This window comes from Dendrobates tinctorius, unplaced genomic scaffold (assembly GCF_039654945.1).
Source record: "Dendrobates tinctorius isolate UK_male_01 unplaced genomic scaffold, ASM3965494v1 ptg000011l, whole genome shotgun sequence".
NCBI classification, from domain to species: Eukaryota; Metazoa; Chordata; class Amphibia; order Anura; family Dendrobatidae; genus Dendrobates; species Dendrobates tinctorius.
Window position 1 is genome coordinate 8,841,575 of NW_027361679.1, and position 288,358 is coordinate 9,129,932.

Below are 288,358 nucleotides of genomic sequence, written 5' to 3' on the forward strand. Positions count from 1 at the left end.
AGAGCATCCCCGAGAATCTTCCCAGGGGCAAAAGAAAAGGTCATCTTGGGTGATTTACGGCGCATCAGGCTTTGTGCTGGGAGAGACAGCAAAAGTTCCTATGATGGCACTAATAGATGTACCATCCAGGAGGAAGGAGACTACCTGTGCAACCTGAATGTGCTGCATGCAGGTACTTCCTCATGGTACCAGTAGTGACATATGCAAATTGTCTTTTCAGAGAGGAAGAGGAACTTAAACTCTAATGTCACCTATTGGAAGTAGCAATCCTAAAAAAGTCAATATCAACCCTTTAAAGAGTCTAGCCATATGACTGAGGATAAAAGCCATACCAGAATCTCTATTTGCAGACACGTGTTTTAGGGTGTTGCCCCTCCTCAGTGCAAAGCATGAGATCTGATTTGGCTGTGTGAGAGGCTTCTGAGTGTGATGTATGGGGTAACGTTTGGATAAGTACACTAGCAAAATCAAAAATTATTGTCTCTCCAGTGCATCTAGTGTCACTCTCATTTGCACCAAAGCAGGTGAAATTAATTAACCGTCACTTATGCTTCCTAACTTGACAGACTTAAAGCCCTAAAGTTTAATAGGCTTGGGATTATTCTGTGAAATGTAAGTATTCCCCTAATTTTTGAGTCGTGTATGTTCGTTCTCTTGACTTGCTGCATCTTGCACATTTGCCACCAGAGGGCAGTAGTGTACAGCTGCTATCCTTAACCCAAAGTCAGAATTCAAAAGCACACGCCACATCTGACCTCAATTCTTTGTGGAATATAGGATTAAAATGGCTATTGCATGCAAAAACAAATATATTTTTTTCCTTTCAAAAGTAGAAAAATGATTTGTTACAATTTATGAACATAGTCAAATTAGAAAGGAAAATATTTAGATGATTAGCGCCATCTCATGCCAAGAAAATGTTACAACACGAAACACTGAAATAAACTGATCACAGTATGTTAATGTCAGGAACCAATGAAACCCACAATAGGAATATTGCTTGTGTATCTAATTATGACAACCATTAACCTCTGCAAACATCCACACATTGACGCAAGCAAGTCTACACTTATGACATTATTTCAGCGATGTAGTTCCTGCAGAAAACAGGAAAATTATGTGTTATCCCATGAATTCCACCGTCAGATTGACTAAAAGGATCCTCCATATTTTTGGGTTGTCCTACCTACAGTGGGGAAAAAAAGTATTTGGTCAGTCAGCAATAGTGCAAGTTCCACCACTTAAAAAGATGAGAGGCGTCTGTAATTTACATCATAGGTAGACCTCAACTATGGGAGACAAACTGAGAAAAAAAAATCCAGAAAATCACATTGTCTGTTTTTTTTTCATTTTATTTGCATATTATGGTGGAAAATAAGTATTTGGTCAGAAACAAAATTTCATCTCAATACTTTGTGATATATCCTTTGTTGGCAATGACAGAGGTCAAACGTTTTCTGTAAGTCTTCACAAGGTTGCCACACACTGTTGTTGGTATGTTGGCCCATTCCTCCATGCAGATCTCCTCTAGAGCAGTGATGTTTTTGGCTTTTTGCACTATTGCTGACTGACTAAATACTTTTTTTCCCCACTGTATAACACCGCTTCGGTTAGATGGATCATGTAGCGCAAGTCTAATATTTGAAGGGTAGTGGTCTATATAGATATAGCAGTGACAATGACCAATTTTTCCTGTTATTAAAAAGAAAAAACAGGGATTTTTGTGATAAACTCACCGTAAAATCCTTTTCTCCGAGACGCTCATTGGGGACACACGAATGTGGGTGTATGCTACTGCCGCCTGGAGGCTGACACTAAGTGAAAAAAAGTAGTTAGCTCCTCCTCCGCCGTATACACCCTCTCCCCTATTGCGGGCGGAAACCAGTTTGGTGCAAAAGCACTAGGAGAACAAACAAAAGTCAGACAACAACCTTAATGCAGGTAACAACCTGTCTATAAAAAACACCACCCTAGTATCATTCGAAAAAGCATATTAATTAAACAGAAGTCAATCTGGCTATCAGGGTGGGTGCTGTGTCCCCCAATGAGCGTCTCGGAGTGAAGAATTTTACGGTGAGTTTATCACAAAAATCCCTGCTTCTCCTTCGCCTCATTGAGGGACACAGGTACTGTGGGAAGTCCTAAAGCAGTACCTGGGTGGGAAGTTGACTCACCGATCCGAGCTACATGCACCTCTTGTCTAAATGTGCGCCACTGCTGCTTGGAGAATCCTACCCAGGCTTGCATCCGCTGAAGCCTGAGTATGGATATTGTAATGTTTGGCACATGTGTGCAGGCTGGACTAGGTTGCTGCCTTGCAGACCTGTTCTGCCGATGCCTGGTGCCGAAGCGCCCAAGAGGCACCTACTGCCCGAGTAGAGTGTGCTCTGATCCCTGCTGGAACTGGTGGACCTCTGTTGTGGTAAGATTCTTGAATAGTCAACCGAATCCACCTGGCTATGGTCGATTTTGAGGCAGCGAGTCCCTTCCTGCGACCTTCAGGGAGCCCAAACAGCACGTCTGACTTACGAAAGGGTGCCGTCCGTGACACGTACCTCCTGAGTGCTCTTACCAGGTCAAACGTATGAAGGGCCTTTCCACACGGTGTACCGGTGCTGGACAAAAAGAGGGCAAGACAATATCCTCATTAATGTGAAACGAGGAAACTACTTTTGGCAAAAAAGGAGGAGCTGGTCTGAGAACCACCTTATCTTTGTGCAAAGTCAGAACCGGGGCTCGACAAGATAGAGTTGCCAGCTCAGAGACTCGCCTAATTGATGTTATAGCTACAAGGAACACTACCTTCCAGAAGAGGTATGGCAAAGAGATATCATGTAGTGGTTCAAATGGAGCTTCCTGCAGAATGCTTAGGATCAGGTTAAGGTCCTAGGCGTCTATAGGCGCCTTATAGGGAGGTACCAAGCGGGAGACTCCCTGGATGAAAGTCTTTACCTGCAAATTGGTAGCAATCCTGCGCTGAAACAGTACGGATAAAGCCGATATCTGTCTCCTGAGGGAACTTGGGGCCAAGCCTGAGTCTAAGCCAGACTGGAGAAAGGCTAAGATGTTAGGGATTGAGAATCCCAGCGGAGAACAACCATGGCTTCGACAGCATGAAAAGAAAACCTTCCAGGTGTGGTGGTAAACTCGTGCCGATGTAGGCTTCCGGGCAATCATTGTAGCAACCACCTTGCGCCCAAACCCCGCCTGAGTCAGAATCCATCCAACACAGGGCCCCGAGTTCAGGTGGCAGATCGGCCCCTGCGAAAGTAGATCCGGGCGCTCTGGCAGCCGCCATGGCACGTCTACGAGCAGCTGCACTGGATCTGCGTACCACGCCAGACGAGGCCAGTCTGGGGCCAGCAGAATCACTGGCACCCCTTCTGCCTTGATCTTCTTGATGACCCTCGGAAGTAGTGGCAGCGGGGGAAACAGGTATGGGAGGTGAAACTGGTTCCATGGCAGAACCAGCGCATCCACAGCGATCACCTGTGGATCCCGGGGCCAAGTGACAAATACGGACACCTTGGGGTTCACCCCGGAGGCCATCAGATCCACATCTGGTGTTCCCCACCATTGGCAAATCTGCTGAAAGACCTCTGTGTGTAGTGACCATTCCCAGGACACAAGCCCCTGCTGGCAGAGGAAGTCTGCCACCCAGTTTTCTATACCCGGGATGTGGACCGCCGATATCATCGTGCGGTTCCCCTCAGCCCAGTGAAGCACGTGCCCTACCTCGCGCATGGTTGCCCTGCTGCAGGTGCCCCTTTGGTGATTTATGTAAGCCACCCGTGGCGTTGTCCGACTGAATACGGACGGGGCAGCCTGCTAGGAGGTGATGAAAATGTTGCAGTCAGCCGGATCGCCCGTATCGCCAACAAGTTGATCGGGAGGCGTGCCTTCTGCGGCGACCACCGTCCCGGGGTCATGTGGTGGCGAAAAACAGCTCCCCAGCCAAGGAGGCTGGCGTCGGTTGTGACCACCAGCCAATGGTCTGGGGGAAAAAGGTTTCCCCTGAAGCAGGGAGGACCTGACTGTCCACCACTCGAACGACTGACCTGAGAGGACAACTGGCATCGGTAATCGAGTGTGAATGGGTTCTTGTCCCAGGATGACAAGAGAGCATGTTGCAGGGGATGAAGAATGAAGATGGAACTGGGCGAATGGTATCGCCTCCATTGCCGCCACCATTTTTCCTAGAATCCTCATGCCGAAACGGATGGTGTGAGGGAGTGGTTGCGAAGTATCCCAACTCCCTGCGGGAGAGCTAAGGCCTTGTCTTGAGGAAGAACTACCAACCCTCGGGAAGTGTCGAAGATCATCCCTAAAAAGGAAATCCTCTGGGCTGGGAAAAGTTATGACTTTTTTCGTTGACCAACCACCCTAAGCGGGCAAGAGTATCTAGCGTGATGCTGACACCTTCCTCGCATGCCCGCCTTGACAGGACCTTGATCAAAAGGTCGTCTAAGTATGGCAATAGAACTGTGCCCCGGGAGTGCAGGATGGCCATGGGGACTGCCATGACCTTTGTGAACACTCTGGGGGCAGTGGCTAGCCCGAAGGGCAGCGCTGCAAACTGAAAATGGAGACCGTTGAACGCGAAGCGTAGAAACCTTTGATGAAGAGAGAAAATGAGGATATGTAGATAGGCGTCCTGAATCTCTCCCTGCCCCATTGCCGATATGACTGAACAGAGAGACTCCATCTGGAAATGTCTGATCCTGATAAATTTGTTCAGGAGCTTTAGATCCAAAAAGGGCCTGACAGTCCCGTCCTTTTTGGGGACTGCAAACGGATTGGAATAGAAGCCCTGAGTCTTCTCGCTTTCCGGTACTGGAAAGATCACTCCGTTGTGGCTGAGGGAATCGATGGCTCCTAGTAGAGCCTTTGCCCGGGTATCCATTTTGGGAAGACTGAAAAGAAAAAATCGTCTTGGGGGATACCTGACAAATTCTATCTTGTACCCTGTGGACACCAGCTCTCTCATCCATGTCGTGTGCGACATTGAGCCAGGCGTGGTGAAACCGGAGTAGGTGGCCGTCTACCTTGCTGGTGCCGCCTGACACATGCACCGAGTCATTGGCTGAAGATCTTTGGGACCTGGATCCCTTCAACCTGGACTGGTTAGTACGCTTCCTCCATCCTGGGTTGGCTCTATATGAGACCCGTCGGTCCCTTTTCTGGTTGGGATGCCTGACACGGCGGAAATAGCCGCCGTAGTCCACCCGTGGTTCTAAAAGGTACGAAAACATGCCTGAAACTGGTCACGAAACGGCAGTTTGAACTTTTGTTGAGGAAGAAAAGCGCTCTTCCTGTGGTGTCGGAGAGGAGCTGATCTAACTTCTCTCTGAACAGGCGGCCACACTGGTACGGTGGCGCTGTCAAGGACTTTTTTTAGGCTGAATCGGCCCGCCATGTCCTTACCCATAGCGCTCTCCTAATGGAGATTGCATTTGCCGCCGCAAGTGCCGCGCAGTTGGCCGCGTCTAAAGATGCATTGATCAAGTAATCCCCCGCCATGGCTATCTGATTTGTGATTTCTGATACTTCAGCTGGTAGGTCAATGTCTTGCAAGGCTCTATTCAATGATTCTGACCAAGAGACCACGTTGGCTATCCACGTTGCTGCGAACGAGGGAGAGCGTGCTGATCCTGATGCCTCAAACATTGAGTGAGCCAAGTTCTCTATGAGACGATCAGTGGGATCCTTAATAGAAGGACCACTAGGTACAGATAGAAGAGTTTTTTGTAGCCAAGCGCAACACAGATGGATCCACCGTTGGGCAAAAGGATACTTCGCCTCGGTGACTTCTGGTCCAAGAAATGCCTGTCCGACCGTTCTCTGTGTCGTTGCACTATGTCCTCAAATTCAGGGTGAGTGCAAAATACTCTATGGGGACGCTTGACTCGCTTAAATGACACCATATGGCCCAAAGCCAGAGTGGAATCATCCTCCATCCCCAGTGTCTGGTTGAAGGCTTCTATGAGACTGTCAACTGTTTCCTGACCACCCGACGTATGTAGGTCAAGGGGCACGTCCAAGTTGTAGTCCGAGTCTTGATCGCTATCACTGCTGGTGACGGGGAGCGAGAAGCAGAGCTCACGGATGCCAAGGCACCGGATGGACCGGGAGACGCCGTTGTGGGTTCGTTTCCCCGGGTCTGCCTGGAGAGTGGCCCCTGCAGGCCGGAGGCTCATGTGAGGTAGAGAACCCCTCTAAGACAGGTGATCCACTGTCCCTATCTGGGGGCCTAAAGGGACTCAATTGCTCTCGTAACGCCATAGATTGCGACAGTAATAACGCCCATTCAGGGGGACTTGGTACCCTGGGCTCGGTCGCAGGGGAGCACTCCTGAGCGTGTTTGGACTCGCAGGCTTTGCATACTCGCTTGGTCTGCGCCCGCGGAAAAACAGACCGACAGGAGATGCATGCAGCGTATAAGAACGTATGCGTCTTAGGTTTTCCTGACATGCTGTACCTGTCAGGCATCTGCGCTGAAAAAAAAACACCGGGGGAGGGTGCTCTTTGCTTCTGTTAGCGTGGCCTCCCTGTGTGGCTAGGGGGCACTTACCCCAGTCCTGTGTCCCCTGTCCTTAGCGTGCAAGGCGTCACTTCAATTTGAGCACCAGCACTGCGGGTAGGCCCCCGGACCTGTACTTCCTTTTGCGGCCTGGCTTCGGCCTGAAGCCGGGGCCTAAATTTCTTCAGCATCCACCCAGGCCACGGGGGGGGGGGGGGGGGGGGGGGGGCGGGGCCGCCGTAACGTGATCCCGGGGACTTCCGGCCGCGGCCAGCCTCCAGAATCAAGCTCGGGACCGGATCCGCAGCTGTCGGGACACCCGTCTCTGCCCGGGAGAAACTAAGGGCTCCAGCCCTGATACAGGAGCCCTCCCTGGCCATCCACCTCCGTCCAGCTCAAGTAGAGGGGAGGGGGGCCATGTGAAACAAGGATGGTGCAGGCACCCTAGCTCCATCTAACCCCTTCAAGGGGTGGAGAGGGACCGTCCGCCACCTTGCCCCACCTCAGTCTTAAGATTGGTGGGGCAGTGGGGGCTGCACGGACTACGCTTGTGCCTCTGTGCAGCCTCGAGTTTCAATACCCTAGGGTGGACAGGGCCAAGTCCGGCATCATGTCCCACGGTGCGGGAGAGGATACGTGGACGGACACTCGCACGTGCTCGCCGGTTGTTGATTTGGGGAGATCGGACCCCTTCAATAGGGTCCGTCGCACGTATCACCTCCGTGGTCTGACAATATCCCACGTTGCGGAGGAGGATCCGTGGAGGGACACTCGCATGTGCTCGCCTGTTATTGGTTTGGGGAGATCGGACCCTTTCAATAGGATCTGTCGCCCCTATCTCTTCTTCATGCGAAAAAAGGAACATCCGGAAAAAAATCCCCATTGCGGGAGAGGATACGTGGAGGGACACTCGCATGTGCTCACCCGTTGTTGGTTTGGGGAGATCGGACCATTTCAATAGGGTCCGTCGCCCCCGTCTTATCTTCATGGGGAAAAAGAAAAAAAAAAAAAAGATTGAGATAGACAGACGTGTGCCTCCAGCAGACACTAAGCAAAAAACTGGTTTCCGCCCGCAATAGGGGCGAGGGTGTATACGGCGGAGGAGGAGCTAACCTCTTTTTTTCACTTAGTGTCAGCCTCCAGGCAGCAGTAGCATACACCCACAGTACCTATGTCCCCCAATGAGGCGAAGGAGACAACAGGTGACAGATTTTTATTTTTTCAATATATCTATAGCCATAAACACATCAACTTGAAAGTGTAACTTCTAGTGATGAGCGAGTATACTCGTTGCTTGGGTTTTCCCGAGCTTGCTTGGGTGTCCTCCGAGTATTTTGGCGTGCTTTGAGATTTTGTTTCTGTCGTCTCATCTGCATGATTTGCGACTGCTAGACAGCTTGTATACATGTGTGGAATACCTGCTTGTTAGGGAATTCCCACATGTATTCAGGCAAATAATGCAGCTGAGGCAATGAAAACTAGAGCACACCAAAATACTCAGAGGACACCCGAGCATGCTCGAGGAAAACCCGAGCAAAGAGTATACTCGCTCATCACTAGTAACTTCTCCCATTCTTTGAATGCTGGTTGGATAATAAGGTTTAAAATGGTTCTCTGCTTTGCACAATCCCTTCTGGTTAAAAGGATTCCATGACAATAAGCTTATACAGTGTTCTCCCTCTGGCGCTTTGGCAATAATATGAGGGATGACATGGCAGTAAGGCCCCAGTTCACTAGACAGGCGTTGAATATGCGTTGAATATGCCGGTCTTGAGATTGTGTATTGGAGTCAAAGTGCCCGATTCATTAATTGATGCATGCCTTTTAATGAATCAGGAGTGTTTGAAAAGTGATGTGCGCCTCGCCACAAATCTAGTCTAACTCCATTCAGACAGGAGTAAGATTTCTGTCATAATGCACGCTGCAGGTCATGGTGAATTTTACGTGCAGGCATGGCGGTGGCCTGTAGTGCCCAGATTCCAATCCATCTCCACCCATTTCTGGAGGAAACTGGCATGAAAACGTGAAAAGTCAAAACATTTCTGCACAACTGCATACATTTTTTTGGATTTTTGAAAGAGTTTTACATGATAGGCCCCGATTCATCAAAAGCTAAGTATTCAATTTCCCTGCAGCGCCAACCAGAAGAATCAATGATTGTCTACATAATGCAGGAAAGGGCAGGTTCTCCAGAACAAGAGATGCTCTTTGTAGCTTCTACAGACTAACTTTGAGAGTACTAAACAATGGGGTTTTCTGTACTGGAGAGTCCACTTTTTCTCTTCTAATATCTGCCTCACCCGGTCTATTCAGGGCCATCATTATACACTCACTGGCCACTTTATTAGGTACACCTGTCCAACTGTGTGTTAAGACTTAATTTCTAATCAGCCAATCACATGGCGGCAACTCAGTGCATTTAGGCATGTAGACATGGTCAAGACAATCTCCTGCAGTTCAAACCGAGCATCAGTATGGGGAAGAAAGGTGATTTGAGTGCCTTTGAACGTGGCATGATTGTTGGTGCCAGAAGGGCTGGTCTGAGTATTTCAGAAACTGCTGATCTACTGGGATTTTCACGCACAACCATCTCTAGGGTTTACAGAGAATGGTCCGAAAAAGAAAAAAAAACCAGTGAGCGGCAGTTCTGTGGCCGGAAATGCCTTGTTGATGCCAGAGGTCAGAGGAGAATGGGCATACTGGTTCGAGCTGATAGAAAGGCAACAGTGACTCAAATTGCCACCCGTTACAACCAAGGTAGGCAGAAGAGCATCTCTGAACGCACAGTGCGTCGAACTTTGAGGCAGATGGGCTACAGCAGCAGAAGACCACACTGGGTACCACTCCTCTCAGCTAAGAACAGGAAACTGAGGCTAAAATTTGCACAAGCTCATCGAAATTGGACAGTAGAAGATTGGAAAAACGTTGCCTGGTCTGATGAGTCTCGATTTCTGCTGCGACATTCGGATGGTAGGGTCAGAATTTGGCGTAAACAACATGAAAGCATGGATCCATCCTGCCTTGTATCAACGGTTCAGGCTGGTGGTGGTGGTGTCATGGTGTGGGGAATTTTTTCTTGGCACTCTTTGGGCCCCTTGGTACCAATTGAGCATCGTTGCAACGCCACAGCCTACCTGAGTATTGTTGCTGACCATGTCCATCCCTTTATGACCACAATGTACCCAACATCTGATGGCTACTTTCAGCAGGATAATGCGCCATGTCATAAAGCTCGAATCATCTCAGATTGGTTTCTTGAACATGACAATGAGTTCACTGTACTCAAATGGCCTCCTCAGTCACCAGATCTCAATCCAATAGAGCATCTTTGGGATGTGGTGGAACGGGAGATTCGCATCAGGGATGTGCAGCCGACAAATCTGCGCCAACTGTGTGATGCCATCATGTCAATATGGTCCAAAATCTCTGAGGAATGCTTCCAGCACCTTGTTGAATCTCTGCCACGAAGAATTGAGGCAGTTCTGAAGGCAAAAGGGGGTCCAACCCCTTACTAGCATGGTGTACCTAATAAAGTGGCCAGTGAGTGTAGATTCAATCATATTACAAGGGAAAAATACATTGTGGTTTCTGTAATAAGTACCAACCAGGACTGATAAGAACAGGGGGCCCAATTCATCATATGCGATTTCTTGAAGTTACTTTTCTTTTTTGTCTTCTGGTATTTGCTGCAGTTTTTTATTGCAAATTCTTCAAAAAATGAAAATTTGTTAAGGTTAGTTTCACACTAGCGTTTCCTGGAGCTGCGCACGGCCGCCGTGAAGCTCTGCCCATGGCCGCGCCTCCTCCGGTCAGGTCCGCCTATGGGCGCATGACGCTGAATGCGACCTGCGTACCCTATCTTTAGCATTGGGTGCGCAGGCCATGCACAGGTATGCGTTTGCCGGCGCATGCGTCCTTTTGACAGTGCGCCGACCTACGCCAAACGCACTGTGTTGCATTTTGGTGCGATCGGCGCACCGTCAAAAGGACGCATGCGCCGGCAAACACATACCTGCGCACGGCCTGCGTACCCAATGTTAAAAATAGGGTACGCAGGTTGCATTCAGTGTCATGCGCCCATAGGCGGAGTTGACCGGAGGAAACGCTAGTGTGAAACTAGCCTAAAAGGTCACATTTCATGAATCTGCCTAAAACATCTGGCTAAGCAAACTAGTCTAAGAAAAAACAGAAAAAGTGGCACAAAATGTATATAGAATACTAAAGCCACCAAAAAGGAGCAAATTATCTTTCATGAAACCTGACTTTCATAAGTCGTGTCTAACCAACATGTTGGGTTTCAATGAGAAAGAGCAAATCTGGATGTTGGTAATGCGGCTGATGGGATTCATCTGGACTTTGCAAAGGCATTTGATACTGTACCACATAACAGCCTTATACTGAAGCTAAAGAAGCCAGAACTGGGGGAAACTCTATGCAGATGGGTAAGGAATTGACTAAATGACAGGAAACAAAGTCGTCATAAATGGTACATTCTCTAAATGGGATATAGCCAGCAGTGGATCTGTGCTAGGTCAGATACTTTTTAAACTCTTTATTAATGAGTTTCCTGACGACACCAAACTATGCAGGATATTAAAATCTGACCTTTACATTACAATATTACAAAATGATCTGGATAAGATGACTAAATGGACAAACATTTGGCACATCGGATTTAATGTAGATAAATGTAGAGTAATGCACCTAGGACAGAGTAATCCTATTGCTGCATATACATTAAATGGAAGTTTACTCCTGTGTGCAGAACAGGAGGACTTAAGTATTCTGGTTACAAGTAAGCTGAGCAGCAGTACTCAAGGTCAAGCAGCAGCCGCAAAAGCAAACAACATTTTAGGATGTATAAAAAGAGAGATAAATCCCGAGATCCCAACATATTGTTACCCCTTTATAAATCACTGATGAGGTCACATCTAGAATATGGGATCCAATTTTGGGCTCCACATTTTAATACTTTTGTGGTCATTACAAAGGACTGGCACATGAGTTATTCCTTTCGAAGACCTTAAAAAGGACTAGGGGGCACTCACTACAGAGGGGAGAAAGGTAATACTGGCAGCAAAATAAGAAAGGGTTCTTTACAGTTAGAGCAGTCAGGTCGTTGAATGACCTACCACAAGAGGTAGTAATGGCAGACACTATAACAGCTTTTACAAAAGGACTGGATGCTTTCCTTAAAACAAATGGCATTGTGGGATACAGATAACTTTGTGACAGAGAATGTACAATTGGTGCAGAAAGGTTGAACTTTATGGACCTGAGTCTTTTTTCAACCTATGTAACGCCAGAAAATTGTAGAAAACAGCAATTATGACTTTGGGCTAGATTATTACAATACAGAGAAGTGTTTCTAAAAGAAAATTGATACCTCTTATCCGTCGTGTAGAGCATTGTTTCCCAATCTCCGTCCTCACGGGTCACACAGGTCATGTTTTCAGGAGTGCCTTAGTATTGCACAGCTAAGAGAACCTGTAGCAATTTCTGATGCCTTGATAATAATTCCACCACTTGTGCAATACTAAGGAAAGACTAGTACAAGAAAATCCAAAAAACCATCTGTTGGGTGGCCGTGAGGACAGGTATTTGGGAAACACTGATGTAGATGGTGCTGTGCGCCAAAATGTCCACGTACAATAGGTACAACTGTGCAGCAATGATCTATACCTATAGTAGATTTTGTATATTCTCATCAAGGAAATTTTACAGACTAAGGATATACAGTAGAGCAAAACGGAATTCCTATAAAACAGATCATGGCGTACAATTCTAATTCTGTAAAACACCTTTGTGGTAGCAACTAAATGTTGTGATTTACAGAGCATTGTGAAAAATGTGGGCACTATAGAAATAGAAACATAAATCGCTGATGTACGGTATACGGCATTAACATCTGCTGTAGTGCTGTACCGAGATTGTCACCATTCACGTCGGTCCTCGTCCTTGGTGGGACCCTCATTCTATTACTTCCCTATATACAACTGTAAGCCAATTAACCATACAGTAGGTTCGGTAAGAATTCTAGGAGGAAATCCACTTAAACACTGGGGGGGTGGAGGTGTGGACATACAGTGGGGAAAAAAAGTATTTAGTCAGTCAGCAATAGTGCAAGTTCCACCACTTAAAAAGATGAGAGGCGTCTGTAATTTACATCATAGGTAGACCTCAACTATGGGAGACAAACTGAGAAAAAAAAATCCAGAAAATCACATTGTCTGGTTTTTTTTCATTTTATTTGCATATTATGGTGGAAAATAAGTATTTGGTCAGAAACAAGCAATCAAGATTTCTGGCTCTCACAGACCTGTAACTTCTTCTTTAAGAGTCTCCTCTTTCCTCCACTCATTATCTGTAGTAATGGCACCTGTTTAAACTTGTTATCAGTATAAAAAGACACATGTGCACACCCTCAAACAGTCTGACTCCAAACTCCACTATGGTGAAGACCAAAGAGCTGTCAAAGGACACCAGAAACAAAATTGTAGCCCTGCACCAGGCTGGGAAGACTGAATCTGCAATAGCCAACCAGCTTGGAGTGAAGAAATCAACTGTGGGAGCAATAATTAGAAAATGGAAGACATACAAGACCACTGATAATCTCCCTCGATCTGGTGCTCCACGCAAAATCCCACCCCGTGGGGTCAGAATGATCACAAGAACGGTGAGCAAAAATCCCAGAACCACGCGGGGGACCTAGTGAATGAACTGCAGAGAGCTGGGACCAATGTAACAAGGCCTACCATAAGTAACACACTATGCCACCATGGACTCAGATCCTGCAGTGCCAGACGTGTCCCACTGCTTAAGCCTGTACATGTCCGGGCCCGTCTGAAGTTTGCTAGAGAGCATTTGGATGATCCAGAGGAGTTTTGGGAGAATGTCCTATGGTCTGATGAAACCAAACTGGAACTGTTTGGTAGAAACACAACTTGTCGTGTTTGGAGGAAAAAGAATACTGAGTTGCATCCATCAAACACCATACCTACTGTAAAGCATGGTGGTGGAAACATCATGCTTTGGGGCTGTTTCTCTGCAAAGGGGCCAGGACGACTGATCCGGGTACATGAAAGAATGAATGGGGCCATGTATCGTGAGATTTTGAGTGCAAACTTCCTTCCATCAGCAAGGGCATTGAAGATGAAACGTGGCTGGGTCTTTCAACATGACAATGATCCAAAGCACACCGCCAGGGCAACGAAGGAGTGGCTTCGTAAGAAGCATTTCAAGGTCCTGGAGTGGCCTAGCCAGTCTCCAGATCTCAACCCTATAGAAAACCTTTGGAGGGAGTTGAAAGTCCGTGTTGCCAAGCGAAAAGCCAAAAACATCACTGCTCTAGAGGAGATCTGCATGGAGGAATGGGCCAACATACCAACAACAGTGTGTGGCAACCTTGTGAAGACTTACAGAAAACGTTTGACCTCTGTCATTGCCAACAAAGGATATATCACAAAGTATTGAGATGAAATTTTGTTTCTGACCAAATACTTATTTTCCACCATAATATGCAAATAAAATGAAAAAAAAAACAGACAATGTGATTTTCTGGATTTTTTTTTCTCAGTTTGTCTCCCATAGTTGAGGTCTACCTATGATGTAAATTACAGATGCCTCTAATCTTTTTAAGTGGTGGAACTTGCACTATTGCTGACTGACTAAATACTTTTTTTCCCCACTGTACAAACTCCATTCAGATGCTGGTCATGGTCGAAATTGATCCCAAGACCCTCAGGGAAGAATCTTCATATAATAAAAATGCCTGAAAAGCAAGCGATAAAGCACAAACACGAAATAAGAGGGCACTGGTATTTTTATTAGTGGACTCTGGGAATTGTACCACAAGTTTGACAGCAACAGGCAAAACTAGTGAATGAGTGGCAATATAATCCCTTCCTCGCCTGCAACCAAAGCACCAAAAATGGAGCTGTTGTGACTACGTATGATACTCCAATTCCAAAAAGAACTGGCAGTTTCCTGTATTGTCCAGACTAGCAATACTCTAGTATGCAGTTCAGGGTTGTTACGGGGGCAGGGAGTATCACTTTACATTAGAGGACTACAACATGCACATATTCCCCTTAGAGGTAAGCAACAAGTATACAAGGGAGACAGTATGAAGAGACTGGCCTTTCTGTGCCTACGACTGTACCTACAACAGTTCATCTGCTTCTGTGGCGACATAACACATGCACGAGTGATACAGTTGGAGGGGACATGGCTGGGGCAGAGCACACGAGACGATGGAGTCAGCAGGATGGACGATGTGCCGAGCACCCTCAGCTCTGTACGGTCAGCTTCTGCTCTGTTAGCGAGGCCTGCTGGGCTACCGTTTTGTTCTCATGGCTGCGTAATTTGGACACAACGTCCAGGAATGCCAGGCTTTGCACTTCCTTATGTAGGGGCGCTGTGAAACAGAAGAAAGAAATTTTTTCTATGTGAAATATAAAGACGTGTGTTACACCTGCGGGGCGTTGTACGTTCGACATGAAGCAGTTGGATTCAGAAATGGGCGGCATGGCACAACCCCGAAACACTAATCCTACTATTTAAAGTTGTAATAAATATCAGTATCGTATAATGACATACCGGAGCCCATAACCGCACAGATCAGAACCATAGAATTGTACTTTATCTCTGGAGCGCTCCTGTCATCTGATAACAGTCGGTGCAGGACCTGGACTAGCTTGGCACTTTCCAGCTCACATTCTGCGCCTTCTAGAATAGACAGATACAAGAGGGTCAGAAACAAGACAAGGACTTCTCTTTATCATCACAATGGAGAGACCACTGACAAATGTAATGTGAGGGCAGCACGGTGGCTCAGTGGTTAGCATTGTAGTGTTACAGCACTGGGGTCCTGGGTTCAAATCCCACCAAGGACATCTGCAAGGAGTATGTTTGTCTTCCCATGTTTGGTGGGTTACCTCCGGGTACTCTGGTTTCTTCCCACACTCCAAAGACATACTGATTGGGGCCTGTATAACGTTGCGGAATATGATGCCACTATATAAGCAATGCATAATAACAACAACATGTACCAGCTCATAGTATGCTGGCCCTATATGCTGTAATTTTTAGGCTGGGTTTTCGCTGAGCATTTTAATCGTGTGGGGAAAAACCCTGACTCCAGAAGTATGTCACTTATTGGGCTGCTTGCTGCAATTTTGACAGACTCTCTGAAGTATTTGCGGCAGGTCTACCATTTATCAGAATGCTGAGCTCTGTAAAACCCGACCCACACTCAGCTTTTTGTGTACACAATCAGTGGTGGGGACAGGATCACAAAGAGCAGGATGACTACATTGCATGAGTCAATTAGACCTTCAGTGATAACTTCCTGCTGATGAAAAACTGAGTTTATTGAAACTACAATAAGCAGCCTAGTAAGCGACACATTGCGGGAATCAAATTCGTTGCCCCTACATCATGCTGCTCTCGGAATAAATAGTACAAAACCTGGTAACAGTCGCTTTGAGGTTAGAAATCCCTCGTGATTAATATGAAACGATGTTCCATACAAAGCTATCCTAATATAAAAAAGCAATGTAATGCACATGGTCGATGGGTAAGAGAGCCTGATAATGCACATGATCGATGGGTAAGAGAGCCTGATAATGCACATGATCGATGGGTAAGAGAGCCTGATAATGCACATGATCGATGGGTAAGAGAGCCTGATAATGCACATGATCGATGGGTAAGAGAGCCTGATAATGCACATGATCGATGGGTAAGAGAGCCTGATAATGCACATGATCGATGGGTAAGAGAGCCTGATAATGCACATGATCGATGGGTAAGAGAGCCTGATAATGTACACGATCGATGGGTAAGAGAACCCGATAATGTACAGCAAACGGTGCGAGGATCCACACTACATCAGTAAGTTTATAACAGGAAGGAACATATCCTTTCAAATACTCACGTAATTCTAACGCTGCTATTAATCCCAGTGCAACAAGTGCTTCATTCTGCATTATTACATGTTCGCTGGTTGCCATGGTGACTAAGTGCTTGATGCCACCACTTTCGACAATGGTTCTAATTACATCCTATGGCACAGAGAAATCAGGCAATAAAAGAAAACACATTTGCATGAAATTGTTATCATTCTAAGTCTCTAATGGTCAAATACAAACTAGTAAGAAAGTTGTAGTCGGGTATAGACGTCTGCCAGAAAAGTCACACATCAGCACCATCAGAGCATTACCTTATTACAGATGGAGAAGAACACAAATGACTACTATGGGCTCCCGAACTTTGCCTGATATCAATAGTGCACCCTAGAAGAACAGCAATGCGGGGGACACTTTCTCATTACGTCCCTGATGTTTGGGGAGAACAATGAAAGAACAATTATAGGTAACGGGACATCGGATTCTTGCTGCCCAAACCACGGGCCACATGAACTAGAGCCTGGTATATTTTTCTGTGAAACACTGAGACTTTTCAGGCAAAACATATTTAAAAGATCTGGCTGGAGACCACAGCTGGAAACCAGGCTAGACCATCTTCACCCCTGGCCGGCTCTTCCCAGTAGGGCTGCAGGTGACAGATTTATCACTATATACACACAACGGAGAGACCTGTCAATCACCGGCAGCGGCACCGGGAAGAGCCGGGCCGTAAGCGGTGCTGGAGTAGTCTCTTCTTTGGCAATAGTCCTTAGCCAGATCGTTAGAGGAAATTTTCACTGAAACGCCATTGCGTTTCATAGAAAAATATGCCGTGCTGCAATGGTGTAGGCAGGCTGATTAATGCTGCCTGGCTCATACGACAAGTTCCCATCAAGGAACCCTTTTGCGGGAGGCCTGATTCGGGACTGCTGGTACAGCTATATATCCATTACGTTAGTAATATTGCAAATACATGTTAACCAAAAGTCTGGGCCATTTTTGGATGGTAAAATGCTAGTTTCTCAAATTGCTAACTAAAAATTTTTTCTACGAATGTCAGAAAATTCATGATTTCCCGTTTCTTCACAATTGGCATTCCTCTTTCTTTTCTGTGCAATGAGGATCCGACAGCATTCACAAGTTATTTCTTTAGTGTTTATAGCTTTTCCCGTAGTTGAAGTGTTCACCAACCTTTGATTTGCTGTGCCGTATGAGAGCGGAGAGCAGCCGGTTCGATTCCCCCATAACCCCGGCATGGTCTTTGGCTTCACACCACTCTACAAGACGCTGAACAAGTTTGGTGTTCTTCCCCAGTTGGTCAGCAGCTTCAGCTAAAGGAAAAATATAGGGCCAAAGTCATCATTTGCAATTTATTCAAGTCACTTTTCTTTCTATATCTCGTGGTATTAGACAATGACGTTGATGGTTTTTTTCTATTAATGTGGCGCAAAATCAAAATGCTACCTATTTTTATCCTCAACCATTTTTTCTTCCAACTTTCCAGTACCAAAAGTCGTAGATCCTTTAAAAAGTCATAAAAATGTGTCAAACTGAAAACTCCACCAAAAAACTTAGTCCATGCAGGGAAAAAAGTGAGATGTGCAAAAAAAATGCAATATTTAGTAAAAATCACATTTTGTGACGGTCCACAACATCTTGATAAGCAAAGTGATTGAGGAAGTAAAAAAAAAAAAAAAAATCTTAAAAAAAAGAAAACCAACAAAGAGTGTCACAAAACATATAGAGAATGAAGCGCAAATATTAAAAAGGAGCAAATTACTAAAGTGGAGAAACAGCAATGATGAAATGGGGCTGATGCTATGTCCCTGACTATGCGTAACCACATCGAATGGCAATGCCAAATAAATTGTGATAGATCATATGACTATAAGGCTATGTTCACACGTTGCAATTTTGCTACTTTTTTATGCAAACTTTAAGCTACATTTCACAGTACCAGCAAAATCTATGAGATGACAAGTCTCATGCACACACTCGTTCTTTTTCCTGAGTTTTCTCCCTGGTACAAAGCAATGAATAAGTACAGAAACGCAGCAAAAAAAAAAAAACGCAAATATCAGGTTTTGCTACGCTTTTGATGCAAAAACCTAAGGAAGTTGCATAATGTTTTTTGGGGGGCACTAAACTTTATCAGCATGCACAAGAGACAATAAAAACGCAGCAAAAAAACACAGCAAAACTAAGATTCTTTACTGCCAATTGAGCAGGTTTTACCTGCAGAAAAAAACACAGCAAAAACGCGAAGCGTGAACATAGCCTAAGGGTATGTGCACACGCTGTGGATTCTGCTGCGGATCCGCAGCGGTTTTGGTCCTGCGGATCCACAGCAGTTTCTGCTGCGGTGTACAGTACCATTATAATCAATGGAAAACAAAAACCACAGTGCACATGGTGCGGAATTTTCCGCGTGGATTTGCTGCGGTTTCAAAACCGCAGCATGTCACTTCTTTGTGCGGAATCTGCAGCGGTTTCACACCTGCTCCATTGTAGAGGTGTCAAACCGCAGGCTGATCCACAGATAAACCGCAGGTCTTTTGACCTGCGGATTTTGCAAAGTCCGCGCGGAAAATTCTGCAGCAGAATCCGCATCGTGTGCACACACCCTAAGGCGTCTGGACCATTTTGTATGTGCTTTGCCAGCCTCAGAACTTTCTAGATACTTACATACACAAAGTTAAGAGATTATAAAATCTACCCCACACAGTTTCCCATGGCACACATACAGTTAACATTTTGTTGAAATGGTGTCAAAACTTTATTTTGGCATTTTTAAGAAACTGTAAGCAAAAGTATTAATCATGATAAGTATTGAACATGTCACCAATTTTCTAAGTAAATATGTATATGTTTTACATATGCTATTGACAGGAAATTGTCACCAGATGTCAGTAACAACCATCCAATCCACACAGGCAAAGAAATCAAACTATGTATTTCCATAAATTAAGCTATGTGTAATAACAAGAGATGACACAGGGAAAAATTATTGAACACGCTTACTAAAATTTAATTAATGCTTCATACAAAAGACTTTGCTGGTGATGACAGCTGCAAGATGCCTCCTGTGAGGAGAAACTAGTCGCATGCATTGCTCAGGTGTTATTTTGGCCTATTCTTTCACACAAATCCTCAACAAATTCTGAAGGTTCCGTGGGCTCCTTCTATGAACTCTGAGCTTTAGTTCCTTCTATAAATCTTTTACTGGATTCAGGTCAGATGATTGGCTGGGCCATTCTACCAGCTTTATTTTTTCTCTGAATCCAATTGAGAGTTTCCTTGGCTGTGTGTTTGGGATAATTGTCTTACTGAAATGTCCTTGTTTCATCTTCATCATCCTTGTAGACGGGGGCAGATTTTCATCAAGAAAGTCTTGGCACATTTTTCCATTCATCCCTCTGTAAGGCCGATAAACCGCCCCACACCATGATGGTTCCCACCTCCAAACTTCACTGTTGGTATAGTGTTTTGGAGGTGATATGTAGAAGGCTTTTGGCCTCCAAACATGCTGTGTATTATGACATCCAAAAGAGTTCAATTTTGGTCTCATCTTACCAGACTATATTCTCCCAGTATGTCACAAGCTTGACTAAATGTTGTTGAGCTAACTTTGAACGAACTTGAAAATACCTTTTGTTCAGCATTGTAATTTTGCTAGGTGAGCGTACATACAGGCCATGGAGTTTAAGTGCATTACTTATAGTTTTCTTTGACATAATTGTACCTGCTAATTCCAGATCTTTCTGTTACTCTCCACAGGTGGTCTTAGGCTCTTGGACAACTCTTCTGATAATTCTTTTCACTCTATCTAAAGGTACTGTCACACTTCGCGATGAACCAGCGATCCCGACCAGCGATATGACGCGGTCAGGATCGCTGGTGCATCGCTAAGTGGTCGCTAGTGAGTTGCCACACAGGCAGATCTCACTAGCGACATCGCTGGGGACGGGGGTCGCTACTTACCTGTCACACCAGGCGATCCTGCGTCCTCCCGCCCGGCTCCAAGCGTCGCTCGTCGTCACAGCAGGAAGCGCCGCAGGAAGCTGACGACGAGAAACAGTCCAGCCTGTTCTCGCGCGATCAGCAATAAGCAGCGGGACGGAGGTAAGTATCACACATAGCGATATCGCTAGCAATATCGCTATAACATCGCAAGTTATAGCGATATTGCTAGTGATATCTCTTAGTGTGACAGGCCCTTAAAACCTTGCTGGGAGAACCTGGTTGTGGCCAGTTATGGTGAAATTATGTTATTTCCACTTCCAGACTATGGCCTCAACAGTGCTCACTGGAACCTTCAATAGTTCAGAAATTCTTCTGTAACCAATGCCATCAGCATGTTTTGTAACAATAAGGTTGGGAAGGTCTTGAGACGGCTCACTGGTTTTACCATTGATGAGATGTTTTTTGTGTGGCACCTTGGTAAAGAGACACCTTTTTATAGGCCATCAATTGAACTAGCCGATATTAATTTTCACTAAGTGTCAGGATTGCTTTTTAATTACTGATAGATTTCCATGGCTTTTTGCACCTCTTCCCAAGAAACAGTATAGCCATCACCTTTAAGGCTTCATTTACAGTATTTTAGTAAGTTGTATGTACTGTATGTTCCCAATCCCCGAGGCATAGCACAAAAAAAGACCTTTTATTATACCCACACACAGTGCGGTCTGATCCGAAGGGCATCACTGGTCTTGATCCAGCGCCTCCTCCCAGATGCAGTCCTCATGCTTGCTTCATGTGGATGACGCATCCTACGTGATCCACAGTGTACCACAATCGTGTTACTGTGTATTTATGTCAGCCATGATGAGGGCAGAACAAAGTATTGTAATGCACATACGCTGGGAAAGCCAAAGAGCTCACATGACCCAGAAGTAAAACTGGTGCATGTGCAGTACAGTGCTTTGCACAGGAGCGCGAAGTGGGGAAGCAGGACGATGACGAGAGAAGAGGCACCGGGCAAAGATCAGCAATGCCCATTGGGCCAAACTACACCATATGGGAGGTATAAGAACATGTATTTTATGTGCTGTGAGAGGGGAGTTACAAAAGGCCTCAAAAGGTGGTGGCTGTTCTTTATATTGGGAAAACCTGGCGACAGGTTCCCGTTAACAGATATTAGAATCATATTACACAAATTTGTGATCATGACCATACGGAACAAAGCATTATTAAATTAAATAAATCTCAGCACCCTCTAGAGCTCGTTCTTACCTTGAGCATCTATTAACATCCGTAGTGTTCCCAGTAATTTAAACTGTACTGGAGGCATTTCTGACTTCAGAAACTTCAGCACTTCTTCCGCTACTCCAGCGGACAACATTTTTGCTTTATTCACAACTATGAAAAGATGAAAAGAAAATGCCGTAACACAAGCTATTCCTATGTGAGCACGGTCATGTGGTCTACATATAGATATGTAAAAGGGCACAAGCTGGTTCATGTTGGCTAGTAATTATGTGTCAGAATAATAAGTCTAATTTACCTTTAGTTGTACATGTCATTTTCTGCTTTAGCTTTTCACTTTGTGCTACATCTTTTAATAAAATCTCTAACTCAACAAAGGCTCGAGCACAGAAGAAAATTGCTGTTCGTAACCCGCACAAAAGCAATTTTATTTTAATGTTCGTACAGCTAGGTCAGTAAGTGCTTCCTGGGGTCCTAATGACAGGGGCCCATTAGAAATCTTTGACATGCGGCCCTGACACAGATTTTGTGGCTTTGTGAATCAATGGAAAAAACCTGAACTTGACTGATGGGAAATCTCAGTAGAGCAACAAAATGTACAATCGAATACCATTTACAGCTATGGATGAGAAAATTGGGTCACAACCAAGATTTTTTAAATTATTTAGCCTTGCAAAGTTATGAATTTTTGTAATATACTTCACTAACCTATCTTGCTTCTGCCTCTCCCAAACCCAATGCTGTTTATGCTCCTTTAAGCACCTTTTATCTGCTGCTCGGCAAGATCCTCACACTATACTCAAACAGCCTGTATGTAGGACTTTCCAGAATTTAGCCTCTTTGCTCCCTGCCCCAGCACTCAGACATGGGAAATGACAGAAAACGCATTTTCGGAATACAGTGTTTGGTTTTTTGCTCAGCAGCAGCTGAATTGAGCTTCTAAAGGAACATGGACTGAGCATTGAAACAGCACTATAGCATGGTATTTTGGGCAGAAAAAAAGTTAAAGCATACTGTATTACGGTACAAGTTTTTTTTTACAATGCTTGGAGGATAATTTAAAAAAAAACAAAAACACAGTTTCTATTTAATAACTTATCTTACGCAGATAATAATAATAATCTTTATTTTTATATAGCGCTAACATATTCCGCAGCGCTTTACAGTTTTTTCACACACATCATCACTGTCCCCGATGGGGCTCACAATCTAAATTCCCTATTAGTATGTCTTTAGAATGTGGGAGGAAACCGGAGTACCCGGAGGAAACCCACGCAAACACGGGGAGAACATACAAACTCCTTGCAGATGTTGTCCTTGGTGGGATACGAACCCAGGACCCCAGCGCTGCAAGGCTGCAGCGCTAACCACTGAGCCACCGTGCCGCCCATACGCAGATAATCAGAATACACCTACTTGAGGACTAGTTTTCAACAATGGACAATTTGAACATCTTGTTTGTAAGAACATAAATCGTTAAAAAAATAGCATTTTTTTACTGAGAGAGACTTGCATTAGAAATGTTGCTCAATGCAAATACCAATTCAATACTGATTTAAGTCAGCCCTTGTATTACTTACCCGGAATGGCCAAGTTTCTTAGAGCACTAAGAGCAGCATGCTGTACAGTAACATTGCCTTCTTCCACATGTCTGTCCAAAAGATCTATGAGCTTCTGAACAATGCCGTTGTCCACCATATGAATGCAGTTCCCATCTAAATTAAACAGATTACTGTCAACCCTGGCAGGCAACATATACAGGATTGGTTTACATTAGTACTAGTAAGTATGCAAATTGCCTCTTCAGAGAGGAAGAGGATTTGAATTCTGTAGCGCCACCTGTTGGAAGCAGCAATCCTACAAGTCACTATCGACCCTTTAACGAGCCTTAAAATATGACTTTGGATAAAAGCCAAATCAGAATCTCAATTTGCAAACGCGGTGTTTCGGAGTGTTGCCCTACTTCAGTGCAAAGCATGAGAACTGATTTGGCTAGGTGAGAGACTAAGACTGGGATCTAAAAGGTAAGGTTTCTCCTTGTGGAGAGTGACATACTGGCTCTGGCATGACTTACAGCAGAGAACACATCCTAGCCTGATGTTTGCTTAGATAAGGACTCCAATTTCTCAAAAACAAATGCAGTACAATATTATGACACGCAAGCAAACCCAAAAACAGTCTGCAATTCACACTACAACTACTAGGTGAATAACCCCACCCTACACAACTGATTAGCAGCTTTCTGCCTACGCACAGTATACACAGAAAGCGGTTAATCGGTGATGTGATCGGACTTATACTGAGCTCAACATTCAGAGAACTGTTAGCTCTGCAGCAAATAAAACCCTGATTTTATCAAAACTTCAGCAAGCAGCCAAGTGAATGATACATCAGGATCTCTGTCCCTACGTCATGATGCTCTTAGATGGGGTAGCAAAAACCTGGATAAAGATTCCCTTAAAGGAACCTGTCAGCACAGAATGACTGTTCAAACCAAGTCCCACCACTTAGTGCTTCACGGTGGGGCCAATACAGCTTACCACCTGCTTATTTCCCCTCAAACTCCACCCACCTCTTCTTTGATTGACAGCTCTGGCTTCATGGAGACAGAGGAGGGTGGAGATAAAATGAAACTAAGCAGGTGGGAATATGTGCTTAAATGACTGGCCCCGCCATGATGCACCGAGTGCCTGTACTTGGTTTGAACAGTCATTCTGAAAGAGTCCCTTTAAAAGGTCAGACGGGGTGTAAAGGCCCAATTGGTGTCTGCCATTTGAAGGCTCATTACAAGTTGAAATTTATTTTTTTTGCTTCTGTAATGAAACAGAACAAGGGAATACATACTGCAGATGTGAACACAGCCTTACAAAATTAAAAGGTATTTACCATTTCTAGCAAAATTGGCTATTGCTAGGGCACCAGCTAACTGGAGCTGATGATTGTGTGATGGAAGCCAGGACAGAACCCTCTGAAAGACGCTGCCTTTTCCACCTTCAAAAAGCTTCTGCATGGACTCATCTGTACAAAAAACAAACAAACAAATCAAACTTTCAACACAAACAGCAATTCAGAGACACGAGCGTGGCCCGTGGAAAATGTTTGCACATTGGTCGTCGGGGACGCAGGCAATTTCAGAAAAAGCAAGCTGGTCAAATGTAAATGTATTTCATGAGCTGATGAACACAGACAGGTATTTTTATATGTAGATTGGTAATAGAATAAATTGTTTTGATAAGTAGAGGTCAAAATTTTTTTTTCCCGGTTGAGGAGCCACCTGCAGGTCATTGTGTCTTTCTGCAGGTTTATGAAAATGAATGTTTAAACTGCATTCAGTGCTAAAATTGTGAAAGTGTGTTCTTTGGCTGTTTTCTTGCTGAAGGGAGCAAGTTTACCTTTCAAATGGTGTATCATTTGTGTGTGTGGGGCGAAGTAAAAAGCGAAACATAGATTTTTGTGAGAACTCACCGTAAAATCCTTTTCTCCGAGACGCTCATTGGGGGACACAGGTACTGTGGGTGTATGCTACCACCATCTGGAGGCTGACACTAAGTAAACAACACAAGGTTAGCTCCTCCTCCGCCGCATACACCCTCGCCCCGATTGCGGGCGGAAACCAGTTTAGTGCAAAAGCAGTAGGAGAATAACGAAAAACAGCCTTAAATGCAGATAATATGTCTGGAAAAGATCCACCCTGACATCAACAAAAAATGCACATTAATTAAGTAAACCAGAGCCAACTTGGCTAACAGGGTGGGTGCTGTGTCCCCCAATGAGCGTCTCAGAGAAAAGGATTTTACGGTGAGTTCTCACAAAAATCCATGTTTCTCCTTCGTCTCATTGGGGGACACAGGTACTGTCGGACGTCCTAAAGCAGTACCTGGGTGGGAAGTTGACTCACCAATCCAAGCCACATGCACCTCCTGTCTAAAGGTGCGCCACCGCTGCTTGGAGAATCCTTCTACCTAGGCTCGCATCTGACGAAGCCTGAGTATGGACACTGTAATGTTTAGTAAACGTGTGCAGGCTGGACCAGGTCGCTGCCTTGCACACCTGTTCCATCGAAGCCTGGTGCCGAAGCGCCCAAGAGGCGCCCACTGCCCGAGTAGAGTGTGCTCTGATCCCTGCTGGAACCGGCGCACCACCGATGCGGTAGGCCTCCTGAATAGTTAGACGGATCCATCTGGCTATGGTCGATTTTGAGGCTGCGAGTCCCTTCCTGCGCCCTTCGGGAAGCACGAACAGCGTGTCCGTCTGACGAAAAGGTGCCGTCCGCACCACATACCTCCTGAGAGCTCTCACCAGGTCTAACGTGTGAAGAGCTTTTTCCACGCAATGTACTGGCGCTGGACAAAACGAGGGCAAGACAATATCCTCATTAATGTGGAATGAGGACACAACCTTTGGCAGAAAGGGGGGAGCTGATCTGAGCACCACCTTATCCTTGTAAAAGGTGAGAAACGTTGCTCGGCAAGACAAGGCCGCCAACTCAGAGACTCGCCTAATGGAAGTTATAGCTACCAAGAACACTACTTTCCGGGAAAGGTACGACAAAGGAATTACTTGTAGCGGTTCAAAGGGGACTTCCTGCAGAACATTCAGGACCAGGTTAAGGTCCCAGGTGACCAGGGGGATCTTATAGGGCAGTACCAAGTGGGAGACTCCCTGGATGAAAGTCCTTACTTGCATATTGGCAGCAATTCTCCGCTGGAAAAGGATGGACAACGCCGATATCTGCCTCCTAAGGGAGCTCGGGGCCAAACCTGAGTCTAGGCCTGACTGGAGAAAGGCCAAGATGATGGGAATCGAAAATGTCAGTGGAGAAAAACCACGATCTCGACACCAAGCAAAGAAGACTTTCCAGGTGTGATGGTAAATTTTCGCCGAGGTAGCCTTCCGGGCGCTAATCATTGTAGCTACCACATTGCGGCTGAACCCAGCCTGGGTCAGAATCCAAGATTCAGCGGCCATGCCATCAAGAACAGGGCCCCCGAGTTCGGGTGGAAGATCAGGCCCTGGGCCAGTAGATCTGGGCACTCTGGTAGTCACCATGGGACGTCGGCGAGCAGCTGCACTAGATCTGCGTACCAAGCCCGACGGGGCCAGCAGAATTGCTGGAACCCCTTCTGTATGACCCTCGGGAGCAGCGGCAGTGGGGGAAACAAGTATGGAAGGTGAAACTGGTTCCATGGCAGATCGCTCGCGGGTCCCGAGACCGGGCGACGAACACGGGCACCTTGGCGCTCACCTTGGAGGCCATCAGATCCACATCCGGTGTTCCCCACCGTTGGCAAATCTGCTGGAAGACCTCAGGGTGCAGAGACCATTCCCCTGACATGACATTCTGCCGGCTTAGGAAGTCCACCATCCAATTTTCCACGCCCGGAATGTGGACTGCTGATATTACCGAATGGTTGCTCTCGGCCCTCCTCACCTACCTCGCGCATGGTTGCCCTGCTGCGCATGCCCCCTTGCTGATTTACATAAGCTACCGCCGTAGCGTCGTCCGATTGAATCCGGACGGGACGTCCTGCTAGAAGATGCTGAAAATATTGCAGTGCCCGCCGGACCGCTCGTATTTCCAACAAGTTGATCGGGAGGCGTGCTTCCTGTTGCGACCATTGCCCATTGGCCGTGTGGTGGCGGAGCACTGCTCCCCAGCCGAGGAGGCTGGCGTCGGTGGTGACCACTAGCCACTGATCCGGGGGAAAGAGAGGACCTGTTCGTCCACCACCTTAGCGACTGCCTGACCTGCGAGGATAGCCGGCACTACTGATCGAGCGTGAATGGGTTCTTGTCCCAGGCTGACAAGAGGGCGTGCTGTAAGGGGCAAAGATGAAATTGGGCAAACGGAATTGCTTCTGTTGCTGCCACCATCTTCCCTAATACCCTCATCCCAAACCGAATAGTGTGCGGGACTGGCTGTAGAAGCTTCTGGACTCCTTGCCGGAGCGCTAGGGCTTTGTCTTGAGGGAGAATTACCAAACCTCGGGAGGTGTCGAAGGTCATCCCTAAAAAGGAAATCCTCTGGGCTGGGACAAGGGATGATTTTTTTCCTGTTGACCAACCACCCTAAGCGGGAGAGGGTATCCAGCGTGATGCTGACATTCTCCTCGCATGCCAGAAATGAGGGGCCCGTCGCCAAAAGGTTGTCTAAGTATGGTAAGACGACTATGCCCCGAGAGTGTAAGACGACCATCACGACTGCCATTACCTTTGTGAACATTCTAGGGGCAGTGGCTAGCCCGAAGGGCAGTGCTGCAAACTGAAAATGTCGGCCATTGATGGCGAACCGCATAAACCTCTGATGCGGAGGAAAAATGGGGATGTGCAGGTAGGCATCCTGGATATCGATAGAGGCCAAGTATTCTCTTTGGCCCATGGCCAATATAACTGAATGGAGAGATTCCATTAGGAAATGTTTGACCCTGATGAACTTGTTCAGGAGCTTCAGGTCCAAAACCGGCCTGACTGTCCCATCCTTTTTGGGGACCGCGAACAGATTGGAATAAAACCCCTGAGCCTTCTCGTGCTCTGGTACAGGAACAATGACTCCGTTGCGCTGGAGTCAATTGATAGCCCCTAGCAACACCCTTGCCCGGGGCTTCACTTTGGGAAGTCGGGACAGAAAATATCGTTTTGGGGGATACTTGGTAAACTCTATCTTGTACCCTGAGGACACCAATTACGCCACCCATGAGTTGCGTGCTACCGCGACCCAGACATGGCGAAAGTGGAGCAGGCGGCCGCCTACTCTGCTGATGTCGCCTAAAAAGTACTCCGAGTCATTTAGCTGAAGCTCTCTGAGCCCTGGCTCCCCTCGCCCTGGGCTGACGAGCCCGCATTCTGGCTAATGGGTTGGCTCTATATGAGACCTGTCGCTCCCTATCCTGGTTGGAGCGACCTGGAGCGGCAGCGCTGGCCGCCACCCGGGGTTGCAAAAGGACCGAAACCGAGCCCGAGCTTGGCGAAACGGCTGCTTGACCCTTTGTTGTAGGAGGAAGCTGCTTTTTCCCCCTGTAGCATCGGAGATTAGTTGGTCTAATTTTTCTCCGAACAGGTGGCCACCCTGATAAGGCAGGGAAGTCAACGACTTCTTGGAAATTGAATCGGCCCGCCATGTCCTTAACCATAGGGTCCTCCTAATGGCTACTGCATTTGCGGCCGCAAGCGCAGCGCAATTGGCCGCATCCAAGGAAGCGTTGATTAAGTAGTCACCAGCCATAGCGATTTGTCTATGATACCTCTGTAGGCAGGTCTCCATCCTGCAAGACCTTGTTCAATGATTCTGACCAAGACATCATGGCCTTGGCTACACACGTTGCCACGAACGAGGGAGAGAGTGCTGATCCTGATGCTTCCAAAAAACTGAGCGCGCTAAACTTTCTATGAGCCGATCAGTGGGGTCGCTGATAGAAGAACCGCTAGGTACAGATAACAAGGATTTCGAGGCCAAGCGTGACACTGGTGGATCCACCACTGGGGATTCTGCCCATTTCTTACAGAGCTCTGGAGCAAACGGATATCTTGCCTCTTTCGTCTTCTGTCCCGAGAAATGCCTATGCACTATGTCCTCAAACTCTGGGTGAGAGCCAAACACTCTATGCGGTCGCTTAGCCCGCTTAAAGGATACCTTATGGCCTGAGGCCAAGGTGATGTTATCCTCAACCCCCAGAGTCTGATTAACAGCATCAATGAGGCTGTCATTTGTTTCCTGAGACCCCGGGGTATCTAGGTCCAGCGGCTCGTTTGAGTCATAATCTGAAGTCTGCCCGCTCCCGACAACTGGTGAAGGCGAGCGTGATGCCGAACTCACGGATGCCGAGGCACCGGGTGGGCCGGGAGATGCCATGTGGGTTAGTTTCCTTTGCGCCTGCCTGGAATGAGGCTCTTGTGAGGTGGAGGACCCCTCCCAGATCGGCGAGCCACTATCCTTGCCCCTATCTGGGGCGTGAAGAGACTCGCATCGCCTTTGTAAGCGACGCCATAGACTGCAATAGCGATAGGAGGATTTGAATCCCTGAGCTCGGTTACAGGGGAGGGCTCCTGAGCGCGTTCGGAGTCGCAGGCTTCGCACAATTTATTGCTCTGCGCCCGCGGAAATGAGGCCCCACAGGCGATGCATGCAGCGTATAGGAATGTGTGCATCTTCCCTTTCCCAGCCATATTGTATCCGCCCGGCCTCAATGCTGTTCTGCTAGGGGCTGTGGGGGGAGCACCCTTGGCTGCAGTAGCGTGCCTCTCGCAGTCGGGACGCACTTACCAGATCCAGTGTCCCCCACACGTGCTCTCCTGCCGTGCGCAGTCCTGCTGAGGGCGGGCCGACCGCTCTTTCCCGGTCGCGGCCTACCCTGAAGTGAAGCTGGGGCCTCAATTTATCTGGCGTCCGCCCAGACTCCGGAGGGTGGGCCGCCGGAAGTGACGTCGCACTGAGAGGGCGGAACTTCCGGCTGCGGCCTACCATCGGCCAAAGCCGCGGGCTGGATTGTTGATGCCCGCCCATGACGAGGCAGTAATGCGTGAGGGACTGCTGGGGGGCCGGGGAAGGGAATAGGAGGGGGCCTATGCCGGGACTCCTATCAGCCCCTGCTGACCGCTTGAAGATAAGGGCTCCGGCCCTCTGAAAGCTGCAGGGCCCTCCCTGGCCATCTCATCCATATCAACTGGCAGCTGCAACTTCTCCAATCAGGTAGAAGGGACCAGGGGTGGGATCCAGGACGGTGCAGGCACCCTAACTCCATCCTCCTTAGAGCTGAGGAGAAGGACCGTCCGCCGCCTTGCAGCACCGCCGTCTAGCGCTGGTGGAGCAGTGGGGGCCACACGGACTAGTCTTGTGCCTCTGTACAGCCCATGGTTTCCATACCTAGGGGTGGTCAGGGCTAAGTCCGGCATAGTGTCCCACGTCGCAGAATAGGGTACGTGGAGGGATACTCGCACGTGCTCACCCGCTGATGGTTTGCGGAAATCGGACCCTTTCAATAGGATCCGTTGCCCCTGTCTAATCTTCATAGCAAAAAAAAAAAAAAAAAAATTCTGAGGAAAATGGCCCAGACATGTCCCACGTTGCGGGAAAGGATACGTGGAGACGATACTCAACACGTGCTCGCCCGTTGATGGTTTGGGGAGATTGGACCCTTTCAATAGGGTCCGTCGCCCCTGTCTTATCTTCATGGAAGAGAAAAAGGGAAAAAAAAAAAAGAAGTCTGGAGAAAACCAGACACGTGTGCCTCCAAAGGACACTAAGCATAAAATTGGCCCGCAATCGGGGCGAGGGTGTATGCGGCAGAGGAGGAGGAGCTAACCTTGTGTTGTTTACTTAGTGTCAGCCTCCAGATGGCGGTAGCATACACCCACAGTACCTGTGTCCCCCAATGAGACGAAGGAGAAAAGGCAGTGCATGTTTACAAATGTGTTGGTAGTGTGCTTTGAGGTACTGTGGTGCTACCTGCAGGTCATTTTTCCTTACTGCAGGTTTATGAAACTTAATGTTTAAACTGTATTTTGTGATCAAACCGTGGATGTGTGGTTTGTTTGGCTATTTTCTTGCTGAAGGGAGCAAATTTACCTTTCAAGTGGTGTATCATTTGTGTGTGCGGGTGCAGTATGAACGGGATACAAAGGAATCACCGAAAAACAGTGTTTAGAAATAATAGAATAGATTTAGGAAAAACCTAAAAAAAAAAAATAATAAAATAAATTGAATTACTATTTATTCAGAATAACTTCCCATAGGCCTACCTTATCTAGAGGGAATCAAAACACACGTTCCTAAAGCGATTGTAGCCAGTTTTGTATCTATGAATATCTGTAGTGTTCTCAGTAATTTAAACTGTATTCTAGGCTTTTAAGACTTGCAGGACGTGACACAAACTAACCGTACAGTTAAGTACCTTTTCTTTAGAGACAAATTATTTTACACGCTATCAACCACCTCTTAAAAGGGAATGTGTCATCAGAAAATAACTTTTAATCAGGTTTTCATGTTAAAGGGGTTGCCTACTACATGGATTACCCATTTTTAAATTAAGATCACCTTTTAAAATATATATAACATATACTGACCTCCTGTGCTAGCACTGTTTTAGCAATACAGGCACTAGATCTCTCGGGGCACATGTGACATTGTTATGCCACATGAGCCCTCTAGCTAATCAGCGTCCACTAAATGGAAGAAGTGAGAACGCATCAGCCAAAAAGCAGTCTCTGGTTGTAGGGCTCACATGGCACAACAATGTTACACACGCTCGAGAGACCAAGCACCAACAACACTGGAACGGCATTCAGTGTGGGAATAAGTATATATTATTTTTACTTTACAAAGGGGACTAACATTTAAAAATGGATTGTCAAGGTTATGGATAACCTGTCTGTGCATTTTTTTATATCACGATCTGTATAGGAAACATGACACTAAACTAGCCCCAGCAGCAAGGGTGAAAATTACAAGATTACTATTTTTTTGTAATACAGATTGTTCTGAAAAAATAAAATGGCCTAAAATTTAAAAAAAACAAACAAACAAAACATTTAAAGTGAAAACTAGCGATGAACGGACACCTGGATATTCAGGTCCAGTGGCTTGGCCCGAACAGTTACAAACAGTTCGGGTACCAGAACAGTACCCAGACCTGCACCCCATTCACTTGAATGGGGGGCCCGGACATCCAGTGTTGGCCACGCTGTCATGTGCATGATAGCGCAGCAAACAACGCTTCTAATCGGCGGTGAAATCATCCCCGTTAGTCAGAGAGCCACGGTTCCAACGCTATCAAAAGACAGTGTGAGCCCTCAGCTGTGGTCAGAGGTATAAAGTTGACCTACGGTCACTGGTTTCAGCTGATGGGACTATAGCTCCCATCATCCAACGCCTGCTGCCACTAATAACAGCAAGAGCGGCTGATGGGAGTATTCATTAGCCGGCTCCTGCACTGTAAACAAATTATTTTTTTAATTAACGGCGTGGGTTCCCATGTATTTTTGATAGTCAGCCAGGCAGAAGTCACAGCTGGGGCATGCAACCCTCAGCTGTCAGCTTCAGCAAGGCTGGTTATCAAAAATAATTAAAAAAACAACGTGGGTCCCCCCCATTTTTGACAACCAGCCTTGCTAAAGCAGACAACTGGGGGCTGGTATTCTCAGGCTGGTAAGGGGCCATGGATATTGCCCCCCCCAGCCTAAAAATAGCTGCCCAGAAAAGGCACATCCATGAGATGTGCCAATTCTAGCGCTTTCCGGGCTCTTCCCACTTGCCCTGTAGCGGTGGCAAGTGGGGCTCATATTTGTTGGGTTGACGTCACCTTTGTATTGTCAGGTGACATCAAGCCCACGGCTTAGTAATGTAGAGGTGTCTATAAGACACTTATCCATTATTAATCCTATAGTTATATGGTAAATAAAGACATAGCCAGGATAAAGTCCTTTATTAGAAATAAAAAAGTAAAAGTGTGTTTTGTTTTATTTAAAAATAACAAACACAGTTATACTCACCTAACACCTAATTCCACGGAAGCTCTCGTTCTCCTGTAATAAAACTAAAATAAAAAAACAATATACCATACCTGTCTGTCGTTCTGTCCCACGCTGTAATCCATGTCTGGGGGATAAACAGTTTTCAACCTGGACAGTGCCAAGATGCGACCATCCAGGCTGAGAATCATTGGTGACTGAACTGCTGCGAGCACAGTCAGTGTCCAGTGGTGATGTCATTGAGGTTACCTCAGGTCACTGAGACTGCGTTCCCAGTGGGGCTGAACTACGGTGACCTCGGTGAGACCCCCACTAGCAGCATGAGAGTTTTTCTCTTCTGTTTACATGTATACACAAGCTGCACATGTGAAGACACGAAAGCTCCTCACAATGCCTGGAGGTCTCCACCCTAAAGGTACTGTCACACTAAGCGATATCGCTAGCAATATCGCTATAACTTGTAACGTTATAGCGATATTGCTAGCGACATCGCTGTGTCTGATACTTACCTACGACCCGCTCCCCCGCTGGTTAGCGCTGATCGCGAGAGAACGTTCAGGACCGCTTCTCGTCGTCCGCTTCCTGCGGCGCTTCCTGTGGAGAGACGAGCAACGAGCGTGGAGCCGGGCGGGAGGACGCAGGATCGCCTAGTGTGACAGGTAAGTAGCGACCCCCGTCCCCAGCGATGTCGCAGGTGAGATCTGCCTGTGTGGCAGCTCACTAGCGACCACGTAGCGATGTACCAGCAATCCTGACCGCGTCATATCGTTGGTCGGGATCGCTGGTACATCGCTAAGTGTGACAGTACCTTAAGTCTAACACACAAAGATTGCATACCAACAGAAAGGAGGGTGGTCAAGGCTTGATAAGCATCCAAGGCACCATTACAGATGAAACAAGGAGTATCCAGGAATACATCAGAAAAATGACACCAAAAGATGAGATGCTGAGAGAATGCCTAAGGCAGCAACAACAACAGATCTGGAAGAAAGAACAGATACATGAAGCGCCATAGCAAGACAAGCAGATGCATGGCATGTACCATCGACAGGTAAAGGAGGTGGCTGACATGGAGAAATCCTACCAATGGCTGGAGAAAGCTGGACTCCGAGACAGCACAGTGGCACTAGAGCAAGTTCTAGTACCAGATCCATAGAAGCAGGAAACTACCAAACAAGACAAGACCCAAGGTGCAGACTATGCAAAGAGACCTCTGAAACAATCCAACACATAGTGGCAGGATGCTAAATGCAAGCAGAAACAGCGTGTACCGTACGCCACAACCAAGTAGCGGGAATTGTATACATGAACATCTGCACAGCATATGGGCTAAGTCCTCCTAAGTCCAGTTGGGAGACCCCAGAAAAAGTGGTGCAGAATGAAAGGGCTAAAATCCTGTGGAACTTCAAGATCCAGACAGATAAACAGGTGTTTGCTAACCAACCATTGTCATAGTAGACAAAGATCAGAAGACAGCAATGATAATAGATGTGGCAATGCCAAGTAGACAAAGATCAGAAGACAGCAATGATAATAGATGTGGCAATGCCAAGTGACAGCAAGAAAGAAGGAATATGAGAAGCTGTAGAAATACCAAGGCCTCAAAGGAGAACTGGAGAAGATGTGGAAGGTGAAGGCAACAGTGATTCCAGTGGTGATAGGAGCATTTGGAGCAGTGACACGCTAATCTGGAAAAATGGCTACAACAGATCCCAGGAGCAACATCTGAACTCTCTGTCCAGAAAAGCGCAATGCTTGGAACAACCAAGATCCTGCGCAGAACCCTCAAACTTCCAGGCCTCTGGTAGAGGACCTGATGAGGAAGGACAAAAAAAAAAAAAAGACCACCCTCATTGGTGGGTGAAAAGGAAATATATTATAACATATATCATACATATACACTCCCCAACGCTATATACCATCATTCAATCACATTATTTTGGTAGTACAAAGATTTGCCCTCACAACTAATTTCTAAGAGCCTTTACTATAGTTGTTTTCTCCCTACCAGAGGATAACTCCCCGATTTCTTGATCAGTCCAGGTTGCAGGACTGGGGCACCCATCAATCAGTGAAGTATCACCTATATAGTGGATAGTTGTTAACTTGTTTTCACTTGACAACCCCTTTAACACAATCTGTCATTATAAAGGGGAATTGACTGCATGCTATTATGTTTATATTTTGCTACTGTATTTTTTAATGTATTTGCCAGGTTTCCACTAGAGCATACAGAGCCATGGAAAATGAATAAATGGACAGAAGGATCTGTTCTCATCATGTACACAGTTAGGTCCAGAAATATTTGAACAGTGGCACAAGTTTTGGCATTTTAGATGTTTATCGAAACATATTCAAGATACAATTATATAGTCAATGTGGGATTCAAGTGCAGACTCTCAGCTTTGAGGGTATTTACATCCTAATGGAGTAAGGGTTTAGGATTTACAGCTCATTGATTTGTAGCTGCCTCTCAAATTATCTCAAAAGCTCTTTATTGGGCTGCGAAAGTTATTCCCTTGTTAATCTATCATCGATTAAGCAGGTAAAAAGGTCTATAGCTTATTTCAGGTGTGGCATTTGCATTTGGAACTGTTGCTGTGAATCCACAACATGCGGTCAATGGAGATCTAAAAAGAAGAGAAAGCAACCTTCATTAAGCTGAAAAAAATAACAAATCCATCAGAGTGATAGCAGAAATGTTAGGATTGGCCAAATCAACAGTTTTGTACACTCAGCAAAAAAAAAAAAAAGGGCGCACTGAGGAGCTTGGGAGCGCAAAAATGCCTGAATGTCCATGAAAGACTACACTGGTGGATGACCACGGAATCCTTTCCATGGTTAAGTAAAAACCCTTCACATTATCCATTTAAGTAAGAACACTCTTCAGGAAGGTGTTTCAGTATCTAAGTCTACCATAGAGAGAAGGCTTCACGAGAGCAAATGCAGAGGCTTCACCACAAGGTGCAAACCATTAATCAGCCTTAAAACTAGAAGGGTCAGATCAGACTTTGCCAAAAAACATCTAAAGATGCCAGCCCAGTTTTGGAAAAGCATTCTTTAGACAGATGAAACTAACATCAATCTATCAGAATGATAGAAAGAAATGTAGAAGGCTAGGAACGGCTCAATATCCAAAAGCACACCACATCCTCTGTAAAACATGGTGGAGGCAGTGTCATGCCATGGGCATGCTTGGCTTACAATCGCACTGGGTCACTAGTGTTTATTGATGATGTGACTGAATACAGAAGCAGCCGGATGAATTCTGAAGTATACAGTGCTATACTTTCTGGTTAAATTAAAAGGCAAAACAGAAAGGTTGATTGTCTATCTATACAGCAAAAGTAACCCAGGAGTTTGTTTTTTTTAAGGCAAAGAATTGGAATGTTTTGCCTTGGCCGAGTCAATCACCAGGTGTCAACCCCATCGAGAATGCATTTCACATGCTTAAGACAAAACTTGAACGACCCACAAACAAGCAACAACTGAAGTCAGTTGCAGTGAAGGCTTGGCAAAGCATCTCAAAGGCGGAAACCCAGCATTTGGTGACGTCCATGGCTTCCAGACCTCAAGCAGTCACTGCCTGCAAAGGATTCTCTACAAAGTATTACAAATGAACATTTTATTTATGGTAAAGTTAATTTGTCCAATTACTTTTGAGCCCCTAAAATAATAAGGCTTTGTAGAAAAGCGGTTGCAATTCCTAAATGTTTCACAGGATATTTTTGCTAGACCCCTTTAATTAAACCTGAAAGTCTAATCTCAGTTATTTCATTATAGATCACACATAGTAGCATGCAGAATCCAAATCCTAAAGATTCTGTCATTGTCCAAACATTTCTGGACCTAACTGTGGGTCAACTCACATTCAGCACCTATCTTCCCAGACTCGACAGGTCACAAATTCTACGTGTACTTACCGCCTAATAGCAGAAGGACCATTAGATCAGAGGCAGTTTTCAGCTCCGCCATATCGTCATCCTTTTCACTATTCACAGTTTGATGGACTATATCAAGTAAACACTCTACCAGACCAGCCTCCACCAGCTGAAGCTTTATAGCATCTACAAAAAAACAATAGCACATACTATTAATGTCAAGATAAAACTAGCTTAGCGATAACACTAGATGTCTTCAAGATTTTTAATTAAAGTGAAATTCCATTTTTAGGTATGCTCTAGGATTCAGAGGCTGTCACTATTTTTGTTTGTGATAGCCCATAGTCAATTTGATGAATTCTAGCTGAGTACTTTCTTGGAAGAAGGTTTTAAAGGCTGCTTTTTATTTTTAAGTTATCACAGTGTAAGGCTGCTTTGAAAAAAAGAAAAAAAAAATATTTACTTCCAGAATCTGCTGGACCACAAATGAGGACATCAAGACCCCCAGATTGGAACCTTTCATTAGCGCTATTCCCACAGCGGGTAGTCCGCCTTATACTCAGCACTTTCATGCCAGATTATTCACCAAGCTCCTTTGCAATCCATGTATTTTATGACTCAGAGTTTTGACCAAAACATAATACTTAGACATGGACTTTGTTTACCAATAAAGAATTCTATTTGCATCTTCAAATGTCAAGTTCTTGCAATAATTTTAAGGAATAGGACCCAACTTTCTGACCACCACCCCTGGTTTTATTTACAGAACAGTGACGTGACTCCTAAGGCCATTGAATGCCTGCATACTCTGGTAACTGATGGTTAGGACATCATCAATTCAGGCCCATCAGAGCAACAACGTATTTCGGTGGGGAGTATGGCTTGTTTGATTCTTTTACAAGCATCCCTAGAATCTAATGAAAAAAAAAAATCTGGAAGCACCATGATGTAGGAGCAGGGACCTTGATTATAGTGATGTGTCACGTACTGAGCTGTGTTTTGTTAGCTGCATGAGATCATTACAGGACAACTGTCCTTGTGTATCCTAGTCCAGCCAAGCCCCCAGCACTGATTAGCTGCGCTCAGTCATTACACTATGTACATACTATATATGTGGTGTAGGGGTGTTTGTACACAGATCAACAACTGAGCTCTGCTACATCTGAAGTCTATAGAGAAAACCATGACTTTTGATGCCAGAAAAAAAACCCTATACTAAAATCATAAATCTTTATTAGGCTATGTGCCCACGTTGCGTGTTAAAACGCACAATGAAAACCGGACTCCTTCCCAGAAATCGCGTGGTTTTTTCCGCACGATTTCACTGCGATTCTGTTCGCGATTTTGCCGCGATTTTCTCAAGCACTTTCCAAGCGATTTGAAGCATCGCTTGGAAAGTGATTGACAGGTTGGTCACACTCGTCAAACATAGTGTTTGACTAGTGTGACCAACTTTTTACTATTGAGGCCGCCTATGCGGCCTCAATAGTAAAAGATAAAATGTTAAAAATGATAAAAAAAAAAATAAAACATCGGGGTATATTTTCCTTCCGACGTCCCGCGCTGCCATCCCGGGCCACAGCGTTCCCAGTAATGCCTTGCGAGACCTGTGATGACGTTGGTCTCGCGTTACTATAGCGATCTCGCGAGACCGCTAGAGTCACGCGAGACTACGTCATTACAGGGCCTTGCCGCAAGGCATTACTGGGAACGCTTAGGCCGGGAATGCAGCGCTGGACGCCAGAAGGAAAATATACCCCGAATTTTTATTCTTTTTTTTTACAGGGGTATGGTACCCAGGGCCTGGAGGACAGTCTCCTCTCCTCCACACCGTGGGTACCAACCGCACATGAGACGCTTAACTTCCCGCATGGTGGGCATAGCCACATATGGGAAGTAAGCGATTCTCATGCATTCCTATGGGTGCGGAATCGCGGCAATTCTTTGCGATTCCGCACAAAAGAATGACCATGCTGCGAATTTTTAAAGCGCAGCATTAGCACAGCATGTGCGAAATGCCATAGGAATGCATGGGGGGCGTACACGATTTTTAAACGTTTTCGCGCCGAAAATCGTGGCAAAAACGCTTAAAAATCGCATCGTGGGCACACAGCCTTAAGCTGATAATTATATATTAACAATTTATTGACTTCAAATAATGAAATGGTACTACTAATAAAAGCACATGCTCAGTAAGTATATCTCCAATACTTGCCACACTGTAGAAAATTCACTCAATGACAAGAATTCCAATGTTCCCCAGATAAAAATAGGGACAGATATGGAATTATAAATTATTACTTTTAGATGCTGAACAGGCCCTTTAGAAATTTGATTTGTGCCTGATCATGGAGGTTTGCAACTAGAATGCGATATGGTGCCCCACTCAACACTGGCTGTCCCTAGAGGTGTCCCCAAGTATAACCCTAATAATATACACAATCCATGGTAATATATTAAAAACACACACGCTTCTCATTAAATTAGAATATCATCAAAAAGTTAATTTATTTCAGTTCTTCAATACAAAAACAGAAACTCATTATATAGATTCATTACAAACAGGGTGATCTATTTTAAGTGTTTATTTCTGCTAATGTTGGTGATTATGGCTTACAGCCAATGAAAACCCAAAGTCATCATATCAGTAAATTAGAATAATTAACAAAAAACACCTGCAAAGGCTTCTTAAGTGTTTAAAAAGGTCCCTTAGTCTGTATTAGTAGTTTCCACAATCATGGGGAAGACTGCTGACTTGACAGATGTCCAGAAGGCAGTCACTGACACACTCCACAAGGAGGGTAAGCCACAAAAGGTCATTGCTAAAGAATCTGGCTGTTCACAGAGTGCTGTGTCCAAGCATATTAATGGAAAGTTGAGTGGAAGAAAAAAGGGTAGTAGAAAAAGGTGCACATGCAGCCAGGATAACCGCAGCCTTGAAAGGATTGTTAAGAAAGGGCCATTCAAAAGTTTGTGGGAGATTCACAAATAGTGGACTGCTGTTGGAGTCATTGCTTCAAGTGCCACCACACACAGACGTATCCAGGACATGGGCTACAACTGGCGCATTCCTTGTGTCAAGTCACTTGTGACCAATAGGCAATGCCAGAAGCGTCTTACCTGGGCCAAGGAGAAAAAGAGATAGACTGTTGTTCAATGATCCTAGGTGTTCTCAGATGAAAGTAAATTTTGCATTTTGTTTGGAAATCAAGGTCTCAGAGTCTGGAGGAAGAGTGGAGAGGTGCACGATCCAAGCTGCTTGAGATCTAGTGTGAAGTTTCCAGAGTCAGTGATGGTTTGGGGAGCCATGTCATCTGCTGGTGTAGGTCCACTGTGTTTTATGAAGACCAGAGTTAGTTTAGCCGTCTACCAGGAAATTTTAGAGCACTTCATGCTTCCCTCTGCCGACAAGCTTTTTGGAGATGGAAATTTCATTCTCCAGCAGGACTTGACAACTGTAAACACTGCCAAAAGTACCAATACCTGGTTTAAAAACAACAGTATCATTGTGCTTGATTAACCAGCAAACTCACCTGACATTAACCCCATAGAGAATCCATGGGGCATTGTCAAGAGGAAGATGAGAGACACCAGACCCAACAATGCAGATGAGCTGAAGGCAGCCTGGGCTTCCATAACACCTCAGCAGTGCCTCAGGCTGATCGCCTCCACGTCATGCCGCACTGATGCAGTAATTGATGAAAAGGAGCCCCGACCATGTATTGAGAGCATTTACTGATCATACATTTCAGTAGGCCAACATTTCAGATTTTAAAACCAGTTTTCAAGCTGGAGTTATAAAGTATTCTAATTTACTGAGATAATGACTTTTGGGTTTTCATTGGCTGTAAGCCACAATCATCAACATTAACAAATAAACACTACAGATCACTTTGCAATTACTATATAATAATTTATTTCAATTCTTCAATACGAAAACTGAAACTCATAACTTTTTGATGACACATTGCTAGAATCAGGGTCTTAGTCCATACCTCATGGTGCTGTTAGATTACATAGCAAAATCTGCTGACAGATTCCCTTTAATGATTTTAGCCTATAGATTGAAAAAAATTGATGCATGAAGTGAAAGACAAATCCATTTAGATGGGAATCTATTACGCCTTCCACATATACGTGGCTGGCTGGCTTCTCCCTATCACACCCAACTTCACCTAAAGGGCCAAGTTCACACTCTGCAGAAAATTTAAGCTGCCAACATTTATGTGCATTCATGGTAAAACCTACATGCGCTATAAACATATGCAGGAGGTTTCACCCTTTGCATTTAGGTAAATTTCATGCGTACCCCACCTTGGCAGTACTCTCCGATACCAGAACTTTGCATAGAAGAGAGCATCAAATGCTAATATTATGTAGATTACCAATATGCATTTCAACACAACACCCACTCAGCGCCTTAAATAAACATCAACCTTCCAGAGGCAGTCACTTGTCAGGATGATTATTTTGTGCAGCAGATGTTGCCTTAAGTGCATATTAAATGGCAAAGCTTTTCCAACACAGAACAGCTGACATGCACACAATCCGCCTGTCTGATGCCAAGCGTGGCTTAGAACTCTCAGACTTATCCCCCACAGAAAAGCCGTTTTTATTCCCACAGATAATATTCAGATGCAGTTCAAGACAAACGGTATATACTGTACAGAGTTCGACGCAAACCAAATTGATTTTAATGAGAATAATTTGACCGTGCTACATGCATAAACCTAGGACAGCTGACAATACATTCTAAAAGCCTTCTGTCCCTGAAAATGATTGATAATTTCAGGGAAGATACTGACTGGCTGATCGCTATTTTTACAGTTAAAGTATATTTTCAGTAAAGTTAAAGAGGATCTGTCATAAATATGTGGTCTTAAGACAGACATAAATGCCGCTGTTCTCCTGAATCTGGTATTGTTCATTTTTTTTGTGCGTGCGCCTCTCCGTTCTTGAGTTATGGCCCCACCTTCCTGTTAAATAAAAATGGTCTTCTCAGCCAAGAGGGCTTGGCCCTCATGAAGACTGAATAGGCAACTACCATGATCCCTTGGCTAGAAAGACATGCAAAGAACAAACATTGGTGATGTGCAGAAACATAAAAACAACAACCCAAGATTCAAGAGTTCAGAATTTACACAAGGTAAATACACATTGTAAAGGAGCGGAGGTAAAATCCTGATTGGCAGGTATGCGTTCACCAAAGTGGCTGGCCTTGGCTGCGCAAGTCCCGGAATTGAAGGTTCCATTAAAGGTAGATTACCGAGAGGTTTGCGTTTTAATGGAACAGATTTTGGGTCCTGGATTTAGACCCAAGTGGGAATGGTCTCTCCCATACACTCCAGTCAGGGCCTTGCAGGTCTTATAAAAGACAGCTGAGTTGGCACAGGTGGGTCTGAGGAAGTGGCGCTGAAGTGAAAGTTCTAATGGTGGACAGACGGTGCCTGAAGCCGTAGCAGTGCCTGACTTGCCGTGAAAGTAAGACTGTGTAATTGTACAGTGCCTAACATGAGAAAGGACTGTTTTGATACTGAATCTTTTGGCTGAAGAAAATCCGCTTCGATAAAATTTTTGGAGTTCTTCAGAGACAACAGGCCCAAGACTGTCTGCACCAAAACCAAGGCCCTGTGTTGTGTGTACCCCATACTGCTGCTAGAAAGCTTGAAACCCTACAATATTTATGACAAATGACAGGTTCTCTTCAATAATGTCCAACTGGTCACATGGAGGGTTAGATTATTTTAGAAAATAGTACTTTCATTGATCACTAGTGACAAATATCTAACAGGTGAAGTGAGTAACAATGATTATCTCTTAACATTGGCAACCAATGTAGAGTGGGATATATTATGCAACAAGTAATTTGTGTTGAAATGGAAAAAAAAAAAAGGGCAAATGTACGGATCTGAGTGTCTTTGATAAGTGTTAAATTGTGTTGACGGAAAGGAAAAAGTGTTAGATCATCTCTAAAATGACATGTCTTGTGGGATGTAGCAGGTATGCAGTGGTCCAAAAAGAAAGACAGAGTAAACCAGCAACTATGATATGTCAGTAACCCCAGTCTGATACAGTTTATGCGTTCGTACTTAGAGGAGACACCTAACAATTTTTAGGACTTCAAGGAACTGCTGTTAATGTTTTGGTGCCTGAGATAAAAAAGATACATCTACAGGTCTTGTGAAGGCCATGCCTTAACAGGCTAAAGCTTTTTTGGAGGTCCAGGAGGCAACCTTCAAAGCATTAGTTTGGGATTGTGACATAATGGCTTGCTGGTGTACATTACTGTCAATTGTGAACACTAGGCGTATGATAAACTGTTTGCTGTAGATAAGGCCCTGATGTCGGTGCCGGCAGCTGATAGGCGAAAAATGGGGTGACAGATTCCCTTTAATGTGCCCATTTCCATAGGAAACTATTATTATTATGCTTTGCTTACATAGCACCATATATTCCACAGCGCTTTACATACATTATCATGGCTCTCCCCAATGGGGCTCAGAATCTAGATTCCCTATCACTATATCTTTGGAGTGTGGGAGGAAACCGGAAAACCAGGAGGAAACCCATGGAAACACGAGAACATACAAACTGTATAATTTCATCCTAGAGGTGGCATCCTATAGATGGTATATATATTCTTTGAAACGCTGTTTTGACCTTTGCAGTTTACTAATATTTGGAACCAACTGGCGCAATAACGGGCTTAGAGTTTTGATAACTACGAAAGAGAAGAGAGGTTAGCTACGTTGAAGATCATTAAGGAAGGGGAAGAGTTCTTAGACAGAGCAGAATTATCTGTTCATGTTACAGAAAGAGAAGAAATTCGAAGTGCACGTGAAGAAACAGAGGAATGGAAACATGTGATCCAGAGAAGCAGGAGGATCAGGAGGCAGTCAGCACCCATACTTCTCAGGAACCAGTACCAGGCTCTCACGCAGGAAAACGATGAAGAAATACATCAGGATAAGACTTTGCCCACAAACAGCAACCTTGTACGCCTTCAGAGTCCTCCTGGATGGATGAAGAAAAATGTTGTGAAGAAGAAACGGAGAGAGGTGGTCATGGGGGATTCCCTGTTGAGAGGAACAGAGGCCGCTATCTGCAGACCGCATATAACTTCAAGAGAAATGTGCTGTCTTCCAGGAGCAAAAATTAAAGATGTGTCTGACAGGATATCAGGACTCTTCAGACCTACAGATGACTACCCATTCCTGCTACTACATGTGGGGACAAATGACACCGCAAGAAACGACCTGGAAACCATCTGCAGTGACTTTGAAAACTTAGGCAAGAAAGTGAAAGAACTGGGAGCGCAGGTGGTCTTCTCTTCCATCCTCCCAGTGGATGGCCATGGAACAAGGAGGTGGAATAAGATTCTGCAGGTGAACAACTCGCTACGTTAATGGTGCCATCAGCAACGATTTGGATTTCTGGATCACGGAGTGAATTACCTATACGATGGACTACGTGCTAGAGATGGGGTGCACCTTACGAAGACTGGAAAACATGTATTTGGAAGTCGTCTTGCTACACTTGTAAGGAGAGCTTTAAACTAGAACAACATGGGAAGGGAAGCAAAAGACCAGAAAAAGCCAAACACCTGACAAATGATATTGAGAACTCTGCTATTAGAAGTGGAAAGGAAGAACAAAGACAAAAGAATCTAATTAATAAAAATATTGGAGAAAGAGAAACCAATCACAAACTAAAATGTTTCTATACTAATGCACAAAGCATGGGAAACAAACAAGGAGAATTGGAACTGCTAACACAGGAAAAGAAATATGATGTCATTGGAATCACTGAAACTTGGTGGGACAATACCCATGATTGGAATACAAGACTAGAAGGATACAACTTATTTGCAAGAAACAGACTTGATAAACGAGGAGGGGGTGTCGCATTGTATGTTAGAAACGCGTATATCTCCACAGAGATTGAAGCTTCAGAGATTGGGAGTTCTGTGGAAACTGTTTGGGTAAGAATACAAGGACAGAACAATGGAATGGACACCATTGTAGGCATTTACTACAGGCCGCCTGTGCAAGCTGAAGATATGGATGAACTCTTTATGCATCAAATGGCCAAGTTCTCCAAAAATATGACATAGTTGTCATGGGAGATTTCAACTATCCAGACATTGGTTGGGAATCTCTCTCAGGCAAAACAAACAGGTCAAGGAAATTCTTATCCTCTCTTGTTGACAACTTTATCTTCCAAAAGGTAGGGGAGAAAACAAGGGGAACTGCTACCTTGGATCTAATCCTTATAAACAGGGAGGAAATGGTTGAGGAGGTAAAAGTGGCTGGGACCCTAGGAGGTAGCGACCATGCTATTTTAGAATTTTGGATAACTAGAGCAGGAAGACCTGTGAAGACTCAGACGTCAAGGTTAGATTTCAGAAAGGCAGATTTTAAGGGATTCAGAAAGAGAATTGGAGGGATCCAATGGCTGGATATCCTTAAAGACAAAAATGTCCAGGAAGGATGGGAAATCTTGAAAAATGAAATTCTCAAAGCACAATTGTTAACAATTCCGAAAAGAGGGAAGAATAGGAAGCATTTAAGGAAACCAGGATGGATGAACACAGAACTTAAGCACAAGCTAAAAAGGAAGAAAAAAATGTTTATAAAATGGAAAGAGGGAGGCATATCTAAAGAAGAATATAATGCTGTCTGCAGAACCTGCAGGGCACAAATCAGATTTTCTAAAGCTGACAATGAATTGAGGCTTGCAAGAGATGTCAAAAGCAATAATAAAGGATTTTGGGGATATGTCAAAAGTAAAAGAAAAGTCAAAGATGCTATAGGATTTTTACAGGATGAAAATTATGAAATGGCAAGACAGGATGTTGAGAAGGCCAAACTTTTAAATTCCTATTTTGCATCTGTTTTCTCTCAGAAAGGAAATGTAACATCAACTGTTCTTCACTGTCCTATTAAGGGAATAGAAGAATCCAGGATATCTATAAACAGAAAGATAGTGAGGAAACACTTAGCTAACCTAAATGAATTCAAGTCTCCAGGTCCAGATGAATTACACCCCAGAGTACTGAAGGAGATAGCAGAAGAAATGTTTGAACCCCTCTCCATAATCTATGAAAATTCTTGGAGAACAGGAGAAGTCCCAGAAGACTGGAGAAGAGCAAATGTTGTTCCTATCTTCAAAAAGGGGAAGAAGGAGGACCCAGGCAACTATAGGCCGGTGAGTCTGACTTCTATACCAGGAAAGATCTTTGAACAAATTACTAAACAACATGTATGTCAGTACCTGGATAAGAATGAAGTGATTAAACAGAGTCAGCATGGGTTTGTAACTAATAAGTCATGTCAGACTAACTTAATATCCTTCTATGACGGAATCACTGATTGGGTGGATCAAGGAAATGGTGTAGATATAGTATATCTTGACTTTAGCAAAGCATTTGACAAAGTATCTCATACAATCCTTATTGAAAAAAATGACTAAGTATGGAATGGACAAGGCAACTGTAAGGTGGATTCCTAACAGGCTTAGTGATCGGACCCAAAGAGTGGTCTTAAATGGCTGCACATCCAGTTGGAAGAATGTCTCAAGTGGGGTACCACAGGGCTCTGTCCTGGGTCCTGTATTGTTCAACATCTTTATCAACGATTTAGATGAAGGAATTGAGGGTAAACTGATTAAATTTGCTGATGACACAAAGCTAGGAGGGATAGCTAATACTAGAGAAGAGAGAGAGGATTCAAAAAGATATAAATAAACTGGAGCAGTGGGCAGCAACTAACAGAATGGTTTTTAACAGGGAAAAAAGCAAAGTTCTACATCTGGGCAATAAAAATGAAAAAAGCATATACAGAATGGGAGGAAAGGGCTAAGCAACAGCACATGTGAAAAAGACTTGGGTATACTAATAGATCACAAACTGAATATGAGTCAACAGTGTGATGCAGCAGCAAAAAAGGCAAATGTAATTCTAGGATGTATTAACAGAAGCATACAGTCTAGATCACGTGAAGTCATTATTTCCCTCTACTCCTCTTTGGTCAGACCTCATCTGGAATATTGTGTCCAGTTTTGGGCACCACATTTTAAAAAAGACATCAACAAACTGGAGCAAGTTCAGAAAAGAGCGACCAGAATGGTGACCGGTCTGCAACCCCTGTTTTATGAGGAAAGGTTGCAGGATTTGGGAATGTTTAGTTTGCAAAAGAGAAGACTGAGAAGAGACTTAATAGCTGTCTGCAAATATCTAAAGTGCTGTCACATTGTATAAGGATCATCTTTATTCTCATTTGCACAAGGAAAGACTAGAAGCAATGGGATGAAACTGAATGGGAGGAGACACAGATTAGATATTAGAAAAAACTTTTTGACAGAGAGTGATCAATGAGTGGAACAGGCTGCCACGAGAAGTGGTGAGTTCTCCTTCAATGGAAGTCTTCAAACAGAGGCTGGACAGACATCTGACTGGGATGATTTAGCGAATCCTGCTTTGAGCAGGGGGTTGGACCAGATGGCCCAGGAGGTCCCTTCCAACTCTACGATTCTATGAACTATTTTAAAGAGGCCGAAAGAAATTTCAGAGCCAAGTTCAGGTAAAATTTAGCTTATAAATTATTCCAACCTTTTTACTCGTTGCATAATTAATGTAGATGTTCTTTGTGTCTCTGTTCCAGGATATTTCTGTATGAGTCACTCAAATGAAACAGTACAACAAGCTATAAGAGAAGTGTTCATGCATTTTGCAGAAATCAGGAGTAGAAAAAGTATTCCACTTTTATAACCATGGCAACAGGAAAATTGACCATGAACGGATTTGAAAGAGACAGAATTTTAAGTCTATAAAATGTTGTAAGTCATTTTTCTTCAACATAGATCAATTTGGAAAATAATGCCTTTAAATCACTGCAGGTATTTTGGAAAGTGGACAGTAAAGTTTGCCAGAATTCTGTAATCTGCCATGTTGAGGTTCAGCTTCTTCATACAGTAGCAGCCAAAAGTTTTGGATTTTTTTTAAAAGTGTGATTACTTCTGTCTGGTTGTGGTGATGCCATTTTCCTGGTAATTTTAGTAAAATGGAAGCAAATGGTTGTCAGCTATAAGGATGAAAACTGCGTTTGAGATTGTTTTATCTCTTTATGTAATAGTTTTCAATAGTAGTCGAATTTTGCCTAAAATTTTTTTTTTTTGTTAGTGTGTTTGGAGGTTAAAACATGGCAAAGACAAAGCCAAATTTATCACCAGATGTCAGGAAGCTTATTATTCTGAGAGTGAAGTCAGACAAAAGCCAAAAAGAGGTAGCTGTGGAATTCAACTGTTCTCAGTCAAGTGTCACCTATACGTGTAATAAAGAAAGAAGATTATGGAACAGCTGACAAACCTAGAAGTGGGTGACCACGGAAAACGTCCTCCAAAGTTGATTACATTATTAAGAAAAAGTCAGTATCTGATGTCCATGAAAGTGCTGTACAGATTTTGCACAACATGAACTAAGAGTATGGGGGTAAAGCGAGTCACCAAACTGTGATGAGACGGCTAAGATCAGTAGTGTTGAATGCACATGTTCCAGTCAAGAAACCTTTAACTTCTGCAAAAAAAACGGAAGGTCCAACTTGAGTTTGCCATAGAATACAGCCAATGGAAAGAGTCAGATTGGTCTAAGGCAGTTTTTCTGAACGCCAGTCCTCAAGACCCACCAACAGGTCAAGTTTTCAGGATATCCTTAGTATTGCATAGGTGATGGAATTAATGCTTGAACAGGTGATGAAATTATCACCTGTGCAATACTAAGGATATCCTGGAAACTTGACCTGTTGGTGGGTCTTGAGGACTGGAGTTGTGAAACACTGCTCTAAGGTGTTGTGGTCGGATGAATCCAAGTTTAAATCTGTTTGGTAGTGGTGGCAAGCACTATATATACTGCCGAACTGGAAAACGTAATGATGTACGGTACCAAACACCTATTGTGAAACACGGTGGTTGCAATGTTATGGTTTGGAGCTACTTTTCTGCATCTACAATTTGCCCTCTGCATAGAATTAAGGGAAATATGAATTCTACCATGAACAAGGATATAATGGAGAATGTAATGCTGCCACATGGTAAAACCAAAGTAGGCAGGGGCTGGAAATTCCAGCAAGACAATGATCCAAAGCACAAATCCTATTTAGTCAATAAATGGTTAGCAAAGAAAAATTTTGCCTGTTGCAATGGCCAAGCTAATCACCTGATTTAAACCCTATAGAGCATCTTTGGGATAATTTAGGGCGACGAGATGGGGCCCGTACCCATAGCAATAACGATTGTTTGCAGATTTGCAAATAAAATGGAGCAAGATCCCTCATAATGTCTTGAATACCTGAGTGGCTTCAATGCCCAGTTGGTGTGGTGAAGTAATTAAAGCAAGAGGTTATGTAAGTTTTATACGACGTACATGCAAGAATGGAGTAAGACAATCTACCAAAAGAATAAAAGAAAAAAGTGTTTTTATTTAAATACATGAAAGGCACTTAAACAACAATTGAAAGAACCATATCAATAACAGAGCTTTCGAAGACAGATAATCAGGTGGAACATGAAATTGTCAAGCGCAACACCACAGGTACAGCATAGTGAGTAAGAGCCGAATAATAAGACCTATAAAATAAAGAGCCAGTGCATCAAGTCTATCCAGGAAAAATCATCAGTGAGGCTCATGTGCCTGTGTCAACGCAAATATAGTAAACTAGGTGGAGGCCCGATGCGAGGGAGGTAATGTCACGATGGGGGCAGGCTTTGCAGCGTTGAGAATCTCTCCCCCCCATGTGCTCACCCAGCTATCCACTCTCTCTTTGCCCATGTGCTGACTTCTCCTGTCTGTGCTCTCTTCTTTGACCTGTCTACCCCATGTGCTATCCCCCTTGTCTGCTGTCTCTCTCCTTTCTGTGCTGTGTTCTCCCCTAATGTGCTGTCCCGTTTGAGCGGTCTCCCCCTGTGTCTGACCATGCACAGAACATACCACAGCTCCTGGGCAGGGGAGGAAGCAAAAGACAATACTGACATTACAGCAGGAGATTGAAGAGGATACATTTTGTGAGGTAAAATATTGATTAAAAAAGCTGGATCACTTACCGGTAATGCTCTTTTCATGAGTCCACGACAGCACCCACTGGAGGTATCGGATCCGCCCATTTGGAACAGGAAACCCTACAGGAAAGATAAAAGGGGCGGTCCGCCTTTCCTCCTCAGTTTTACGTTTCAGAGTACCAGAAGGACCGCCAAGGATTAGGCAATGTTCTCTTATTTTAACATCTTTCTTATCCATTATTTGGTTAATATACTTTAACTATTGATATCTTTAGGGGGGAAGTGAGCGGGTGCTGTCGTGGACTCATTAAAAGAGCATTACCGGTAAGTAATCCGGCTTTTTACTCTTCGCCACGACAGCACCCACTGGAGAGATTCCAGAGACCATCACCTGGGTGGGACCACCGTGCCAAGGATAGTCCTGCCAAAGCTTAAGTCAGAGGTTGATGAAAGATCAAGTCTGTAGTGCTTATAGAAGGTAGAAGGGGATGACCAAACTGCCGCCTTACATATAGTTTCAATCGGAACATCTCCCTTTTCCGCCCAAGAGGTTGCCATTGCCCTGGTGGAATGCGCCCTGATGTTCCCTGGAGGATCTTCGTTTTTTGCGGAGTAGGCTAAACGAATGGCCTCTCTGATCCACCGGGAAATGGTGCTCTTCGTGACTCCATACCCCTTCTTACAGCCCTGAAATGAAACAAATAGGGCCCTGCTCTGCCTCCAACTGTTGGACCTCTCAATACATTTTAGGACAGTTCTTTTGACGTCCAGAGTATGGAACTTCTGCTCTTCCGGAGTAGAGGGATTTTTATAGAAGGTTGGGAGGAGTATCTCCTGAGATCTATGGTATTTTGTTGCCACTTTTGGCAGGTAGGCAGGGTCTGGTTTTAATACTAATCTGTCTTGGTATTCTTGGAAAAAAGGTGGATCTATTGACAAGGCCTGAATATCACCCACTCTTCTGGCTGAGGTCAGTGATACTAAGAGGGCCATTTTAAGTGCTAAGTATTTGAAGGGTATTGTGTCGATCGGCTCAAAGGGGTCTACCGTTAGGGCGTCTAAGACCAGATTTAGATCCCATGTAGGGACGGAGGGTATGTGGATTGGAGCTATTCGTTCACATGCTGTAATAAAACGAGTTATCCACTTGTTGCCTGCTATATTATGGCCATATAGTGCTCCTAATGCCGATATTTGTACTCTCAGTGTATTTACTGCTAAGCCTAAGTCTTTCCCCTTCTGCAGAAATTCCAAGATTGGGATTATCGGAACTTCTGTTGTATGAGGTACTGTATGGAATTGAAGAAATTTTTTCCATATTCTAGTGTAAATTTGGGTTGTGGACTGTTTTCTACTTTGTAGTAGTGTAGTAATTAAGGACTCCGAGAATCCTCTTGTCCTCAATAACTGCCTCTCAAATTCCACGCCGTCAAGTGCAAGCTGAGCACTTGAGGGTGGAAAAAGGGGCCTTGGGAGAGTAGATTGGCAGTCGGAAGGACCCAAGGATCTGTTATCGACATAATCTGCAGCCACGAAAACCACGGTCTTTTTGGCCAGAACGGTGCTATTAAGATTATTCTTGCTTTGTCGTCTCTGATCTTCCGAATTACTTGAGGTAGGAGGATCAATGGAGGGAACGCATACGCTAGGTTGAAATTCCATGGAACTAGAAAGGCGTCCAGTATGTTTGGGTGATCTGACGGAGATAGGGAGGCAAAAGTTTTTATCTGCCTGTTCTCTCTTGTGGCGAAAAGATCCACCTCGGGTTGTCCCCATGCGGCTACTATGTCCCTGAAGACCTTCCGATTGAGGCACCACTCTCCTTGTCGTAGAGTGTGACGGCTTAGGAAGTCTGCCTTTTGATTGCTCTCGCCTCTTATATGAAGGGCCGAGAGGGACAAAAAATAGTTTTCTGCTAAGTTTAAAATTCTTGCCGCTGAAGACATCAGAGTCTCTGATCGAGTTCCTCCTTGTCTGTTTATATATGCCACTGTGGTGGTATTGTCCGACAGGATCCTTACATGCTTTTGTTGGAGCTGCGGAAGGAAGTTGTATAGAGCATAGAACACTGCAGTCAGTTCTTTTAAATTAGATGAGTAATCACATTCCTCTTTACTCCACCTTCCCTGATAAAACCCATTCTCCATGTGGGCTCCCCAGCCCTGGGGACTGGCATCGGTGGTTACGATACAGGATGGAACTATAACCCATGGAACTCCTGAACATAAATGATCATCGTCTAACTACCACTCTAGGGAAGTCAAGACTTCTTGTGACAGGGTTATTTTGCTCTGTAAATGACCACTATGTCGCTTATCCTCCTGGAGGATCTGGTGTTGTAGCGTACGGACATGGTACTGGGCCCACCGGACTGCCGGGGTGCAAGAATTTAGTGATCCTAATAGTGACATTGCTCCTCTTAAGGATACACGTGGTTTATCTATAGCTGCTTGTATTTTTTGTTTAGTGAGGTTGATTTTTACCTGGGGTAGTAGACATCTCTTGGTCAAGGAATCTAGTTGAAATCCTAGAAATGTCTGGAGAGATTGCGGATCGAGTCTGGACTTTTGGATATTGATGATCCAGCCAAGGCTCTGAAAAGAGGAGATTGCGTCAGTCACGCGTTCAGTACATTGTTTGACTGAATTCCCAATTACTAGGAAGTCGTCTAGATATGGCACAATTAGTGTGTCCTTTTGGCGAAAGTAGGCCATCACTTCTGCCATCACCTTGGTAAATATTCTCGGTGCCGTGGAAAGCCCGAAGGGCATGGCCGCGTATTGGAAATGACGAATCCTTCCCTCGACTTCCACTGCGACTCTTAGGTATTTCTGGAATCTGTTGTGTATAGGGAGATGATAATAAGCATCTTTTAAATCAATCCCTGCCATTACGCAATTTGGGAAAAGAAGCTTTATAGTGGATCTGATTGATTCCATTTTGAACTTATAATTTTTTATAAATGAATTTAGCTTCTTTAAATTAATAATGGTTCTAAATGTACCGTCTGGTTTAGACACCAAAAACAGGGGAGAGTAAAAGCCTCTACCTTGTTGTTCCTCAGGGACGTCAGCTAAAACTTTTTTAGCTAGCAGGACTCGAATCTCGTCTTCGAGAGCCTTTTGCTGAAGTGAGGAATTAAGGCGAGTTATAACAAAGAACTCATAGGGGATCCGAAGGAATTCAATCTTTATTCCTTCCTTGATTATATTCAAAATCCATGGGTTTAACGTAATCTGTTCCCACTTGGTAAAAAAAAAAATTTTAATCTACCCCCAACTGGTGGGTCTAAACTTTTAATTTTTTTCTCTCCTATATGTTGGCCCTCTGAAGATGGTACCCTTCTGCTTTTCGTCTTTCGTGGCCCATCTGTTCGTTCTGTCCGATTGCCTTCTTCTCCCGAATGGCCGTCTTTTAAAGGTTTTCCTATAAAACGGAATGGGAGAATCACTGAAGGCCTTTTTCCTTTCTTTTGCCTTGGCGAGAATTTCGTCTAAGGCTTTTCCGAAGAGGAACTCACCCTCGCATGGGGTTGCACTAATTTTGGATTTTGACTGTGCATCCCCTTTCCAGCTCTTTATCCACAGCGCGCGTCTGGCGTTATTCACCAGGGCTGCCGACCTTGCTGCCAGTCTTATGGTGTCCGCTGAAGCGTCTGCCATAAAGGCAGCTGCCCCTCTTATCAACGGGATGGCTGCACGCAGTTTCTCCCTTGACACTCTTTGCTCAATCTGCTGGTCTAATTGATCTAGCCATACCAGCATTGACCTAGCAGTACATGTGCTGGCTATTGCGGGTTTGAATACCCCGGTGGTGGATTCCCAGGACCTTTTGAGCGAAGATTCAGCCTTTCGGTCCAATGGGTCTGCTAACAATCCTGCGTCCTCGACCGGGATCGAGGTTTGTTTGGAAGTGGAGGATATGACAGCGTCCACCTTTGGTATTTTAGTCCATTTTAATAGATCTTCATCAGTGAACGGATACTTCCGTTTTGAAGCGGATGGGAGAAAACCCCTCTGGTCGTGTTTTTCCCACTCTCTTTTGATGAGATCTTTAATTGCCGGTATCACTGGAAATGATCTCCTCTTTTTCTCTGCCAATCCCGTAAACATAATGTCCTGCGCGGTCTGGGCTCCCCTTTCCTCTTCACACCCCATAGTATTTCTAACCGCTTTTACCAGGTTATCTACGCTGTCCAGTGGAAAACATGCGCGTCCTTCCACCTCCGAGGATGATGATGAGGACGTGGATGCGGAGCCTGAGATTAACTCCTGATTCTTCCTCTGACTCTGAACTAACAATGACCTGTTTTCTATGACTGGACTCTGCGGGAGTGCTGGCGCGGTTGATGGCTTGTATTTCCTCCCTAATTATGGCTCGGATATCCTTAGAAGATATCGTCGACCCCTGCCTGGTCTCTTTAATGCATTGTTTGCAGAGTTTTTTGGGGTAGGAGTCAGGGAGAGGCTCTGAACATAATGCGCATTCTTTATGTTTTGTTTTTCCTTTTTTCTTTGACTGAAGTGGGAGGTCAAAGGTAAAGAGAGGGGGGAGGGGGGGGGAGGAGAGGAGGTTAGCTTAATAGGTAGAGCATATGCTTTGCACACTCACCCAGTGAAGCTTAATACCGGTTCGGATGGCTGAGACGGTTTGGATCGGGTTTCTGCTGCCTCGCTCCTGCGGGCAGTCTCTGTCCTGGCGCTGCGGTCCCTGGTGGAGTTGCCCCCAGCTGAATCCCCTGCTGGGGTCTGCGACTCTGCGGGGGACGACATGTTCCAACGTTGCAGCGCTGCAGCGCTGTTTTATCTGTACACTTATCGTACCCCCGGAAGTCGCCCTGTCACAGGGCGCATGCGCCGCGTCATCGCCATCTTACCCCGGAAGTTCAACCATTACTTCCGGGGTATAGGAGCGTCGGGCGCCGGCCTGCTCCCGCGCCACCGCTATTGACACGTGCGGCTCGCGCGCTCATGGCCTCACCATCCACATTATACCCCCACCGATGGGGATGGGGGGGGATCTCCCGGATGCCAGACCGGCCCGCTCCGTGGTAAGACCGGGCGGCCCTCCCCGGACCCGGCCATTACCACTATGCCACCAGACGAGGGGGGAGCCGTCAAACGGAGTCTCCCCCGACGCTGCTTCCGGACCGCAGCCCCTGCCGTTCCCGAAGAGACCGCACAGGCGGATGCATGGCCCAGGTAAGATCCTGCAGGATCCTGCTCCATTTGGAACAGGAAACCAAAACTGAGGAGGAAAGGCGGACCGCCCCTTTTATCTTTCCTGTAGGGTTTCCTGTTCCAAATGGGCGGATCCGATACCTCCAGTGGGTGCTGTCGTGGCGAAGAGTAAAACAGTGAAATATTTTACCTCACAAAATGAATCCTCTGCGATCCCCTGCTGTAATGTCAGTATTGTCTTTTGCTTCCTCCCTTGCCCAGGAGTTGTGGTATGCTCCATACACGGTCAGACACAGACAATGTTTAAAATGAACTTTCGTTCTTGGCCCTTTAATGTGACCGGCTTCCTCTGCCTGTAGACACGTCACGCTGAGAGACCAGCTGAATGATTCACTGCGCCTGCGTGGAATTCGTGCAGGCACAGTAAATCAGACTGCCGCCATCTTTGTGCAGACAGATAGCGGCGGTCACATTAAAACTGCACATGCGCTCATTCTGTGTGTGTGTGCGCGTGTGTGAGTGTGGTGCGATGGTGTTCCGCTGGTGGTACCGTGCAAGAGGCTGGTACCACCAGCAGTTTCCATTTTGAGACACCCATCACTTGGGTGTCCAAATATGGCGGTCGTTGAACTTCCGCCGCTTGGAATTCTGGGATCCGGACACATCTGGACAGAACAGGATGTGAAGACATTACAAGGATATATATATATATATATATATATATATATATATATATATACACACCGACCCGAGTATAAGCCGACCCCCCCTAATTTTGCCACAAAAAACTGGGAAAACTTATTGACTCGTGTATAAGCCTAGGGTGGAATATGCAGCAGCTACTGGTGAATTTAAAAAATAAAAATAGATACCAATAAAAGTAAAATTGATTGAGACAACAGTAGGTTAAATGTTTTTGAATATCCATATTGAATCAGGAGCCCCACATAATGCTCCATACAGTTCATGATAGCCCCATAAGATGCTCCATACAAATACACCCCATATAATACTGCACAAAAGTTAATAATGGCCCCATAAGATGCTCCATAGAATAATATGCCCCATATGCTGCTCCATAAAGGTTATGGCCCCATAAGATGTTCCATAGATTATGTCCCCATAAGATGTTCCATAGATTATGCCCCCATATGATGCTCCATAGATTATACCCCCATATGCTGCTCCATAGATTATTCCCCCATATGCTGCCCCCATAAGATGCGCCATAGATTATTCCCCCATATGCTGCCCCTATAAGATGCTCCATAGATTATTCCCTCATATGCTGCCCCCATAAGATGCTCCATAGATTATTCCCTCATATGCTGCCCCCAAAAGATGCTCCATAGATTATTCCCCCATATGCTGCCCTATAAGATGCTCCATAGATTATTCCCCCATATGCTGCACCCATAAGATACTCCATAGATTATGCCCCCATGTGCTGCCGCTGCTGCATTTGAAAACAAAAAAAAAAAAGACATACTCACCTCTCCGTCGCTGGGGGCCAGGTGCCGGTGTCACCCGAGATATTCACCTGCCCACCGATCCATCGCTGCTTGCTGCTGTCTGGCACGTCATCTGTCAGTGACGTTCAGACTGCAGGGGGCGCAGCACGCACCAACCACGTCACCGCGCCCTCTGCTGTCTGAACGTCACTGACAGATGACGTACCAGACAGCAGCAAGCAGCTATGGACCCCGGACAGGTGAATATCGCAATACTTACCTGTCCTGGCGCTCTCTGCAGCCCCCAGCTTCTCCGCGATCTCCCTTCCTGCCTTCAGCGGTCATGTGGTACCGCTCATTAAACTCATGAATATGCGCATATTCATGAGTTTAATGAGCGGTACCATGTGACCGCTGAAGGGAGATCGCGGAGAAGCTGGGGGCTGCAGAGACAGCGCCAGGACGGGTAAGTATGACCTGACACCCCTGCACCCCTCCCCCTCCGACCCCCTGGTGTATATGACTCGAATATAAGCCGAGAGGGGGACTTTCAGCCCAAAAAGTGGGCTGAAAATCTCGGCTCATATTCGAGTATATATGGTAAATGACCATAACTATATTCTAAAGCATGTTAGTTAAAATTAAGGTCTTGCATGATGACATCTTCATGTACTTTCAATTAATCACCAGGAAAATGGCATCACAACAACTAAACAGAAGTAATCACACTTTTTTTTAAAAAAGCAAAAAAAAGCAAAACTTTTGGTTGCTACTGTACAGTAATTATGAATTGGTTACCATTTATTAAGACAGAAAACACTTACAGTATAGGTAAACACTTGTTGGCTAAACAGTTTAAATTTCATTACTAAAAATAAAGACGATAACCTAAGTACTTTCCTTAAATGTTAAAAAAAATTTTAAAAAAAGTCCAAGAAAAATATCTCACGTCAAAAGAGATCAAAACAAGTAGAGCAGAAATAATTTACCGTAGTCTCTTTGAGAGTTTATCAAAAATAAGACATTCCAAATTTTCAAATAAAAATTATTCAAATATTTTTAAATCTTTGAATTCCTATAAAAAAAACAGGTGTTATTACGCTAATTACTCAACTACATTTCAATTTATTTCAGAAAAACACGACGAGGAAGGAAGATACAACTTGCTAATATGTAAAATAAATCTTCAGATATGTACAATAGTTATCATATATGCGCCTAACTATGGATAAATTCATTTTTTCAACAAACTGATTAAAGTCATTCAAGAGAATAAAAGGGGAAATTTCAATTTTAGGGGGGGACTAACACCTTACCGACCTTAGACGTACTCAGTATGTATCGGTCGGCAGGTACTTACTGACCTTAGACATACTGCATACATCATAGCTAAAATGCAGTATCGTGACTGCTGTGGCGGTAATAGCATCCATGTGCTGGCGCCATCTTGCAGAAGAACACATGGCGTCATGGGGGGGGGTCACATGTCCCCTCCTACAACTACGATAGCTGTGATTGGCTGTTCAATACCGAACAGTCAATCACAGTGTTTTCAGTGTTTCAGGTAATCAGATTGCATGAAACACTGATGCCCAGCATAGAATCGGTGCTGTAAGAGTACCGATCATAGGCTGGAGCCTAGCAACCAGGGAATCACTAGGGCCAGCTCTGATTGGTGCGATCAACTATGACTGATCGATCGCAACAATCACGTACAGACGTGATCTGACCCTACAGTAACTGCTCTGCTCTCATTCCGGCTTATGGACATTCCAAAGCAGTTAGTGCGTTGATATGTCGCGCTGTGCTGGGACCTTGTGGTGCTAGTCTTTTTGAAGACCTTTTTCCTTTGAAAAAAGAAAGAGCAGTTCCTGATCCCTCCCTGATCTTTCCTAATCCATCCCAATCCCCCCTCTCACCCCATTCCCACCCTTTTTCCCCGCTTTCGCACAATCTCCCCCCCCCCCTCCTTCTGCCTTCGTTCGGTTTTTGGCAGTTTTTTTTTTTATGCGTCCTGCAGCGGCCGAGCATAATCAGTGATGCAAATCACTGATCAGTGTTCGTGCTCGTGGTTTTCCAGGACTTTTTTTTTATCCCTGTCCATTCTCCCCCGTTGCACCACTTCCGTGCGTGCATCCTACATTCGTCGAGTGTTGATCAGCGACTAATATCACTGATCCGCACTCGTACTTGCTATTTTGCACAAGTTTATTTCAGTAACTATTCTCTGACACAGACTGTGCGTCCACAAACAGCTAAAGATATGCACACCAGTGATTAGCACCAGTGCTTGTTTTTTGCATGGACTTTCGCTCTATTTTTGTATCCCCTTTTTGCCCCACACTCATGCGTGTGGCCCTACAGCCGTTGACATACCTCACTGACCGTTCTCCGGTTGTTCTTTTTTTGTGACAAAAAGAACTGAGTAAAAAATCCTTTAGATTAGTTGATAGGATTAGATTAAAAACAGTAAAAGAAAAAAAAAAAAAAAATACAATAGTAATCGTCTACTACATTATTTTTTACTGAATGGAGCTAGGATTAGTGTCAGCGTGGGAAAAAAAAAAAAAAAATCAGATCCGTACATCCTACAGCCGTCGAGCGCTAATCCCTGCTGCACATAAAATGTTTTTCTTTTTTTTTTTTTTTTTAAAGAATAAAAAATAATTTAGATTAGGGACAGTAAAAATATACCGTAATAATCGTCTGCTACTACAGTATTTTTTACTTAATTGAGTTAGGGTTAGTGTCTGTGCGGAAAAAAGAATCGCTTCCGCGAATCTGTCTTATCACTGATCTACCTCCATCTGTTTTTTTTTTGTGTGTGTGTGTGAAAAGAGAGTAAAAAAATATTTTTCATTAGTTGATAGGATTAGTTTTATTTATCTTCTAAATAAATTTGGCACACACAAACACCACTTACGTAAAAAAAAAGTCGGCCCGCTAGTCCCAAAACCGGTATTCAGCGGAGAAGGCATATGCTTTCTTTGCCTCCGACACTGACAGGGAGATGATCCCACCATTTCTGACTTACACAACTCACATATAACAACCTGAAGTACACTACGCAACTCACGTATGCCAACCTGGTGCACTCTACACAATTTACATATATGCCACCACATTATAAAATTCACAAACCAGGAAAACCCTAGATGAATTTGAATATAGGGTCACTTGTGGGGGGAGTTCTACAGCTTAGGAATATAAGGGGGTCTGCAAATGCAACATGATATGTGCACAAACAGTGACTTTCTTCCACATATGGGGTACGCTGTACTCAGGAGAAATTGCACAACAATTTTTCTCCTGCTACTCTTGTGAAAATAAAAAATTGGGGCTAAAAGACCATTTTTGTGGAAAAAAAATTGATTTTTAGTTTTTTATTTTCACGGCTCTACACCATAAACTTCTGTGAAGCACCTGGGGTTCAAAGTTCTCACCACACAAATCTATAAAAGTTCCCTGAGGGGACTAGTTTCCAAAATGGTGCCACTTGTGGGGGGTTTCCACGGTTTAAGCACATCAGGGGCTCTCCAAACTCGACACAGCGTCCGCTAATTATTCCAGCAAATTTTACATTCAAAGTCAAATGCCGCTCCTTCCATTCCAAGCCCTGCCAAGAACCCAAACAGTGTTTTTCCCCCACATATGGGGTATTGGCATATCCAGGTGAAATTGCACTACAGATTTTGAGGTCCATTTTTCCTGTTCCCATTGTGCAAATAAAAAAGGGTCTAAAGTAAAATTTTAGTGAAAAAAAGTTGAATGTTCATTTTTTCCTTTCACATTGCTTCAGTTCCTGTGATGAACCTGAAGGGATAATAAACTTCTTGAATGTGGTGTTGATCAGCTTGAGGGGTGTAGTTTTTAGAACGGTGTCACTTTTGGTTATTTTTTGTCATACAGATCCCTCAAAGTCACTTCAAATGAGATGTGATCGCTAAAAAAATGGTTTTGTAAATTTTGTTGGACATATGAGTAAAATCGCTAGTCAACTTTTAACCCTTATAACTTACTAACAAAAAAAATTTGGTTCAAAAATTTTGCTTATGTAAAATAGACATGTGGGAAATATAATTTATTAACTATTTTGTGTGACATATCTCTATGATATAAGGGCAGCAAAATTCAAAGTTTACAAAATTTCAAAATTTTCGTCAAATCTCCGTTTTTATCACAAATAAACGCAAGTCATTTTGAAGAATTTTTACCACTATCATGAAGTACAATATGTCACACAAAAAACAGAATCAGTGGGATCCGTTGAAGTGTTTCAGCGTTAGTGCATCATAAAGTGACAGTGGTGAGAATTTTAAAATTTGCCTGGTCATGAAGGTGCAAACAGCCTTGGAAGGAATTTATATAATTCCAGGTAAAAAAAATAAAATAATACAGTCTCCAAAAATTAAAAAAAGATTGAAAATTCAATTAGAAGGGATTTTTCTAGAAAATGCGTCAACATAACAGAAACCATCAATCCAGTTTCCCTGTGGAACGCAAATAAAGCTGGTCAGAGAGGTAAATGAATACAAATTTCATCTAGAGTTAAAAAATAATTCAGAAATCAATAAAACAACTTCAAACTGAAATTAAAAATAAAAGTAAACCAACAAGATTGCACATTTTGAGCTGGGAATGAACTATCTAAAATTCTTAAATTAGGCATATAATGGAGAAACACTTTCTAAAGATTATGAAAAATATATTAAAACAGTTAGATCTAATTTTTATACCACTATTAATAAACCATCTATGCTTAATGGCTTTAAGAGCAAAACAATCAAGATTAAAAAGCAGAATCAATAATATTAAAAAACATGATAGTACTTATAATACCCATTCTAAAGAAATTGCGGACGAATGTGCCAAATACTAAATTACGGTATATAACCTAGTAGAAAATTCTTTGATTCCCCAACCAAATTTAAATACTATAGATATAGAACATTTTCTTCAAATAAATTAACTTCCCAAAAGCAACTGAAAACTTTAAATCTTCACATTTCTTAAGAAATTTTTAAATACAAATCAATATTCTTAAACCTGGCAAATCACCTGGGCCTGTCGGCATCGGTGACGTCAGACACTGAGAGGGGGATAATGGGAGAAGGAGCACAACGCTCCTTCTCTCATGAATACGTCAGCTGTATCTGCATCCAGCCGATATAGTTGACCCTGCGATGATGAGCGGGGGGCCCACTGCTAGCACAGGGCCCCCCACTGCCTCCTCAGGGGGCCCCATAGCGGCCGGGTGGCAGAGCAGGGAGATAGATTCTCCCTGCTCTGCTGGATTGTGTGCGATTTGCTCACCACTACAGATACATAACGCAGCTCCAGGTGGGCCCCCTCAGAGCGCGGGGCCTGGGGCCACCGCCCCCTCTGCCCCCCTGGTAGCTACGCTACTGCCTGGTCCAAATGGATTTTCAAATGAGTTTTATAAAAATTTTGCAACATTAACCCCTTTTCTAACTAAAGCTTTCAACTACGCTACAGAGATAGGTGAATTTCCTGAAGAAATGCTACAAACTGCAATTATTGTAATGCCAAAACCAAAAAACAACCCAGAATTAGTCACAAGCTTCAGGCCCATATACAAAATACTAGCAAATAGATTAACCCCTTAACCCCCGGAGGCATATTCGGCTTTGCGTTTTCATTTTTTGATTTAGTTCTTCTCAGAGCCATAACTTTTTTATTTTTCCGTCAACATGGCCGTGTCAGGGCTTGTTTTTTGCGGGACGAGTTGTAATTTTGAACGACACCATTGGTTTGACCATGTCGTGTACTAGAAAACGGGGAAAATTCCAAGTGCGGTGAAATTGCAAAAAAAAAAAAAAAAAGTGTAATCCTACACTTGTTTTTTGTTTGGCTTTTTTGCTAGGTTCACTAAATGTTAAAACTGACCTGCCATTATAATTCTCCAGGTCATTACGAGTTCATAGACAACAAACATGTCTAGGTTATTTTTTTTATCCAAGTGGTGAAAAATATTCCAAACTTTCGTTTAAAAAAAAAAAAAAAAAAAAAGTGTCTCTATTTTTCATGACCTTGGGTTGGGTGAGGGCTTATTTTTTTGAGTGCAGAGCTGACGTTTTTAGTGATACCATTTTGGTGCAGGTACGATCTTCTGATCGCCCGTTATTGCGTTTTAATGCAATGTCGCGGCGACCAAAAAAAGCAATTCTGGTGTTTTGACTTTTTTCTCACTACGCCATTTAGCGATCAGGTTAATCCTTTTTTTACTGATAGATTGGGCGATTCTGAAAGCGGCGATACCAAATATGTGTATGTTTGATTTTATCTTTGTTTTATTTTGAATGGGGTGAAGGGGCGGGGATTTGAACTTTTATATTTTTAAAAACATTTTGTTTTTACTTTTGGCATGCTTCAATAGTCCATGGGAGACTAGAAGCTGCCATAACTCTGCTCTGCTACATAAAGGCGATGATCAGATTGCCTCTATGTAGTGGAATTACTCACTTGCTATGAGCGAGGACCACAGGGTGGCGCTCACAGCAAAACGGCAGTGACAACCATAGAGGTTTCCAGGAGACCTCTGGTTGTCATGCCAATGAACCAGTAACCCGCGATCACGTGACGGGGGTCACCGGTGGGTGGGTTTCCGGCCTAATGTCAGTGCTTGACAGCGGCATTTATCGGGTTAATAGCCGGATCGCAATTCCACCCGCGACTATTCCGGGCACATGTCAGCTGTTCAAAACAGCTGTTCTTTTCCATATTACATTGGTCACTTCCCCAATGCAATATTACGCAGCTAGTTGTTAGTGGACCAGTGTACATTCTGCTTTTCAACAGGCAATGATATAGCCAGGATAGGATAGGATAGAGTTTCCATGCTGAACGGTACTGCATAATGTAGCTGTATCTTTTCAACATACGCTACATCCATACAATGACATATAAGGGAAGTACAGGGCTTTGCGTGTAACACATCACAGTTTCTTTCTGGTTGCAAATTGCATTTCTGCTATTGTGTTAACAACCTCTGGTCAAGAGTCTCAGTTGGAGCGATGTCAGCGGGAATCCAGCACTCGGCTCCTTACAGAAAGGTCACTTTGGCTTTTCAGACAAGTCACAACACAGTAGTTGGTAGCGGAGTTGTTTATCATCTGTTACAAGCAATTAAACTGTTAGGAATAGGTAGTGTCTGGTAACAATTTAGGCTCTGGGTCAATGGAAACATACTTTCTGAATTAAACAAGTTACAAGAGACAAAATGTAAGTATTATTTAACTGGTAGTCCAACCACTGTTTGATCAATTCAGAACCCCAATTAAGATAAAAAACAGTGGATACTTGCCTATGACAATAGCGCCTTTCCTGCGATGGTGGCTGCTATATCCAGCGGCTGACATGGTGCATCAAGCAGCCGCTGTAGCCAGTCGCTGTTTGGCTGCTGCTCATCAATATTCTGCCAGGGCAGATTGGCAGCACCAGAGACTTGACTTTGCAAGACTAGTGCAGCTGAATTGCTGATTACAAACATGGACACAATTCCATAGTAAGGAAAACCCACAGTGGTCATTGAAACTGACTAAATAAATTTTCACTTTAAATTTACTGCACGTCAACTAATGAAAATCAGACATTGCTTCTGAGATTTCTACACCTGTCCGCAGGTATTTTTGCCCACTACTCGTGCCCCTAGCAGTCTCAAATTTGAAGGGTGATTTCTCCATACTACGTGTTTCAGGTCCTTCCACAGATGTTCAATAGGATTTAGATCAGGGCTCAGAGAAGGCCATTTCACAATAGCCCAAGGCTTTGTTTTTAACCATTCTAGTATGTTTCTAGCTGTATTTTGGATCATTACACTGTTGTGGGACCCATGACTTCCAACTCAGACCAAGCTTTCTGACACTATGCAGCATATTTACCTCCAGAATGCTTTGATAGTCTTGAGATTTCATTGTGCCCTGCAGAGATTCAAAACACCCTGCGCAAGATGATGCAAAGCAGCGCCAAAACATAACTGAGCCTCCTTAATGTTTCACAGTAGGTATAATGTTCTTTCCTTTGTATGCTTCATTTTTGCTTTTGTGAAGTAGGAGCTGATGTGATTAGCCAAAAATTTCCAATTTTGTCTCCTATGTCCAAAGGACATTCTTTGTCCCTTTGGCTTTCTGGCTTGTCAATATGCATTTTGGCAAATTTCAGTCTCTGTGGTTATCATTCGTATTAGTGATCTCATTTTACTCTTGTGGCAGTGACCATGGAGGTTGTCTACAGTCCCATAGAACTTAATCTTCTGAATAATCTGTGCAACTGTAGTAACAGGAACATCAAGCTGTTTGGAGATGATCTCATAGCTCTTACCTAAATATGTTTGTCTATAATTTTCTTTTCAATACTCTTGAGACAACAAGATAGGACTATTCAAAAACATGTTGAAGAATCACCTGACTAGAATAGGGTTGTGGTACAAGAATCAATCTATTAATTAATCTAATGGTGTATTTGCTTGTCAATTAAAATTTATAATAAATATATTGAAGATTCCATCAAAAAAGTGCACTATCCCAATACTGCGCCACTAAAGATCAGGTTTATCAACTGCAGAAATATAATCTGGAATCTAGCACTGCATTTGCATTCCAGTATAGACTTCAGTGGGAATGTAAGAGCTTCCTCAGGGGCGGAAACATCCTGTCCCCATGGTATTATGCTGTGCATCACTTACACGTGGAAACAGATGGTGTGTCTGCATGAAACAAGTCATTATTCCGACTTATTTTTTAGCACATTTTATATTTTAGACTTAAGAGTAGGAAATTCACCACCTGCGCAACTATAACACATACTTTTCCATTATGTTACCAATCTAATTCTTACAATTAGCTATGCCCTTAAGAAGCAGGATAGAACTGGAAGTGATCCCAGCTGTCTGGAAGTACATACACAAGACACTGGCAGCAGGTTAGAATACAGGAGAAATAAAATGGTCCATTATCACCTTAAAAACAGGTTATGTTTAAGAAATCATTGAGAATCAATTATTCTTACCATTTTCTGCCAGAGGAGCAAGGACTTCAAAAATCATTTCCTTCTTTTCATGCTCCGTTTGCTTTTTAAAAAGCTTCACAAGTTCATCTGCAACATTTGTAGAAGCGAACTGCTCTTTACTCGATTCTAAAAAAAAAAAAAATAGAAAAAAAGCAAAGTAAAAAAAAAACAACTGTTCTTGAGATGTATTACGGAAGTTTGTTTTTGCGGTGCACCGTGACTTCTGGTTTTGCGGAACGCCATTTTTTTTCCCCAATACTATTTCCATACTATTGGAAACATGAAAAAAGGCGATCCGCAAGTTTTTTGCGGTCCGTTATTGCGGCAGACTGCCTTTTTTGCGGCGATATGGCCTGCAAAACGGGCCGCAAAAAACTCGGTAAGTGTAAAAGTAGCCTTAGGAGTTCTGGGAGGAGACAGACAGAGACAGAGTGAGGAAGAGAAAGACCATTTTACTCGTACAGCACCAAAAGTCGCATCTCCGTTGACTTCTATGGGGTTCTGGTTCAAGCTTGGGCAGCGTTTTGGTACCCTGGTCGAACCAGATGAACCCAAACATCCATGGGTCCGCTCATCACTATTTGAAAATAATAATACCAAACAAACAGCAGGTTTTGCAACCATTTTTGGAGTTTCTTATGTTGGTTGCATTGAAACAGCCCAAAAATATATCACATTGTTTAGTGCATACAGCTTTAGCTTACTTACCAAGCTCTGCTAAATTACCAAAGGCAACAAGGCACATTTCGGTCAAAGGAGTGTTCTGAGAATGAACTCCAAGGAGCTTCACTAATGTAGGAATCACTCCCATATTTATGAGCTGAACTTGCAGAGAATCTAGAAGGAAACCAGATAACATGACTTAATCTACCCAGTTTTAAAATGCTGATTGATCACACACTAAAAGCAATAAACGGAAAACGGTTCCATTCCAAGTAGTTTTGTACCTAATGCCATAACTATGAAAGAATAAACTGTAAAAGAAATGGTTAAAGGGTGAATACCATTAACACGCTCATTAAATACCACATTCAATACTTCACTAAAGATATCTAGACGTATAGACAGTGTGCAAGACAAGTACTCAGAGACTAGATACTACAAAGTCAAAAATAAACTATATACTATAAGCCAAAAATAAATCTGTGTGCTTTGGACTGTGACGGTAAACCGATTTTCCAGGATGTCCCGTTTCTGGTAAACCTAACCATCAAATAGGAGCGGCATGTGTCCCATGCCTCCCACACTACTGAAGCCCCCACAGATGTGAACCAAGCCTAAAAATGTTGTTTTTCTTCTTCTCACAATATAATTAAAAGGTATAAAAGTAGTTTGTCATTCACACTATACGTATGCAAAAGCACCTTTAGATTTAGAAACCAAGACACTGTTCTCCAAAACATATTTTAAGGTTAAATGTACAACAAAAAACATAACCAACAGTATAAAAATAAATATGGTCTATTATGCAAGACCTAAGTAAAAGTACGGTATGTGTGTGAGCACGTTATACATACACACACAAAATATATAGGCATAATGGCCGATCATGAGCAGCAATGAAAGGCAATTTAGAGTGATGGTGACAGGGGCAATGTAAGTGAAACCAGGGACATCGTAAACACTAATAGTTTTTGGAATAGGTTAAGTGATAAATAATATACAAATGCAAAAATATTTTACAAGATAACCGTAAATTATACAGCAGTCACACAACAGAGTGGCTTTTATTTCGTTTCCTTACACAGTGATTATAACCCAAAAATCAGAAGCTTGTATGTATTATGTGCAAAGGAGACAAGACAAAAACACTATCCGGCAGGAAACGTTGAGGTCCAATCAGTAAAAATGAAGTAATTTGTAAACTACTGCACATGACACTTCAGAGGCTAGCCATCACTTATGATTGAGTCCAAAAACAAGTGACCCCCTGCTGCAGCAGCTATCCCTGAACAATGACTTCACACCAACAAAGCTTGAGTCACCTACGTGTACCTGAATTGCAATGGGCATAAGATAACATATATATATATATATATATATATATATATATATATTTTGGCACGTTTTTAAAATATTGTCTTACATATACCAAGTTTTAAAATTCGCTTTTCTGCACTGCGAACGTGCTGTCCTTAAATGTAAGCCCCAGATCAAATGAAATGCACCACAGCTTCTACAGTAATAAAATACATGAGCAATAAGAGGGATTCTTTGCCAAATAAATAATTTTTTTTGCATATTACAAAACAGGCCGACATCGGTACATGTGGGCCATCATTCCCGAAAGAAAAAAGGCATCTCGCTGAGGTTACCACAGTTTATTATGCAGCTCACAATGAGTTGCACTTGGGAACCGCACCTTAAGTAATAATAATAATAATAATAATCTTTATTTTTATATAGCGCTAACATTCCGCAGCGCTTTACAGTTTGCACATATTTTCATCACTGTCCCTGATGGGGCTCACAATCTAAATTCCCTAGTATGTCTTTGGAGTGTGGGAGGAAACCGGAGTGCCCGGAGGAAACCCACGCAAACACGGGGAGAACATACAAACTCCTTGCAGATGTTGTCCTTGGTGGGATTCGAACCCAGGACTCCAGCGCTCCAAGGCTGCAGTGCTAGCCACTGAGCCACCGTGCTGCCCAGTGACCAGCAGTAACTTCTATGACCTCTATTGCCACCTTCAGTGACAGGCAACAACCTCTCATAATTTCATCCTGAATAGTCGCATCATGTCACCGCTCAGTTCGAAATCCAGATGTAGCAGAGATGATTACGGCATGGGACAGTATGGATTATCTTCTCGCTGGACAGGTGAGGAACATGGTTGTTTATAATTTTTTTTTTTTTTTTTTTTTACAGGGGACATAGGCTTCAATGGATTTTAGGTATAAAAGACGAGTATAACTTTTTTTAAATTTTTTTTATATAAATGTGTAAAAGAGGGTGTTGAGTTTTATTTCAAATAAAGTCTTTTATTCTTGCTGTATGTTTATTTAAAGTTTACTATGGGGTTAGTAATAGGGGAATCTTATAGATGCCTCTCCATTACTAACCCTAAAGCTGACATCAACTGCAACCCTATTACCCCACTTGCTACCGCCACAGGGCAAGTGGGAGGAGCGAGGCTAAGCCCAAGATTTGGCGCATCTCATGGATGCGTCATTTCTGGAGCAGCAGAGATCTGATATTGGTAGCCTGGGAGGGGGGGCAATATCCATGGCCCCTTCCCAGGCTATAAATACCCACAGCTGTCTGTTTAACCTCTGCTGGTTTGAATTTCTAGAGGGACCCCCATTTTTTTCTGGGGTTCCTTGTAAACGCACCAGTCAAGGCTAAGCAAACAGCTGTGAGCTGTCATAACAGCCTGGGAATAGTTGGCATATTGTCCCTTTTCTCTCAAATTATTAAAGGGAATCTGTCACCACTTTTTTGGTATATCACGTAAAAATATTCAATTTAGTGTCACCTATGCTTTATTAAAGTACTTCTTATACCTCTTGACTCCCCACCAATGATACATAAATACCGTTTTTATTCCTCCCGCAGTGTATGTAAATATGATTGGTCCAGTCCGATGTGTGGGGCTTATTGTCCGTCCCCCCCCCACTGGCTTGCTGTACGCATTATTTTCAGGTAATTCATGCGTTCGCGTACAGTTACGACGCGTGCGCATTCAAATGGTCCCTCACGCGTGCGCAGTATGCTTTGGACAACTGTGGGCAAAGCATAAAATCCTTATTGCGCATGCGCCAGCATCCGCGATTGCAATTTATGGCCAATGTATGCCAGCACATGCACAATACTGTTTTTCGGCTTTGCCCACAGTTGGGCAAAGCATACTGCGGTAACTGTATGCTACAATGAGCACACACGCAGTAACTGTACGCTATCTGTGATATTCACAGAAACTAATACGTACAGCAAGATGAGGAGGGAGGGTGGAGATGGACAATAAACCACGCCCATCAGACCGGACCGAGCATATTTACATACACCGCGGAGGAATAAAAATGGTATTTATGTATCATTGGTGGGGAGTCAAGGGGTATAAAAAGTACTTGTATAATGCAGAACTGACACTAAATTGAATGATATTTTTACATGATATGCCAAAAAAGTGGTACAGATTCCCTGATGTGGGTTTTTCCTCTGTCTGATTATAAAAAACAAGTGTGGTCCATACAATCAGGGCAATTGTTACAACCCACCTTTCGTGTCTCCCCTTTTTTTCCTCATAGATTGTAAGCTTGCAAGCAGGGCCCTCATTCCTCTTGGTATCTGTTATGATCTATGTGATTATTGTTATGCTGTAATGTCTATTGTCTGTACAAGTCCCCTCTGAAATGTAAAGTGCTGCGGAATATGTCGGCGCCATAGAAATAACATTTATTATTATTAAGTGTGAGCCCACACAATTTTTTATTAGTTTAATTTTTCATTTTACACACGATGTACACAGTGGGTGCTCAATACAACTCCCAATATTGTCGCCTGGTCACGCTAATCTCAGAAAGACCATGTGAAAATGATGAGAGCTGCCTTCAGCAGCTGGCGCCTGGGATCAGTGCGAACTACAATGCTTTTCCCAGGCTCCGGTACGTGTCAGACGGATGTCATATATATAGACATACGGATAGCAGATGAACAATGACCACGGATCTCACCAGTACTGTTTTTTCCTGGATAGGAATCACCAGGATGTGTGTAGGAGGGCCTATGAGATGCAACTTCACACAGCTAAGAGCTGACCGGGAGAAACATATCATCAGCAGCAGGAGGCAGACACATCAACTCAAATGGGTATATACAAGGCATGCACAAAAATCTTTAATATTTTCAGAACAGCTTATGCTGCATCTTATCTTTAAATACTGAACACAACTCTTCTACGGTCAAGGAAGCCCGGGTAAGGAGCATACTCTATAAAAGACAATTACAAAACATAACATGCCACCTGTGGTAATGCGTCAATTTATGGTTTGCTTACCGCAATCCCAAAATCTGTTAATGAAAATAAATGTAATAGATCAGAAATAAAACTATAAACATGCATAGGTAACCATATATAACAAAATCAACCAAAAAAAAGAAATTCTCTAATGTGCACTGGTACTAATATTCACCTTGCACATAAAGTATTCAAAACGTAGTACACACTAGAAATACAATTAATAATATTGGGCAACAGACTATTTCTAGTATGTATTGCAAATTATTTTTTTATGTTTATTCACATGCTGAACTTTAGTTCACAGAGCAAACTAAACATGACAAAAATAAAAAACAATAGCGATGAACAATGCGTAGATTAATAGACCTTAATCACATGTGGGTCTGACTCCTGGGATACCCAGCAATCCCAGTAATGAAAAAACAAAACAAAATGTACTACAGCTTTTCACCAGAACGCCAGTATAATGGCTGTCCGGTATTCATACACAGCTTTATTTTACAGCTCTGATATACACCATCACTCTACTGCGTGTTGGAGTGCAGTAATCTCTACCACCACTCCACTGCAGTGATGAAGTGCACTAATATACATCATCACTCTATTGCAGTGTCCAAGTGCACTAATGGTAAAACAAATTCAGGTTTTTTTGTTTTCACAGGTTACATGTTAAAGAAGCCCTTCCATGAACTTTTTTTTTTTTAGCTAAATCTGTGTAAGTTGGAGAGCAAAACTAACCCACAGTGACAAGTAGTACGGTTAAATCATTGTCTGATATATATTGTGTATACAAGCGTTTATATATATATTATTGGAATTTTCTGGCTATATAATGGGCATGGGTACAAACAGGGTTATATTCAACGAAAACAGAAGTATATTAACCAAAACATAATAATGAAAGCAGCCATAAATCTCAGTGTTCTTTGGGTTAAACGTCTTTTGGAACAAGATTTATGGAAGTAGAATAAGACACAAAAACACAGGAAGTCCCCTAACTAGCCCTATGACACTTAAAGGGAACCGGTCACCTGTTTTGGCCGCTATAAGATGCGGCCGCTGCCTTTCAGGGCTTATCTACACGATTCTGTAATGTTGTAGATAATCCCCCAATCCGACCTGAAAGATAAGAAAAATAAGTTTTTATTATACTCACCCGGGGGGGCGGTCCGGTCCGATGGGTGTCACAGGTCCAGGTCCGGCACCTCCCATCTTCTTGCGATGCCGCCCTCCTGTTTGCTTCATCGCTGCCGACAGTAGCGTAGCTAGCAGGGGGCAGAGGGGGCTGTCGCCCCGGGCCCCTACCCACACCCAGAGCTTCTGCCACTGTTAACCATGTCAGCGTGTGCTCAACGATGTAGTTAAGCTTCTCTGTATAGTGCAGGGACACTATACCATCACCATGCAGCCTTCAGAGCAAGACAAGGTGCTGTGAGAGTGTGAGTAAAAACTGTGCAGTGATGAGGGGCAGGACGCTGCTCCCCTCCTTACAAGTCCTGAATGGTTTATTGTTTGTGGTCTTGTATCTGAGGCACAGTAGATTTGTGGCGGCTACTTGAACTTTTATACAGCTCAGAAAGCGTCTGTCAGTGCAAATCAGCTGCCATAAATCTCCTTGTGCCTCAGAGCGACTGACAGGAGTAGTCAGTATCATGCACTGCCCTAATAGACGTCACCTCGGCTGCAGAACAGCACAGATAAGAGTATGTGACTTTCCCTCTTCATATACATATATATATATATAATATAATATATACACACAGGTAAATGTAAAAATCTATAGTAGCAAAAAAATGAAGGCAGAGCACCATTAACAAAATTAAAAAAAACAGTGTTTTATTAGCTCATTGGGACTCAGCAATGTTTCGGTTCTACTGAGAACCTTTTTCCAGGAGAACCAAAACTCTTTTTTTTCATTTTGTCTAAATGGTGAGCCGCCTTCATTTTTTTGCTGCTATATTGAAGATCGATAAATACCTGGAATGTTTGGCAGCCGTATATTTCAAATATCTCTCTACATATACAGTATATATACACACACACCCTGTGACTTGGTCCTGTAGCCGGGGTGAGGGTCCTATCATCTCATATTGTAAATCCAGGGTGGCAAGCATGAAAACCCAATTACGGTATATAACTTTTTATTAAAAAAAATAATCCCCACAAAGTTGAGGATGAATATATATATGATAAAGAGCCAAATAGAAGAAAATATAAACAACCAGCAGGTGCATATAGCTGATCACATGTAGACTCCTGAACGTATACTCTGGACAAGACCCCCCCCCCCAAAGGCAGAAAAGAGAATAAAAGAGAAGATGTACCAGGGGTGCACTTTCTTCTTTACATGAGTAATATTTTACCTCCCCCTCTTCTAATTACCTCTTTCTTTCTGGTTTCCTCTATGGGGTCTTGTCCAGACAAGAGTATTTCGTTTAGGGTGACCTGGATACATTCAGGGAGCTATACCCGTATGTCGGCCTCTATACACACCCACTGTTTCAATTTTCTTCTATTTAGTTCTTTGTCATATATATCAGAGCTGTGCAAGTTGTATCCCACAGACGGACCGACAGAGACCAGAATCAAATTCCCATGGGAGCTACAGCAGGGGTCATTACTAGAGCTAATTCGGGGGTCATTGTACAATGGATGAGCTAATGCGGGGCCAGTATAGAGCGTGAGAGCTAATGCAGGGGTCATTATAGAGTACAGGAGCTAATGTGGGGCCAGTGTATGCAGGGGTCATTAGCTCATTATACAGTATGGGAGCTAATGCAGGGGCCATTATACAGTGTTAGAGCTAATTTGGGGGCCATTACACAGCCAATGAGCTAATGCAGGGGTCATTGTACAGCATGGGAGCAAATGTAGGGGTCATTATACAGTACAGTTTAAAGGCTGCTGTGGGGGCCATCATACAGTATGGGGGCCTATATACAGTGTGGGAGTTACTGTGGGGTCTGTCATAAACTGGGAGTTATATACAGTATGGGAGCTATTGTGAGGGCACAAAAGAGACATTCTGCTATGTAAAAGGGCACAAAGGTGGCACTTTTATGTGAGGCAGGTAGAGGAGCTCTGCTTTAGTACCACACAGCAGGTACAATAGTAGGGACACATACGCCAGCAGCGGCTCAGTATTGGGGTGAGTAGTTTGTGCAGATTGGAGATCGATGGGTACTGGGCTGGAAATGTGAGAAGTCAGATGTGTCTTTGTTGTAATCTCTGCAGATGAGTCCTGGCTGGAGAAGTTGTCATGTCAGTCTGAGTAAATGCAAAAGTGAATGATTATCAGAAAGAACGTCACCTGTAAGTTATCATCTGTAACTGTATAGTAAACTCTTGTATATTCTGCAGGACTGGTATCTACCACTATGAGGTCACCATATGGCGGTAATATCAGTATTGTTTTTTGTATAGAGATTTTCCTCAGTCACAGCGTGGTCATCTGCTGAGGTTCTCCTATACCCACGACTAGAGTGTGCCAACCTGAGTTGTAATCAGGGTTACCGGTTAGGGGCCCACTCAGATTTTTCGCCCCCCCCCCCCCTAAGCTGAACCCCTAGCTACGCCTCTGGCTCCAGGCAACGCACTTCTGCCCTGTTGAGGACAGAGCAAAGTACAGTCATGGCCAAAAGTTTAGAGAATGACACCAATATTAATTTTTACAAAGTCTACTGCTTCATTTTTTCTAATGGCAATTTGCATATACTCCAGAATGTTATAAAGAGTGATCAGCTTAACAGCAATTACTTGCAAAGTCAATATTTGCCTAGAAAATGAACTTTATCCCCCAAAACACATTTCAACATCATTGCAGCCCTGCCTTAAAAGGACCAGCTAACATCGTTTCAGTGATGGCTCCATTAACACAGGTGTGGGTGTTGATGAGGACAGGGCTGGAGATCAATCTGTCATGATTAAGTAAGAATGACACCACTGGACACTTTAAAAGGAGGCTGGTGCTTGGCATCATTGTTTCTCTTCTGTTAACCATGGTTATCTCTAAAGAAACACGTACAGTCATCATTGCACTGCACAAAAATGGCCTAACAGGGAAGAGTATCGCAGCTAGAAAGATTGCACCTCAGTCAACAATCTATCGCATCATCAAGAACTTCAAGGAGAGAGGTTCGCTTGTTGCCAAAAAGGCTCCAGGGCGCCCAAGAAAGACCAGCAAGCGCCAGGACCGTCTCTTAAAAGGAATGGCAGCAGGCAGGTGTGAGTGCATCTGCACGCACTGTGAGGCGGAAACTCTTGGAGCAAGTCCTGGTCTCAAGGAGGGCAGCAAAGAAGCCACTTCTCTCCAGAAAAAAACATCATGGACAGACTGATATTCTGCAAGAGGTACAGGGGTAAAGTCATTTTCTCTGATGAATCCCCTTTTCGATTGTTTGGGACATCTGGAAAACGACTTATTCGGAGAAGACCAGGTGAGCGCTACCACCAGTCTTGTCTCATGCCAACTGTCAAGCATCCTGAAACCATTCATGTGTGGGGTTGCTTCTCAGCCAAGGGAATGGGCTCTCTCTCAGTCTTGCCTAAAAACACAGCCATGAATAAAGAATGGTACCAGAATGTCCTCCAAGAGCAACTTCTCCCAACCGTCCAAGAGCAGTTTGGCGATCAACAATGCCTTTTTCAACATGATGGAGCACCTTGCCATAAAGCAAAGGTGATAACTAAATGGTCAGGGAACAAAACATAGAGATTTTGGGACCATGGCCTGGAAACTCCCCAGATCTTAATCCCATTGAGAACTTGTGGTCAATCATTAAGAGACGGGTGGACAAACAAAAACCTTCAAATTCAGACAAAATAAAAGCATTGATTTTGCAAGAATGGACTGCTATCAGTCAGGATTTGATCCAGAAGTTGATTGAGAGCATGCCAGGGAGAATTGCTGAGGTCCTGAAGAAGAAGGGTCAACATTGCAAATATTGACTTGCTGCATTAACTCATTCTAACTGTTAATATAACCTTTTGTTACTCATAATATGATATGCAATTATATTTCTGTATGTGATAAAAAAATCTGACAAACACATAAAAACCAGAGGGCAGATCATGTGAAAATATAATATTTGTGTCATTGTCTAAACTTTTGGCCATGACTGTACTGCAGTGCACAAGCGCTGGGCCTTTCTGACCTTTCCCGGCGCCTGCACACTGCAGTACTTTGCTCTGCTCTCAACAGGGCAGGGAAGTGCACCTGCGCAGAAGTGCGATGCCGGGAGAGATGAAGGAAGATGGGAGGTGCTGGACACGGACCTGCGACACCCATCCGACCGGACCGCCCCCCCGGGTGAGTATAATAAAACTTATTCTTCTTATCTTTCAGGTCGGACTGGGGCTTTTCTACTGCATTATAGAATGCTGTAGATAAGCCCTGAAAGGCGGTGGCCGCATCTTATAGCAGCAAAAACAGGTGACAGGTTCCCTTTAACAATCCTCCACTAGATATGGCAGACTATAATTTTATTAAGATGTCTAGAAAAGAAGAAAAGACTATACTTTATTTTTTATACTAGTAGAAAATTAACTCTATGATTGCTATAAGAAAGTTAATACTCTAATAATATGTATGTACTCTAGTGTGCATGCCAATATACTGTCGTCTCCAGTATCCAGCGCAGGAGAGTCTGAAGAGCGCTCTTCAGATTCTCCAGGTCACACTGTGCTCTGCGTGACCTGAAAGTGGCTTTTACAACAAAAATCTATGGAGTGTCAGAACGAGGCTCCTTAGAATCACATTGTAAAAGAGACTTTTGTCTCATGCATAGAGCAAGCAGGAGAGCCTAAATAGCAGTGATATCACTAAGAGCATCCCTAGATATTGGAGAAGACGGTGGTAGGGGAGTACATTAACATACACACACTATCTAAGGCCGGGTTCACATTAGCGCTCGGGGGCTCTGCAGAGGGATGCATATTTCCTTCATTAAGCCCCGCCTACCTCCGCATACTGCATGCGTCCTGCCTACCTATCTTTAACACTGTGTACGCAGGACATGCGGATGTGTCGTTTTGAAGCGCCCGCCAACCGCACAGGGACGCAACATGTTGCGTTCCCGTGCGGTCAGTGGGCACGTCAAAACGACGTATGCGGACGCATGCAACGCATGTCCCTGCGTACCCAATGTTAAAGATAGATACGCAGGATGCATGCGGAAGTACTAAGCGGAGCTTAAGGGAAGATGTGAAGTAGGTGGGGCTTAAAGGAGGAAGTACGCAGCCCTCCTCACTCTTGCCAAACGCAAGTGTGTACTTAGCCTAGTGAGAAAAAAAAAAAGTTAATGGAAGGTCTTTAACAAAACCTCAAAAGTTCATTCTTGAGCAGATTGGCTGAATACTATTCCAACTCCAAGAGCTGCTCCCCGGGATCTTAGGACAAACACTCACTGTTGTCAGATGGGAAGAAGTGTTCGCATTTTAAATGGCTTGAGGCAAGTATTACCAAAAACTCGACATTGCCAGGATATACCACAACAAGATCATAGGTGGCGGTTCATCCTCTGAACCCTCCACCTATCTTTAGAACTAAAAGGGCAACACAGTGTAGAGCAACATGATACTTGAAGGAACTTTGTTGCAGTCATAAGTAGAGAAGAGCGTATTTGTTCGGATTCGGTTTTTGCAATATTCGTAGAAAACAGCTGAACGTCATTAAAGTCAATGGGCGTAGAAATTACCGAATATGTTCGGAACTGAACAGAAGACAAACATTCGGCACGAATAGTGTTCGAATATGGCCCGAATATGTCAAAATCAGATTCGGGGACGAAATCCGAACAAACTGGCTCATCTCTATTCATAAGTACAGCTGTGTAAGAAACCGATTTCACATGATTCCTTCATTCTAAAGAATGATCATCTACTTTGGAGGGGGGCTGCTTTAATGACATGATGCAGTGTGCAGCCGTACATTCTAGTTGACCTGCATCTGGTCTACCGTTGACCAACTATTAGTTAAAGAGTTTTGCCAAAATGTGTCTATATTTTCTTAATTTTGTTTGTTTATATGAACAGATTGTGACACACAAAGCAATACACTGATGCTACTGACAGAATATTGGAATTTATAGTAAATATGGATAGCAGGTAATTATGCCATGTATACATTTGCTCCTAGTAAGAAAATACAGTGTCTTGGAATAATAACCCATTATTTCAATGTAATTCCTCTAAGAAGGGAGAAAACTGCTGTCAGGAATCAAGAGGCAATGTGATCGTACAGTGCAAACAATCTAAATGCGGCTTGCTCCACCTAAAGGAAAAAATAACACAAATGGGTAAGGGAATAATTAGAACATGAAAAAAAGGAGATTTCAATACCCATATAAAAATCCCTACAGAACAGCCGGGCATGGAACAGATTGCTTCGGAGACTCAGTGCACATCCATCTGGCAGAACAATGTTGAAACTTGAATTAAAAGCATAGTGGAGGGAATTATCTTGTAGTTAACACTTTGCATCTCTCTCACATTTCTATACCAGATTTTGTTCTTTTACTTCGACCTCCGCTTGCTGGAGCGCACTGCCATGGCATCAGGGAATGCACGGGCTTGTATTCAGTCATCTACAATATACATTACTGAACTACATTTGGTGAGGGTTGCTTCTACAGGACGGAGCTGCCCTTATTGTGTGGATAAAGCAGTTAGTTTACCATTCTCATTGCTATAGTTCATCAGCATGCCACAAAAGACAGTCATGAGCTTCTCATTTGCTGGATCTGTTAATGCGCATATTGACCGTATATGGTCAACTACAATTTGTGCACCACCCGCTTGGTCAACCGCTCGCCTGCCCTCATCTGGAAACAAACAAAAAGGCACATTAAAAAACAATAGAAAGCATCCCAACCACCCTCCCTTCCACTTACACACTATACAATGTATGGGAGGGCATCAATCTTATATGTTCTAGCTGATAACATAAAAAGAAAAGCATCTTACAAAGTATCGTACAGCTAAAAGGTCCTACGATTATAGTCACTGTCCGCTCTGAAATATACTGGATATTACTGAAGCGCACGTCTCTAATAAATATATAATGCACGAAGCTTGTGTGTGATAGAAACGATAACATCAAGTCATTACATAGCGCAACTTTGTCTATCAGTGACTACCTGACTATTAAGTCACTTTCTCCCCAATGCTGCTGCAGTTTAGTTACTGCCAAACTCCTGGAAGAAATTAAAGCATTGCTTTTCTAAGTGCCGCTCATACCTGTGAACCTACAAGGTACACCAGACGAAAATACAATAACATTTTTCAAAAGGTGGAGGAAATGTACTGGCCCAGTTGACACGGTGGTAGGAGAGTCATTTTTGGACTTTTTTTTAAGCCATTAAAGGGAATCAGTCAGCAGGTTATTGCTATGTAAGCTGAGGACAGTATGAAGCAGGGGCTGAGATCCAGATTTCAGTGATGTGTCACTTATTAGGCTGTTTGCTGTTTCTATACAATGAATGTTTTATCAACAGGGTATTATCACTGCCTGGACAACAGCTCACCTGCGCCCTGGTCGACCACGGTCCGACCACGCCACTTCCCCTGATAAGCAGCTTACCCTCAATAGAAAATGTACACCGAAAGCTGTAGCGTTTGCAGGGTTAGCTTTTGAGCTTTGCTACATGGGCAATTTGAAAACGCTTTGCTATCTTCTTATAACTTTTCCTGCTTTGTGGGCTTTACCCATGTTCAGAGTGCTAGGCAGCTACTTAGAAGAACTCATGGCTGCTGTTTTTTTAGGCACAAGGTTCGAGGAGGCAGGGTTTTTATAAAGCTGGGAAATTTGCATCACCTGGCTTTTCCTAACGATAATTGTTAACAAGCCATAACCCTAACAGGCTAATTAAGGTCTGCCACCTTGGTCAAAGTTATCTGTGCACATAAATGTCCAAGGAGGCCTAAACTTTCGCATAGGCCCATTAACCTTTTTATAATTTTTAAAATGTAAAAAATGACAATATAATTTATTTTTGTTTGCCCAAATTACAAATGATATGTGTCCTCTTTAACTTTCGGCCTTTTAGAGATCATTTCATCTTCAACTTGTTTAACTGTTCACAATTACAGTAATTTTGACCAGGTGTGACCAAAGTTTATGCCACTGCAACAAGTGGCTTCTCCAAATTTAACACAAAATAGTACTTTTACTGACTACTGCTGTCTCAGAATTATTCAACCCTGTTCATGCCAAGAATATTTAGTAGAGCACCTTTAACTGTTCTGACTTGATGTAAACTTGAATCTCAGCCAGACACCAGCTTCTGGCAGCATTCATGAGAAATCTTAGCCCATTCTGCATGAGCAATGGACCCCAAAACATCACCGAGCCTCCACCATGCTTCACTGAAGGGCAGGGTGTTCTTTTCAGCGTATGCTTCATTCTTCTTCCTCAAGAAAGATCTCTAATTCATAGGTATGAAAAGTTATTTCTATTACACCACAAATTAGAATTCAAAAATTTATTTGGCAAATTTATATGCTTTGAGTAGATTAATGACTTTTTGGAGTCAGCAGAGATGTACATCTTGGAGACGAAATAAAACGAAAACCAATGGATTTGGAGGGTCTTATGCACTTATTATTTTTGTCGCGGTTTTTAGCCTGTCATTATGCACATGTAAAATTATTTTTTGTGTTATGTTCCAATAAAATAAAATATTTTTTAACTCATAAATTATTTAGTAGTATTTTTTACTTAACCCTGCCGGGCTTATAAGACCCTCCAAATCCATTGGTTTTCGTTTTATTTTAGTATCCGGATGGTCTGCCATCTAATTTTCCAAGGGGTGGTACACCAGTAATTTTATTATTAATTTTAAATATATTGGTTTTATATATACCATTGAGTGAATTTGCCTCTTCTTGGTTAAATCTTGGAGACGAAGAATGGAGACCTCCAGCATTTAATGTGTACTCTAGTGTACAAACACTACACACAGTGCCTGCTGCCACCAAATCTTGCTGCCAGGGTTTTCGACCAATTGTCTCCTGAGGAATCTAGTGGCAGCCGGTAATCATTGCCTCTATCTGTAATGTCCTGGTACTGTAGCCACTTTTTCTTAATTAAACTTAGTTCTTGTAAATTATACTTCTAGCAGTATGTTTAAGAACATTAAACACCTTTGGTATCCTTATGTATTCCTTTCCTTGTTTGTGCAAGGCAGTGATCTCTGTTTTTAACTTTTGGGCCACTCTCTTGACAACCGAAACATATTCACGAAAAAAAAAAAGGCTGAAAAGGTAAAATAGGCAACAATAAATAAAAGGAATGGGATAAGATTTCTCAGAATCGCTGTCAAAATTTGATGTCTGGCTATGAATTACGTTTGCATCAGCTCATAACAGCCAATGGTGTTCTTTTAAGTACTAAACACGCTGGTCATAAAGGGTGTTTAATAAAGTGACATATTGAGTTGAATTTGGAGAAGCCCTTTGTTTTATTAGTTGAGTTGAGCCATTTATATTGTTCTTGACAGGTTCATTGCAAACGGCAGAACGTTTGTAAATTTTACCAAAAAACATAATTTGCAAGGGCTTTGAATAATTCAGTAGTAATTCTATAATTTATTAAATTCAGAGAATCAGATCTCCTTATACAGGTATATTCTAAAATTAAAATCACCATAAAATTTGTGACCTGAAAACACGATGGTGGAAAATAAGTTTAATGCATAAATAGTTTATCAGTCAGATTGGTAGTGGAGGCCATTCTGCCTGGCCACTCGGCTTTCTGACATCTTCCCCAGCTTCCTTATACCAAGCCCTTTCATACCAGTGCACATTATTACTTGGGAATTCTCCATCCATCACATGCTTGCATGGGAACACCTTATTGTTGGCTGCTTCTTTCCCACATCATTCTGCAGTGCTACTTCAATTACTAACAGACATGTATTACTACTAATAAATGGCAAAAGAGAAGAGTTTACTGCGCAGCTTGTTTTCTTACTATGCAGTGTGTGTGACATTGTGCTTAATTTAATGCAGATCATAGCAACTTAAAATACTCCTTCTCCTTTTAATTAATGTGAATTTTGGCATATGTAAGCCTGACTTATTTCTGGAATACCTCCATGTTCCAGGCTTCTTTTAGTAGATTTTGGCAGCAGTTTATCTAATTTATGCACTTCTCATTAGTAATTGTGTCACCACCAATACATCTACAGTAGCTTTACTTACTATGTTTTATGCTGTTATTCTATGTATTCTTTGTATCTTTCTTTTCTTTACCCTCTACACTTTTGAGTTTTCTTATATAGCATCCACAGCACTGTTTAAAAATCACGTCTGCCACTTTAAGCTACGCTTGGTATTAGAAATGTTGCCATCGCCTTACGAAACTAAAGAGTCAAACTATAGTCTAGCGGGTATAACAGGCAACAACAAATAAAAGGACTCCATGCATAATAAAGTCCACCAAACCTGCTGACCATCTAAGGCTGTGTGCACACGCTGCGGATTAGGTGCGGATTCATCGGCGCGGATTTTGTAAAATCCGCAGGTGAAACCGCAGGACAAAAGACCTGCGGTTTTACCTGCGGATTGCTCTGCGGTTTTTCATCTCCTCAAATGGAGATGGCAAACCGCAGGAGAATCCGCAGAAAGAATTGACATGTCAATTCTTTCTGCGGATTGAAAACCGCAGATAATCCGCACGGAAAATTCCGCACCGTGGTTTTTGATTCCCATAGGGAATCATGGTACTGTACACCGCAGCAGAAACTGCTGCGGATCCGCAGCGGCCAAAACCGCTGCGGAACCGCAGCAAAATCCGCAGCGTGTGCACACAGCCTAATATGTACGGCGGCTTCCTCACTCTACCCCAACATATAATGTCAGGGAGGATAAGGATCGGGTAGTCAGAGTTTAAAAAAAATCTCAATGGATATAAGCCGCTATCAATGAAGTCTTGCAGCAACTTACTCCCCTTTCCCCACTAAAAGTACATGATGTCTTGGCCAAGAATAATGTGCATGTTTATGGAGAACTCAGAAGAAATCGTTTCCAGCCTAATTCTCAGCTAGCTAAGTTGTATGACAATAAATCTGAACTTTGTTAATTGGGAAGCAGTTGCCTTTTTATATTTTTTTTTTTGTACAATATGGTATTTGATTATGTGTGTTGTAAAATCCCAAATTTAAAGAGCATAAAGTGGAGATTTCCCCTAAAAGAACCTTTATTACCATTTCACTATATGGGTAATAAATGATACATTGCTTGGGACCCTTGCAATCACTAGCAGGCGAGTCCTCAGTGAGAGCGCTTGATTATTTCTGTAACTTCTTTGGGGTATGGAGTGGTGGTGCGCATACAAATGTGGCACCCCAGAGTCTGGTTGCCATAGTGACATTGCCTCCCTCTAAGAGGTGATGTCATGCCTGGAGGCAGGAGGGGGGTCCCCATGCCAGGTAACACAGGTTACATGACAATTCCTGCTGCAGGTCAGAAAGGGGAGCTTCCTTATAAATTCTGGCAAGCAGGTGGGGTTAGTGAGTCAGTAAGAAGTCAGCTGAGAGAGTAAACAAGGGAGTTGTCATGGAAACGGGAGCAGCTGGAGAAGATGACAAGACAGTTAGAGACAGTTAAAGGGAATCTGTCACCCATATTTATTGATATCATGTAACAATATCACCCAATTGCGCGTCCCATAAGGATTCTAATAGAGCTTTTGACGACCCCGACCCAGCACCTTTGAGGCATAAATACCTTTTTTATCTTGTTGGGGATGTATGCAAATCGCTGCGGTCCGGTCCGATGGGCGTGGCTTAGTCGCCTTCTCCCCCCCCCTCGGCTTGCTGCACGTAATCTTCATCTGTGAATAGCACAGATAACGTTGGTTTCCGCGCTTGCGCATTGTTAAGGCCACCGGCGCCTGCGCAGTATGGTTTGCCCAGCTGTGGGCGAAGCATATAATCGTTACTGCGCATGCGCCGCATTTTCCAGCGCGATCTATGCCCCGGAAGTCTTCACATGCAGGACACACTACCAAGGCATAGACCACGTTTCCAGAACCGGAGCATTCTGGCCATCAGGTCAGACTCAGCGATCAAGATCCTTTAAAGTACCGCTCCAGCGTTTGTTTTTTCAATTTCACCACTGGAGTGGTGCTTAAAATCCAAATCTCCTGCCCCCTGTCTGATACTCACCTTCTGTCGTTTTCATCTGTTTTCTCCGTTGTCCAGTCCGTCTCCTGCAGTTTGTGACCTGCCGGCTGCACCAGCATTTCACAGAGCGAGCCGAAGGCAACTAATCAGTGAGGCCACTTGTTCTGGCTCAGAAAGACTTGCACTGAGAGCTTGTATCATAGCCCAGAGTGCTTACAAAGGTTCTGGCCCCAGTTATAGCTTTACGCCAGACCAGGGTGGTCCCCTACCTGTACGATATTTTGGACAAGGCACCTTCCTTTACCAAAAATCTAGAGCTTTTCAAACTGTTCTGGATTCCCTGGAACAATCCTGAAGGATTTGTCAGAATTAGTCATCCAAACCATGATCAGGGCAAGGAAGTCCTCATCGCCGCACATTCATCACCGAACTTGGAAGACCTACTTTCACTGGTGTGAGCCTTCAGGAATTTTTCTAATGTCCTTTTCTCTCTAACTGTACTGCTCTCCTTCTTACAGTTGGGGTTAGAGTCATGGTTGGCACTTGGTTCTCTCAAGTGACAGGTGTCCGCCTTAGCTGTTTTATTTCAAAGAGATGTTTCTTCAGGGGTAGCACACGCTAGACCACCCTATCGGCCTCCCCTTGATCCATGGGACCTTAATCTAGTTTTTGAGGCTCTTTCGTCTCCATCATTTGAGCCCTTCAGATTTCTGTGCTTCATCTTGCTTATAAAGCAGCTTTCCTTATAGCCCTTATCTCTATTAGGAGAGTATCGAAGTTTGCAGCTCTTTCTTGACAAGCTCCTTACCTTAACCTGCAAGATAAGATGGTGTTTAAACCTCTTCAGTCCTTCCTACCCCAAAGTTGGTTTCGGCTTTCCACTTTAACAAGGACATTTTCTTGCCTTCCTTTTGACCTGCCCCTTCTCACCCTATCGAGAAGGCACTGTACAAATTAGATGTTGTTAGGGCTGTACGGTGCTATTTATCAGCAGGTACACTTCTAAAGCAACTATTGCTGAATGGACTAGAATGGACATCATTCAGACCTATAAGGTAAAGGCCAGGGCGCCTCCTTTTAGGGTTAAGGTATACTCTATGCTGGCGGCAGAGGCATCCTGGGTAGTTCGCCACCAGGCATTGGTCCTGCAAGTCTGTAAAGCAGCTACTTGGCCATTGGTACATACCTTCTTCAAGTTTTACAGGTTCCACACCGTTACATCTTTGGATGCAAGTCTTGGCAGGAAGATTTTGTAAGCGACAGTTGATCAGACTTCAGGCTGAGAAAGAGTGAAGAATTTGGTGGTAACAGTATATTATTTTCCCACCCCAGGGAAAGCTTTAGGAAGTCCCATGGCTCTCTGTGTCCCACAATGAAGCGACCGAGAAGTTTAGATCTTTGATACTCACCAAAAAATCTGTTACTCGATAGTCTTCAATGAGGACCATAGCACCAACCCTTAGCTGCCCAGTTTGGCATGCATTTATGTTCTTATGCTTTAATGGTTTTTTTGGGGGTTTTTTTGCTTCCCCTACTGCTTTTTCACTTAACAGAGGGAGCCTGGTGCTAGCAGGCAAGGTATAGTCTTGCTGGGGAGGAGCAAATTTTTCATTTAGACTGTAATAATAGTGTCAGCTCCAGGTGGCAGAAGAATATCCCATGGTTCTCTGTGTCCCCAATGAAGACTATTGAGAAACAGTTTTACTGTGAGTAACAAAAATCTTAATTTTACCTACTGAATGGGAATAGCAATTGCAGGGTTTTGAGACTTTAAAAGCATTACATTTAATTAAGTAACTGGATTTTTGTGATTTAACTAAAGTAACCCAAACTGGGAAAATTGAAGTCAGATATCCACAACCATAGAAGCTGTGGCTATGCCTTGTGAAATAGTTATATACCATTTAGGCTATGTGCACATGTTCGGAATTGCCGTGGAAATATGCATGCAAATTCGTATGCGATTTTGCCGCGAAAAACAAGCGTTTTTCGCTTGCAGAATGCTTGTGCATTTCAAGTGATTTCAAGCATCGCTTGGAAATGTGACTGACAGGTTGGTCAAGCTAGTGTGACCAACTTTTTTACTATTGATGCTGCCTATGCAGATAGGATGTTAAAAATAACAAAAAAAAACTTAAAAATATTGTTATTCTCACCTTCCGATGGCCCCTGATCTGCTCTGCGGCGCTCCCGGCATCTTCCGGTCCCAATAATGGGAGTAATGAGAGCGTGACGTCATCAGCGGTCATTCGCGCAAGCATTACTGGGACAGGAAGATGCCGAGAGCGTGGGGAGAGGCGGGAAGGACTTCAGGGGCCACCGGAGGGTGATTATGTCTCTATTTTTTATTTTTATTCTATTTTTTACAGGGGTATGGTACCCAGGGCATGGAGGACAGTCTCCTCTCCTCCAGACCCTAGGTACCATCCGCACATGGAGCGCTCACTTTACACAAGTTGGGCATAGCCACATGCATAAAGTGAGCGTTTCAATGCAATCCTATGGGTGCGGAATCGCCGCGATTTTTGCAAAAAGAATAAGCATGTTGCGTATTTTTCCGCTATGCGATTCCGCAGCAGAAAAATCCGCAGCATTAGCACAGCATTACGGAATCCCATAGGATTGCATGGGATGCGTTTTCGCGGCGATTCCGCAGCAGAAAAACGCCGCGAAAATGAAAAAAAAAAATGCAACGTGTGCACACAGCCTTAAAGTTTGTTATGTGGCTTATTTTTTTTTATTTTTATCTCTTTTACATTGTGAATATATCAAGCTACTACAGATGCTGTCAAAGTAAAGCTTAGGCTCAAGTATCAAAAAATGGATGTTCTTCTGAGATAATTCCAGAAGTCAGTACAAAGTGACAGGTGCCTAAAGATCAATGAGTCTATGAAACAATATGGGTACAAGACAAAGTATCTGATGGAACTTATTTTATATAGAAAAATGAACAGCTCAATAATCAGTAAAGAACACCAGGCTTACAGGGCCCATGACCTTTTAATATAATCTGTTTCGGAAGTGGAAAGCTATAGATTTATCATATACTGTACACTCTGGGCTGGGAGTTCCTAAGGCTCTGTGCACACGCTGCGGATTCTGCTGCGTTTCCGCAGCGGATTTGGCCGCTGCGGGTCCGCAGCAGTTATTGCTGCGGTGTACAGTACCATTATTCCCTATGGAAATAAAAAAACGCTGTGCAGTTGGTGTGGATTTTTCCGCGAATTGACATGTCAATTCTTTCTGCGGATTCCGCTGCGGTTTGCCATCTCCTCCATAATGGAGATGAAAAACTGCAGGGCAGAACCGCAGGCCAATCCGCAGGTCTTTTGACCTGCAGATTTACCTGCGGATTTTACAAAATCCGCGCGGCCAAATCCGCACCCCAATCCGCAGCGTGTGCACGTACCCTAATAGTTCTTCCTCTATAACAGCCATAGTTGGCACATGAGGGAACATGTATAGTGGATCTGCTATTTTTACTAGTCGATTTATGTGGAACATTTAAAGTGTATCAGGCCGTGAAAAATATATCAGCACAACAATGTGAACGAAAGGCATCATCACTTTTTGGAAGAAAGCTACAACACTAGAAACTGGCATCTAAAGAGGAAATCAAAGAGGACCTCTCATTTCGATGCTGATTTTGCCACCCAGAACATGAGAGCCTCTTGATGCCCCTTGGGGCAATTTCCAACCACCCTGTTTGCCCCCTCTAAGGGCCCCATAGTAGCCACATCATCTGTCGCTAAGATTTCTAAGCCTTTGCCTAGTTTACCGATGAATATACTGAATTGTGGCCGATTTACGAAGTGGGTAGGGTTCATATAAAATGGAACGTGGCTGAAAATGTGCTTTATTTACTAAATTTGTAGCATTTATTCTCTCTAAGCTGTCTAAAGTTAATTTAATATTAAACGTATTGCTTCAAATTCTTATTTGGTTAAAATTGCTAAGTGATTGAAAAAACAAGCAACTTTGCAATTTACTTTTTGTTAAAAAAATCTTTTCTGTTCTCAATTATGAAGGGATTTTTAGTTTTGTAGTGTACAGCTTGTTGTCTAGGTTACCGACTACCTTTCATTCTTGGAGTGGCTGGTTACCTAGGTAAGGAGAGCGCACCGTTGGCAGGCTCAATGCTCTGAAGCTGGTGACATCACTGGATCTGACCAGCCCCAGTCCCTCTGCACTTCTCCCATGATGACGCTGCTAGCAGACCTGGGCAAGTGCATAGCTTGTGCCATGATGCCACAGGTATAAACTGTCAATATTCAAGAGTGCACTGCCCTCTAAAAGCAGAAAGCCGCTTCGCCAGAGGACTGCACTCCTGAAGACAATGAATTGAGGCAACCCCTTTAATAAATATGTTTTCATATTCACACTTTTTTAGACACAAGAGTATTTTTGAGGCAAAAAAGTACCATAAAAAAATTGGATATTATCCAAAATTACTGCTACACTGCTTACCGGCAATTCAATAAGAGACCACATCTGACAAAAATAACTAAAAAAGTCAATATGTCAAAATATCATCTCCATTCATTTACATGAGTACCCTAGGTAAAAGAATTCTCAGCGCCGTATCTGAAAGCGTTTAAAGTGCTGCTAAAAGCTAAAGCCTGTGGCTGAATTATTTAGCAACCATCACCTAAATCACAGACAAGAGTGGTGCGCAGACAAATTTGCAGGAGACAGAAGTTACGGCGAGGTGTGCCCTGGAAAGGAAAAGGCAGAGGAAAATAGTCACAGCGCCTGGCATCGCAGTGGAATTGTGCACCTGCCTCTTAGCTCTGTATCAACACGTGAAACACTCACAAAAGCTGAACTGCGCCCTGCCGGGTAAAGTGGCACATTTACGTCAGAAAAGTATTGTTTCAGCTTTGTAGCTAAGAGACTGATGAACATCCAGCTATGTGAATTAACATACTGGTCTCAGTGGGAAGAAGAGAGATTAGATGCGGTGCAGCCCATGTCCATGCAAGGGAATGGAGGAGGTTCATCAGCAGAAATGCAGCTGCTAGAAGTAGAAATACGCAGAGAATACATGTGGAAGCAAACTGATTAGATCACATGCACTGGTCACCAACACTCATGCACGTAGAAACAAGACATGAAGATAACAGAGTGGGTTAATATGTCCAAGCCATGTGCACCACTTACTGCTTATGTTGGTACCCACTACCTGATAGACACTACGAAGTTAGCCAAACTGGACCAGAAGAAAATCTTCTCCGCAAAGTGGTTGTTAAATACTATATTCCCCAATGTAAAGTAAAAGGCGCATATAGTCAACTCCCTCACCGGATCTCCTCTGACATTGTTATGCTATGTGAACATCGCAGTCAATCGGCAGACGATAAGCGGCTATGCTCACACTTCCATCTAACAAGCCTCGGACATCTCAAGGAAGTATGAGGACAGCAGCCCACTAGCATCAGCGGCTTGTTATGCCACGTGAGCACTGCAGCCAATGCCACACGAACCATAGGATAAGTGCCAGTACGGGAGGTAACATTTTTATTTTACATTGGGGAATGTATTATTTAGAAAGGGATATATCCAAGTGGTGGACAAGCCCTTTAATATCCCATTTAAAGGGAACCTGTCACCAGGTTTTCCCAATATATAGTACGGCCAGATCCTGTACGGCCCCTTTTACAGCATTCTAATAAGCCGTATGAATGTCCCCAATTCCCTATGCAAGGCACCAAAAAGAGCTTTTAGTACACTCACAGAAGATGTGGTCTAATCCGATGGGCATCTCTGATCTTGATCCGGCACCTCCTCTCTTCTTAAGAACACTGTCCTCTTTCACTGCTTTATATCGATGACGCATCCTACGTCATCCACACAGTAACCCCCCCAATGTGCTCCTGCGCAGCCGCACTTCTCTCTGCCCTGCTGAGACGCATCATCCACATGAAGCAAAGAAGGAGGATGGCGATCAAGATCGAAGAGGCCCTTAGGATCGGACCGCGTTGACTGCAAGTATAACAAAATTTTCTTTTTGTGTCTTGTTTAGGGAATTAAAGACATTCATACAAGAGGCCTTAAAGGAGCTGGTCCTATGTTATATTGGGAAAACCTAGTGACAGGTAGAGTTGAGCGAATTTGTTCGGGTTCCCTCTTATTCGGCAATCTATAGCGCCTACTGAGTAAGCTGCAGAAGGAACCTTGCTTCCTGGATTGCGCCGGCTGATCAGATGACCGCAGCTGCATATGTCGTGGCTGTGTCAGTCACATCACATGCATGGAGAGCCTGTGTGTTGGGCTCTCCATACATTTGCTGTGACTGACAAATGCAGCTACGGCGCTGATTAGCCAGCGCAATCCAGGAAGCAAGGTTCCTTCTGCAGCTTACTCAGTAGGCGCTATAGATTGCCGAATAAGAGGGAACCCGAACAAATTCCCTCAACTCTAGTGACAGATTCCCTTTAATTAGCCAAACATCACAGAGTGTATTATTATCGCTACACCAGTCAGCACCGCCCGACTTTTTTGTAAATGTGTTGCCAATCACCTCCCTACAAATTTTCAAAAATGTTTGTTTAGAAAACTATTCCAGCTCGTAGTTCAATTTTCTAGTGTAAAAGTAGACCACAGATGGAGGTGGATCTCTTAATAAATTAAGCAAATCTTGTGCCAGTGGGGTTTTTAGCATGAAATACCAGTCTTGATAAAATTCCCCTCATGCAGCCTATTTTATTGACTCTCTTTAACATTGAATGAGGGCTCCACAACAATTGTAAAGTAGAACAGTCCATTCTTGATTATTCTCCAATTATACATATATCTCTGCAGATCCCATGAAAAGGTTTTCCATTAAAATACTGCCAGTAAAAACAGTTCTGTAAACCCTATATAAGGGAATGGAGCAGTGGCTGAGTATGTGTACCACCGCCCAATTTCTGAACCCCCCCATGATAATACATTTTATCACCCTTGCACAGTGAAGTATTCAGTGGGAAACCCATTAACATTTTGATGGGATTCTCACTGGGTCTCTAGCTCACTTGAACTGAATTTGGGCTTAGTACATATAAAACTGAGACAAATAATTATTACAGAAATCAAACATGATGTACTTACGACTATCGTAACAAATGTTTCCAAGGGCACGACCAGTTTGTAGCAAGATTTCCTGATCTTTGCAATTTAAGAGCTGCACCAAAGGTGGAATCAGTCCTGCGTCCACACATGGGATGCGCAATTGTTCTGAAAATTAAATACGCGATGCCCATTTATAAATTACATTAACAAGAATTAACAGGTTAGAAACTTTAAAGGTGATTTATGCGGGCAATTTCTAACAGTGCCACAGAAGAGGAAGAAATCAATGACTATTTAATGGCGGAGGGTTCTTTAAATTTTAATGTAAATGATTCAGTCCCTCATTGAATTAGGATATAAATCAAGCTGTATAGCTAGATTAAGTACAGCAACAATAAAAATGGCCTTAAGTAAAAAACTCAAATAGATTACAATGTGACTGAGGCTCCGGCCAAGACAAAATATGGAAAAATACAAGCGTTTGGTGGATGAATAAAATGTCTGTGTCACAAACTAAAGGTAAACTGAAATAACTCTCTCTACATACGAAAATTAAATGAAAATAAATTAAAACATACTGACAAATGAGGTGAAAAACTGAAGCTGTTCCAGCAGTTAAAGTTCTCTTGGAAAACCTCACCATTTTTTGCTATTTCGGCTATGATGTGAGCTATTTTTGCTGTGCATGAAGATTGTGAATTCAAAAGAGTGGCAAAGACTTGAAGAATCCCGCTCTGAAGGATTTTTTCACTGCTCTGTACATCTGAAATTAAAAAAAAAAAAAAAAAAAAAAAATCAATATTCTACTAGATTAATACAACTCTTCATACAGACTAGGCGCCATGCTGACAGCACTTGTCTTGTCATTATACCAATACAGGAGCAGCTCCTTAAGATGGATTTAAAGACCGCTTGCACACATACATACATACATACACGCAAACACACATCAACATACTTCAAGAGCAAGAAAGAATTGCAGAATTATGGAAATCAAACGGTCAATAGACATGTTAACGATATGCAAATTATGAAAAAAATTGGAAAACATTTTCAAAAACATCTCGATGTGTTCAAAGTGTTCCAGGAGTCATTTTTTTCGGTGACAGGACAATTGTGTACAAGATAATTGTGTACGGACTATTGTGTACAGACAATTGTGTACAGGCCAATTGTGTACAATGACAATTGTGTACAAGGCAATTGTGTACAAGGCGATTGCCCTGTACACAATTGTCCTTGTACACAATTGTCCTTGGACACAATTGGCCTGTACACAATTTTCTGTACACAATTGTCCGTACACAATTATCTTGTACACAATTGTCATGGAACCATTTTTTTCAACTCAAAAACCCTTCGTCATATATTGCTTGTGCAACTGTGAGCAGCCTGCACTGCCTAAACGTTCTACCATGGCATACAGCATCTCTGGACTTGTCTCCCATCAAGTACATCTGGGACGTGATCCTCTTATATATACAGTCATGGCCAAATGTGTTGACAGCCTAGAAATTGTTTCAGAAAATGAAGTACTTTTCCCAGAAAATTGTTGCAATTACACATGTTTTGTTATATACAAGCTTATTTTCTTTGTGTTTATTGAAAAACAAAAAAAATGTGGGTAAACAACTTTCAAGCACATGATGCTCGTTCAAACTCACTTGCAGCAAGTAACAGGTGTAAGCAATGTAAACATAACACTTGAAATCTGATAAAAAGGGGACAAGTTGACTCAAAGAGAAGAGAACTGTGAGGACTTGAGAAATTGTTGGACAATATCAATAATCTCAAAGTTACAGGTCCCTCTCCAGAGATCTTGATGTTCATTTGTCCAGGGTGCGCAACATTATCAAGATGTTTACAACCCATGGCACTGTAGTTAATCTTCCTGGAAAGTAGCGACAAACTGATGAAGGTCGCAACGCAGGATAGTCTGGATGGTGGATAAGCAGACTCAATCAAATTCCAAAGAAATTCAAGCTGTCCTGCAGGCTCAGAGAGCATCAGTGTCAGCGCAAACTATCCGTTGACATCTGAATGAAATGCTATGGCAGGAGACCCAGGAGGACCCCACTGCTGACACAGACACAAAAAAGCTAGACTGCAGTAAGGCAAAATGTATGCAAGACAAAATACTTCTGGGAAAGTGTCCTGTGGACAGATGAGACCAAGATAGAGCTTTCTAGTAAAACACATCAGTCTAATGTTTACAGAAAACAGAATGAGGCCTACAAAGAAAAGAACACAGTACATGCAGTCAAATACGGAAGAGGAAGGGGGTTGTCTTGCTGCCACCGGGTGCCTTGACTGTGTGCAAGGCATCATGAAATCTGAAGATTAAATTTCAAGTAGTTCCCAGTGTCAGAACCTGTGTTTACATCTTATGTCATGGGTTTTTTCAGCAGGGCAATAAGCCCAAACATAATTCAAGAATCACCTAGAAATGGATGGAAACAAAGCGCTGGAGAATTCTGAAGTGGACAGCAATGAGTTTGGATCAAAATCCCTTAGAAAACCTGTGAAGAGCTCTTAAAATTGATGTTGGGAAAAAACACTCTTCAAATATGATGTGCAAAGAAGCTTGTTAATCATTATGGGAATTGATTGACTGCAGTTATTTATTCCAAAAGGTGTGCAACCGAATATTAAAGTTGAGGGTGCCGGTAAGTTGGAAAGCCAAACCTCAATCCCTCAATTTCACTGACTCCCGACTGACTCCACAGCACAGGTCACTACTGAGCATGTACATGAAATGCAGCACAGATTCATCTCAACTAAAAGCCCAGATTCATAGATCAGGGACAGCACTGAACTACTGTATCCAAATTATTACATATTTTAGGAGTTGGTCCATTTTATATCGACTTCACCAATATGGACACAGACTCCACAGCCTGAAAGTGGCAACAATTTTGTCTGGCCCTATTTGGGGTTTTGTGTCAAATTTGCTTTTTTTCCCTATTGTGTGTTGTTCCAATACACACAATGGAAATAAACATGTGTATAACAAAACAAGTGTAATTATAATAATCACACAAACACAGCAACAGACTGGGGTGGCAGATATTATTGACTATGCGGCGCCTCTGTTCAGCTAAATGCGAATATTACATCACCTGCTTTCACAAATTTACCTCAACTTCTATAGAATGATAAACTAGGTAGTTTGATCAAGGAACGAATTAATGAGATGATGCTGTTGTCTGTACAAAGTGAATTAAAATGCATGGTACCAACTACAGTCATGGCCAAAAGTTTAGAGAATGACACAAATATTATATTTTCACATGATCTGCTGGCCTCTGGTTTTTATGTGTGTTTGTCAGATGTTTTTATCACATACAGAAATATAATTGCAATCATATTATGAGTAACAAAAGGTTATATTGACAGTTAGAATGAGTTAATGCAGCAAGTCAATATTTGCAGTGTTGACCCTTCTTCTTCAGGACCTCAGCAATTCTCCCTGGCAGGCTCTCAATCAACTTCTGGATCAAATCCTGACTGATAGCAGTCCATTCTTGCAAAATCAATGCTTTTATTTTGACTGAATTTGAAGGTTTTTGTTTGTCCACCCGTCTCTTGATGATTGACCACAAGTTCTCAATGGGATTAAGATCTGGGGAGTTTCCAGGCCATGGTCCCAAAATCTCTATGTTTTGCTCCCTGAGCCATTTAGTTATCACCTTTGCTTTATGGCAAGGTGCTCCATCATGTTGAAAAAGGCATTGTTGATCGCCAAACTGCTCTTGGACGGTTGGGAGAAGTTGCTCTTGGAGGACATTCTGGTACCATTCTTTATTCATGGCTGTGTTTTTAGGCAAGACTGAGAGAGAGCCCATTCCCTTTGCGGAGAAGCAACCCCACACATGAATGGTTTCAGGATGCTTGACAGTTGGCATGAGACAAGACTGGTGGTAGCTCTCACCTGGTCTTCTCCGAATAAGCGGTTTTCCAGATGTCCCAAACAATCGAAAAGGGGATTCCTCAGAGAAAATGACTTTACCCCAGTCGTCAGCAGTCCACTCCCTGTACCTCTTGCAGAATATCAGTCTGTCCATGATGTTTTTTTCTGGAGAGAAGTGGCTTCTTTGCTGCCCTCCTTGAGACCAGGACTTGCTCCAAGAGTCTCCGCCTCACAGAGCGTGCAGATGCACTCACACCTGCCTGCTGCCATTCCTGAGCAAGCTCTGCACTGCTGGTAGCCCGATCCCGCAGCTGAAACACTTTTAAGAGACGGTCCTGGCGCTTGCTGGTCTTTCTTGGGCGACCTGGAGCCTTTTTGGCAACAAGGGAACCTCTCTCCTTGAAGTTCTTGATGATGCGATAGATTGTTGACTGAGGTGCAATCTTTCTAGCTGCGATACTCTTCCCTGTTAGGCCATTTTTGTGCAGTGCAATGATGACTGCACGTGTTTCTTTAGAGATAACCATGGTTAACAGAAGAGAAACAATGATGCCAAGCACCAGCCTCCTTATAAAGTGTCCAGTGGTGTCATTCTTACTTAATCATGACAGATTGATCTCCAGCCCTGTCCTCATCAACACCCACACCTGTGTTAATGTAGCAATCACTGAAACGATGTTAGCTGGTCCTTTTAAGGCAGGGCTGCAATGATGTTGAAATGTGTTTTGGGGGATAAAGTTCATTTTCTAGGCAAATATTGACTTTGCAAGTAATTGCTGTTAAGCTGATCACTCTTTATAACATTCTGGAGTATATGCAAATTGCCATTAGAAAAAATGAAGACTTTGTAAAAATTAATATTTGTGTCATTCTCTAAACTTTTGGCCATGACTGTACATGTTGGGAGGTTACTCCTGCACTGGGGCCCATCGGGGAATTCACCTGTTCCCTTGTGGGCCAATCCAAGCTTGCACATACTGTACATACATAATTCATATAGCTTGCTGTAATGTATCTTTTTGCGCTTTCTTAACGCAAATCAAAATTTTTTTTAAACTTTTTTACGTTTTCCATTGAGCTGGCACAAAATTCAGGGAATTGGATGGTCATGTAAATTAAAGGGGTTTTCCAGTTTTACAAAAGTGGCCCTTAAATTATAGAACTCTTCTATTTCAGTGCTTTGTCTGCACCAGTAAAGTCACAAAGACAGCTGAAATCACTAGCACAATTAAATTTCACAGAGAAATACTAAAGTGTGTATTTTTTAAAGTCAACCCAATTTCTATCCATAAACTGGAATGGAATCATGTAATACACAAGCTGCTTACAAATTTTGTTCAAATGTACATATTAATTGTGCAAGGGCCAACTAAGGGCAAGAGATGATCAAATCTTCATCTGTAAAGAACAGCTAGTCCTCTGCCTCCCCATACAATCCCTCATTTGCACAAAGTCAATATATTAGGGAAAAATTAAAAATCCATTAACAAACTTCATTTTTTTGATCCAAAAGATGATACAGCCATGATTAAAATAATTCATTTTTGAAACCCAGGCACATTTAAGGGTTCAACTGAGGTTATATTTTACAAATTTTGAATAAGAAAAATGAAGCTTTATGATCATTTTCCAACAGTTTTCAAGGGATTCCAAATAAAAAGGATCTATCCAAGAAGAATGTGAAAATAAGAAAAATATTGAAATGACATCTGTCAACAGATTTCACAATACAAATGGTTTACATTACAAAATCAAGGTCTTAAGGCCCCGTCTCACTAAGCGACTTACCAGCGATCCCGACACCAAGGTGTCAGGATCGCTAGTAAGTCGCTATGTGATCGCTGGTGAGCTGTCACACAGACAGCTTCACCAGCGATCAGCACAGCGATGCCGAGCGCCCGGCATCGCTGGCCATCCTGTAAAAAATAGAATCAAAATAAAAAATATAGTTATTCTCACCATCCGATGTCCCGCGCAGTCTTCCGGCCTCTCTCCACGCTCCGGTCCCAGTGATCCTTTGCATGAATGACCGCGAGATGTCACGGTCTCGCGGGATAACAAAGTCTCGCGGTCATTCGTGCAAAGGATCACTGGGACCGGAGCGTGGAGAGAGGCGGGATGGCTGAACGGGACGTCGGAAGCTGAGAATAACTATATTTTTTATTTTTTTTATTATTTTTTACACCTGATCGCTGGTCTCCCGCTGTCACACACAGCGATGCGTGCTGGCCAGCGGGAGACCAGCGACCAAAGAAATGTCCAGAGATTTCTTGCAGCGATCAGCGATACCGGCAGGGGGGCCGCTCGCTGATCGCTGTCACACACAGCGATCTCGCTGGTGAGATCGCTGTTGCGTCACAAAAGTTGTGACTCAGCAGCGATCTCGCTACCGAGATTGCTTAGTGAGACGGGGCCTTTAGACTTGGCAAGGCTGGTGTACTTTGAAAATTCAAACTAGAATGGCTGTCTACTCATAAGATACAAATGATTATTTTAGGAGTCCAGCTTGTAATATTAATCAGGTAAACTTTTAATAAGGATTGAACAGAAATTCAGACATGGATTTTTAAGTACATCATATTTTTCAAGGCTGAAAGATCTAATTAATAATGTACGCAAATTGTACTGTAAGATCTGGACACACATCCATTTTAAATCTTTAAAGACATGGCATTCAAACAGTAGCTATAGGAGCCATCACTGGCCACTACTGTCACACACAGATGTAGGCTATATAGCTGATATCTACCGTATATGGATGGAGCTCAGCATCTTAATGTAATATGATGTATAGATAAATCATTGCTTAAGGGGTTATTGTATGAGGAAGAACATTGCAAGGAGCCATTACAGACCATGTTCTCCTTGGGTCAGATTCACACATCCATCATTCACGGACTGAGTCAACAATATCATTGTTATATACGAGTCTCTTAAGTTTGGCTTACAAGACTCGTGACTTGGTCAGTACTCAGTGAATGAAGAACATATAAAACTGGTCTTAGAGAGAGGTCAAGTGACTTATAAGCAGTAGTCATGGATGGCTAACAAAGGGATTGTACCTTTCAGCTAATTCTGGCCCCCAGATGCCGTTTGTAATAAAAAACAAAAATTTGTCTTACTCGCCTTCCCCAGGTCCACCGCTGAGTCTGCGTCACTGCTCCTGGTATTTGATAGCGGTAAGGCCAGAATGGCAGCCAATCGGTGAGATCAGGGGCTCCGAGAGGGGTGATCTATCTACACGGGCAGAGCCGCAGAGTTCAATGATTGGCTGACATACTTGTGAAGCTGAAGTTAATATCAGGGTAGCGGCAGTGACGCAAGTGTGAATAGCACCACGTTTGTACTGCGATGTGCCAGGCTATGCAAAATGTCATACTGCACCAGGTCACGGCGCTACTGCCACAGTCGCTGCAACATGTGCAGAGTTGAACTCCGCAGTGTGGTCACTTCGCATATCAATCTGTTAACCAGTAGTTTGAAAGATTTCTATACCCACTTAAGTGGAATGGTGAAAGTGAACACACAACGACAGTGTTTTCTACAGCCGCGCACCCATGCTGGGACAGTGGTGTAGGAATTGCTGTACCATCAGGTTGAGGATGCGAGCCATAAAAGGCACTTGTGTAAGGTTGGCCCTGTGTAGGGCCGCCACCAGGTTTGCACAGTTATCACACACAACCTACCCTGGCTACAGGGTGAGTAGCCTCCGCATGCGTCGCTTTGACGGTACGGCGACCTGCGCCGAACGCAGTGAGTTGCATTTTGGTGTGTTCACCGCACCGTCAAAAAGCATTTGGAGGCATCCACATACATCGGCACGTCCTGCGTACCTAATGCTAAAGATAGGGTACGTACGCCACATGCAGACGTAGGCAGAGCTGGCCGGAGGAGGTGTGGCCGTGGGCGGAGCTTCACGGAGGAAGTCCGCAGCCCTCCTATACACTAGTGTGAAACCAGCCTTAGTTATCCATCTTATGGTGTATAGTGGTTTATTGTTCCATCCCCAAGAGCCCTGCAAGCCTTGGGGATTGCAAAACTTGTGGAGCAGACCCTTACACGACTCTCCCTGCAGCTACCAGAGTCGCCCAGTCATCTAGGTGTAATTCCACTGTCTATGCTCGCTCGTCCAGGTGTCATTGTTTAAATGCACTCTGGCAGACAAAGAATTTTTCAGGTAACGGTGATGTGGTCTGCGACATGTTGCTGTACCGCAGGCACATCTTTCTTAGACAAGTAATGGTGCCAGGGCAACTGGTATTGGGGGAACTGAAACGGCCATCAGCTTTTGGAAACCGTCTGTATCCATAAGGCAGAAAGTCTGCATTTCTGTGGCCAACTGATTGGAGTGGCCTTGCAATAATCACAGAGATCACAGGCAATAAGTCATACAGAAACAAGCGCTGTGATCTTAGTAGCAAATAGCTCTCAGCTGGCCTCCATCGTCCAGACAATGACACGATTGGGCTACAAACCCTCCGAAGGAGGCCGCACAATAATTAGTTCTCAGAAAAGTAATAGTGAGGGTACGGCTTATCCACATCCAAATTACAACACATGGAATATGCGCATATCACAATGTACGTTCACTGCTAACTCCAAGATAACCCTACATTACTCGCTGCCAACAACAATCCTGTTTGTAACCCAATAAATAAATGCAGGCCGATTGGATGCTATTCTTCTTTTGAGATTCACACCATCAGGGTATTCCATCCCCTCTCCTTCAGAGTAGAAGTCATATATTTGCCCACTTTTATGCGTTGCATCCACACTTCATGTCCTCAGAATTGACAAACCTTATCCTGGGAGACTTCAACAGCTCCACCTCCCCAACTGCATCCCAGCTTCTATCTCTAGCCAATTCTCGTGGCCTCGCACAACTTTCAAACTCTGAGACACACAAAGACGGAAACACCCCTGATCTGGACTTTGTCTGGTTCACTTCAATCTCCTACCTAGATGACTCACCTCTTACCTTTTGTCCCCCATGAAACTAGGAGTATAACCACAACTTAGACATTTTTAGGTGCTCCTTAAAACATGTGTTTAGGGCGGCCTATCACGTTCCCTAATCAAAGTCCTTTTTATATATAAACAGCTTATGCTATACTTCTATGAACATAATTCCCTAAACTCAAATGTACCCAAAAGGCTCATGCAATCTATATCTACCCCCCATTTCCTCAAGATGGTTGTACCATCATTGTAAATAAGCACCTGTAATTGTTGAAGTTAACGTCTGTTGAAGAGGGTTTAGTTTATGCTCGGACAAAACTTCGTCCAGCCATAAATCTAAGTCAGAAAAAATGTGGCCATCAGTGCAGATGATATCCTCCTCTTGACTCTGTGAATGTTTAGAGAAGACCTCTGATACCCATTGAATAGAATGTGTTAACAGCTCTGCAGAATGGCCCATCTGTGGTTCCTCACAGTCAGTTGGGTGCTTGAAGAGTTGTGATGTGGGGGGGAAAAAAAGGTTAATTGGGGTGCCACCACGGAGGACTGTACTGTGTGTGACGTTAAGGTGGAGGAAGAGGAGCAGAGGCCACTTGATGCAGCGCTTGCCATCTACTGGAGCACATGTTCTTTCTGGCCCTCATCTACAAAGCGTACTGTTGTACGGCCCCCAAAGAAAGGGAACAGAGTTGTCTGTCCAGTAACAGAAGTTGTAAAAATGCTGCGCAAATTCTGACTGCAGCAAAACAAACCGACTTCTCATTCCTCATATCACAACTCTAAAAAGCTATTCAGTACTTTCAATTCTTTCCTGCGTCCACCAGTTCCCTCACCTGAATACTTTGCCTCACCACCTGTGAATGTGACAATAATGTCCCACCTCATTCCAAACTTTACCACAGTCTTCATCACAAGCATATCCCACCTTTTCAACCTGTCACTAACAAGTGGTGTCTTCCATCCTGACTAAATCATACCCAGATCACACTCATCCTCAAAAAGCCCACCCTTGACCCATCCTCTGTGTCTATTGCCCAATATCATTTCTCTATGCCAAACTACTGGAACAACATGTCCATTTTGAACTGTCCTCCCACTTCTCCTCTTGCTCCCTCTTTGACCGCATACAATCTGACTTCAGACCACACCATTCCACTGAAACTGCTCTGATTAAAGTCACCAACGGCCTACTAACTGCCAAATGAAAGCAACACGAGTTTGTCCTCCTCCTTCTCCTGGACCTGGCATTTGTCACAATGGACCATTCCCTTTTACTATAGATGTTCTGATACGTTGACATTACAGACTTGGCCCTTTGTAGGATCTACTCGTCCCTAACAGACAGGACATTCAGTGTCTCCCACTCACACACCACCTCCTCATCTCACCCCCTATGTGTTGGTGTCTGCCAAGGTTCAGTCGTAGGAACAGGAACTATGCTTAGAGGGTGGACTCCCTCCCTCTTAAAGGGACAGTCCGCATCAATCTGAGGTATTCCCAACCTATAGTTGGGCGAAACCTTCTATTTAAGGCTTCTCCTCCAATGTGGAGGTGCCTGAGCTACGCTGTTAGTTTACCCTGCATGCATGCTAGTTGTCAAGTTCCCCAGGCAGTCTGTCTGCTTGTCTACTCTGTACACATCTGATCTTACCAGTCTGTGCGCGCCTACTCGTACCTGCGCTCTTCTGTCCATCAGCCGGTCCAGATCGCACCGGCCAGCACCGATCTGTCTAACACCTGGTCCAGACCTCACCTGCCAGTGCTTTTCTGTTCCTCAGCCGGTCCCATCTGTACCCATGGTCCCAGAATCCCTACAGTGTCTGCCTGCATTTTTCATCCCTCATTTGGGCCTTAGCAGCTTACCCGCTGTAGGTGGGTCAGCTGCCACATTCTGTAGGTCAGCCATGGAACAGCACCTGGTTCCACCTCTTTGCACCTCCTTGGTTCTCAGTTTTCACCTGCTGCCACTTGTCCGAGTAGGCCACCTAGTTACACTCCTTCCATTCTTTCAGAGAAATATGGAACAGTGATTCCATCACCTTGCCCGTTAGAGTCTCCATCTGCTGGGTTGGCTCTAGTGGAAGAGGTGTCGGTCCCCGCTATACTAATTCTACTTTATAGCAATTGATGCCACTTTGTTGGTGTCTGCTTCTAATTTTTGTAAATGTTCAGACTCCTGGTTGGGTCTCCTTCATGCGTGTTGCCTGTAACAGTAGGTCTCCGAAACAGTGAGGCCTCCACTTACTTGTACTCAACTACCCGTGTTACTATCTTCAAATTTTTCTGACAATAGTAGTCTAGAAAACTGATACTTGTGCCACCTGAGTGCTCCCAGCAAAGGGGCCCTACATCGATCCCTCACCTACATCGTCTTAAGGGCATGTCAGACTAAGAGATATCGCTAGCAATATCGCTATAACTTGTGACGTTATAGCGATATTGCTAGCGATATCTCTGTGTCTGATACTTACCAGCGACCCGCTCCCCCGCTGGTTATCGCTGATCGCGCGAGAACGTTCAGGATTGTTTCTCGTCGTCTGCTTCCTGTGGCGCTTCCTGCTGTGAGGACGAGCGACGCGTGGAGCCGGGCGGGAGGACGCAGGATCGCCTAGTGTGACAGGTAAGTAGCGATCCCCGTCCCCAGCGATGTCGCTAGTGAGATCTGCCTATGTGGCAGCTCACTAGCGACCACTTAGCGATGTACCAGCGATCCTGACCGCGTCATATCGCTGGTCGGGATCGCTGGTACATCGCTAAGTGTGACAGTACCTTAACTGTGACGTTCATTGGAAAGCTTTAAATGCTGTCCCAGACCCGGATACCTCATGCCTGGCTGATTGCGGCAGTTCCATGCTGCAATTTGTACCGTGGGTAAATTGAGGCAACTGTCCTGGTGTCTGTCCCTCATTTAATGTGTTTTGGCAGCATTTGGGGGTGCTCGAAAGCGTTGTGCATGCATTTGTTTATGCCTCCCATTGATGTGAATGGTGTTCGGTAATATTTGGCGAATATTCACCAAATTAATTGGTGAATATTGCAAATGCGGCAGACAATCCGAATCGAACATTGAAATATTCGCTCATCTCTACTGCTAATCTTATATTAACTCAGCAGAACATTAAAAATCAACTAAGAAGTCAAAATTAAGATCTGATACAATGTGAACTATTGTAACAAGAACAGTGCTCTACCTTCAGTAATCTGCCATGATAAAATCCAGATACACACATGAACAAATGCATCTTTCACGCTTATTAAATAACGTGTCCTCACTAAAATAAAGAGATTAAGTAGGGCTGGAGAGTGTTAGGTTATCTGCTACTACTACCAATGGAACGAAAAAGTAGAGTAATCATAGCTACTCTACATGGATTTAGTTCTGGTGTTTTGTGTAATGCAGGGACTTATTACAACAGATGTGCAGGTATCGGCATATTTAGTAGTAAGTGACATTGGGATTACAAACGTTGGCAGTGCCATTCTGTATGTCATGGTTACCGATGCAATCAAACATCCTTCTAACCACAACTCAGGATTGTGAGGGTATGTGCACGGTGCGGATTTCACTGCGGATCCGCAGCGGATTTGCCTCTGCAGATCCGCAGGCTTTGTACAGTACAATGCAATTCAATGGGTTTTCAAAACCGCAGTGCACATGCTGCAAATTTTTCCGTGCGGATTTGCTGCAGTTTTAAATCAGCAGCATGTCAATTCTTTCTGCGGATTCCGCAGCGGTTTGACACTTGTTCCATTGTCCAGGTGTCAAACCGCAGGGAAAAACTGCTGGCAAATCCGCAGGAAAATACCTGCAAATCCACGCGGAAAAATCCGCAGGTGAATCTGCACTGTGTGCACTCACCCTAAAGGGTTAGTTCACAAAAAGGATTTTATGATGTGCTCAGCCATCTCTGCCAATCCCACTTATACTAAATGAAATGTCCATGTGCATGCATGACAACCGCTCCATTAATGAAGGATTATCTAAGACCATATTCCCACATTTGTAAATGCAGCAATTTTTCTTAAGGTCTCGGTACAAAAAGTAAGAATTAGTCCTTCCAGTAATAGTATTTCCAGAAGTCCATCATGACAGCACCACCAAGAGGTAGTCCCCTATCTTTGATAGGGACAAGAACACAGAAGAGGCTAAATACCCCTCTCCACAACCATCCACCAGTGATTTTACCCAAGTACCACACAAGATGGATGCAACAATATATTTATTGAATTTTCCTCTACTTAAGTTTACCTTACATAGCAGACAAGAAATCCAAGGGAGGGAATATAAGGGTGTCATGATGGACTCCTGGAAATAAAATTACCGGTAGGACCAATTCCTACTTTCCAGTATGTCCCTCCAAACAGCACCACCAGGAGAAATACCAAATAACTCCTTTAGGGTGGAATAACTGCTTGGATGACTTTACTCCCAAAGGCAGTCAGTTAGTTTGACAGAACGTCCAACTTGTAATGTCTACAAAAAGTATGGAGGTTTGATCAGGTTGCTGCTCTGCAGATCTGATCTACTGAGGCCCTTGATCTTTCTGCTCATGAAGATGAAACTGCTCTTGTGGAATGGGCCTTGATGGTTTCTGGAGCAGATAGTCCTTGTGTAACGTACGTTGTGCCGATTGCCATCTTGATCAACCTGGCAAGCATAGATTTTTACACTTTTCATCCCTTGTTCTTCCCTGCAAATTGGACGAAGAGATTTGAGTTGATCTTCCGTAATACTCACATATTGTAATAATAATAATAAATTTTATTTCTATAGCGCCGACATATTCCGCAGCACTTTACATTTCAGAGGGGACTTGTACAGACGATAGACATTACAGCATAACAATAATCACATAGATCATAACAGATACCAAGAGGAATGAGTGCCCTGCTCGCAAGCTTACAATCCAGCTTGTAAGACCGCTTCCTTTACGTCCAAGGACAGGAAGGAAAGTTCCTTCTAATTTCTATAATTGACAGAATAAATTCAAGATAATCTCCTGGTTCCTATGGAAGTCCGTGACCACATTTGGTAGAAATTGGCTCCACTGAATGTTGGATATACAGGAGGTTCTGAGACCCAAGATCCTCAATACCTTGCTGATAGAAATCTGCTTTTTCTTCTGCATGAACCAAATCACCCTTCTGACTATTTCCTGCTTTTGCACTGGAAGTATTGCTCTTCTTAGTCCAGAAGTACCCCTAGGAAGATCTTTGATCTTTTACAGCTTGGAGTCTGAATTTTCTTTATTAGCCATCCTAACGTACAAATCACCAAATCCATCCTTATCAGGGGTATGATTGATTTCAATGATTCCATCTTGAATGGCTTGTATAGGACCCACTGATTCAGTTGTTTTAGATTAATTTTAGTTCGAAACTCTCCTCCTGAAGCCTTTATGGAGAACAGACTCGAATACTGGCCCGGATATTGTTGGGACCGTGGAACCTGTACCACCACCTCCAAGTCTAGCAGCTTTTATATTGTTTTGTTTTTAGGAGTCTTTGATGGATTTCCAAGGACTGGGTGGATGTAGATATATCCATAGATATGTAAAATGGCGTGGGCTCCCACACAATTATCTGCACCAGAGGGGGAAAGTAATATTTGCAGCCAGGTGTGTGGGGGGGGGGGGCTTTCCAGGCTATGACTATCAGCCCGCAGCTGTCTGCATAGACTTTACTGGCTATTAGAATAGGGGGACCAAAAAAAAAAAAAAAGAAGTGGGGTTTCCCTATATTTTGTAGCCAGAAAGGCTATGCAGACAGTTGCAGGCTAATATTTATAGCCTAGGAAGGGGCCATGGATATTCACCCCCCCCCCCAGCTACAAATACCAGCCCGCAGCCACCCCAGAAATGGCGCATCTATAAGATGCGTCAATTCTGGCACTTAACCACTCTCTTCCCACTGCCGTGTAGCGGTGGCATATGGGGGTAATAGCGTGGGAAAGTTTCTAAACATTTTCCCACACTGTCAGATCACCTCAGGTCAGCCGGGGACTCCACACAGCCTCAATGATGTCAGCGTTAGTCGGTGAGGCTGCGCGGAGTTCCCAGCTGACCTGAGGTGAACAGTTTTTTAAAAGTTCAGAAACTTTCCCACGCTAATCAGTTCATCTCCGGTCAGCCGGAGCACCTGCACAGAGATGAATTAATTCATTCTGCAGTGGTTTAGAGCAGAGCCGGTAACATTAGCACTGGACCCAGTTGTAAACTAGTTAACCCCTTGTGATGGGATTGCAGCGGGGGGGACCTGACTGAACGGCGGAGAGGTATGTATATTTTTGTTTGTTTTATTTTATTTACAGAACAAGGGCTTTTTTGGATTAGCAGAATAATAAATTTGGTCAAAATTTTGGTGCCATTATTTCATTAAAAGATTTTTTAATTAACGTGTGTGTTTTTCAACCCTTTACTATTCTAGGGTTAATAATGGAGAGGTGTCTTATTGACACCTCTCCATTATTAACCCGGCTTAATGTCACCTTTCAACAGCAAGGTAACATTAACCCATTATTATTAACCCATGAGCCACCACTAAAGGCCACGGGAATAGAGACTCTAAGTGCCAGAAAAGGCGCATCTTATAGATGCCCCTTTTCTGGGGTGGTTGGGGGCAGATTTTTCTAGCCAGGAAAGCCAGGGGGGGGCCCCCAAGAACAATGGTCCTTCTCTAGGCTATTAATATCTGCCCTCACTCACTGGCTTTCCCTCTCTGGTGGAGAAAATACCGCGGGAGCCCACGCAATTTTTTTCAACGAATTAACCCGTTAATTTAACACCTACATGTCCCAAATTTTACACCCATACAGTAATCTAATTATTAGTCAGATACATACAAAAAACTAAATGAAATGGTTTATGAAAACCATGTGTCATTTCATGTTGGGTTCTGTAATGATTTTACAAAAGCTGACAATTGATTTTTCACCTATTCTGCTATGTAGAACTCTATGAACTATGTGTATATATCTATTCTTTCTTTGGTGTTTTAACCTGTCAGGAGCATGCTCAGTTAAAAAAACGGATACGTCGCCGGCATCCGTCATTTGACGGATGACAACTGACGTTGCGCCCATAGGCTTTCATTCTACCAAACGACGGAAAGCGACGGATCCGTCTCTGTCTGATTTTTCAATGGACACAAAAAATGTTGCTTTGTACGTCCGGCCGCCGGACAAAAAATTTCTGACGGATCTGGCGAACAATGGACGAAACGTGAGGCCATCCGTCGCTAATACAAGTCTGAGAAAAAAACGGATCCAACTGCATCAGTCGCCGGATCCATTTTTTTTTTTAAAAAAAAAAACCAACGGATTGCGACTGATGGCAAAAAACTGATATGTGGAAGGGGCCTTATAGGAATAGGAAAAACACTGGTGGATAGTTGTGGGGAGGGGCTATTTAACCTCTTCTGTGTTCCTGTCCCTATCAAGGATAGGAAAGATTACCTCCTGGTTGTGCTGTAAAGAGGGACGTCCTGGAAATAGATAATTCTATTTTTTTCATTTTTGTCCCTTTTTTCATGCGTTCTTTTTAAAGTGAACCTGTCAGTCGTTTTTGGCCGATATAAGATACGGCCACTGCCTTTCAGGGCTTATCTGCAACATTCTATTATGCTGTAGATAAGCCCCCGATCCGACGTGCAAGATAAGAACAATAAGTTTTATTATTCTAATGTGGCACCCCTTGATTCTGGTTGCCACAGTGGCATTGCCTCCCTCAAAGGGAGTAATGTCATGCCTGGAAGCAAGGATGGGTCTCCTTAGCAAATGCCAGTAGGAGAGAAGTCGAGCAGGGAGTGGAGCTGTGATTAAACTCGCCCCAGAGCTGAGTGCTAGGAACCGGATATTGGAGTCAGTGGTTGCGTGGATACTGAAGTCACGGCAGCTAAATCCGGAGGGCAGAGGACTGCAGGTCTCCTGGTCCGATCTAACACCCGGCGGCACAGCAGCATACCAGAGCCTGGAGCCGACACAAAGGAGCGGTACCTGTGATAGGTTAGAGATGCCTGCCATGCGGGCAATGGTTTGTTTTTAAAAACAGAGAGACAGTTAGCAGCACGAGGATGAGCTGTTAGGCAGCAAGGAAAAAGGGAGGACAGCGCAGAAGAAGGCCTCTGTACCTACCTGTCCAGGTGTATCCAAACTTGCTTCCAGGCTGCCGGCATCTCCATTACAATCTGTTACCAGTGCCCCGGTCTGTACTATGAACCATTAAGTAATGGAAAAGAAAACTACAGCCCTTGTGTCCTCCAGTGATCTCTTGCGCCCCGAGTCCTGCACCGCAAGGTACACGTAGCCTGACAAACAGAACCGGTAACCCTGGAGCCAAGCTCCACTTGTGGGGAGCAAAACCATCCCAGCTGCATCACCATCAGCCCCAGTGGTCTTTAGCAATGTCGGCCATCTGTTGCAGAACACCACAGGTGGCGTCACGTTAAATCCCATATACATATTTCCCATTTTACAGCACAGCCAGGGCCACGGAGTCGGGTCACGGCCCCGTGACTTCCCCAAAGAACTGTCCGACCCGGTTCCGAGTACCCCACGGCCCTTGGGGGGCAGTCTGCAGTGCAAAGGTGCTGTGCCTCTCTGACCTTTCCTGGCACCTGCGCACTGCAGTACTTTGGTCTGAATAGGGCAGATAAGTACGCCTATGCAGGAGCGCGATGCCGGGGAGCGATGAAGCAAGCAGGACGGCGGCATCGCAAGAAGCGGACCAAGATATGCGACACCCATCGAACCGGACCCCCCCTTACCCCGGGTGAGTATAAAAAAAAAATATTTTTCTTATCTTTCTGTTTGGATCGGGGGCTTATCTACAGCATTATAGAATGCTGTAGATAAGCCATGAAAGGCGGTGGTCGTATCCTATAGCGGCCAAAACTGCTGACAGTTCTTTTTAAAGAAGTACGGTAGCCCCAAGAAAATGTTATGTATTTTCTTTACTTCTCTTTGATACAGCTACATGCACATAAAAATACTTTGGGGGGGGGGGGGGCGTGAAAAACTGCTGACAGATTCTCTTTATGGGGTTAACATACATTTGCACAACCTGCTAAATGATCACACGTTCTTAGATGACAATTTTTACCAGATTTCTGATTAGCGCAAGATGTTTTTACACAACCATCCGACAAACCAATTAAAATTATTTATCAGAGCCAACTTTTCTGTACTAAATATGGACACCTCTTCTGTCTTCTAGAGACAGTTATTATTGCAGAGAACAGTAGATTTCACAGCAACTGTAAAGTGAAATGTTTCTACTCTGCAAGGATGTATATACAACAAGCAGATGTATATAAATACTGCGATACTTGATTATATACAGGTGTCATTAAAATGAGTTACAATACGATTCTATTTCTGATGAAGAGATCCCTGTAAAGCACCACTTTAAAGTGCAAGTCTGGCTCTCATAGACTTGCACTGAGCACTTGTGACATAGTTTCTGACATCCAGCCAGAAGCTACTGTCACAAGATGGCACTACGCGATCGGAGCACAGAACAGTGTCGATAAACAGGTAAGAAGTCGGAGGAGAAAGTATATGACTGGGGAAAGGGGTCTTACATTTATAGCGCCACTCCAAGGGTGAGAAATAAAGCTGGAGTGATGCTTTAAACAAACATAGTCTATGAACGATATGACTAAACCATGACATAATAATGTTGTAGACATGACAGGCTCCAAACTAGTCTTATTATTTTTATACCTGAATAAATATTACTTTTAGACTTACAGTAGTCATTTCTTCCATAAAAAGCACAAAACCACAGACATTCCAAACTCGCTTACTAACAGAAAAGTACCATGGTCTGCCATAGAATAAAGGAACATAACTAAAGTCAGCAATTTATCAAAGTGCAGCTGCAAAATATTACCACATATGGAAAACTGTAGCAGTGAGGTGACAGAAATGGAGATACGCTGGATACAGTGGTGATCATAGCCACTTTCCTCCTGAACGTAGTTCACATTCTCATCCGAAAAGAGGGAAGAATAGGAAGCAGTTAAGGAAACCAGGATGGATGAACACAGAACTTAAGCACATGCTAAAAAGGAAGAAAAAAATGTTTATAAAATGGAAAGAGGGAGGCATATCTAAAGAAGAATATAATGCTGTCTGCAGAACCTGCAGGGCACAAATCAGATTAGCTAAAGCTGAAAATGAATTGAGGCTTGCAAGAGATGTCAAAAGCAATAATAAAGGATTTTGGGGATATGTCAAAAGTAAAAGAAAAGTCAAAGATGCTATAGGATTTTTACAGGATGAAAATGATGAAATGGTAAGACAGGATGTTGAGAAGGCTGAACTTTTAAATTCCTATTTTGCATCTGTTTTCTCTCAGAAAGGAAATGTAACATCAACTGTTATTCACTGTCCTATTAAGGGAATAGAAGAATCCAGGATATCTATAAACAGAAAGATAGTGAGGAAACACTTAGCTAGCCTAAATGAATTCAAGTCTCCAGGTCCAGATGAATTACACCCCAGAGTACTGAAGGAGATAGCAGAAGAAATTTTTGAACCCCTCTCTATAATCTTTGAAAATTCTTGGAGAACAGGAGAAGTGCCAGAAGACTGGAGAAGAGCAAATGTTGTTCCTATCTTCAAAAAGGGGAAGAAGGTGGACCCAGGTAACTATAGGCCGGTGAGTCTGACTTCTATACCAGGAAAGATCTTTGAACAAATTATTAAACAACATGTATGTCAATACCTGGATAAGAATGAAGTGATTAAACAGAGTCAGCATGGGTTTGTAACTAATAAGTCATGTCAGACTAATTTAATTTCCTTCTATGACGGTATCACTGATTGGGTGGATCAAGGAAATGCTGTAGATATAGTATATCTTGACTTCAGCAAAGCATTTGACAAAGTCTCTCATACAATCCTTATTGAAAAAATGATTAAGTATGGAATGGACAAGGCAACTGTTAGGTGGATTCATAACTGGCTTAGTGATCGGACCCAAAGAGTGGTCGTAAATGGCTGCACATCCAGTTGGAAGAATGTCTCAAGTGGGGTACCACAGGGCTCTGTCCTGGGCCCTGTATTGTTCAACATCTTTATCAACGATTTAGATGAAGGAATTGAGGGTAAACTGATTAAATTTGCTGATGACACAAAGCTAGGAGGGATAGCTAACACTAGAAAAGAGAGAGAGAGGATTCAAAAAGATTTAAATAAACTGGAGAAGTGGGCAGCAACTAACAGAATGGTTTTTAACAGGGAGAAATGCAAAGTACTACATCTGGGCAATAAAAATGAAAAAAGCATATATAGAATGGGAGGAATAGGGCTAAGTGACAGCACATGTGAAAAAGACTTGGGTATACTAATAGATCACAGACTGAATATGAGTCAACAGTGTGATGCAGCAGCAAAAAAGGCAAATGCAATTCTAGGATGTATTAACAGAAGCATAGAGTCTAGATCACGTGAAGTCATTATTTCCCTCTACTCCTCTTTGGTCAGACCTCATCTGGAATATTGTGTCCAGTTTTGGGCACCACATTTTAAAAAAGACATCAACAAACTGGAGCAAGTTCAGAAAAGAGCGACCAGAATGGTGACCGGTCTGCAAACCCTGTCTTATGAGGAAAGGTTGCAGGATTTGGGAATGTTTAGTTTGCAAAAGAGAAGACTGAGAGGAGACTTAATAGCTGTCTACAAATATCTAAAGGGCTGTCACATTGTAGAAGGATCAACTTTATTCTCATTTGCAAAAGGAAAGACTAGAAGCAATGGGATGAAACTGAATGGGAGGAGACACAGATTAGATATTAGAAAAAACTTTTTGACAGTTAGAGTGATCAATGAGTGGAACAGGCTGCCACGAGAAGTGGTGAGTTCTCCTTCAATGGAAGTCTTCAAACAGAGGCTGGACAGACATCTGACTGGGATGATTTAGCGAATCCTGCTTTGAGCAGGGGGTTGGACCAGATGGCCCAGGAGGTCCCTTCCAACTCTACGATTCTATGATTCTATGATTCTATTGCGCCTTCTGAATTCTCTAACCAACCCTAGTCTTTGGGTTTACAGCAAAAACACATTTCTAGCTTCAGCAATGGTAGACTTTACATATAGCATTCTTTTCATATATTCATATGACAGAAACAATTTTGGTCTCAGACGAATATTGCTCATTTCGCCTAACTGTACCACAGGGATATGGCGGGTCTATATTTGTTCTCTAACTTCACTGTTTCTTATAGAGTGATTGAAAGAGAAGGGAGAGGGAAATGCGTTCCTAGTGCGATCAAACCACCAATACAAGGTAGAAAATTGTGAGCTTTTACACTCACCTGGATATGTGGTGCAGCAGCCACAACACTGACAAGAGAGTAAACAGAAAGACACACATAGCGACTTACCAGCGATCCCGACAATGATATCAACGTGTCAGGATCGCTGGTAAGTCGCTATGTGATCGCTGGTGAGCTGTCAGACAGCTTCACCAGCGATCAGCACAGCGTGCCGAGCGCCCGGCATCGCTGTGTTCGTTAGCGCTGATGCCATATCCCTGTAAAAAATAGAATATAAAAAATATTGTTATTCTCACCTTCCGACGTCCCGCGCAGCCATCCTGCCTCTCTCCATGCTCCGGTCCCAGTAATCCTTTGCGAGAATGACTGCGAGAATGTCACGGTCTCTCGGCAGCGCGACGTCTCGCGGTCATTCGTGCAAAGGATCACTGGGACCGGAGCGTGGAGAGAGGCAGGATGGCTGCGCGGGATGTCGGAAGGTGAGAATAACAATATTTTTTTTATTATTTCTTTACAGCTGATCGCTGGTCTCCCGCCTGTCACACGCAGCGATGCGTGGTGGCCAGCGGGAGACCAGAGACGAAAAATATGTCCAGAGGTTTCTTGCAGCGATGAGCGATACCGGCAGGGGGGCCGGTCGCCGATTGCTGTCACACACAGCGATCTCGCTTGTGAGATCGCTGTTGTGTCACAAAAGTTGTGACTCAGCAGCGATATCGCTAGCGAGATTGCTATGTGTGACTCCCACTTAATGGCTGCAGCTACGTCCGCAAAGCCCCGGGCCTGGGCACATAGACATAATATGGTCATGTGGGAAATGAAAAATAATGCAGCCTTGGTGAGCGATGCCAAAAGGACAAGGACCATGGGTGAGGTAAAAATATTTCTATTGGGACTACACATTTCGGACCCGATCTAGCTCCTTCATTAGGTACATGGTAACAGGATATTGATCATGACTAGGGATGAGCGAATAGCTTTGGATAACTCCTATAGCACTTACCGAATCGTTGCATCAAGATCCCGGATACCTGGAGTGCTCCCGATGATCAGCTGTTCGGCTCCGCAGCTGCATGTGCCCCGGCTGTGTGAAAGTCACAACACACAGACTCTCCATGCACGTGCTGTGACTGTCACGCAGCCGCGAAACATGCAGCTGCGGCGCAGATCAGCCGATTATCGGGAGAGCTCCAGGTATCCGGGTTTCCAATGCAGCTATTCAGATAAGGAGTTATCCAAAGTTATTCACTCATCCCTAATCATGACCTTTTTTAAGAGGTCAATGAGAAAGGTGGCAAACATATTGTGAGAAAGAAGAACAATAAAAAATTCCATACATAAAACATATAAAGAAAACATATACTGCAAATGTAAAACGTACTGTGATGTGAAACCTATTTTATGTGACCCACAGCGGTATGTGGAGAAACCAAGAGATATATAAACACCTCTAAAATATTGTTCAAATAATAACATATCCATATTTGACTGGACAACTGACCAAAAGAATAATTATATAAAAAGAAATAATATGGGGGGGAAAAAAAAAAAAAAAAAAAAAAAAACACACAAACCGCAATCCTTGATGTTTAAAATTAATCGTAACAGAACTGATACCAGAAAATAACCATAATCGATATAAAAAAAACTCTAACACAGAATCATATTGGATTTTCAAATTATTCATATCAACTCCTGATGGACTGAGTGTATCAAAACCGATGAAGAGTTTATCCATAGGCCTTTTCAAAAAGGATGTCTGTGATTTTTGGTATTTCCCTTTTTATAGTCATGGTCAAAAGTCCTTGAAATTGTTCCAGAAAATTAAGTTTTTCTCCCAGAAAATTATTGCAATTACACGTTTTGTTATACACATTTATTTGTGTGTATTGGAATACCACAAAAAAAAAAAAGCGGCTAATTGAACATAATTTAATAATTTCACACAAGACCCCAAAAATGAGCAGGACAAAACTGTTGGCACTCGTAACTTAATATTTGGTTGCCCACCCTTCTTACACCTCTCAAAAGGGATTTTGGACCACTCTTCTTTTGCAAACTGCTCCGGGTCTCTCATATTTGAAGGCGCTTTCTCCCAACAGCAATTTTAAGATCTCTTCATAGGTGTTCAATGGGATTTAGACCCATTGCTGGTCAGCATTCTCCAGCACTTCGTTTCCATCCATTTCTGGGTGATTCTTGAATTATGTTTGGGCTCTTTGCCCTGCTGAAAAACCCATGACCTAAGACGCAAACATAGGTTCTGACACCGGGCACCACATAGCAATTCAAAATCTGTTGGTAGTCTTCAGATTTCATGATGCCTTGCACACAGTCAAGGCACTGCAAGTACTGTGTTCTTTTACTTTTAAGCCTCATTCTGCTTTCATTAAAACAGTAGAATGATATGCTTTACAAACAGCTCTTGGTCTCCTCTGTCCACAAGACGATTTTTCAGAAGGATTTTGGCTTACTCTCATACATTTTGGCAAACGGCAGTCTAGCTATTTTATGTCCCCTGTCATAGCGTTTCATTGCATTCTTTGGAACTTGATTTGGGTAGTTTATCCACCATTCAGACTATCCTGCCTTGCAACCTTTATCAATTTTTCTCTGCCGTCCACGGAGAGTAGCTACAGTGCAATGGGTTGTAAACTTGATTATGTTGCGCACCATGGCCAAAGAAACATTATTAATGTCAAAAAAAGATATATGGTTGCACTCCCCGGTATTAAATAAAAACTTCCTTTATTGGTACACAATTAAAACATGCCCGCAGGAAGGTACTCACGAGATACACTCTGGACGATGGTCGTTTCGTGCTTCATCGGGTCCTAGTGAGTACCTTCCTGTGGGCATGTTTAAATTAAGTGTACCAATATAGGAAGTTTTTATTTAATACCGGTGAGTGCAACCATATATATGTTTTTTGGACATTATTTGCATAGTTTTTCTTATGGTTTGTACCCGGTCATCCAGGGGCATGGTGAAAATCACTGTCAGCTAAACCAGCTAGCCACAGGTGTCACAGCAGTGCCGATTTGTCTTCGGTTACTGCAAAAGGAACATTGTTATCTCTGGAGATGGACTAGTAATCTTGAGATTGTTGATATTTTGTAAGAATTTTGGTTCTTAACTCCTCAGACAGTTCTCTTCTACTCTTTCTGTTCTCCATGCTTAGTGTGGCGCACACACAATGCAAAGATTGAGTCAACTTCTCCCCTTTTTATCAGGCTTCAAGTGTGATTTTCATATTTCCCACTCCTGTTACTTTCCACAGGTGAGTTTTTACGAGCATCCCTTGCTTGAAACAAAGATGTTTACCCAACATTTTGGAGAAGTGCCAACAATTTTGACAGGCCCATTTTTGGGGTATTGTCAAAATTATGTCCAATTTGCCTTTTTTTCATGTTGTTCTAATACACACAAATGAAATAAACATGTGTATAATAAAATAAGCATAATAATTTAATGGTAGAAATACTTCATTTTCTGGAACAATTGAAAGGGTGCCAATACGTTCGGCCATGACTGTATAATTATAATTTTTGGTTAGTTATCCAATCAAATGTAGATATGTTCTTATTTTAACGATATCTGAGGTATCTATAGGTCTATTGCTTTCTCCACATATATTTTATATCACAGTATGTTTTACATTTTCAGTGTATATTTTTTATATGTTTCATGTATGGAATTTTTACATGTGAGCAACTTTTAATTGTTCGACTCTCACTACTTGTTTTACCACCTTACTACGTCCTCATTTACCTCTTTAAAAAGGTCACGACCAATATCCTGTTATCCTGATAATATTTTGCACACTGCCAGCTAAGGGACGCTTTTAAATTCAAAATCAGGTTTACATAGTCAAGAGTTGCACTAGTGGCTCATAGTAAATACATTATTTTTACACAATAACTGAAATAAAATATACATCCTAAGACATCCAGGTGGAACATTTTACTACGTTAGGCTGGGTTCACATAGCGTTTAGGGGGTGCATTTGCAACCTCAAAAAATTATACATTAACGCTACGTTATTACAGCATTAACGCTATGTAACGGATGCGTTAACGCACCCATACACCGCTATAGACGAGCGCATCGCTAACACATGCCATAATCGGCATGCGCTAGCGATATGCCGTCATTCTGTGACGGACCCTCGGACGCGGGTTGCAGCGTCCGAGGGTCCGTCACTGCTAGCGGGACCACATAACGCAATTGCGTTATGGGAGTAGCGTTAATGCAGTCCGTCAACGCTATGCGTTGAACGGACTGCATTAACGCTATGTGAACCTGGCTTAATACTGCTACAACTGAAACCGGTCTCCAAAGAAAGTGATTTATACTCCTTTCTATTCACAAAGTAGCTCTTGCCTGAAGATTTCCATATCTCCTATAATCCACACACATCCCCTACTATCAGGTATACGTGCAGAGCATCAAAGGCAAATCGTTTTCATCACATTTGCAACCATGTAATTATAAGAAAGATGATTTGGGAACTTACTGTTATGATCAAGTGCCTGGAGCAGACAATCCAAACATCCATCTAACTTGTCAGCTGCGCAGTCAGATCCAGTTATCTTCAACTTCTCCAAGGTGTCACTTAAATTATCTGCAATATAAGCAATAAAGCAGGAAGAAATCAGCCCAAAAATCTGAGGCTACATATGTGCAGATCATATGATCAGAACTGATGAAGAACACCCATGAAATGACAATCCTATCTTTGACAGTGGTCAGGATATCCCTAAGAAATGTCAAATGAAATGTGCCACCCTATACAGAGACACTGCTCAACTACAAACATAATACCAATGCAGACTGCAGGCCTGACAACTGGGTATTTACACCACCTTTGCATTAGAAACGTGGCAAAAATGCTTATTATTAAGTACCGTATATGGAAGTCTAAAAGTAATCTAGGTCATGATGTTAGTATGCATTCTCCAACTGAACCTTGTAAAGGTTTTCCATTTGCTGCTTCTTTACAATTCCTTCCAACACTGTAGGAGCTTCTGACTAGAATGTTAGCTGTATGTTAGAAGAGATGGTTGTCAGACAAACGTTTGTCGAGCTGACAGCCATTCTTCCGGATTCTCCCACAGGCTAGCATGCTCCATTCGAACAAGCTTATCTCCTGTGACAGCAAAGGATCAGACATGTTAAATAAAGTGAACCCTTTAACTTGTTTCTTATTTAATCGAAAATGAAAGCCTCCTTGAATTGGCTTTGTTCCACTGATTCTGAATCAGTTTTTCTTCTGTACTCCTCCGTTCCAAAGTTGTGGCACCTGCTTATATAGATGCAAACTTTCCATTGAATCCGCGTATACCACAGAACTTCTCTATGGGTGTTTGCTTTTCTCCTGTCTGGCTGCATTTTGATTGACTAGCACCACTCACAAAGAAGTTCTGTGGTATATGCCTTCTCCTCCCTGTCTGATTCCCCATCCCCTCTGCCTGTATTACAGCACCATCGCGGCCACGTCTTTACTTTACATTACAAAATCGTGCCGACAGGTTGTCCATTACTAGAACAAGTCGATCTTAATGTTTGCCCCGTGGAAATAAAAAAGGCTTATTCTCACCTCCCATGTAAGTGCTGTTCCACGAGTGTCAGCACTCGTCTTCCCGGGGCTTACGTGTGGTTATGACATGTGAGCCCAGCTCCCAATTACCTATGGAGTCAGTCTCCGTGTTCGGACCTTTACATAATCAAGAAGAAGCGAGGGCTGCGGCTGCTCTCACACCTACTCTTGATTACTTATAGGTCCAAACGGCGGTATAGTAAAGTCAGCAGTGATTGGGTGGATGGCTCCTGTGTCATAACAACCGCACATGTCCAGGAAACAGGAGTGCTGACACCGCTGGAATGGCACGGGAACGGAAGTATAAGCTTTTTTTTTTTATTTGCATGGGGATTAAACATTCAGATCAACAAGGGGTTGTCCTACTAGTGGACAACCTCTTTAAGTCAGCAGTAATGGATTAAGGTTGTCCATGAATTTTGGTCCAGTTGACTTGGATTTAACATATTTTGGCCTAGTCAATGTTGTTTCCATACGGTGAGCATACTACTTTATGCCGATGATCGCTTCTCTGTGATCATTAATGCACAAGGATATCTACACTACACTCCGTTTTCCTTCTTTCTTTAGATATTCCACATACGGTTTTAGTTTGGCAGTACTATCCAGCAATGCACCTGGGAGTAGATCCACCTGCACAAACCTGGCACATTTTTAATTTTATAGTAGACATGACATAGAAACTGTGAAGAAAGGAGTTTGATGAAATTAATGAGGATTTAGAGATCTTGGTAGAAAGCTTTATCTGTATACAAACACATTTAGGAGTGTGAATTGCATTTGTTCATTCAGAACCAGCTCTCCCAACACTGAGGATTCTGCAGATAAGAGGCGATTGTTCATTTACGGAGAAATCAGATTGCTAAAACATGGTTGTTAGAAGACCTCAAGGGCTCATGCACTCGGGCGTCAAACTCATCCATCAGATTAATGCACAATAGATTAGATCCGATAACAGACAATAGGAAATAGCACATCACGTTTTCCTGTTCCATCAGCTTTTGTTTCAGTCGCTCATGATCTTAATAAATGCAGTTTGCGCCCATTTCAGCTGTTTTATAAACGCATTACCACTTGAAGTGGGTTATCAAGAACCTCTTGACAAGAAGCCAATTTTGGTTTGACAACCCAAACAATTATTTATTTTTTCTGGCATGGGGCGTAGCTATAGGAGCACAGAGCTAACAGAGGCAAATACACCTGGGGCCCTTTATTATAAAGGCACATTGTGAGTTAGGGTCTCAGTGCTAGACTTTACATTGGGGGAGAGGAGCTAAAAGCTTTGTCCAATTCTCGCTGATAGATCATTTTATTTTCATATTGGCCTAGCTGTAGATATAACCTACAAGGAGGATACAAAAAATATAGAGCGTAACTATGGCCACCAATCATACAACATTTGGTGGTTATAGGCTGCCGCTTACTTTGCAGATTTAAACACCTCCTTGCTCTATATGACTAGTGAATACACAACTTTTAGGATCCCTATTGGCCCCAGTACAGTATGGCACCTACAGGCCAAAAAGTGAGCATTCTCCAACCCATCCCATAACACTGAGGCTGTGTTTTCATGAGCTTCATGAGTCATGAAAAAACTGACGGAAATGCTAACAAACATCCTAGTACATGACCGTGAGCAGTGGACCATTTAAATCAACAGGTTATGTGCTTTGGAAGAAAGAAAAAGCTACACTCACCATAAGCGAGCCACCAGATGCCTTCATACTTACCGTATATTAACAGTTTATCTAAACATATTGGGGTAGATTTACACTTGTGTTTCTGCAGTTTTCCTTACCATTTTTGTGTCACTTTCAGGACACATTTTGTGGCACGTCATTTATTAGTTCTTTGCGCCAAAGACGACGTTTGTGTGCAATAGGTAAAAAGTTAACACACAATTATGAATTACTTATGCCCAAAATAGTGGAGTAAAATAAAGCAACAATTAAGAGAGCGAAAAAAGAGAGGAACCAAATTACTAAAAAACACTCCTTTTTTTTAGCACCAGTCAGGTACACCTCATAGCTGCCCAAAAGGATGCCCAAGACAGGCATTGCTCGTCTTCAGTAACACATCAACATCAATTGATAGTTGGAATAAATAGACTGCATTCACCACCACATTTTCTTAAGGTGCAGGCTTTATTTTCAAGTGTAGGGGTGTGCAGTATGAGGTTCTGCAGCAGCTGAGGTGTGCAGTATGATATTCTGCAGAACAGTATGAGGTTCTGCCCCCCCAGGTTTGATCCTGGCTACGCCCATAGTGTGACTGCAGCCTGAGGATCTAGGCTGTTGTGAGTTCATTTTCCCCTTCACCATTGAGGTCTGATGAACTCCCTCTTCTGTTGAAGGAAGGTAGTGAGACTGATTACCAAGCACCTGAGCAGGATGATGATGACTGGGTGACTGGAATTGCTGACTGGATATAAGGCAGCCGACGCCCTTCTGCCTCAGAGGGATTCTAGTAGACCAGTCTGATTCCTGCTCCTCAAAAGCTAAGTCTTATGCTCTGCTTTTTGCATATGTGTTTTGGTTTTGATTTGCCTTGTTTTTCTGGATTTCTGCCATTCCCTGCTGGGGTGAGCTGAATTCCTTTTTGCTCTGTCTTCAGAAAATACCTGAGTACTGATAGTCTTTTTGAAGCCTAGCGTCTTCAGGGCTTTTTTCCCTATCAGTCTGTTGGCTCTTGTTTTGATAGGGTTTTGGTGGATTGCAGACAGCAGCTTTTCTATCCTGTCCTATTTAGTTAGCTTGGGCCCCATCATTTGCTCAGCCTATCTTTCTATCTGTGTGAGTGTTTTTTCATCTTGCTTCACAGTCATTATATGTTGGGGGCTGCCTATTGCTTTGGGGTCTGCTCTGGGGCCGTTTAGATTTCCCTTTCTGTCTTTAGGCTATTTAGTTCTCCGGCTGTGATCGAAGGGTCTAGGGCACCGTAGGAACCCCCCATGGCTACTGCTAGTTGTTGTTGATAGGTTCAGGGGTCTGCCATCCGATAGCTGCCAACTTCTCTGGTTTTCTGGACTTAGCTAGTATTTCTGTTTTTGCCTCCTACGGGGACTCATTTCATAACAGAATCACCAGCCATACCGCAGATCCTAGGGTACTCAATAGCAGGAAAGAATTGTAAAAAAAGAAAAAAAAAAAAGTGTGTTTATTTTTTCCTCTATATCTCTGAGGCTGTAGGGGGAATTTTTTTTTTCTCTCAATGGAGATAAAGCAATTGTCTGATCGTGTGGAGCAGCTCGCTGCGGAAGTGCGGGGAATTTCCGCCTACCTTGCTCATTCACATGCTGCTGAACCAAAGATCCCTACTCCTGATGTGTTTTTTGGGGATCGGTCTAAATTTTTGAATTTCAAAAATAATTGTAAATTATTTTTTGCCTTAAAGCCTATCTCGTCAGGGAGCTCCGCGCAGCGGGTTAAAATTGTCATCTCTTTGCTGCGTGGCGATCCCCAGGATTGGGCGTTTTCTTTGAAACCAGATTATCCTATTCTGACTAATGTGAACGCATTTTTTCAAGCCTTGGGGTTGTTGTATGACGAACCTAATGCTATTGATCAAGCTGAAAAGACCCTGTTGGCATTGAGCCAGGGTCGAGATTCTGCAGAATTGTACTGTCAAAGATTCCGAAAGTGGGCGGTCCTTACTACCTGGAATGATAGTGCCTTGGCAGCTCTCTTTCGGAGGGGTTTGTCAGAAGCCGTAAAAGATACTATGGTGGGAATTCCTGTTCCCTCTGGTCTTGACGATTCTATGTCATTAGCCATTCAGGTTGATCGGCGTTTACGTGAACGCAGGACTGCACGAGAGGTGTTGCCACCTGTTGAACAAGTGTCTGAACCTATGCAATGTGAGAGTTTTGTCCAGGGAGCAACGTCAGGAGTTCAGAAGGCGTAATAAGCTGTGTTTTTTTTGTGGAGATGCCTCGCATATTATTTTTGTCTGTCCTAAACGAGAGAAACGTTTTGCACACACGTTTTCTGTGGGTGGTGTTCAACCTAAGTTTCTTCTGGCAATTACTCTGATCTGCTCCATGTCCACATTTTCCGCCAAGGCTTTTGTGGATTCGGGAGCAGCCCTGAACCTAATGGACTTGGATTTTGCTAAACGTTGTGGATTTCCGATGACACCTCTGCGGACGCCTATCCCTTTGAGGGGGATTGATGCTACTCCTTTGGCTAAAAATAAACCTCAGTTTTGGACCCAGGTGGTCATGCGGGTTGCCCCAGACCATCAAGAAAATTGCAGATTTTTGGTGTTGCATGGTCTGCATGATGCCGATGTTCTGGGGTTTCCCTGGTTGCAAATTCATAATCCAGTTTTGGATTGGAAATCTGTGTCTGTGGTGAGTTGGGGTTGTCGGTGTGCCTTTAGTGAGGCTCCGTTTTTTTCCACCTCTCCTCAGTCGCATGATGTTCCTGACTATTTGGCGGACTTTTATGATGTATTTAGTGAGAATGAGTCTGCGTCTTTGCCTCCTCATAGGAGTTATGACTGTGCAATTGAACGGAGCCCGGGGTGTAAATTTCCCAAGGGTCGGCTCTTCAATTTATGTGTACCCGAGCACGAGGCTATGCGATCCTATATTAAGGAGGCGTTGGAGAAGGGTCATATTAGACAATCCTCTTCACTCTTAGGTGCCGTTTTTTTTTTCGTGGCCAAAAAGGATGGTTCATTAAGGCCTTGTATTGATTATCGTGCCCTCAACAAAATTACTATTAAATATCAGTATCCGTTACCCCTGATTTCGGATCTATTCTCCAGAGTTAAAGGTGCTTGCTGGTTTACCAAGCTTGACCTCAGAGGGGCGTATAATCTTATTCGCATTAAGCATGGAGATGAATGGAAGACGGCGTTTAATACTCCGGAGGGACATTTTGAGTACCTGGTGATGCCTTTTGGGCTCACTAATGCCCCTTCTGTCTTCAAGTGCTTCATGAACGACATTTTCCGGGACTTTGCGGATAAATTTTTGATTATCTATCTGGATGATATTTTGATCTTCTCCAAGGATTGGGATTCTCATGTGGAACATGTTCGGACTGTGCTCCGGATCTTGAGGGAGAATTCCCTGTATGTCAAAGGATCGAAATGCCTTTTTGGGGTACAGAGGATTTCATTTTTGGGATTTATTTTGTCTCCGTCAACTATTGAAATGGACCCGGCCAAGGTACAGGCCATTTATGATTGGGTTCAGCCCACTTCTTTGAAGGCCCTCCAGAAGTTTTTGGGTTTTGCTAACTTTTATCGGAAATTTATATCAAAATTTTCTAGTATTGCCAAGCCATTGACTGATCTGACTAAGAAGGGTGCTGATGTGTTGAATTGGTCCCCGGTGGCTGTTTTGTTTCTTCCTTTCAGGAGCTGAAGCGAAGATTCACTTCTGCCCCGGTTTTGCGGCAACCTGATGTCTCACTCCCGTTCCAGGTAGAGGTGGACGCTTCTGAGATTGGTGCAGGAGCTGTTTTGTCCCAAAAGGATCCTGTAACATCTAAAATGAATCCCTGTGCTTTCTTTTCCCGAAAGTTCTCTCCATCTGAACGTAACTATGATGTGGGGAATCGGGAACTGTTAGCCATGAAATGGGCATTTGAGGAGTGGAGACATTGGTTGGAGGGAGCTAAACATCAAGTCGTGGTCCTCACTGACCACAAGAATTTGATTTACCTGGAGTCGGCTAAACGCTTGAACCCTAGACAGGCTAGGTGGGCCTTGTTTTTTACACGTTTTGATTTTGTGGTCTCTTTTCTTCCTGGCACTAAGAATGTCAAGGCTGACGCGCTCTCTAGGAGCTTCTTTGCTGATTCTCCTGTGGTGACCAAGCCTGCTACCATCTTAGGCGAAGGGGTAGTTCTTTCTGCCATCTCGCCCGATTTGAGACGTGCTCTTGAAGAGTTCCAGGAGGACAAACCTGAGCGTTGTCCCAGTGGAAAGTTGTATGTTCCTGATCAGTGGAAGAAGAGAGTGATGTCTGAAGTTCATTGCTCTGCATTGGCTGGTCATCCAGGTATTTTTGGTACTAGAGATCTGGTGAGTCGGTCTTTTTGGTGGCCTGCCTTGTCTCGTGATGTCAGGAATTTTGTGCAGTCCTGTGGGACTTGCTCCCGGTCTAAACCTTGTTCTCGCTCTAGTGGGTTGTTGATGCCTTTGCCGGTCCCCAGGAGGCCATGGAGCCATATTTCAATGGATTTCATGTCTGATATTCCTGTCTCTCAGAGAATGACTGTTATTTGGGTGATTTGTGATAGGTTCTCTAAGATGGTTCATCTTGTACCACTCCCTAAGTTGGCATCTTCCTCTGAGTTGGTGCCCCTGTTTTTGCAACAGGTGGTTCGCTTGCACAGGATTCCTGAGAACATTGTATCTGACAGAGGAGTTCAGTTTGTGTCTACATTTTGGAGGACTTTCTGTTCCAAGCTGGGAATTCAGTTGTCCTTCTCCTCGGCTTTTCACCCTCAGACCAATGGGCAGACGGAGAGAACAAACCAGACCTTGGAGTCATATTTGAGATGTTTTATTTCCGCTGATCAGGATGATTGGGTTTCATTTTTGCCCTTGGCCGAATTTGCTTTAAATAATAGAGCTAGTTCTGCCACTTTGATTTCACCTTTTTTTTGTAACTTTGGGTTTCATCCTCGATTTTCTTCAGGGCAGGTGGGCCTTCTGCCTGCCCAGGTGTTGACACTGTGGTGGAGAGAATGCACCAGATCTGGGACCAAGTTGTGGATAAGTTATCTCTCTCCCAGGAAAAGGCCCAGCGGTTTTCCAACCGACATAGGACCATTGGTCCCCAGTTTAAGGTTGGTGATATGGTTTGGTTATCATCAAAAAATATCGCTATGAAGGTGGCTTCTCCTAAGTTTAAGCCTAGATTTAGTGGACCTTACAAGATTTTGGAGATTATTAATCCGGTCTCTTTTCGTTTGGCTCTTCCTGTCACATTTAAAATCCATAATGTGTTTCATAAGTCCTTGTTGAAGAGGTTTGTTGAACCAGTTGTTCCTGGGGTGGCACCTCCGGACCCTGCATTGGTTGAAGGTAACATGGAATATGAGGTAGAGAAGATACTGGATTCCCGTCTGGCTAGACGGAGACTCCAGTATTTGGTTAAGTGGAAGGGTTATGGTCAGGAGGATAATTCCTGGGTCTCTGCCTCTGATATTCATGCCGAAAGATTGGTGCGTGCCTTTCATCGGGCTCACCCTGATCGCCCTGGTGGCATGGATGAGGGTTCGGTGACCCCTCCTCAAGGGGGAGGTACTGTTGTGAGTTCATTTTCCCCTTCACCATTGAGGTCTGATGAACTCCCTCTTCTGGTGAAGGAAGGTAGTGAGGCTGATTACCAAGCACCTGAGCGGGATGATGATGACTGGGTGACTGGAATTGCTGACTGGATATAAGGCAGCCGACGCCCTTCTGCCTTGCTGGTGATTTCTCAGAGGGATTCTAGGAGACCAGTCTGATTCCTGCTCCTCAAAAGCTAAGTTTTCTGCTCTGCTGTTTGCATTTGTGTTTTGGTTTTGTTTTGCCTTGTTTTTCTTGATTTCTGCCATTCCCTGCTGGGGTGAGCTGAATTCCTTTTTGCTCTGTCTTCAGAAAATACCTGAGTACTGATATAGTCTTTTTGAAGCCTAGCGTCTTCAGGGCTTTTTTCCCTATCAGTCTGTTGGCTCTTGTTTTGATAGGGTTTTGGCGGATTGTAGACAGCAGCTTTTCTATCCTGTCCTATTTAGTTAGCTTGGGCCCCATCGTTTGCTCAGCCTATCTTTCTATCTGTGTGAGTGTTTTTCATCTTGCTTCACCGTCATTATATGTTGGGGTCTGCTCTGGGGCAGTTTAGATTTCCCTTTCTGTCTTTAGGCTATGTAGTTCTCTGGCTGTGATCGAGGGGTCTAGGGCACCGTAGGAACCCCCCACGGCTACTGCTAGTTGTTGTTGATAGGTTCAGGGGTCTGCAATCCGATAGCTGCCAACTTCTCTGGTTTTCTGGACTTAGCTAGTATTTCTGTTTTTGCCTCCTACGGTGACTCATTTCATAACACTAGGCTTTATCTTAGCCGAGATAAGCCATAGTGCGTGTCTGTGTATGTATGCGTGTATATATATATATATATATATATATATATATAATAATAATAATAATAATCTTTATTTATATAGCGCCAACATATTCCGCAGCGCTTTACAGTTTAACAGTTTCAAAACACAAGTCATAAGTGACAACGCTAACAATACAATAATTAAAGCAAAATAAGACGAAATAAGACGACCCTGCTCGTGAGAGCTTACAATCTACAATGAGGTGAGGGAGATACAGAGTACAGGTGTGTATTTACAATGGTGTATTTACAATGAAGGTCCAGCCATCTTGCGGGAGTGAAGGATGGATGGAGATAGTGAATGGGCTACACACGCACACTTACACAGAGAATGACTTTGATTAGTGAATGTGATAGGCCGCTCTGAACAGGTGTGTTCTGAGGGAGCGCCTAAAACTATGCAAATTGTGGATAGTCCTGATTTCTTGGGGTAGAGCATTCCAGAGGATAGGAGCAGCACGGGAGAAGTCTTGGAGTCGGGAGTGGGAGGTACGGATTAGTGCAGAGGTTAGTCGAAAGTCGTTTGCAGAGCGCAGCGATCGGCTAAGCCGATAGACAGAAATGAGAGAAGAGATGTAAGGGGGTGCCGCACTGTGGAGAGCTTTGTGGGTGAGAACAAGTACTTTGAATTGGATCCTAAAATGAATGGGCAGCCAATGTAAGGACTGGCGAAGAGCGGACGCGTCCGAGTACCGATTACCCAGATGGACGATCCTGGCCGCTGCATTAAGTATGGACTGGAGAGGGGATAGTCGAGTGACGGGGAGGCCAATTAATAGAGCGTTGCAGTAATCCAGGCGAGAGTGGATCAATGCAACAGTGAGGGTTTTTGTTGTTTCCATAGTGAGAAAAGGGCGGATTCTAGAGATGTTCTTTAGGTGTAAGCGGCAAGAGCGGGCAAGGGATTGTATATGGGATGTGAAGGAGAGATTGGTGTCAAACATAACACCCAGACAGCGCGCCTGCTGCCGGGGTGTTATTGTGGTACCACCCACGGAGAGGGAAATGTCAGATTTAGGGAGGTTAGTAGACGGCGGGAGCAGAAGAAGTTCAGTTTTGGAGAGGTTGAGTTTCAGATAGAGAGCGGACATGATATTGGAGACTGCGGACAGTCACTGGCGTTCTGTAGTACAGCGGGGGTAAGGTCGGGGGAAGACGTGTATAGTTGTGTGTCATCAGCATAAAGATGGTACTGAAAGCCAAATCTGCTGTTGGTCTGTCCAATTGGGGCCGTGTAGAGAGAGAAAAGAAGGGGGCCAAGGACTGAGCCCTGAGGTACCCAGACAGCAAGAGGAAGAGGAGATGACGTGGAGCCAGAGAACAAAACACTGAAGGAGCAGTCAGAGAGATAGGAAGAGAACCAGGAGAGTGCAGTGTCCTTAATGCCTAGTGACTGGAGCCTAGAGAGTAGGTGATGGTGGTCAACAGTATCGAAAGCTGCAGATAGGTCAAGAAGAATGAGCAGAGAGTGGTCACCGTTACGTTTTGCTGTCAGAAGGTCATTGGTCACTTTGATGAGTGCAGTTTCAGTCGAATGTAGGGGGCGGAAGCCGGACTATGAAGGGTCTAGAAGGGAGTGAATGGAGAGGTAATGGGTAAGGCGGGAGTAAACTAGGCGTTCCAAAAGTTTAGAGATGAAGGGGAGATTGGAGACTGGTCTGTAGTTGTTTGTGCAGGATGGGTCGAGAGCAGGTTTCTTTAGTAATGGAGTAACGATGGCGTGTTTGAAGGAGGATGGGAAAATGCCCGAGTAGAGGGAGAGATTAAAGATTCTAGTTAGGTGGGTTGTGACGACTGGAGAGAGAGACTGGAGGAGATGTGAGGGAATGGGGTCGGTAGTGCATGTAGTCGGACGAGAAGAAGAGAGGAGTCTGGAGACGACTTCTTCTGTGATGGGATCAAATGTGGAGAGTGGGCCAGGGGAGATGCAGGAAGGGATGCTAGTCACAGCACTTGGTGGTTGGGAGCAGATTTCTTGATGGATATTATCTATTTATTCTGTAAAGTGGGAGGCCAGGTCATCAGCACAAATGTCTGTGATCGGGGCTTGTGCTTTTGGCCTGAGGAGGGAGTGAAAAGTGTCAAAAAGTTTCTTGGGGTTGTTGGTTAGTGAGGAGATCAGGGTGGTGAAGTAGGTCTGTTTGGCAAGGTGAAGGGCAGCGTTATAGGTTCTTAACATAAATTTGAAGTGGATGAAGTCTTCTGGTGTGCGGGTTTTTCTCCATAGGCGTTCAGCACTCCTGGAGCATCGCTGGAGAAGTTGAGTTTGCGATGTGAGCCAGGGCTGTTTTACTCTGTGTTTGGAGGTTCTGAGGGTGAGGGGAGCTACTTGGTCAAGGGTGCTTCTAAGAGTGTCTATATATATATATACACACACACACACACACACACACACAGTACAGACCAAAAGTTTGGACACACCTTCTCAATCAAAGCGTTTTCTTTATTTTCATGACTATGAAAATTGTAGATTCACTCTGAAGGCATCAAAACTATGAATTAACACATGTGGAATTATATAATTAACAAAAAAGTGTGAAACAACTGAAAATACTGTATGTCTTATATTCTAGGTTCTTCAAAGTAGCCACCTTTTGCTTTGATTTCTGCTTTGCACACTCTTGGCATTCTATTGATGAGCTTCAAGAGGTAGTCACCAGAAATGATTTTCACTTCACAGGTGTGCCCTGTCAGGTTTAATAAGTGGGATTTCTTGCCTTATAAATGAGGTTGGGACCATCAGATGTGTTGTGCAGAAGTCTGGTGGATACACAGGTGATAGTCCTACTGAATAGACTGTTAGAATTTGTATTATGGCAAGAATAAAGCAGCTGAGTAAAGAAAAACGAGTGGCCATCATTACTTTAAGAAATGAGGGTCAATCAGTCCACAAAATTGGGAAAACTTTGAAAGTGTCCGCAAGTGCAGTGGCAAAAAACACCAAGCGCTACAAAGAAACTGGCTCACATGAGGACTGCCCCAGGAAAGGAAGACCAAGAGTCACCTCTGCTGCGGAGGATAAGTTCATCTGAGTCACCAGCCTCAGAAATCGCAGGTTAACAGCAGCTCAGATTAGAGGCCAGGTCAATGCCACACAGAGTTCTAGCAGCAGACACATCTCTACAACATCTGTTAAGAGGAGACTTTGTGCAGCAGGCCTTCATGGTAAAATAGCTGCTAGGAAACTACTGAAGAGACGTGTTTGGGCTAAAGAACACAAGGAATGGACATTAGACCAGTGGAAATCTGTGCTTTGGTCTGATGAGTCCAAATTTGAGATCTTTGGTTCCAACCACCATGTCTTTGTGCGACGCAGAAAAGGTGAACGGATGGACTCTACATGCCTGGTTCCCACCGTGAAGCATGGAGGAGGAGGTGTGATGGTGCTTTGCTGGTGACACTGTTGGGGATTTATTCTAAATTGAAGGCATACTGAACCAGCATGGCTACCACAGCAACTTGCAGCGGCATGCTATTCCATCCGGTTTGTGTTTAGTTGGACCATCATTTATTTTTCAACAGGACAATGACCTCAAACACACCTCCAGGCTGTGTAAGGGCTATTTGACCAAGGATGAGAGTGATGGGGTGCTACACCAGACGACCTGGCCTCCACAGACACCAGACCTGAACCCAATCGAGATGGTTTGGGGTGAGCTGGACTGCAGAGTGAAGGCAAAAGGGCCAACAAGTGCTAAGCATCTCTGAGAACTCCTTCAAGACTGTTGGAAGAACATTTCCAGTGACTACCTCTTGAAGCTCATCAAGAGAATGCCAAGAGTGTGCAAAGCAGTAATCAAAGCAAAAGGTGGCTACTTTGAAGAACCTAGAATTTAAGACATTTTCAGTTGTTTCACACTTTTTTGTTAATTATATAATTCCACATGTGTTAATTCATTGTTCTGATGCCTTCAGAATGAATCTGCAATATTCATAGTCATGAAAATAAAGAAAACTCTTTGACTGAGAAGGTGTGTCCAAACTTTGGTCTGTACCGTATGTATGTAATCGATATTATACAGTGTATTACATATTTACAATTTATTACAGTTTTTTGTGTTCTAAAGTTGTATTCCAATAAATACATATTATGTTCTATCTAAATATCTTGATTATTGGATCATAGAAATGATTAAATGTCTGATGTTCACATTGTACTACAATAAATTTTTCACTTAAATATAAGCAATATATGTGGGAGTCGGAGTCGTGGAGTCGGTGTAAGGGAAATTGAGGAGTTGGAGTCGCAGGTTTGGCTTACTGACTCCACAGCCCTGGCGGTGTGGGACAGAATGATAGACAGGTGAGAGATATAGTGTTTTTTATTTTTTTTTTATAGTAGACATTGGCTTCAGTGGAATTGGGAGTTAGGCAAGTATAACTGATATTTTTCAATAAATTGTGCTTTTTATTTCAAATAAAAGGACTTTATTATGGAGGTGTGTTTATTTATAACATAACTATAGGATTAGTAATGGATAGGCGTCTTATAGATGCCTCTCCATTACTAAGTAGTGGACTTGATGTCACCGGACAATACAAAGGCAACATGACACCAACCCCACAAATATAATCCCCACTTGCCCCCGTCACAACTGCGCGCTCACGCTGTCATTTGACAGTGTGGGAACTATAGCTGTCAGATCAGCGGTAATGATTTTTCGGCTGATCAGAGGCAGTGTTTGCTGCGCTGTCATGCACATGACAGCATGGGAAACACTGGATTTTCAGCTCTCTGCATTCAAGTGTATGGGGTCTGGGTTCGGGTACTGTTCTGGTACCCAAACTTTTTTTTTTTTTTGTTTGTTTTTTTTTTTTGTTTTAACTGCTGAACCCGCCAGACCGAACATCCAGGGGACCACCCATCTCTACGTATGACAAAAGAAAGAAAAATGTTACAATGTTAAAAACGGACTGCACGAAGATTACACAGAGATGGCAATGTGTGTGGTCAGTGATTTTTTACTGACTCATAGGCTTGTATACACTGCGTGCTGAATTATTAGGCAAGTTGTATTTGAGAGTATGCTTTTTATTATTGAACAACAACTATGTTCTCAATCAACCCAAAGACTCAAATATCAAAGCTTAATATTTTTGGAAGTTGGAGTGTTTTTTTTTTTAGATTTGGCTATCTTAGGAGGATCACTGTTTGTGCAGGTAACTATTACTGTGCAGATTTATAGGGCAAATTTATAAAAAACAAATATACACCCATCTCACTTGTTTCTTTCACCAGGTAAACCAATATAACACAAAATTTAGAAATAAACATTTATGACATTAAAAAAGAAAACAAAAAAAATTAGTGACTAATATAGTCACCTTTCTTTACGATGACACTCAAAAGCCTTCCATCCATAGATTGTCAGTTGCTTGATCTGTTTACTATCAACATTGTATGCAGCAGCCACCACAGCCTCCCAGACACTGTTCCGAGAGGTGTACTGTTTTCCCTCCCTGTAGATGTCACATTTTATGAGGGACCACGGGTTCTCTATGGGGTTCAGATCAGGTGGACAAGGGGGCCATGTCATTATTTTTTTCTTCTTTTAGACCTTTACTGGCCAGCCACGCTGCGGAGTATTTGGATGCACGTGATGGAGCATTGTCCTGCATGAAAATCATGTTTTTCTTGAACGATACTGACTTCTTCCTGTACCATTGCTTGAAGAAGGTGTCTTCAAGAAACTGGCAGTAGGTCTGGGAGTTGAGCTTCACTCCATCCTCAACCAGAAAAGGTACCACAAGTTCATCTTTGATGATACCAGCCCATACCAGTACCCTACCTCCACCTTGCTGGCGTCTAAGTCAGAGTGGAGCTCTCTGCCCTTAACTGATCCAGCCTCGGGCCCATCCATCTGGCCCATCAAGAGTCACTCTCATTTCATCAGTCCATAAAACCTTAGAAAAATCAGTCTTAAGATATTTCTTGGCCCAGTCTTGACGTTTTATCTTATGTTTCTGGTTCAAAGGTCGTCGTTTTCCTGCCTTCCATAGCTTGGCCATGTCCCTGAGTATGGCACACCTTGTGCTTTTTGATATTCCAGTAACGTTGCAGCTCTGAAATATGGCAAAACTGGTGGCAAATGGCATCTTGGCAGCTTGATGCTTGATTTTCCTCAATTCATGGGCAGTTATTTTGCGCCTTTTTTTTATTAACACGTTTCTTGCGACCCTGTTGGATATTTGCCATGAAACGCTTGATTGTTCGGTGATCACGCTTCAAAAGTTTGGCAATTTCAAAACTGCTGCATCCCTCTGCAAGACATCTCACAATTTTTGACTTCAGAGTCCGTCAAATCTCTCTTCTGACCCATTTTGCCAAAGGAAAGGAAGTTGCCTAATAATTAAGCACACCTTATATAGGGTGTTGATGTCATTAGACCACACCCCTCCTCATTATAGAGATGCAAATCACCTGATTTACATAATTGGCAGTTGGTTTTCAAGCCTATACAGCTTGGAGTAGGAGGATGATGTGATCAAAATACTCATTTGCCTAATAATTCTGCACACAGTGTAGGTAACTGTGACAAAGACATGCCTCCGATTCATTTTTGCAGACACATGTTCACCAAAAAGGAAAAAAGCTACAGATCTGTGTCGTTAAAAACAGATGTGTGAATGTGGCATAAAATTAAAGCACCAAGTAGGCGAAAAAGCAAACTCAAAGAAAGAAATTGTAAGCAAATATTTAATCTTAAGTAGATGGTGGAAAATTGCTAAGCAATGAGGAACTAAGGCTAGGATCCTATTGAATATTAGCCTGCGGTCATTAGCTTTGTTGGAGGGTTTACCTCAGATGTCCGGGAAAATGGGCTTCAGATGTATGCGGTGACAGGGCCATTGACTAGAATGATGCAGGTAGTCACACATGCACTGTCGGACAATATTTTCGTCTGTATACACCTATTTGACGCGAGCTCCAAAGCACAGTCAGCTGCGTCTTAGAGCTAGCCTCAAATAGGCATTATTTGGCTGAAAATGCCGACAGAGCGTGAGTGACTGTCTGCATCATTACAGTCAATGGTACCGTCAACACATACATCTGAATTCTGTTTTCCAGGGCTTCAGGTGTACGTCCCAATGGAGCCAATGAAGGACAAAACGCAATAGGAAGATAGCCTTACACAGTACTGTCTGCCAGGTTTCTGTTGGAATCCCAGACAAGCAGAGTAACCGTCTGGCGTCCATCCTTGCTGTACTCACTTTTCCCTACGTGGGCAAAACATAGTCTGCTACTGTGAACCACGTTGTCTTGGAAGTGGCATCCAAGTTTATGAAGGACATAGTTTAGCAATTGTTTTTTTTTATTAATTCTTTAGTGCCAACATATTCCACAATACAGTCACACAATAGGAGATTCCAATCTACAAGGAAATAGGGAGACATAAAAGGTAAAAAATGCTTGTACTGTATGACTCAGCTCTCACATATACTTAATACGGTATTCATGTGACGCTGTATAAACCGGCCACAAGCCAGCACCTATGCAAGATACCAAGTGCTACTGAGAGCAAGGAAAAACCTAAGAAAGAAGAAACAAATCATTAGATTAATGATGTGGAGAGATAAGCCAGCAGTCAGGCCTAGAACTGTGAAAACTAAGAACTAATCTGATCACTTGTGGCGCTCAGTAGCATGCCACAACAAATTTCTACTTAAGAAAAAAATAAATAAATAAATAAATAAAAAAATAAAGGGTACCACACAGTATACATTCTATATACTGGATGCCCCTGTGCAGTATCAGAAGACCAAAATAGGTGCAAGCAGGTTATTTTTTATCTGGTAATGCATAGTCTTTATTTAATAGATGCATATAAATATATTAAAGGGAACCGGTCACGACAAAAAAACTATTAATCTGCAGATATGGGGTTAATCTGCAGGTTAATAGCGTTATTATGCTGGCTGGCGCCTGCACGTAGTCTAACGTTGCGGGGACAAATTTCAATTTATTCCACCAGCAGTGTATGGTTTCAGTCATGGGGTTGGCAAGGGCACGGGTTCAGTCACGCTCTGAGTATACAGAACTGCGGCTGTAACTGGCCCTGACTGACTGACACTGGCTCTGCATTGAGCACGGTTACAGCCGCCGCTCTTTATACTTAGAGCGGTGACTGGACCAGTGACAGCGGCACCACTGTGACTGAAAAGGGAATGCTGCTAGGGATCAAAAAAATTAACGTTATTCTCCTCAATAGCATCCCCGTTTCAGTCACGGGGCGGCAACAAGAAGCCACATCCCAGGCCCTGGGGCTTCATACAGAGCCAGTGTCAGTCAGGGCCAGGGGCGCAGTTACAGCCGTCGCTCTGTACAGTCAGAGGGGTGACTGAACCCAACCATGTGCCGCCCCCATGACTGAAGCCGGAACGCTGCGGGGGGGGAATAAAGTACATTTTCTCCCAGCAGCATTTGGCTATGTGTAGGCGCCAGCCAGCATAATAAACACTATTAACCTGCAGATTAACAGTAGTTTTTCGTTTTTCTGGTACCCATTATTTCTGAGAGAGAACGGCCTGCTTTCTACAGATAAACAGCAGACAATTGCTATCGTGCACATAGGTGAACTCAGCCTTATCCATTAGGACTTTTTAGTGCCCGGTTGTTATGCCAACACCCTACTTAAAGCCTGCGGAGACACAACAAATGCCTACAGGGACATAAAGATGACAATGTGATTGTACTGCAGTTTGCAACAGGTCAGTGGATGAAGGCAGCTGACGCTCCACCAACTACCATATTTTAGAATCTCATCTTAATCTCAGAATACGCGTCATGTGGATACCATGACCATGTTTATTCGGAAACTCTACGTGTACATGAAGTGTCCTTTTCAGCATACAATCGATACCTTCCTCCAACGACAACTTCAAAGAGTGAAAGCAGAAACATGGGTGTGTAAATTAACTTTAATTTATACCCCAAGGATTGAACACACAAGAAGAGTCTCTGCCATCCAAGGTTATACACGGTCACATCGGCACTGATGGGAATGGTTCAGCATTGGGATCACTGAATTCATTATGAGCCTTGCTAGCAACCTCTGTATGAGCCCAAACAATATTGTTGATGGTAAAAATGAGGCTCCGTTCACAACTGCAATGAAGTTGTCACAATGATGTTCCTGATTCATTATATGAAGGTGCCGATGTTCTGCTGGATCATTTATACAAATGATATGAGCACCAACATGCCAGACTAAACTGGCAGAAAGGGAAACTGTTTAAAACATTTTAAAAACAAAAGTAACAGGTGAATGATCAGTCATAATCAGACAATCGTGCCATACATACTTTCGTTTCAATGATGGTTTTGGAGGAAATCAGCCTACGACTGACGAAAATGATGCCTGGTTTAGATGGTCAGGCCATTTCATCTTGTATTCATCTCATGCATTTCTCAGAAGTCTGAAGGACTCTTAACTTATAATTTCAGCACTGAAATACCTGGTGCTTGTATGCATACAAGTCCAGTGGGCAATCCTACTCAGTGAGTACTACAAGTACCAGGAATTCAAATGAATAAAATACAAATTTTACAGAAACTTTTCCCACAAAAATGTCTACCACTCTGCTCAGTGCCTCTTGCTCTATGTCATCCTGCCTGCAGATCAGATACCTTTTTCGACATGACAGGTTCATGATCGGATAGTTATGGTGGTTTCCTAAGAGTGGCCAACTGAGCTTATTCAGGTCAAGTCTTTACTATATGAAATAATGGCGTCACAGTATAGCTATGCACTTTTAGATGTTGTTATTTTGTACCAGTGGCTTTTCAAATACCACAGTATGTGAATATTTAGGCACGTATAGATTGAAATGAACGACTAAACCACAGCAGAACATTTTCTTGTGAACAATCAATGTTTAAAAAAAAAAAAGTGCCCATATAGACTAGCTGCTCCTTTTCTCACATTGGTACACTTAAGGGCCCGTTACACGTAGCGATATCGCTAGCAATATCGCTGTAAAGTCACTGATTTTGTGACGTAGCAGCGATAGTGCTAGCGATATCGCTACATGTGACACTTACCTCCGACCGGCTCCCCCGCGATTATCGCTGGTCGCGCGAGAACGTCCTGGACCATTTCTCGTCGGCCGATTCCTGCTGGGCTTCCTGCTGTGGCGACGAGCGATGCAGGCGAGAGGACTTCAGGATCACCGAGTCTGACAGATAAGTAACGACCCCCGACCCCTGCTATGTCGCTGGTGAGATCTGCCTGTGTGGCAGCTCACTAGCGACCACTTAGCGATGCACCAGCGATCCATATCGTTGTCGGGATCGCTGGTGCATCGCTACGTGTAACGGTACCCTTAGCTGATGCTGGTAGACAAGGGACTTGCAGAAAAAACATACCTTTATTATGCTCACTGATCCCTTCTGATGACAGGACAGGGAAGCCTCAGCTCACACATGGAGAACATGAAAACCTGTGAAGCCATATGCAATTATACCATGAAAAGCGCACTTCCCTGCTCGTCTGCTAAATGTTTCTTGTCCATTTTTACCTACTTAATATGCTAGTCCACAGACTGCGGAAGAAAAGTGAGGCCTCCAAGTACAATACTTTTCTCAAGTGATCTCAATCCGCCTTTGAAAAGACAGCTAGAGCCAATTGAAAAAGCCAGAAACATAAATCCAGCAAACGTCTTCAAATAATGATTAAATGCAAAATTACATTTTTTTATATTTTGACCAACGCAAAATGATACCAACCAGGCTGAAAAAGGATACAATTTCAGTTACAGAATGAAATGAAAAGTAAATAAGATGAAGAATACAAATATTACATTGCAGGTCCATTGTACAAGGAGAGCGGGAAGCTCTGCTTAAAACTGAGTACTGTACAGCTCGCCTGGCATTCGCCACAAAAACAACTAAATTGGCATGACCTCCTAAAGTGTCCAGTTCTCTGCACTGATAAAAGAAGGCTTACATAGCACATGTGACAGACATGAGACAGTCTGGAGATGCGATGATGAACGGTATACTGCCTCCAACATCTGCCATCCAGCAAGACAGGTGCAGCAGTAGGTCAGCGACTGGGAGGTGGCATTTCCTTGGAGGGTCACACAGTCTTCCAGGTGATAACCGACAGTAACTCGATTGCGGTCAGTTTTTAGGATGAAGTCCATTGTCTGACTTTATACTGGAGCAGTGAGCCCTAGGTACCCCCTGGTACAGGACAACGACCAGCCTCATCTGGTAAGAGTGTGTGTAGGCACTAGGCAGTTCATGTATGGCGAAGATATTGATGCCATCGACTGGCCTCAATGTTTCCCAGACCTGAATCCAACTGAAAACCTATGGGACATTATATATCAGTACATCCAACACTGACAAGTATAACCACAGGCCCACAGAATATCATACGGCATCTCACCAAAAACCATGCCCAGGTGTTGAGAGTGCATACAGGTATGTGGGGCCATATATTCTACCAAGTCACATTGTAGAACTCGATTTTAGCGTTTTGGCAATCAAATCATACACTTAACCAACATCAAAGTGCCTGTACATACACGCCATTAAGTATAAAATCCTCATGACAGGTCCCTTTAAACTCAGTGGCCTCATTGAAAGTTACAAGATTATAGGATTTTATTTTTAATACATAGAAAATGTCCCCGAAACGCTTTTGAAAGCAACATTTATTTTAAGACATGTTAATAGATGCCATCGGGACAATGACAGTGACATTTTGTCATTGCTATAACAGAATGGTAAACATACACTACGCAAAATACACTGATAATATCTATCATTTGTTTTATCCTGCACATCAGAATGATCTCGGCTTAGTTCAGACAAATTGAAGCTGTGGCAGCAGAATCTGTGCCCCTGGCAACTGTCATGGAGGATACATAACTGTGCAGTATAGTGAATTCTGGTAGACAATTGGAATAGAAGAATTAAAGGAAACCTGACCGCTGATACATGCTGCTCATGGAATTGGCAGCATGGATCAGACTCTGGCTGTATGATTTCAGCCATGCATGTTTAACTCTTAAAAGCTGCGTGGTTGAAGGGACCAAGCCACGCTGGAGAATATACGGTACGTCCCAGTGGCATCACCCCACCCATTCCACTTGAGAGACAGGTCTCTCCCTGTATGCATGCGCAGGGAGAGCCCTATCACTCCATGCATATTAAACATATCTAGCTGGAATCATACAGCCAGTGTCTAATACATGGTAGATTGGGCAGCACGTAACAGCTGTCATGTTCCCTTTAAAAGCCAAAGGACAGTGACCTATAGATGTGGCCTGTATACATATCTTCACCCATTAACTTCCTGAGTATTTACAGACGTAGCTAAATGGATGTATATACACAGCAAGGTTATGGGCCTACATACAGCAGCATATCCTCAGACTCAAGGAGTGCATAGAAATAACTACAACGCAGAATGTTAATGTCCGGCCTGATACAACCTGCTTCAATACTAGCTTTCTCTTAGCTAAATGGCACATATGAAGAGGTGAATAGTGTTAAATCCCTTTAGGGGTAGCATACACCCCATTATATTTTCATCACCATTACCACCCATTGTATTCTCACAGTTTCTCACTGTCATTGTTATGACTTGTGTTCACAACAATGGATGTTATAAACGCAGATAAAACTAGAACTTTAATCGTACTCAAAGTAATGAGACTACTGAATCCATGAGAAAAAGAAAATAAAACACACTGATAAAGACCTCTTTTAAAAAGGTACCTTAGGGGTATACCCAAGATCCAAAGGTATCCCCTATCTGGTAGTACAATTCACTAATCACTGGGAATACAAAAAAATTTAAAAAAAAAAAAAAAGCAATGTTCCACAATCTCAAAAATGGACCTATGGTTCCAAAGAACTGGCCCATATTGAATGGAGTGGATGAGCGCAAAATCGTTCACCACTTTTTTCATTGTCTATGAGACTGCCAGAAATGGAGTGTGCTGCTTGACTTTCTTTAGAAGTCCCTTAAACTATCATGGGTTGAAAATGTTCTTCATGCCATTTGTTCTGCCCATTCCGTGCAGCAAGATATTTTAAGTGCTGTCCCAGCTATGGCCATTAGGTGTCATAGTTGCCTTTCTCCTTTAAATTCATGTGTTTGGAATCTTCTGTTCCCCCAAATGCTTAACTGTTCAGAACCGCCCCATCTTCCTGGTCTTCTGAGTAGCTCACATCTGCTCATCTCTCTGCAAAACCACTGCTTATAACAAGCGGATTCCAGTAAGGTTTAATGCATTTATGAATATATGTTATGCATCTGTGTTAGAAACCATAATGCAGCCCCTCATGGTGTTTGCAATGCATGTTCAGCTCCTGTAATGTTATTACACTGCATGATAGTTGTGCATCCTCTGTTCAGTGAGTGCAAGCTGGCAGCCATTAGTTGTTTTAGACATCTTTCTCTTTTACTGCTGTGTATGTTGTACTGCTCAGCTTCTACATAATGCATGCTGCCGATATAACAGCATCCTGTATTAATGCTACTGTTGTGATAGTACCTTGTATTGCTGTGATTACCTGCCAGTATTTGTGTATTGTATATTATCTACCAGTACTGACATGCTGCATTATCTGTCGCTTATAGTTTTTACCTGAATCATCCACATTTTGTACAACAATATCTGAATCATTCATAACTGTGTTCAACAATCTCTGATATCTACAACTTTGTACAACAACCCCTGATCTCATCTACTACTGTGTTCTACTATACCATCTGTTATCATCTCCCATTGTTGTCCATATCATCCCAATATCGATTAAGCACCCATACAGTCTTGTTTCTGGAAGTGGATGAAAGGTTAAGCCATATGCTGGAATCCACACAGCGTCAGAACACCATTTTTTATAAGTGTTTTTGCTGGACAGTTTGTGCCACATGTTTATGTGCATGGCACATAAAAAGAAAAGCATCACTTTTTTTCTGTTAAAAATTCCAAACTGAGTGAAGAATGCTGTAAAAGCTATGAGTGATTCAAGCCTAAAAATGATTAGTGGTCTAATCATACGTTTTCAGAAAGCCCATTAGGAAACTAATACCTTGATAAAACAGTGTCAGTTTTGTCAGTTCCTGCGGACTGCGCTAACCTTGTGAACATTGGACCAAGCTTTGCCTGGAGTGGGCATGGCCAAGAACAAGAGTCACAGCTATCAAGAATTTAAAAGTGGCATAAATGAGAAAATTGTACTCCAATCCTTACAAGACATATTTTTCATTAATACCGGTGTGGGAGACGCAAGTTGTGAAGAATTGGGGCATAATGGTATCTGCCTACGGAGATTTTGTCAGGAGCTTTCTGGGGTTAGTCAACTAAAAACAAAATAAAAATACCTGAAATTTAAAAAATGCTTGAATGACTCTTTATTATTGTCTATCATAAATAACACCACTTTGCCGTTCCCTTACCTGGTGTTTTGAGCGTATTTTTCCTGTGCTTCAGGTATTGAAAAACACCTGATGGGGAACAAGAAGGAAGCGCAGGTCACTTTTTGAAGTGGCTCCTGCTGGAAACCACTCCAAACTAGGCACCGTCCAAGCAAAAGGTTGCAAAAAACAAATCTATTCAGAAAAAGAACTCTTCAATTTCGCTTTAGGAAATGCTTCAAAATCATTTCATGAAACACCTATTCCAAAAACTCCTTCAGTTTCCTTAAGCGGTTTGGAACACCTAAAAACAAAAACTTTGTGTGCACATACCTTACGCGTATGCTCACAGTCTTCCAGTGGTCAAAAGTGACCATTTGTCGAGAAGAGCATGCTTCAGGAAACGCTCCTTTTTTCTGGGGTATTATAAACCTGATGGGTGTTTTCCTAGCTTTTTTCTTTATGTCGTTTTTTGAATATTTTTCCAGCCAGTGTTTTTGCGTGTTTTTCTGAACGTTTTGACATCAACAAGAAAATTAACAAAACACTAGAGCATGGAGTGTAAATGCCAGAACAATGAGCGCTACTTGTCAGATTTTGAAAGACTGAAAATATTAATTTCTGTGCAGATTCAACCTGCTGTTCAAACAGTTAGGTCCATATATATTTGGACAGAGAAAACATTTTTCTAATTTTGGTTCTAGACATTACCACAATGAATTTTAAACAAAACAATTCAGATTCGGTTGAAGTTCTGACTTTCAGCTTTCATTTGAGGGTATCCACATTAAAATTGGATGAAGGGTTTAGGCGTTCCAGCTCCTTAACATGTGCAACCCTGTTTTTAAAGGGACCAAAAGTAATTGGACAATTGACTCCAAGGCTATTTCATGGACAGGTGTGGGCAATCCCTTCGTTATGTCATTCTCAATTAAGCAGATAAAAGGCCTGGAGTTGATTTGATGTGTGGTGCTTGCATTTGGAAGGTTTTGCTGTGAAGGAAACAAGCGGTCAAAGGAGCTCTCCATGAAGGTGAAACAAGCCATCCTTAAGCTACAAAAACAAAAAAAACCCATCCGAGAAATTGCTACAACATTAGGAGTGGCAAAATCTACAGTTTGGTACATCCTGAGAAAGAAAGCAAGCACTGGTGAACTCATCAATGCAAAAAGACCTGGGCGCCCACGGAAGACAAGAGTGGTGGTTGATCGCAGAATAATCTCCATGGTGAAGAGAAACCCCTTCACAACAGCCAACCAAGTGAACAACACTCTCCAGGAGGTTAGGCGTATCAATATCCAAATCTACCATAAAGAGAATACTGCATGAAAGTAAATACAGAGGGTTCACTGCATGGTGCACTCCACTCATAAGCATCAAGAATCAAAAGGCTAGACTGGACTTTGCTAAAAAAACATCTAAAAAAGCCAGCATAGTTCTGGAAGAACATTCTTTGGACAGATGAAACCAAGATCAACCTCTACCAGAATGATGGAAAGAGAAAAGTATGGTGAAGGCTTGGTACAGCTCATGATCCAAAGCATACAACATCATCTGTAAAACACGGCGGAGGCAGTGTGATAGCTTGGGCATGCATGGCTGCCAGTGGCACTGGGTCACTAGTGTTTATTGATGATGTGACACAGGACAGAAGCAGCCGAATGAATTCTTAGGTATTCAGAGCCATACTGTGTGCTCAGATCCAGACAAATGCAGCCAAACTGATTGGTTGTCGTTTCATACTACAGATGGACAATGACCCAAAACATAAAGCCAAAGCAACCCAGGAGTTTATTAAAGCAAATAAGTAGAAAATTCTTGAATGGCCAAGTCAGTCACCTGATCTCAACCCAATTGAGCATGCATTTCACTTGTTAAAGACTAAACTTCAGACAGAAAGGCCCACAAACAAACAGCAACTGAAAACCACCGCAGTGAAGGCCTGGCAGAGCATCAAAAAGGAGGAAACACAGCGTCTGGTGATGTCCATGAATTCAAGACTTCAGGCAGTCATTGCCAACAAAGGGTTTTCAACCAAGTACTAGAAATGAACATTTTATTTACAATTATTTAATCTGTCCAATTACTTTTGGTCCCTTTAAAAACAGGGTGGCACATGTTAAGGAGCTGAAACTCCTAAACCCTTCATCCAATTTTAATGTGGATACCCTCAAATGAAAGCTGAAAGTCTGAACTTCAACTGCATCTGAATTGTTTTGTTTAAAATTCATTCCGGTAATGTTTAGATCCAAAATTAGAAAAATGTTGTCTCTGTCCAAATATATATGGACCTAACTGTATGTTCATTCTTTTGAGCTATTTTTTTCAGTAACCCCAAAAGTTAATCCTATTAGGAACCTCTGTACTCCTCTAAATAAGGTCACATATTGGATGATGGTCATCAGCATCTCTCCTGTAACGCTGACATTTTGTGCACTGGACAAGTTTATATCCTTTAAGACCTAATTATATCCACAGGGGAACTTATTAAAAGATTAAGAACACATAATGGCAAATTAAGACAGAAAACCATTCAGATAGACGAGAACGTCTAAGTAGAAATTAACTTAAATCAGGAAGGTGCACCCTTCCAGCGGAAACAGACTTGAGAATAAACAATCAATGGTTACCAAGCACCAGCCGTTCAGTACCACCATCTGGACCACTCGTGGCACAGCCCAGCACCAGTGTTGCTGTGGGTGGCATTTCTTAGGTTCCTTAGCACAGTGATCTGCCCTTCTCCACATGTTGGAGACATACGCCAGAATATGAGGGCAAACAAACATACGATAGCTGTAACCAAAAACAGCATGTTATATCTAGTGCCATTAACGTCCAGGAAAAGAAGAGGCTTTGAACCATTTAATTTCCAAGCAGGTCATCAGGCTTGCACAAAAGGAGCATAGACTTCTCCCAGCACTATGCTGTCCTTAATTGTCAGTATACTTAGGCGACACAGTTCATGCAGCATATTTCATACAATAATGGAGATAAGTCACCCTACGTTGCCAGTTTGTGAAGTTAGCTAGAAACCATCTAGAAGTACATGGCGGTGCTTGGAAAGTGGACTTTCAGCTCGACGTGTATAAAGGAAATCGTGATGAGCATGCTGTTGACACAGGGGAGGAAAGACCGTGTTTTCCAGTATATAGCTCTAGCAGAATTACAGACCCATGTTCTATTTTATTAAGCCACACTGATCTTACTTGCTTTTAAGGCTTAAAGAAGGAAAAAAAAAAAAAAAGCTATAATCACAGCTGATCTATGCTGTGACATTGGCTTACCACGGTGGTACAGGCTATGCGCAATGTCAGAAATGTACAAAGCCGCAGTAAGTAGCAGGGACACAAAATAGCATATACTTACATAGCACGTTGTGGTAAGGTAGCAGCACTAAGCTGCCTGTACTACTGCTACAGAGTGAAATCATGGACTCAAGGGGAAATATTACATGGACATTGCTATGCGTTTTAGGGAGTTATGATGTGTCAGACTATACAATGGAGGAAATTTATTTTCCCCCTCGTCTGGCAACAATAACTATTAAGTGAATCTGAGACATGTCCTCTATTTTACCTATAGCGACCTACCTGTGCGACATATTGTAATCTAGTGCCCTCTACCATTGCAGCATGTACCATTTACTGCTGTCCACTAGTGAGGAGCGAGTGTGCTCGGATAATATGTGCGAGTCCACGCAGCTGCATGATACACAGCTGTTAGACATCCAGCACACATGCGGGGATTGCCTAACAGCCGCCAAACATGCAGCTGCAGCAGGGGCTTGAACATATTATTCGAGCACATCGGAGACACCCCCAATAACACCACATTAGCTCATCACTATTGTCTACCTGTACTACATGTAATGAACGTCTTTCTCCACCAGTGACACACCTAGTATACTGGCCGCTACATGTCGTGCTATTTACCTGCACAACACGTACGGGTAGACCCCACCAAATCTCTACCTGTGGGACATGCACCGTTCTGCCAGTACTATCTGTACTGTACTGCTAGCTAAGGATGCTCCATGTAATCGCTGTAGTCAATATGTTCCGTATTGTCCTCTACCAGTACTATAGTTACTGCACGGCTTGCTACAGATGCCACATTCTGTCTCCTCCTTTACTCGCACCAGCACTCCCCCCATTTGCCAGGAGACTACAAGAGGGGTTCTGGCTCTTTGTGCTCTCAGAGTCTGAGAAGCGAGCAGGCTGCTAGCCTGGGTAAAACTAGAAATGGCATGGAGCACTAGAGAACAGAAGCTCTGGCAAGCATTCTGCACATGTAGTTCAGCTGAAGATGTCCCAGTATACTGAGCATATTGGAGAAGTTCTTCTATGAATAAGAATTATTCACTTTGCTGGTACAGTAAAACTCTTTTTGTGGTAAAAAATACAGCAAAACCGCAACTTGTGGACATACCCTTGGGTTACGTTCTCACAGCGAGCTTTTGGGGAGTTTTTGGCGCACGTATTTTGACTGCACCTATGTAAATGAGGTAACTTCAGTTTTTTCATTGCCATTTTGTGTGCAGTCTTTGCACATGCCTTTCTTTTTCTTTTAAATATCATTTGCACGCCTTTCCAACGTGTTTTTTGACGCTACATTTTTTTGGTGTGTCATGCTGGTATTTGGCTTTGACAAAACTACATGGTTGAGGATTATATGGGTTTTTGATGTGTATCCGCTGCAGAAACGCTCTACCTGCAAAATTTAGGCATCTAATGCAAGTCTATGGGGAAATTCCTCACAGGAAACTTAGCGCCCCCGCAGGAGAAACGGACATGTTGCGAATTTGTAACATACGCCGCAGGTGAGTTTACACAGCGATAAAAAGCACAGTGGCCCTGAGATTTCTATATATCCCATCCAGTTTGACAGAACTGCGCTTTTGTTGCGTCGGTCAGAGACCTCTGTATACAAATATCAAAGACTGACCGTCACTTCAAGAGAGCAGGTGTGAATGGGTGCATACTAAGGCTATGTGCACACGCCCGGAATTCCCATGGAAATTTCCACGGCAATTCTGCAACTCCCTGCTGCGGGAAATACGCGAGAAATTCGCCTGCGGAATTCCCACGGAAAAAATAGCATTTTGCAAGCGTAATTAGCTTGCAGAATACTAGCGTTTTCCAAGCGATCTGTAGCATCGCTTGGAAAACTGATTGACAGGTTGGTCACACTCGTCAAACATAGTGTTTGACTAATTTGACCAACTTTTTACTATTGAGGCTGCCTATGCAGCATCAGTAGTAAAAAGATATAAAGTTAAAAATAATCTTGATATTCTCCCACGCAGCGTCGCCAGCCCTCAGCGATGCTCCCGGCAAGTCCCGTTCCCAGCGATGCCTTGCGACAATGACCCCAGATGACGTAGCATCACGCGAGACCGCTACGTTATCGTGATGCGATTCCGCCACAGAAAAATACGCAGAATTGGCACAGCATGTGCGGAATGCCATTGAGTTCAATGGGTTGCTTATTTTATGCGTTTTTGCAGAGTTTTTGTGGCGAAAAAATGCGGACGTGTGCACATAGCAAAGTCTTTTTTTTTTTGGTGTTAGATATAAACATAGGGGGGAAAAAAAAAATTCTAAGACTGTGTGCACATACCCTAAATGAGAAACGGCATGGGGAATTTAGTGTGGAAATACGTACATAGCTATGTGCCTGTAACCTCTTGACCATTTGTTAGTTTAAAAACCTTTTTTGTAGAGGGTGGTATTCAAATAATGAGCCCTTTAAAAACATTTGAAAAAGAAAACGTACATTAATGCGCTTGCGCATTTTCCAATCTTTTGAAAATGCTTAAAAATGACATAATAAGACCTATGTACCGAGTGACGGCGCCACCACTCCATCTGGAGCTTCACTGTTCTATTTTCTTCTTTTCAAGCATTACCTACCAATGGATTTTTTTTAGACAAAAATAGAATGCAAGTATCCAAAATATGGTGCTGTGATGCCCTGTGCAGTCAGTAGCAATGAACAGACTATACTGGACTCTAGGAGCATTTTTCATCATTTGTAATGTTGGCAGGATTACCGTATACCAAATGTGCACGGCATGGCAGATGCCCGGCATTCTTCACAGATTATTTCAAAGCAAATGCAAAGACTACTTTATAAATCCAGTTCAAAAGCAACTAACAAAAGAGAAAACACATAAAATGCCTGTACTAGAGAGAAATAAGGGCTATGCGGAAGTAGACAGTTAATGAATGTTCATTAGTATGGAGGGAATCTTATAAGGACCAGGTAATCCTCAGAACAATGCATTATTTGTACCCAAGGAATTAGCTCCTCCAACGCAGGCTGCCATAAATGTGCTTCAGTGGTTTTATACCCAATCACGGCCACATAATGGCTGATAATGCAGATCAGAAAAATAGATTAAATGGCCGAACTGAACTCCATTATGTTATTACTTATTTTTACCTAGAGAAAAATGGGCTTAGAAACTAAGCTGATAATTCAGGAATAAGGAAAATTAAAGTCAATACAACTTACATGATGTAAAAGATAAAAACGTTTATCATAGTGCTTCCCTAAAGACCCCTAAACACATGAGACTAAAATTGGCCAAACCCAAACAGATATTGGCGGGATTGGTTGACCATTTAAAGAAGTTATCCAAATTTTTTATACTATGGGCCTAAGGACTAATAGGCAGGTAGTTGCATATAGCAATCAAAGACCAGTCCTACTGGCGATTCAGCTTCTTCCGCTGACGTCATGTCGACAGAGCAGAGGCTTTCCTTCAGCTCTGCCAACAAGCTGTACCTGCCAACTTCATGCTGATTGACAGATGGCACCCTGGTGCATAACTGTGGGAGGCCAGCTGTCAATCCGAATGACATCGACACCCTGTCGACAGAGCAGCCTTGAAGAGTAAGAGCTGCTCTGTTGACATGGAGCAGCCGAGTCATCGACAGAAGCAGTTGATGACTGCTCTGAGATGGTGCGGGGTAGAACAGGAAGGTAGTTGCTTCTGTTAGCAACTACGTGCCTGTTTTTTAGGTCCTTTTATTCTCCAGATAAATTGGTGACAGGAGTCATTTGTTGGGGGCTCCCTCATAGTGAGGACCAATCAATCCTGCGCTTGGGGAGAAAGCAGTCAGTCTTACAATTCATTTGACAGATATGTAATGTACAGCTCTGGCAAAAATTAAGAGACCACTGTACAGTTTTATAAAAATCAGCTTCTCTACATGTTTGACAGCCATTCCATTCCAGTGTCCATTGAATTCCAACCAGAGTACACCTCATTCTACCTAAGTGCTTCTGATTAGGTGATCACCTGAACCAAATCTTATTTAACGAAGGAAAGTATGAAAAAACCCTCCTGTGGTGTTCACAATCCTCTTGCAATAGGACAAGTTGGATGGCAAAACAAGTGCTAGTAATATCCCAAAAGTAATAGGAATGAAAAAATAACTTAACCATGTCAAAGGAGTTGAAAAGAAAAGTCTTGAGTGAGGAAAACATAGTAACATAGTAATTAAGGTTGAAGGGAGACTTTAAGTCCATCTAGTTCAACCCATATCCTATCCTAACTTGCCCTAACATGTTGATCCAGAGGAAGGCAAAAAAACCCATGTGGCAAACAGTAAGCTTCACATTGGGGAAAAAAATTCCTTCCCGACTCCACATACGGCAATCAGACTAGCTCCATGGATCAACGCAATATTAAGGAAACTAGTGTATATACCCTGTAATATTATACTTTTCAAGAAAGGCATCCAGACCCTTCTTAAATTTTATTAGGGAATCACTCATTACAACATCATATGGCAGAGAGTTCCATAGTCTCACTGCTCTTACAGTAAAGAATCCGCGTCTGTGAGTATGCTTAAACCTTCTTTCCTCCAGACGTAGAGGATGCCCCCTTGTCCCCGTCACAGGTCTAAAAGAAAAAAGATCATTAGAAAGGTCTTTGTATTGTCCCCGCATATATTTATACATTGTAAGAAGAAGGGCTCAATTCTGGCTTTCCTAGCAGAGGGATACAGTGAGCGTCATGTTGCCTCCATCCTTAAAATTTCTAAGACAGCAGTCCATTGCAAAAAGGTCAAGCAGCAGACATTGGGGACAACAAAGCTACAGACCGGCAGAGGGCGAAAACATCTCTCCACTGACCAGGATGACCGTCAACTTATTCGAATGTCACTCAGCAATCACAGGATGACATCAAGTGACCTACAAAAGGAATGGCAAATGGCAGCTGGGGTGAAGTACACGGCAAGAACAGTTCATAACAGGCTCCTAGAGGCAGGGCTCAAGTCATCTAAAGCTAGAAAAAAGCCTTTCATCAATGAGAAGCAAAGGAGAGCCAGGCTGAAGTTTGCCAAAGACCATAAGGATTGGACCATAGAGGACTGGAGTCTAATTTTCAGCTTTGCCCAACACCTGGTCATCTAATGTTTAGCCGGAAACCTGGAGAGGTGTACAAGCCACAGTGTCTTGCACCTACTGTGAAATTTGGTAGAGGATCGGTGATGATTTGGGAATGCTTCAGCAAGGCTGAAATTGGGCAGGTTAATCTTTGCAAAGGAAGTATGAATCAAGCTGCATACAAGATTATCTTGGAAAAACAGTTGATTCCTTCTGCTCAGGCAATGTTCCCCAACTCTGAGGACTGGTTTTTCCAGCAGGACAATGCACCATGCCACACAGCTAGGTCAATCAATGTGTGGATGAAGGACCACCACATCAAATCCCTGTTATGGTCAGCCCAATCTCCAGACCTGAACCCCATTGAAAACCTCTGGAATGTAATCAAGAGAAAGATGAATAGTCACAAGACCTCAAACAAAGAAAAACTGCTTAAATTTTTTTTACCAGGAGTGGCATGAGGTCACCCAAAAGCAGTGTGAAAGACTGGTGGCAAGCATGCCAAGACGCATGAAAGCTGTGATTAAAAATTATAGATATTCCACAAAATATTGATTTCTGAACTCTTCCTGAGTTAAAACATTAGTATTGTTTCTAAATTATTATGAACTTATTTTCTTAGCATTATTTGAAGTCTGCAAGCATTGCATTTATCTTTGTTATTTTGACCATTTCTCATTTTCTGAAAATAAATACAAAATTTAGTGCTTGGAAATTCGAAGACATGCTGTCAGTAGTTTATAGAATAAAAGTGCAATTTACATTTTACTCTAAATATACCTATAAAGAGAAAAATCAGACAAGCTGAACATTTTGCAGTGGTCTCTTAATTTTTGCCAGAGCTGTACATGGGGGACCTTTACTCTAAAGCTAGTAATAAGCCCATATCTACAAGTCTTGCTATGCGCATTGTTTTTGGATTATGGGTCTTACAGAAGGTGAAGAGATCCATAATAGGCATGGATTCCCTGTGAGTTCTCATTTTGGTCTATGATTTGTACGTTGCTGAAGCTGCACACATTTTTGTTGCAAGACTACTGCGATGGCCACTGCAGCATGGCAGGCAAACTCTACAGCAATATGCTGAATTGAATTTGAAACAATGGCACACATGTCACGAGTGTTAATGGGTACATAACAAAACCCTGAATTTTCATTCATATTTAATCAGCAATGGTATCTGCAATAGGGGAGTTGGGGTGTGAATAATGCCTTGCTTCATTGCCAGTTCCATAATGTGACTCAGTATATCCTTCTTCCTGAAGTCATGGCAAAAGTCACATCGCAAAAGAGAAATGGAACGCAAGTGACATAAATCTCAAATCAATATTTCCAATGTAGGTTACGCTTGATTGCTATACAACTAGGCAAAATGTCAGCTTACCCAGTCCTAATAGGAGTCATTCAAGGGTTACGTCGATGACTGCGAATAACCCAGCAGTTCCGGAAGCAAAACATTAATCATAGTCATGACTAATAACCTTGGGATGGCTTGATACACACAAGCATCAGCATTAGTATGATGTCTTGACGTTTGGAATAAATAAGTTGATTTAACCCCTTCCCGACCAATGACACAGCGTATGCGTCATAAAAGTCGGTGCCAATCCGACCAATGACGCATATGCTGTGTCATGAGTTTAAAGCCCCAACCCGCAGATACAGGGGGCTTTGTACTTCACCACAGGGGGCGTCGCTCTGCCCCCACGAGGCTACGATCGCTCTGATTGGCTGATAAAAGTGAAACAGAATAGCAAAGCCATTGAAGAAGAAGACTCAGGTCTTCAAATTTTCATATATAACAACAAGCAAAAAGGCAGCAACACTTACCTGCCCAGGTCTAGAACAAATGCACTGCAGGGTGCAGCCAGCCCATATAGCAAGATGTCAGCAACACAGGTGCAAAATACCAGATTAACAGCCACTCTCCACATACCCATTCCTGGAGGGGGTGACTGCCCAGTATACAATTGCACAAAGAGGGTCCGCATAGGGTACCGTTCACACAAAGGGAATGCATGGTGTCTGGTTCACAGCCTATTAGTAACGCCCCTACTATTCGATTAGGCGGGCTGGCCAGCACCCTCTCATTGCATCCCAGTGTGAACACCCCTCATACGAGACCAAATGTGTCTGGGCTCGGTTGCACCCCGAATCATGTAGTGCAAAAAATTTTTTACCAATTAGTGAGGTATTAGCTGATATTTTGGCCAAAATACTTGAGCCCGTAAACTGCGCCAAAGTTCCTCACGCTTACGGGTCCCTACACTAAACTAAATAGCAAAGCCATTGAAGAAGAAGACTCAGGTCTTCAAATTTTCATATATAACAACAAGCAAAAAGGCAGCAACACTTACCTGCCCAGGTCTAGAACAAATGCACTGCAGGGTGCAGCCAGCCCATATAGCAAGATGTCAGCAACACAGGTGCAAAATACCAGATTAACAGCCACTCTCCACATACCCATTCCTGGAGGGGGTGACTGCCCAGTATACAATTGCACAAAGAGGGTCCGCATAGGGTACCGTTCACACAAAGGGAATGCATGGTGTCTGGTTCACAGCCTATTAGTAACGCCCCTACTATTCGATTAGGCGGGCTGGCCAGCACCCTCTCATTGCATCCCAGTGTGAACACCCCTCATACGAGACCAAATGTGTCTGGGCTCGGTTGCACCCCGAATCATGTAGTGCAAAAAATTTTTTACCAATTAGTGAGGTATTAGCTGATATTTTGGCCAAAATACTTGAGCCCGTAAACTGCGCCAAAGTTCCTCACGCTTACGGGTCCCTACACTAAACTAAATAGCAAAGCCATTGAAGAAGAAGACTCAGGTCTTCAAATTTTCATATATAACAACAAGCAAAAAGGCAGCAACACTTACCTGCCCAGGTCTAGAACAAATGCACTGCAGGGTGCAGCCAGCCCATATAGCAAGATGTCAGCAACACAGGTGCAAAATACCAGATTAACAGCCACTCTCCACATACCCATTCCTGGAGGGGGTGACTGCCCAGTATACAATTGCACAAAGAGGGTCCGCATAGGGTACCGTTCACACAAAGGGAATGCATGGTGTCTGGTTCACAGCCTATTAGTAACGCCCCTACTATTCGATTAGGCGGGCTGGCCAGCACCCTCTCATTGCATCCCAGTGTGAACACCCCTCATACGAGACCAAATGTGTCTGGGCTCGGTTGCACCCCGAATCATGTAGTGCAAAAAATTTTTTACCAATTAGTGAGGTATTAGCTGATATTTTGGCCAAAATACTTGAGCCCGTAAACTGCGCCAAAGTTCCTCACGCTTACGGGTCCCTACACTAAACTAAATAGCAAAGCCATTGAAGAAGAAGACTCAGGTCTTCAAATTTTCATATATAACAACAAGCAAAAAGGCAGCAACACTTACCTGCCCAGGTCTAGAACAAATGCACTGCAGGGTGCAGCCAGCCCATATAGCAAGATGTCAGCAACACAGGTGCAAAATACCAGATTAACAGCCACTCTCCACATACCCATTCCTGGAGGGGGTGACTGCCCAGTATACAATTGCACAAAGAGGGTCCGCATAGGGTACCGTTCACACAAAGGGAATGCATGGTGTCTGGTTCACAGCCTATTAGTAACGCCCCTACTATTCGATTAGGCGGGCTGGCCAGCACCCTCTCATTGCATCCCAGTGTGAACACCCCTCATACGAGACCAAATGTGTCTGGGCTCGGTTGCACCCCGAATCATGTAGTGCAAAAATTTTTTTACCAATTAGTGAGGTATTAGCTGATATTTTGGCCAAAATACTTGAGCCCGTAAACTGCGCCAAAGTTCCTCACGCTTACGGGTCCCTACACTAAACTAAATAGCAAAGCCATTGAAGAAGAAGACTCAGGTCTTCAAATTTTCATATATAACAACAAGCAAAAAGGCAGCAACACTTACCTGCCCAGGTCTAGAACAAATGCACTGCAGGGTGCAGCCAGCCCATATAGCAAGATGTCAGCAACACAGGTGCAAAATACCAGATTAACAGCCACTCTCCACATACCCATTCCTGGAGGGGGTGACTGCCCAGTATACAATTGCACAAAGAGGGTCCGCATAGGGTACCGTTCACACAAAGGGAATGCATGGTGTCTGGTTCACAGCCTATTAGTAACGCCCCTACTATTCGATTAGGCGGGCTGGCCAGCACCCTCTCATTGCATCCCAGTGTGAACACCCCTCATACGAGACCAAATGTGTCTGGGCTCGGTTGCACCCCGAATCATGTAGTGCAAAAAATTTTTTACCAATTAGTGAGGTATTAGCTGATATTTTGGCCAAAATACTTGAGCCCGTAAACTGCGCCAAAGTTCCTCACGCTTACGGGTCCCTACACTAAACTAAATAGCAAAGCCATTGAAGAAGAAGACTCAGGTCTTCAAATTTTCATATATAACAACAAGCAAAAAGGCAGCAACACTTACCTGCCCAGGTCTAGAACAAATGCACTGCAGGGTGCAGCCAGCCCATATAGCAAGATGTCAGCAACACAGGTGCAAAATACCAGATTAACAGCCACTCTCCACATACCCATTCCTGGAGGGGGTGACTGCCCAGTATACAATTGCACAAAGAGGGTCCGCATAGGGTACCGTTCACACAAAGGGAATGCATGGTGTCTGGTTCACAGCCTATTAGTAACGCCCCTACTATTCGATTAGGCGGGCTGGCCAGCACCCTCTCATTGCATCCCAGTGTGAACACCCCTCATACGAGACCAAATGTGTCTGGGCTCGGTTGCACCCCGAATCATGTAGTGCAAAAAATATCAAAATTGGCCAAAATATCAGCTAATACCTCACTAATTGGTAAAAAATTTTTTGCACTACATGATTCGGGGTGCAACCGAGCCCAGACACATTTGGTCTCGTATGAGGGGTGTTCACACTGGGATGCAATGAGAGGGTGCTGGCCAGCCCGCCTAATCGAATAGTAGGGGCGTTACTAATAGGCTGTGAACCAGACACCATGCATTCCCTTTGTGTGAACGGTACCCTATGCGGACCCTCTTTGTGCAATTGTATACTGGGCAGTCACCCCCTCCAGGAATGGGTATGTGGAGAGTGGCTGTTAATCTGGTATTTTGCACCTGTGTTGCTGACATCTTGCTATATGGGCTGGCTGCACCCTGCAGTGCATTTGTTCTAGACCTGGGCAGGTAAGTGTTGCTGCCTTTTTGCTTGTTGTTATAAAAGTGAAACAGCCAATCAGAGCGATGGTAATATTTCATCAATGAAATATTACTATCCAGCCATGGCCAATGCTGCAGTAGCATCGGACATGGCTGGAGACCGTGATCCGCCCCCCCGCTCCCCACGACCGACTGCGGCGGCTACCGATTATGAACAGCTGACATGTGCCCGCAATAGGCGCGAGCGGAATCGCCGTCCGCCCGCGCCTATTAGCTAGTTAAATCCCGCTGTCAAAGCTGACAGCGGGCATTTAAATAGCATTTCCGGCCGCCGGGCCGGAAATGACGTCATCGCCGACCCCCGTCACGTGATCAGGGGTCGGCGTCATGTTGCCTGGACAACCAGAGGTCTCTATGAGACCTTTATGGTTTTTCCAGGCATATGGCTTTCAGCGCCACCCGGTGGTCAGCGCTGAAAGCACAGCAGGAAATCTGCTACATATGGGCGATCTGCTCATCGCCCATATGTAGCAGAGCCGATCGGGTTGCGCATGCTTCTAGCCTCCTATGGAGGCTATTGAAGCATGCCAAAAGTTAAAAAAAAAAAAAAAAAAAAAAAAAAAAAAAAAAAAAAGTTTAAAAATAAAAAAAAATTTTCAAAAAAAACCTAAAAGTTCAAATCACCCCCCTTTCGCCCCAATCAAAATAAAACAGTAAAAAAAAAATCCCACATACACAAATTAGGTATCGCCGCGATCAGAATTGCCCAATCAATAAAAAAAGCATTAACCCGATCGCTAAATGGCGTAGCGAGAAATAAAATCAAAACGCCAGAATTACGTTTTTTTGGTCGCCACGACATTGCATTAAAATGCAATAACAGGCGATCAAAAGAACGTATCTGCACAAAAGAGGCATCATTAAAAACATCAGCCCGGCACGGAAAAAATAAGCCCTCACCCGACCCCAGATCATGAAAAATGGAAACGCTACGGGTCTCGGAAAATTGCGCAAGTTTTTTTTCAGCATACTTTGGAATTTTTTTTCACCACTTAGATAAAAGAGGACATAGACATGTTTGGTGTCTATGAACTCATAATGACTTGGAGAATCATAATGGCAGGTCAGATTTAGCATCTAGTGAACCTAGCAAAAGAGCCAAGCAAAAAACAAGTGTGGGATTGCACTTTTTTGGCAATTTCACCACACTTTGAATTTTTTTCCCGTTGGTAAACCAATGGTGTCATTTAAAAGTACAACTCGTCCCGCAAAAAATAAGCCCTCATATGGCCATATAGACGGAAAAATAAAAAAGTTATGCCTCTGGAAAGAAGGGGAGGGAAAAATGAAAATGCAAAACCAAAAATAACCCCTTAACGACCAGGGGTAAGGTCAAAATAGGCTTGGTCGTGAAGGGGTTAAAGCCTAAAGAAGTATCTAGAATACTGTACACACTACTTTTCTAGCACTGCCAGCAGTAGAATATAATAACCATTTTTGTGATTAATCCTCTTAGTATATTGATAGCATTCATCACACAATCAAACAAAAAAGGTTTGCCTACAGAGAAATTCAATGGGCCAATTCCAATGGATAAATCATGGCTTGCCAGACATCGAAGTGGATCTGTAACACACACAGGTTGTGACCATAGAAACCGAAGTGGATCTGTAGCACACACAAGTTGTGGCCGTAGAAACCGAAGTGGATCTTTAGCACACACAAGTTGTGGCCGTAGAAACCGAAGTGGATCTTTGGCACACACAAGTTGTGGCTGTAGAAACCGAAGTGGATCTTTGGCACACACAAGTTGTGGCTGTAGAAACCGAAGTGGATCTGTAGCACACACAAGTTGTGGCCGTAGAAACCGAAGTGGATCTTTAGCACACACAAGTTGTGGCCGTAGAAACCGAAGTGGATCTTTGGCACACACAAGTTGTGGCTGTAGAAACCGAAGTGGATCTTTGGCACACACAAGTTGTGGCTGTAGAAACCGAAGTGGATCTGTAGCACACATAAGGTGTGGCCGTAGAAACCGAAGTGGATCTTTAGCACACACAAGTTGTGGCCGTAGAAACCGAAGTGGATCTTTGGCACACACAAGTTGTGGCTGTAGAAACCGAAGTGGATCTTTGGCACACACAAGTTGTGGCTGTAGAAACCGAAGTGGATCTGTAGCACACAAGTTGTGGCCGTAGAAACCGAAGTGGATCTTTAGCACACACAAGTTGTGGCCGTAGAAACCGAAGTGGATCTTTAGCACACACAAGTTGTGGCCGTAGAAACCGAAGTGGATCTTTAGCACACATAAGTTGTGGCCGTAGAAAACGAAGTGGATCTTTAGCACACACAAGTTGTGGCCGTAGAAACCGAAGTGGATCTTTAGCACACATAAGTTGTGGCTGTAGAAACCGAAGTGGATCTTTAGCAGACATATAAGTTGTGGCTGTAAAGCTCTTGAAACACAAAGCAGACGCACCAGACTCTAATACAAATAATAATTTTTAATAATAATAATTTTTATTTATATAGCGCCAACATATTCCGCAGCCCTTTACAATTAAGCGGGACATGTACAGACAATAAATTCAATACAAGTTAAGACAATTTAAATAGTGACATTAGGAGTGAGGTCCCTGCTCGCAAAGCAGGCGCTTCATCACTCACCGACATGGACCATGGCCAGGACCAGAGCTTTCAATTAGAAAGGAACATAAAAAAAAAAAAAATGCCAGATATGACATTTTGTACATCTAATATAGTGAGCATTAGCAGTATATATAATTGTAAGGTTATAAACCGGATAAAGAAAAGCTTAGGCTGGTGCTGCGCAATGACTCTGACGCACAACGTTTACTAGGTGTCGCTGATACATCGCAGTACTGTACATGGCGCTGTGACCCCAAACCTCAGAGTCATTATCTCACCCAATTTATTGCACTGCAATGTAGAAGTAACACAAAGTGAACGCTGTTCACGGCCAAAGGCGCTGTGTACACCTAAGTCTTATGGTATAACCACGATAGGAGCTGTTCCACCTCTTACCCATTTTCCCTGATCAATAGATGCACTCTCTATATAGTTTAATATCGTGAAGGCCACTCTCTTGACTCCCTTCATAACTCATATGCCATGTTCACACAGTTCATATTTCCACTGCGATTTTTTTGCAATTGCTGCAATTGGTTAAATAACATCCTTTTTGCAGTGATTTCAGAGTAAAAGGATAGCGGACTGATAAAACAAACATTCACATTACACATTACAGATCAATTTCAATCCTCAAAAAGCCAACCCTCGACCCAACCGCTATGTCCAACTATCGCCCAATATCGCTGCTCCCATTCGCTTCCAAACTCCTGGAACAACACGTCCACGCTCCCATCTAACCTGCTCTTTGACAATCTACAATCTAGTTTCCGCCCCCATCACTCCACTCGTCCGAAACCTGACCCCAAAGCAAGTCAATGGGGAATAAAAGTCGGCATTGAGTGGATGAATGTCATCTGCTCAATGCCGACTTTTATATCCCATTGACTTGCATTGGGGTTGAGTTTCGGACGAAACTCCGACTTTTTTTTGCCCTAGTCGGACCAGTTTCATCCGACTCCAATTTTGTTTCATTCGGGTTTCACGAAATCCGTTCCGTCCAAAGTCGCTCAACTCTACTCTATACTCTTCCTTCTAGACCTGACCTCTGCCTTCGACTCAGTTGACCACTGCCTCCTGCCAAAGGAGGAGAGGATCTGTAGTATCAAGACCTTGCCCTATCCTGGATCTCCTCTTACCTCTCCAACCGCACATTCAGCGTCTCACACTCCCACACTACCTCCTCATCCCGCCCTCTCTCTGTTGGAGTTCCCCAAGGCTCTGTTCTAGGACCCCTGCTCTTCTCAATCTATACACTTGGCCTGGGGCAACTCAAAGTCCAACGGATTCGAGTACCACCTTTATGCCGATGATACTCAGATCTACCTCTCTGGCCCAGACGCCACCTCTCTGCTCTCCAAAATCCTGGAGTGTCTATCAGCCATATCCTCCTCCTTCTCCTCCCGCTTCCTCAAACTGAATGTGGACAAATCTGAACTGATCATCTTTCTCCCATCTCACAGATCTTACTTACCTGACCTACGTATAACAAATGACGACATCACGCTTTCCCCCGTACCGGAGGCCCGCTGACTCGGAGAAACCCTTGCCTCTGCCCTGTCCTTCAAACCGCACATCCGAGCTCTCTCCACCTCAAAAATATTTCCAGAATCCATCTCTTCCTCAACCCTCACTCTACTAAAATACTTGTGCATGCCCTCGTCATCTCCCGTCTCGACTACTGCAACATCCTTTTCTGTGGCCTCCCTGCTAACACCCTCGCACCTCTCCAGTCCATCCTTAACTCTGCTGCCTGACTAATTCATCTCTCTCCTCGCTACTCCTCCGCTTCTCCCCTCTGCAAATCTCTTCACTGGCTCCCACTACATCAGCGTATCCAATTCAAATTACTAATACTGACCAACAAGGCCATCTATAACCTGTCTCCTACATATATCTCTGAACTAATCTCCCGAAATCTTCCCTCACGTAATCTCCGATCCTCCCAAGACCTCCTTCTCTCCTCCACACTTATTCGCTCCTCACCCAACCGCCTCCAAGACTTCTCCCGAATAGCCCCCATCCTCTGGAATTCTTTGCCCCAACACGTCCGGCTATCAACCACACTCGGATCCTTCAGACAGAACCTGAAAACCCATCTCTTCAGGAAAGCCTACAGCCTGCAATGATCCCCGCTGCCCCCTCACCACTACTGGAGCTACCGCCTCACCATCACTGGAGCTGCTGCAACCCCCCAACCTACTGTTTCTATCCCCACCATCCTGTAGAATATAAGCCCGCAATGGCAGGGTCCTCTGCCCTCTAGATCAATATGTGATTGTTAGTTTACTGTAAGTGATATCTGTAATTTGTATGTAATCCCTTCTCATGTACAGCACCATGGAATCAATGGCGCTATATAAATAAATATTAATAATAATAATTAAAGTAATCAAAAACGAATGATGTTATCATTTCAGTTCATGAGACCCAGTTGGGATGACAGTAATATGGCTGACAAAATACAACCGTTATTATAATGGTGTGTGAATTAGCCCTAAAGGAACAATATACCATGGTCTGTCATCTTAGACAATGATTCTCAGTGTGCCCATATGCAGGCAGCTTTAGTTGCTGAATACAATTTTGCAGACACCCAATGTGATGTCTTGCTAGCTTGTAAAAAACAAAAAATTAAAACGGATAAAGATGTAATCTCTGTTTATGAAGCTTGAGATACCTCTAGGTATCTGTTATGATCTATGTGATTATTGTTATGCTGTAATGTATATTGTCTGTACAAGTCCCCTCTGAAATGTAAAGTGCTGCGGAATATGTCAGCGCTATAGAAATAAAATTTATTATTTATTATTATTATAGAGGAGATGTCAGTGCAGGCCGATGCTCAGCAAAACATATTTCAAAACAGTTTGTGAATTAGAGTATGAAGATCACAGATATTGTATGTGTGTTGCCTCTAACAAGAAAACACTGTACTTAAAGGAAAACTTTAAACCACAATTTACATTTACAGCACGTTTCCCTATACTTAAGGTATGAGTATTCTACTGGGTTATATAACATTTTCTTCTAAATTTATAACTAAAGAGAAGCCAGAATGCTCCTAGCTTCCTTTTACCAAATAATGATGTAATGAGAAATCACGGGTAGGCCAGCAGTGTCTTGCTGAATATAATTATATATACAGTGGGGCAAAAAAGTATTTAGTCAATCAGCAATAGTGCAAGTTCCACCACTTAAAAAGATGAGAGGCGTCTGTAATTTACATCATAGGTAGACCTCAACTATGGGAGACAAACTGAGAAAAAAAAAATCCAGAAAATCACATTGTCTGTTTTTTTTTCATTTTATTTGCATATTATGGTGGAAAATAAGTATTTGGTCAGAAACAAAATTTCATCTCAATACTTTGTGATATATCCTTTGTTGGCAATGACAGAGGTCAAACGTTTTCTGTAAGTCTTCACAAGGTTGCCACACACTGTTGTTGGTATGTTGGCCCATTCCTCCATGTAGATCTCCTCTAGAGCAGTGATGTTTTTGGCTTTTCGCTTGGCAACACGGACTTTCAACTCCCTTCAAAGGTTTTCTATAGGGTTGAGATCTGGAGACTGGCTAGGCCACTCCAGGACCTTGAAATGCTTCTTACGAAGCCACTCCTTCGTTGCCCTGGCGGTGTGCTTTGGATCATTGTCATGTTGAAAGACCCAGCCATGTTTCATCATCAATGCCCTTGCTGATGGAAGGAGGTTTGCACTCAAAATCTCACGATACATGGCCCCATTCATTCTTTCATGTACCCGGATCAGTCGTCCTGGCCCCTTTGCAGAGAAACAGCCCCAAAGCATGATGTTTCCACCACCATGCTTTACAGTAGGTATGGTGTTTGATGGATGCAACTCAGTATTCTTTTTCCTCCAAACACGACATGTTGTGTTTCTACCAAACAGATCCAGTTTGGTTTCAACAGACCATAGGACATTCTCCCAAAACTCCTCTGGATCATCCAAATGCTCTCTAGCAAACTTCAGACGGGCCCGGACATGTACAGGCTTAAGCAGTGGGACACGTCTGGCACTGCAGGATCTGAGTCCATGGTGGCGTAGTGTGTTACTTATGGTAGGCCTTGTTACATTGGTCCCAGCTCTGCAGTTCATTCACTAGGTCCCCCCGTGTGGTTCGGGGATTTTTGCTCACCGTTCTTGTGATCATTCTGACCCCACGGGGTGGGATTTTGCGTGGAGCACCAGATCGAGGGAGATTATCAGTGGTCTTGTATGTCTTCCATTTTCTAATTATTGCTCCCACAGTTGATTTCTTCACTCCAAGCTGGTTGGCTATTGCAGATTCAGTCTTCCCAGCCTGGTGCAGGGCTGCAATTTTGTTTCTGGTGTCCTTTGACAGCTCTTTGGTCTTCACCATAGTGGAGTTTGGAGTCAGACTGTTTGAGGGTGTGCACAGGTGTCTTTTTATACTGATAACAAGTTTAAACAGGTGCCATTACTACAGGTAATGAGTGGAGGAAATAGGAGACTCTTAAAGAAGAAGTTACAGGTCTGTGAGAGCCAGAAATCTTGATTGCTTGTTTCTGACCAAATACTTATTTTCCACCATAATATGCAAATAAAATGAAAAAAAAACAGACAATGTGATTTTCTGGATTTTTTTTTCTCAGTTTGTCTCCCATAGTTGAGGTCTACCTACGATGTAAATTACAGACGCCTCTCATCTTTTTAAGTGGTGGAACTTGCACTATTGCTCACTGACTAAATACTTTTTTGCCCCACTATATATATATTATATACACACACAGTACAGACCAAAAGTTTGTACACAGAGTTTTCTTTATTTTCATGACTATGAAAATTGTAGGTTCACTCTGAAGGCATCAAAACTATGAATTAGCACATGTGGAATTATATAATTAACAAAAAAGTGTGAGACAACTGCAAATATGTCTTATATTCTAGGTTCTTCAAACTAGCCCACTTTTGCTTTGATTACTGCTTTGCACACTCTTGGCATTCTCTTGATGAGCTTCAAGAGGTAGTCACTGGAAATGTTCTTCCAACAGTCTTGAAGGAGTTCCCAGAGATGCTTAGCACTTGTTGGCCCTTTTGCCTTCACTCTGCGGTCCAGCTCACCCCAAGTCATCTCGATTGGGTTCAGGTCTGGTGACTGTGGAGGCCAGGTCATCTGGCGTAGCACCCCATCACTCTCGCTCTTGGTCAAATAGCCCTTACACAGCCTGGAGGTGTGTTTGGGGTCATTGTCCTGTTGAAAAATAAATGATGGTCCAACTAAACGCAAACCAGATGGAATAGCATGCCGCTGCAAGTTGCTGTGGTAGCCATGCTGGTTCAGTATGCCTTCAATTTTGAATAAATCCCCAACAGTGTCACCAGCAAAGCACCCCCACACCATCACACCTCCTCCTCCATGCTTCACGGTGGGAACCAGGCATGTAGAGTCCATCCGTTCACCTTTTCTGCATCGCACAAAGACACGGTAGTTGGAACCAAAGATCTCAAATTTGGACTCATCAGACCAAAACACAGATTTCCACTAGCCTAATGTCCATTCCTTGTGGTCTTTAGCCCAAACAAGTCTCTTCTGCTTGTTGCCTGTCCTTAGCAGTGGTTTCCTAGCAGCTGTTTTACCATGAAGGCCTGCTGCACAAAGTCTCCTTTTAACAGTTGTTGTAGAGATGTGTCTGCTGCTAGAACTCTGTGTGGTATTGACCTTGTCTCTAATCTGAGATGCTGCTAACCTGCGATTTCTGAGGCTGGTGACTGATGAACTTATCCTCCGCAGCAGAGGTGACTCTTGGTCTTCCTTTCCTGGGGCGGTGCTCATGTGAGCCAGTTTCTTTGTAGCGCTTGATGGTTTTTGCCACTGCACTTGTGGACACTTTCAAAGTGTTCCCAATTTTTCGGACTGACTGACCTTCATTTCTTGAGCTCATCAAGAGAATGCCAAGAGTGTGCAAAGCAGTAATCAAAGCAAAAGGTGGCTACTTTGAAGAACCTAGAATATAAGACATATTTGCAGTTGTCTCACACTTTTTTTGTTAATTATATAATTCCACATGTGCTAATTCATAGTTTTGATGCCTTCAGAGTGAATCTGCAATTTTCATAGTCATGAAAATAAAGAAAACTCTTTGAATGCAAAGGTGTGTCCAAACTTTTGGTCTGTACTGTATATACAGTGCCTTGCAAAAGTATTCGGCCCCCTGGAACTTTTCAACCTTTTCCCACATATCGTGCTTCAAACATAAAGATACCAAATATAAATTTTTGGTGAAGAATCAACAAGTGGGACACAATTGTGAAGTTTAACGAAATTTACTGGTTATTTTAAATTTTTGTGGAAAGTCAAAAACTGAAAAGTGGGGCGTGCAATATTATTTGGCCCCTTTACTTTCAGTTCAGCAAACTCACTCTAGAAGTTCATTGTGGATCTCTGAATGATCCAATGTTGTCCTAAATGACTAATGATGATAAATATAATTCACCTGTGTGTAATCAAGTCTCCGTATAAATGCACCTTTTCTGTGATAGTCTCAGGGTTTGAAGCACAGAGAGCATCATGAAGACCAAGGAACACAACAGGCAGGTCCGTGATACAGTTGTGGAGAAGTTTAAAGCCGGATTTGGATACAAAATGATTTCCAAAACTTTAAACATCCCAAGGAGCACTGTGCAAGCAATCATATTGAAACGGAAGGAGTGTATCATACCACTGCAAATCTACCAAGACCCGGCCGTCCCTCTAAACTTTCATCTCAAACAAGGAGAAGACTGATCAGAGATGCAACCAAGAGGCCCATGATCACTCAATGGCTTACGGAGAGCTACAGCTGAGGTGGGACAGTCTGTCCATAGGACAACAATCAGTCGTACACTGCACAAATCAGGCCTTTATGGAAGAGTGGCAAGAAGAAAGCCATTTCTCAAAGATATCCATAAAAAGTGTTGTTTAAAGTTTGCAAAAAGCCACCTGGGAGACACACCAAACATGTGGAAGAAAATGCTCTGGTCAGATGAAACCAAAATCAAACTTTTTGGCAACAATGCCAAACGATATGCTTGGCGTAAAGGCAACACAGCTCATCATCCTGAACACACCATCCCCACTGTCAAATATGGTGGTGGCAGCATCATGGTTTGGGCCTAATTTTCTTCAGCAGGGACAGGGAAAATGGATAAAATTGATGGGAAGATGGATGGAGCCAAATACAGGACCATTCTTGAAGAATACTTGTTGGAGTCTGCAAAAGACTGGGATGGAGATTTGTCTTCCAACAAGACAATTATCCCAAACAAAGCAAAATCTACAATGGAATGGTTCACAAATAAACGTATCCAGGTGTTAGAATGGCCAAGTCAAAGTCCAGACCTGAATCCAATCGAGAATCTGTGGAAAGAGCTGAAAACTGCTGTTCACAAACGATCTCCATCAAACCTCACTGAGCTCGAGCTGTCTGCCAAGGAAGAATGGGCAAGAATTTCAGTCTCTCGATGTACAAAACTGGTGGAGACATACCCCAAGCGAATTGCAGCTGTTATCCCAGCAAAAGGTGGCGCAACAAAGTGTTAAGTTAAAGGGGACGAATAATATTGCACGCCCCACTTTTCCATTTTGGATTTTCCACAAAAATTTAAAATAACCAATATATTTCGTTCAACCTCACACTTGTGTGCCACTTGTTGTTGACTCTTCACCAAAAATTTACTTTTGGTATCCTTATGTTTGAAGCATGATATGTGGGAAAAGGTTGAAAAGTTCCAGGGAGCCGAACACTTTCGCAAAGCAGTGTATATACTGTAATATATATATATATATATATATATATATATATATATATATATATATATATATATATATTACACACACACACACACTGCTCAAAGAAAAAAAGGGAACACTTAAACAACAGAATATAACTCCAAGTATGCTCACCGCCCGGGCGTAGAACGGGTTCAATAGCTAGTCCCACTATAACGCGCTCATTAGTCTCTCTCTCCCATTAGGACGGCTCATTTCTTTGCGTCCACACCAGCGCTGCACTCCAGCTGCCGTATTTAAGGTGGCATGCCCATTTGATTGATCTTTTATGATTTTTTTTTGCATTTTTTTCCATTTAGTGTGGACCATTCCATCCACTCTCAAACCACTACCTTATTCATTGTCTCTCATCACAGATAGAGTAAATTCCTTTACATCTCCCCTTCACCAGATATTCAATACCTTATAGCAGTCTGGCAGGTGTTGTTCATCTTCCCTCTGACACTTATCCTTCTATAAAAAAATATTTTTTGTTATTTGCGTATTATACTGTGGTTTCTTTGCTCAATATCAGCTGCTTCACTGTCCAAGAAGACCATTGCCTCATACACTGCTCAAAAAAATAAAGGGAACACTTAATCAACAGAAAATAACTTCAAGTAAATCAAACTTCTGTGAAATCAAACTGTCCACTTAGGAAGCAACACTGATTGACAATCAATTTCACATGCTGTTGTGCAAACGAATAGAAAACAGATGGAAATTATTGGCAATTATCAAGACGCCCTCAATAAAGGAGTGGTTCTGCAGGTGGGGACCACAGACCACATCTCAGTACCAATGCTTTCTGGCTGATGTTATGGTCACTTTTGAATGTTGGTTGTGCTTTCACAATCATGGTAGCATGAGACAAACTCTACAACCCACAAAAGTGGCTCAGGTAGTGCGGCTCATCCAGGATGGCACATCAATGTGAGCTGTGGCAAGGTTTGCTGTGTCGGTCAGCGTAGTGTCCAGAGGCTGGAGGTGCTACCAGGAGACATGGAGGGCAACAACCCAGCAGCAGGACCGGTACCTCAGCCTTTGTGCAAGGAGGAACATGAGGAGCACTGGCAGAGCCCTGCAAAATGACCTCCAGCAGGCCACAAATGTGCATGTGTCTGCACAAACGGTTAGAATCCGACTCCATGAGGATGGTCCGAGTGCCCGGCGTCCACAGATGGGGGTTGTGCTCACAGCCCAACATCACAAATATTACCTCTCATTCTAATGCAAAAGAAATAACCTGTGGACAAATCTGCATTAAGATCCGCAAGTTATAAGAACGTGGCGATTTCAATGCAGGAACAGACAAATACACATTCTTTAGGGTGGCCATATACATTACACGAACTGGCCACCCAACCATCTATTGTGGGGTGGGGACGAAACATGGCAGGTTTTAAAACTGTGCACACATTGCAGATTTGGTGTGTTTTTGCAGCTGCGTTTTTCCTGCCAAGAGATGCAAAAATGGCACAGAAATTTTACTCGATGTGTGCACATACCCTTAAGGGAAAGAAGGATTAGGCATATTAGTTTACAACATCTCAAAATCCTTTTGTTTTCAAGGGAGCTATGTCGACCTCAGAGCTGTCGCTCTTCTCATAGTAAGGCCGGGGTTACACATGCAAGAAACTCGCACGAGTCTCGCATCTGCACTCGGGAGCGGAGCGCTCAGCTACATAGAAATACATGCAGCCGCAAACTCCAGTCCCGAGTACTGACGGCAGTCACAGGTATTGAGATGCGAGACTCGTGCAAGTTTCTCGCATGTGTGACCCCGGCCTAAACAGACACGCACGCAGCTGTACCAAGCATGAGTAACAGAAAGAACTGGAGGAATGGATGCTAATGAACAATGGTGGGATGACCACTATCCAAGATGTATGGCTGCTTTTAAAGAAGCTGTCCACTACTTGGACAACTTCTATTCATACCCCTCGCTTGACCCGAAACCATAATAAAGCTTATACTCGTCTCCCGTGCCGACACTGCTCCCACGGTGTCGGAAGTCGCTCTCCCCGAGGCTCTCGTGAGGTGATGCGACAAGTGACCCAGTTGCCCAATAAGCGCTGGCGTCACTGTCTCCACCTTCGGATAAATCCAACATGAAGAAAAAGCCATGGATCAGCTGTAGCCCAGACTTCCTCTTCATGTTCGATTTGTCCGAAGGCGGAGACAGTGACGCCAGCGCTGATTGAGGTCACAACACCACATGAGAGCCCCGGGGAGAGCCACAGCCAACACCGCGCGAATGGGGCCAGCACAGTAGGTGAGTATAAGTTTTATTATTTTATGGGGGCCAAACATACTGCTTAAGAAGGGGTTGTTCTAGAAGTGGACAACCCCTTCAACAGAAATACTTAAGATTCAATATACATTTGCTGTTAACTGTGCCACTAGATTCTCATGTTGGATCTTAGAGCACCTATTACATGGGCAGATGTTTTGCCTCCTTTAGCGCCATTTAACTCAGGCAAACATCAGCACCATATGAAGCCAATTTATTGTTAGTGAGCTTGTACTCTCTCATACAGTTTCTTTACATGCCTGTTTACAGGGGCCATATGGGCCTACTAACAATGATTTTGATGTCAGCAGAAAAGATGCGATCATTTTGGATCAGTGGACATGTTTAGATAATCAAGAACCAGTGTTTGCATGAAGGAGTTCTTCCACCTGATTAGGAGCTTTTGTACCTGCATGTCCTAGGAACTGCCAATATTTCATTCACAGAGTAGCCATACGGTACATTTAAGAAGAAATTAGAGACATGCACTAAAAACAGGAAAGACTGTAAGCGTATGGCTCATAGACACAATAAGAAGCATCCTAGATAAAAAAAAAAGAGGAAGATATCTGCCAATGACAAGATCTACAGACTGCTTACAAGGAAGTGCAATTTGCATGCACTTTTCCCATAATGAAAAATGGTGCTGTGAAAACTTAGATATAGGGCTGACAATAAAACAAATATTTGTTAAAATTACACATTGCCAACGCTAATCAAGTTATCAAAGCACAGCAAAAAATAAAAAAGCCACTAAAATAACGGGCACCTAATAGATACATCCCTGTAATATGTACATTTATATGAGTGTACAGTAATATTCCACTCAAAATAGACACTAATACCTAAACTTTATAAATGTATGAGACTTCAAAATTATAAATGTATTAAACTATAAAATTCCAAATCACCACTATAGGCACAGCTCTCCACATAGCCCATAGTAGGCTTCAGACCACTATTTAGTGGTTATAACAGCAACGTTTCAAGTTATGAACCCTTTTTCAAGATTCCAGAACTTAGGCGGTTTGAACCCACTAGAGCTGTCTGTGTTGTATACATACCTCGTGTCTCTACTGGCTTGTACACCACATTCCAAATTACTGTATTTTTCGGACTATAAGACGCACCTAGGTTTTAGAGGAGGAAATTAGGGTCAATTCTGTACTTAATATCCCCTTATCCTGGTATAAATGGTCCCCTCATCTCCATCCTGATACACATGGCCCCCTCATCCCTATCCTGGTATGCACGCCTCCTCATCCCTATCCTGGGTATGCAGGGCTCCCAGCTCGTCCTAGAATGCATGGTCCCATCCCTCGTTTTGGTATGTATGGCCCCCATCCCCATCTTGGTATGCATGACCCCCATCCTGGTATGCATGGCCTCATCAGAAAACATTAAAAAAAACAAACCATTACACTTACCTTCTTGGCGCTCCCTCGCGTCATGCTCCGTTGCAAACAGCTGCTTTATGCTTTTAAGCAGCGCATAGCAGGGACGTCATGCGCTGCTTGCAAGCCGAAGGGCAGCTGCCGGAAAACTCCCTGCTCTGCAAGCCGGGACTGTGCGCTGAGAGCAGTGTCAGCCAGAACCTTCCTGCAACTGCCGGTGGGTGTTCAAGTGTGCCGCTACTTAAGAGAAATGAATATTCACCTCGCGTGGAGCAAGGTGAAGAGAAATGAATACTACTGTATGTAGCGGCACACGTGACTGCCCAGCAGCAGCAGGAAGCCGGCAGCTGACAATGGGCTATTGAAGAGCAATGAATACTCAACTGCTCCCTGCGTGCACATTCCCGGCGTGCAAAGCAGTGAATACTCTGGCAGCAGCTGGAAGGTTTTGGCTGACACTGCGCGTGCTACTGAAGAGGAATTAAAACTCACTGCTCTCCACACACAGTCCCGGCGTGCAGAGCAGGGAGTATTCCGGCAGCTGCTCCTTCGGCTAGCAAGCAGTGCAAGATGTCCTTGCCATGCGAAGCTTACAAGCATAAAGCAGCTGCTGGCAATGGAGCAGAATGCTGCGAGAGAGCGTAGGGAAGGTAAGTGTATTTTTTTTTAATGTTTTCTGATGGGGCAATTCATACCAGGATGGGGATGTGGATATGCATACCAGGACGGTAAAGAGAAATTAATATTCATTCCCCTCCACGCCCATGGGCGTGGAATGCAGTGAATATTCATTTCTCTATAGCAGCGGGCACAGGAGTTAGCCGCAGCAGACGGCTCCTGCCTCTGTGACCCGCTGCTCCGTCGATGCCGTTCCCCCACCTCCCTGCCAAAGCCAGTACATCCGGACTATAAGGCGCATCCCACATTTTCCTCCACATTTTTGGGAGGAAAAAAGTGTGTCTTATAGTTTGAAAAATACGATATTATGCAAATTGAATTCAAGTGTCATAAAGATGTAATTATTTGTTTTTCATATAAACTCATGGATGGTATTGTGTCTCAGGGCTCTTTGATTTCAGTGATCCAATCTCAAACATCTGTGATCATTAGTTTGCCAGGTGAGCTCAATTAAGGGAAAACTACTTAGAGAATCTGTCACCTACCCTTTGGCGGGCGATGAAAACGAGGTCGGTCCGGTCCGATGGGCGGAGTCCCCGATGTGTGCCGCCTCCCCATCCTTGCCCGCCGTCCGCAGGTTATTGCTGAATTGGAGTAGGCGTATGCCATTTTTTACGCGTGAGCTAAGCATTCATAGCTAGCGCACACGCAGTATACTTTGCTCAACTACGGTCAAAGCCGAAAAGCCGGACTGCGCATGCGCCGGTTAACTAAGCCCCGGAAGTATTTTGCGGTGTTCCGGGGTTTAATTAACCGGCGCATGCGCAGTTCGGCTTTTCGGCTTTGTCCGCAGATGGGCAAAAGCATACTGCGCATGCGCTAGCTATGAATGCTTAGTGCATGCGCAAAATATGGCGTACACCTACTCCAATTCAGCAATAACCTGCGGACGGCGGGCAAGGATGGGGAGGCGGCACACACCGGGAACACCGCCCATCGGACCGGACCGACCTCGTTTTCATCGCCCGCCAAAGGGTAGTTGACAGATTCCCTTTAAGAAGGATGTTCCACGTTATTAAGCAGCAATAGGTTTCTAGCAATATAGGAAAGGAAAAGTATCTCTCTGCTGCTGAAAAGCAAGCGGCTAATAGTATGATGCCTTAGACAAGGTATGACAACATTAGATATTTCACAAATACTTAAGCGTGATCATTGTACTGTGAAGAGATTTATGGCGGATACAGAGAACGAATAGGTTCGTGCAAATGAAGGTATATTTTGGAAGGTTTCTGCCAGACAAATTCATTGAACTGAGTACCTGCTAAAATACCTTTACAAAACAGCAAACTGGTATTTGAAGCTACTGATACCTATGGAGTACTGCAAATCTCAAGTGTAGGATCGTCCAGAGGCTTGTAGCTCTGCAAAAACCTACTATTCAGCCACCTCGAAACAATGTTCACTAAACAGAAACGTATGAAGTGGGCCCAGACATGAAGACTAATTTTAAAATAGTTTTGTTTAATGAGGAGTATCCTGCAACTCTGGATAATCCTGAAGGATGGACTGGTGGATGGCCACCATATTCCAACAACACCGTTACATCAGCAAGGAGGTGGCCGAGTCACGTTTTTGGACGGAATATTGGGAAGACTGGGGGTAGGCCCCTCTAGGGTCCCTGCGGTATGAAAATGATCACTGACTGACCACTTTGTTCCATGGTACAAAAAGAAAACTGTGCCATACGTAGCAAAATCGTCTTCATACATGACAATGCACCATCTCCTGCTGCAAAGAATAACTGTCATTGGCTGCTATGGGCATAAACAGAGAAATCCATGGGTGGTCACCTTCCTCCCCTGTCCTCTACCCTATGGAGAACCTTTGGAGTATCCTCAAGGAAAAAGATCTATGAGGGAGGGAGGCAATTAACATCAAAACAGCAACTTTGGGAGGCTATTCTGACATGCTGCAAAGAATTTAAAAAATTCACAAGTTCAGTGAAAGCAAAAACTCTGAAGGTGATAACAAAGAAGTGGTCCTATGTTAACATGTAACTTGGCCTGTTAAGATGCTTTATTTCAGTAAATGTGAGCTTGTAATGCTATAAATGAAACAAATGACCATTTCCAGCTCTTTCCAACCTACAGTGGGTACGGAAAGTATTCAGACTCCTTTAAATTTTTCAATGTTTCATTGCAGCCATTTGGTAAATTCAAAAGAGTTCATTTTTTTCCCTCATTAATGTACACTCTGCACCCCATCTTAACTGAAAAAAACTGAAATGTAGAAATTTTTGCAAGTTTATTAAAAAAGAAAAACTGAAATATTACGTGGTCAATAAGTATTCAGACCCTTTGCTTAGACACTCATATTTACGTTACATGCTGTCCATTTCCTTGTGATCCTCCTTGAAATGGTTCTACTCCTTCATTGGAGTCCAGATGTGTTTAATAGGACTTGATTTGTAAAGGCACCCACCTGTCTATATAAGACCTCACAGCTCACAGTGCATGTCAGACCAAATGAGAATCATGAGGTCAAAGGAACTGGCCAAGGAGCTCAGAGACAGAATTGTGGCAAGGTACAGATCTGGCCAAGGCTACAAAAGAATTTCTGCAGTACGCAAGGTTCCCAAGAGCACAGTGGCCTCCATAATCCTTAAATGGAAGAAGATTGGGACCACCAGAAGTCTTCCTAGACCTGGCCGTCCAACCAAACTGAGCATTTGTGGGAGAAGAGCCTTGGCGAGAAAGGTAAAGAAGAACCCCAAGATCACTGTGGCTGAGGTCCACAGATGCAATAGGGAGATGGGAAAAAGTTCCACAAAGTCAATTATCACTGCAGCCCTCCACCAGTCCGGGCCTTTATGGCAGAATGGCCCGACGGAAGCCTCTCCTCAGTGCCAGACATATGAAAGCCCGCATAGAGTTTGCTAAAAACCACATGAAGGACTCCCAGACTATGAGAAATACATTTCTCTGGTCTGATAAGACAAAGACAGACCTTTTTGGTGATAATTCTAAGCCGTAACTGTGGAGAAAACCAGGTACTGCTCATCACCTACCCAATACAATCCCAACAGTGAAACATGATGGTGGCAGCATCATGCTATGGTGGTGTTTTTCAGCTGCAGGGACAGGACGGCTGGTTGCAACTGAAGGAAACATGAATGCCGCCAAATATTTATATAATTTATATAGCGTCATTAATTCTACAGCCCTTTACAGACATTATCATCACTGTCCCCGATGGGGCTCACAATCTAAATTCCCTATCAGTATGTCTTTAGAATTTAGGAGGAAACCGGAGTACTCGGAGGAAACCCACACAAACACGGGGAGAACATACAAACTCCTTGCAGATATTGTCCTTGGTGGGATTTGAACCCAAGTACACAGATATCCTGGATGAAAATCTCTTTCAGAGTGCTCTGGACCTCAGACTTGGCCAAAGGTTCACCTTCCAGCAAGACAATGACCCTAAGCACACAGCTAAAATAACAAAGGAGTGTCTTCAGAACAACTCTTTGAACATTCTTGACTGGCCCAGCCAGAGCCCTGACCTAAACACAATGGAGCATCTCTGGAGAGACCTGAAAATGGCTGTCCACCAACCAACCTGACAGAACTGGAGAAGATCTGTAACGAAGAATGGCAGAGGATCCCCAAATCCAGGTGTGAAAAACTGCCAAGAAGACTAATGGCTGTAGTAGCTCAAAAGGGTGCTTCTACACAATACTGAGGAAAGGGTCTGAATACTTATGACCAGGAGACATTTCAGTTTTTCTTTTTTAATTTGCCAAAATTTCTTCATTTCTGAAACAAAGAGTGAAAAATGTAAAGGGCTCTGAATACTTTCCATACCCAGTGTATAAAATGTTTGGAAACTCTCTTGAGAATAATTTGGAACAGTGCATTTTGAGGGGTTTTCTTAGTCTTGAAATAAATACAGTTACCATTTGGAGGTTTGTCCCATAAAGTGTGATTTATACTCGAACGGTGGATGATTTGAACCTTATACTGACTCATTTGCATCTATCATTTAAGAAAGTCAGTGGAAAAATAGTATTTGCCTAATAATTTGGAACGTGCCATAAAAAAAAAAGACACTAAAAAAAAGTGATCGGAACACTGTAGGGGGCCTTTAAACAGATACTGCATTAGTACTCCGAAGTTTTGAGTTTCACCTGTCATTTAGGCTATATACATATGTAGGGCAACTCGGAGGCAGAAAACTGCGATGGTCCGGAACCGCTACAGGCATCTACCTGCTATTTACACTGCTTTTTCCCTTTAAAATTAAGTTACTTTTGTTTTTATTGCTGCAGCTTTTAGTATGTAAAGGTTTAAGTTAAGCAGCTTTATTTTTGGTACTTCGGTATTTGGTTTTGATAAAACTTAAACGTTACAACCATGAAAGGAACTACTGTAAAAACCCATGTGCGGATTTTACCTGTAGATTTCAGGCATTAAGTGAAATTCTATAGAAAAAAATCTGCACATAAATCTCAGCCTACCCGAAAGAAAAATCGACATGCTGCAAGCTGACGTCATGCTGATTGACAGCCGGCTCCCTGCTGCCTAACTGCGGAGAGCCGACTGCCAATCAGCATGACGCCGGCAGTCACATCCCATCGACACAAGGTAAAAAAAAAAATCATTGTAAGAACTTCAGACTAAAAAAAAAAAAAATAATCTTTCACTGTATTCTGTCAACTACTATAAAAATTCTGAATCAGAAAATTCAATATTTTAAGAAAATAAGAAGTAATTCATAGCCCTTTGGAGATCCAGGTACTAGGGGTGCTCCAGCTGTGCCTTTCCCTAGGGGGCCTCTGGGCAGGATGGGGCCAACTGCAGAAACCCCATAGTAATAGTTGTTATAATTGGGGCAGGCAGAATTGTGGTGATACTCTGTCAGGAGAGGTTTACGCGCCTCTGTGTGCCACCTAGTGGCTGTGAGGTGTACTGCAGCCTGTCAATATCATGCATTGAATTTGTATAATAAAGTGGAGTCCATTATCAGTGATGGGGCCAAGAGACTAATGGGGGGCCCGGAGCCAGGATAGGACCAGCACTGTGTGAGGAGATCTGGGCACATGGCAAGATATGAATGGAGAAGCATTCCAAGGCCACCATGGAGTGTGGGGCAGCAGACATCTGCAGGAAGCAGGCAGTGCCCCCCTAGAGGTGCCGTACAGCCCCCCCAGCACAGACACACTGCCTGCACTCACCCATGCTGCTGCCGGTCCCTGTGTCGCTCCGGTGGTAGGTGGGCTCTGCCTCCCGCTGCTTGTGCCCGGGTCTGTCTCTTCTTTGGGGACCCTGGCGACACCCGGCGCTAATGCTCGAGTCACCGCGAGAGCTATGGAGCTCCCAGGTTCTGTGAGGAGGAGGGGCGGGGCTTGGGCTGTGAGCGCGCCTGCGCACTGCACAGGTACAGTGGGCACTGGGCAGCTTCAGCCCCACCCTGCTGTGCCGCTGCTGCCATGGGCATAGCTGGAGCACGGCCGTGCCGTGTGGTGGGCAGCGTGCTTATAGAGCTCAGCCCCCCTCATGCATTGGTTTGTATGCAGAGTGCCATGCAGGACTGTCCGAGTGCTGCTGAGAGCTTATTACTCCGGTACATGGAGGGAGCCTTCTAAAAACTGTGCTGCCAGTGGTTTCACTGACAGGAGACCCCGAGCCATGGGGAGCCGGTGCCATGTGTAGGACTGGTGAGAGGGCACACGACAGCGCCAACACCTGTGCCCCAGACCGCGGGCAGGAAGGAGCTCGCTGCATGTTTCTACAGCGGAGATTAGGACAAAAATGTGAATTGTGTTATTCTCATACCAGTTTAGAGCAGTGCTGCCGAAATGGGCGAAGATGAGGCGTGGTGGACACCCATCATCATATTCACCAAAAGTAACGACGAGTCTTACCCTGCATCACATCTAACGTGGTGTACTTAACTAATTGTACTAAATGTCCAACTGGGGGTCTGTATGTGGGGGGAGACGGCAAAAGCTGAGAACAAGGATGAATGAGAAAAAAAAAAATGGATCTACCTGTGGCCAAACATATTTGTATGCCTGACCACAGCACCATAGATATGACATTAATGGTATTGAAAGGTAACTTCAGGACAGGGGAGTCTGGGAGTATAAACTTATGATGACCTTTGACACACTCGGTGCAGGAATGAATGTGTTGCATGGATTTATGTCTTTTTACATCAGTTAAAGAATTTGCTCCTCAGACCTTGTGGGGGCATCACAACACATTACCAGACCCTAATCAGAGGACAATAAAACTTTCACACTCCTTATCTATGAACTGTTCCAATATTTATGGCCATAACTGTCCATCACTCTCCCATAATGACAGTTCTGCTTCACGTCACTTGTCTTATATCTTGCATTATATCTGTGCTGGGTTGTGTATAAATATGTGATTCTTCAGATTTTGTAATAGTCAATGCCTGATGAAGAGACCTGAGTAGTCTCGAAAGCTTGCAGTGTGTTACCATCTTTTCAGTTAGGCCTGTTTCATACCTCTGTCATCGGCGGTCAGTTGAAATCCGCCAAAGGTTGAAACCAGTAGATCCGTGACGGACGGATGTCAGCGGAGCACGTAGGATGAAGGATCCGTGGGAGAAGCGATGCTGCCAAATTTAAAGCGACCGAGGCGGTCGCGAATTGCATGTAGATCGCGTGAGGTGGAGCGCGACCGGGAGAGGGACATCGCGGGAGGTGGAGTGCAATCGGGATATCGCGGGAGGGACGGGTGAGTTGGAGGAGAGAGAGCTAGCTCCCGGAGCGGGATTTATGGGTTAATGCTGAAATTAGCGGACCGTCAAAGCAAAAAAACGTTGCAGGGTCTGTTTCATCCGCCCAGGAGCCGCTAAAATCTTGGCGGATCTGTAAAAAAAAGGGTGGGACGGACGACCGTCAGTCAAGATCTGCCAATAATGTAAGTCTATGGGGGAAAAAACGGATCCGCCCCTTTTTTGGCAGATCCGTTTTTTTAAAAATTTGGCGGATTTTGACTGAAGGGAAAAAACGGATGTGTGAAACAGGCCTTAGCCATTAAAAGGTATCAACCACTGAGGACTCTCCATTCTGAATATTTTTCTATCTACTGGCTAACCCGGTACAAAGATATACATCTTTCCTGAGTCTTATCCTAGAAATGCAACTATAGACTGGCGTAACGTTCCTGGTAACATGCATGCCCCCGAGCAGATGAATCGACTTCAAGTGGTGTCTGTTATTCCACACATCTTATTCCTGTGTAGTGTGGGGTGGCAGCTGTGGGTCAGGCACTCGTCTTCTGCTGTGTCACCCTGGCTCGCTACATGAAAGTGTGGGTCCTGGCTGGGTATTGGTATTGGTGCTGAGAGGGCCTTGTGCCCGTGCAGGCCGCCTGTAGCAGGTGGTGTTGGCTGGCTGAGACCGCAGGGTTCAGTGTTCAATATAGGAGACTCTCCTAAAACAGTTTTTACTGACCGGGATCTTGATAAGGGTTATGTACAAGGGATATAAGGTATAAAGTCTTCTAGACGTTTCCTGCACAGTGTAAAGCATTTTCATGCACACAGTATCCTTCCTCTGCAGTACACTCCAAAGCCGGTGAAGCACACTGTTTCACCCTACTTCATCACAGCTTAGCTTATCGCTACAGTCCTGATCAGCAAGTCTCTCTACTCGCTCAGTGGTTCCTTGTCCCATTTCTTCCACTACTGGCTCCCTGGATCTACCACTTGGGACCCTCACTAATCTCACAAACTCAGTCCTCTTTAGGTCGATTACCTTTGGCGTTTAGCAAGCTCAGGGTTTTTCGGGACAAGTCTTATCCAAGGACCCCTTTAAGGTGGAAAGCCACGCTGTCTCGTCAGTCATTACAAGGTTGCACCACTTCCTTGGTCTCCTCTGCTGTAGTGCACCCACAATGGCAGCACTGCTCACAGACACTTGGACACTGACTTGTCCCTATCTGACTACAGGACGCAGCCACGTGCTCTGTCACTAATCCCCTCCCACTATGGGCTAGTCCTGAACGTTCACTCTCTTACCCTAATCTCATTTCCAGCATTACTTATATCATCATCCACCACCCTTACACCTGCATGCCCCCAAGTGACACTAGTATATGAAATGACAATCTTAAATCAGCGCCAATGCCTTTTACATGTGGGCAATACTCAGGGCCGGTTTTAGGCAAAGTGGGGCCCTTGCCAAAGTTTAAAATGGGGCCCCAAATGGGGGCGTGGCCTTGACTGCTCATGGCATAGGACGTGCAGTCTGAGTGCTCCCGATGCACCCTTCCTAAATCTACAGACATCTGCTGATATAAGCACATCCTGGCTAAATCTGCACTGAAGAACTGTCAAACGTTCTTTTCAGATCAACATCAGGCCCTTTTGGACTGTATTGCCAAAGAAATCAGTGTGTTTCACTAGGGATTGTGCTCACAGGGCCAGAACTCACTACCGAGGCCTACCGGACCTGCCTGGCCGGTCTCTTTCAAGCCCAGATACAGACTGGAGGATCTGGGAGAAATACACCCCAGCGACCGTACAGACTTGCATCTACGACTGAAGAAGCTCATATCTGGATTTTGTACAGCTTGGGCCCAAGACAAAGAAACATCATCCTCCGGACCCTGATCCCTCAGCGGCTCCTGCCTCCCGCCCGCACCACGGCTCCCCCAAGGGCCCCCGCGGCTAAGAGAGGGGAAGAGAGGACCCCCGCTGTTCTCCTAAGAGGCCTCCAGGACTCTGACTTCCTCAGCCGTTCTCCCCAGTAAGATCTGCCGCAATCCCAAGCCCCGAAACACAGACGTATTAGTGGCGGCAGATAGGCGGCCTTCTGCGCATGCGCGGCAGCCTTGGCTGACAACTCCGAAAGGTCCGGGATAATAGTGGCACACTGGGGTCCATGTTAACAGCACCAGCAACCTCCGCTGGTTTCATCGAGCCCCACAGCCCCCGCCTGCTCATATAAAACTACTGCCACCGGCTAAACCAGCCCGCACAGAGCCCCGAGGAGGCACAGCTAACAAGACGAGTCTGCAGCCACGACTAGGCTGACTGACATATCCACCCAGAGCGCAGGCGCACTGACCTCCACTCCCGGCTGATAACCCCGAGCGCTGCGAGACAACAGCGGCAAATCGGGGTCCAGAAACACTCCGCCCGCAGCTGCTGCAGGGCTCGGAGGCCCCCTCTCTCACCGCCAACCCACAGAGCAGAGCCGCCTGCGGCTTAATTAACTTGCACGGGACTGGGAAAAACAGCGGCTGCTGACGAATCAGCCGCTGTCACAAAGCGGCTGAGTATACCTGATAGCGCGCAGGCGCACATCTCCCCCGCTGTATCCCCGCTGACAGCGAGTGAACCGCTTAGAAAAGTGTTGTTTAGGCAATATAGGCGACCTGCTGGGACAACGGACATTTATTTACGCAAATAGGGGGAACTCTGTCTCGTGCCTCTGAGTACCTGCCGGGCTGTCTCTTTTACCGGCTGGGCCTCTCTGGTTAAGAGTCTTATCTCTCATTCCAACACAAGTATGGAGGGTGCTCTGCATATGAGTATCTCTCCGTAATGCGCCTATAGTGACACCTAGTGTCCATTCCTCATAAGCTGTTCTTACTTCAAAATATGGGCAAGTAAATTATCTCCACTCGTCCAAGTTGTGTACGCAGCTACTCACGTTATTAAAAGCCTCATTATGGTTAAATCACAAAAAGAACGTGAAAAGTTAGCGAATAAGGCTATTGCAGATGAACAGAAAAAGAACACCTGTGGAGAACTTGACAAATACCTAAAGAAGAAGATTGATTCCTCCCACACACCGTTAAAACGCACCCTTAAAAAATCTATTTCTCTTGATAATATGGATGACTCGGATCTCAGTGAAGCTGACTCTGACTGTGACTCCACACTAGAAGATGCAGTGCCTATTTCCAGGGCTTTTATGAAGAAACTAATGGCCCAGAATATGAAAACTCTTCTGGAAGAGCTATCTGGTATGCGTTCGGACCTTCAACAATTGGGGCAGAGAGTGGACATGCTGGAGTCCGGCACCGCAGAGACAGTTGATGCATTATCTAGTATCCAAGACCAGGTCCTTAACACCATCTCAATATTGCTCTGTTGGCTGCAGAGGATCAGGAAAACAGGAGCAGGAGGAAAAACATTCGTATAAGAGGCATTCCGGAATCCTTTGCACGTGAAGCCTTAGAGAAAGTAACCAGAGAAATTTTTGCCAATCTCGTAGGCCAAGAGAGAGCATCTGCAATCACAATTGAATGAGTTCACCGAGCGCTGCGACCTAAGCCAAAAACTGATGAGCCGCCAAGAGATATCATTTGTGGCATTCTCAGCTATGTGGATACAGCAGCTATTCTGGCAAGTGCCAGAGAACAAGAAAAGATTTTGCATGAGGACTCTCAAATTCAGCTGTTCCAAGACCTGGCGGCTTCCACTTTAACAAAAAGACGGATTCTACGTCCCCTTCTTTTAGCCTTAAAAGCCAAGAATTTGCCGTATAAATGGCTTTTTCCGTTTGGTCTGGCAGTCAACGCAAAGGGTAGACAGATAGTGGTTCAAACCCCAGATGTCCTACCAAGTTGGGAGACACTCAACATCTCTCCAATTCAACTCCTTTCTTGGATGCCTGTGGACTCCAGCTGGAGACTTCCTCCGCTCACCAAACCACAGGAATGGTCCTTAAAGAAAAAGCAAGCTTCGCCAAAAGTCAAGAAATATGACCCCAAGAAACACCCTCCATGAAGAATCAGTCTTATGGACTTCACCTTATCTAACTTGTTCTCCCAAGTTCTTTTTCTCCTTTTGATATCTATGATCTCGTGGACCATCCTTTAACTAGGCGGTTCTATTCTGTAATATCAGAAGCGTTATTCATCATTCCCATTTTTTGGTTCACAACTTAGACTACCTCGCCTATGTTTTGGTATATTAACCCCCCCCTGCGTTAGGCGAGTGAATGTATGTAAAAAGTTTGATGGTTACTCTGTTTTTCTTTTTTGTCAAGTATCTGGTTGAGACAAATTTATCTACAAGACATGTCGAGGGGGAGTAGTCAGGTGAGTTCTGGGTCCGTCACTGTGGCTTCTTTTAACGTGAAAGGGCTTAATTCCCCTGCTAAACGAAGCCAAATCCTTGGACTCTTAAAAAAACAGCACTCACAAATTGTCTTTCTCCAAGGGACTCATTTCAAAATAGGTAGAGTCCCCAACACATCCTTTTCCGCATACCCCACATGGTTCAATTGTTGTAGTACTTCCTCCTCCAAGGGCGTCAGTATATCCTTAAGGAAGGGTCTGCCTTTTTCTCTCAAGGATAGCCTAAGTGATCAAGAGGGCAGATATATTTTTGTTAAAGGGACTTTAGCTAACACAACAGTTACTTTCGCCAACTTATATACTCCTAACAACCACCAGGTCCATTGGATTGCCAAAACTCTAGAAGTATTACACTTATTTAAGGAGGGACTATTGATTGTGGGAGGTGATCTCAATTTGACCTCCCAACGTCTAAGAAGGAGTCTTCTAAACAAGTTGAATTCCCTACACCTTGTCGATCCCTGGCGTATTCTCCATCCCACTACCAAGGACTACACATTCTTTTCTCCCCCGCACTCCTCTTACCACCGAATTGACCTCCTTCTAATACAATCCCAAGCCTTGCATTTGATTAAATCTGCTGATATAGGTTCGATCACGATATCTGACCATGCCCCAACCTTCATCGATATCATCATTAATACCTTACCCCGCCCTGCAACATCCTGGAGATTAAATGAATCTTTATTGGACACTCCGCAGAATTATGAAAAAATAAAATCTAGCATTTCACATTATTTTGAGGAGAACGTCACAGAAGGCACTCTCACACCTAATATTTGGGAAGCGCATAAGGCTGTACTTAGAGGAGAACTTATATCTATGGGTTCTTATACCAAGAAACAGAGGGAAAAGGAGAATTTGTCTCCTTTTTACATCAAATAAGTACCCTAGAGCGACTCCACAAAAGGTCTGGCGCACAAAGATTTCAGGTAGACCTCTCCTCCCTTAGTAGTAAGTTAAAAGACCTACTCAATGTCAATTCTGCAAAAATGTTTTTACACTGTAAACACAGATGTTATGTCCATGGGAGCAAGAGCAGTAAGCTCACTTCCCGATTGCTTAAAAATCAATTTGGAAATTTTTTTTTATAAAACATATACATACAAATTCCAATACGAAGGTGGAGAGATCGGATGAGATTGCGGAGGCGTTTAGACTTTATTATGAATCCCTTTATAATTTAGACCCACCTGAACTAATGAAAGATCCACTGTCTGCGGATGAAAGGATCCAGACATTTTTGACCCCCCTCTCCCTTCAAAAAGTCCACCCCGAAGATTTCCCAGCTTTACTTTCCAAAATCACTCCTCAATAAATTAAAGATGCTATACGATCAATGGCAAACAATAAAACTCCAGGACCAGATGGTTTCCCTTTGAGTTACTATAAGAAATTCTTGGACTTGCTCCTCCCTCAGCTAGTATCTCTAATGCATTCCTGGCAGGAGACACCCCATCTAAACAGACTCTTGAGGCTCACATCACTGTTATCCCTAAGGAGGGGAGAGATGGCGGTTTTCGTGGTAATTATAGACCTATCTCGCTGCTTAACACGGATATAAAGTTATGGGTAAAAATCCTTGCTTCCAGAATTAGCACTGTTCTAAACTCTTTGATCCACCCTGACCAAGTTGGCTTCGTCAGGGGCAGGGAGGGTAAAGATAATGCCACAAAATTCTCTTAGCCATTTCCTACGCGAGGCGCTCGGGTTCATCCCTGACCATTCTATCAACTGATGCCCAGAAGGCCTTCGATAGAGTCAGTTGGCATTATATGGTAAGCACCTTACGGAAATTTGAATTTCCCCCTCCTTTTATTGATGCCATAATGACTCTTTACTCGGCCCCGACTGCTAGGGTTAGAGTAAATGGTCTGCTCTCGGACTCCTTCGCGATTGGAAATGGTACCAGACAGGGATGCCCTCTCTCCCCTACCCTTTTCGTGCTAGTGATGGAGACCCTGATTCAGAAGCTAAGACAGGAAACTGAGGTTAGAGGTATTGTAACAGACCATTCCGAATTTAAGACAGCAGCTTTTGCAGATGACCTCTTACTCCTTGTCTCGAATCCTGAGACAGCTTTCCCCAGTCTCCTAACCCTGCTTGAGGAGTTTGGAACTGTCTCTAACTTCAAGGTCAACATGGACAAATCCGAAGCCTTGAATGTCTCGTCCCCAAAGTCAGTGGTCTGTAGACTTAAACAAATAACCCCTTTTAAATGGCCTTCTGAAAAGCTGAAATACCTTGGAGTGTTCCTAACAACAGATCCATCTACACTATATGAACATAATTTCCCTCCTCTGTTAGATAAATTGTAATCATTACTCAAATCATATGATTTGCCCTACCTTTCATGGATCGGCAGGATCAATATAGTCAAATCTTATATTCTCCCTAAAATTGTCTACCCCATGAATATGATCCCCATTGCTCTCCCTGAGTCGTTCTTTTCCTTGTTAAATAAACTGATATCTAAATTCGTTTGGAGAGCTAAGAGAGCCAGACTCCCCTTCAAAATCCTCTCCTTACCTAAAAATGCTGGGGGTCTTGGCCTTCCCAATTTCAGGACATATTACCACGCAATACACATAGCCCGATGGTTAAACCTGGTAAGACCTAGACCAGACAGCAAAGTACCCAATCTTGAACTTACTCTATTAGGTAAGAAAGCGGTGATCTATCTTTGGACCTCCTCTGTACCCCCACCCTATTCAGTAGATGCAATAACGACCAATACTCTAGCCATTAGATGTAAACTTATCCCCAATGGACTATCACAGTGCCTGTTTTTAGATAACATCCCCGTAAAAATTATCCCCTGGCTTACGGACTCGAGATATGTAGATGTATTTGATTTGTGGGAATCCTTACCTAACCTACCTATCTCGCATTTTCTCTCCAATCAGATTAAATGTGATGACGAGTGGCCACGAGGTGCTAAAAAAAGACCTCGTGTCTTCCTACAAAAATACCACATACAACATATCATCTCTAAATTCAAGTCCGAAGTCACACATAACACCGATTGGCTCTGGCTAGAGCTTCTTCTTAGGTTAAAATCCCTACCTCCAAAACTTATCTCTAAAATATATGCCAACCTTGTTTCTCCTTCCCCTCATTTTAAACCGCTTTATCCTAATGGGAAACAGAACTTAACTTGTCTTTATCCCCTGCTGAGACGAAGCAGATTTTGCGTCACTCTCACGGTTTTTCCAGATGTGTTCTGCTGCAGGAAAACGCCTTTAAAGTTCTATCACGCTGGTAAAAAACCCTTGAAAAACTACAGCATCTAGGCCTTTCAGAGTCCCCTCTATGTTGGAGATGTTTGAGTTCGGTGGGTTCCTTCCTCCACATCTTTTGGCAATGCCCAAGAATTGCTACTTATTGGGATGAAATATTCAAGTACATTCACCAGTTGGGTTTAATAAAAATTTTTTTAACTCTCCAGGAGGTTCTGTTATCACTCCCCAGAAATTCCTATAATCCTAAAAAACATGACTTGCTCCCTCTTTTGGTAGCTGCAGCAAAACACCTGATCTCGTTACTTTGGAGACAAACGTCCCCTCCTTCTTTAGGGGAATGGATAGCTAAAGTACATGAAATCCGTAGGATGGAAGAACTGTCTAGCTGGGACTCTCACACACATGACAAGTTTTTTACTGCATGGCTTCCCTGGATAAGCTCTACTCAGCCTACATGATTCCTGTGCTCTCCTCCCCATTAGTCTAATTACTCTCGTCTTTGGTGTTACCCCACAGCCACAGTGACTGGACCCGGACCCTTAGGGTACCGTTACACTTAGCGATACACCAGCGATCCCGACAATGATATGATCCCGACAACGATATGGATCGCTGGTGCATCGCTAAGTGGTCGCTAGTGAGCTGCCACACAGGCAGATCTCACCAGCAACATCGCTGGGGTCGGGGGTCGCTACTTGTCAGACGCGGCGATCCTGACATCCTCCCGCCCGCGTCCACGCGTCGCTCGTCGGCGCCACAGGAAGCCCAGCAGGAAGCGCCCGACGAGAAATGATCCAGGATCTTCTCGCGCAACCAGCGATAATCAGCGGGGGAGTCGGTCGGAGGTAAGTATCACATGTAGCGATATCGCTAGCAATATTGCTGCTACGTCACAAAATCGGTTACTTTACAGCGATATTGCTAGCGATACCGCAGTGTGTAATGGGGGCTTTAGTTTAAGTTCGCTATCTCAACCTAGCTCACACTGTACTCTCCTTTACTCGCCATGTGTCTATTCAGAATTTATGTGCCTTGATTGGGCTAACATGTCTCGGCCCTGTTAAAGGCTCCTGGTTTCGTATTTCTGTTAACCGGAGCTATTACTCTTAGATTATTCTAACATTACTAAATACCTGAAATGTTAATATTGTTGTGTTATGTTCTTTCATGGAACTACATCTGATGCTATCTATCTCATTGAGGGTTTGGATACCCCTCTACTTCACTATCGTGATTGTTTACAGATGTGAGTACGTTTGTTATATTTTCTGTAATTGAAAATTCAAAATAAAGAATTTAGAAAAAAAAAAAAAAATGGGGCCCCAAATGCTACCATATTGTATATCACACAGAAGCATTTCAGTTGTAGTTATATGCACTGAGTTCAGGCCACTAAAGAGGCGTGATCGACACCGGCGATGTGCTGCTGAGAACAATGATTTCTGTTCCGGCATAAACAATCCAATCACTCGGTGAATATGCAGCATTTTGTCTGTTTAGTGTAATACACCCCTTAGTCCTCCATATATTATAATGTGCACCACTGTCCTCCATATTGTAAAATGCACACCCCATAGTCCTCCATATAGTATAGTACACTTCCTATGGTCCTCATATTAAAATACACTGCTCAGTCCTCCATATATAAAAATACACTGCTCAGTCCTCCACATAGTGCTCCATATAGTATAATGCACCGCCATAGTCATCCATGTGGTACAATTCACTTCCCATAGTATAATGCACCCCATAGTTCTTCATATAGTATAATATATTCCCCATAGTCCCCAAAACAGTATAATGCAGCCCACATATAGTATAATGCAGCCACCTCACAGAGTATAATGAAACCACACCACAGAGTATAATGTAACCCCCCCATAGAATATAATGCAGCCACCCTCATATAGTATAATGCAGCCCACTCATAGAGTATGATGCAATCACCCCTCATAGAATATAATAAATATAATACAGCCCCCCCATAGAATATAATGTAGCCCCGAATGGAATATAATATACAGCCCAACTCCCCATAGAATATAATGTAGCCCCATCAAAGAGTATGATACAATCCTCCCTCATAAAATCTAATACAGCCCCCAATAGAATACAGTTGTGGCCAAAAGTATTGACACCCCTGCAATTCTGTCAGATAATACTCAGTTTCTTCCTGAAAATGATTGCAAACACAAATTCTTTGGTATTATTATCTTCATTTAATTTGTCTTAAATGAAAAACACAAAAGAGAATGAAGCAAAAAGCAAAACCTTGATCATTTCACACAAAACGCCAAAAATGGGCCAGACAAAAGTATTGGCACCCTCAGCCTAATACTTGGTTGCACAATCTTTAGCCAAAATAACTGCGACGAACCGCTTCCGGTAACCATCAATGAGTTTCTTACAATGCTCTGCTGGAATTTTAGACCATTCTTCTTTGGCAAACTGCTCCAGGTCCCTGATATTTGAAGGGTGCCTTCTCCAAACTGCCATTTTTAGATCTCTCCACAGGTGTTCTATGGGATTCAGGTCTGGACTCAATGCTGGCCACCTTAGAAGTCACCAGTGCATTCTCTCAAACCATTTTCTAGTGCTTTTTGAAGTGTGTTTTGGGTCATTGTCCTGCTGGAAGACCCATGTCCTCTGAGGGAGACACAGCTTCTCACACTGGGCCCTACATTATGCTGCAAAATTTGTTGGTAGTCTTCAGACTTCATAATGCCATGCACACGGTCAAGCAGTCCAGTGCCAGAGGCAGCAAAGCAACACCAAAACATCAGGGAACCTCCGCCATGTTTGACTGTAGGGACCGTGTTTTTTTCTTTGAATGCCTCTTTTTTCTCCTGTAAACTCTATGTTGATGCCTTTGCCCAAAAAGCTCTACTTTTGTCTCATCTGACCAGAGAACATTCTTCCAAAACGTTTTAGGCTTTTTCAGGTAAGTTTTGGCAAACTCCAGCCTGGCTTTTTTATGTCTCGGGGTAAGAAGTGGGGTCTTCCTGGTTCTCCTACCATACAGTCCCTTTTCATTCAGACGCCGACGGATAGTACGGGTTGACACTGTTGTGCCCTCAGACTGCAGGGCAGCTTGAACTTGTTTGGATGTTAGTCGAGGTTCTTTATCCAACATCTGCACAATTTGCGTTGAAATCTCTTGTCAGTTTTTCTTGTCCGTCCACATCTAGGGAGGTTAGCCACAGTGCCATGGGCTTTAAACTTCTTGATGACACTGCGCACGGTAGACACAGGAACATTCAGTTCTTTGGAGATGGACTTGTAGCCTTGAGATTGCTCATGCTTCCTCACAATTTGGTTTCTTAAGTCCTCAGACAGTTCTTTAGTCTTCTTTCTTTTCTCCATGCTCAATGTGGTACACACAAGGACACAGGACAGCGGTTGAGTCAACTTTAATCCATGTTAACTGGCTGCAAGTGTGATTTAGTTATTGCCAACACCTGTTAGGTGCCACAGGTAAGTTACAGGTGCTGTTAATTACACAAATTAGAGAAGCATCACATGATTTTTCTAACAGTGCCAATACTTTTGTCCACCCTCTTTTTTATGTTTGATGTGGAATTATATCCAATTTGGCTTTAGGACAATTCTTTTTGTGTTTTTTTAATTTAAGACAAATTAAATGAAGATAATAATACCAAAGAATTTGTGTTTGCAATCATTTTCAGGAAGAAACTGAGTATTATCTGACAGAATTGAAGGGGTGTCAATACTTTTGGCCACAACTGTATAATACAGGCCACCTCCCCATAGAATATAATGTAGCCCCCATAGTGTATAACAGCCGCATAGTATATAGCACAGCCACGTAGTATATAGCACAGCCCATGTAGTATATAGCACAGCCATGTAGTATATAACACAGCCATGTAGTATACAACACAGCCCACATAGTATATAACAGCCCACATAGTATATAGCACAGCCACGTAGTATATAACAGCCACGTAGTATATAGCACAGCCACGTAGTATATAACACAGCCCACATAGTATATAGCACAGCCACGTAGTATATAGCACAGTCCACGTAGTATAGGACACAGCCACATAGTATATAACAGCCCACATAGTATATAACAGCCACGTAGTATATAGCACAGCCATGTATTATATAACAGCCCACATAGTATATAACACAGCCCGAATAGTATATAACACGGCCCGCATAGTATATAACACAGCCCACATAGTATATAACACAGCCCGCATAATATATAACACAGCCCACATAGTATATAACACGGCCCACATAGTATATAGCACAGCCCACATAGTATATAACACAGCCCACATAGTATATAACACATTCCCCCCCGAGAGAGGCCCCACAGTCCAGTACTCACTGTTACATTAAAAAAAAACCACAATCCTCACCTCTCCTCGTTCCTGCGCTGCTCCTGGCTCCTGTCTCAGCGGCTGCATTGCCTGGCACACAGTGAGTGTGCGATGACATCATTGCGCACCCGCAGTGTCAGAGGCAGAGCGGGGGATGGGAGAGGGAGCGTCCGCTAACGTTCTCTCCTCCATCTTTGCTTTGAAATGTACCGGCAGACACCGGTATAGTTCAATGCGGCTCCGGAGGGGGAGTTGGCGTTGGGGTCAGGCGGGACCCCCTGTCTCACGGGCTCCATAGTGGCTGCATGATGTACCGCTAGCTGGGGGAGCGGGGGCCCTAGGCAGCTGCCTTGTCTGCCTGCCCCTAACGCCGACCCTGGCAATATCGATAAGGTTTTCAAGATGAAGATGCGTCAGAAAATGCTGGCGTGAAGTATCTTTATTTTAGTCGTTTCTTGAGTGTTTTTTTTTTTTTTTACCACTGGAGGTTTTTTTTTTTACCCAGAATAAGTCCTCATTCACATGTTAAATTATTCATTTATAAGCCAAAAATAGGAGTGGGTGATAAATAGAGAATTGGTGATGTGTTTTCTATTACACTTTTCCTCTGATTGTTCTAGTCCCGATTTTGGCTTACAAATACTGAGGTAAAATACTGAACGTTTAAAGTGGCCTAAGACCACATTCACATGTTCACTATTTGGTCAGTATTTTACCTCAGTATTTTTAAGCCAAAATCGGGACTAGAACAATCAGAGGAAAAGTATAATAAATGCAGATATGGTGCACCTTTCTATCTCCCACTCCTTGTTTTTACTTACAAATATTGATATAACATACTGAACGTGTGAGCATGGCTTAACCCCTTAATGACGGGGTTATTTTCGTTTTTGCCTTTTTGTTTTTCGCTCCCTTTCTTCCCAGAGCCATAACTTTTTTATTTTTCTGTCAATATGGCCATATGAGGGCTTATTTTTTGTGGGACGAGTTGTACGTTTGAACAACACCATTGATTTTATCATGTCGTGTACTACAAAACGGGAAAAAAATTCCAAGTGCGGTGAAATTGCAAAAAAAGTGCAATCCCACACTAGTTTTTTGCTTGGCTTTTTTGGTAGGTTTACTACATGCTAAAACTGACCTGCCACTATGATTCGCCAGGTCATTACGAGTTCATAGACACCAAACATGTCTAGGTTCTTTTTTATCTAAGTGGTGAAAAAAAATTCCAAAGTTTGCTAAAAAAAACCCAAAAAAAACCAACACCATTTTCCGAGACCCGTAGCGTCTCCATTTTTCGTGATCTGGAGTCAGGTGAGGGCTTATTTTTTGCGTGCCGAGCTGACATTTTTAGTGATACCACTTTTATGCAGACACGTTCTTTTGATCACCCGTTATTGCATTTTAATGCATTGTCACAGCGATCAAAAAAACGTAATTCTGGGGTTTTGACTTTTTTTTCTCACTACGCCGTTTAGTGATTGGGTTAATGCTTTTTTTATTGATAGAATGGGCGATTCTGAACGCGGCGAAACCTAATATGTGTATGTGGGATTTTTTTTGTACTGTTTTATTTTCATTGGGGCAAAAGGGGGGTGATTTGAACTTTTAGGTTTTTTTTAATTTTTTTATTTTTAAACTTTTTTTTTTACTTTTGGCATGCTTCAATAGCCTCCATAGGAGGCTTGAAGCATGCACAACTCGATCGGCTCTGCTACATATGGGCGATGAGTAGATCGCCCATATGTAGCAGATTTACTCCTGTGCTTTCAGCCTGGAGCAACATAGAGGTCTCTATGAGACTTCTGGTTGTCCAGGCAACATGACGCCGACGGGGCGGGGGTCGGCGATGAGCTCACTTCCGGCCCCGCGGCCGGAAGTGCTATTTAAATGCCCGCTGTCAGCTTTGACAGCGGGATTTAACTAGTTGATAGGCGCGGGCGGACGGCGATTCCGCTCGTTCCTATTGTGGGCACATGTCAGCTGTTCAAAACAGCTGATATGTCCCGGCTTTGATGCGGGCTCTACGCCGGAGCCCTCATCAAAGCAGGGGAGGTGTCTGATGACGGACTGTGTGTCCGTCATTGGACATTAAGGGGGTTAACACAGTCTTCAAGCACCGTCTTGGCAAGACTTACCGAATTACATGTCAATGATCCCATAAGGCTGGTTTCACAGTATCGTTGCGCCATGCGTCCCTATGTTTAACATGGCGGGCGCATGGTCTAGCTCTTGCACGCGTTCATCTGCATTTTCGTGCGCATGCGCTTTTTCCAGGTGTGCACCTAGACGCGCTAGACGCAACATGTTGCAATTTTTGTTCCGCCCAACCTCGTTAAAAAAACGCATGCGATCATGAGTGCTTGGAATGCGCCTAAAAAAACATTACAGTCTATGGGGTCGCATGCGTGTGCATGGTCATGCGCACGCCTGCGCTTTTGATTGCATGCGATTTTTGAGTAAACATGTCTAGACACTGGTTTAAACCACCTCCTACACAAAGAAACATTGTTTGGGGGGTAGTGTAGATAAAAGAAGGTGTTTGCACTGGCAGACCACTACTCTACAGACAGCCTGGAAGAGAGACAACAGCATCCAGTCATTTTGAGAGAAGCAGCAACTTCAAGAATGTGAGTATTCTAACCTAATGTCTGCCTGTCCTTTTTTAAATTTATTATGTACTAATGTATTTTTTTTCTTTATTGCAGCATGTCTTCTGGAGAGGAATACACACCGGCCCGTGGTGAACTGGCCCAAGCAGAGCATGAAGTGAGAATCTTCCTGCCCTACATTTTGGGTAAGTATTCGCTGCTGCATCTACAAATGTACCAAATTAATTTTTGTTCTTTCTCAGACCTCATCGGCCAAGGTTTTGGAGGAAGAACAGCAGGAGCAGCCAAGCCAAGTGCGGGCGGCGAGACGGCCTGTAAGTATAAACTGACTGTGAATGTACTTTTATTTTCCCCTGCCTTTTTTTCTGTCCTGTTTTTCATCTTCAATCCTGCTTCTTTTCTGTATCGTTTTCTATCTTTTTCATTTCCAAAAATTTCCAAGATTATAATGTTTTTCTTTTTTTCTAGGCTCCACAATGGGACGAAGACATGCCCCTGGACAACGACACCCTAATCAACTAGGTCCAGGAGTGAGTCCCGTTGTGGGACAGCCGTGATCCGCAGCACGCAGACAAGGTGTTGAACTGGCGGCAGTGGAATGAGGTGGCCACAGCGCTGATGGATGACTGGGACAATGCCTCTTCCCGGGTCCGCAAGGATTTTCGTAAGTATTTCAATGCTGTGTGATGCGGCAGTCATCTTGGCCATGATAACACAAGTGTGTGTGATGCTAGGAATAGGAGTTTCTAGCATCACACACATTTGTGTTATCATGGCGAACAGTGCATTGTCTATTGTATTGCTGTGTGATGCGGCAGTCACCTAGGCCGTGATAACACAAGTGTGTGTGATGCTAGTGATTTTCTAGCATCACACATTTGTGTTATCCTGGCCAACAGTGCATTGTCCAATTTGTATTGCTGTGTGATGCGGCAGTCACCTAGGCCGTGATAACACAAGTGTGTGATGCAAGTAATTTTCTAGCATCACACACATTTGTGTTATCCTGGCCAACAGTGCATTGTCTAATTTTTTTTATTTCTTTTTCCCACAGTGAACAAAGTCAGAACCCATTGGCGCTCGATGAAGGATCGCTTCAACAGGGATGTTCGTCAGGAGGGCCAGGGTCGCAGTGGTGCTGCTGCATGGACCAGAACAAAATACCATCGGGCGTTGGCATTCCTAAGACCAGTCCTTGCCACCAGAGCGTAAGTATTTTGTTGTATTGTTTTTTACTCTGTGCTTTTCTATTCCACAGCAGTTAGCGCTTGTAAATGCATGATAGTAATGTTTTTCTTTTCTTTTCTCAGCACCTGGAGCAGCACCCTGCCACCTGTCCCTTGAGCGGTCCTTCATCGAACGACCTCGGACCCGTCCCAGCCATCTGACAGCCAAGAAGCATCTTGCAGGTCAGCACCACAGACAGCTGGAGACCAGGTGTTCCCCTGTCCCAGGCCAGTGCCACTGATTTTGCGGGCACTTCCCGCCAGCGGCAGAGGGCCTCGGACAAGAATGTCATGCCCGAGTTCCTTCACTTGAGCTCGGTCTTTCAGAATGGCCTCATGGCGCTGTCAGACAGAGTGGAAAGCGGTTTTACCCTCATGGAACACCGCTTCCAGGCTGTCGACAGTCGCCTTGACCATCTGGAAGCCGACCTCAACAGACCAGCGAACCATTTTTTCCACCAAATTGAACGGGTCATGGTGGAACACATTTGTCCAGATCTCCAGCTGACTGTGATGCAGGCCTGCAACACTGCTTTCTTGCCAGCTATGCAGCAGAGTCAGTATGTGCAGCAGTCAGTGGTGTCATTTCCAACTGTGCCACCACTGACTCGCTTCCCTCACTACTGACTTCTGCTGCATACCACTGCATGGCCACCTGCATTCCAAGCCAAGCCAGACACCACTACACCACCCCAAGGCCGAGTGCTGCTCGACACTCCACCGCCACCACCATGGTAAGCGCTGCTCCTGTCTGGACCACCACCGCCCCCACCACGCCTGCTTGGAGCACCACCACCACCACTCCTCCTGTTTGGAGCACCGCCGCCGCCACCACTCCTCCTGCCTGGACCAGCACTGCCGCCACCACTCCTCCTGCCAGGACCAGCACTGGCACCGCCCCCACCGAGCAGCAGCATCAGCAGCAGCAAATGGGGGACCCCCATTCCATTTTTGCACCCACGCAGCAAAGGTCACCCAGCTCCAGGTGGTCAGCCAGGTCAAGGCGGTCACCCAGCTCTAGGAGGTCCAGGCAGGACACACCAGGACACAAAAAGAGAAAAACTTTGACCGTCCCTCCTCCCTCACCTCACACTGTGTCTCAACCTGCCTCCAGTTCCATCCCTGAGCTCCTTCCCCCCCCAACTTTTGTCTCCCATTCCCCTAGAACCCCTTCCTCACCTTCCAGCCGTTCCTCGTTTCTCCACACCCCCAACTTGCCTCCATCTTCCCCCAAACATCGTTCCCAATAAAACCTGTTTTTTTTTTTTTTAATAAATGTCAAAATCTGGTTTCCCCTAATACTGTTTGATTAATGTGTCTTTCACCGCCTACACACACTGCGTCATACACACACTGCGCCGTACACTTTGTGTTTTTGCCACCACATAGCTCCATAACTGACACAATTTTCTTGTGTCATTCCTGGAGATATGTGTAGTCAAAAACACAAATATATGCCTTGTATTTTCACCACCAGTCTCTACAGTATGCTAATATTGCACAGACTGAATAGAGGATGGTGTTGAGTGCAAGGCATATCTATTGTTACCTTGCCAGGTATCATAAAGAGTGCTTTGAAGATGGTGTGTTTTTACCATCATCATTTCACTCTTTGTGACACACGGCCAGGGGATTCTAGATATACCTTGTAATTAACCACATCCTCTATTCAGTGTGTGGTGAAAAAACTGAAGAGATGATGGAGAAAATACACATCATATCTACAATACCCTGGCCTCGTATCATAAGTATTTATCACACCTGGCCAGGTGAATACACATATGAGTTAACCGGCAGCGTCACTTCAGTCTGCATTATCTATTGCACACAAACTGGATGCTAGAAGTTAACTCATATGTGTATTCACCTGCCCAGGTGTGATAACATTCTGAAGTCATGATGCAATATTTTGGGCGTCCTCACTTCAGCATGACACCAGGCCTGGGGATTGTAGAAGTTGTATAAACTTTATCATTTCTCCAGTCTGCGTTCATACTCAATCCACAGTGGTGATCCTACAAATAATATTTATAGTCACATGGTCAGGTGTCATAATGAGTGAAGGATGCTAGTGCATCCCAAAATCACTATTTGTAACATCAGGCCAGGTGATACAAATATTAGTTGTATTATCTCCACCGTCGCTGCAAATTGAACACAAACTGGAGATATGATAAAGGTCATACAACTTGTGTGCACGTATAGTCACCTGGTCAGGAGTACTAGTAAATTCATGATGCACAAAACACAGCATCCTGAATTCACTGGGACACCTGGGCAGGTGATTATTGTATTGGAGTGTATAAAAACAGAGTGCACTCAGTACAGGTATCAAAACAGGTTTTTTATTAACATACACAGAAGAAAACAATTTTACACCATTTGATCTTGCCATTCCACACGTCCTACATCAGAGATAAAGTAGGCCGCAAATTGATCCATTATTTGGCCAACTTCAACTGATGACCTGAGAGGGTGCTGGTTCATCGAGTTCAAAGTTAGGGTGCTCTTTATCCATCACAAAATTGTGAAGAACCAAACAGGCTGTCACCACCTGATCCACTATTTCCAGTTTAAGATTAGTGGCTGTGCCTAGAATGCGCCATCTGGAGACAAGAATACCAAAAGCACACTCTACAGTTCTTCGGTCCCTGCTCAGTCTGTAATTAAATATTTTTTTGGTGTGGTCCAAGTCCCGGTTGGAGTAGGGTTTCAGCAGGTTTTAGCACATTTGAAAGGCCTCATCCCCAACCATTACAAAAGGCTGTGGTGGACCTTTGGTGTGGGGAAGAGGCCGTGGCATGGGGAAATTGAAATCATTGCCATACAACCTCTGGCCCATGTCCGAGTTCTTAAAAGCCTGGGAGTAATTCCCATGACCAAATGCCCCAATGTCCAATGCAACAAACAGACAGTCTGCATCCGCAATGCCCATGAGTACTGTAGACAAGTAGTTAAGCAAGGAAAAAAACGGATTAAAAACACACATGTGACATGCACAATTGTGAACACGTCGAACAGTTTTTAATACATTAGATAGGGACTGCTCCGATAGGGGTTACCTTGACGCAGTGGAGCAGTTTGGTGTACATTTTTTTGCTCAAAAAAAGTATCGACTAAATACCCTGTATTTGTTATCCAGCACTTGCTGATTACTGCCATTTTTATTGCAGAGTATTTTTGCAAATCTGTTATTCTGTGTTTTCTTGTTGTATCTCAGTTATTGGGTGGTGTGAGCATTGTCTGATCGGCGTGTTCACAATTGTGCATGTCGCATGTGTGTTTTTAATCTGTTTTTTTCCTTGCTTAGCATGGTTTGGGAGACCCCACCCCTCTCTTGTGTGATGTGCACATAAGAGCTGTCTCAGACCACAAGCCCATACCAGGGAGCGGCCTGTCTGAATCCTGTTCATATTAGACACTGTTCACATGTTCAGGTTTTTAATACATTAGATAGGGACTGCTTTGATAGGGGTTACCTTGACGCAGTGGAGCAGTTTGGTGTACATTTTTTTGCTCAAAAAAAGTATCGACTAAATACCCTGTATTTGTTATCCAGCACTTGCTGATTACTGCCATTTTTATTGCAGAGTATTTTTGCAAATCTGTTATTCTGTGTTTTCTTGTTGTATCCCAGTTAGTGGGTGGTGTGAGCATTGTCTGATCGACGTATTCACAATTGTGCATGTCACATGTGTGTTTTTAATCCGTTTTTTTCCCTTGCTTAGCATGGTTTGGGAGACCCCACCCCTCTCTTGTGTGACATGCACATAAAAGCTGTCTCAGACCACAAGCCCATACCAGGGAGCGGCCTGTCTGAATCCTGTTCATATTAGACACTGTTCACATGTTCAGGTTTTTAATACATTAGATAGGGACTGCTTCGAAAGGGGTTACCTTGACACGGTGGAGCAGCTTGGTGTACATTTTTTTGTGCAAAAATACGTATCGACTAAATACCCTGTATTTGTTATCCAGCACTTGCTGATTACTGCCATTTTTTATTGCAGAGTATTTTTGAAAATCTGTTATTCTGTGTTTTCTTGTTGTACTATGTTACTATGTAAGGCTGGTTTCACACTTGCTTTTTTTTGCAGCGTGTTTTTCCCGCAAAAAAACGCATTGAAAAAACGCATACAAAAGCATACAACTGCTGCGTTTTTTTCAAGCATTTTTATGAGCATGCATGAAAAAAACGCAGCGTTTTTATGTGTTTGTATGCGTTTTTAGTGCGTTTTTACCGCGTTTGCATTTTTTCCAAACATTAGGTGGCCCCTCACACTAACCCAAACCATGACTTTACTAACCCTAACCCTAACCCTGACCCTAACCCTTAACCAAACCATACTTAACCCTAACCCAAACCCTAAACCCTAACTAACCCTAACCCTGACCCTAAACCTAACCCTAACCCTAACCCTGACCCTAACCCTTAACCAAACCATACTTAACCCTAACCCAAACCCTAAACCCTAACCCTAACCCTGACCCTAACCCTAACCCTAACCCTTAACCAAACCATACTTAACCCTAACCCAAACCCTAAACCCTAACTAACCCTAACCCTGACCCTAAACCTAACCCTAACCCTAACCCTGACCCTAACCCTTAACCAAACCATACTTAACCCTAACCCAAACCCTAAGGCTACTTTCACACATCCGGTGTGTGGGGTCCGGCGGCGTGCGGCGAAAAGCCGGGCCGCCGGATCCGGCCTGCAGCCGTGACACCGGATGTGTGTGCGGCGTCTGATACGGCTCGGACGTGATTTAAAGGAGCCGCAGCAGGAGGTGGACAGAGACAGCCGCTGAGAGAGACAGCTGCTGAAAGGGAGGTGAGGGGAGGGTAGGAGAGGAGAGGGGAGAGGAGAGGGGAGGGGAAAGGAGAGGGGGTTGGAGAGAGAGAGAGACATGTGGGGTTAACACTCAGTGTCCGGGCGGGCGAGAGAATCTCTCTCTCTTGCCGGGCACTTGTGGGGTTAACCCCACAGAGAGATCTCTCTCTCTCACCCAGACACTGTGAGTGTTAACCCCACAAGTGCCTGGCGAGAGAGATCTCTCACAAGTGTCTGAGTGACAGAGAGAGATCTCTCTCTCTCTCACCGGGCACTTGTGGGGTTAACATTCACAGAGTCCGGGCATGCGCTGTGGAAAAAGCCGGTCCGGCGCTGAGAAAAAACGTTGCAGAGAACGTTTTTTCCAGACGCCGGACCGGCTGTTTTTGCCGGATCTGGCAAAAACCGGATACGCCGCATAGGCATCAGGCGCGATGCGGCGATAATGAAACTCTATGGGGAAAAAACCGGATCCGGTGGCAACAGGCGCCGGATCCGGTTTTTACACTTTTCGCCGCATCGCCCCTGATGCACAAAAACTGATGTGTGAAAGTAGCCTAAACCCTAACTAACCCTAACCCTGACCCTAACCCTGACCCTAAACCTAACCCTAACCCTAACCCTGACCCTAACCCTAACCCTAACCCTGACCCTAACCCTTAACCAAACCATACTTAACCCTAACCCAAACCCTAAACCCTAACTGACCCTAACCCTAACCCTGACCCTAACCCTTAACCAAACCATACTTAACCCTAACCCAAACCCTAAACCCTAACTAACCCTGACCCTAAACCTAACCCTAACCCTGACCCTAACCCTAACCCTAAACCCCCTTAACTAACCCTAACTCTAACCCAAACCCCTAAATTCCATAGTTAACAAAAAAAACGCATGTGCAAAAAACGCATACATAAGCATGCCAATGCGCACATATGCGCACCCATAGACTATAATGGGTGTCTTGCTGTAAAAAAACGCATTGCGCGCACATGCGTTTTTTTGAGGCAAGTCGGACGCACCAAAAAATGCAACAGGTTGCATTTTGTGCGCCCGAGCGCATACCGCAAAAAAACGCATGCGTGGAAAAAACGCGTACAAACGCATGTGTATGCGCACATAAGCGCATCCCATGCAAAGTATAGGAAAAAAAACGCATGCGCTATTTAGCGCTAAAATACCGCGAAAAAAACGCAAGTGTGAAACCAGCCTAAATAGTGTTCTGTTTTTTATGCAAGGCCGTATTTGGCATTCATGCTGCCCTAGGCACTTTAAGGGTACGTGCACCGCTGCGGATTGTAGTGCGGATTTGGCTGGGCGGTTTTTGTAAAATCCGCAGGTAAATCTGCAGGTCAAAAGACCTGTGGTTTTACCTGCGGATTGCTCTGCGGTTTTGCCCTGCGGTTTTTCATCTCCTCAATGGAGGAGATGGCAAACCGCAGCGGAATCCGCAGAAAGAATTGACATGTCAATGACAACCGCAGAAAAACTGCGCGGAAAAATCCGCACTGTCTGCACTGCGGTTTTTTATTCCCATAGGGAATAATGGTACTGTACACCGCAGCAAAAACTGCTGCGGACCCGCAGTGGCCAAAACCGCTGCGGAACCGCAGCAGAATCTGCAGCGTGTGCACACACCCTAAGTGTTCACTCCCCATGGTAAGTCAGGCTTAGGCCACATGCACACAGTGAGGATTTGGTGATTTTTTTTTAACATCAGTATCTGTAAGCCAAAACCAAGAATAGGTGATAAATTCAGAAGTGGTGACATGTTTCTATTAGGCTACTTTCACACTTCAGGTTTTCGGCGTCAGGCGCGATCCGGCGTCGTGCCGGAACGCCGGATCCGGCAAATGTTTCTGAAAACCGGATGTGACGGATCCGGTTTTCTGCCGGATCCGTCTTTTTCTGGACAGACAAAACCGGATCCGTCTCATCCGGTTCATCCGTTTTTCTATCCGTTTTTTCGACGGATTACGCCGGATCCGGTTTTTAAAATTGACCCTTGTGGCCTTCCGAACGGGATTGGCTACTGGAAAACTATATATAGCATGTTCCTACAGCCCTTCTTTGACAGGTTGTAGAGGAGAAAGTGCAGGTTGGAGAGAAGAGCAAGTTACTGGCGAAGATGGATGTTGTGATTGGAAATATTTTGAAGAATTTGGCGGATTTTACAGCGGAGGCGAATCGTTTGAGGGTGATTGTTCTGGAGAAGGAGAGAGCGAGACAGCAGTGCATCAGGCATCGTAGACGACGTTTGTGGATCCACCCCATCACAGCCAAGAGAATGACGCGTGGGGTCTATTCTACACTATGCATGGACCTTCGACGAAACCCGGATAAATTTTTTGGATATGTTAGGATGAAAATGGAGAATTTTGATTACTTGGTGGAGCGCATTGCACACCTCATAAGAAAAGCGGACACCTATTGCCGCTTCTCTGTTTCACCCGCAGAGCGTCTGATGGTGACTTTAAGGTAAGCCACATTTATTGGATATGATCGCATCAGAGCACACTTTCACTGCAATCTTGTTGGTGGTAACTTGTATCTCCAAGTGTTATAGGTCAGTTTTGGTATGTAATGCTGTGATTTAAAACTAATTTATTGTTTTTTAATTCCCCACAGATTTCTTGCAACTGGAGAATCCCTTTCGTCACTGCATTTCCAGTACAGACTCGGGATTTCCACCATATCTGGAATTGTGAAGTACACATGCCGTGCACTGTGGGACTCCTTAGCTGAAGAGTTTTTACCAGAGCCCACAACAGAGAGGTGGATTGAAATTGCTGACAAGTTTCAACAGATATGTCAGTTTCCAAACTGCTTGGGCGCTGTGGACGGGAAACATATCCGCATTGTAAAGCCAGCTGGATCGGGATCTGAATATTTCAATTACAAGAAATATTTTTCAATTGTCCTCATGGCCATCGCTGACGCGGAATACAAATTTATTGCGGTTGATATTGGGGCCTATGGCCGCTCCAATGACTCTCAAGTTTTCAAACTGTCTGCCATGGGGCGTAAACTGTATGGAAACACCTTCCAGTTCCCACCACCTAGACCGCTGCCGCAAACATCTGGTCCACCTATGCCATTTGTCTGTGTAGGGGATGAAGCCTTCCAGCTGTCAGAACACCTTTTGAAACCGTACTCTAGCAGAGGATTGACAAGACCAAAACGCATTTTTAATTACCGCCTCACAAGAGCAAGAAGAATGGTTGAATGTACCTTTGGTATTCTGACAGCCAAATGGCGGGTCCTATTGACTGCGATCAACCTCAAGACAGAAACTGTGGACGAGGTGATCAAAGCGTGCGTGGTACTCCACAATTTTGTTATCTGCAAGGAACCCATTTCCATTGAGGACACCTATGAAGAAACCACCTTGCAAGATTACCATGACATTACCACTAGAAGTTCTGTGACAGTTTCAGTAATGAGGGACAATTTTGCACTATACTTTATGTCACCTCAAGGCAGAGTACACTGGCAGGATGACAGAGTGTGAAAGATTTGTGCCCTACCAAACTTGTGTACCTTCTGGACCAACAGTATATACCTTTGCCAACCAAAGTTGGCTATCTTGTCATGGTCTCTATTTTTAGCTTTAGGCCACAGGTGTGTACCTGGTTGTGTTTTATGCAAAGTATTTCACCTTTTAACAAAAGTTGTGTACATTGTTAGGAAATCACCAACAATAAACACAACTTTTTAGGTGAAATACTTTGCTTCAAACACAACCAGGAACACAACTGTGGCAAAAAGCTAAAATTTACCCACAGTTATATACCTAGTTTTGAATACCATTTCACCTTTTAAATACCCTGTATTTAACCTTTTTCGCCGCAGAAAGAAATGACAGACAACCAGTGTAAAATAATTTAACTTTTATTGAAAAATGTTTTTTTTAGTAAACTTTTTTAAAATTTTAATAAACTTGTTTAATAAAACTTTGAAACTGTAAAACTGAAACCATAAAACTGGTCATTTTTATTTAAATACACACATTATAATTCTGTGTAGTGTGTGGTGGAAATACTGCTGTAGGGGCTGCGGGACACTTCGACACTGGGAGTGTGGAGAGAGGACTGGGATCGTGGTGGGGAAGGAACAGTTAGAGGTGAAGGTGTGGAAAAAACTACAGAATGGGAAGCAGAAGAGGTGGTGGGTGGTGGAGTGGAGGGTTGGGCAGGGACTGTAGGAGCAGATGATGTTGATGGCAAGTTGTATGGGGAAGGAGTTTGGTACGGGGCAGGTTGCTGGAAGTGGGGAGATGTCTGGTACGGGGCAGGTTGCTGGAAGTGGGGAGATGTCTGGTACGGGGCAGGTTGCTGGAAGTGGGGAGATGTCTGGTACGGGGCAGGTTGCTGGAAGTGGGGAGATGTCTGGTACTGGGGAGGTTGCTGGTACTGGGGAGTTTGCAGGTACTGTGGAGGTTGCTGGTACTGGTGAGGTTGCTGGTGCTGGGGAGGTGGCTGGTGCTGGGGAGGTTGCTGGTGCTGGGGAGGTGGATGGTGCTGGGGAGGTGGATGGTGCTGGGGAGGTGGATGGTGCTGGGGAGGTGGATGGTATGTAATAGGAGGGGGAGGATGGAAAGTGGCTGGAGGTGGATGGTATGTAATAGGAGGGGGAGGATGGAAAGTGGCTGGAGGGGGTGTAGATGTAATAGGAGGGGGAGGATGGAAAGTGGCTGGAGGGGGTGTAGATGTAATAGGAGGGGGAGGATGGAAAGTGGCTGGAGGGGGTGCAGGTGGAGGAACTACTGTGGTGGGAGGAGGAGGAGGTTGGGAGGTAACTTGCTGGAGAGCAGCGTGGCATGAATGCATTACATGCATCTGCTGGGCAGGAGAGAGCGTTTCCATGCGCTCCACAACAGACCTGAAAAAGGTGTGGTTTGGCGAAGATCTTGCTTCTGAATGCATGGTTTGCAGAAGTGTCTTCACCTCCAGAATGCTGGAGTTGATCTGCTGATAGCCTGCGGATATTTGCTCTGACAAGACTTTAAGACAGTTCTGGAAAGATGCATTCAGATGCAAGAACTCTGGTGCATAAGTCTTTTCCTGACCCCTCTGCCGCTGCCGCCCAGTACCCGCAGGTGTACTAGAGGTGGCAGGGGCAGAAGGGTGGGGTAAAGGGAAAGCGATCTCCTCACCAGCAGCTTCATGTAATGTAGGCGGCCACGATGCTCCTGTGCTGGTGGATGGGACAGATGGGTCGAATGTGTGGGAAGGCTGGGAAGGTGCAGATGTACCGGGGCGGTCGAAGTGTCCCTCGGTGCCGGTCTCCTCAGGGATCGCCTCAGAAGGGTCCAATCGTGCCGGCTCCCGAGTGCTGCTCACCGTGCTGTGGAATAAAGAGAAAAAAAAACAATTAAAATACTGACATGGTATGGCCCTGGCTGAAAAATTTTTTTACATATAACATTTTTTTTCACATGTGGTGTGTAATATTTACCTTCTGGTGAACATTGTTTCCCGGAGGAACGACAGGGCTTCTGCGTACTTGTACTTGCTCCTGCGTCCTCCAGATCCACTCGGGGCCCGCATCTCTTTATTGAACTCCTTCTTGAAACGATCCCTCACAGACCGCCACCGATTCACAATTCTGTTCCCTGTCACAAGAAAGGAGTGGTTAGTACACAACATCAGTGTTTCCCAAACTCCAGTCCTCATGGTCCCCAGGGGTCATGTTTTCATGATTTCTATAGTAAATAGAAATCCTGAACACATGATCCGTGGGGACCACGAGGACTGGAGTTCGGGAAACACTGGTTTACATCAAGCAACCGGTACTGTATATACTTACGCTCTTTAATCTGGGCCCGAGCTTCGAGGTCCTCCCAGCGGCCCACAAGGAGAGAACAGATTTCCTCCCAGAGTCGTTGGGTAACAATCAGGTCAGCGTGGCGGCGGTCAGCCATATTCCAGAGCGGCTCCCTTTCTCTGACGAGATCGATGAGGCGGTCCACATCAATCCCTCCATCCTCACTGTCAGAGTCGGGAGCACGCTGTGAAGGCTGTTAAAGAAAAAGACAAAAATAACATAATTAGCCTCCACAAAAGAAATGAAATAAAAAGTGCAAAAAAACAAAGCAAAAATATTTATACTTACACGCTGGTGACCGCCGCGTTGCTGTCGCCGACGACCCTGGGAGGCACTGCGAGGACCTCTTGGCCAAGCACCAGATTGGGAAGACTAGAGAAGAAAACAAAAAAAGTTATGTCTTTGGATGTAGGCATTTGTTTGCTGTGTGTGGTCTGCAGAACATTGTTTTCTATGTGTTGTGTGTAGTGTGATGTTGTGTTTCTGCGTTTGATGCAAAAAACTTACAAATTGTGAGCCCACTCCAAGTGTCTGTCCACCCCTTCCTTCTTCTTCTGGGAGCTCCTCTTCATCTTGTGATTCCTGTTTTGAAATAAAAGGCAATGAATAGACATATATTACAGAGAAGATGGATTTTGGAAATAAAAACTTACCGTCAAACGCTGACGATGCGAGGGAGGGCTCCCAGAAGATGTGCTGTCCTCTTGCTGGCCAGACTCCATGGCTGTGGGTGGTGTTACAGCTGCTGCCAGTGAAGCCAGTGCTGCTGCTGCTGCTGCTGCATCTCTTGGGCGGCTGTTGAATAAAGAGAAACAAAGGGCCAATGAATATCTTGATATTCAATAGCCCTAGTTTGGAGGAATGGGGGATTTGATAATTACCGTCTCTCATCTGCTGCTGGCCTCCCCTCCTCAGCATGTTCTATTTGCTGCTCCATTTGGGGTGGTGGTGGTGCGGATGGTGCTGCAGTGGTCTCCTGCCTTCTCCTGCGCCTGGTTGCTGTCTTGGGTGGCATGTTGGGTGTGGCTGTGGGTCCCACTGTCTTGCTTTTATATATGTCTTGTGGGCAGAGCTACTGAGCATGCTCAGACCAAAAAACCGGATCCGGCCGACGGATCCGGCTTTCGCCGGATCCGGCGCATTGCGGCGCTCATAGGCTTTCATTGTGTGAAAAAGCCGGACGCGCCGGATTCGGCGTGTCCGGCTTTTTCGACGGAGACAAAAAACGTTACAGTCACCGTTTTTTCCAGACGCCAGATCGCGACACATTGCCGGATCCGGCGAAAACCGGATGAAACGCATGGCCATCCGGCGCGATCCGGCGCAAATGCAAGTCAATGGGGGGGAAAACGGATCAGGCATTGCATTTCGCCGGATCCGGTTTCTGTCAAAAGCGCCGGATCGCGCCTGACGGCGAAAACCTGATGTGTGAAAGAGGCCTTATACTGGTCCTCTGACTGTTCCACTCCAGATTTTGGCTTACAAATGCCTAGGTAACAAACGCTTCACCAAATACTCAATGTGTGCATGTGGCCTAAGTGTCTCACTTACCAGATTTAGGCCGCTATGTACAGGGCCGCCATCAGGGCATGACAGGCATTACACCTGTATGGGGCCCCGGTGATCAGGGGGGCCCGCCCGGGCCCGGCGGCCACGGCGGCGCCTGAGCAAGCTGGGCGCTGCAGCCTGGTTTGCGCTCGCCGCTCAGGTCCTGGCCGGGCCCCCCCTACAATTATTTCAGCGGTTCGGGCCCCCATTCTCCCCCTCAGCCTGCTCTGCCTGTGTCGGATGGTCACTGCAGCACCGCCCCCGGCTCACGTGATGTGACGTCACACATTGCCTCTTCACTTCCTCATTCCTGAGAAAGCTGAAGAGCGGTGTGCACGTGGCATCGGTGTGGGAGCGGCTGCAGGCCTGCAGCAGAGCAGAAGAAGTTGGGCCCCTGGGCTGGGTGGCAGTCTGACGGTGCTGTGGAGGTAAGTGAATTCTTTTTATGTCTGTATGTCTGGCTGCAGCCTGCTGATCATGGGGATGGGGACATTGGGCCGAGGGCCTGTTGTCTCAGTCTGATCATGGGGGTGAGTCTCTGGGGGCCCCGGCGCCTGGGGCTGGTTGCTGTCTGAACATGGGGGGGGAAGTCTGGGGGCCCCGGCGCCGTAGGCTGGTTGTCTGATCACAGGGGGGAGTCTGGGGGCCCGGGGGGGCTGGTTGTGTCTTATCATGGGGACATTGGGGGGCCTGGGGGACCCAGGGGCCCAACTGATGATGGGGGGACCCAGGGGCCCGGCTGTCCGTGGGTGGTCACCCAGGGGCCCGCCCGGCTGTTCGTGTGGGATCACCCAGGGGCCCACCTGGCTGTCCATGGGGGGGCCTGGGGGACCCAGGGGCCCAGCTGATGATGTGGGGGACCCAGGGGCCCGCCCAGCTGTTCGTGGGGGGTCACCCAGGGGCCCGCCCGGCTGTCCGTGGGGGGTCACCCAGGGGCCCACCCAGCTGTCCGTGGGGGGTCACCCAGGGGCCCGCCTGGCTGTCCGTGGTGGGTCACCCAGGGGCCCGCCCGGCTGTCCGTGGGGGGTCACCCAGGGGCCCGCACAGCTGTCCGTGGGGGGGTCTGGGGGAGCCAGGGGCCCAGCTGATGATGGGGGGGCCTGGCTGTTCACGGGGGGGGTCTGGGGGGCCCGGCTGATGGGGGGTCTGAGTGGCCCAGCTGATGGGGGGGCCCAGGAGGCCCGGCTGATGGGGTGAGCCAGGGCCCAGGGGGACAGATCTCCAGTGCCAAGATTAGTAGGCACATTGTCTCCACCTGCAGCTCAGCCCGTAGTCCTATCCTTTTAGTTATCACAGACTGTGCTGACCAGTACCAGCATGTTGACTGTCTCCTCCTGCAGCTCAGCCCATAGTCCTATCCTTTCCGTCAGTACAGACTGTGCTGCACATGCACAGTACCAGCATGTTGACTGTCTCCACCTGCATCTCAGCCTGTAGTCCTATACTTTTAGTCAGCATAGACTGTGCTTACTAGTACCAGCATGTTGACTGTGTCCACCTGCAGCTCAGCCCGTAGTCCTATCCTTTTCGTCAGCAGACTGTGCTGCACATGCACAGTACCAGCATGTTGACTGTCTCCACCTGCAGCTCAGCCCGTAGTCCTATCCTTTCCGTCAGCACAGACTGTGCTGCACATGCACAGTACCAGCATGTTGACTGTCTCCACCTGCAGCTCAGCCTGTAGTCCTATCCTTTTAGTCAGCATAGACTGTGCTGACCAGTACCAGCATGTTGACAGTCTCCACCTGCAGCTCAGCCCGTAGTCCTATCCTTTCCGTCAGCACAGACTGTGCTGCACATGCACAGTACCAGCATGTTGACTGTCTCCACCTGCAGCTCAGCCTGTAGTCCTATCCTTTTAGTCAGCATAGACTGTGCTGACCAGTACCAGCATGTTGACTGTCTCCATCTGCAGCTCAGCCTGTGGTCCTATATGGGGTATCAGCCTACTCAGGACAAATTGCACAACTACTGTTAGGGTCCAATTTCTCATGTTACACTTGGGGAAAAACAAACATTGGGTGTGAAAAGATCATTTTTGTGAAAATAAAAAATTAGATTGGCGCCTAATAAAAACCAAATACAAGCGGTTAGTATGTTAATCAAAAGCCCAAGACAATAGAAAAGGCCGCTTTGTAAACAGGGTTAAAGTTAGAGTAGAAAAAAAGGGGTTACTAGAAATACTAGGGTCAATGAAAATACCCTTTTCTTATGAAAAGTGACTTCTTCCACTCCTGATGAAGTCACGTTAGTGACGAAACGCGTCGAGTAACAAGAGTGGCATTCCGTTCCTGGGACCAGGGCATTCATTATGGCTCGTCATGTTCAGTGAGCATGTCTTTGTTCTGCTAGTAGCAAGGGTGGCTTATCATAAGAAAAGGGTATTACAAAGTGGCCTTTTCTATTGTCTTGGGCTTTTGATTAACATACTATCCGCTTGTATCTGGTTTTTATTAGGTGCCAATCCTATTGCTAACATGGCTGTTTGTTATTTATAAGGTGGCTTGTTGTAATATCATCAATATTTCTTGTTTAAGCATAAGACTTTTATGATTGTAGAATTATTTGAAATTCGGAGGATTTCATTGGCCACAACTAATACACTGAATATATGTGTTTATTATGTACTTGTAGCTCTGGCATGCTACATAGAATACGGAACTTTTATTGAATATTGTTGTACATTTATATATTGCCCAGGACCGTCTAGCCGCTCCCTTATATACAGGTCACGTTTGGTGACACCTGCATATATTTTAAATGTTTTTATCATTTGTGGTGTTTTTCTGCACATCTATATGTACTAAAAATTAACTTTATAAGGATGATCCCTGCATGTGTGTATGTCTACTATGCTTTCTTTTTTTCTATTTGGATCTACTTTTTGACATACAGCGGTTGGATCCCCGATATATTTGGTCTGATTGAGGGCATGGTGAAGTTTTTCGATGAAAGCGCGGAGGGATTTTGGAAGGTTCGCATGGTGAAGGAGGAGCTAGGGTGGAGGCGGAACTGGGGGTGGAGCCTGGGCGGAGTCTCAAGGGGGCCCCTTAAATTTTGCCAGTATGGGGCCCCGAAATTCCTAGTGGCAGCCCTGGCTATGTATAGCTCAAACTATCGGATGACTGCAGGTCAAAAAAGTTCAAATCACCTTACTTTTGCCTCATTAAAAATAGAACAATTCAAAATAAAAAATACACATTTCTATTTGATCTGTTCATAAAAGTCTGCGCTATCAAAATATAAAATAAATTGATCCGATCGGTAAAAAATGTAACAATGTTGTCCGCCGCAACATTGCAATAAAATTCAATAAGAGGTGAGCAAAATATCGTATCTACCTAAAAATGGAATCAGTAAAAACATCAGCTCAGGGTGCAAAAATATAATCCTGCACACAGCCCCATATCCTGAAAAATTAAAATGTTACAGGTAAGAGAGAATAGCAACAAAAGCAATTTTTTTTTCTTACAAATGTCAGAATTTTTTTTTCACCACTTGAAGGGATTCTGTCACCCTTTTTTTTCCCCTATCAGCTGCCGGCATTGACATCAGGGGCTTATCTACAGCATTCTGTAATGTTTTAGATAAGCCCCTGATGTAACCTGAAAGATAAGAAAAACATGTTAGATTATACTCACCGCAGGGGGTGGTCCAATGGGTGTCGCGGTCCGGTCCGGCTCCTCCCATCTTCATACGATGACGTCCTCTTCTTCCTGTCCTGTCGTGGCTCCGGCGCAGGCTCACTGCTCTGCACTGTTGAGGGCAAAGCAGAATACTGCAGTGCGCAGGCGCTGGACCTCTCCCGATGCCTGCGCACTGCAGGACTCTGCTCTTCCCTCAACAGGGCAGAGCAGTGAGCCTTCGCCGAATCCACTACAGGAAGGGAAGAAGAGAACAGCATCGTATGAAGATGGGAGGAGCCGGACCGCGACACCCATCGGACCACCCCCTGCGGTGAGTATAATCTAACATGTTTTTCTTATCTTTCAGGTTACATCAGGGGCTTATCTACAACATTACAGAATACTGCCGATAAGCCCCTGATGTCAATGCCGGCAGCTGATAGGGGAAAAAAAGGGTGACAGATTCCCTTTAAAAAAAAAAAAATATAGATAAATGATACATCTTTAGTATCTGCATAATCGAACAGACTTGGAGAATCATATTGCCAGGTCAGTTTTAACATAGAGTGAACAAGCTAAATAAACAAAAACCATTGCGAAATTGCTTTTTTTTTTTACAATTCCAACACACTATATGTTAAAATGAATGGTGTCATTCAAAAGTGCAACTTGTCCTGCAAACAGCAAGCCCTCATATGGCTAGTTATGGTTCTTGCAAGAAGGAGAGGAAAAAACATTAAAAAAATATGGCTATGTCATGAAGGGGTTAAGTTGCATTCACACAGCGGCTGATAATTGGAAACCGAATATCGGCCTCACTAAATAGGCAGTCACTCGATGCACGAGCAAAACCTTTGGTTGTGGGGTGAAATTTTTACGCTTGCTTAAATATCATAATTCTCTACAGCACATCAACCTGTATACGATCAAAACTGGTAATTATGGCACTCCTGTGGATGGTTCCCAAGTAAGATCCTATCCCATGATCCCATCCCATTTGGATTGCCTGCACACAATAAAAAAAAGACGATGTTTCTGTCTTACAATGACCTTCATCAGTCAGACAGATTGCAGTGTGCACAGGGTGTGCTGTCCCATCTAAGGTTATGATTGTATGCTTATATAGTTGTGTTATGTTACCTTTCTTTGTGTTCAGTTTTGCTTTTGGTCTGCTGCCACCTGCTGTCCTTTTTCTGTATAGCAGACTGCAGCTAAGTAATTTTAGTACATACCTCCCACTTCCAGGTCAGTGACTCCTCTTCCTGCCAGTGGCCATTACTAGTTTCTTTTTCTCCAGTGATAGACACGCTTACCAGGCTGTGGAAGGCATCAGTTTTTTTTACCACAATTTGCTAAATTTGCTGAATCATCTTGCTGCATACCTTGCTGCACACATCATTTCTGGAGAAGTACTGCATTACCAATCATACGCTGTATGTCCAGATTTCCAATAAACAAGTCTGGACTTCACAATATCTGGTGTGTATCATCTCTCCGGACGCATGAACAGCAAAACAGCAACAATGGTCCTGTCTGCTCTGCATTGAGGAAACGGAAGGTAGGAATCTCTCCCAACCCCAATCAACTACACCTCCATTCGCCTCATGTGGGGACAGAACAGTCAAAAAACTGCCTTGAAGCCCGGCAAAAAATCACCCTTATATCCTAACCCGTCTGCCCGCTCACATACTGCAGCCCTGCTCTGCTAAAAAACTCTGCAGTGTCACCCCAGACCGCATTGTGCATAGAGACTCTCTGTATATTATACGACATCGCTGCAGATTGTTGGACTGCAAAACCCCACAATTCTCTAAAAACACATTGGGAATCTCGTCAGGACGTCTTAACTAAGCTGCACTGCGATTTCCAGCCCCCAATTCAAAAGTTCAGTTTCTTAAAGAGACAGTGCACCTTAAATCAAAATGGCCGAAAAAGACCCTGCACAGTCTCCCACTGCAGAAACAGAGCAAATACTAGCCGATACTGTCCATTTTGAAGAGGGGGAAACAGAGCCAGCTTCAGAAACAGACCAAGACGCTCTGTCAAACCAGCCATAAAGGTCATCGAAAACTATCACAGTACAAAGGATGAGTTCAATGACAACCTGGATGACCTATGGGAACGAGTCACCTCCCTCATGTCAAGCATCCAACGTCACAAAAATGATGCAGCGAGTCTACAGGACACTATAAAACGGCTAGACACGGCCTACGGAAGATACAAGAGACTGTCCGCAAGGTACGCCGCCTTCCTAAAAGACTCCAATATTGATGAAGTTTCATCAGAATTAAGCAAAGTAGATTCCACAGAAAGAGAAAGGGACGCCGCCGTGCAAGACGCCAAAGATAAAGCGGAGCTCCGTATTGCTCATCTGCAAGAATCAAGATCCCACAGGTCAGGATCATCCAGACACTCTTCTCGGTCATACAAATCATCCTGCTCAAGAACTTCAGCCCTCAGCGACAGAATCCTGGAGGACCGTTTAAACGCAGAGCGATCCAAACTAAGATGTTCCTTTACAGAAAGAAAGCAGAAGCAGAGGCAGAAGCCAAGAAAGCTGAAGCACAGGCAGAGGAAAAGAAAGCAGAAGCAGAGGCAGAAGCCAAGAAAGCTGAAGCACAGGCAGAGGAAAAGAAAGCAGAGGCAGAAGCAGAAGCCAGGAAAGCTGAAGCACAGGCAGAAGCCAAGAAAGCTGAAGCACAGACAGAATCCAGGAAAGCTGAAGCAAAGGCAGAAGCCAAGAAAGCAGAAGCAGAGGCTCAAGCAAAGATTCTTCAAACACAAATGGAGGAAGAAATCGCGCTAGCCGAAGTAAAAGTACTCGAGCAAGCATTGAAGCAAAACCTCCACCCGATTTGCCTACCACCACTGGAAGAAGAGGACCCAGCTGTCCATACAAGTGATTACGTGCAGAAACAGATATCTGCAGCACACACCTTCTCCAGCGACGTTCAACCCATCAATGTGGAAACGTCAAAGTCAGCCCAACTTACGGTGCCAGTGTTACCCACAGCATCTGCAGAGACCCAAGACCAACGCCATAATGTGTCCCCTCAGGAGCAGCAGTCATCACAAGACGACCACAAGATGCACTCCAGTCCATCTCCACAGTTCAAGCTGCAGTCATCGAAATCTCCAGAGGTTAAACCACAGCTCAACCCTGCAGCAACATCATTCTACCCGGGATCAATTCACCCTTCCACGCCACACAGCTTATACGCCCGAGAAGCAACACAAGCTAACATTGTAACAAGGAGGGAAGGATCGGATATGCCCGAGTTAGCCAGGTTTATGGTGAGCAAAGATCTAATCAGCACCAGCCTCTCAAAGTTTGACGACTGTGCAAAGAACTACAGAGCCTGGAAAGCAACCTTCAAGGCCACCATTGCTGACCTCAACCTATCTGCAGAACGGGAGCTCGACCTCATGGTAAAATGGTTGGGTCCTGACTCCACAAACTGTATCAAGAGTCTTCGGACCGTCTATGTGGGGCAAGCTGAAGCAGGTCTCGCTGCTGCCTGGCTGAGACTCGAAAGAACTTATGGCAGTGCTGAAGCCATAGAAAAGTCCCTATTCAAGAGACTGCAGGACATTCCAAGGATCAACCTTAAGGAAGCCCACAAGCTTCTGGACTTAAGCGACCTGCTTATGGAGCTGGAACTTGCAAAAAGAGACCCTCGTCTGTCTGGATTATGCTACCTGGACACTGCCCATGGGGTGATCCCAATCGTCTCAAAGCTGCCGCATAGTCTGCAAGAGAAGTGGGCAGTATGCATTTCCAGGTACAAAAGATCACATGATGTCACCTTTCCTCCGTTTGATCAGTTCTGCAAGTTTGTCGATGAACAGGCCCAAATGAGGAACAACCCTAGCCTAGACTTCATGGAGTCTAACACTACAGCTCCAGCAACACCATCATCAAGGTATGAAAGCATCTCACATTGACGCAAGGACTTGAGGAGCAGTATAAGTGTCAGAAAGACTAACCTGCCACCACCTGCAGTAACTGCCGATAAACAGTACACTATTCCATCGAGAGATAAGTCTTTCAATCGTGAGTGTCCCATTCACAAAAAACTGCACTCATTGAATAAATGTAGAGGCTTCAGGTCCAAAACCATGCAGGAGCGCAAGAAAATCCTCAGCGAACTTGGGGTATGTTTCAAGTGCTGTGCCTCATTAGAACACATGGCCAAGGACTGTAAATCTGTCATTAAGTGTGAAGCGTGTCATAGTGACAAACACCCATCAGCTTTGCATCCAACCTCAGCCACCAGCGATCCAGCAGTCGCAGTTACCTCAAGTCCGGCTACAAGCCATGGCAGGGAGCCACAGAATAATGCCAAGTCTACCATGGCCATCTCCTGCTCATGCTCAGAGGTATGTGGGGAGAGTCAAGGTGATAGATGCTGTGCCAGGATATGCCTAATCAGAGTTTATCCAGAAGGGCAACCAGAGAAGGCAGTAAAAATGTATGCCATCATTGACGATCAGAGCAATCAATCCCTAGCTGGACCTAAGTTCTTTGAAGCCTTTGGAATCCAGGGACCAGCAACGCTATATACTCTGAACACTTGCTCAGGCCGCATAGAGACTAGCGGCAGGAGGGCACAAGGTTTGATTGCTTCTCCTTTCAATGGAGGCGGAGAAATACCCTTACCTACGCTAATCGAATGCGACCAAATACCCGACCAAAGGGATGAGATCCCTACCCCAGAAGCTGCGTTCCACCAACCACACCTAAGGCACCTAGTCAGTGTTATCCCGCCTATGGACCCAGATGCTGAAATCCTACTTCTGCTCGGCAGAGACAATTTAAGGATACATAAGGTCCGCCAACAGTGCAATGGTCCTGACTATGCCCCCTACGCACAGAGACTCGACTTGGGGTGGGTAATCATAGGAAATGTGTGCTTGTACCGAACAAGAGTCGATTCCTTTAAGACCTATGTACGCAGAGACGGACGAGCAACTTTCTGCAAACCATGCCCTCATCACTATGAGGTGAAAGAGAAGACTTCAGATCCAGTACAGCTGCCTGATGTCATTCCTTCTCCCTATGCAGACGACTTGGGAAGATTGGTGTTTCATTTAGCTAAGGATGACAACAAGGTAGCCCCATCAATGGAAGACAAGGAATTTGTCAAGATAATGGACAATGAGTTCCTTAATGACGAGACTAATCACTGGGTTTTTCCCCTGCCCTTCCGAGCTACCAGGGTAAGACTCCCGAACAATCGTGAACAAGCCTTGTCCAGATTCAACTCTCTCCAGCGCACACTTGGCAACAAACCGGAGATGAAAGAACACATTGTCACCTTCATGAGCAAGATATTCCGGAATAACCATGCTGAGCCAGTGCCTCCCTTAAAGGAAAATGAGGAGTGCTGGTACCTACCCTCATTCCGAGTTTATCACCCACGGAAACCTAAGCAAATTAGAGTTGTCTTTGATTTAAGCGCCAAACATCAAGGTGTATCTCTCAACGATGTCCTCCTCACGGGTCCTAACCTTACAAACAACCTAGTAGGAGTGTTGATGAGGTTCCGAAAAGAGCCCATTGCCATCACCGCCGACATTGAATAGATGTTCCACTGTTTCATAGTCAGAGAGGACCACAGGAATTTCCTCAGGTTCCTATGGTACAAGGACAATGACCCCAGCAAAGAGATGGTGGAGTATCACATGAAGGTGCACGTATTCGGGAACAGCCCTTCCCCCGCAGTGGCAACCTATGGCCTTCGGAGAACCGCTCAAGAAGGAGAGGCCGAATATGGAACAGATGCCAGAGACTTTGTAGAGAAAGACTTCTACGTAGATGATGGACTAAAATCTCTACCCACAGAAGAAGCAGCTATTGATCTACTCAAGAGGACCCAAGGTATGCTGAACCAAGCTAAGCTTAGATTGCACAAAATTGCTTCAAACAGCCTGGCTGTCATGAGAGCCTTTGATTCAAGTGACCACGCACCAGGATTCATGGACATAGACCTGGGACCAGACTGTCCGCCTGTGCAGAGAAGCGTAGGCTTGAGGTGGAACCTGTCAGTCGACACCTTCAGTTTCCAAATAAACTGTGCAGACAAACCATTCACTAAACGTGAGTCCTGTCAGTGGTAAATAGCTTATACGACCCACTGGGGTTCGTAGCACCAATTACCATACAAGGTAAAACCCTTCTGAGACAGTTTTCCGAAACCGTCAAGGACTGGGATGCCCCACTCCCTCCTGAGAAGGAACCAAATTGGGAAACCTGGAAGCAGTCTTTGTGTGCCTTGGATGAGATCCACATACCGAGATGCTACGCCAGAACCTCACTTGCTGCTAGCACTAGGAAGGAACTCCATGTGTTCTCGGATGCATCCACGGAGGCCATTGCAGCAGTTGCCTATCTGAAGGTGACGGGACCCGACAATCAAGATCACGTTGGGTTCATCTTCGGCAAGGCTAAGTTGGCTCCCAAGCCTGACCACACTATTCCCAGGCTTGAACTCTGTGCGACCGTGCTTGCAGTAGAACTCGCAGACTTTATACAGCACGAGCTGGACACCAACATAGATGACGTGCAATGCTACAGTCACAGTAAGGTTGTCTTAGGTTACATCTATAATCAAACAAGGCACTTCTATGTCAGTAACCGCATCGAGAGAATAAGGGGGTCTTCCAAGCCTGAACAATAGCACTATATCCCATCTGAACTTAATCCAGCTGACCATACCACTAGACCTATGTCTATAAGGTCCTTTGCTAACTCTTCTTGGCTTTCAGGTCCTAAGTTTCTGTTGGAACAGAAGGGAAGTGAACGTGTCCAGGAAGTCTTCAGCATTCAGGATCCGGATGGCGATCCAGAAGTCCGCTCCGAGGTCAGTGCTTTGGCGACGAACACTAAACCAACATCCAGCCTCTGTTGCCAGCGCTTCAAATGCTTCTCCAATTGGATGAGACTCGTCAAGACTATCGCAAGGTTAGTCCACATTGCGAGATCTTATCTCAGCTCACATGGAGAAAAAGACTGTCACGGTTTGCATGTTTGCCATAAATCACTACCAATTGAGAACGTTCCGGTAGGATGAACCACGAACAGAACACCGCCCTATTACTTTGTCCATTGGATTACCGTTGGGTCGGAGACAGTTTGGCCTAGTGTGGCTTCTCCGATCCGAAGATGGGTACCACTGGATTGTCTCACGAACTGACTGTCATCTATCTCGTTTTGAAGTTGTTATTATTGCATGCATATTCATGTTTCTTTTCTAGGTTATTGAACTTTAAAGAAAAACAAAAAAACTATATAGTGAAATCCCTTACGGAATTTCAGATGGGGAGTGTGCTGTCCCATCTATGGTTATGATTCTATGCTTATATAGTTGTGTTATGTTACCTTTCTTGTGTTCAGTTTTGCTTTTGGTCTGCTGCCACCTGCTGTCCTTTTTCTGTATAGCAGACTGCAGCTAAGTAATTTTAGTACATGCCCCCACTTCCAGGTCAGTGACTCCTTCTCTTCCTGCCGGTGGCCATTACTAGTTTCTTTTTCACCCGGGAGAGACACGCTTACCAGGCAGTGGAAGGCATCAGTTTTTTTTACCACAATTTGCTAAATTTGCTGAATCATCTTGCTGCATACCTTGCTGCACACATCTTGCTGTACCACCTGGGTTGTTACACCTGCATTTCTGGAGAAGTACTGCATTACCAATCATACGCTGTATGTCCAGATTTCCAATAAACAAGTCTGGACTTCACAATATCTGGTGTGTATCATCTCTCCGGACGCATGAACAGCAAAACAGCAACAATGGTCCTGTCTGCTCTGCATTGAGGAAGCGGAAGGTAGGAATCTCTCCCAACCCCAATCAACTACACCTCCATTCACCTCATGTGGGGACAGAACACAGGGTTAGGCTGGAGTCACACTTAACGTATAAAAATACGGTCCGTTTCGGATGAGAATCGCAGAAATGTTCCCTGAACAGTGATCCATATGTCATCTGTGTGCAATGCGAGGATGCAATTTTCTTGCATCTAAGCATCCATGTAACATTTGTATGGCATCCGTACTCACTGGCTTGCAAAATGGACATATAATGGAACCATGGCCTTAAATATTCGTGAATACACATACAGTCAATATATATATATATATATACACTCACTGGCCACTTTATTAGGTACACCATGCTAGTAAGGGGTTGGACCCCCTTTTGCCTTCAGAACTGCCTCAATTCTTCGTGGCAGAGATTCAACAAGGTGCTGGAAGCATTCCTCAGAGATTTTGGACCATATTGACATGATGGCATCACACAGTTGGCGCAGATTTGTCGGCTGCACATCCCTGATGCGAATCTCCCGTTCCACCACATTGCAAAGATGCTCTATTGGATTGAGATCTGGTGACTGAGGAGGCCATTTGAGTACAGTAAACTCATTGTCAAGTTCAAGAAACCAATCTGAGATGATTCAAGCTTTATGACATGGCGCATTATCCTGCTGAAAGTAGCCATCAGATGTTGGGTACATTGTGGTCATAAAGGGATGGACATGGTCAGCAACAATACTCAGGTAGGCTGTGGCGTTGCAACGATGCTCAATTGGTACCAAGGGGCCCAAAGAGTGCCCAGAAAAAATTCCCCACACCATGACACCACCACCACCAGCCTGAACCGTTGATACAAGGCAGGATGGATCCATGCTTTCATGTTGTTTACGCCAAATTCTGACCCTACCATCCGAATGTCGCAGCAGAAATCGAGACTCATCAGACCAGGCAACGTTTTTCCAATCTTCTACTGTCCAATTTCGATGAGCTTGTGCAAATTGTAGCCTCAGTTTCCTGTTCTTAGCTGAGAGGAGTGGTACCCAGTGTGGTCTTCTGCTGCTGTAGCCCATCTGCCTCAAAGTTCGACGCACTGTGCGTTCAGAGATGCTCTTCTGCCTACCTTGGTTGTAACGGGTGGCAATTTGAGTCACTGTTGCCTTTCTATCAGCTCGAACCAGTCTGCCCATTCTCCTCTGACCTCTGGCATCAACATGGCATTTCCGGCCACAGAACTGCCGCTCACTGGATTTTTTTTCTTTTTCGGACCATTCTCTGTAAACCCTAGAGATGGTTGTGCGTGAAAATCCCAGTAGATCAGCAGTTTCTGAAATTCTCAGACCAGCCCTTCTGGCACCAACAATCATGCCACGTTCAAAGGCACTCAAATCACCTTTCTTCCCCATACTGATGCTCGGTTTGAACTGCAGGAGATTGTCTTGACCATGTCTACATGCCTAAATGCACTGAGTTGCCGCCATGTGATTGGCTGATTAGAAATTAAGTCTTAACACACAGTTGGACAGGTGTACCTAATAAAGTGGCCAGTGAGTGTATATTTATATACATATATATAAATATACTGTGTATATATATATATATATATGTGTCAGTGAGACACCTATATATATATATATTTATATTTCATACAGAGGTAGATAGCAGAATAGACGATAATTCAATTGTCGGTTTCTGTAAAATCATTACAGAACCCGACAGGATATGAGACATGGTTTACATACAGGAAACCATTGCATATCCGTTAGATTTATATAAGTCCCTTACAAATAATGTTAATAGTGTATGTGGGTAAAATTTTGGAGCTGTAGGTGTTAAATTAAAGGATTAATTCATGGAAAAAAATTGTGTGGGCTCCCGCGCAATTTTTTCCGCCAGAGAGGGCAAGCCAGTGACTGAGGGCAGAAATTAATAGCCTAGAGAGGGACCATTGTTTTTGGGCCCCCCTGGCTAAAAGAATCTGCCCCCAGCCACCCCAGAAAAGGCGCATCTGTAAGATGCGCTAATTCTGGCACTTACCCTCTCTCTTCCCATTGCCCTGTAGTGGGTGGCATATGGGGTAATAAGGGGTTAATGTCACCTTGCTATTGTAAGGTGACATTAAGCCTGGTTAATAATGGAGAGGTGTCAATAAGACACCTCTCCATTATTAATCAAACTAGTCTGAAAGGGGTTAAAAAACACATTAAGAAAAAATACATTTAATAAAATATATAAACACACATTTTTTCCATCTTTATTTCACTCAAAATCCAATCGAAGTCATTGTTCTGTAAAAAAAATCCAAAATAAAAAAGCAACAATATCCCACACTTGTCCACTGTACAGTCAAGTCCCATGCTGCAATCCATCTGATGGGGTTAAATAGTTTATAACTGGGAGTGGTGCTAATGCGATCGGCCCAGCTGTAAACCATGGAGGAATGAAGGAAAAGCTGCCTGCGCAGCCTCCCCGCCTGACGAGATGAACTGATTAGCATGGAAAAGTTTCTGAACGTTTTACCACGCTGTCAGTTCACCGCAGGTCAGGCGGGGAGTCAGCGCAGCCTAAGTGATGTCAGCGATAGTCACTGAGGCTGCGCAGACTCCCCGCCTGACCCGCAGTGAACTTACAGCTTGGGAAAATGTTCAGAATCTTTCCCATGGTAATCAGAATTTCAGCCCCAGTCCGTACCTGCTTTTGTTCCTTTCTGGTTCATTTCTTGGATATTTCTGCATACTTAAAGAGTCATACTTCTGGAGCCAGACCACAGTGAAGTATCAGGCATTACCCTTAATCACTGAATTCAGGTTTTCATTCAGTCCCATTGCCACAGATGTACAAGAGACAGCACCTCGCAATGTAGTCGGCCTTTACAGACAGTAGCCATAGCATGAATTGTCTTGGGGCATAAAGTAGCTTTACTACATGGAGGATACAGGACTAACTGATGTATAAAATACTGGAGGATCTAAAGACACATTACAGCCTCATTCACAAATCCGTGTTTAAACATGTACGTGAAAAAATGGTTCCGGTGTCATTATTGTTTTGGATCAGTGTGTCAGGGTATGGTCTTCGTGTCCGTTTTTTAGCATCAGTGTGTTATCAGAGTTTTCAACAGATGGCTAAATAAATAAATGACAAATCATCTCCTCGACAGCATATGGATGCCATCTGTGTGTTGCGTGTGCGTGTTTTTCACGGACCCATTTGGCCATTACTGGAGCAGATATCAGATGATCACTGGTATCACTGCATTTTAAAAACTATCCCAAAGTTTATTTCTAAAATTCGAACAGTCGCAGCACAGTTACCACACATACACAGTTGGGATGATCCTGGGGGAGCTCAGCATCAACTTTTGCAACAATACTCTTTGACTCGGATAGTCTCTACGAGGTATTGACTCGGGGGGGTTTTGGCACAAAAACACATGGATTCCCTACTCTGCTGTTAATACACAAACTATGGGAACAAGTTAAAAAAATGCAGGATATGCAAGGGGTGTCTCAGTATACTTCTATATGGAATAGCCCTTCCCTTTCTAATCTGAGCCACTTGGAGGGTTTTGAAAGTTGGGCCCGAAGAGGGATACGTAGATTTGAACATATATTGGAGGGAGATAAAATTAGAGATTTTACTTATTTACGTATGGAATTTGGGATTCAGAATTCAAAATTTTACAAGTATTTACAACTTAGACACGTGTACCAAGCAGAAAGCCTCCTTGCAGGAAAATCCATGCAACAGAATAAGATTATACAGCGTATTGAAAAATCCACAGGAACGGCTGGGATGATTTCTCATTTATATTGGGACATACTGCATTTGGTGCTTTTGAATCATCCTGTACGTGCGAAGGAGAGGTGGGAGCAAGATATTGGTCCTATTGAGGACAATTTATGGTCAGAAATATTAGAAAGAGTTCCCGGACTCCCCCTGGGAGAAGCCCATCGTTTGTCACATTTATATGTAATTCATCAAGTTTATCACAATCCCAAGTTTTTTGTTCGATTTTGCAGTTAGGCACAATCCTCTTTGTCCAAGGTGTCGAACAAACACATCCACCCTACTGCACATGTTATGGTCGTGTCCAAATCTTGAAGTGTTCTGGAGAGGAGTAATAGGGATAATTAATAGAGTATATTCGGTTGAGCTGAACAGAACCCCCTTTGTATGTATCCTAAGATATATAGAAGACTTGCCAACAGAAGAGTTTGGGAAGTTAGCTGTATCTAGAAGGCTTTTTATGGCCAGAAAATTAATAGCTCAGTACTGGATCTCCCACCAAACCCCATCAATTGCAGAATATGTAACCAAAATTAACTGGCTAGTTAGTTTAGAAAAAGGTATATATATTGGAAGATAAATTCTATATCCAAATTTGAAAAAATATGGGCATGTTGGATTGATCATTCTGGTCTTGCGTTGTGAGAGCTGACCAGGTTCAGGTTGGGTCTATCTTAATACGAAGATATAAAGTTGGAATAAGATTTAACTCTGACAGAGATTATTACATGATAATTCGATCTGGTTTACAATAAGGAGACTTCAGATATGTAGGTCCTTAACTGAGACTTATATTAACCAGTTATTGTGATTTTCCTTTGTACTATTGTAACAATTTTGGGAGCGGCACTATATGTAATCAGCTGTACCATTTTACCATTAAAATATTGCTTGCATTTGGATTGTAAACTGGGGGGAAAGGGAGAGTGGGGTTAGAGGTGTATGTACCTTTATTTTGGGTTGTTGTTTTCTTTTTTGTTTTTCCTTTTTGTATTGAAAATCTCAATTAAAATTACTTAAATTAAAAAAAAAAAATTCAAGGGGATTACGTGACTGGGGGATTCCGATGTACGACACTTTGATGTTTTCAGCAGTTATGGAAGATGAGAAGCGTGCATAGAAAAAAAATAATGTGGACAATACCAGTAACAACTAGTGTTGAGCATTCCAATACCGCAAATATCGGGTATCGGCCGATATTCGCGGTATCGGAATTCCGATACTGAGTTCCGATACTTTTTGCATATCGAATACCGGAATTGGAAGTTCCCATAATGCTATGAGCCAGTTTGATTTGATTCAGCCAATGACAATCCTTAGAAGTGTGGGCACATCCTGTTAGGCATGTAGGCATGTTAACTACTGGCATGGCTGTGATTGGCTGCTGAAATGATGTCATGATTCGCTATAAAAGCCGCCGCCGCTGCCATTTCGGGTTCACTCTGCTGTGAATTCAGTTAGGGACAGGCTGCTGTTCAAGACTCTGAGGGACAGTTAGAGATAGCGATTTTCTAAATAATATTGTGCTTTATCAGTGTAGCTTTTTTTGCCTTGCAGCGCTGTTCACAGCTGTCTGCAAGGTCTGTGTGAGTGCAGCTCACGCTGTGTAGTGTGTCCTGCAGCCACGTCTGGTTGTAGGCCACTCAGCGTGCGTCACTGCCTCATACATATTTTTCATTTATTGCTGCAAATTTTTCATTAATTATCCTATTAGTGTGCATCCATCCGTATCCATATACATTGGTTGCAAACACTATAGGAGTAGAAGTGCTAGTGCCCACTTTTCTGCACTGTTCATGGCTGTCTGAGAGGTCTCTGTGTGTGAGTGCAGCTCACGCTGTAGTGTGTCCTGCAGCCATGTCTGGTTGTAGGCCGCTCAGCGTGCGTCACTGCCTCACACATATTTTTCTTTTACTGCAGCACATTTTTCATTAATTCTCCTATTAGTGTGCTTACATCCGTATCCATATACATTGGTTGCAAACACTATAGGAGTAGACAGCAGAGCCTTTCTGCAGCCTTTCTGTGCTAGTGCCCACTTATTTGCACTGTTCACGGCTGTCTGAGAGGTCTCTTTGTGAGTGCAGCTCATGCTGTAGTGTGTCCTGCAGCCATGTCTGGTTGTAGGCCGCTCAGCGTGCGTCACTGCCTCACACATATTTTTCTTTTATTGCAGCTCACTTTTCATTAATTCTTCTATTAGTGTGCATCCATCCGTATCCATATACATTGGTTGGTTGCAAACACTATATAGGATTAGATAGAAGAGCTTTTTTTCTGGCTTGTGCCCTGCAGCCGCAGCCAGATTAGTATTACCCTATTTTTTGGAGCCTCATCTATTGCTTTGTAGGTTACCTTCCTGCATTGTAATAGCTCCAAAAAGTTTGTGATACTATCGCTTTCACATCTTTGGTCACATCCTTTTTGTTTTTTTGAAAAAACAAAACAAAATAAAGTTCACCAAACACTCCACTTGACAGTTGTCTAGGCCACATTAGCTCATATTAAAGTGTAGTCCACACACTTTATAAAATTAGTGTTTCTTATACCTGTTAGCAGCTGTTCAGGAATAAGCACACTAAGCCCCCCTTTGTACTTTTCTGCCTATCTTTATCAGTCTACCAAGATGAAGAAGGCAGGGAGTAAGGCACCTGGTCGTGGGCGTGGAGTTGCAACAGGGAGAGGATGTGGGGATTTAGCAGGGAGAGGATGTGGGGATTCTGTGCCTGCTGTGGGCACCAGTGAGTCAGCATCCCCCAGTTTTACCAGGCAACAGTCCTTTATGCGCAGCTTTGTAGGACCTCACCGTACCCCACTGCTGCGGGATGAACAAATTGAAGCAGTTGTCGGATGGATGGCAGCTAACGCATCGACTTCAATGACTTCCACATCCTCTCAGGGCCAGAGCACTGAAGAGCAACCATCTGTCTCTTCATCACCTGCCAAATTGCCCAGGCAGTCAGAGAGCCCTGGACAGGAGCCATCTCAGTCTCTACTTCTGTTCTCTGAATCTGTTGGCTTGGAAAGAGGGAGTCAGCCAAGCAGCATTCAAGAATGTGAAGAAGAGGGAGTATGCAGTGATGCGAAACTGCTTTGTCCCTCTGAATCTGAAGAGGTGGGTGGGCCAGTGCCTATGGTCAGCACACCTCAGTACGCATCAGATGATGAGACTCAGGTGCCACTCTCTGGTGTGTACAGTGCTGGGGAGACTACCCAGGAGAAGCAGGTGTTTGAAGAGGGGAGTGTAGATGATGAGGTCCTTGACCCATCATGACGTGAGGAGCAGGAAGGTGGTGGGAGCAGCTCGGAGGAAGAGATTCCCCGAACGGCCAAAACAGGAGGGAGAGGGAGGGGGCAGACTTTGTTGCCTGTAGCCTCCAGTTCGGCACCCGTTAGGAGCATTCCTCTTCCAAAAGCCAAAACGGGCGCTCCCAAGACTTGCAGTGCGTGGTCCTTTTTTGACACAGTTGCAGATGACATTTCCTTTGTCAAATGCAAGCTGTGTAATCAGAAAGTCAAAACAGGGAAAAGTGTCAGCAACCTCAGTACCACAAATATGTGGAAACATGTGCGGCTCAAGCACGTGGTGGAGTTACAAAGACTCACTGAAGACGTAGGCCAACCTACAGCACCACCTACCACCTCTTCAGCTCATGTTGTAGCCTCTTCCTCCAGCTCACACACAGCTGGTTCGGTTCCTCACAGGATCGCCATGGAAGAACCTCTGGCACTATTGTCCAGAGACCCATTGGCATTCCACCCACAGCACCACGTTCCCGTTCAACCTCACACTCCCAGGCCACTCTACAGCCATCGGTAGCACAGGCATGGGAGAAAAGGCGGCCATACTCGGCAAACCATCCTCGAGCACAGGCTCTGAATGCTGGCATTGCCAAACTACTGGCCCTTGAAATGCTCTCATTCAGGCTGGTGGAGACAGATACCTTCCGGAACTTCATGGCATTGGCAGTCCCACGATACAGCGTGCTCAGCCGCTTTTATTTCAGCAGGGAAGCCGTCCCTGCCCTGCAAAAGCATGTGGAGGGAAAAATTAAACATGCGCTACTAAACGCCGTCAGTAGCAAGGTCCACCTGACCACCGATGCGTGGACCAGTTACCATGGACAGGGACGATACCTTTCCCTCACTGCCCATTGGGTCAATGTTGTGGAACCAGGTACAGATCTTGTACTGTCACACTTAAGCACCACTGAGTGGGCCTCTATGAAGGACATCTGCCTCGTTTTGCATGCCTTCGATGATTCCACATGGATGGCGAGTGCAGATGAGGCACTAGTCAGCATGACTGTCCCCCTTATCTGCCTGCTTCATAAAGCACTGCAAGCACTAAGGGAGGAGGTTTTGGAAGAGGTGGAAGATGAGGAGTCACAAATGCCATCTGCTTCTGGACAGTCTGCGCTACGTGGTTCCTCACAAAGGCCTAGGCATGGGACACTTTGTGAGGAGGATGAGGAGGAGTCAATGGAGGATGAAGACATCTCTCCAGAGGAGGGAGGTACACATTGCTCTAGTCAGTATGTACAGCGAGGGCGGGGTGATGCAGAGCAGGCAGAGATGACGCCTCAAGCAGGGGACAGCGTTTCTTTGGCAGTTGGGAGTCTGCAGCACATGGTTGATTTCATGCTGCAGTGCCTGAGAAACAACCGCCGCATCGCCCACATTCTCAACACGGCTGATTATTGGGTGTACACCCTCCTAGATCCTCGCTACTGGGACAACTTACAAAGCCTCATAACACCGTTGAACCGGGAGCGTAAAATACAGGAGTACCAAGAGACACTGGTGCATTCCATCATGTTCTCCATTCCACCCGAGAGCAGTGCTGCTAGTGCTTTACAAAGTAGCTCAGTGCGTTGAGGCAGTGGAGGAAGCTCTGCACAAAGAGGGAGCAGAGGCAGCGCCTCAGCACAAGACAAGGCCAAATGTGGCAAAGTTTTGTGTGCCCGCCACAAATGTCTACATCATCACAGACGGCTCCAGTTAGCAGGAGGCAACGTTTCCGTCAGATGGTGACAGAATACATGTCTTGCCCTGTCAGTGTACTCCCAGACGACTCTTCCCCCTTCAAGTTTTGGGTCTCTAAGCTGGATACATGGCCAGAGCTTAGCCAGTAAGCATTGGAGGTGCTGGCTTGCTCTGCTGCCAGTGTATTATCAGAACGCGTCTTTAGTGCCGCAGGTGGTGTACTAACAGACCGTGGCACGCGACTATCCTCCGATAACATTGACCGGCTTACTTTTCTGAAAATGAACAAGGCCTGGATCTCGCCAGAATTTGCCAGTCCTCTTCCAGAATAAATAATTGGTTGGCAATAGTATCCAGGTCTCCTACTGTCATCATGTTTCTACCACCTGAACTGTAATCCCTGTACTCCAACACCGCCAGTTGTTGCTCAGAAGTGCCGTCTGCACAGAGAAAAACACATGCTCCAGTGTTAGTGGGGTTCAGTAACGCTAGCTGCTCCCCTGCTGTGTGTCCAGCAATGTCTACTGCTGCCTTCACATTCACACTACTACTGATTTCAAACTTGCTCCAATTAGGCCTCTGGCTCCACTCTGTCTCTAGTATTTCCCCTGGCCTCCAACACCACCAGTTGCTGCTCAGAAGTGCCATCTGCACAATCAACACTTGTTCCTGTGTTACTGGGGTTCAGTAATGTCATATGATCCCCTGATGTGTGTCCGGCAACGTCTCCTGCTCTGTCCACATTCCCACTACTAGGAATGTGGACAGAGCAGGAGACGTGGCTGGACACACGTCAGGGGATCAGCTGATGTTACTGAACCCCAGTAACACAGGAACAAGTGTTGATTGTGCAGATAGCACTTCTGAGCAGCAACTGGCGGTGATGAATGCCAGGGGAAATACTGAAGACAGAGTGGAGCCAGAGGGCTAATTGGTGCATGTTTAAAATCAGTAGTAGTCTACAACAGATATTAAACTTGATGAAATTAGGCCTCAGCCTACACCCTCATTGACCCTGGGCTCCAACATCGCCAGTTGTTGCTCAGAAGTGCCGTCTGCACAGAGAAAAACACATGCTCCAGTGTTAGTGGGGTTCATTAATGCCAGCTGCTCCCCTGCTGTGTGTCTGGCAATGTCTCCTGCTGCCTCCACATTCAAACTACATCACATATAAAACTTGCTGCAATTAAGCCTCAGCCTGCTCCATGATTGACCCTGGGCTCCAACATCGCCAGTTGTTGCTCGGAAGTGCCGTCTGCACAGAGAAAAACACATGCTCCAGTGTTAGTGGGGTTCAGTAATGCCAGCTGCTCCCCTGCTGTGTGTCCGGCAATGTCTCCTGCTGCCTCCACATTCAAACTACATCACATATAAAATTTGCTGCAATTAGGCCTCAGCCTGCTCCATGATTGACCCTGGGCTCCAACATCACCAGTTGTTGCTCGGAAGTGCCGTCTGTACAGAGAAAAACACATGCTCCAGTGTTAGTGGGGTTCAGTAATGCCAGCTGCTCCCCTGCTGTGTGTCCGGCAATGTCTCCTGCTGCCTCCACATTCAAACTACATCACATATAAAACTTGCTGCAATTAGGCCTCAGCCTGCTCCATGATTGACCCTGGGCTCCAACATCGCCAGTTGTTGCTCGGAAGTGCCGTTTGCACAGAGAAAAACACATGCTCCAGTGTTAGTGGGGTTCAGTAATGCCAGCTGCTCCCCTGCTGTGTGTCCGGCAATGTCTACTGCTGCCTCCACATTCACACTACTACTGATTTTTAACCGTGCTCCAATTAAGCCTCTGGCTCCACTGTCTCTAGTATTTACCTTGTCCTCCAACACCGGCAGTTGCTGCTCAGAACACTCAATACTTGTTCCTGTGTTACTGGGGCTCAGTAACGTCAGTTGATCCCCTGATGTGTGTCCAGCAATGTCTCCTGCTCTGTCCACATTCCCACTACTAGTTCTCGGTTCTCGGCAGTGCCTTTGGCTGAGGTTCTCGGCAGTGCCTTTGGCTGAGGTGCCTCCTTCTCAGTATCCGAGTTCCAGCAACGTCTACTGGTCCTTGGTAGTGCTTTCTAGCACAGGTACCTCCTGCTTAGTAACCGTGTTCCAGCACCGTCAGCTGGTCCTCGGTAGTGCCATTGGCTCTTGTTCCTTCTGCTGCCCCTCCGGGTTCCAGCACCGTCAGCTGGTTCTCGGCAGTGTCTTTGGCACGGGTACTCCCTCCTGCCCAGCCTGGTTCCAGCACGCCTGCTGTTTCTGGGTAGTGTCAACGTCACTTTGCCACCAAGGCCTGGATCTCGCCAGAATTTGCCAGTCCTCTTCCAGAATAAATAATTGGTTGGCAATAGTATCCAGGTCTCCTATTGTGATCATGTTTCTACCACCTGAACTGTAATCCCTGTACTCCAACACCGCCAGTTGTTGCTCAGAAGTGCCGTCTGCACAGAGAAAAACACATGCTCCAGTGTTATTGGGGTTCAGTAACGCTAGCTGCTCCCCTGCTGTGTGTCCGGCAATGTCTACTGCTGCCTTGACATTCACACTACTACTGATTTCAAACTTGCTCCAATTAGGCCTCTGGCTCCACTCTGTCTCTAGTATTTCCCCTGGCCTCCAACACCACCAGTTGCTGCTCAGAAGTGCCATCTGCACAATCAACACTTGTTCCTGTGTTACTGGGGTTCAGTAATGTCATATGATCCCCTGATGTGTGTCCGGCAATGTCTCCTGCTCTGTCCACATTCCCACTACTAGTAGTGGGAATGTGGACAGAGCAGGAGACGTGGCTGGAGACACGTCAGGGGATCAGCTGATGTTACTGAACCCCAGTAACACAGGAACAAGTGTTGATTGTGCAGATGGCACTTCTGAGCAGCAACTGGCGGTGTTGAATGCCAGGGGAAATACTGAAGACAGAGTGGAGCCAGAGGGCTAATTGGAGCATGTTTAAAATCAGTAGTAGTCTACAACAGATATTAAACTTGATGAAATTAGGCCTCAGCCTACACCCTCATTGACCCTGGGCTCCAACATCGCCAGTTGTTGCTCAGAAGTGCCGTCTGCACAGAGAAAAACACATGCTCCAGTGTTAGTGGGGTTCAGTAATGCCAGCTGCTCCCCTGCTGTGTGTCTGGCAATGTCTCCTGCTGCCTCCACATTCAAACTACATCACATATAAAATTTGCTGCAATTAAGCCTCAGCCTGCTCCATGATTGACCCTGGGCTCCAACATCACCAGTTGTTGCTCGGAAGTGCCGTCTGTACAGAGAAAAACATGCTCCAGTGTTAGTGGGGTTCAGTAATGCCAGCTGCTCCCCTGCTGTGTGTCCGGCAATGTCTCCTGCTGCCTCCACATTCAAACTACATCACATATAAAACTTGCTGCAATTAGGCCTCAGCCTGCTCCATGATTGACCCTGGGCTCAACATCGCCAGTTGTTGCTCGGAAGTGCCGTCTGCACAGAGAAAAACACATACTCCAGTGTTAGTGGGGTTCAGTAATGCCAGCTGATCCCTTGCTGTGTGTCCGGCAATGTCTCCTGCTGCCTCCACATTCAAATTACATTACATATAAAACTTGCTGCAATTAGGCCTCAGCCTGCTCCATGATTGACCCTGGGCTCCAACATTGCCAGTTGTTGCTCGGAAGTGCCATTTGCACAGAGAAAAACACATGCTCCAGTGTTAGTGAGGTTCAGTAATGCCAGCTGCTCCCCAGCTGTGTGTCCGGCAATGTCTACTGCTGCCTCCACATTCACACTACTACTGATTTTTAACCGTGCTCCAATTAGGCCTCTGGCTCCACTGTCTCTAGTATTTACCTTGTCCTCCAACACCGGCAGTTGCTGCTCAGAACACTCAACACTTGTTCCTGTGTTACTGGGGCTCAGTAATGTCAGTTGATCCCCTGATGTGTGTCCAGCAATGTCTCCTGCTCTGTCCACATTCCCACTACTAGTTCTCGGTTCTCGGCAGTGCCTTTGGCTGAGGTTCTCGGCAGTGCCTTTGGCTGAGGTGCCTCCTTCTCGGTATCCGAGTTCCAGCAACGTCTACTGGTCCTTGGTAGTGCTTTCTAGCACAGGTACCTCCTGCTTAGTAACCGTGTTCCAGCACCGCCAGCTGGTCCTCGGTAGTGCCATTGGCTCTTGTTCCTTCTGCTGCCCCTCCGGGTTCCAGCACCGTCAGCTGGATCTCGGCAGTGTCTTTGGCACGGGTACTCCCTCCTGCCCAGCCTGGTTCCAGCACGCCTGCTGTTTCTGGGTAGTGTCAACGTCACTTTGCCACCAATACATTGTCCTGTCGTGTTGCGGTCAGGTTAGCCGAGTCTATGGTGCCTGCAGTTTAGGTGCTTCCTATGTGGGCTGCGGGTTCTGGTAATAAAGGCTAGTTCCGTAGTGCCAATAGGACAAGAACCCCCTGTAAGGACTGTGGGTTTTGGTAACTGCGGCCGGCTCGCGGCCTTGCAACTTTGTTTTTCATGGGTACCTTCTGCTACCCATCCAGGTTCCAGTACCGTCAGCTGGTTCTAGGCAGTGCCTTTGGCTTAGGTGCCTCCTTCTTGGTATCCGAGTTCCAGCAACGTCTGCTGGTCCTTGGTAGTGCTTTCTAGCACAGGTACCTCCTGCTTAGTAACCAGGTTCCAGCACCGTCAGCTGGTCCTCGGTAGTGCCATTTTCTCTTGTTCCTTCTGCTGCCCCTCCGGGTTCCAGCACCGTCAGCTGGTCCTCGCTACTTCCATTTGCTCTTGCAGCTTCTACTACCCATCCGGGTTCCATCACCATCAGCTGGTTCTCGGCAGTGCCTTTGGCTGAGGTGCCTCCTTCTCGGTATCCGAGTTCCAGCAACGTCTGCTGATCCTTGGTAGTGCTTTCTAGCACAGGTACCTCCTGCTTAGTAACCGGGTTCCAGCACCGTCAGCTGGTCCTCGGTAGTGCCATTGGCTCTTGCTCCTTCTGCTGCCCCTCCGGGTTCCAGCACCGTCAGCTGGTCCTCACCCTGAAGACGACGACCCGTAACACCACCCCAAAGAAGACCAAAAAGATTACCCTGAAGAAGATGACCAAGAGGACGAAGAACATGAAGACAACCACCAAGATACAGGACAACAAGAGACAGAAGACCAAGAAGCAGAAGACCAAGAAGCAGAAGACTAAGAACCTGCAGAACAAAAAGCAGAAGAACATTAAGCATAAGACTAAAAATCAGAGCAAAAGATATTATCTAAAGTATAAGCAGAAGAAGACTAAGCAGTGTATGGGGGTGAGTCCGTTCCTCCTCGTGGTGCCCCTGGAAAATGACTGCTGCTGCAGGCTAATCTGAACGCGGACAAATCCTGTTGTAAATCTTTTGTGACAGGCAGAACGGAAGGTGTAATCTTCAAGCTTTTATAGATAACAACTACAGGAATGCCTGTCACAAATAAGAATATGATGAAGAAGAAGAATAGAAAGAAGATGAAGAAGTAGAATATGAAGAAGAATAATAGTTGAATAAGAAGAATATGAATAATGAAAAAAAAAGAATAACAGGAAGAAGGTGAAGAAGAAGAACATGAATAAGGTGAAGAAGAAGTTGATGAAAAAGATGCTGCTGCTGCTGCTGAGGATCATGAAGGAGAAAGTGTGGGAGAAGTAAAAAAGAAGGTGAAGAGCATGGAAGTATTGAAATATACATATCTGACAAAATATAAAAAAGGTTAACATTGTCAATATCTTTGTAACTCCGAACGTCTTTACAAAAAAAAATTATTCCTGCTATTCCATTTGATTGGGCTAAACCTCTGTGCCTTTAACGTCTCCTCCACCTCCCCCAATACATTCTACAATATTCTTAGTTGTTTTTCTTCATGCAGAATTAACCTACAAGGAAAGAAAGGGTTTTTTTTAATTCCGATATTTCTGTCCCATTGACTTGAATGGGTCTTCCGGTATCGGAATCTGCAATACCCGATACTTTTTGGATATCGGCCGATCCAATCCGATCCGATATTTCTCAATATCGGATGGTATCGCTCAACACTAGTAACAACCCTTCTTAATAACAAATGAGCCCTCGGTTCTGCATGATGAAGACATTACGTCTTGATAATGATTTTTTTTCAGTCTGAGTTGTTATTAATGGTTTTATTCATATCAATTACTCATATGACAATCTTTAGTTCGCTGGCTGTATCACTCATTATCCAATATTTTCTAAAACAAAACAATGAGAGACATCTCCCATCTTCACTTCTATCTCATGATTTCCATCACAAACGTTTGCCTCAACCTTCTGCACGAAGTCATTGTGAAAATTACCACCATATGTGGAAAGTTTACCAGGGAGAATACATGTCTGCTTTTCATGGCCAAGATGCGAATAACTGCTTCCAAGTCTCAGTTACCAGAGGATAGGTTACAGAAACAAATGAGCGCAGCGGTGCTATGCTTTTGTGTATCTTCCATAGAAATGAACTGGAGTTAAAGAAACAGTATAGTCCAGCAAGCTCCACTATTTCTGTAACTCGAGAGTTATGCCTACATACATTGTAGCTCGGTTTGCGGCTTCCATTCATTTCTGGGGGAGTTTCTCAAACTGAATAGGTCAGCAGCATTTGGCTTTTTTTGTTACCCACCTCTGGCATCCAGGGCATAAAAGCCATTGATCCTGTCTTGGCCATGTAAGACTGACATGGGAACAACCCTTTAAGCGATAATCATTAAGTGAGCACAAATCAAAGTAATTTCACTAGAATTCTGGTGTAAATTGCTTTAAAAATACGCAAAATTTTGACAAAACTGAGAGTTGCATAAAATTTTCCTAACTTTTGGTGTATTCACGGCAGTTGCTGCCCAAAAATGGACAGACCTGGAGCACGACACAGACATGGTGGGGGCTGTGGCTTTACTTACAATATTACAAGATTTCTGGTGCAGTGCACAGAGGTACACAACGCACGCCAGAATCTCCTGATTGGAGAAGAAATGGGCACCTCTACATGAATCAGGAGTGTCTGACTCCACCATGCCTCCTCTTCCAGACCAGCAAGAATATCGCCAGTCGTGATAAATTGGGCTGATGCTGTAGAAAAAGACATGGACCGCATATCCAAAAATCATACGTTAATCTAATGCCATCAGGCAAAAATTTACAAAACTGAACATGAGGTTCTTAGTGTAACATTCTGATCAGACAATATGAAGCCCTCTACCATCATAACGGCGAACCTCTCAGTGGGTGTATCACTTTTTATAGCCTTAAAGGGAATCTGTCACCTCATTTTTGCCCTAAGATATGCGGCCACTGCCATCAGGGGCTTATCTACAGCAGGCGTCGGGAAAGGTCAGAGAGGTCAGGCACCTGCGCACTGCAGTACTTTACTCTGCCCTCAACAGGGCAGATGTAGTACACCAGCGCAGGAGCCGCGGCAGAAGTAAGGAGGAGGATGTGATCGCTAGAAGATGAGAGGCGCTGGACCGCGACACCCACCGCGCCCCCGGTAAGTATAATCTAACTCGTTTTTCTTATCTTTCAGGTAACATCGGGGGCTTATCTACAGCATTACAGAGTGCTGTAGATAAGCCCCTGATGGCTGTGGCCGCAGCTTATAGGCAAAAAACGAGGTGACAGATTCCCTTTAAAGGTGCGCCATGCACCAACCATAGCCACAGAGACCGTACACCATCAGGACCGGCGTTCTAGTGGAGCCATGGCTCCAGGCCACATCGCCCCACAGGCACAACACAACTGCAAAAATGGCCAACACCAAGCGAAAGGGGCTAGAAAACTCACCTTCCACATGTCCTCAGACTGTGAACTGGAAACATAAGTATGCGGAACCCCTCTTGCAGTCTCGTGCTAATCAAAAATGCCTGTGCCAAATGGAAGGAGTGCTGGTCCGAGGAAGAGAAATAAAAAAGAGGGGACAGATCATGCAATATGCCAGAAGATGTGTCAGGTCACTTCTTTTAGCCATTTCTCGTATTTCCAAGCCTGAAGCAGTTGTAATAAGTTAGAAATGATGGATCATTTGAACAGCAAATTCTTTTCACAGTTCCATTATTTTTGGAGGTTATTAACACTTTGTTTTTTTTTTTAAAAACATAGGAGGAGGAGCTCTGTCTCTAGCTCCTCCCTCCTCCCATCTACATAGGAGATGGCAGGTTCTCTGGATATAACTCTATCTCCGTAATGGGAAAGTCTGTCTTCACTGAATTTTCTTTCTGCAGGCACCGGGCAGGATAATAATGCTATTAATCTGCAGATTAATCCCATATCTGCAGGTTAATAGAGGTTTTTTTCTGGTGACTGGTTCCCTTTAACTACTTTCCGACATCGGGGGTAATATTTACGCCGATGTCGGACTCCCTCCCTTTGATCTGGGCTCCAGCGCTAAGCCTATGTCTTTCCCGGCACATGTCAGCTGTTTTGAAAAGCTGACATGTGCCCGGAACAGGCTGCTATTAACCTGTTAAATGCTGCTGTCAAACTCTTGACAGTGGCATTTAACACGCGATTCCGCCAATCACGCCGGAAATCCACCCATCGGTGACCCCGTCACATGATCATGAGTCACTAATGGGTTGGCATGACAACCAGGTCTCCTGCAGACCTCTAAGATTGTCATAGTGTGGCACCCCAGGAGTCTGACTGCCACAATGGCCTTGCCTCCCTCCAGGGGGGAGTGATGTCATGCCTGGAAGCAAAGAAGGAATCCCCTTATCAGGTAGTTCCAGCATACAACACAGTTCCTGCTCCAGGCCAGCAGGAGGAGCTCTAAACCCGACTTCAGGGGAGCTGCTCTGTCTGGCCAGGAGAAGGAAGTTAGTGGGAGTTAGAGCCTGAACAAGGTTGAGAGAGGACGTGTGGAGAGGTCCTGGGAGCAGAGCTGTCGCTGAGCTCATCCTAGGCTTCATTACCTGTATGCAGCAGAGCCGATCGGGTTATGGTAGCCTCTAGTCTCCCATGGAGACAATTGAAGCATGCAAAAAGTAAAAGAAAAATGTTTTTAAAAATCTTAAAAAAATTAAAAATATATAAAAGTTCAAATCATCCCCCTTTTGCCCCATTCAAAATAATACAATAAAAAAATCAAATATACACATGTTTGGTAACGCCGCGTTTAGAATTGCCCAATCTATCAATGTAAAAAAATAATTAACCCAATCGCTAAACAGCGTAATGAGAAAAAATTCAAAGCGCCAGAATTATGTTTTTTTGGTCGCTGCAACATTGCATTAAAATGCAATAACGGGCAATCAAAAGATCATATCTGCTCCAAAATGGTATCATTAAAAACACCAGCTTGGCATGCAAAAAATAAACCCTCACTCAACCCGAGATCATGAACAATGGAGACGCTACGGGTATCGGGAAATGGCGCAATTTTTTCTTAACAAACTATGGAATTTTTTTTACCACTTAAAAAAGTACCTACACATGTTTGATGTCTGTGAACTTGTGATAACCTGGAGAATCATAATGGCAGGTCAGTTTTAGCATTAAGTGAACATGGTGAAAAAAAAACAAAAAACAGGTGTGGGATTACAATTTTTTTGCAATTTCACCGCACTTGGAATTTTTTTCCTGTTTTCGAGTACACTACATGGTAACCAGTGGTATCATTCAAAAGTACAACTTGTCCCGCAAAAAGCAAGCCCTCACATGGCCATTTTGACAGAAAAATAAAAAAGTTATGGCTCTGGGAAAAGGGAGGAAAAAATGAAAATGCAAAACTAAAAATACCTCTGATCATTTAGGGGTTAAAGGTACCCCATTCTGCTGGAACCCTTCACAATCAGCAGTAAGATGTAAGGCCGGGGTCACACTGGCGAGGAATACGGCCGAGTGAGAGGCGCTATAAGCACGCATTACACACGGACAAATGATTCTCTATGGGGTCCCTCGCACCAGCCGTATATTTCTCATCCGTATTCTACGGTCCGTGCCAATCGCAGCATGCTGCGATTATCAGCGTACTACGGCCGTAGTACGCCAATGCAAGTCTATGGGTGCGCAAAAAATACGGATTACACACGGACCACACTTGTGACCTGCGAGCAATACGCAGGTCTTTTGGCTGGTGACAGGAAATGGGCCAATCCATCATCAGGAAGCCTAGACATGCAAATGAGCTCAAAAAGCGCTCCAGACATCCAGGAAGTACGCCTCCACGGAGTACAGCAGCATCATGGCGTCCACTTACATTAATGTGGAAATGTTAATAGTCCTGGTGCAGGAGTGTTCCGAACTCTGGGACCAACGAGATGCCCATTATTCCAACCGGGCAAGAAAGGAGGCCTCATGGAGGCGCATCTGTCGCCAGATGTACCATGACTTTGGTGATCGGCCACGTGAGGAGCAGCATAAAATTTGTAAGTACAAGCCAAAACATGAGTAACCTTAGCGCACAACAAAAAAGGAATATAGAATCAGCACCCCCCTTCCTGTGCTTGTACTTTTTTCCTCATGAGGCCGTTAGATTTGGATGTGACACGTGGATTCACACAGCCATAATTTGGGTTTAGGCCACAAGATCCTCATCCTCCTAGACAAACCAATTATTAAGTGTAGCTATTTGATACATCAACTAAAGAGACCCTGTGTATCTGCCCAATTAGATATGCCACCATGGGTAGAAAGCACACCCCAGAAGGCCCCATGCCTAGACTACTGGTAGCAAATGTGACCTATCAAATATGTGATTTTGACAATATTTCTTGTCACATTGCCGTGGAAGATGTGATGAGACGCTGGCGAAGCATCCGGGACCAATACTGCCGGGAACGCCAGCAGCGGTCCAGGAGTGGGGATGCTGGCTACGTTAAATGAAAATATTTATATTACGACCGCCTCTCCTTCCTCGCCCCAATTCTGGATCTGAGACCGTAAGTAGATACCTCACACCACATTACACAGATACTTTACAGGGCCAAAAATAGGTATTTATTTTTGGCTCTGTTCTATTTCTTCACAGAACTGAGTCCAACCTTATGGACAGAGGCACTGGCTCGGAAACAGACCCCATCATTGTTCCTGGGTCTGCAGGGGAAGAGGTGGGTGGCCCATCTTCTCCCCCTACTAGGAGCAGGGGTGAAGACTCGAGTCAGGATGTGCCATTGCCTGCGCCCCAAAGCCCACCACCAGGACCATCTGGTGCTGCTGCTGCATCAGCACCAGCAGAGGATCAGGGCAATATCAGCAGCAGCCCAACTGGCGTCATCCGGGGCTCCCCTCAGCCTGCTGCCACATCCCGGCGAGGAAGAAGCCGAAGACGGCAAATACCTGCCCCTGATACCCGCACTAATGTGGACACTGGGGTCCTGAATTATTTAGCCAGAGTTAACACTGATGATGGGGAGGAGGCATACTCTCGCAGCCTGGCCAATTATCTCCGTGCCCTTTCCCGTGAGGTCAGGCTCCGTATTAGAGGATGCTTTCAAATCCTGCTTGATGCCTGCACATACCCCAATACGCCCTACGAATTATTTGAATACATTGAGAGGTGGCAGCTTTCACCACGAAATCTCATGCGCCTTAGGCACTCCCTACAAATGCAAGCTCAAGCATGATCTGAGGATCCTCAAATACGTGGGCCTACACCTCACCCCCTTCCTCCCACTACCCAACCTTCTATTCAGCAGCCACAAATGTCAGCCTCTAGCCAACCCCACCAATATTTACTCAACATATAAACTGCTTCACGAGAGAGAACAATACGCTTGATCACTGCTATACTGTCTTAAAAGGGGCCTACAGGGCAGTGAGGAGAGCAGCAGTGGGCTTTTCAGATCATTGTCTAATTCATTTAATTCCAGCCTACAGGCAAAGGTTGAAAACATCCAAACCTACAGTTTATACAAAGAAGACATGGTCTGAGGAGGCAAAATTGCAACTGCAAGCATGCTTTGAATGCACAGACTGGGAGGTATTCCAGGAAACATGCTTGGGTCTGGATGAATGGGTTGATGCAGTGTCCTCATATATCCGTTTTTGTGAAGACACGTTTATTCCATCCAAATCTGTCCACTTTCGGGGAAACAACAAGCCGTGGTTTACAAATAAAGTCAGGTTGATCCGTAAGAGAAAAGAGGAGGCTTATAAAGCAGGCGATATTACTGAATTCAAGAAACTTAGGAACTCGCTATCTAAAGAGATCAAGTTAGCCAAACACGAGTATGCAAAGATTCTGGAGGAAAGGTTCTCATCAAAAGATACTAGATCTGCATGGAGAGGATTAAGAGAGGTCACCAATTATAAAAGCCACCCCACTATAGTGAACCCCAGCAGAAGTCTGGCAGCAGAGTTAAATGAATTCTACTGCAGATTTGAGGCAAGCTCTACACACAGTGGCTATTCATCTCTAAGCTCCTCAGTCTGTTCATATAAAGATCATTCATTGTGCAACACCCAAGTAGTGATCTCCGAGGCAGAGGTGATACGCATCCTGAAGTGACTTAAGGTCAAAAAGGCACCAGGCCCTGATGGTGTATCTCCAATGTGTCTGAAAGTATGTGCTACCCAGCTTGCCCCTATACTGACAAATATATACAATGTGTCACTGAAAGAGTGCGTTGTACCTCAGTGTTGGAAAAATTCCACAATTATCCCTGTCCCCAAGAAAGTGGGATCCTCTGAGTTGAACGACTATAGACCAGTAGCACTCACATCTGTAGCTATGAAAGTCTTCGAAAGAATTATGATGTCCCACCTGATAAAATTCACGCAGAAGCTATGGGACCCGCTTCAGTTTGCCTATAAGGAGAATCGTTCGGCAAACGACACTTTCAATCTGGCACTGAAGTACATTTTGGATCATACAGATGAACGGCACTCATATGTCCGGATTCTTTTCATGGACTTTAGCTCAGCGTTCAATACCATTGATCCGAATTTACTTCATAAGAAAATGGTAGCTCTTGGAGTTCCTCTCAACTTATGCTTGTGGATTTATAACTTCCTGACAGCCAGGATACAGAGTGTAAAAGTTGGACCATTCACTTCGGACACCTTGGTCACAAACATCGGGGCACCTCAGGGGTGTGTTTTGTCCCCGTTACTGTTTTCTCTCTATACGAATGATTGCATCTCTTCAGCAGACTCAGTAAAAATCTTGAAATTTGCCGATGATATGACACTGATTGGTCTCATCAGGGGAAATGCTGAAGACATGTATCGGAGTGAGGTGGAAAGAATATGTGACTGGTGTAAAGCCAATAATCTTGTACTCAACACTAAAAAAACTGCTGAGATGGTTGTGGATTTTAGGAAAGATCAACATGAGATACTTCCAATCTACATCCATGACGTAGTGGTTCTTAGGGTCACAGAGACCAAATTCCTTGGTGTTATCATCTCTCATGATCTTAAATGGGGGAAAAACGTGGATGCTGTTATAAGAAAAGCACAACAGAGGATGTTCTTCCTGCGTCAGCTGAAAAGATATGGTTTGTCTAAGAATCTGCTGATCTTATTCTTTAATGCTGTCATCAGATCTGTGATTTGTTCCTCTCTGATAGTCTGGTATGGGGGAGCCACTGCGCATGACAAACTCCGCTTACAAAGGACTTTCAGAACAGCAGAGAGAATTATAGGCTCCCCCCTGCCTAAAATCCAGGATCTTTATGATAAGAGTATTCGATCCCACGCATTGAAAATTTCATCCGATCCCTCTCACCCGGGACACTCCTCATTCCAACTACTCCCTTCAGGACGTCGCTTCAGAGTCCCCAAATGCAGTACCAACCGCCATATGAACAGCTTCTATCCACTCTCTGTTCAACAATTAAATCGTCATGTGTAGACTATATACTGTATCTGTCTTGTTAGATGTTACTTGTTGTATCTGTTGTTATATATTATGTTGCCTCTTTGCCACAAAGAATTCCTTGTATATATGTAATATGTACTTGGCGATAATAAATTTGATTGATTGATTGATTGATTGAATATGGCCACTTGTACCCAGCCAGTGTTGGAGGCTGGTCCCAACCTGGTTGGGGACGATATGGCTATCTTGGTGGGTATGAGCCACGTGCCTACCACAACCAACAAGATGCCCCTCCCCATCATAACTCTGGCCAGTACCCCCAACATTCCAAGGAGGCAGGACAATTCCCACATCATGGGCAACAGTATGGCCCCACACAGGGCGATATTGGCCACAGTGTCCAGCAGCACCCGCAGGCTGCTCTTCCATGTTCCCCTTCCCCAACCTATGAGGATTTATAAGTCTGATGGCCGTAGATGTCCAGTGCGGTTTCACTAGTGCTCCAAATACAAAGGAAAAAACAGGTGGTCTCCATCACCAAACTTTGTTAAAAAATTTAACATTCAAATTTTTTAACAATGTTTTCCAATCATATTAAGAATCCATCATGACAGGCAAGGCTACCTCACGCCTTTCAGACAGATATTACATGTCTGTACAAAAGAGAATATTTAATACTGTAAAGTCAAAGGATGAAAATACACTACTCACTTGCTAATGCCTAGGAAAGGCGTGCTGGCCTTAGTGAAGTAGTCACCTTTTTTGCTAGCAATCTATAGTAACAAATCAAGGCGACCAGCCTTCAGAATATCACACTCTCTCTATGTCTTAACAAGTGAGTTTTGTTTTTTCATCCTTTCCAGTATAGCATGGTTAAATATTCTCTGTTCTACAGACATGTAATATCTGTCTGAAAGACGTGAGGTAGCCTTGCCTGTCATGGTGGAATATTTCTATGATTGGAATTCATTCTGAAGAAATGTGAGTGTTATCTTTTAGCATTAATTTTGGTTATGGAGATCAGATCACCTATTTTTTTCCTTTGTATTTAAATATTCTCATGCAGCAATGTTGTTATTGTCTAATGTTTTTTTGGGTTATGTTATATAATGTTACTTTTCAAAAAAGTTTAATAATGCAAAACGGGCAATTTTGCCCATTGCCAAACTTTTCATATGGCAATATTATGTCTGCCTTTAAGATAAAAAAAGCAAAAAGGCAAAACTAAAAATTTGTCTACTACAGTTAACGTCTCTGTGTGATTTTTCAAAAACACTGTCAACATACTAACATACACTAACCAATGCAATGAAACAGTCATAGAATCATAAGGGGTTGAGTAATATATATTTACACACACTTAAAGAAACAAATTATAACATAGACACAGCATGGTCTTGCCAAGAAGTTGCCCCCTCAGGTGAGATAAAGTATTTAGTGAAAATATCACGCACTTTGAGGCCAGAGAGCGGTCTACGTTGAGCGTTCATAGGTGGTCTCACCCTGCGCACATTGTCTGGCCTACGCACAACACCAGCAGAGGAGGAACAGTCATGTATCCAGGTGAAGTTATGAAGAACCACACAGGCTTTCACAACTTCATTAACATTCTGTTCACTCAACTGAATGGCAGACTGGAGTACCCGCCATTTGGCACAAAGAATCCCAAAGGAACACTCCACCAGTCGCCTAGCACGTGATAGGCGCAAGTTAAAAATTCTGCGCCTGTGGTCAAGGTTGCGCCGGGGATATGGCCTCATGACATTGCATGTTAACTGAAACGCCTCATCTGCCACAAGGACATAAGGGACTGATTCTTCAGTGGAGCCTGGTAGCTGGCGTGGTGGTGGTAGATCCAACTGGTTGGTGTGTAGCCGCCGAGCCATTATGGAAGTATTGAAGACTCTAGAGTCTCCCGTCCTTCCATAGGCCCCAATGTCAACAATTATAAACTTGTATTGAGGGTCTACCAGAGCCAACAATACAACAGAAAAGTATTGTTTATAATTGAAGAATTGGGAGCCAGAGTTCGGCGGCTTACGCACCCGTATATGTTTGCCATCCAGGGCCCCAATACAATTAGGAAACTGGCATTCCTCCTCAAAGTCCCTTGATATGCTCAACCAGTCTTCCATCCTGGGCTCGGGCATGACCACTTGATGGAGTCTTGTCCAGATTTCTGTACATGTTGACCTCACTATGCCAGAAATGGTAGATCTTCCAATGAGAAACTCATGGTGGAGGGCGGCATAAGACAGGCCAGTGGACAGGAAGCTGTAGAACAACAGAAATAGAGAATTTAAGAATGCAGAAAGTCCAAAAACATCAGTTACATACCGACCAAACTTGGTAGGAATTGAGATAGAATAACACACACATATTTGGTTGCACAATGGCTAAGTGATATGCAGGACATATTAGATGTAACATTCTGGTGTGTAAGTTGAACCATATTTGGAGTAAGATGATGGCATTAAACTTACTCAAAAAAGGCAACAATTCAAACTTTGCCCAATAAATCATGAACATAGAGAATATGGTTGTGTAGTGCATACCGTATTGTGAGTAGAAGTCGCTCCTCTGCAGATATAGCTTTGCGCATCCTTGTATCCTGAAAGGTTATCCCAGGGCGCACTGTCTCCAAGAGTCGATGAAATGTGGAAATGCTCATGTGACAGTACTGGTAAAATTTCTCAGGATGCTCCCGCAGAGAAGAATAGAGGTGGTGAAAATTACCTCTTGTGAGTCGTTGCCTCAAAAGTGGATGTACCCACATCCGTCTCCTCCTCTGCGGATCCACTATCACTGGGTATGGTTGCCCAAAGCGCCGTGACAAAAGCCAGGTAAAGAGAACCTGCTCAGTTGTATTGAATGTCAGACCCTCTGCCATGTTGCACAAAGAACACCAACACACCTCGTGAAAGCAAGGTCACAAATGTACAGAATGGAGGCAGCCACCTGTTTCTGAGTGTATAAATAGGGTGCAGGCTAATGATTTAAATTGTTAGCAGGCCTCAAAACCGTTAAATGTCCATTTTGCAAGGCTGCGAGAAAATCTCGCCATACAGATTGCATATGGATGCCACACGGATTACATACGGATGCAGACATGCGCAAAATACGCGACCGCACCTTGCTTACGGATGACCTACGGACCACTATTTAGGGGTCATTCATCCGTATTACGCCTGTAATCTACGGACCGTATTTTGCGCAGGTTAGTGTGACCCCGGCCTAAGGGTCCAGACAGGAAGTGTCTGCAGCACCACCACAAATGGACAAAAAGCTTATATTCTATTGGAAAAATGAGCAACCACACAATTCTCTTCACAATTAGGTGTGAAGCACTCTACCTGCCATTGGTTGAGCCTCTCACTTTAGCCTATAAGTCCCACCTTCTTTTTATCACAAAAAATTATTATAGCTTTAAAAAAATTGGTAAAAACACTGTAAATGATGATGGTAAAAGCAAAGTTGTGCTTTAGGGTTGGTGCATAAGATGAAGAAACACATGACAATATTACAACATTTTACAAGCCTAAAATCTAATCTTTCACAAATAAGTAGCATAAGCAAATGACATCATCAGGGGATGGGGATCCTCAGGTATATAAAAAAGGTCTTTGCCACCTAAACTGAGATGAGTATAATGCAGTGACAGAGACCCTGATTCCAGTGATGTGTCACTTATTGGGCTGCTTGCTGTAGATTTAATAAAAATCAGTGTTTTATCCACATGAGATTATCACTAGAAGACTAATAAACCATGCAATGCAGTCCTCCATATTTTTGAGCTCTGTATAACCCCATCCTCACCACTAATTGGCAGCTTCCTGCCTATGCACAGTGTACAGAAAATTACCAATCAGTGGTGTGGGTGGGTTATATTGAGCTCAGCATTCATAGGACTGGTATAACTGCAGCAGATAAAACTCCGTAATCAGTTAGTGATACATTACTGAATTCAGTGTCTATATCCCTATATTATGCTGCTGTCAGATGTTTTAGCAAAAACAAGGTGACTGATTCCTTTTAAATGGTCCCTATCATTTCAATGATTTTATGTATATCAACTTATGATATCTCATCAAAGAAATATGCATCTTGCTCTTACATCATTCGCCTGCCTCCTATACTTATTCAGAAAATAAATACAGCTAAAATCCATCATGCTCAAGAAAATATGGTAGCTCACTAAGGGATCAGAGCACAGCTGCCCATTGAAGTCTATGCAGAAAAGAGCTGGAAGAGGAAGGAAGAGCAGGGTGTGAGAGAGAGGCAGTTAGATAGGCCTGCAGTTTTCTAGTAAGTGTTTTATCTCACCCTAGTGCTTGATTCATGGCTACTCTGCTGAATACTTCTAAATAATGTCTGTCATGCTTCTTTTGCTTTTGAAGATTTTTTATAAAGTGACAGGAAAGCAAAAATCCCTAATGTCCCTGTGTGGAGTGTATAGGAGGCACCATAGCAGCTAGGGTCCTTCCATGGACTCAGGCAACTGAAATATAGAGACAGATCCTGTAGAGGGAAAAAATGTGAAACATTCAGGATAGAAGTCCTATAAAGTCCAGTAATGGGGTTATACAGCATGTACACACGACAGTGTGTTATGAAAAGTCACCTGCAATGACAGGGACAGGGGGCTGTCTAGACGTATAGATGATGATGTAAATGACCCATACCGTCATAACCGCGTGGCATAGTGTCAGGCTCTGGACTAGGTAGACAGGGCAGTGCATTGTCCATGTGCTGAAGGTGCTGATCCATTACTCTCCAGAGCTGCACAAGGAGACTGTCATGTGTGAAGTCTGCAGACCTGGCCTGAGTTTTAGAACGGCCATGCGAGCTTGGCCTTATAGCTCCTTACAGGTCAGTGATCATTATATTCTGCTTTTAGACATAATATAGGAATTGCTCTTTTTATTAAATCCCCCATAGCCTAGGCCTTGCAGCGTTTTGCCTTTAATCTGATTTTTGGCATTCAGTATAATGTGACATTACTAAGTATCACCGTTATGTTCCATCTTCCTGACACTTCAATTTCTCATCCCACTTACAGGACAGAAGAGCAGCTTATCAGCAATATTTTTATGCTCCTCTCTGGCGGTTTTACTGCCTGTCTGTGTCACTGTTCTATTGCTGGATTTTTATTCTCCTTGTATGGCTGCTGTACTTGGGGTGTCCTTGATTCACTTTTCCAGACGTCTACACTTTGAAAAAAAAAAGTATTACGAGTCATTCATGGCCTTAAGAAAAATGTTTTTTTTTTTTTTATAAAGCAAGACTTTAACACTTAGTAGAAAAAGAATAAATGCGAAATACAGTAAATTTAAAAGCAAATGCTGTGTTTGATGGGTTTGGCCCACAGTTGCTGCGTGGTCAGCGACTGAGAAGCAGGTGGTAGTCACATTTATCATTTATAAAGCCCTGACTGATTAACACATTCTTTTTAAACTGTTGCAGCGCTGTTGACAGGATGTACATTCATTATTAAAGCCTTGTCTCCAGAGAAGCATTAAATGCTCCATGATTCCTCCCATGCATGTTATAGAAACTTCACAAAGTTGTCTATTTTTATATAATTTATGCCAAACCCAAAGACTGTATAACTTGCTAATGTGTGGTATGTTCCCATGGAAAACCACACCTTTCACGAATCCCAGCGAGCTGGTTCCTGCTTTCTAACAGTATTCGAATTGATCGATCTTCCTTAGATGCTTCTGCCCAGTACTGCAGTGATTTACTCTTTAATTATGCATCTCTAGGTAGGTGCATGCCCGACTGGATACGTTGACTTGACACTTTCATTTTCCTGACTGCACCGTTTAAACTGTGCATAGCAGCCGAACAAAAGAGTAATGTGAATTGAGCCATTCAGTACAAGAAAGGCTAAGAATGACACAACCAAGTTCTATTCCTAAAACACCTACATGAGTATAAGGAGCCAAAATGCCCCAATAAAATCTTTGGTGGAAGTTGAAGAAATTGGTCCATGACAAGGCTCCAACCTTCAAAGCTGATCTGGCAACAGCAATCAGAGAAAGTTGGAGCCAGATTGATGAAGAGTACTGTTTAACACTCATTAAGTCCATGCCTCAGAGACTTCAAGCTGTTTTAAAAGCCAGAGGTGGTGCAACAAAATACTAGTGATGTGTTGGAGTGTTTTTTTGTTGGTTTGTTTTTCATGATTCCATAATTTTTTTCCTCAAAATTGAATGACTCCATAATTTTTCCCCTATGCTTGGTTAAAAAAAAGTAACTATTACTGGCTACCACATTTTTTGTTCTTGATTTCTTTTAGGGTGTATGCACACGCTACGGATTCTGCTGCGGATTTTTCCACGCGGATTTGGCAAAATCTGCAGGTAAATCCGCAGGTCAAAAGACTTGCGGTTTATCTGCGGATTAGCCCGCGGTTTTGCCCTGCGGTTTGACACCTGGACAATGGAGCAGGTGTAAAACCACTGCGGAATCCGCACAAAGAATTGACATGCTGCGGATTTGAAACCGCAGTAAATCCGCACAGAAAAATCTTTATTCCACAGCACGGTAACCAGCACTCGGGAGCTTGCACGGTTGGACCCTTCTGGGGCGATCCCTGAGGAGACCGGCACCGAGGGACACTTCGACCACCCCGGCTCATCTGCACCTTCCCAGCTGTTATGATTGAGTCACCGAGGAGGAAAAAACAAAACACAAGCTCAGCCCAGAAAATCAGAGAGGTTGGAAACTAGCGAATTGCAGACCCCTAATCCTATCACACACCTAGCAGTAGCCATGGAGTGTTCCTACGGTGATCCTAGACACCTCGTCACAGCCGGAGATCTACATAAGCCTAAAGAGAGAAAAGGGAAAAACTGACTGCCCCAGAGCAGACCCCAAAGCAATAGGCAGCCCCCAACATATAATGACGGTGAAGCAAGATGAAAACACTAACACAGATAGAAAGATAGGTTGAGCAAACGATCAGGCCCAAGCTAACTAAAAAGGACAGGACAGAAAAGCTGCTGTCTGCAATCCGAGAAAACCCCTGCTAAAAATATTACCAACACAACTGATAAGCAAAAAGGACCCTGAAGTCATTAGACTTCAAACCCTATATCAGCACTCAGAATATTCTGAAAGCAGAGCAAAAGAGAACACTGATCAAGGAAAAAGAATCCAGCACACCCCCAGCCGGGGATGGCTGAACTCAGAAAACAAGGAAAACAAAACCAAAACTAGTAAGTTCAATAGCAGAGCAAAAACTTATCTTTGGGAAGCAGGAATCAGACTGGTCTCCAAGAATCCAGCAGAGAAATCACCAGCCACTCAGAAGGGCGTCGGCTGCCTTATATCCAGTCTGAAGTTCCCGCTACCCAGTCACAGTCCACCTGATCAGGTGTTTGGTTTCTTTCATCCAAATCAGTCTCAGTACCTTCCTTCACCAGAAGAGGGAGATCCTCAGACACAAAAGGTGAATGAACAGATGAGCTCACAACAGTACCTCCCCATTGAGGAGGGGTCACCGAACCCTCATCCAAGCCACCAGGCCGATCAGGATGAGCCCGATGAAAAGCAAGCACCAATCTTTCGGCATGAATATCAGAGGCAGAGACCCAGGAATTATCCTCCTGACCATAACCCTTCCACTTAACCAAATACTGGAGTCTCCATCTAGCCAGACGGGAATCCAGTATCTTCTCTACCTCATATTCCATGTTACCTTCAACCAACACAGGGTCAGGAGGTGCCGCCATAGGAACCACTGGTTCAACAAACCTCTTCAACAAGGACTTATGAAACACATTATGAATCTTAAATGTGACAAGAAGAGCCAACCGAAAAGAGACCGGATTAATAATCTCCAAAATCTTGTAAGGTCCAATAAATCTAGGTTTAAACTTTGGAGAAGCCACTTTCATAGAGATATTCTTTGATGACAACCAGACCATATCACCCACCTTAAACCGGGGACCAATGGTCCTATGCCGGTTAGAAAACCGCTGGGCCTTTTCCTGGGAAAGAGACAACTTATCCACCACTTGGTCCCAAATCTGCTGCATTCTTTCCACCACAGTGTCAACCCCTGGACAGGCAGAAGACTCCACCTGCCCTGAAGAAAATCGAGGATAAAACCCAAAGTTACAGAAAAAGGGTGACATCAAAGTGGCAGAACTAGCTCTATTATTTAAAGCAAATTCGGCCAAGGGTAAAAATGAGACCCAATCATCCTGATCAGCAGATATAAAACATCTCAAATAAGCCTCCAAAGTCTGGTTTGTTCTCTCCGTCTGCCCATTGGTCTGAGGCTGAAATGCAGAGGAGAAGGACAACTGAATTCCCAACTTGGAACAAAAGGTCCTCCAGAATCTAGAGACAAACTGAACTCCTCTGTCCGATACAATGTTCTCAAGAATCCCGTGCAAGCGAACCACCTGTTGCAAAAACAAGGGCACCAACTCTGAGGAAGATGGCAACTTAGGGAGTGGTACAAGATAGACCATCTTAGAGAATCTATCACAAATCACTCAGATAACAGTCATCCTCTGAGAGACAGGCAGATCAGATATAAAATCCATTTAAATATGGGTCCATGGCCTCCTGGGCACCGGCAAGGGCATCAACAACCCACTAGAACGAGAACACGGCTTAGATCGGGAGCAAGCCCCACAGGACTGCACAAAATTTCTGACATCACGAGACAAGGCAGGCCACCAAAAAGACCAACTCACCAAATCTCTAGTACCAAAAATACCTGGATGACCAGCCAACACGGAGCAATGAACCTCAGACATCACTTTCCTCCTCCACTGGTCAGGAACATACAACCTACCACTGGGACAACGCTCAGGCTTATCCTCCTGAAACTTCTCCAGAGCATGTCTCAAATCGGCCGAGATGGCAGAAAGAACCAACCCCTCACCTAAGATGGTAGCAGGCTTGGTCACAATAGGAGAATCAGCCAAAAAACTCTTAGAGAGGGCATCAGCCTTAACGTTCTTAGTGCCTGGAAGAAAGGAGACCACAAAATCAAAACGTGTGAAAAACAAGGCCCACCTGGCCTGTCTCGGATTCAAGCGTTTAGCCGACTCAAAGTAGATCAAATTCTTGTGGTCAGTGAGGACCACAACTTGATGTCTAGCTCCCTCCAACCAATGTCTCCACTCCTCAAATGCCCACTTCATGGCCAACAGTTCTCGATTCCCCACATCATAGTTGCGTTCCGAAGGAGAGAACTTTCGGGAAAAGAAGGCACAGGGGTTCATTTTAGATGTTACAGGATCCTTTTGGGACAAAACAGCTCCTGCACCAGTCTCTGAAGCATCCACCTCCACTTGAAATGGAAGTGAGACATCGGGTTGTCACAAAACCGGAGAAGACGTGAACCTCCGCTTCAGCTCCTGAAAAGAAGAAACAGCCTCTGGAGACCAATTCAGCAAATCAGTGCCCTTCTTAGTCAAATCAGTCAATGGTTTGGCAATAACAGAAAAATTGGCTATAAAGTTACGATAAAAATTAGCAAACCCCAAAAACTTCTGGAGAGCCTTCAAAGAAGTGGGCTGAACCCAATCATAAATGGCCTGTACCTTGGCCGGGTCCATTTCAATAGTTGACGGAGACAAAATAAATCCCAAAAATGAAATCCTCGGTACCCCAAAAAGACATTTCGATCCCTTAACATACAGGGAGTTTTCTCTCAAAATCCGGAACCCAGTCCGAACATGTTTCACATGAGAGTCCCAATCCCTGGAAAAGATCAAAATATCATCCAAATAGATGATGAGAAACTTATCCACAAAGTCCCGGAAAATATCATTCATGAAGCACTGGAAGACAGAAGGGGCGTTAGTGAGCCCAAAAGGCATCACCAGGTACTCAAAATGTCCCTCTGGAGTATTAAACGCTGTCTTCCATTCTTCCCCATGCTTAATGCGAATAAGATTATACGCCCCCCTGAGGTCAAGCTTGGTAAACCAGCAAGCACCTTCAACTCTAGAAAATAGGTCAGAAATCAGGGGTAACGGATACTGATATTTAACAGTAATTTTGTTAAGGGAGCGATAGTCAATACAGGGCCTTAATGAACCATCCTTCTTGGCCACAAAAAAAAAAACCAGCACCCAAGGGTGAAGAGGATGGTCTAATATGACCCTTCTCCAATGACTCCTTAATATAAGAACGCATAGCCCCATGTTCGGGTACAGATAAATTAAAAAGGCGACCCTTGGGAAATCTACACCCTGGACTCAGCTCAATTGCACAGTCATAAATCCTATGAGGAGGCAAAGATGCAGACTTACTCTCACTAAACACATCATAAAAATCAGCTAAATAGTCAGGAACCTCATGCGACTCGGGAGAGGTGGAGAAAACAGGAGTGTCACTAAGAGCACACTGACAACCCCAACTCACCACAGACACAGATTTCCAATCCAAAACTGGATTATGGATTTGCAACCAGGGGAACCCCAACTCACCACAGACACAGATTTCCAATCCAAAACTGGATTATGGATTTGCAACCAGGGGAACCCCAGAACGATGGTATCATGCAAATTATGCAACACCAAAAATCTGCAATTTTCTTGATGGTCTGGGGTGACCCGCATTACCACCTGGGTCCAAAACTGAGGTTCATTCTTCGCCAATGGAGTAGCATCAATACCCCTCAAAGGAATAGGCGTCCGCAGGGGTGTCATAGGGAAACCACAACGTTTAGCAAAATCCAAATCTATTAGGTTCAAGGCCGCACCTGAGTCCACAAAGGCTTTATTGGAAAATGTAGACAGGGAGCAGATCAGAGTAATTGCCAGAAGAAACTTAGTTTGTACACCATCTACAGCAAATGTGTGTGCAAAACGTTTCTCTCGTTTAGGGCAGACAGAAATAATATGAGAGGCGTCTCCACAGAAAAAACACAACTTATTACGTCTTCTAAACTCTATCACATTGCATAGGTTCAGACATTTGTTCAACAGGTGGCAGCATTTCCCGTGTAATTTTACGTTCATGTAAACGCCGATCAACCTGAATAGCTAATGACATAGAATCGTCAAGGCCAGAGGAAACAGGAAATCCCACCATAGTATCTTTTACGGTTTCTGACAAACCCTTCCGAAAGAGAGCTGCCAAGGCACCATCATTCCAAGTGGTGAGGACCGCCCACTTTTGGAATTTTTGACAGTACAGTTCTGCAAAATCTTGACCCTGGCTCAATGCCAACAGGGTCTTTTCAGCTTGATCAATCGCATTAGGTTCATCATACAACAACCCCAAGGCCTCAAAAAAGCGTCCACATTTATTAGAATAGGATCATCTGGTACTAAAGAAAATGCCCAATCCTGGGGATCACCGTGCAGCAAGGAGATGACAATTTTAACCTGCTGCGCAGAGTTCCCCGATGAGTTAGGCTTCAGGGCAAGAAATCATTTACAATTATTCTTAAAATTCAAAAATTTAGACCGTTCCCCAAAAAACATATTAGGAGTGGGGATTTTTGGTTCAGCAGCGTGTGAATGAGCAAGATAGGCGGAAATTCCTCGCACTTCAGCAGCAAGCTGCTCCACACGATCAGACAATTGCTTAAACTCCATCAGAAAAAAAATTCCTCCTACGGCCTCAGAGAAAAAGAGGAAAAAATATACACACACAAAAAAAAAATTCTGACACTTTTTCCTTTTTTTTTTTTTCCTTTTTAACAATTCCTTCCTGCTTTTGAGTACCCTAGAATCTGCGGTATGGCTGGTGATTCTGTTATGATTGAGTCACCGAGGAGGAAAAAACAAAACACAAGCTCAGCCTAGAAAATCAGAGAGGTTGGAAACTAGTGGATTGCAGACCCCTAATCCTATCACACAACTAGCAGTAGCTGTGGAGTGTTCCTACGGTGATCCTAGACACCTAGTCACAGCCGGAGATCTACTTAAGGCCTCTTTCACACATCAGTTTTTCGCCGTTAGGCGCGATCCGGCTCTTTTGACGAAAACCGGATCCGGCGAAATGCAATGCCGGATCCGGTTTCTCACCCATTGAATTGCATTAGCGCAGGATCGCGCCGGATGGCCATGCGTTTCGTCCGGTTTTCACCGGATCCGGCAAACTGTTGCAATCCGGCGTCTGGAAAAAACGTCTACTGTAACGTTTTTTGTCTCCAGCGAAAAAGCCGGACTCGCCGGATCCGGTGCGTCCAGCTTTTTCACACAATGAAAGTCTATGAGCGCCGCAATGTGCCTGATCCGGCAAACGCCGGATCCGGCGGCTGGATCCGGTTTTTTGTGTCTGAGCATGCTCAGTAGCCCTGCCCACAGTACACATATATAAAACCATGACAGTGGGACCCTCAGTCACACCCAACATGCCACCCAAGACAGCATCCAGCCGCAGGAGAAGGCAGCAGACACCTGGACCACCACCACCACCAGCACCACCACCCCAAATGGAGCGTGACCAGGCAGAACAACCTGAGGGGAGTCCACCTGCAGATGACAGATGGTAATTATCAAATCCCCATTCCTCAAAACTAGGGCCATGGAAGATATTCATTGGCCCTTTGTTTCTCTTTATTCAACAGCAGCCCAAGAGATGCCACAGCAGCAGCAGTAGCAGCACTGGCAGCACTGGCGGCAGCAGCAGCACCACCACCCACAGGAGTGCAGTCTGGCCAGCAGGAGGACAGCACATCTTCTTCTGGGAGCCCTCCCTCGCATCGTCGGCGTTTGACGGTAAGTTTTTATTTCCAAAATCCATCATCTCTGTAATATATGTTTATTCATTGGCTTTTATTTCAAAACAGGAATCACAAGCTGAAGAGGAGCTCCCAGAAGAAGAAGGAAGGGGTGGACAAACACCTGGAGTGGGCTCACAATTGGTAAGATTTTTCATCAAACGCAGAAACACAACATCACACTACACACAACACATAGAAAACAATGTACCGCAGACATCACACAGCAAACAAATATGCCAACATCCAAAGACATTATTTTTTTTCTTTTCTTCTCTAGTCTTCCCAATCTGGTGCTCGGCCAAGAGGTCCTCGCAGTGCCTCCCAGGGTCGTCGGCGACAGCAACGCGGCGGTCACCAGCGTGTAAGTATAATATTTTTGTTAATTTTAGGTACACTTTTTATTTCATGTAATGTGGTGCCTAATTTTGCTATTTTTCTCTTTTACTTTAACAGCCTTCACAGCGTGCTCCCGACTCTGACGGGGAGGATGGAGGAATCGATGTGGACCAGCTAATCGATCTCGTCAGAGAAAGGGAGCCGCTATGGAATATGGCTGACCGCCGCCACGCTGACCTGATAGTTACCCGACGGCTCTGGGAGGAAATCTGTTCGCTCCTTGTGGACCGCTGGGAGGACCTTGATACTCGGGCCCAGATTAAAGAGCGTAAGTATATACAGTACCGGTTGCTTGATGTAAACCAGTGTTTCCCGAACTCCAGTCCTCGTGGTCCCCACGGATCATGTGTTCAGGATTTCTATTTAGTATGGAAATCCTGAAAACATGACCCCTGGGGACCACGAGGACTGGAGTTCGGGAAACACTGATGTTGTATACTAACCACTTTGACCTTTCTCTTTTCAGGGGAGAGAATTGTGAAGCGGTGGCGGTCTGTGAGGGATCGTTTCAAGAAGGAGTTCAATAAAGAGATGCAGGCCCCGAGTGGATCTGGAGGATGCAGGAGCAAGTACAAGTACGCACGAGCCCTGTCGTTCCTCCGGGATACAATGGTCACTAGAAGGTAAATATTACATACCACATGTAAAAAAAAAATGTTTAGATGTAAAATTTTTTTTTCAGCCAGGGCCATGCCATGTCACTATTTTAATTGTTTTTTTTTCTCTTTATTCCACAGCACGGTGAGCAGCACTCGGGAGCCTGCACGGTTGGACCCTTCTGAGGCGATCCCTGAGGAGACCGGCACCGAGGGACACTTCGACCGCCCCGGTACATCTGCACCTTCCCACACATTCGACCCATCTGTCCCATCCACCAGCACAGGAGCATCGTGGCCGCCTACATTACATGAAACTGCTGGTGAGGAGATCGCTTTCCCTTTACCCCACCCTTCTGCCCCTGCCACCTCTAGTACACCTGCAGGTACTGGGCGGCAGCGGCAGAGGGGTCAGGAAAAGACGTATGCGCCAGAGTTCTTGCATCTGAATGCATCTTTCCAGAACTGTCTAAAAGTCTTGTCAGAGCAAATGTCCGCAGGCTTTCAGCAGATCAACTCCGGCATTCTGGAGTTAAAGACACTTCTGCAAACCATGCATTCAGAAGCAAGATCTTCGCCAAACCACACCTTTTTCAGGTCTGTGGTGGAGCGCATGGCAACGCTATCTCCTACCCAGCAGATGCATGTAATGCATTCGTGCCACGGTGCTCTCCAGCAAGTTACCTCCCAACCTCCTCCTCCCACTCCAGTAGTTCCTCCACCTGCACCCCCTCCACCCACTTTCCATCCTCCCCCTCCTATTACATACCAGCAACCTCCCCAGTACCAGCAACCTCCCCAGTACCAGACATCTCCCCACTTCCAGCAACCTGCCCCGTACCAAACTCCTTCCCCGTACCAGTTTCCATCCACATCATCTGCTCCTACAGTCCCTGCCCAATCCTCCACTCCACCACCCACCACCAGTTCTGCCTCCCACATATCCACCCATTCTGTATCTTTTTCCACACCTTCACCTCTAAGTGTTTCTTCCCCACCACGATCCCAGTCCTCTCTCCACACTCCCAGTGTCGAAGTGTCCCGCAGCCCCTCCAGCAGTATTTCCACCCCACAGTACACAAATTTATAAATGTGTGTATTTTCATAAATATGACAAATTTTATGGTTCAAAAACTTTATTAAAAAAGAGTTTATTTAAATAAAAAACAGTTTACTAAAATAAAATTTTTTCAATAAAAGTTAAATATTGGTTTTACACTGGTTGTCTGTCATTTTTCTGCGGCGAAAGATGGTAAAAAAAGATTAAACACTGGGTATTTAAAAGGTAAAAAGGTTTACAAAACCAGGTATATAACTGTGGGTAAAAGGTAAATAAATTTTACCTTTTTGCCACTGTTGTGTTCCTGGTTGTGTTTGAAGTAAATTATTTCACCTAAAAAGTTGTGTTTATTGTTGGTGATTTCCTAACAATGTACACAACTTTAAAATGCGTTTTGTTCTTCACAATCCTCTGCTACCGTATGGTTTCAAAAGGTGTTCTGACAGCTGGAAGGCTTCATCCCCTACACAGACAAATGGCATAGGTGGACCAGATGTTTGCAGCAGCGGTCTAGGGGATGGGAACTGGAAGGTGTTTCCATACAGTTTACGCCCCATGGCAGACAGTTTGAAAACTTGAGAGTCATTGGAGCTGCCATAGGCCCCAATATCAACAGCAATAAATTTGTATTCCGCGTCAGCGATGGCCATGAGGACAATTGAAAAATATTTCTTGTAATTGAAATATTCCGATCCCGATCCGGCTGGCTTTACAATGCGGATATGTTTCCCGTCCACAGCGCCCAAGCAGTTCGGAAACTGACATATCTGTTGAAACTTTTCTGAAATTTCAAGCCACCTCTCTGTTGTGGGCTCTGGTAAAAACTCTTCAGCTAAGGAGTCCCACAGTGCACGGCATGTGTACTTCACTATTCCAGATATGGTGGAAATCCCGAGTCTGTACTGGAAATGCAGTGACGAAAGGGATTCTCCAGTTGCAAGAAATCTGTGGGGAATTAAAAAACAATCAATTAGTTTAAAATCACAGCATTACATACCAAAACTCAGCTACCACTAACAAGATTGCAGTGAAAGTGTGCTCTGATGCGAGGCATATCCAATAAATGTGGCTTACCTTAAAGTCACCATCAGACGCTCTGCGGGTGAAACGGAGAAGCGGCAATAGCTGTCCGATTTTCTTATGAGGTGTCCAATGCGCTCCACCAAGTAATCAAAATTCTCCATTTTCATGCGAACATATCCAAAAAATTTATCCAGGTTTCGCCTAAGGTCCATGCAGAGTGTAGAATAGACCCCACGTGTCATTCTCTTGGCTGTGATGGGGTGGATCCACAAACGTCGTCTACGAAGCCTGAAGCGCTGCTGTCTCGCTCTCTCCTTCTCCAGAACAGTCACCCTCAAACGATTCGCCTCCGCTGTAAAATCCGCCAAATTCTTCAAAATATTTCCAATCACAACATCCATCTTCGCCAGTAACTTGCTCTTCTCTCCAACCTGCACTTTCTCCTCTACAACCTGTCAAAGAAGGGCTGTAGGAACACGCTATATATAGTTTTTCAGTAGCCAATCTCGTTCGGAAGGCCACAAGGGGCGTTTTTAAAAACCGGATCCGGCGTAATCCGTCGAAAAACGGATCGAAAACCGGATGAACCAGATGAGACGGATCCGGTTTTGGCTGTCAAGCACAAGACGGATCCGGCAGAAAAACGGATCCGTCGCATCCGGTTTTACAAAACATTTGCCGGATCCGGCACTCCGGCACGACGCCGGAACGCGCCTGACGCCGAAAACTTGATGTGTGAAAGTAGCCTAAGCCTAAAGAGAGAAAAGGGAAAAACTGACTGCCCCAGAGCAGACCCCAAAGCAATAGGCAGCCCCCAACATAAAATGACGGTGAAGCAAGATGAAAACACTAACACAGATAGAAAGATAGGTTGAGCAAACGATCGGGCCCAAGCTAACTAAAAAGGACAGGACAGAAAAGCTGCTGTCTGCAATCCGAGAAAACCCCTGCTAAAAATATTACCAACACAACTGATAAGCAAAAAGGACCCTGAAGTCACTAGACTTCAAACCCTATATCAGCACTCAGAATATTCTGAAAGCAGAGCAAAAGAGAACACTGATCAAGGAAAAAGAATCCAGCACACCCCCAGCTGGGGATGGCTGAACTCAGAAAACAAGGAAAACAAAACCAAAACTAGTAAGTTCAATAGCAGAGCAAAAACTTATCTTTGGGAAGCAGGAATCAGACTGGTCTCCAAGAATCCAGCAGAGAAATCACCAGCCACTCAGAAGGGCGATGGCTGCCTTATATCCAGTCTGAAGTTCCCGTTACCCAGTCACAGTCCACCTGATCAGGTGTTTGGTTTCTTTCATCCAAATCAGCCTCACTACCTTCCTTCACCAGAAGAGGGAGATCCTCGGTCACAAAAGGTGAATGAATAGATGAGCTCACAACACCCAACCTTCCCTCACATTCGATCCATCTCTCCCATCCACCAGCGCTGGAGCATCGTGGCCGCCTATATTACATGAATCCGCTGGTGAGGAGATCGCTTTCCCTTTACCCCACCCTTCTGCCCCTGCCACATCTAGTAAACCTGCGGGTACTGGGCGGCAGCGGCAGAGGGGTCAGGAAAAGACCTATGCGCCCGAGTTCTTGCATCTGAATGCATCTTTCCATAACTATCTTAAAATCTCGGTATGCACCTATTCAGACATTCAGACTAGTTCTAGATGTGCCATCAGTTTTTTCTGTCAGTTGTTTTAAAATCTTGTCAGAGCATATTGCCGCAGGCTTTCAGCTGATCAACTCTGCCATTCTGGAGTTGAAGACACTTCTGCAAACCATGCATTCAGAAGCAAGAAGTTTGCCAAACCACACGTTTTTCAAGTCTGTAGTGGAGCGCATGGAAACGCTATCTCCTAGCCAGCAGATGCATGTAATGCATTCGTGCCACGCTGCTCTACTGCAGGTTATCTCCCAACCTCCTCCTCCCACCCCAGTAGTTCCTCTACCTGAACCCCCTCCAGCCACTGTCCCTCCTCCCCCTCCTATTCAATACCAGCAATCTCCCCATTACCAGCAACCTCCCCAGTACCAGCAACCTCCCCACTTCCAGCAACCTGCCCTGTACCAAACTCCTGCCCCGTACCACTTCTCAACCACATCATCTGCTACTCCAGTCCCTGCTCAACCCTCCACTCCACCACACACCACCTGCTCTGCCTCCCACATGTCCACCCATTCTATTTCTTTTTCCACCCCTTCACCTCTAACGGTTCCTTCCCCACCACCATCCCAGTCCTCTCTCCACACTCCCAATGTGGAAGTGTCCCGCAGCCCCTCCAGCAGTATTTCCACCCCACACTGCACTAATTTATGATTGTGTGTCGACAATAAAAATACACGTTTTCGGGTTTAAAGCTTTATTAAAAAATTTTCTATTGAAATTGACAAACATTTTATTAAAAAAATGGTTCAATAAAAGTTAAATTGTTGGATTACAATTGTTGTCTGTCATTTATTTCTGCGGCTAAACTTGTTTAAACCAAAGGTAAAATACTGGGTATAGAAAAGGTAAAAATTATTGGGTATACTAAACAAGGTACATAACTTTGAGTAGAAGGTAAAGAAATTTTACCTTTTCTGCCATAGTTGTGTCCCTGGTTGTGTTTTAGGCAAAGTATTTCACCTTTAAGCCAAAGTTGTGTATCTTGTTGGGGATTACCTAACAATGTACACAATTTTTGTTAAAAGGTGAAATACTTTGGCTAACACACAACCAAGGCACAATTGTGGCCAAAAGGTAAAAAAAAAATTGATAAACCGCAACAAGATAGACAACTTTGGTTGGCAAAGGTATACTGTTGGTACAGAAGGTACATGACTTTGGTTAAGGGCAAAAATTTCTCAAACTCTGTCATCCTGCCAGTCTATTCTTCCTTGAGGTGACATAAAGTATTGGGCAAAATTGTCCCTCATTCGTGAAACCGTCACAGAACTTCTATTGGTAATGTTCTGGTAATCTTGCAAGGTGGTTTCTTCAGAGTGGTCCACAATGGAAATGGGTTCCTTGCAGATAACAAAATTGTGCAGGACCACGCAAGCTTTGATCACCTCATCCACAGTTTCAGTCTTTTTATCATAAAGGTTTTTATTGAGTTTTCAGAAAAAATACAAACTTCTCATACAAAAACATCAAGAACAGGAGCAATGAGTAGCAAGAGGTGGAATAACCTCGAGCCATTATTAGAATATCAATCATAGAATCATAGAATCATAGAATCATAGAATCGTAGAGTTGGAAGGGACCTCCTGGGTCATCTGGTCCAACCCCCTGCTCAAAGCAGGATTCGCTAAATCATCCCAGTCAGATGTCTGTCCAGCCTCTGTTTGAAGACTTCCATTGAAGGAGAACTCACCACTTCTCGTGGCAGCCTGTTCCACTCATTGATCACTCTAACTGTCAAAAAGTTTTTTCTAATATCTAATCTGTGTCTCCTCCCATTCAGTTTCATCCCATTGCTTCTAGTCTTTCCTTGTGCAAATGAGAATAAAGTTGATCCTTCTACAATGTGACAGCCCTTTAGATATTTGTAGACAGCTATTAAGTCTCCTCTCAGTCTTCTCTTTTGCAAACTAAACATTCCCAAATCCTGCAACCTTTCCTCATAAGACAGGGTATCCAGACCGGTCACCATTCTGGTCGCTCTTTTCTGAACTTGCTCCAGTTTGTTGATGTCTTTTTTAAAATGTGGTGCCCAAAACTGGACACAATATTCCAGATGAGGTCTGACCAAAGAGGAGTAGAGGGAAATAATGACTTCACGTGATCTAGACTGTATGCTTCTGTTAATATCTGGGACATTAAATACCCCTTCCAACAACAACTTGAACATAGAAGCGGGGAGAGGGGGGGGGGGAGGGGGAAGGGGAAGCAGCTCTACATGCATGGCATTCTTAGGCACAATCAATTTATTTATGGTGTAAGTGTCTGTATCTGGGGGAGGGCCGTTGCATAAAGGGAAGTGGCCCACGGATGCCATTGTTTAAGTCTCACCGTTCTCTTCTCTAGATTGGGGGTCAAGTTGGTTTCGTATAGCCAGTGTAGGTTGGTCCTCTCAATTAGTTGTTTTTGTAGGGGGGCTCACCGACCTCCACTTGTATGCCACACAGTACCTGCCGGCTATGAGAATGTGAGAAATGATATTTTTTAAAAGATCCGGGATCCCATCTAGGCCAATGTGTAGCACCGCTAAGGTTGGGTTTGGGGAAAGACGGAGACTAGTAACCTCATGGATTAGATTGAACACCTCCTGCCAGAAGTTAGATAACTTAGGGCAAAACCACCACATATGACACAAGGTGCCCCTGTGGTTGCATCCCCTCCAGCACAAAGGTGACATATGTGGGGAAAAAGAAGCCAGTTTAGTAGGGGAGTTGTACCACCGCAGATGAACCTTTTTTAATTGCTCTATGTGATTGAGACATGAAGAGAATTTGTGGATCCATTTTGAGGCCGCGAACCATTCTTGCGACGGAAGCTGAGAGGCTAGATCTTTTTCCCATTTGAGCATATACGGCAATTGTTTGTCCGGTTCCGGGGAGTTTAGCAGGTTATGGATGTATGAAAGGCCTTTGATTTTGCTATTTTGAAAGAATTTTTTAATTGCGGCGTGGTCGGCTGTTGTGGGAACCGGTAGGTGAGGAGCGGACTGAAGGAAGTGACGTATTTGAAAAAACTGGAATAAACTGTGTCGGGGGACGTTAAATTTAACACACATTTCTGAGTACGGGAGTAGGACGCCTTCTCTATAGAGATCTGCTAGGGTAATTGGACCTCCACGTGTCCAGGCGGCAAGATTCAAATTCGGAATGAAGGCTTCCAGCGATCTAAGGGGAAGGCTGGGACCTAGAGCCTGTGACACTGGCTTGCTCCATAAGGACCAAGCTTTCTTTAGAGCTGCTGTGGTGGGTAGAAGATCGCCGGGGGGCGAAGGGGTTAGGAGCAGGGAGTCTATGAATTGTTTAGGGGAGTGGGCCTGTGCCCAGGTGTACTCAATCTGTAACCATCTCAAGTCTGAATCATTCTTCCACCAATCTCGAGCCGGTTCCAGGATAGCAGCTCTGTGATATGTTAGAATATTAGGAATACCCATTCCTCCACCACTGAACGGGGCATGCATACATCTCAGGGCTATTCTAGGTTTTTTCCCAGCCCATATAAATTTACTCATTAGCGAATGAATTTTGGTGAGATACCGTTGCGGAATTGTTAGGGGCAGGCACCGAAGTAAGTAGATAATTTTTGGGAGACAGATCATTTTAAAAGTCTGCATTCTCGCCACCCAAGAGAGCGGGAGAAGAGAAAGGCGAGTAAGTTCTTCATCCAATGAGGTGTGCAGGGTCAGCAGATTTTTCCGGATCACAGAGTGTAGCGGGGCCAGTATAATACCCAGGTAGGGGATTCCCTCGTCTTCCCATTTGAAAGGGTAAAGATGAGAAAGAGTGGCTCTGGTAGAGGCTGGCAAGAAGAGCGGAAAAATTAAGGACTTGGTAATATTAAGCTTGTAATACGAGACTTGAGCGAAGGAGGACAGGATCTCCATTACGTGTTGTAGGGACACCTCTACATTAGTACAAGATAAAATCACGTCATCTGCATATAGACTGACCACATGATTTATACTCCCCACTCGAATCCCTGAGATCCGAGGGCATTCACGGATAGTCTGCGCCAGAGGCTCTATAGCAAGGGCATAGATGATAGGGGAGAGCGGACACCCCTGGCGTGTCCCATTGGTTAATTCAAAACTCCGAGATATAAATCCGGATGCCAGAACTTTGGCATTAGGGTTAGAGTACAGCGCCATTATGGCATTAAGTATGGGGCCTTTGAAACCAAACTTGGCCAGAACAGATTTCAGATATCCCCAGTGCACCCTGTCGAACGCCTTCTCTGCGTCCAGGGACAGGAATACACTGGGGATTTTCCTCCTCTCAGCCACCGCAATCAGATCCAGCATACGTCTCGTCCCATCTTTCGCCTGCCTCCCCGCCACAAACCCCACTTGATCCGGGGAAATCAGTGATGGAAGAACTTTATGTATTCTAGCTGAGATTATTTTGGCGTACAATTTTAAGTCGCAGTTTAGGAGGGATATTGGCCTGAAGTTTCCTGGTGAAATAGGGGGTTTTCCTGGTTTTGGCAGGGTAGTTATAATGGCCTCTAGATTATTTCGTGAAATATCTGCTGTGGCTCGCCAAGAGGAGAAAAGTCTCAGGAGGAAAGGAGACAGGGTTTCAGTGAATTGCCTATAATAGGAGTTAGTGAGGCCGTCTGGGCCTGGAGCTGAATTTCTTTTGGCTGTGGTCACCGCCTGGCGAACCTCTTCCAGAGAAAAAGGAGAATTTAGTTGCTCCAGCTGTACTGCAGATAACCGAGGAAGATTAATATTGTTTAAGAAGGAATTAATTGCCATTTGGGTAGGCTTTGGGGCAGTGGGGTCATTTTTAAGGTTGTAGAGAGACTGGTAAAAGTCAGCGAATGCGTTGGCTATTTCCGTTGGGTTGCGTATTGTGGCATTAGAACCCGTCACGAGGTATTCAATTTTATTTTGCATTTCTCGTTTTTTAACCCTCCTGGCTAGTAAGGCACCCGCCCTGTCACCCATCACATAGTACCGCTGTTTGAGGGATCTTAAGTTTTTCTCATAGTCTGCCATCAACACCTGGCGGAGCTGTGTTCTTAGTTTCTTGAGTTCGTCAGATGTCGACAAGTTTGGGGCAGATTTATTGTGGGCTTCCAAAAGTACTATGTGGGACAGTAGAGCTTTGTAAGTTGCCTGACGCCTCCTTTTCTCCCTAGTGGTAATTTTGATGAATGACCCCCTAATATAGGCCTAGACCAAAGCGTTTCCTCTGTCACCTCCTTGTTATCATTAAAGTTAAAAAACTCTGCGAGGTCGGCCTGCAACTCCTCAGAGATTTGTCTACAGGCTAGGAGGGAGTCATTCATGCGCCACCGGGCAAAAACAGGTGCGCGGTTTTGCTCCTGAACTGTCAGGTATATGGGGGCGTGGTCCGACCAAGCTATAAGTCCAATTTTTGAATCTGAGCAATCCATAATAAGTGAGCTATCAACCAGAAAGTAGTCCAATCTGCTGTAAGAGGTGAACCGAGGCGAGAAGAATGTGTAGTCCCTCTCATTTGCATGTTGGTATCTCCATATATCATGGAGATGCCTTTCTGAAATTATTGTGCTCATCTCCTTCCTCTTTACACCAGTATTGGAGCAATCCAGAGTGCTGGACATTACCATGTTAAAATCCCCGCAGATTATTTGTTTACCCTCTTTAACGGATGAAAGCTTGGAAAGAAACCTCCGCAAAAAGCTGATCTGACCAGAGTTGGGGGCGTAAACGGTTGCAATAGTATACTTAGATCCATTTATGGAGCAATTAATAATGGTGTATCTACCGTCAGGGTCTAAATGTTGTGAATGTAGTGTGAACGCAACAGTATTTTTTACACAAATGAATACTCCAGCCTTTTTTTTTTTTCCACAAGCCAGCAGTATGAAAGGAAATTTAGCATTATTTAACCTGTGCGAGTCCCCTTGGAGGAGATGAGACTCCTGACCACATATTACATCACATTTGGATTTAACCACTTCCCGCCAAAACATGGATCTCTTGGCTGGCGAGTTCAGACCCCTAACATTTATAGACATACAGTTCAGTACCATTGTACATGAAAAAAAAGTCTCTTGCCTTGAGCTGCAGGGGGAAAAGGAAGGTTAGGCAGGAAAGAGATAACACTAACAATATTGACATCACTAACATTACTGATGTAGGGAGCATCAGTCCACAAAGAAAAAAGCCCAAAAAAGGGGCCTGCGGTATGGTGGAAATTTACCGCCATGGGGGTTCAGGGTCCTGGTTGAACAGAACCAGCGGACCTTAAAAGTAGCAACTAAGTCTCAGCCGCGACTCAAACATATCACATAACTCACACGACGGACCAATCTTCATTCACTTTATCCTGTTGGGATGATCCTGTAGCTCTTGGAGATCTGGCCGGGAGATTTGCCAAGTTCCATGAGGATAGGAGCTTTGCCAACTGCTGTGGGGAATGGCAGGCGTGGGTATTTCCTGCTCGGAAAAGCAGGATCTTTACAGGGAAACCCCATCTATAGGATATAGCTTCATCCCTGAGAACTTTGGTATAAGGAGCAAATTCCCTCCTTTTTGCCAGGGTTCCTGCAGACAGATCTGGAAAAATGGACAGGTGCCGGAATTGCTCAGACAGAGGGGGTCTCTTTCTCAGGGCTTGCAGCAGGGCTTCTTTGGTCTTGTAAAAGTGCAGGCGAGCTAAAGTGTCCCGAGGGACATCAGCACTGAGGGATTTAGGCTTAGGGACTCTGTGTATTCTGTCCACCAGGAAATCAGTTGCAGTCAGGTCTGGGAGCAGCTCCTGCAGCAAGGAGCCCAGAAAACTCTGCAGCCCCTTGTCTGGTATGACCTCTGGAATTCCTCTGATTCTTATATTATTTCGGCGGGACCTGTCCTCTAAATCCAAGACCTTGGTATGGAGCTTTTGCACTTGTTCCTCCAGTGCTGCATTGGCATCAATGAGGCTATTGTGTGACTTTGTCAGCTCCCCCATTTTAGATTCAATATGTGCTGTACGGCTGCCTATGGCAGTGATATCTCCCCTCAGCTCAGCCACCATATCTTTCCAATCCTGCTGCAGTGATGAGCGGAGGGCACTGAGCAGTTTCTGCATTGTACCTTTGGTAAGCGGTATATCTGCAGCGTCTGTGTCCAAGTCTGGGCCTGCTGTGGATCCCCTCCTGGATGAGCGTGAGGAAGCTGTGGAGGAGGATGCTGCCGCCATTTTCCCTCGCCCCGTGCTGGAGAAGAAGTCTGTAACTTTCGCCGGGGACGGCTTCTTCTGGGATTTTCCCCTTGGCATGCTACGATCCTGGATACCTCCGCAGCACTCCCCCCCGTGTGCAGAGAGATTGGTGCCGCTGGCGAGCCGCAATGAGCCGATTAGGAGTCGAAGTGGCTGGAGCTCAGCAGCTAAGTGACCGGTGCCATTAGCAAGCAGGCCACGCCCCCCACAGTTTCAGTCTTGAGGTTGATCGCAGTCAATAGGACACGCCATTTGGCTGTCAGAATACCAAAAGCGCACTCCACCATTCTTCTTGTTCTTGTGAGGCGGTAATTAAAAATGTGTTTTGTTGTTGTCAATCCGCTGCTAGAGTACGGTTTCAAAAGGTGTTCTGACAGCTGGAAGGCTTCATCCCCTACACATACAAAAGACATAGGTGGGCCAGATGTTTGAGGCAGCGGTCTAGGGGGTGGGAACTGGAAGGTGTTTCCATACTGTCTACGCCCCATGGCAGACAGTTTGAAAACTTGAGAGTCATTGGAGCGGCCATAGGCCCCAATATCGACAGCAATAAATTTGTATTCCACGTCAGCGATGGCCATGAGGACAATGGAAAAATGTTTCTTGTAATTGAAATATTCAGATCCCGATCCTGCTGGCTTTACAATGCGAATATGTTTCCCATCCACAGCGCCCAAGCAATTCGGAAACTGACATATCTGTAGAAACTTGTCAGCAATTTCAATCCACCTCTCTGTTGTGGGCTCTGGTGCAAACTTATCAACTAAAGAGTCCCACAGTGCACTGCATGTGTACTTCACAATTCCAGATATGGTGGAAATCCCAAGTCTGTACTGGAAATGGAGTGACGAAAGGGATTCTCCAGTTGCAAGGAATCTGGGGGGAATTAAAAAAAACAAATTAGTTCAAAATCACAGCATTACATACCAAAACTCAGCTATAACACTTGGAAATACAAACTACCACCAAAAACATTCCAGTGAAAGTGTGCTCTGAAGCGAGCAGATCCAATAAATGTGGCTTACCTTAGAGTCACCATCAGACGCTCTGTTGGTGAAATGAAGAAGCGGCAATAGGTGTCCGATCTTCTTATGAGGTCTGCAATGCGCTCCACCAAGTAATCAAAATTCTCCATTTTCATCTGAACATATGCGAAAAATTTCTCCGGGTTTCGACTAAGGTCCATGCAGAGTGTAGAATACACCCCACGCGTCATTCTCTTGGCTGTGATGGGGTGGATCCACAAATGGCGTTGACACACTGACGCATGATGAGCTGCTGTCTCGCTCTCTCCTTCTCCAGAACAATCACCCTCAAACGATTCGCCTCCACTGTAAAATCCACCAAATTCTTCAAAATGTTTCCTATCACAACATCCATCTTCGCCAGTCACATGCTCTTCTCTCCAACCTGCACTTTCTCCTCTACAACCTGTCAAAGATGGGCTGTAGGAACACTGTATATATAGGTTTTCAGTAGCCAATCACGTTTGGAAGCCCACAAGGGGCGTTTAAAAAACCGGATCCGTCGAAATCCGTCGAAAAATGGATGGAAAAACGGATGAGACGGATCCAGTTTTGGTCGGATGCGCAAGACGGATCCGGCAGAAAACCGGATCCATCACATCCGGTTTTACATAACATTTGACGGATCCCGCGCTCCGTGTGAAAGAGGCCTAACCTAATCACTTATACTGCACGTGGAACGGCGTAAAAAAGAAATAGAACCAATTCTTGACCTGCTGTTTTTGTTGCGCAGGATAAATGTTATTCAAAATGTTGTGTAAAATGTTCCCAATAAAAGCTTCAACTCAATCCCCATAAAGGTAAGTATCAAATCAGGTCTGTCATCTATCAATGGAAATATAGGGGGCTTCCTAGTTACTGGTAGCACAAAGGTTCTGCAAAAGCGCTATGACTCCTTGCCCCCCAAAAGAAATCCAGTGACTTTTGCGCTCCCTAATGCAAATGCCTACTTCCCTTCTGAGCCCCATAGTGTGCCTATACCACATATAGCATCCACATGTTTAGCCGTGTGGCTAAGCAGCACTATACAGCTACATATGAGGTATTTCGACGTTCAGCAGAAATTGTGTGACAAATTTTACCCATTTTCCATGTAAAACTGCAAAATGGGGCTAAAACAACATTTTTGTGGCAAAAATGTAATTGTGATGCTCATCGCTCCGTACAGACACGTTATCAGGTGGGGAAATCAGGGAGTTCCATGTCAAAAGCCAGGAGGGTACATCATAAACAAAGGAGTGAGGCAAAGGCATAGTCAGGTCACAGTCAGGGGACAGATTTCAGGGAAGGTAGCAGATCAAGACAAAGGGGCTAGGCAAACAAATGGTCAAAGGCAAATCCAAGGCTGGTCAACAAAGATCAAAATACTAGAAATCAACGCACAAAACAAGCACACACCAAACTGAGCAAAGCTACAACTAGCAGAGGTAAGAGGCCGACAGGCAAATAAATAGACTGGAAATCATTCTGAACAGGAGACACCAGTAGGAAACCCAGAACACCCCGGCCCTCATCGGACGACTAGACTGTTATTCACCACACTGACAGCTCAGCACACCCAAACCACAGATTGGATGGCTGAGCTATCACTCACCACACTAAGAGGAGGAATCTTTACAGTACCCCCTCTTCTAGGGAGAGTGGCCGGACACCCTTGCTTCCCAGGAAACTTAGAATGGAAGACTCTGACCAGCCGATCGACCTTCTCTTCTTAGACTGGAATCTAGGATCTCTCCTATGGTCCATATTCCTTCCAATAAATGAGATACTAGAGGGAATTATGGACTTTCCGAGAATCCACAATTTTTTTGTACTTCAGAGTAAGATGGGATGACGGAGAGAAAATTGAAGGTACAAACTCCTCTATCAGGGATTTATGGAAGACATTAGGGATGCAAAGGGATGGTTGCTTCCGCCTAAAAGCCATTGGATTTACCTCTTACAGAATCTCATAAGAACCCAACTTCGCCAACCTTTACAATGAATATTTTTGGATAACAACCAAACATTATCACCTACTTTCAAGAAAGAACCTTGCAAACATTTTCTTAGTGGCTCTATATTGTTTTGAACCTCTATCCAGACATACCCGAGTTACTATATGGCAACCTCCACCCCAGGATATTCAAAACTTACCCTAGAAAACTTACCAAAATGGGGATGAAAACCATAATTACAAAAAAAGGCAAGACTCCAGTGGATGGATTGACCTGACTGTTGTAGCGACAGCGTCTATGCCTGCAGTCCCTCTCTCCCTGCAGAGACACACGTGTACTCACCACCAACAGTGTTGTGCTGCACTTAGCTGGTGCTCAGCACTCCCATGCTAATGAGTAGAGCAGTGAGCATGGTTGGCCATTGCTGCATTCACACAAGGCTCTTCATAGCTCTGGTTCTTGGGATCAATGGGGGTCCCAGTGATCAGGATGTTATCCCCTATCCTGTGGATGGGGGATAACACTTGAGAATATCCCATTAATAGACTGTTCTGACTTTACTGGAGCCAAAGGAGGGAGGAGATAGATGTTAAACTAGTAGGTGGAAAGTGCACTGAGCTGCCCGATCATGCCAGGGGTGCACCGAGCGCCTCATTGGCATTTTTTATTAAAAAAAGACTTATTACAAATGCAGCAAAGGATTTTAGCAGTAATGCCACGTTCACATGTTCAGTATTTGGTCAGTATTTTACATCAGTATTTGTACGCCAAAACCAGGAGTGGGTAAAAATACAGAAGTGGTGACGTGTTTCTATTATACTTTTCCTCTGACTGTTTCTCTCCTGGTTTTGGCTTACAAATTATGAGGTAAAATACTGACCAAATACTCAACGTGTGCATGTGGCCTAAAGGTATTACTTTTGTTAGGGCCGTGTTCCCTACAAGGTGCTGTGCTTGGTTTTAACAGTCACTTTATGGTCCCTTAAATTTCTTTGGCTGAAGAGTAAATATCTAAACGGCTTGTCCCATAACCAACATTTATCACCTAATCACAGGATAGATGATAAATCACAGGATAGATGATAAATGTTTGACCATTGATGGTCCAGTTACCCGAAGATCCACTGAAATAAGTGGTGGGGTGAGGAAGAGGGCGTAGATTTATTGCTGAGTTGTCAGAACTCTCATTATTACCTGAGGAAGACCTAAAATGGAAGGCTAAGGCTGGCGAGATGCCTGAACTAGTTTGAGCAGAGTGCAACTTGGTGTAAGCTTGGGGTACTTAAATAATTTATTATTTAAAAATATAACTATTAAATATTCAAATAAATGAATATATAATCCTGGTGTAAGCCCACTTTAAAGGTGCTTTGCATGCTTTTGTTGTTGGAAAAGGAAGTGGGGCTCCATTTGCCTAGGGCATCAAAATACCTTGCCCCGGCCCTGCCTCCCGTAGAGGTACAAAATCTCCACAGTACCTGCAGCCTACAGATATCAACTGTCAACACAAAACATGATGGGTTAGTTTCAGAGGCTTAACTTGAAGCTCCAACTGGGTACGCAATCCTACTTATCTTTATTAAAATTGGTCTTCTTATACTAGTTAGATTGGTCCTTTGGGCCATTTGGAAGCTCCAGTTCCTAGATAGAACTGCAACACCTGCACCCAGTAGAGTACCCTCGTTACCTGGTTTCAAGGTGAGGCTCTATTCACCTCCTTGTACTGTCTCTAAGTGAATTCTTTTTTCATGAGATTGCATCATCTAGCACTGTTTAGTAGGCCATATTTCCTTTTCCTTTACATAGAATACATTATAGAAATCTCTGATTCTTCTTAGATTTTTACCTTGTTTATTCCCAGTGCTTGAGCTCTTCAAAAGAGGAGAGGACTCTAAATGCTGATTTTTCAATCAGGGAACAAGTCATCACGTCAGCTACTGATTACAATCTAAAATATACTCTATATTTATAAGGTATAATGCTGGTGTATTTCCTAAAATATACTACTTTCAGAGAGGAAGTTTTTGACTTCATCACTAAATGAACAGCAACCCATTTTGTGACTAATTGAAAAGAGGAAATCATTTACAAACTGTGAACTTTCAATAGATATTTTGTTTCTTTTGTTTCTGCTGCTAGATTGCTAGATTTCCTGCTTCCTGAAATACAAATGGCAAACATGCTTAGTGAAGTGAAGGTTCCTCTTAGTAAAGGCAGGAGATTTCATCAACAAACTGTTCCACAAATTCGATAAAAAAAAATGGAGAACATGGTGTGTGAAAAAATGTATGCCTACCTCAAAATTTTTTGTAAAGTTTCTAGTAAAAAGGCATTGCTATAGGTCTCCTTACACATTAGAGTAAAGGGGTTGTGTAGGAGTGAAATATTGATGAATTATCTTTAGAAAATCGGATCTTATGAAAGTGAATGGGAGCTCAGCTACATTACTTGAGAAAAGACCTTGAAACAGTGAATTCGGCCGTGGTGTTCTGACCACCTGTATCTGTAACAGTGGATGTGGCACCAGGTAACAGCTGGTTGTTGGAGGTCTGGAGCATCAGACTTCTGGCATTTTGTTATATATGTTATCAATATCGCATCCTGGGGGCTATGCTAAGTAACTTGCCCCAGTTTTCTGGCTCCGATACGCTGTTGTGGAGCTGGACCGAACGTATGCGGGGCCTCTTCCGCATGCACCCCATGACCCCCGATTTAGAGGCTGAGGTGGCTCTTATGGCGCTAGATGGGGAAGCCCGGAAGTCGGTAATGTTGAGACCCCCGGGGCGTCGCAACACCTTCGCCAGGGTCTTACAGATCCTGGAAGAGATCCACGGGGATCCAACAGACATGGGGGAGTTGAGAACCCGGTTGTTCAGTCGGATGCAGGGGGAGGGGGAGACCATCACCCAGTATATGAATGCCCTCCAGGAGCTACACACCGCCAGAGAAAGGAAGGACGGAATAGGGGTAGGGCCCATCGACATTACCCTGCGTGACCTGCTGGTGACTGGACTCCGGGACCCACTAATCAAGCAGGCATTGCGGGAACAGGTCCGAGTGAACCCACGTTTAGCCTTCTCCGAAGTGGGGAGTCAGGCCCGGGTGCGAGAGCAAGAGCAGGGGATGACGGCTCCTGTGGGGAAGGCTTGGAGCCTGGAGTCTTCCGTAAGCATTGTCGAAGAACCTCGATGGATCGAGGAAATGAGACAAGAACTGAAGAGTATACGGGGCGAGCTGGCTGAAGTGAAGAGAAGAACGGAGCTCGCGCCTGGCCGACCTGGCTACAATTCCGGGCCCTAAGGGCCTCGCAATACCTGGGGTGGCCGAGCCCCCCCGCCCCAGTGTTAAGAGTGTGGAGAACTGGGCCACTTCGCACGGGAGTGTCCGTGGTGTGGGAAATACCCACCCCGGTGGACATTAAACTAGAGGGCTCCAGGCTTGGAGGCCACCACTCGGAGCCGGAAGCCACAACGAGGGGTGATGGAAGTCCCGAAGAACTGGTCGCTAAGTGCCCAATAGTATGGGCCGAAGTTGAGGGTCGTGCTGTACGGTGCCTAGTGGATACAGGGTCGCAGGTAACGGCCATGCCGGCAACGTACTTTCGGCAGCATTATCCGGAAGCGGCAAGGCCCCAATGGGGGCCCATGATACGACTAGTGGCCGCAAACCAACTGCCGGTACCTGTCGTCGGAGAGGTGTGGCTTCAGATGACATTATGTGGTAAATCCCTTGGACACCGGGGAGTGGTCCTAACCCAAGGAGAGACTAACGACCGTCATCCGATCATCTTGGGCATGAACATACTGCGGGAGTTCGGCAATCTACTCCTCAACGATTCCACGCAGGAGAACCTAAGTCAGTGGGATTCTCGCATGGCCCAGGGGCAGGTCTTCCAGCGGTTGGTGCAGGAGTGCTCCAGGAGTGTCAGGAGGGTGAGGTGCTGGGCAAGGTCATCGCACCGGCGGCCCCTCCACTCGTGCTTCCTTCGGGGCAGACGGTGGTGGCTCTGCCGATCCTCACCCCGATACCACTGGAGGGCGTGGAGGTGCAGGTGGAGCCATGTTACTTGGAGCGCCTGCACCCTGGCATCCTGGTGGCCCGCTCCCTGGCCACAGTGCGGGAAGGGACCGTCTTGGTACGTTGTGTCAACCTGGAAGATCAGGATGTCGCCCTGAAGCCCCGGGCCAAAATGGCCAAACTAGTAAGGCCATTGGAGGAGATGCTGCTGGACCCCGCCGTCCAGTTGAGGGTGCAACCCAAAGATCCCTGGGCAGTAACGGCACGAACCCAACAGGCTGCCGCATCCTCGACCCAAGAAAAAGGTTGAGTCATCCTGGAGAGAATGCGGGCCGAACTTTCCGGCATAGCACCAGCCCAGCTTCTCCAAGTAGAGACACTTCTTGGACAATTTTACAGTGTCTTTGCCAGCCACGAGGATGACTTCGGATGTACCACGGCCATCATGCATGGGATCCCCACGGCAGGAGCGGCCCCCATCCGGGAGCGATATCGGCAAATACCACCACAGCTATACCAGGAAGTGAAAACTCTGTTAGCCCAAATGCTCCAGAAGGGGGTCATACGAGAAAGCCAAAGCCCTTGGGTGGCCCCTATTGTCCTGGTTCGGAAAAAAGATGGCACTCTGCGTTTTTGCGTGGATTATCGGAAGTTGAACGCCTGCACCATCAAGGATTCGCATCCACTGCTTGGCATAGAAGAGTCTCTGTCCGCCCTGGGGAACGCGACGTACTTTTCAACCCTTGACTTTGCCAGTAGGTACTAGCAGGTGCTGATGTCGGAGGAAGACAGGGCCAAGACAGCATTCATCCTTCCCATGGGACTGTTCGAGTTCAATCGGATGCCGTTTGGGCTGGCTGACGCCGCAGGAACTTTCCAGCGGTTGATGGAGCGGTGTCTAGGAGACCTCACCTTTGAAGCCACGTTGATATACCTGGATGATATCATCTATTCCGCCACGTTCGGGGACCACCTGAAGCGGTTGGGGCAGGTGCTCGGCCGGCTGCAGAAGTACGGGTTAAAGGTAAAGCCCCAGAAATGCCACCTGTTCCGCACCCAAATCGAGTACCTGGGGCATACCGTCTCGGCAGAGGGCGTCTGACCATCCCTGGGAAAGGTCGCTGCCATCCAAGGGTGGCTTACTCCTGAGATGGTGAAGGACGTGCGGGCCTTCTTGGGGTTGGCCGGCTATTACCGTCGGTTCGTGAAGAATTTTGCACGCCGAGCTCGAGCCCTGCAAGACCTGCTGAAGGGGGCTCCCGCCAGGGCGAATGAACAGAAGATCCAGTGGCAGCAACCGCAAGAGGATGCGTTTCAAGATCTCAAGGCTGCTCTCTCGGACGCCCCGGTATTGGCATATGCGGATTTCTCGCAACCGTTCATCCTGCATTCCGACGGGAGCCTCCAGGGACTAGGAGCTGTGTTGTCACAGGTGCAGGATGGCCGGGAGAAAGTGATCGCCTATGGTAGCCGGTCGCTGCATGACTCACAACGCAACCCGGACAATTACAGCTCTTTTAAGCTCGAGCTCCTTGCGATAGTGTGGGCAATGATGGAGCAGTTCGCAGAGTAACTGGCAGGCTCCGAGGTAGTAGTGCGGACCGAAAACAACTCATTAGCCCATTTGGAGAATGCCAAACTGGGGGCCCTTGAGCAGCGGTGGGTGGCTCGGATGGCCAAATTCAATTTTAAGATCATCTACAAACGGGGAGCTGAAAACGTGCATGCCGACGCGCTCTCCAGAATCCGACACACAACCCCAGGGAGAAGTCGAGACGACAAATTAGGGCCAGACGAGACGCTGTTCACCCTCACCACCGCCGCGCTTACAGTCCACACGCAAGAAGCACCTCATCCGGGACTCCTAGGAGGGATGCTGGAACAGCCCCGCGACAACTGGATCCAGCAGCAACGAGAAGATACAGAAATTGGACTCCTGCGCTGATGGGTGGCCACCGGTAAATTGCCCACGGGCTCACAAAGACAGACTTTATCCCAAGATTTGTTGCTGATGTTGCGCCAGTGGGAAAAACTAGCCATCAAAAAGGGACTTTTATATTGAAAAGCCATGTCACGAACCACGTCAGCTACGATATGGCAGGTGATCATGCCCGGAGCCCATCTCACCCAACTGGCCCGGGAAGCCCATGAAAAAGGGACTCATTTTGGTGCTCAAAAGACTTTACAATGGTTGCAGCAGATAGTGTACCACCCACGCTTGCACGCTGCTGCTGCTGAAGAAGTTTGTCGAACCTGCTGCCCGTGCGAGCTTGCTAAACCCCCCCCCGCAACGAGCCCCTGTGCAAACTATTGTAACATCAGCCCCTCTGGAGCTTCTTACGGTGGTCTATCTGACCATAGGTCCTGCCTATCAGGGGTATGAACATTATCTCGTTATGGTGGACCATTTCACCAAGTTCGCTGTGGTCACCCCCACCCGAGACCAAACAGCGGAGTCGACCGCCTATGCGATTTGTAAGGACTTTATTCAAGTGTACGGCTGTCCACAATGAATACATTCGAACCAAGGAGCGTGCTTCCTAGGAAAAGTCATGGAAGAGCTACACCATCTTTACGGTATCAATAAATCGCGGACTACGCCATACCACCGCAGGGAAACGGAGCCTGCGAATGATTCAATCGCACGCTAATCCAAATACTGCACACCCTGGAGAGCGACCGCAAGGCCCGCTGGCCTGAATATGTCCCCTAGCTGGTGTGGGTGTATAACAATCGGGTGCATCGAGTAACTGGTTACACCCCCTACTCATTGCTGTTCGGACGGGAAGGCAAAGGAATCACGGAGGTGGAATTGAACCCAGAAGAACCCCAACCCTGGACCGGGGTATCCTCGTGGGTCCGAAACCACCGGCACCGGCTGCAGACCCTCCACCGTATCGTTCATACAAAGCTCCAGGATCTAGAACACCAGGGGGGAGCACTGCCCCACCCATTGACTTTCAGACTGGGGATCGGGTACTCGTACTTGATCAACGCCCCCAATACAAGTTAGAACCACGGTGGGAGGTGAACCCATACGGAGTGTTGCGCAGAATAAGCCCCGACGGGCCTGTGTACGAAATACAATCTGAAGGAAACAATGCGCCTCTCACTCGGGTTGTGCACCGTAACATGTTACGACTTTGTACGTCTACCGATCCCCCGCGGCTCGAACCGACCCTCCTGGTCCCTGACCCCCTGCCCCCGGTCTGGGACCTGGATGATGAAGAGGACTCCCCGTCGCATCTGCGGGTTGCCCTAGTATTGGCACTATAGTAGACCCAGGCATCCCACCACAACCAACTATTCGACCACCCTCCACCACCCCAGAAGAATCCACTACACCCGAGCTTCGACGCTCCGAGTGGTCAACAGCTGGCAAACCCCCTGAACGTTATGAACAGGACCAGTTCATATGGCGACAAGGACTGTTGTCCCAAAAAATTAACCTGGATCTACAAAAACCTCGCCCGAGGACTGGCGAGCATACAGGGCGGGGGAGTGTGTGAGGAACGGCCCCCGTCGAGTGTCCGGGCCGGAACCAAGGGAGCCGTCATCTGGGTTCCGGGGGAAACTGTCCCCGGGGAGCAGAATTCGGAGACGGACCGTTGTGACAGACAGATGGGCTGGGGGAGGGACCAGTATAAAGGAGGCGGGGAATTCCCAGGACAATGAGTCAGCAGACCGGGGCAGAGACAGCAGGAGACCGTGGGAGCGGCTGAAAGCGAGAGCGACTCACCAGTGTCAGGGAGGACGCTCACCGAGGACTCCAGAAGGACGTTACCGAGGCGACCATCCGAGACTTGCTGCCCCGCTCCAGCCCGCGGCCACTGTGGCCCCAGTTCAACCCACGGCCGCTGCCGCCTCCCCTCAGCCCACGGCTGCGGCCTACCCACGGTCACCCGCGGCCGCTGCCGTCTCGTTCCAGCCCGCGGCTGTGGCCTGTTCCCTGCTACCCGCAGCCGCCCTGTTCTCACCAGTGGCCGCGGCAAGTACAGTGCCGTCGGCGGCCACCACTGTCCCGCTCCGGTCCGCAGCAGGGGCCGGGCATCTGCTGACCGCGGACTCCCCATAGCAGCCGTTAGCTGCGCATGTGGCCTGTCATTCGCCACCACACATCGCTGCCGCTTGCCCCAGGCCAGGGGCTGTGGCCCAACCGTCCTAGGACTCCACCGGAGCCTGTGAGCCCGAACAGCGAGGGACGTCTGGACGGCTAAGTTGACTTTATAATTAAGGACCCGTAGTCGGCCATTCCACGGCCCTACAGTGACCGGCTGTTGCCGGAAGTAGTCGTGTTCTACCCGTTTGTGTGTGCTTGTATAGAACCATTGCGAGGGCAACCCGTGTTACCCCTTTTGGTGATCAGGTCGGGACTGCCTTCTTCCTCACGTCAATGCTATCCACATCCTCAGGATGCAGATAGCGGTGAATACATTGGTGGATGACGGAGCTGCCGGTTACTTCTTCCACCAATCAGCTTGTGCAACTGAGAAAGCAGATGAGATGGCGTCATTACATCACGTCTGCTGTGCAAAACAGTGCACCTGAGACCAAAGCAGAGCACTAGGGGAACAGGAGCAAGGTGAGTATGTGTTTCTTTTGTGTTGTGTGTATTAGATCTTTGCATGCAAACAGGGGGTTATGTGGGGGCTCATACTGTACATAGTGGGCTATATGGAGGCTCATACTGTATATAGGGTCAATTTGGGGGCTCTAATGATATATAAAGGGGCTGTGGGTGGGCTCATACGGTATATATGGGGATGTCAGTATACTTAATTCTGCTCAATATTAAGTAATATTATTAATATTATTTATTATTGTAGCGCTATTTATTCCATGGTGCTTTACATGTGAGGAGGGGTATGCATAATAAAAACAAGTACATTAATCTTAAACAATACAAATCATGACAGGGACAGGAGGAGAGAGAACCTTGTCCACGAGGACTCACAATCTACAAGGGATGGGTGAGGATACAGTAGGCGAGGGTAGAGCTGGTCTTGCAGTGGCTTGGTCAATTGGTCGTTGCTGCAGATTGTAGGCTTGTCAGAAGAGGTAGGTCTTCAGGTCCTTTTTGAAAGTTTCCATGGTAGGCGAGAGTCTGATATGTTGTGGTAGAGAGTTCCAGAGTAGGGCTGATGCGCAGGAGAAATATTGTATGCGATTGTGGGAAGAGGAGATAAGAGGGGAGTAGAGAAGGAGATGTTGTGAGGATCGGATCTTGCGTGCAGGTAAGTACTGCGAGATGAGGTCACAGATGTATGGAGGACACAGGTTGAGGATGGCTTTGTATGTCATATTTAGGGTTTTGAACTGGAGTCTTTGAGTAATTGGGAGCCAGTGCAGGGATTGACAGAGGGGAGAGTGGGGGGGACAGGTTGATTATTCGGGTAGCACAGTTTAAAAAAAAATAGATTGGAGGGGAGCGAGAGTGTTAGAGGGGAAGCCACAGAGCAGGAGGTTGCGGTAGTCAAGGCAGGAGATGATGAGGGCATGGATTAGGGTTTTTGCAGATTCTTGGTTGAGGAATGTACGGAACCGTGAAATATTTTTGAATTGAAGTCGGAAGAAAGTGGAAAGGGCTTATATGTTGTGAGTTCATTTTCCCCTTCACCGTTGAGGTCTGATGAACTCCCTCTTCTGGTGAAGGAAGGTAGTGAGGCTGATTGCCAGGCACCTGGGCAGGATGATGATGACTGGGTGACGGGAATTACTGACTGGATATAAGGCAGCCGACGCCCTTCTGCCTTGCGGGTGATCTATTTGAGGGATTCTAGGAGTCCAGTCTGATTCCTGCTCCTCAAAAGCTAAGTTTTCTGCTCTACTTTTTGCATTTATGTTTTGCATTGTTTTGCATTGTTTTCCTTGATTTCTGCCATTCCCTGCTGGGGTGAGCTGAATTCCTTTTTGCTCTGTCTTCAGAAAATACCTGAGTACTGATATAGTCTTTTTGAAGCCTAGCGTCTTCAGGGCTTTTTTCTCTATCAGCTGTTGGCTCTTGTTTTGATAGGGTTTTGGCAGATTACAGACAGCAGCTTTTCTATCCTGTCCTATCTAGTTAGCTTGGGCCCCATCATTTGCTCAGCCTATCTTTCTATCTGTGTGAGTGTTTTTTCATCTTGCTTCACCGTCATTATATGTTGGGGGCTGCCTATTGCTTTGGGGTCTGCTCTGGGGCAGTTTAGATTTCCCTTTCTGTCTTTAGGCTATGTAGTTCTCCGGCTGTGATCGAGGGGTCTAGGGCACTGGAGGAACCCCCCACGGCTACTGCTAGTTGTTGTTGATAGGTTCAGGGGTCTGCAATCCGATAGCTGCCAACTTCTCTGGTTTTCTGGACTTAGCTAGTATTTCTGTTTTTGCCTCCTACGGTGACTCATTCATAACACTTATATATGTGGTTTTAAAGAGAGATCAGTGTCAAGGATTACCCCAAGGCAGCGAGCTTGTGGGAGTCGAGTGAGATGGGGGAAAGATGATGAATTCTGTTTCGTCCATATTAAGTTTTAGAAGTCTAGCGTAGAAGAAGGATGAAATAGCAGACAAACATTGTGGGATTCTGGTTAGTAGGGAGGTGATATCTGGTCCAGAGATGTAGATCTGTGTGTTATCAGCATAGAGGTGATAATGAAAGCCATGAGATTTAATGAGCTGTCCGAGGCCGAAGGTGTAAATGAAGAAAAGCAGGGGACCTAGGACTGAACCTTGTGGGACGCTGACAGATAGGGGGCAAGGTGAGGAGGTGGTGTGTGAGTGGGAGACGCTGATTGTCCGGTCTGTTAGGTATGAGGAGATCCAAGATAGGGTCAAGTCTGTGATGCCAAGAGATGAGAGGGTTTGTAGTAATAGGGAATGGTCCACTGTGTCAAAGGCAATGGACTGGTCCAGGAGGAGGAGGACAGAGTATTGTCCCTTGGATTTGGCAGTTAATAGGTTATTGGTGACCTTAGTTAGGGCAGTTTCAGTGGAGTGGTGCAGCTGGAAGTCAGATTGTAAGCAGTCAAAGAGGGAGCAGGAAGAGAGGTGGGCAGACAGTTCAAGATGGATGTGTTGTTCTAGTAGTTTTGAGGCATAGGGGAGTAGTGATATAGGGCAATAGCTAGATACAGAGGATGTTTCAAGAGAGCGCTTTTTGAGGATAGGTGTAATTGAGGCATGTTTGAATTCTGAGGGGAAAACACCAGTTGTTAGTGATAGGTTGAAGAGATGGGTTAGAGTTAGGATGAAGACTGTAGTGAGATTTGGGATGAAGTGGGATGGGATCAGGTCAAGTGCACATGTGGTGAGATGTGATCTTGAGAGTAGAGTGGAGAGTCGATCTTCTGTAATGGTAGAGAAGTTATTTTTGGAGGAGAAGGGCTGGGCAGTTAGGAGGAAGGGCTCTGGGTGTTGTTGACCAAAACTGTCTCTGATGTTATCAATCTTCTGTTTGAGTAATGAGGCAAAGTCTTCAGCTGAGATAAGTAAAGAGGGAGGAGGTGCTGGGGATGGAGGAAAGAATTGAAAGGTGCTGAATAGCTGTTTAGGGTTGTGAGACAGGGAGGATATGAGAGATGAGAAGTAGGTTTGTTTAGCTGTGGCGAGTGTGGTCTTGAAAGTAGTGAGGGACTGTTTGAATGCGATGAAGTCCTCATTGGAGTGGGATCTTTTCCATCTCCGCTCAGCAACCCTGGAAGCCCATCTCAGTTCCTTGGTCAGGCTGGTGTGCCAGGGCTGTCTGTTGATTTTGCGATCTTTGGTATGTGTGAGAGGGGCAACTGATTCCAAAGCCGCAGCTATTGTGCTGTTATATAAAGTGGCAGCAGCATCCTCATTGTGTAGGGAACTTATGTCTGCAAGGGGAAGAAGGGATTCAGACAGTGAGTGCAGATTGAGTTGTTTAAGATTTCTGCAAGGGTGTACAAGTTTGTGGGGTGGGGATTGTGGACCTGGAGAGGAGAGGGAAGAGAATATAAGTAGGTTGTGGTCAGAAAGAGGGGGCAGTGAGTTAGAGAGGTTAGAGGGAGCAGAGGCGGGTGAAGATGAAGTCCAGTGTGTGGCCATCTTTGTGAGTGGCTGCAAAAAGACCACTGAGTGAGGCCAAAGGAGGAAGTGAGAGATAGAAGTTTAGTGGCAGCTGAGAGGGAAGTGTCAATGGGAATGTTGAAGTCACCCAAGATGACAGTGGGGATGTCAGCGGAGAGGAGATGAAGTAGCCAGGTGGTGAAGTGGCCAAAGAAGGTGGTGGCTGGCCCTGGGGGGTGGTAAATGACAGCCAGTTGGAGGGGGAGTAGATGCACACAGAGTGCTCCTCAAAGGAAGGGAGGGTAAATGAGGGTGGCAGTGGGATTAGGATGAAGGAGCAGATATCTGACAGGAGAAAACCAACTCCTCTGCCATGCTTGCTTCTGTGACATGGTGCAAGATCATGGGGCAGGACGAAGACACATGGGGCAGGATGGAGACACATGGTGCAGGATCATGGGGCAGAATGGAGGCAGATGAGGAGGGATAGAGACAGATGGGACAGGATGAAGACAAATGGGGCAGGAACATGGGGCAGGATGGAGACAGATGGGGCAGGATGGAGACAAATGGGGCAGGAACATGGGTCAGGATGGAGACACATAGGGCAGGATGGAGACACATGTTTCAAGATCATGGGGCAAGATGGAGATACAAGGTTCAGGATCATGGGTCAGGATGGAGACAGATGGGGAGGGATAGAGACAGATTGGACAGAATGCAGACAGATGGAGCAGGAACATGGGGCAGGATGGAGACAAGTGGGGCAGGATCATGTGGCAGGATGGAGACAGATGGGGCAGGATGGAGGTAAATGGGGCAGGAACATGGGGGCAGAATGGAGGCACATGGTACAGTATCACAGGGCAGGATGGAGACAGATGGGGAGGGATGGAGACAGATGTGGCAGGATAGACACAGATGGGGCAGGAACATGGGGCAGTATGGAGACACATGGGCCAGGATGGAGAGAGATGGTGCAGAAACATGCAGCAAGATGGAGACCGATGTGCAGGATGGAGACACATGGTACAGGATCATGGGCAGGATGGGGACAGATGGGGCAGGTACATGGGGCAGGATGGAGACAGATGGGGCATTATCATGGGGCAGAATCATGGGACAGATGGGGCAGGAACATGGGGCAGGATGGAGGCACATGGTACAGTATCACAGGGCAGGATGGAGACAGATGGGGAGGGATGGAGACAGATGTGGCAGGATAGACACAGATGGGGCAGGAACATGGGGCAGGATGGAGACACATGGGCCAGGATGGAGAGAGATGGTGCAGAAACATGCAGCAAGATTGAGACCTATGTGCAGGATGGAGACACATGTACAGGATCATGGGCAGGATGGGGACAGATGGGGCAGGTACATGGGGCAGGATGGAGACAGATGGGGCATTATCATGGGGCAGAATCATGGGACAGATGGGGCAGGATCATGGGACAGATGTAGCAGGATGGTGACAGATGGGTCAGAATGAAGACAGATGAGGCAGGATGGGGAGATCATATGGGGCAGGATGGGAGAACATATAGGGCCAGGATGGGAGAACATATGGCTGGAGCAAGGAATGACAGAAGAGGGCCAGGATGGAGAATATTATTACTGTAGAGTCTAGTTACTGGAGTGATGGATTTTACTTTTTGAGGATACTGTTTTCAATGGGGAGGGTCCTGTTACTGTGCAAAGTGACACTGTGTTGCCTTTTTTCTTCATCTGATGTAGTGTAGAAGTTGGGAAAGAATTGATGGCAGTCTGTGCTAGATGAAGATGAAAAGCAAAGATGAATGACTTCACCTAAAGATGTCACTGGTGAGTCAGTGTATTACATGTACATGCACACTATTCACTATATATATACTGTGTACAGAGCTCCTGCGTATAATGTCACCGGTGATCACTGTATTACCTGTACACTGACACTTTATACAGAGCTCCTGTGTACAATGTCACCATGATTACTGTATTACCTGTACACTATACACTATATACAGAGGTCCTGTGTATAATGTCACCGGTGATCTCTGTATTACCTGTACATGGACACTGTATACAAAGTACAGATCTCCTGTGAATAATGGCACTTATGGTGATATTAGTATTGTGCTTTTTTTTATTATAGATCAGTTTTGTAGTATTCGGTCGCTATGTGGTAGTAATATGTGATCTGGTCATGGTGTGACGGTATTTGTTCCTTGTATGTGCTATTATTCAGTCACTGTGGTGGTAATATGTGATCTGGTCCTGGTGCGGTGGTTTTTGACCCTAGTATGTGATATTATTGGTAATTTTAAAAATTGCAAAATTAAATAAAAATATACAGTACATAATATGTATTGGATATTTTGACGAATGTTTAATAAGTTACAGTAGAGTAAAGCCATGCCAAAAGAGTCTACCTTGTCATGGTGGCAGATTAAAAAATCTTTTGGTTAAAACAAAAGCTGCTAGCTATGTATGTGATCTGGTGATGGGAACTGTTAATGTGTGATTGGCGAGAATGGGATGCAGAAGTGGAGTTTTTCCTAGAGAGTGCGGTGGGACTGTTTTGAGGGGTGGAGCCTGGGTGGAGTCTCAATTATCTGTTATCTTCATTTATTGCATGGTACCACATATCGCATTTGTACTATTGTGGTAACACATCCTAATTTGTCTCTATTGGCTCTAGCGCAGTGTCCTTTTTGTTTTTTTATATCTCCCTACACTATGACAGATTAGGCACAGAAGCTGTCCAGGAACCAGCAGCTTGGGCCAAAATCTGGAAAAATTATAGCTCTCAAAATCCGGTGATGCAAAAACTATTTTTTGCAGAAAAAAGTGTGTGACAGATGACAAACATAAAAACCCGCTAAAAAAATCCTCTATAAATAGTAAATCAAACCCCACTTTATCACCCCCTTAGTTAGGGAAAAATATTAAAATAAAAAAAATATTTATTTCCATTTTCCCATTAAGGTTAGGGTTTGGGGATATAAAGGGTGGGCCATTTATATGGATACCATGCAAAGAAGAAAGGTCGCACTCGTCGAGATTAAAGTTTCACTGATTTATTGACATATCACGTACATGTCAAGTCGGGGGAGTGACATAAGGAGTGCGGGAAAGGCTGACAACGGCCGTTTCGCGCTGCTTGAGCAGTTGAAGCGCTCGAGCAGCGCGAAACGGCCGTTGTCAGCCTTTCCCGCACTCCTTATGTCACTCCCCCGACTTGACATGTACGTGATATGTCAATAAATCAGTGAAACTTTAATCTCGACGAGTGCGACCTTTCTTCTTTGCATGGATTTCCAGGATTGACTGTTTCCAGGTCTGACACCCGAGATTCCCAGCTGTTGGACTTCGGCATGCCGCACATCATCTGAAGTTACACGGTAACAGCGGTGCCGTCCGCTTTTTATCTTCAGGTTTATGATTTATATGGATACACCTAAATAAAATGGGAATGGTTGGTGATATCAACTTCCTGTTTGTGGTACATTAGTATATGGGAGGGGGGAAATTTTTCAAGATGGGTGGTGACCATGGCAGCCATTTTGAAGTTGGCCATTTTGGATCCAACTTTATTTTTTCAATGGGACGAGGATCATGTGACACATCAAACTTATTAAGAATTTCACAAGAAAAACAATGGTGTGCTTGGTTTTAATGTAACTTTATTCTTTAATGAGTTATTTACAAGTTTATAACCACTTATAAAATGTGTTCAAAGTGCTGCCCATTGTGTTGGATTTTCAATGCAACCCTCTTCTCCCACTCTTGACACACTCTTGACACTGCAGAAAAAATGCTAGTCTAAGGGGGTCAGATTCCTTATAGGAATGCTCGGACCTGACACCCATAATGTGGTGGTGCACTATCTTGCTAGAAAAACTCAGGGAATGTGCCATCTTCAGTGCATAAAGAGGGCAACACATCATCATGTAGCAATTTCAGATATCCAGTGGCATTGAGGTTTCCATTGATGAAGAATGGCCCCACTATCCTTAGTGACCAGGCCAATTTTTACAATTCTGATCACTGTCACTTTATGAGGTTATAACTCTGGAACGCTTTAATGGATCCCGCTGATTCTGAGAATGTTTTTTTCGTGACATATTGTACTTCATGGTAGTGGTAAAATTTCTTCGATATGACTTGTGTTTATTTATGAAAAAAATGAAAATATGGCAACATTTTGAAAATATAGCAATTTTCAAACTTTGAATTTTTATGCCCTTAAATCAGAGAGATATGTCACACAAAATACTTAATAAATAGCATTTCCCACATATTTACTTTACAGAAGCACAATTTTGGAAACAATTTTTTTGTTAAGAAGTTATAAGGGTTAAAATTTGACTACCGATTTCTCATTTTCACAAAAAAATTTACAAAACCATTTTTTTTAGGGACCACATCACATTTGAAGTCACTTTGAGGGGTGTACAAGACAGAAAATACCCAAACGTGACACCATTCTAAGATTGTAAGGTGTTCAAAACCACATTCAAGACGTTTGTTAACCCTTTACATACTTCACAGGAACTGAAGCAACGTGGAAGGAAAAAATTAATATTTAACTTTTTTTTCCACAAACATTTTACTTCAGGGCCAATTTTTTTTTCATTTTCACAAGTGTAAAAAGAGAAAATGAACCATATGCCAAAACTCCATATGTGGGAGAAAACCACTGTTTCAGCGCATGGCAGAGCTCGGAGGGGAAGGAGCACCGTTTGACTTTTTTCAACGCAGAATTAGCTGGAATTGAGATCGTCCGCCATCGGATTTGGAGATCCCCTGATGTGCCTAAACAGTGGAAACCCCCACACCCCCACAAGTGACACCATTTTGGAAACTAGACCCCTCAAGGAGCTTATTTAGATGTGTGGTGAGCACTTTGAATTCGCTAGTGCACAGAACTTTATAACTTAGAGCCATGATAATAAAAAATCATATTTTTTTCACAAAAATGATTATTTTGCCTCCAAATTTTTTTTCCCAAGGGTAACAGGAGAAATTAGACCACCAAAGTTGTTGTGCAATTTGTCCTGATTATGCACGGCAGAGCTCGGAAGATAAGGAGCACCGTTTGACTTTTTCAACGCAGAATTGGCTGGAATTGAGATCAGACACCGTAGCGTATTTGGAGAGTCACTGATGTGCCTAAACAGTGGAAAAACCCCAGAGATGACACCATTTTGGAAACTAGACCTCCTCAAGGAACTTATCTAGATGTATGGTGAGCACTTTGAACCCCAAAGTGCTTCACAGAAGTTTGGAAAGTAGAGCCGGGAAAATAAAAAATCATATTTTTTACACAAATAATATTTTAATCCCCATTTTTTATTTACCCAAGGGTAACAGGAGAAATTGGACCCCAAAAGTTGTCCAGTTTGTCCTGAGTACGCTGATACCCCATATGTGGGGGTAAACCACTCTTTGTGCGCACGGCAAAGCTCGGAAGGGAAGGAGCGCTGTTTGACTTTTTAATCTTAAAATTGTAAGAGCGGATGCCATGTCGGGTTTGGAGATGTGCCTAAACAGCAGAAACTCCCCACAATTTATCACATTTTATTAACTACACCCCTCAAAAATTTTATCTAGGGGTAAATTCAGCAATTTGAACCAACAGGTACGACACAGAATCTGATAACAGTAGGTTGTCATATTGAAAAAGTTAATTTTTTCACAAAAATCTTGTTTTAGACCTGAATTTCTCACTTTTGTCAGAGATTACACCAAAAAGTGGACCCCACAATTTGTTACCCACTTTCTTATGAGCGCAACGATATCCCATATGTAGTCAAAAAGTTCTGTTTGGACAAACGGCAGGGCTCAGACAGGAAGCGGCACAACGTGACAAAATTGGCTTTATTTGAAATAGATTGTCATATTTGAAGAGCCTGTGTGGTTCAAGAGCAACAAAAATCCCCCATAAATGTGTTTTTTCTACAAATTGTACCTTCTAATCTATTTATCTAGGGCGGTAGTGAGTAGTTTGACACCACCATTTTTTATGCAGTTTGCAATTTGCATTTTTTCACTGTCTCTTTTATGATTCTTTTTTGTACGTTCTGAGGAACGCATCTCAAATTTTATTGCACTAGTTTTATGTGTTCAGAGATATATCCAATGTGAGTACTGGATACACGGCTTTGCCTATAATAATAGTTGGCACACCATTTGGTCTTTAGGGTAAAATTCAACAAGTTCCAGGACCATTCAAAGCCTCTAGAGACATTGAGCAAACAAGAAAATCCTTCCACGAATTATTACTCACAGAGGGAGGCATGCTCCTAAAAACACATTGGCTGATTATAAAATTTGGTCTTGCTAACAAAACAGTTGGCCCGCATTTGCGTATATTGTAGCAGGAAGAATAAACAGTGCTGTAATGAAGGGCACAATGTGGAGGAAAATGAAGCCAACTGTGTGGCAAAGCTGAGTTTGTTCGAAAGATGAAAGAACACCAGCAGGGCTAGAATGGCAGACACTTTCAGAGACTGGTCGTACAACGTCCGTTTAGCTCCATCAATGTGCCAATAGACGTGGTACACCATAGCAAGCTCCCACCCACCAAGGCAGGAACTGCTATATGCACAAAACAACCAATTCTCTACCGTAAAGTATTGTCTGGTACCAGAGGTTCGGCAAGAGCAATAAAGTAAAGCCCATAGTGTATAAGTATGGAACTTCCTCATTATTAGAGAACCTCAAATAAAATGATCATGCCCCTATCACCAACATAAATATAAGTAATATAAATGGAAGCCAAAGTTTTTTTGTAGCAAGACAGTTGTAAAAACAGTCAAAGTTAGATAAATGGTCAAAAACTTTTGTTAGTAATCAAGTCCTAGAATTAATTTTCAGATGACCTGAATTTTCAAAAACATTTGTGGGGTCCACACTCTGGAGTGTACAAACGTTGGTACGTGGATGAGAATTTGTTGGAATAGTAGTTTGGTATGTGATTGATCAAGTCCTGGAATTAATGGTGAAATGGGGTAAAATGGGATCTACTGATGAAAATATTCTCTATTACTTGTTCCAAATTAATAATAGTTGTCCATATACACATGGTACCCTTGATGGAGAAAGGGCGTCATTAGCGCCCAGACAATTTTTCCTGGAATGCTAATTGTCTGGGGGAAGTTTGGGGGGTTGATTTGGCGATCCTTAACTTCATAAATTAGGAAGGTGGAAGTGTACCCTGATGAACTCTCACATGTTGTGTACAGTTTGATGCCATATTTGGCTCGCTTGGAGGGGATAAATTGGCGGAATGACAAACAGCCCTTGTAGCTCATCGAGGACTCGTCGACTGCCACATTTTGCTCTGGGGCATAGGAATTTAGAAATGAATTTTGTAGGAGGGAAATTAGGGATCTCAATTTATTTAACTGATCATAGTTGGGGTCAGTTCTTGGAGGGGGCTTGGGAATTGCCACTGAAGTGGAGGATCTCATTAGGGCTTCATAATGGACTCGGTTCATAACCGCTGCAAACACAGGGGTGCTGTGGACAGTTTTTGTTGCCCAGTAGGAGCGGAGTGTGTTTTTTTTTTTTTTTACTAATCCCATTTTCAGGGTATAAGCTCATTCCCACTTGCAATGAAATCGGACGAATGCAATCCGATAAAAAATCGGATTGAATTCGGACCAATGTTATTCTATGAAAACTTGTCACGGTGATCTGCTGTGAAGACTCTGAGCTTGAACTGCGGTCGCCTCATCACTGGCATTTTCCCACAGTCCAGAGGTCATCGCAGTTCAGGCTGTGAGGGAACACAGCTTCAGTGACATCACTGCTAGTCACTGAGGCTGCGCTCGCAGCATCTCCTCATTCACCAGTGGTTTTCAGCCGGGGCGGTTGCATCTTGGCACCATCCAGGTTGAAAACTGAATATCTCCCAGGTATGGATTACTGCGTGGAACACAACGGTGGACAGGTATGGTATATTGCTGGTTTATTATTTTACTTTTATTACAGGAGATCAAGGGCTTCGCAGGAATTAGGTGAGGTTGTGAGTATGGTTTAATTAAGAATATTAAAGGAGTCTTCTGTGTCATTATTTCAAATAAAGGACTTTATTCTGGGTGTCTGTTTTTTCTTTACAATATGACTGTGGGCTTAGTAACGGAGGCGTCTTATTGACGCCTCTACATTACTAACCCCGGGGCTTGATGTCACCATCAGGTGACATCAACCCCCCAACTATTACCCCACTTGCCACCACTACAGGGCAAGTGGGAAGAGAGAGGCTAAGTGCCAGAATTGATGCATCTTACAGATGCGCCTTTTCTGGGGTGGATGAGAACTGATGTTTTTAGCCAGGGGTGAGCCAATATCCATGGCCCCTTCCTAGGCTATTAAAATCAGCCCCCAGCTATCTGCATATCCTTTACTGGTTATTAATTATAGGGGGACCCATGTCATTTTTTTGGGGTCCACCATTTTAATAGTCAGTAAAGGCTAAGTATACAGTTGTGAGCTGATATTAATAGTCTGGGAAGCTCCATGGGTATTACCCCTTCCCAGGCTATAAACATCTGCCCGCAGTCACCGGCTTTTCCTCTGCTGGTTACGAAAATTACACGGGAGCCCACAACATTTTTTTCCGATAAATAATCTTTTATTAATTAAATAGGTGGATTCATAACTGGCTTAGTGATCGGACCCAAAGAGTGGTCGTAAATGGCTGCACATCCAGTTGGAAGAATGTCTCAAGTGGGGTACCACAGGGCTCTGTCCTGGGCCCTGTATTTTTCAACATCTTTATCAACGATTTAGATGAAGGAATTGAGGGTAAACTGATTAAATTTGCTGATGACACAAAGCTAGGAGGGATAGCTAATACTAGAGAAGAGAGAGAGAGGATTCAAAAAGATTTAAATAAACTGGAGAAGTGGGCAGCAACTAACAGAATGGTTTTTAACAGGGAGAAATGCAAAGTACTACATCTGGGCAATAAAAATGAAAAAAGCATATATAGAATGGGAGGAATAGGGCTAAGTGACAGCACATGTGAAAAAGACTTGGGTATACTAATAGATCACAGACTGAATATGAGTCAACAGTGTGATGCAGCAGCAAAAAAGGCAAATGCAATTCTAGGATGTATTAACAGAAGCATACAGTCTAGATCACGTGAAGTAATTATTTCCCTCTACTCCTCTTTGGTCAGACCTCATCTGGAATATTGTGTCCAATTTTGGGCACCACATTTTAAAAAAGACATCAACAAACTGGAGCAAGTTCAGAAAAGAGCGACCAGAATGGTGACCGGTCTGCAAACCCTGTCTTATGAGGAAAGGTTGCAGGATTTGGGAATGTTTAGTTTGCAAAAGAGAAGACTGAGAGGAGACTTAATAGCTGTCTACAAATATCTAAAGGGCTGTCACATTGTAGAAGGATCAACTTTATTCTCATTTGCACAAGGAAAGACTAGAAGCAATGGGATGAAGCTGAATGGGAGGAGACACAGATTAGATATTAGAAAAAACTTTTTGACAGTTAGAGTGATCAATGAGTGGAACAGGCTGCCACGAGAAGTGGTGAGTTCTCCTTCAATGGAAGTCTTCAAACAGAGGCTGGACAGACATCTAACTGGGATGATTTAGCGAATCCTGCTTTGAGCAGGGGGTTGGACCAGATGGCCCAGGAGGTCCCTTCCAACTCTACGATTCTATGATTCTATGAAATACACGTACAGTAAGCTGCATACACACTGTACTAATTGTATTTGTCACTGACATCTATATATCTACCTATTGTATTTATATTTACTGTATGTAATCCATCTCTTCTATCCTGTCGGCTCCTGCTGTGATTTTACAGAACTCGGCAGATGTATTACCGGCTTTTCTTGTATCTATCTCACTATGCAATATAAATACATATACATCTCTGGCAAAAATTAAGAGACCACCACATCAAAACCCTGTTATGGGCAGTCCATTCTCCAGACCTGAACCCCATTGAAAACCTCTGGAATGTAATCAAGAGGATGATGGATAGCCACAATCCATCAAACAAAGAAAAACTGCTTAAATTTTTGTGCCAGAAGCAGTGTGAAAGACTGGTGGCAAGCATGCCACGACGCATGAAAGCGGTGATTAAAAATCATGGTTATTCCACAAAATATTGATTTCTGAACTTTTCCTGAGTTACAACATTAGTGTTGTTGTTTCTAAATGATTATGAACTTGTTTTCTTTGCATTATTTGAGGTCTGAAAGCACTGGGTTTTTTTTAAATTTTGACCATTTTCCTTTGTCAGAAAAAAAATACAAAATTTATTGCTTGGAAATTCGGAGACATGTTGCCAGAAGTTTGTAGACTAAAAGAACAATTTTCATTTTACTCAAAAATATACCTGTAAAGAGAAAAATCATACAAACTGAACATTTAAAGGTGGTCTCTTAACTTTTTTTTGCCAGAGCTGTATATACAGTATATATGTGTATGTCACTGACATATATATACCGCATTCTGATGTAAATCGGATGCTAGGTGTAAAAAATCAGATTGTACCCACAGGGTCTATCACAGTAATCAAAACCCAGCAGGTCATTAGGTCATTACGAATTCGTAGATACCAAACATGTATAGGTAATTTTTTATTTAACCCCTTTCTGCCATGAGATGTACTATCCCGTCCATGTGCCCTGGGACTTAATTCCCAAGGACGGGATAGTACGTCTCATGCGATCAGCGGCGCCCACGTGGTGAGCGCCGCTGATCGCGGCCGGGTGTCAGCTGATTATCACAGCTGACACTCGGCACAATGTGTCAGGGGCGGTAACGGACCGCCCACGACACGTTAACCCCTTGTACACCGCGATCAAACACGATCGCGGTGTATCGGGGGTTAAAGGGAAGCATCGGCAGGGAGGGGGCTCCCTCCGTGCTTCCCTGAGCCCCCCACGGCAGCGCAATGTGCAGCGCTGCTGCGGGGGGGCTCTTTCCCTACAGGCCCCCGGATCCAAGATGGCGACGTGGGCCTTCGGGGGCCTGTAGGGAGCTGACTTCCTCACTGCCTGCAAAGCGCAGGCATGAGGAAGTCTGCAGCACTGCCTGTGACAGATTGCTGATCTGTCACAGTGATCTGTGATGTGACAGATCAGCGATCTGTCACAGGACAGTGATGTCCCACCTGGGACTATGTAATAAAGTAAAAAAAAAAAAAAAAAAAAGTGTAAAAATTATTTAAAAAAAAAATCGCTAAATAAATTAGCAAAAAAAAAAAAAATATTCCCCAATAAATTCATTTTTTGAAAATAAAAAAACCCCAAAACAATAAAAGTACACATATTTGGTATCGCCGCGTCCGTAGCGACCTGCCCTATAAAACTGTCCAATTAGTTAACCCCTTTAGCGAACCCTTTAAAAAATAAAAATAAAAAACGAAGCAAAAAATAATGATTTATTATCATACCACCGAACAAAAAGTGCAATAACGCGCGATCAAAAAGACGCATATAAATATCCATGGTACCGCTGAAAATGTCATCTTGTCCCGCAAAAAATGAGCCACCATACAGCATCATCCGCAAAAAAATAAAAAAGTTATAGCTCGCAGAATAAAGCGATGCAAAAATAATTATTTTTTATATAAAATTGTTTTCATTGC

The 288,358-nt window shown here is 44.5% G+C and overlaps 1 protein-coding gene across 3 annotated transcripts; it reads right to left on the reverse strand.

The window, feature by feature from the left end:
- Positions 1-14,324: 14,324 nt before the first annotated feature.
- On the reverse strand, positions 14,325-173,798 carry RAP1GDS1 (Rap1 GTPase-GDP dissociation stimulator 1). 3 transcript variants are annotated; one of them, XM_073589746.1, is made up of 15 exons: positions 173,607-173,798; positions 116,488-116,595; positions 91,464-91,586; positions 90,863-90,988; positions 78,323-78,469; positions 66,397-66,525; positions 65,689-65,814; positions 37,023-37,166; positions 24,523-24,654; positions 23,217-23,351; positions 21,664-21,789; positions 17,620-17,759; positions 16,458-16,584; positions 15,119-15,244; positions 14,325-14,936 (listed from the first exon to the last, which is right to left on the reverse strand). In XM_073589746.1, exons 1-15 carry the CDS (start codon positions 173,608-173,610, stop codon positions 14,809-14,811), a joined length of 1,821 nt encoding a protein of 606 aa, XP_073445847.1. In that variant the 5' UTR covers positions 173,611-173,798; the 3' UTR covers positions 14,325-14,808. The 3 variants fall into 3 exon arrangements, with proteins under 3 accessions (XP_073445847.1, XP_073445842.1, XP_073445855.1); XM_073589741.1 differs by having other exon boundaries at positions 15,119-15,247; positions 173,607-173,796; XM_073589754.1 differs by lacking the exon at positions 78,323-78,469 and having other exon boundaries at positions 15,119-15,247; positions 173,607-173,795.
- Between the last annotated feature and the right edge of the window lie 114,560 nt (positions 173,799-288,358).

Bases quoted from the DNA above. Each gene is read 5' to 3' on its own strand.
- RAP1GDS1 (XM_073589741.1), bottom strand. The intron at 66,526-78,322 runs GTAAACTAACTG...GTTTCCTTCTAG, and splicing joins GAACTATAGCAATGAGAATG to ATTCTCTGCAAGTTCAGCTC. The intron at 21,790-23,216 runs GTAAGTAATACA...ATCTTTTCATAG, and splicing joins AAGAAACTTGGCCATTCCGG to TTGTGAATAAAGCAAAAATG.